The sequence below is a fragment of the Eulemur rufifrons genome, chromosome 2 (assembly GCF_041146395.1).
Source record: "Eulemur rufifrons isolate Redbay chromosome 2, OSU_ERuf_1, whole genome shotgun sequence".
Taxonomy (NCBI): Eukaryota; Metazoa; Chordata; class Mammalia; order Primates; family Lemuridae; genus Eulemur; species Eulemur rufifrons.
In genome coordinates, this window is record NC_090984.1 from 83,195,994 (window position 1) to 83,472,409 (window position 276,416).

The window sequence follows — 276,416 nt, forward strand, 5'->3', positions numbered from 1 at the left end:
ACCCCATGGGCTAAAACTAGAAGCTATAGTTTGAGTTTCCTGAGAATTCAAGATAAGATCTCAAAATAATGACATAAATAATAAACTAGGCCAGATACCATATATAAAAAAACTTTTTAGTAGGCTTCCACTCTAAATCTTGATCAAACGTTTTGTTTTATATTCACACTATTTATTTCGAGTAATGAATTCCTAACCAAGAATCAGAACCAATATGGGCATTCAGCTTTGGTTGAAAATTAAACATGAAAGAAAAATCAACATATATACATATAAGAAGAGAAATTGTACTTTGATTTTGATGTGATCATTATGACTGTATATTTTGTTTCCGAACGTCAGTAAATGAAAGTGTTCACAGAAAGAATTCTCTGGAAATGCAAGTGGTACAGCTGCTGTGAAAGACATTTCAGATGTTTCTCAGAAAACTAAACATAGACTCACCATATGACCTAGCAATTCCATTGCCAGCGATATACCCCCAAAATTGATCAGAGACTCAAAAAGATACTTGTATGCCAATGTCTGTAACAGTACTATTCACAATAGCCAAAAGTTTGAAACAATCCAAATGTCCATTAACTGATAAATGGATAAACACAATGCGCTCTATTGCTCTTTCTCTCTCCACACACACCCCTATGATCTAATTTATTTAGCCATAAAAAGGAATGAAATATTAATGCATGCTACAATATGCATGAATCTCGAAAACATTATACTAAGTGAAAGAAGCTAGACACTAAAGACCACATATTGTATGGTTCCATTTATATGAAATGTGCAAAGTCACCATACTTATCCAGATAGCATATTAGTGGTTTCTAGGACCTGTGGTGGGAGAATATGGAATAAACACTTAATGGGTATGGGTTCCCTTTCTGAATGATGAGATTTTTGAGCGGTGATGGTTGCACAACATGGTGAATATATAATATTAAATGTCACTAATGGTAAATTTTATGGTATGTGTATTTTACCACAATAATAAAAGCACAAGTGATAAATTATATACATCAAAATGTGATACTTCTACATAATAAAAGGCACCATAAATAATGTAAAAAGACAAACCACAAACTCTATAAGGCCTCTACCACTCAGTAGCCAAAAAAGTATAGTATAAAGATTATAAAAAGAAGAAAATACAATCAACACAATAACAAAAAATGAACCAAGGACAGTAGCAGACAATTTACAGAAGAAAGAACCTAAATGGCCAAGGAAAAGAAAATATGAAAGTATATTCAACCTTATCAGTAATTAGTTTATCAGTAATTAATTTAATGCAAATTAAAACATATTTTTCACCCTATCAAACTAGTAATCACATATCAGTTAACATGAATGAATAAACTAGATCTAAATGCTTTGTTATGGGTAAATCTCAAAGACAATGTTGAGTAAAAAAAAAAATCAAGTTTTAGACTGATTTGTAGGATAAACTGACACTTCTGTAAAGTTTAAAAACACACAATATGAACCAAATATTTTTATGAATGCAGCCATCTGTAGTAAAGGTACAAAAAGAAGGACAGATATCCAGTAACTTCCCGATGGTGGTTGTCTCTGGGGGTGGAGGGAGAGGAATGGGATGAGGGTGACACAAAAGGGATGTTGTCCCTCATTTTCATTCCTTAAAAAAAAAGCTGAAGCAAATAAAACACATTGTTGATGTTTGTTAATTCTGAATAGTGGGAACCTCCATCTTTGTTATATATTTTCCATGCTTTCTGTGCATCTGAAATCTTTCAGAATTAAAAAACTATTAATGTGGAGAAATAAAGTAAGACACAATTCTTCAAAGACAAAGTATATGAGTGTGTAAATTTTTCCATGGAGAGAAAATTGACTGTGTGTGTGTGTGTGTGTGTGTGTGTGTGAGGGGAGGGGGAAGAATGTTTTCTGAAATGGAGGCTGCCAAGTGGGTTTCTTTGAATCTTGGAAGAGACCTCATGATGACAACTTTGGTGACACTCCCTACTCAGAGATCCTTGGACAGTGCAGTGCCTGGAATCTTGTACATATGCCCAGGACAATGTGTGCTGCAATCGCACTTCCTATTGCTCTTCCGAAGAAGCCAGCCAAACAACAAAATTTAGAATGAAAATGATTACCCACTCTTGGCTCATCCAATCTTTTTCATAGACCATGAGTTCATTTATTTGCTTATTGATTTAAATCTGATATAAGCCATAATATTATAGGTTGGATCAAGCATACTTTTTGACTACCATTGCCATTCCAAACATGACTGGGAAAAAGAATGTCTCCAACCCGTTTGCTTTTGAGGCTCTTGCCTAACACCAGCTCATGTTTTCTGAAGAATAGCAAAAGGAAAATGTTATCACCACTCACTCATCTAACAAATGATCTGCTCTTGATTTTCTGCACTGCATATTCTGTGTTAACATTCAAATAGCCCTACGGAAATGACAACTTATTGACAAAGTTGGCTAAAAGGTTCAGGGGCTCCTCAGTTCAGATCTCCTTCTAAGTATGATAAGTTCAGATTGCCTGTTTACTCAGCACACAGGAATGCTTAATTTACACGCTACATTTTCTAACAAATAAACACTCCTTCCTAATGCAGGGGTTAACTGGCAGAAGCCCTGACTTAGTGTTCTTGGGTTTCTTGAACCTTACCACAGGAGATAAAGCAGGGAATTCTGTTCCTAAGAATCACTGCAAATTTGTAAATATTGTGTTTCAGTAAATATGGCATTAAAATGGAATTTCTGTTTGGCAGGAGTGATGACTGTTATTTTCACAGCAGGGTCTGAAATAAGAAGAGTGTAATTACTCCTTAAGCAAAGTATACAATAAAATTTATGATCCTTTCCCAAATCTCATTATTCAAAATTTTCTGGAACACAATCTCCCTTGTTAGAATATAACCTTCTTATGGGCAAGGACTATGTCCTATGTATTTATCATATTGCTTGGCACCTGGTTAGTATCTGTTGTGAATAGTACAAATACCAGATAATCACATGGATTATGCATTGTATTATCTAACCAAGATTCAAGATGTATGCCCTACCTTCCACTTTTAGAAGATTGGAAAAGACAACAAAAAATATGGAAGTAAAAATATTGGGCTTTTAATCACTCTCAGTCAAGAAAACTGTTCTTTTGCATATGAAGAAATTATAAGTACAGTGATTATGATTTTGGAAAAGACATAATCTCACACTAAAATCTGTAGTGATAAATAACACATGAACAATTACCCATTAATATCTAGAGAGCAATTCTTTATATTGAAGGACAAGAACCAAGATATTATTATAATATTTATGTGTATAGACACACATACAAAACAGGAAACATGATCTTGTATGACCCTACATCTTGGTTTTGGCTGGACGGCCAAGGGAAAAACCCGGATCCAAGCTGGCCTTGTCATAGTCTCTTCCTGGAAATCAGAAATGGAACCAAGAGAGTGGAGTCAGAATCTGTGTGTGTGAAAGCACCTGTGATGTGTGACCTTGGGCGCTCTGGGGAGGCCATGTTTTGCTGTGTGAACTGAAGAGCAGAAAAAGCCAGTCAGTAGAGAGAGACAGAAGAGCTGAATGTGAATGGGGTATTAATTTCCTGTTGCTGCTGTAACGTCTTACCACAAACGTAATGGCCTAAAGCGTGCAAATTTATTATCTTACAGCACTGGAGGTCAGAAGTCTAAAATGGGTTGGCAGGATTGCATTTTTTCTCGAGGCTACAAAAGAAATTCCATTTCCTTATTTTTGCCATCTTCTAGTGGTTGCCTGAATTCCTTGGCTTATGGCCACATCACTCCAACCTTTGCTGCCCTTGTCACGCCTTCTTTCACTCTAACCCTCCTGCCTCCCTCTTAGAAGGATCCTTATGATTTTACTGGGCCCACCTGGATAGCCTAGGATAATCTCTCTATCTTCAAAATCTTTAATCACACCTGCAAAGATCCTTTTGCTCTGTAAAGTAGCATTTTTACAGGTTCCAGGGATTGGGACTTCTTGGGGCAGGGGGCATTATTCTGCCCACTGTAAAATCTCAAGGAGGAACAGAGAAGACAGATGAAGCAATAATTCCAACAGCCTTTGCTTCTTAACCTAGTCAAGCCATTCCTTCATTCCTGCCCTTGGGCACCCTGACACACTCTCTTATCCCTATAAGAAGGCTTTTGTGTAACAGCTGCCTGGAGAGCTCTGTGGAGAAGCATTCTGCAGGCTTACTGGAATGCCGTGATCAATGAACAATGTCTGCCCTAGGTACTAAACAGGAGCCCTGTCTCATATATGTCACAAATCTACCATCCTCACTCAAGATTACAAGTTGGAGAATTTGCATGGCTGGGTACAAAGAGTAATTTTTCTTTATCAAAAAGGGGCTTAGGCTGGGTGAGGTGGCTCACTCCTGTAATCCTAGCACTCTGGGAGGCCAAGGCGGGAGGATCACTTGAGCTCAGGAGTTCAAGGCCAGCCTGAGCAAGAGCGAGACCCCATCTCTACTAAAAATAAAAAAATTAGCCAGGTGTGGTAGCATGCGCCTATAGTCCCAGCTATTGGGGAGGCTGAGGCAGGAGGATCTCTTGAGCCCAGAAGTTTGAGGTTGCTGTGAGCTAGGCTGATGCCACGGCATTCTAGCCCGCAATAGAGCGAGACTCTGTCTCTAAAAGGGGGGTGGGGGGGGGCTTAAAATATGAAAATTTAAATCCTTGTTAATAGTAGCAGAACCTTTATTAGGCAATATCTATATCCCTTAGGAGACTGCCTGTCACAGGTAATCTCAGGGGGTTGTGAGTGGGCTACATGTTACCACGCACCAGACACCTAGCATTTAAAAGACCAAAACAATAAAAATAAAAAATCAGCTTTGTTTTTCCCAACACCTCTCCCTTGGAACAAAACAATTGCTGTTCAGGGCCCCTGATCACAAACCTGCATAGAACAGGCATCACATCATATGTCTCCTCCTAAGTAGTGTGGCCACAGCCGGGAGGCAATGTGTATCACTATGCAAAGCATTTTTCCGTGTCAGAATACTTTCTCACAGGAGGAGGTCATTGGTTTCAGGAACTCGAAGTTTTATTACTGTCAGTTGTGTTTAGCGCTGTGCGCCAGAAGTTCACTTATGCCTGGATCCTTGGCCTCGCTTTAATAGGGAATTCTGCCCTGAGTGACACATAATGACCTCACTAATCGCTCACCTCAGTGTTCTCAGTGATTTCCAAGTGCTGAAATTACATCGTCACATTCACATCAGCCAGAAACAAAGATAAGATGAACCCATCATGCCCCAGAATTTATGAGGAACCAAAGGGTGGGCTGGATGGTGTCGTTAGATTTTTTTTAAGTGGCATCAAGAATTCAGTCTGTCTCTCAGAATCAGTGGGAACACTTAAAAGGAGAGGAACCAGACTAAAAGAGACCTCTTCCAGTTAACTGCCTTAAAGTTCTCTTTTTGAAAAATTCTTTCCTCTCTGAAGATTTAAGGAGGCATATGTGTTTTAATCCCCCACTGTAGCTTTTAAACCCTGTAGAATGAGTGTTTACAAAGTAGGATCTTTTACTAGATATTATAAAAGGGATGTCTGTGTGTGTGTTTTGCCAAGAAATTAAAATCCTGTCTTTGCCAAGGAGCATAAATATACTTGGCAGAATCCAGAGGCTCAGTAGCAAAGATAAAAGTAATTGTTCCCTGCAGCCAATTGCTCACACTTATTACAAAGCATCTGTCTTCCCCTGGGCTAAATTTTCTCCCCTGATGCAGTCTGGCTGTGGGAGATACCATCCTCTGGCTCTGGAGGGCCCAGGAGATCCTCAGGGCCACATCATTCCATCCCTGTGCAGCTCCAGATACCTACAACTCACAGAGGCTCGACTGTGGACCTGAAACCTTTCATCTCCCAGCAGTCTGATATTTTTCCCTCCAGTAATGACCTGCTTTTAAGAAAGACATTTATATTTTAACTATGTCATTCTTTTCACTGCTTTGAAATCTGATTTGATTTTCTTCGGCTCTCTGGGCTTTATATAAATGTCAGTAAGCTGAATGGGCTGTCAGCACTTAGATTAATGATTGGTTAACAGGAGATTTCTTAGTTTTACATTCAGTGAAGCAACTCAGGGACTGCTCGTGTGAGTGAGTACTGTGGTGCTTTTAAGATTTGTTCCCTTAACCCTTTTATATGCTCTGAAAGACATTTCACTCTGGGAGGAAAATGACCACAATGTCCTGATTCCAAGCAAAACCCCTCTGTTCTTCCCTTCCTGCAACATGCGCCCCAAACCAACCAATTATCAGAAAACTAAAAATTTGGCATATACCCAAGTTTAAGATTAGTTCTTTTTTAAACTGGTTAAAAATTTTTAATGTGATTTAAAGGCCAAAAAAAATTCTAATGTTTCAGCAAAAAATTGTGCCATCATCAGTAACTAAAATTTGATAATATTTTTCGGCAGTTAATTCCATTTACTCTGAGTACTTGACAATATGATAGCTGCATTTCTTGTAAAAAATAGCCTATGAAACTTAAAAAATTACTCAATTGCTTATTTGCTTAGAACTATAATTGTTTGTGTACTTATGAATAGTGTGTTCCCAGAGGGGAAACACCTCAAAGCATTGCAAGAGGAAACCAAGAGTGCATCAGATATAAGCCTTGTCCTTCAGGAGTTCAGTAAAGTCCAAGAGATAAGATCCATACACAGAGAACTGTCCTCTTCTACTGGCTCTCTTCTCTTTCTCCTTCCACCTCACTGCTGTGCTGGCAAAAAATATATACACATATCTTCTTATTTATTATTTGGCTCTTGTCAAAACTTCTACAAAAAAAGCAGTCACTCCAGATCCTTTTTGAAAAAGAGTAAACAATGTTATAAATCATTTCTATAAATCATCATAATAATGTGCAATAAGATTACTACTTGGGATTCTTGGGGCTGAGAGGTAGAATAGCAAGAGGAAAGGAGGTCTTTTTTAAGAGAATGACTAAAGTAAGCCATTTGGCCATATTCTAACATTGTAGCTCACATTTTACATAAAAGTCAGACATTGCAGATTTTAGATTATGAATTATTTTTAAAAATCAAACACCCTGGGGAAATATTTTTAGTGCATTAATAGTATTATTACTAAGAGATCTTTTCCATAAAACCACATATAAAAGGGTATGAGAAGCATGGCTCTGCCCATTTTATTGCCTGGCAAGTAGTTACACAAACCAGAATTTCTTTTAATAAACGAAGCAAGTCATTTGGCTGACTCAGTTTCTAGGAAAAAAAAAGATGAAAAATAAAATAAACCAAGCAAGCCAGACATTCCAGGAAAAAGAAGTAAAATGCAAACAAGTTGAAATCTACCATTAAGATGTTTAAATGGTAAACCTCTTAAAAGTAACTACCTTCCACCTTCTTAAGTGAGCTTAATAAATCAAAATTCAAATTTATACATATAAGCTATGAAATAATTTGATAATATGAAGGCAAATATAAATATCTAACTTTTCTAGTTCTACTAAGCAGTTTATAAAACATAATTTTAGGATTATATATGCTAAGTAAAGCAGAGTACATCATAACAGGAAATAGCCTCCGTTATGAGTAAAACACAGATCTTCCACGATTTTAGCAAAAAACAAAAGTCCCCAGGAAGTCACTCCAGAATGGGAGTGCCGTTTGGTTTTCCTCACATTGAGTCCTACTGAAGCTCTGACTCAAGAATGGACACTCTCCCCGCCCCTACCCCATTCTCCAGTTCCCCTTGACCCAGTTGGAACAGATTTAATATTTTATTTCACACTTGTAAATATACATACTTGTGTTGCTTTTGATTTTATTGTGGTTTATCATTGACATTTTTTAAAAACCTTAACTAAATAAGGAAGAACATAAGAAATAACGATGGCAAATCCAAACTCTAAAAATAGGCACACTTCCAAACCACGTATTTCTGATCCTAAAATAATCTCCCTCTAGCCCTAAAAGACCAGTAGGACTTTGCAGTCACCTTGCCCAGCTTGTCTTCTCCAGTTCTCTGCACTTCTCAAGTTGGCCAAGAAGTCTGGAAACCTATATTGATAAGAACCAATCTTAGACTCCAAATGGTTCTTAAACACCAAATTTGACCATTTTGTTTTATTTCCTTTCTTTAAATTTGCCTCATCTTCAGATCCTCCAGGAAAGCCTACTTTCCCATCAGAGAACACAAAATGATTTATAGGCACATGATGATTAGAATAATGAATCATACATCCTTTTCTAGCCCAGGTTACAAGTTCTGTCCATCATTGGAGGAGTCTATGATTCAGTGACAGCTCACTAAGCATAGACCCAACTGGGTGATATTCCTGAACTGGACAACAGCCATTGTCCAAGACATAACATACACACAATGTTATGTCTTGCTCCACACCACTGGCCTTGGAGAGGCATAGAATTCAGGGGGATTCAGGTTGCTCAGATCTTATCCATAAAACCACTCACGTCAGCTGAGTATGTGGGGGACAAAGCCCCTCAAGACTGCAGGAATAAGTGACATAATCACTGGAAAAGAAGGGAGCCATAGGACTGACTGAGCAGCAAAGGGCTGTGGGGAGGATGTCACTGGGAAATGAAACTTCAGATTAGCAGTCCAGGGCAAACTGGGATGTGACTACATGGTACTTGTGACTCAACGTGGAATGTTACCAAATTTCATTCGTGGACTTTATTCACATCTGAAACATAAACTAGGGAGAAAAATCCAACAACAAAAGCAACAAACTCTCAGTAATTAAAGCAGTTTCTATAGTGCTGCTTTTTGTAGAAAAACTACAGTTTGAGAGTGGAAGTTTCTTATAAACTAGTTAGCTCTTTATATCCCAGAGAAGATAGCCAAATTCAAAGATTAGTAAATTTCCATTTTTTCAGATGGATTCTTTATTCCCTTTTCTTGTGGGTGTCCCATCCATATACTCTCATCATTCACCTCACTGAAAATTGCCAACATTTGTGACTCTGTCTTAGGGCTTTCTTCCTAGCAAGGAAGTGAGCTCAGAACTTACAGGCCAGGCCAGATATGTCTCAGTGAAAGACTCTGAGTAACCCTCAGTGGTAGATGGTAGATATATACTCAGTAGATGTGTAGTTGGTAGATAAATACTCTAACTTCCTCACTCCTCAGTTGGTATAGCTTGGAGGCATGCTCCACCCTGGTTCCCAGGTTCCCCAGGGGGACTGAGCTCTGGTTGTCCACCATGATAACTTAATAACACACCCTTCATAGGCTGCCTTCCCTTTCCCATCTCATTTCTCCAGTTCCCTGTTGGTATTGTCGCAAATTACTTGCACTCAAATCTTCAGAGTCTGTTTCTGGGGGAACCCAAATCAAGACAGGATCTCAGCTGAAGACAAATCCCCTTGTCCCACTGAGCCAAAACAGGAGTGTCACGGCAAATCCATTCAGTACTGTGAAACACATTCCTGGGCAAAGCAATCCAGGTGTGCTTCTGTTTAGTCATCTCATGCTCAGCATCACGAAGGCTCAGTGGGGTCTAGAGATACAAGCCAAGGTGGGCTGGTGCCAGTGTAACTAAAGTGTCAGATTATAAAGATAATAAACATTAATTCTACACAGTATTGGCTAGCGTGTGAGAAAACAGGCACTCTCCCTTAATCTTCGTTGAGACGGGAAATGTTACAATTCTTTGAAGCAATTTGGCACTATCAAAATTTTAAATGTGTGTATTTACTTTGTCCCCAAAATTCTTCTTTTACGAATTTATTCTGCAGAAATACTTGGACATGTATGTCTAGGAATTTTCATCATAGCATATTTAAAATAGCAAAACAATGTCCATCAAAAGGCAACTGAATAAATTAGGGTATAGTCATATAAGAGAATACTTCATAGCTTTTTTAAAATGAGATAAATCTATATGTATTAAGGTAGAAAATCTCCAAGTCATATTTTAAGAATGGAAAAATAAATTACAGAACATGGTCCCTTTTTGTTTTAAAAAATTATATATCAAGTAAACCAGCACATATGGAAATACACATTGTGTTCTAGATAGGAAGATCCCACATGATAAAAATGTCAGTTTTAAGATATTTCATAAATGTAATGCAATCCCAATTTTAAAAAAATAACATCACATTTTTTTTCTGGAGCTAGAAAAATTAATTCCAAACTTCATGCTAAAAAACAAATAAATAAATAAACAAACAAGAATAGCCAGGAGATCCTTGAAAAGAATGAGTAATTGTTAGGGGTAGGGGTGGGGTGAAGAGGAGAGTCTAGCTTCTATCAGATATTAAAACATACTATAAAAGCCTCTGTAGTGCAACTGTGTAGTACAATAGACTATGCCATGAATAGAGAGAAAGATCAATGGAACAATTGTAACAAAGCATAAAAATAGAGCCAAACGTATATGGAAATGTAATAAATCTGCAGTCCCCAACCCCCAGGCCACAGACCAATACTGGCCACATAGCAGGAGGTCAGTGGCCGGGTGAGCAATGGAAGCTTCATCTGTATTTACAACTGCTCCCCATCACTCACATCACCTCCTGAGCTCTGCCTCCTGTCGGATCAGCTTTGGCATTAGATTCTCATAGGAGCGTGAACCCTACTGTAAACTGCACATGCGAAGGATCTAGGTTGCACACTCCTTATGAGAATCTAATGCCTGATGATCTGAGGTGGAGTTGAGGAGCAGCTGCAAATACAGATTATCATTAGCAGAGAGGTTTGTATAGTTATTTCATTATATATTACAATTTAATAATAACAGAAATACAGTGCACAATAAATGTGATGTGTTTGAATCATCCTGAAACCATCCCCCCAACCCCCTGGTCTGTGGAAAAATTGTCTTCCATGAAACCAGTCCCTGGTGCCAAAAATGTTGGGGACCGCTGTAATGATATAGGTGGCATTTCAAATCAGTGGGGAAAGATGAAGTTTAACACATTCTTTTTAATTAACAAAATTTTTCATTTAGAAATCTATCTCATTCACACACACACGCACACACGCAATGACTGGTGCCACTCAGGAACAGACACAAAGCCTACATTAGAGCAAAGGAAGCAAATGTTAGGCCAGCTAGGAAATTCATTGTTTAATTGTAGTTGTAATGAGACCTCAAAGGAGAAATCCAGGTTGAAGAGGGCATCTAACATTAGGACATCTGGCCTGGCCTGGGCAAGTGATGGTCAAGACAAATGCAAGACAAATGTATTGTTACCCAAATACAGCAGAATCTCGGGCTCTCATGAAGAGCAAGTGGCTGGATTATTTGCAGCCAGAGAGGACTTACAGGTTAGGGGCTGGACCCAGCTTCCAGATGGGCCCCAGGGCAGGCAGAGAAGCAGGTTAGGGACTTCCTGCCTGGAATCAGCTGAACTTCGTTAGCATTATAGCTGGACAATGCTGAAGAGCCAGCTGGGAAAAGCTGGGGAAGAGGAGGGCCAGAAAAACCAGGCAGGGTTCACCCAAGCACACACAAACTTGGATGAAAGGTCAGACTCGGGTTTGTTTACAAACAACAGTGCATTACTTGAATTCCCCAAAGTAATACTCTGGAGGAGTATTAACTATTAACTAGTAGTCCCTCCAGATTGCAAACTTCTCTCAGAGCAATACTATTAGACATCTTGTCTCATCTGTCCAAAAGAAAATGTTGGCTTGTTTCTTGAGTTTGGCTGGGTATCCTTCTTGGAATAGTCAAGGTGGAATATGACTTTACAGATGGAACAAATGCAGTGAGTCTAAAAGAGAATGTGCCTACTGAAGAAAATGTGAAATATTTTACGTACATTGAGAAATGCAGACAGTAATATACAAACATACCTCACTTATCACCGAGAGTTGAAAAATTTTAACATATGATTAATGTATTTGTTATTTACGAAGAAAACATTACATATACAGTTGAAATCCTTTTTATGCCCTTCCCCAGACCCATAGGCCTTCCCTCACAAAGGCAACTACCTTCCTGAATTGACGTTCTCGTCTTCTAATCCATGTTTTTATACTTTTCATATATATATATATATATATATACATACTGTGCTTTTATACATCTTTAAACAATTTTTATAAGTTACCCAAGTCTTATCAGACTATAAAGTATCAATCTGAAAATTATTTTTGTCACTCTATGTTTTTCAAGATTCATAATATAGATCTAGTTTATTTATTTTAATCATTGGTTATATTCCATTATGAGATATGTTATAATTTATTCATCCATCTCTCCTACTGGTGGGCATTTTAAAATTATAAACTTTTAAATATTACAGACCGTGCCACTGCAGTGAATATCCTTGTGTATTACATTAGATGAACATGTTCAAGATTATCTCTAAGATTCATATCAAGAAGTGGAATTTCTGTGTTTCTACATTTCATCTAAATATGACTCTAGCATCCTAAGGTGCAAAATCTATCTTTAAACTGCTTTGACCCTAGAGGTCACAAAGAGATTTAGCAGAATTGTTGATGAACAATATCACCCTTGTGTAATAATTAATATACATTTATTTGTAGGGCATTTATACATTACTTCATTTACTTTTTAATTTATTTATTTATTATAATTTTGTTAGTTAATAACTCTGTATATAGGTCTGTGTACCTGCATAAATAACTTTCAATATAAGTTTCTATTTTGTTGGTATATACTCCCTCTATCCTGGGATACCTCGGATATCTAGTAAAACAAATCTTAGATCCTCTAGAGAAATCCCATAATCACACCTTCCTCCCATCTTTTATAACCCAAGGACATTTTCCTATCAAACTGCATATATATTAATCAGTTTTCTCATCTTATAATAAAAACTGCTCAACCCAAGTTTTGGATCTTTAGAAGTAACCAGTGTTACTACATTGTTTATCTAATTTCTGCTGTAAACCAAAATCTTAGTATTTTACCTATCCTATGATTTCTTCAAGCATACCTACTTAAATGGCACCACTCGTCTAGAAGACAGCTGAGCTCACCCGTAAAATCTAAACTTTTGAACTAATAAATATTATTTTAACTATTAACATATTCAAATATTTCATTTCAACTATTTATATGTGTAAATCACACATCACCTAGAAAGACATTAGAGAAAAGAATGAATCAAATGTTAGGCACAGAGTAAATCAAAGAGCAGTACAAATTATGAATTAATGAAGTTCTCTAATGACTGTTTATGGCAGATTTTTTCCCCCTTTTGTCTTTGTCTTATTTTCCACCCACAAAGGAGACAATGCAATGTGATAATTCGTTCACATTTGCTTGGGGGAGATGTGAAAGCTGGTATGCGGCTTTAGTCAACTCATTAAAATGTCAGATTTATGGAGTTGATTTAATTAAGTTAGTTAAAACAAATCAGGTTATCTTGACCACCATTAGACGGTGTTATCTGGCAAAAATATGAGCTAAACTTCAGCCAAACACAGCAGGAATAAGTAGAGTCTGTTTTCCATCCCTGACCTCATAGGTATCCTCTAAACTTTAGATGACCTGATACAGTGAAGAATGGGCCAGAAACCCTGGATTTTCCCCCAGTCTGAGTTTTACTGATTAAGCTGCATCAGAAGGAATCAACTCACAATTTGTATTTCAGCTCCAATAACTATTAAAGTGAACAAGCAAGTTCTAAGGGCCATAGGGATACGATAAGGAAAACTTTTGAGTCTTACAGAAACTTTCAGTTCCTGTGCAGATATGTGCATCGTGAACGTTTCAAAAGCACAAAGGTGTAGCTCCATAATGATCATATATAGTAGGTGTTCATATTACTAATCTCACCAGATGGAAACAAATGTTTACTTTTCCTGAGAAGATATTGTATGTTTTGGGGCATTGTCTAAAGGTGATATTTGTAGATGGTAGTTACTGAGGGGCCAGAATGCAGTTTGGAGAAAATTTTATTGTTAATTTGCACTTTAACTGAATCATATCAGTCAAGAGCCACTGACTTGAGCAAATGCTGAGGCACCATCTCCATTTCCAGGGCAGCCTCAGAGATCTAAGTCCAGACCCAATAACGGCTAATAATTTTTAGCACTTACTGTGTGACAGTCATTGTTCTATGTGCTTTCACTTGTATTAATTCATCTAATCCACCATAACCACATGAGGTGGATGCTATTATTATCCTCATTTTACAGACGAGGAAATTGAGACAGAGAGAGATTAAGTAACTTGCCCAAGTTACACAGCTCCAGAGCTCGTGCTCTCAAGTGCTAGACCATAGTGCAAATGTTACCTAGCTCCGATAGAGCCAGTCAGCCACACATTGGCTGTGGTCTAAAGCCCTCAGGGAGACTGGACCCCTTTGAAAGCCATTCCAGGATTTGGGACCCTACAGACAGACTAAAAATCCAGAGAGAAAGACAAAGAAAATCAAGAGTGGGACCTGCCCTTCATTCTAAGGTGGCCATCAAAAAGTCCTAGCCTTTGGAGACTCTTCAAATCAAAGCCAGTTTGGAGTCAGATCAGGCTTCCTAGGGGGTTTTCCAGTTTAGAATTTTATAAAATTCACTAATAATTCTTCAATTGCTAAGAGTTGAACCACTGAAAGGTGCAGGGAGCCCTCCTGGTCAAGTACATTTGAAAAAGCAACATTCTACTGAAGATTCATAATGAAGCACAATGAATGTGAATATGTTAAAGGCTTACAGAAGTCCTGAAGTAAAGACATATGTTTGATTTTGTTTAAGCTAGCATTTCTAAAACTTGTACCCCTCAACATTCCATGGAGTACCATTTGGGACTACTGCTCCAAAATGAAGTTGACCAGGGGCATCTTAAGACAGGTGTGCCAGCCTGAGCAAGAGTGAGACCCCGCATCTACTAAAAAAAATGTAGAAAGAAATTATATGAACAACTAAAAATATATATACAAAAAATTAGCCAGGCATGGTGGCACATGCCTGTAGTCCCAGCTACTCAGGAGGCTGAGGCAGGAGGATTGCTTGAGCCTGAGAGTTTGAGGTTGCTGTGAGCTAGGCTGATGCCACGGCACTCTAGCCTGGGCAAAGAGTGAGACTCTGTCCCCTGCCCCCCCACAAAAAAAAAGACTCAGGAAGCCCTTCTCTTCTGAAATCTTGGCAGGGACAGGGTTCTGAGGTTGGTGTTCCACTCTCCCAGGCCTAGGCTTAGCTTCCTAAGTCCCCTTGGACTTTTCTATCCAACAGCTTTGTGTGTGGCCCTAAGTAACTTGAAAATGAGCCATTCAGTTCTGATCCCCAAACCAGGGAGCAAGACAATTTGTTTGGATTTTCAGAAGATCTTTGGCAACTTTCCATAGAAGTGGTTCCTCAACAAGCAATGAATCACAAACATCCATTATGGACAGGAGCAATTTGGTAATAATAGAACAGATACATGCTGTCCTTATGGCCTTTTCTCCAAAGGAGGGGCTAAATTGAATTAAGTTTGTTCCCACAGTATGCTATTCAGTGTTCCTTAGAGTATGAGAAACCTAGAAATTACAAAGCAAGCCAAAAATGAATTACTGTTCAGTTAAGTCACACAACTAATAGACAATTGATCTTAGCCAAAAGGCCAAGAAGCAATTAAGTCACACAACCAATAGAAAGTTATATTCTTCTGTGGCCAAACACAGCATTTAGTTCCCAGTCTATTAAAGAACACTAATCCAGGCAGTAACCACCTTACAGATATCTACTGTTCCATCCAACCAAGGATCTCAGAACTTTTTAAGAGTGTAAACTGATTTAGGACATTCATCTTATTGAGCAGAATAGGTCATAGGCTAGTGCATTTGTTTTATGACATCATCTTCTTCTGCTAGGGAAGGTGGAAATTAGGACTAATTTTTATAGTTGTTATGGCGTTCGTGAAGATAGTTAATGACATTTTTGTGTTTGTTAAGTTTTAATTCTCATAAGAAATACATAAAAACTTCTTATTAGATTGTGATAGTAATGACCTAAAGCTGTTATCATAACAAGTAAAATCTGTATAATGGAAAGGAAGATAACTATGTGGTCTTGGCCAGGTTTCTTTGTTTCTGTGAATTTAATTTTCTCCTATAAAAAGAGAAGATTGAAGAAGAAAATTATGAAACTTCTAATAAGCTCTGAAATTCTATGAACATACCATAGCCTGTTATAAAATTTGACTCATTATGTAGTTCATATTGAACTTTTCATGTGCATGTGCCTTAATTCCTCAAAAAATGGTAGGCTCCTCAAGGGCAGGGACTGTGACTGCCACTTCCTATATCTCTTTGTTGAGTGTCTTGTACTAAGTCCGTTTTGTGCTCTACTATGCCTCCAGGCCTAGCACAGTGGCTGGCCCATCACTGGTGCTCAGTAAGTGCTTGTTGACCAGCTGACATAGGAGGAGGCACAATTCTGCCTTCACCATTCCACTAAAACTTTTTGCCCAGAGTTCACTAACCTACTAATATTTGAGCCAAATGGCCCCCTCTTCTTGGTCCTCATTCTTCTCGACCTCTCTGTAAGTTGGGACACAATGAAATTCAGTCTTCTGCTTTTTTCTTAGCCTTTTGTATGTGTCTCAAGGAGCCTGACCACCAACAGCTCTTTTAAGAGAAACAAAGAAGTAGGCTCATCTTATGGCACAGCCACATCTTATGGCACGTGAACCCTCAACCACAGCATTGACCCTCAGGTGGTTTCCTGATCCCACCTGCCTGGCTTAGAGTTCAGTCTCCTGAATTCTTTGGCCCAGAGCTGCCTGCACTATAGACATGTAAAAATCTAGGCTTTTGGCTAGCAAATGGAGTAATAGAAAGGAGCTGGCCCAGGAATTCACCAACAACACAGACTGTTCAAATATGATAGCAGAATCATTAGGGGTACCACAGGTGCAGCAAAGTCTGGAAATCAGGAAACTCTGAATGGCACCAGTCACCCTCCTCGTGCTTAGTCCTGCAAGGTGAAAGTAGAAGGGATGCTAAGGAATGGTGATGGCAAGGCAGCCTCCAGGGCCTGCTACATTGGCCTAGTCTATCTGCTCCTTAGTCTCATAGACACAAAGCATTGGATTGGTACACATACAGTGTTAGGACCATATTTTCTACCTCTACATCTCTGTGATTTGAAGATGAGATAGAAACCAAGTGTAACAAGGGGCGAGCAACTATAACTCTTTCTTGTCCTTGTGGATAAGATGGGAGAGGAAGGCAGCTTTTCATGCATAGTGGGTACTTTAAAATTTATAATTCCACATGATCAAGGAAAGGGACAAAGTGGTCTGATGATTGATTTTACAATAACACTTATTAGGAGTTATTAGGCACCAAATGCTCTATAGACAGTATCACATTTAATTCTCACAATAACTACATGTGATAAGCATCACTCTTCCAAGTTTGCAGGAAACCAAGGCTTAGAGAAGTTTATTATTTACTCAAGCTAGCTGAAATTGGACTCTAAGTCTCCCATGCCCCTAAGTACTCTTATGGTGCACCTCAATATTCAATAGATGTGTGCCAAGTACCTACTCTGGGAAAAGCACCATTTTAGACCTATGGAGGTTAAAAACATGAATTAGACATATGGTTCCTGTGTTCAAGGAGTTTATGATTTAATAAGATAAACAGGATCCAAACAGTCAAATGGGTATAATACAAAGAATAATTAAGTGCAATAATATATTAATTCATCAATACCAATTGGAGATGGAGTGAGTACAGGTACCAGAGGGGAAAAAAAACACAAGATGGACACCAGGAACACTGATGCAGGACTGCTACAGAGGAGAAAGTTTAAAAGGAGGAAGGAGGAGGTATAGTTGGAATAATATATATAATAATTATATATAGTAATTATATATAGAATAATAATATAGTTTGGGGCACATAATGAAGGATTCTATTAAAATAAATTTCTATCCTAGATTTAATTATATTCATTCTGGAGAACAGCTGATGTTTCCAAGCAGGAGGTACTTTAGAAGAAGTGTGGTGACAGTTGGAAGTGGATCAGTTGGGTGAGGAAGGACACTAAGGAGGCTAGAAACTATGGAGGCTGAGAACAGTAGCCAGGAGGCAGAGAACCGATGAGGGCTGGAGCACTGGGTCCAGGGGAAAGGGATGGATGGGAGGGGAGAGCAACTGGGGTTGGTAAACAATAAATGTGGCAAATAAGTGGGGGAAAAAAGTAAAAAGGACTCCAAATTGAGTGATTAGAAAGATGATGGTATCTTTATCAGAAATGATCATGAGCTCAGAAAGGAGCTGAGGAGGAAAAATGTTTAAAGGAAAGGTGAGGAGTTCAACTCTGAGTATACCAACTTGGAAGTGTCCACAAGAAGTCCAGGGGTGAGCATCTGGCAGGAATTGAAAGTGTAGGATAGATGATCAGGAGATCAATCATGACTGGTTAAAGAAATGGGCGTGTCACATGCTTGAAGAATTGAAGCCATGGAGCATCAAGGGAAAGACATCATTCATCATTTAATGTTATTGAGCCCTTATTATGTAGGCACTAAGGATACAGTGGTGACAGAGGCCCTGCCTTCATGAAACTTACCTTCTGGAATGTAGACCAAAGAGAAGAAAACCAAGGCAGAATTTTGGAGGATATTCACTCTTAGAGGATGTTAGGTGAGGAAGAGCAAGACAGGAAACAGCCAGAATACCATGTTTTAAATGCCAAAGGATGAGAAGTTTCAATAAAGAAAGAGTAAAAATATTGAAGAGGGAATTAGTTTGTTTTAATTATTCCATAAACATTTATGCCTTGAGCCTGTTAAACATGGAGATGCAACAGAAGAGCAGGAAAAGAGTCTACCATTGGGAAGCTTACCTTCCAGAAGAAAGCAAAGGTAAACAAATTAAACATGACAATTATGCATTTTCATAAATACTATAAGTAAATAAACAGGATGAAACAATAAGGAGAAGCTGGGGAGGGGAGAAGGTTTACACAGGGCTGTCAGAGGAGACCTCTTACAGAAGTGACATTGAACTGAGACCTGAAGGTAGTAAACTATTCCAGAGCAGTGAAAAAAAGAGTGTTCCAGGCAGAAACAACAAGTGCAAAAGTGCAGAAGTCAGAGGCCCAGAGAAGAGGATGGTGTGGCTGGAGACTGGTATTGAGCAGGTAGAAGACTGGTGCGAAATGAGGCTAGAAAAGCAACTTCTAGTGGTTTAGCAGAGAGAGGCTGTGTCTTAGCCTTGGTTGGTGACAGAGGAGATAAGGAAAGGACCAGGTCTGAATTAGAATCAATAGAATTTCTTCATATATTAGCTTTGGGCAATGAAGGAAAAGGGGAACCAAAGGTGACTCTGAGGTTCTCTGCTTGAGTAATCAGGAGGGAGGTGATGCTATTTATTTTGATGTGAAAGACTGGGAGAGAAATACATTGGAGGGATAAAGAACTCCATTTTACAAATATAAAATTTAAGATACCTAAGTGCTTACTATTTAGATTGATAAATAATGGTTTAGGTAAGGAAGCCACTGGATTCCAGGCAGAGATGTGGTTCGTGGAGTTCTGGGGTCATATCTTTTATAGCCACCCTCCTGACAACTCCAACAGAAAGTCTCTGTGAAGGATACAATTGGCATGAGTTGGGTCCAGTGCCCAGCCCTGGGGTATTCACCACACAAATGGACTCCCAAAACTGTATCTTAACTGTCACATTCCCATTCTCGTGGCTGGGGGGCAGTGGGGGCCAGGGAAGACATGCAGAGTCCATTACCAGAAAGAAGGTGAAAGAGTAGGCCACACAGACAACAAAAATAACCACCACAGGCAGGAAAGTTGGCCCTACTTCTGCCCATATGACAATTTTCTTTTTGGTGTTCTCTCCACTAAAACGTTAGAACAATCTGTATTTTGTTTTATTAGAGACAAAAGTTACAGTGAAAAATTGTAGTGGTATGTGGACATCTTTTTGCCAAAGCAGGCTCACTTTGATGTTACAGCCAATTGGCCACCCTTAAGTGATTACCAGAGTCAGGAAGTCTAAATAATAACTTGCCTATTTGATCTAAGCGTTCATTCATTTTCACATTAAACGTGTGTATCTTAGGCACTTACTATGTGCTAGGAGATGTGGGGTACACACAGATGTATAAGACAAATCTTTTAATCCTGTGAGAGAGATCAGACATGAACACAAACAGTAACACAAACGAGAATGGGTTAAGTGTCATTTGACACAAAGTCCTCACTAGGAACCTGCCTTTGATAACTTAAGAAGGAGGCAGTATTTGCAGAGAGAAAGAAAGATAGGAGAGAAGAGGTTTTGCCAAGTATAGAGACAGGAAATTCAAAGTGGGATTGTAAAATGGCCAAAACATCAGGTGAGCCAGATTTTAAATTTGTTTTGCAAAGTAGTGGGATACAGCGGTTGGAAGGTAGGTTGGGGCCAGATGATGGAAGGCCTTGAATGCCAGGCCTGAAGGACTGGATTTGACAGGACCCGTGTCGCGTTTGAGCAGAGGAATGGCAGGATCCAAGCAGTGCCTCAGTAAGCTCGACTTGGTGGTGAGATGGGGAGACTGGGAGGAGCCCAGCGAGCACGCACTACCGTCTGCGCATGCGCGTGGAGCAGAGCTGGGACAAGAAGATGGCCGCGGTAAAGAAGAGAGACTGGACAGAGGAAAGGGTATGGAGAAATGTGTGGCTAGAGCGGGGGTGGGGAGGTGGGGAGGAGTTTCAGAGAGGAAGGAAAAAAAGAGGCCAAACGTGACTGAGGTTTTGAGAATAGTGAAAATGAGAAAGGCAGTTTAGCTACAGAAACAGGAAGCTCTGGCCTTTTGGGGAAGGTGTGGGTAGTTGGCTTGAGACGTAGCTTATTGAGTCTGAGGCATCAGGGGGACAGCCTGGAGTGGATTTTCAGCAGTGGGCTGGGCATGTGGAATTGGAACCAGAAAAGCCATGTGGACTGGAGACAAGCCTTTGAGCGGCCTTAGCTGGCAGGTGAGCTCTGAAGTTGTGGTAGCAGAACAGAGTCCTGGGCAGAATGAGGTCAGAACCTTGGGAAGCATATTTAGGAATCTGGATGGTGACAAGAGTCAGAGCAGGAGTCTGAGAAGTCAGTAAATGAAAGAAAATGTGGTTATGACAAAAGCCAAAGAATGATCAGCCAAATCTTTCACGTTTCAGAGAAACAGGTACCTTATGGCAAATTGAAAACACATCTTTTAGCCTTACTCACTTCACAGGGGGAAATCCTTAAGCAGAGTAGAGATGTACTGAGGGGCTAGTTAAGCAAGATTTGGCACTTCTGTTTGGAAGTGCATTTGCCAAATGAGTTAAATATGTCCCTATCTCACAAAGGGGGCAGTCCTTGACAGTTTCTCCAGCCTGGCAGGGAATAAGGGAGCCAAGAAAACCTTAGATTCAAAAAAGGAGGTTCACATAGAGCCTTCAGATAGGAGAGGTGGGTTATTTAAGCAAAAGGTTGATTTTGTGGTACGGGAATTAGAAAACCACATCCAGAAGACCTTTTTCTCTGTTTCGGTAGGAGAAGAAAAAGAACTGGAAATGAAACTTAAAAGGTGAACTAAGTCATAAAAACAATGGTGACCTAAGACATAAAACAATGATGTCACCCTGGTGTGGTGGCTCACACCTGTAATCCTAGTGCTTTGGGAGGCTGAGGTTGGGGGATTGCTTGAGGTCAGGAGTTGAAGACCAGCCTGGACAAAATAGGGAAGCTCCATCTCTACATAAAAAATAAAATTAGCCGGGAGTGGTGCTGTGTACCTGTAGTCCAGCTACTTGGGGGCTGAGGCAGAAGGATCACTTGCACCCAGGAATTGGAGGTTATAGTGAGCTAGTATCATGCCACTGTACTCCAGCCTGGACTACAGAGTGAGACAGACCCTGTCTCTAAAAAAAAAAAAAAAAAATTAATAAATAAACAGTGATGCTGTCAGATATTCAAGTTAGTAAACTATTCCCTCATCCAGAAACTTGCACATTACATTATATGTGAATTGCCTGCTTTTAAAAAAACTGAGTCACTTATTTCTAACTTTAAAAATAATGCATGCTGAACTTCAAAAGTATGGAAACACACCAAAAAAATGCAAAGAAAAAATCAAGTTACCTCTTACTCCTAATCCAGAGATAACCTTGCTAAATTTTGATGCATAAAATTTCACCCTGGAACTAAGACAATTAGACTATTTACAATCTTTTACTGTTATAAACAGTATTACAATGAACACCCTTATACATTCATTTTTGAATACTTCTCTGAATATTTTCTTACTATAAATTCATTTAGGTGGAACTGTGGGGTGAAAGGAGAAGCATACTTCTTAAAACTTTTGGTAAATACTGCCAAATTACTCTCAAATGATTATACAAATCTGATACTTCACCAGCAATGTAACAGTGCCATTTTTTTGTGCTCATGTGAAAAGAGAGAACTCTGATGTCTCTTCTTCCTCTTATAAGAGTAGTAATCCCATCATGGGGCTCCACCTGCATGACCTCATCTAGACTTAATTACCTCCCAAAGACCCCACCCCATACACTATCATGTTGGAAATTAGGACTTCAACATACGAAGTTGGTCCATGAAGTTGGGGGAGGGGAGAAGGGCACACACATTCAGTCCATAACAAAAGAGATGAGCTGAGCTCTGGGATGTGGCTATGTTCGGGAAGAAAGAAGAAGAAAAATTAAGGAAAGAAAAAGATGACATCAGAGAGGAAGGAGAAGAGTCTTAAACAGATTAAGAAGTCCTTGGGATAGGTTTGTTTCACTCAGGATCACTCTGAGGTACTTTATTAAAAATTAATTGGCAATTTCCTGGATGAGAAGCTTGGGGCAGAGGGTCAAGTGACTTGCTCAGGGGACCATCATGAATCAAAAGCTACACATCAGTCCACCACACATTAAATGCAACTGGAAATGCAGAGCTGAGAAAGGAAAGAAAACGGAAATTCTACAAATTGAACACAAGGACTATATAATTTTAAAATGCAAAGAGTTTAAAGTACATGATTGTAATTTTAAAATCATCATGACCATATACAAAATTGGCCTTTCTGCTTTGGGAAAGCAGAAGAAAACAGACTAGTGGCAGGAAGAATGGATAGTTGTGGGTACTCCATGAACGGGGGCAGAGTTAATGGTCAACACTCTAGTTTTGAAGGGTGGTGAGTGAGCAGAAGAATTTGCTAATAGTAAAACCAGAAGAACCTTCTGAAAGTGTTGGCAGAGTCACAGAATCTTAGGTTCATGAAAAATGTTTGGTAAACTATAGGTAGAAGAGTCCCAGGTTCTGATTTGGGAATTGAATATCTACTTTGATCACCAATAAAAAATCCCTTCTTCTGCTTGAAACTTTTCTTCTCGTGGCTTCCATAAGGGCACCTTCTCTGGTTTGTCTCTTTTCTCTTTAATTGCTGCTGCTTTGATTCCTTGTTCTCCTTCCATTCCTTAAATTCCATGTTTAGGGACATGGATCCCTAAGTCCAAGTCTCATTTCTTCTATCTATAGAAATGGTTTCTTACACTGTTTCAGAAGATGTTTCTATCGTATCATGTCTCCATTCAGTATCTCTTCTTTGCTCATAAACAAAACAACCTCCTTAGCCCTCCACTTCCAACTATTACTATCTGTGGAAGTGTTTCTAGATCTTGTGGGAGCTCAGAATGGGGCCAGTGTCTAGAGGTGCCACTTGTGGCAGCAGAGGCTAGGCAGAGGTGGTAGCTTAGCTAACCTACCATGTCCAAGGTGTCACTCTCATCCTTTCTTGTCCAGACACTGGATTATTATTAGTGCTTCTAGAGATGGCCCACCCTATGTCACTGGTTTAATTTTTGAAGTAGGTCCTCAACACTGATCAAGGAATAGCTAACGTTACAGTTAACACACAATGATTATTTACTTTGTGCTAATCACTGTTCTAAGCACTTTCTAACTGATGAAATCATTATTAACTCTCTTTAAAGATGAGAAAACCAATGCACAAAGAGGTTAAATAACTTGCCCAACTGGTAAGTGAAGGAGCCAAGGATTATCCCCCAGCAAATTTAGAGATATCTACACTGATACATTTCCCCCCCTCCAGTGCGATTCTGTCCATCCTTGGGGTCATACACTGTGACTGCATAAGGCACCTACAAAAGATGTGGCAACAGCCTTCGTGACTCTGCAATGTTCCCAAGCAAAAAGAATAATAGTAATAATAACTAACTAAAGGGGGAAGGAGGGGGATGAAGAAGTAAATGGACTGAAGAAATTACATATAATTCATAGTGCAATTGCTGTGGTGAAATGTGGGCAGGGTGTGTTTTTTAAAGGCTAAAATTCTCCCTGCCTTTCATTTTTCGTGACAGAACCTGTGGCCATTTACAATTCTTGATTCTTTGAGAGAACGACATATTCCAAATTGCTGAACCTTGATTTTTTTGCATTGTCCACGACTCTCCCTAACAAAACCAGAAACTCCCTTATTCAGGTCAAGGAGACAGTGTTTGGTTTTGTTTTAAATTGTGGTAAAAGAGACATCACACAAGATTTATCATTAGAAGCATTTTTCACCACACAGATCAGTGGCCTGACATACATTCACATCGTTGTTGCACTCACTTTCTTAGTCTTATTTTTAAGACAAGCCTGGATCACAACCTAAGGTCACAATTAGCCAAATGACAGCCACTCCCCTCCCTGCTGAGGAGTTAGACCCAAGCTGTCTAACTCCTGATGTACAAAAAACAAGCCTGAGCAGAGAGAAAAGGAACACGGTAGTCAGAAGAGGCAAGTGGCTCAGGCAGTGCTAGGAAATGGAGTTGGGTGTAAAGCAAAAGGGACAGATACAGTGAGGTAAGGAGGAGGCAGGAAACAAGACTCCAAACACTAGAAAGTGACTTAGTCCCCTCCTCCCTCCGTGGCCTACCTGGCCTTGCTTCCTGCTAGTCCCCGCTGGAATGCACTTTCTGTCCACTCTCCCTCATCACGCCATGCCTAGCCCAGGAAAACCCCCTCCAGTCTTCATTACATCCACTTTCTGTGACCACCCACTGCACTTACGAGTGTTTCACTAATTGGAATACGTAACCTTGCACTGCTTTAGATTGTTATTTAGCAGTCTCGTGTGTTTCCTGCTTGTTCCTTCAAATCAGTGAAGGCCCCTCCAAGTCAGGGACTATGTCTTAGGTATGATGTTTCATTAGTTCCACTTCCCATCCACCACCATCCCTCATAAAGTTGACCACATAATATGCATTCAGTGAATACTTGTTGACTCAAATCCCATTATTGTGGAAAACCTTCTAAGTGACCTTTGCATGAGTAAGTTCTCAATCCTTAACTTTCTATGTGCCATGCTATGGAGATCCATTGTTTGAAATTGCTTCTAGAATTTCTGTTTACTAAGTATGGTTTGAGTTATTGCATGCAGGCAAAGGAAAAAAAAAAGGAAAAAAAAAAAAACTGTTGGCTTCCGGAAAACATTTTTTATAACATTATTATTGGCAACTCATGCTGTCATGGAACTACTTCTTTATTTTGGCTGAACTTTGAACACAGATTCACGTTCTCCAAGTTTCTTTTGGAGTCAACTTTACTCTCATGCAAATTTCCTGAGATGGCCAGCTAAATCTCTCAATATGAAGCAGAAATGGCTACGTGTATAGAGGAGATAGAAGAGTGATGTAGTTAAAAGTCCAAAGTCTGTGTTCATTTTACTGCTTTTAGTTAAAATATTCTGCTAGCAACAAGGCTATAATTCCCAAATGTTCACCATATGTACAAGCCCAAGCAAATCAAACAATTTCAGTTGTAATTGGGTAATAATATGGCCTACCTTCTGTCTTACTATTTGAGCTTGTAGTGTGAGCAGTTGCAGACAAATACCATTTCTTCCAAGGCAGCACAAAGATTTTCAGGCCAGTATCATTCCAGGATTCACAGCACCCAGAATTCTGCGTAGGCCAGTGACTGTCCCATCTTCCCAAGGTCTTTGAAATACCCATCATGGAGGTTAATTTTCTTAATGATGATAAATTCCCATATTATAATCATGTAGAGTTATTCAACTTTCTTGTATTTAAATTCTAGCTTCCAATTAGATTTCAAACTGTAAGTAAATAAACCATTTTTTACATTCCTTTGTTTCAGCTATGCTTTGAAACCAGTAACAATAATTTAATTGACTCATGATTAAGTCAACAAAAGTTTAAGTGGCTTTTTCCTTCAGAGATAGCAGATTTTTTTGGGGGGGGGATTTTGCATTTAGAGAATGTTGCTATCTTTTATTTATAAGTTTTACTTATAAATATTTATCCTATATTCAGCCAGAGGGTTGCCTAAAAAAGCATAGTTAGTAGAAACCTATAAGGTACTAACTTTCTGCTGTATAAGTTTGATTTTTTTAAATATATTTTAAAAATTATTGAACTACTCTTTAGCTTTTGTCCTAGGCCTAGTCCCATCTCAGGTGGCTTTTCTCCTTGAACTAATGCAAGGCCAACTAGACATTTTATAAAGATCATTCTTACTGATAAGAGTTTGCAAATATGGTAGTACTTCTATCCCATGTCTGATAGCTAATTCCCTAATGCTTAGCAGCACAGGCAGTGATCACTTAGACTATTCACATAAAGAAGCCAGGGCACCTACTAATCCCTACTGCCCAGGTCTTTAATGTACCCCAGGTTTCTCCATCTCCCCAGGGCACTGTCAGCCAGTGGAATTCCATTCCGTGCTGTGTTCTCCAGCCAGCTGGCTTGGTCCTACTCCTCACCTCTCCTTTCTTTTTTCCTTCTCTTCTCTTTCTCTTCCCCTTTCTCCCCTCACCAGCCTTCCCTTAAGAACCTCAGCCACATGAGAGTCATGTAAGACACTTCTGATGTCCTCCCTGGCATTGCCTCACGCTCCTGCTATAGCTCCCTTCCCACCAACTCCACAGATGCTTCCTGGTGCCCTCCCTTCCTGCCCAGCCCATGCCAGGAAGCCACTGTGCCCTGTCTCCCACCACTGTCACTGGGGCATATGTGAAAGCCAGGCCAGTATAAGTGAGGGGTGGGGAGTGAGAGGCAGGGAATGGGCACTTTTATTTCTGGGATCATGAGAAAATGAGTTCCTGGAATCCCAAGTTGAAATCTGGGACAAATAGAAACAAAATAATAAGGAATGATTTGTTTCTCTAGTGTTTTGAGTATAATTGTTTGGCCATATTCAGTGATATTGTGAGGACTGGCCTGGAAAACTAAACCAACTCTTAATTAAAAAAAAAAATTTGAAGAGTGCATTTTGAGCTCCACTAACGTGCAATGAAACCCAAAGGTCTCTTCACCTCTTTCCTCTCTTTCCCTGATTGAGCCCATTGATTCTTACGGCTTCAATTTGCACCTCTACACAGATTAAGTCAAAGCCTAGACTTGAAGTGCAACTTCTCCTCTGACTACCAGACACACACTTTAAACAGCCGAGAGCACATCGCAGGCTGGGCTGTCCAGAAGGTTTCTTAATTCAACAAGGTACAAACAGAGCTCAGCATCTTCCCCTCATATCTGCCCAGGGCCAGTGCATAGAGACCTAATGAGGATTTTTACAAGGTACTCCCCTGTGGGAGAGGGGAGAGAAACATGAAAAGTGCCTGTCCCTTCAGGGGACCAGAAGCACTACTCCCGCCCACTGCAGGTCAGGGGATCCCCAGGTCAGGTCACTCAGCCTGGCTACCAGAGCACAGGCTGGATTTCAACCCTGGGCTGTCATTCTTGTATAGAAGCTCTTCCTCCCATCTTCCCCCTCTTCTTGTCACTATTTTCTAGTCATCACGATTTGAAATCTCCCAGTCAGCTTCAATGTCAGATCTTATAGCAAGTCTTTCCTGACCTTCTGAGTTAGAATGAGATCCCCTCAGCGTCCAGTATGACCCTCCCTCTTACACTTAGGGTGCTGTAGCGCAGCCCCCTTTTATTTGACTGTATTGCCCACTAGACTTAGAGCTGAGAGGAATGAAGAAACTTAGCTACATTATTTATGTGCCTTTTATGGCAACTACCTTATTTTATATTTATGGTTTAGACATTTGGGCAAGAAATATTGAATTTCCTTATTTTCCTCAAACCATTTGATTTTTATCCCAACCCCCCATCCCGTCATGCTGGGGTGTATTTTAATCTCAGTCATTCTTAGCCCTCCCCGCAGGACCGAGACCCAGGGAGATTCCTCTGGACCTCAGTCACCAGGACACTCCCATGGTCTGTGGGTTGCAGCAGCTATGCTGATTCTGGGCTGTATCTGGGGGCACTGGAATCTTGGCAAAGCCAAAGGCCAAGCAACCCATTCTCTGAGGCCCTATACCCGCCTGCCCTCAAAAGTAGGGCAAATACCCTCCCCGCTCCTACCCCATCCATGCTTCCCTTTCACTTTTCCCTCCAGGACACCCAGCACATCTTCCTCAATGTACTTGGGCTTTTAAAACCAGAAGTTAGAAAGGGAAGTGTCTTGCCAGCAACATCTGCCTTCTGCCCCTCTGAGACAAGCTCAGAACCTGCCTCCCTGCTTAAATGAGGGAAGATAAAGAATAAAAGACAAGAAGAAAAACATAAATATCTTTCTCAGAAAATTTCCCAGCCATTTATATCTTATCCTTGTCCTCTCCCCTGGCATCCCTGTGGTGAATAATACCCCCATCCCTGTGGTGAATAATACCCCCATCCACCAAGGATGTCTGTATCCTAATGCCCACAACTTTGAATATGCTGTCTTAACGTGGCAAAGGGACTTGCAGATGTGATTAAGTTGAGGATCTTGATATGGGGAGATTATCCTGGATTATCTGAGTGGGCCCAGTGTAATCACAAAGCTTCTTATAAAAGGCAAGCAGGTGGGTCAGAGGGAGGAGCTGTAAAGATGGAAGTAGACACCAGAGAAGAGAGATGCTATGCTGCTGGATGTGAAGATGGAGGAGGGGGCCACAATCCGAGGAATGTAGGCAGCTTCTAGAGTCTGCGAAAGGAAAGGAGGCAGATTCTCCCATAGAGCCTCTAGAAGGAACACAGGCTTGCCAACACTTCAATTTTAGCCCATTGAGACTGACTTTGGACTTCTGACGTCCAGAACACTTAAGATATACACTTGTGTTGTTTTAAGCCACTAAGTTTTTGGTAACTTGTTATATCAGCAATAGGAAACCAATATACCACGTGAGGGCAAGGACCTTATGAATAGTGTCTTTCACAGAGCGCTCAAAAAAAAAATGTTTGTATAATTCTCTGCCTCTCCTAAGTAGAAATTGAGAGGCAATTAGCATACTGGACCTAAATTATGGTTTAATCGATAAGATTTTGGCAGGGTAGTGTTTTGGTTTTAAAATGTATTTTCCAGGTTTTTGCCCTTACTCTTCTCTCTCTTGCCCAAGTAGTACTGGGGGCTTTCTTTGCACACTGCTCTCAGGGTCTGGGGAATCCAGCCTAGAAAGAGGAAGACTCCTCAGCATCTGGCTTTTGAGCAGCTTGGGGAGACCCTCATCATTTATAAGATCTGGGCATTGAGAGAGAGAAAAAAAGTTTTTTAAATTTTCCAAAAATAAATTCCTTTTAAATATTCAGAGCCACAACCTGGCCAAATTAGAGCATGGAGTTTGTCACATGAATTGTGGAGCAGAAGGAATGTGTGATTATGTAAGAGCAATTCTCACCAAAAATAGAGGCATTCCGCAAACAGGAAGGCAAGAGAGATTCCTAAACTCTGAGACTAGAGGTAAGCTGCGTTGGGTCTCTGAGAACTGCCCGTGCTTTGTGCTCCTTGCCTGTGGGCCCGGGCATGAAGGGGTGGGAAGAACAGGGGAACCCCTAAGTCAGTCGACAGATCCTGGAGTGGAAACGACAGCTGAGCCAAAGTGGATGCAGGTCACATGGTCCTAAGAGCAGCAGGCAGAGCCACAGACTTGGACAGTAGATCCCATTTATAGTGTTAGAGACCAAGCGAGGTGATACCACTCAGCCAGTACATGCTCGGGTACAGCATTTGGAGCCTGTACCCTGCACCAATGTCAAACATTGTAGAAGCACCTTACCCTCATCCTCATCCTCATCCTCACTCTTCATTCCTCAAACAAGGGGGCTGATTTTTGCTTTAGGATTTAGTCCAAAAGACATTGTTTGATCAAGTGACCATGACTGGTGATATTAAGTCCTCTAATACCACTAGCAGAATTGAGTGCTTGAGAATAAAATAATGTTAGTTACGGAGAGAGATAAACAATGGTTCTCCTCACATCAAAAATTTGTTGCCAGCTGGGCGTGATGACTCACGCCTGTAATCCTAGCACTCTGGGAGGCCGAGGCAGGAGGATTGCTTGAGCTGAGGAGTTTGAGACCAGCCTGAGCAAGAGTGAGACCCCGTATCTACTAAAAATAGAAAAAATTAGCAGGGTGTGGTAGTGTGTGCCTGTAGTCCCAGCTACTGGGGAGGCTGAGGCAGGAGGATCACTTGAACTCACGAGTTTGAGGTTGCTGTGAGCTAGGCTGAAGCCACGGCACTCTAGCCCAGGCAACAGAGCAAGACTCTGTCTCAAAAAAAAAAAAAAAAAAAAAAAAAATTTTGTTGCCTAGTAAAAAATTATACCAACAAATAACTTTTAACGGAGCTGAAATGGAAACTTTTACTGGAATGAACCCCAACATTTGTTATATAAGATTTCTTTTTACCCCCTATAGTTCAAAGAAAATAATTCTATTTTAGGGCTTCATATTTAAAGCATATTTTTCTCTCTTAAGAAAACCTTTTTTACAGTAGTTCTATTACAGTGTTTTTCTTTTTGGCCAAGATAAATTTTACTGATCAATTCTACTTTTAATATATACATTTTATACCAGGAGTTGTTTCCCTTTTATCAAACATGAGTTTATCATTTAAAGCCCCATTTTTCATCCCACATCCTGGAAAAATCTTGATACAAAAAGGAGATAATCTTAATTCACTCAGCAAAAGAAACCCACAATAATTTATTTTTATGGCATATCAACATAATGTAGGGGAGAGGTCACAGTCCCAGCAGCAGCAGACATGGTCTCTAGGCTCCCAGTGTTCTAGTACAGTCTCTGGGTGGAAGTTTCGCAACCTTGCTGATACCCTGTTTCCTCTTCCCCCATTTATAAAATGAGGGAAGCTAAAAGCAATGATCTCTAAGGCAGCACTTCTCACTCTTGAATGTGTAGGTCTTATTAAAATGTAAATTGTGTTTCAGTAGATTGAGGGAGAGGGCCTGACATTCTGCATTCTAACCACTCAGTCCCCAGGCAGGCCGATGATGCAGATTTACGGACCACACTTTGAAAAACAAGATTCCAAGGGACAGCTCGTATCTAAAATTTCTTGCATTTCATTAGCTTATGTATGTGTTCAGAGAACTGCCATTATTCATGTTTTAAGAATATATTTTAGATAGTTAAAAAGGACTTACTGTTCTTCAAGTTTTAAGTTAATTAGGGATCGGGATTACTGTTAAGGATTGCAGAGCACCAGATACATAAACACACACCTTATTTGTCTAGCCCAGTGGTTCTAATCCTAGCTGCACTTTAGGATGCTTTCAAAAATTAGCTGTGCCTGCCCACCTCACCCCGCTTACATACAGCCCAGAGTACAATTTAACTGGTCAAGGGAGGGGCCCAGTGACTGGGTATTTCTCAGAAGCACTGCTTGTGATTCCAGTGTGCAGCCAAGATGGAGAGCCGTTGCAGGCCAGCCCCTCCCACTATGAAGGCACTCCAGGTATGGCCAAGTTGTTTTTAATAATACGCACAGCTGTTATCCATTAACTCAGTGCATTCTCATTGAAAGCTCAGTTAAATTATACAACTCACATAAACATTTCTCCTATTAACTTGTAACTAACTCAGTAAGGGTTCTCAGCAAGGGAGATAATACAGAGAAACCCCTAGCTTTGTTTGGTCCTTTTTAGAAAAATAAAAAATTATCAAATTATAAGCACATTGTGGCTATAGGGAGCACAATGGCTTTAAGGGAGGTTTTGTCCATTTTGTCATTTACATGGCTCAACTTTAATAAAGCTGGCAGAAGCCAGTAGAAGCAGTAAAAGTTTCTGAATGTCAGCAGAACAATCACTCTCCAGAGAACAAGTCTTTCCATTATGTTGCCGTGGTTCAGAAGCCAGCTGTCGGGGTTGGAATCCTGGCTACACCATTTTCTAACTGCATGACCTTGGGCAATTTTCTTAACACCTGAATTTCTTTATTGGTAAAAATGATGATTAGGTTATGAAAGTGAAAATGAGTTAATGTGTGCAAAGTGTTTTTTTGTACAATGCCTGGTATGTAGTAACTATTATTATCTTCTACCTCATGAAATTAGAAGTGCAATATTACTGTCCCCCCCTTGAAAATTACATCTTAGCATTGCCTTAGCAAGACTACAGGATATGTATATTTGTTTAGAGAATGATAGAAAGTGTAGTGTAGCTGCTGGCAGGGCTGGAGCAGTCATAAAGCCAGAAAAGTAAATTGAGACTGCTTTGTGGCAGACCTTATGGGCTAAAATGTCCAGATTGATCCTGTTGGCAATGGAGTGCCATTTGAATTTTTTAAGCCAGACTATTGTGATCATTTTTCTGTATTAAAACAGATCAGTACACAGTCCGGGGATTTCCAAGTACCTCAACTGTTCTTGAGCTACCAGAATATCTCTGCCCTACTTCTATAATTGATACCACCACAAGATTTGCATTTGCAATTTGTAGCCATCCTGAAACAAAGACTCTCAAACCACTGACATTTCCATTTCTGGTGTAAGAAGGTGACAGTTGAACAAAACCTTGAAGTCCCAATGTACATTTGACAACTGCCAGCCAGCTATGGCTCTGGGGCAATTTTATCTTTCTCTTGAATCTTACAACAAATTTTGGTGTTTTTTTTTGTTTTTTTTTTTATTTTTTTTATTTTTTATTTTATTTCATCTTATTGTTATGGGGGATACAGAATTGCAGGTTACATACGTTGCCCATGTACCGCCTTTCCCCCCAAGTCAGAGCTCCAGGCGTTACAACAGATTTTGTATCATCTAAGTTGCTTAGGAGATTTACATTCCAGTTTCCTAGCAAGAACCAAATCAAAGCAAGAGAGTAAGATAAGTGGGAATAATATCATGGATCATCCTGGAACAGTTGAGGCCTTCCAGGTACTATGGGAATTTCTTACAATTGAGAGAAATCACCATCCTGCTCTCAAGTAGCTCACAGGTTTAGGGTCAAGGAATTTACAACTGAGAGTTAGGGCTTAGTAGATAAGAAACAGAATGTGAAAATTTATATAGGATGTGAATTTTGCTCAAATAATCTTACACATTAAAACCAGAATATGTACAATTACATAGCCTGACTCTGAGTTTCTACTTAAGAAGATGATAAAACACTCAAATGTATTCCTCCCAACTCATAATATTTTGGGAAGTAGAGTTGAAGTGATGTGACTTCTAAACCTAGTTCTTCCTTGATTTGGGAAAGTTATTTAACATTTAAATTTCTGTACTCCCCAAAATAAATGATAGTAACAAATTGTCAATCATCCTCATGGGCAAAAGGTCAACAAATGCTGAGTGCTTACTATGTGCTAGCCTGTATGTTTTATTTATTAAATCCTCACCATAACCCTATTGATGAGTTAATATTATCAACCCCATTTTGCAGATAAGGATACTGAAACAGAGAATAAGTAGCTTGCCCAAAGCCACAGAGCTCAGAAGTGGCAAAGCCAGGCTTCAAACATGGAATTAGAGTTTGTGTAGCTGCAATAAAATGCAGTCCCTGCCCTGAAGAAACTTAGAGCCTAGTGGGAGGAAACAGAGCATGTACAAACATGTTTACAACATAAGGTACATCTTCAGGAAATCAAAACGACAATAATGTTAAGGGAGAAAAGACATTGTTGCCAAAGTCAAAAGGCTTCTGGGAAGAGTGGAATTAAAAAAGGAGTTAAAAAAATGAGTGCATATGATTTCATGAGGTAGAGTGAAGACTTTCTGGTTAGAGGAAACAATATGAACAAAAGCATGAAAGCAAATATCAGGCATATTTGTGGTGTATCATTATGGTGCTTTAGTAAAGGAGTGTGGCAGGGCTGGTGGAAAGAGATTCTGCAGAAGCCTGGAGAGGTAATAAGGGTCTGAACCAGCTGGTAGAGGAAGAGAAAGAAAGAAATCTGTGAGACACTACAAAGAAAGAACACTGAGAATTTGGCTACTCTTTAAGCCTATGTCTAATTCAACTTTGTTGGGGTGTCTAGTCCTGTATCTGGCACAGAGTGGACTCTAAAGTCATGCTTGTTGGTTGATTGAATGAAGGAGGAAAAGAATGCCAAAAGGAACCAAAGATGGGTCAGAAGTAGACTGGGTATAAGTAATTCAATAAATACCATAAAAGAACTCTGTGGTTCTACACATGAGTAAATAGTGGAGCCATGAAACTTAAATAGAGAAATCCAGAAGAGAAATTGGTTTAGAGGACTGTCAGTCTACCTCACGAGGTTATGGCAAAGATAAAATCAAACAAGGTTAACACAGTGCTTCTGTACCTCTATCTGAGGCATATTTATTTGCATTCATTTGTTCACTAGACATTCTTGAGCATTCTCTGTGCCATGTATTCATTCATCAAATATTAGCATCTATAATCTGTGTTACAAAGATGAACATAAATAACACTTGTCTGAGAAAGTCACTGTCTAGTGGTGGACGTAGAAACGAATAGCCAATATTTATTGAATATTTACAATATGCCAGGCATAAGTACTTTGCATATTGACACATTTTATCTTCGCAACAATCCTGTGAGGTGTATAATATTACTATTGGTAGTAGGCAGAATAAGAGTCACCAAGTGTCCATGTCCTAATCTCTGAAACCTGTTGACTATATGATATGGCAAAGAAGAATTAAGCTGCAGGTGGAATTAAAATCGGTAATCGGCCAACGTTGAAAAAGGGAGCATATCCTGGGTTATCCAGGTGAACCCAGTGTCATCACATGGGCCTTCAAAAGTAGAAGAGCAGGAGGCAGAAGAGTCAGAATCAGAAGGAGATGTGACAATGAAAGCAAGATGCGGCAATGGAGTGCTGCCATGTTTTAACCCACCATTGCTAGCTCTAAAGATGGGCCTGCTCACACATTGACTTTAGCCCAGTACAAAGGATCTATTTTGGACTTCTGACCTACAGAAATGTATGATAGTGCATTTTTGCTGCTGTAAGCCACCAAATTTGTGGTATTTATTACAGCAGCAATAGAAGATTAATACACAGTTCTACGTTTAGAAATGAGGAAATGGAAACACAGAAAGATTAAGTTAGTTGTCCAAATCTTGCTTACTTAAATTGTTATTTCTTGGAAGCTTCTTTGTTTTTTCTTACACTTCTCTGGCCACTTTATCTCAGGCTCCATGTAAGATCCCCTACCTCTATCCAATCTCTAAATGTTAGTGTTTCTCAGGGATTTCTCCCATGGATACTCTTTTCTTTGAATTCTCTTTCTCATCTACTCCCAGAGTTTTCAATACTGTTTATCATACTGTATTATACTGATGGTTCCCAAAATGATATTTCTAATAGGGACCCTCTCCTCTGAGCTCCACACTAGTAAGCTTAGCATCTGCCAATTTGACATCTTTATTTGGATAGCTTACAAATATTTCAAACCTAACATATTCAAAACAGAGTCAATTCTGACTACAAGAGCAGCTCCCCACTCCCACATTCAGTTACATTTGGCTCAGAAAGCTGAGTCAGGCTTCATTCCTGTCTTCCCCTCAACTTCCGCATTCATCCCACCAGCACTTAATCCCAGTCCATCCATTTTTGTCTGCCTTCACTACCGCCAGCCTGGTTGCAGCCACCACTATTCTCTTGTGGAAAACTATAGTAGTTTCCCAACAACCTCTCTGTTTCTATCCTTGTTTGTCAACCTCACCTGCTACCATTGCCCCTCATTAATTCACTTTTTTTCAGTCACTGGGCTTCTCTCACTGTCTCAACTCCCAAAGTCAGCCTCAAGGTCTTTATATCTGCTATGTTTTGTGGGGTGTGCACACACACCTTTCACCTATCTATTACTCATTCTTCAGTTTGTCAGGTTAAATGTCTCCTCAGAAAGGGCAGCACCAAACCATGCAAACGAAAGTATGTTTGCTCTGCTGCCTGACCTCTCCCCAACTTTATTCTCTATCTCAATCCCATTATTTCCTTCTTATTACTTATTATAATATAACTTGCAGTTATTTGTCATTTGGTTACTTGGTTTTTGTTTTTGTCCTTCTAGAATGTTAGTTCCATAAGGGCAGAAACTATGTCTGTCTCGATTATGAGTGTAATCCACAGAGCCTAGTACGGTGCCTGACATCCAGTAGTAGGTGTTCAATGAATATGTGTTGGATGTTGAATAAATGTTAATGTACAAAGTTCTGTTTAAAATGGTACAGGAGAGTGATGTTAGCAATATGATAGAGTAGGAGATTCCAGCATTTGTCTCCTCACAAATAGGCAGATATCTGTGAATGAAAATAGCCTTGGGAGGGCTTAAGGGTCCAATTATCTGCAGCATTTAGCAGTGCAAAGAAAAGGAGACTAACCACACAGAAAGGACCACTGGAAAGATCAGCGTGCCTAGGGCATATGGAGATGACTAGGAACATTGTACACTGTAAATATGTACAATTTCTATTTGTCAATTATTAACATATCTTAATAAAACCAAAAAATGAAAATAAAGTGGTAAGATACTCTATATCATTAAGAATGCTATGACTATTTGAATAGTGAATTTGAACTTAAGTCAATTAATGATCAACATTCAGTTGAATTTACATTTTATAATGTCCTACTTTATTCCATTAATTGTACTTTATACATTAAATCAACTATGTATTTCGAAGTAAAATTTCATGTTATGACAAATTTGATATATTTTTTTTACCCAAAACATTTTTGTACCAATTAGCTTCTTTTGGCCTTTGCTTTACAATTGTGGTAAAACCACATGGTGCAGATTCAGAGAAAAGAATAAACTAGACTGGCACACAACATCATTCTTTTTTCTTCAGAAATTGGAGGTTGTAAAGAGAAAGAGAAGGCCAGGCGTAGTGGCTCACGCCTGTAATCCCAGCACTTTGAGAGTCTGAGGTGGGAGGATCTCTCGAGCTCAGGAGTTCAAACCCAGTCTGAGCAAGAGTTGAGTCCCTGTCTCTACTAAAAAAAGAAAAAATTAGCCAGCATGGTGGCACATGCCTGTAGTCCCAGCTACTTGGGAGGCTGAGGCAGGAGGATTGCTTGAGCTCAGGAGTTTGAGGTTGCAGTGAGCTATGATGATGCCACTGCACTCTAGCCTAGGCAAGAAAGCGCGACTGTGTCTGAAAGAAAGAAAAAAGGAAGGAAGGAGGGAAAAGGAAAGTAAAGAAAAAGGAAAAGGAAAAAGAAAAGAAAGAAAGAAAAGAGAAGAAAGAAAGAGTGGAAGATTATGGGACAGGTATATTCGTAGGAGCTCTCCAGTGAGAAAAATAAGCTATGAATGATTCTTACTACATATAGAAAATGATTAACACTTCTCAACTCGGTATTTGAAGATGAGCAACAAATGACAAAATACAGTAATACGAAAATGGAATAATAATTTTGATATATCTAACCTTAAATAATGTTATATTTAAATCATCCTTTATTCTTCTTCCATCCTTTATTAAAGCAACATGTACCCAATTCACCAAAGAGGACAAATGGAAATGTGGGATCTGTAAGTTTGAGGGATAATATTCAGTCAGTAAATTTTTATTGTGAGGCTAAACCATGCTAGGTGTTTTTGAAAATATCAAGATGAATGAATCACAATACCTGATTTCATAGAGCTTACCGTCTGTCTGGAAAAACAAAGCAAAAGATGCTGCTATGATTTGAATGTTTGTCCCCTCTAAAACTCATGCTGAAACTTAATCCCCAATATGGCAGTATTGAGAGGTGGGCCCTTTAAGAGGTGGCTGGGTCACGAAGGCAGAGCCATCATGGGTTGCCGGGTTATCATGGGACTGGTGGTTTTATAAGAAGAGGAAGAGACACCTGACCCAGCACACTAAGCCCTCTTGTCATATGATACCTTGAGCACCTCTGGGACTCTGCAGAGAGTCCCCACCAGATGCAGTCCCTCAGCTTTGGACTTCTCAGCCTCCATAACTATACTAATAAGTTTTTTTTCTTATAAATTACCCAGTTACAGGTATTCTGTTATAAGCAACAAAATGTGGACTAAGACAGATGTAAAGAGTCAAGCAACACATCAGGACCAGAGATTTTACAAGGCAGTAAGTACCTGAGTAACTGACAGCACATGTGTTCTCAACATAACAGATGTGGTGTCAAATTCTAGCTCTAAAACTTGACCAGCTGCACAACTTTTGTCAAGCTATCTAACCTCTGAGTGTCAGTTCTTCCTCTGTTAGAAGAGAGGATCATAGAAACATACCTATGCCTCATGGGGTCATGAGAGGATAAAGAGCTAATCCATATGCAGTACCTGTTACTGAGCATGGCACAAAGTAAACACTCATTAACTTTAACTATATGACTATTTTAGTCTTTTGTAGGTTTATAAGTAATTGTTTATATGAATGGAGATGGAAAAAGGCCTTTGAAAATTGTTCCAAAATTGTTATTTGTTTTAAAGAATTTATCATAAACTTACCAACATAATTGGGACTATATTCCACTATAATAGTTGTCAGAAGTTTGTGACTTTGAGATGATACTTTCTGGAGTTAGAAGGCTCTTTTCTTCTTGTAAGCTGCCTTTCTTTCAATTAGATGTTGCCATAGGCAAGAGATAGGGGATCCCATTTATGATTACATGCCTAATATAAAAATTTAATTATTGAACAAAACTTATTTCAGAAGATATAAAATAATATCATGGTGAGGCCCTGCCTTTTAAAAAGCATATATGTAGTTATGGAGAGAAAACATGTGCATGAAAAACTATATTATAAAGGAATGTATATCATTTTGTTTGGGCATATCCTCCTCTCTCATGGTTTTTACTGCCTTTTGTATTCTGATGACTCCCAGATCCATATCTGGTACCTTAACCTCTCTTCTGAGCCTCAGATTTGGAGGTTCAAACGATAGCTGAATAGATCCATCAAACATAGCATGTGTAGAACTACACTCACCATCTTGCTGCCTGATATCTACTGCCCCTCTGTTATCACTTCTTGTCAGTCACTCATGCAAGAAACTCAAGAGTTAGCCTAAATTGCTTTCTCCCTTTTCCCCAAATGCCATCAATCCTCCAGTCCCCTGGATTTTGCCTCCTATATTTTCTTTATATCCATCCCTTCCTCTACCCTAATATCACCACTATCCTAAGTTTGGCCCTAATTTTGTCTCATGTAAATTATTTTAAAGCAGCCAAATTGGACTCCCTGCCTTATTCCAGCCTGCAGCCAGACCACATTATGGTCAGAGTCATCTGTCTAGAAATTAAGCTGACCTCTCTTGTTTAATATGCTTCAATGTCTCCCTCTGTTTAATAACTCCCTAATATTGTCAGGGCAAAAACCAAGCTCCTTAGCATAGCATACAAGGTACCTTAAGGCTAGACACCCTCCCACCTTTTCCAGTTCAATTATTCATTCATTTTTTTCACTCATTCAACTCTTTATTGAATGCCTACTATAGAATAGGCATTGTTCTAGGTACTGGGAAAAGACTAGGAAAAACACAGGTGAGATTCTTACCTTCATAACCATGTATTCTAGTAAGAGACACAGCAAAAAAGAAAAAGGACTATAATGTCAAGTAGTGATAATCCATATGTAGAAAGGTAAAGTAGCGTAAGGGGACAGCTAGATGGAGATCACTATTTTTGGTGGAATAATTAGAGAAGGCCTCTTTGAGGAGAGGCCTCTTAAGCAAAGATTTTAATCAAATTAAGCAAAGAACAATTTAAAAATCTGGAGAGAAGTGTCTCAGGAAAGACAGTGCAAATTTCCTGAGCTTGGAAAGCTTGAGGAATAGGTAGAAGACTGTTGATGCTAAAACAGAGCATGCAAAGAGGGGAGTGATGGTAATGAGGGTGGAGAGGTAGGCAGGGCAGATGGTGTAGGACTTTCTCCAAACTACGTATAGTTGATTAATACTAACAACAGAGATTCAAAATGATCCTGACATATACTCTGGTTTCTCTTCAGATCGTACAACTCTTTCGCCTTTTACAAAATGATCCTGACAGGCTAGAATATTGTACAGAAAATTTAAAAATAATTTCAACAAATATTAACTGTTAAGCCCTGTATTTAGCCTCATGATAGAAAATTCTGGGCTTCAAAGCAATTCCAGTTCAATAGATCCAAGTATATATAGTTAATTACAAGTTCAGAATTAGTTGGGAAAAAGCATGTTGCTTTTCAGCTATCTTAGCTTTAGTTGGTATTAATAGGAGTATAACACCCAGAATACAGGAAGTAATAAATCCCACATCATTCAGCAATGATGAAATAATATGTTATATTCTGGAGAGGACCGTACAAAAAACCAGGCTATGTCCTGGAAGACGTGACCAAATGGTGGGAGATCTGGCAAACATGGGGGTTGAAAGATGTTCTGGGGATGTGTAACCTCAAGGGGAAAGACTGGGGGAGACATGGTTTTCCTGTCCTTCCAAGCTACGTTGGAGCAGAGGCAGCAGACTTCCTCCCTGTACTTCAGGGGACAGAGCTGGGACCAGCAGGGACAGGAGGCAGGTAAAGTGGGCTCTGACTCAGGATTGGGAGGAACCAGCAACCACCCAGCAGACTGTCTCAAAAGGCAAGCCCTCTGTTCACCAGCTGGTTTTCAAGAAAAGACTGCAGCTCTCTGCATCAGGGATTTTGAAGTGAGGAGGCTTTGTTCATCTAGTAAAGCTGAATTAAATGAACAACGTGGTTCCTTCCAAACCTAAGTTTATGTAATTTATTTACAAATTATTAAGACAAGAAGTTAAATCATATAGGTACCAGCCATCTACAATGTACTTACTTTTACAAATGTGAGGTAAGGCAGGAGGTGCCCACGACTGTCTTGTCTCACTGTTTATCTTTTGTAGCAACTGTTTTGCTTCAGTCACTATTGCAACCAGACTGGAATTTCTGTCTGGTTTTACTCCATTAGTATAACGGTTAAGAGCATGAACTCTGGAGACAGAATGCCTCTGCTTGATCTTTGGTTTTACCAGTATGGATTTAGGGCACATTCCTTAGTCTTCAAGCCTCGGCTTCTCATCTGTAAATTGGGAATAATAGCCCGCTTGATAGAGTGGTTGTGAGGATCGAGTGAGATGGCGCATGCAGAGCTCTCAGTGTGGTGCTTGTGACAGCAAACTCAGCAAACGTGACCTGTGATTATAGCATTATACTACGGGAAGCGATAAACCATACCCTCCTTTGCAACGTATGCCCTGGGTTTTACCCTTCAACTTTAACTCTATCCTACTTTAGGGGCTGAGTGAGTTTGTTTTGCTAAACATTCTGCTTCAGGAATAGCAGAACTGAACATACAAAGTGTGGCTTCCTAAACAAATACCAAGTGGTAGCATGTGGTGCTAAGGACAGGAACCTGGATCCCAGGTGTCCACTACGGACTAGCTCTGTGACTGGGCAAATCACTTATCCTCTGCATCAGTGTGAGTGAGTTAGACTGAATGATCTTTACATTTTTTCCTGGCTAAAATGTCTTATCCTGATAGGAGCCATGGGTGGAAAATAATGAATCATGAAGACAGAAAGGAATGGGAAAACTGAAAAGCCTAAACACTAACTATTTAAAATAGTCTATGAATCAGAGTATTTCCCTTGCAAGCTTTGCTGTGTAATTAATGGTCCTTGTGAGCTGTATAAACTAAGGCAATAATAACCATGTCTTCCAATTATCAAATACTATTAGTAGAATTGCCCCAAATTTTAATAAGAGTGTACCTTGTTTAACTGAGGGGAAGCTAAAGGTTACACCAGCCAGACATTGCCACAGTATTCATCTTCAGTTCCTCCTTTATAGGCCTACATGCTATAGAAAGTGATCACAGCAGAAGGAAATAGAAAGTTGATGGCTATATAACCCCAGTCTGTTGTTTATTTGATGTGCGCTGAAATTCTGTATAATGATTACAAGATCTTGAACAGTTTTAATTAAAAGAATCATTTTACTGCCAGATGGCCACCTGAAGCTTTACTCTAAGCCAGAACCACACTCTCTATGGCCCAGTAATCAGGGCACAAGGTCATGCTTACCTTCTCTCCTGGTCCCTCCTACTCCCTTTCCCCAATTTATCAAGCATCTCTAATGTGAATACACTGTGCATATAAAGAATAAGATGCAATTCCTGGTGTCAAGGAATTCACAGTGTCATAGAAGAAACAGACACATAAACAAATCACTCTAATACAATGTGATAAGTGCAGTGTAAAAATGTGTTTGGGGCAGTATCTGAGTATTAGAGGAGAGCTGGCTGACCCAGATAAGGAGTAGGGAGGGAGGCAATTAAATGACAGAGAAGATGACTAGGCAACAGTGGGAGTTGAATCTTAAAAGTTACATAGGAATTAGTCAAGTAAATGGAATAGGCATTGGGTGGGCATTCCAAACAGCAAGAACATAGGCATGGTGGCAAGAAACAGCATGGTAGCTATGAAGTACACATTAAGCAGTTCCATGTTGCTGAATTGTACTGTGCAGGGCAGGAGGTAGGAAATATAGACTAAAGAGGTTGGCATGAAATGAACTAAAGAGATACATTTGTGTGACGCTAAGTAGCCTAGACTGGTAGTTCTCAAATTGTGGTCCATGGACCAGCAGTATCAACATCACCTGGGAAATTGGACATGCACATTCTCAGGCCCTATCCTGTACCTACTGAATCAGAAATTCTGGAGGTAGAGTCCAGTTCAGAGATGATTCTGGTACATACTACCATTTGAAAGACGCTGGCCTAGACTTTCCCACTGTAGTGGGAACGAAAGTTTTAAAGATTGTTAAGAAGAGTGACATAGTCAGATTTGCATTTTAAGTCTCTGCTTTTCATGTCTCTGCTTGCCCACCAAATCTCCATCCCCTTCTATAGCAAAGACAACCCAATGACCTTCTAACTCAGAGAAATCTTTAAAACTTTGTGGTCTTCTGGGCCACAATAGTGGATAGCAGGGCTCCAGTTTATTAGCCATTTGTGGAAGGCCATTTCCCTTGCAATGTGCAATCTCATATTAATCCTAATCAAACAGTGCTACCAAATGATGAAGAGGATTCTGGCACAGTACCTGCTAGTTCTAGCTGAAAGATCAATTCCTCTAGGCCCACTGCTAAGTTCTGCTACCACAGTGGTGTCGGTACCTCAACCCACAACATCCAGGCTTTTCCTCCCCCTCACACCTGCACCAGTGCTTCAGAACTTTATGAACCCCAGTCCAGGTTTTTCTTCCTTCCCAAGTTCCTGAATGTAACAGCCAAAAGAGAATCTATCTGGTCCCTGATCCTGTGTCAACATCTCGGTTTAGTCTTGTCATTAATCCCACAAAAACAAATCAAGAACATGGTATTAAATACATATTTCCCTCCCTTTCATGATTTTAGAGATTATTACTCTAATAAAAGTCCACTTGAGAAAATGGACTTTTATCTAGGAAGCAAAGTAAATTATATTTTCCTACATATTTATAAAAAACTATAGACCCTGGGTAGCATCAAGCTACTGGAAAGGGGTATATCCTGAAAAAAAAACTTGGTCATAGGGATAATATCTTTATAGGCTATCAAAAATATATTTGGCCCATTTTGGAATATTGCCTTTTCATCAATGAAAAATTATTTTTTGAAAAATCCCATGCAGATACCATATATTTAAACTTTGAGAAATTGGTCTATCTTAACCACAAATCTGTAATTTTCAAGTTTTATTTTTAGCAGTGGAATGTTTTGTAAATACCATTTATACCATCTCCCAATATATAAAATAAACAAAAGTCAGGTCACTCTGGTTGAAGCTCAGGAAAGGGGGAACAGAGCACCACTCTTAGCACCTTACTTGTCCCCTTTGACAGTCCCTGCTATACTTCCACAAGCCCATTGTTTCAGAATCATCAATCGAATTTCCTCTCAATAGGCGTGGATATAATCCCACTCCACTAATAAGGCTGCTAGTAGTTGTATCAGTCAGATTCTCCAGAGAAACAGAACCAATAGGATGTGTGTATGTGTGCGTTTGGTATATTCATTATGTAAATATCTTTATATATATAATATATATCCCTTAAAATATCTTTATATATAGATATGCTTTTATATATAATAATATTTATATGTATAAAATAAAGATATTTTAAAGAATCGGCTCATGTGATTGTGGAGGCTGGAAAATCTGAATTCTGCAAGAAATTCCATCAGGAGTTGATATTGCAGTCTGGAGACAGAAATTCTCCTTTCTTCCTCAGGGCACCTCAGTCTTTTAAGGCCTTCCACTGAGTATATGAGGCCCACTAACATTATAGTGGGTAATCTGCTTTACTCAATGTCTACTGATTTAAATGTTAATTACATCTTTAAAAAATACCTTCACAGCAACATCTAGACTGGTATTGACCAAATAACTGGGCGCCATAGCCTAGCTAACTTGACACATAAAATTAACCATCACAGTAGTTGAGCATAGCTTGTGCTGAGTTTCCTATCTCCTGTATTAATAGTAATAAGAAAGGCTCTAAAGGGCCAGGCATGGTGGCTCACCCCTGTAATCCTAGCACACTGGGAGGCCAAAGTGGGAAGATTGTTTGAGCTCAGGAGTTCGAGACCAGCCTGAGCAAGTCCCTGTCTCTACAAAAAATAGAAAAATTAGCAGGGCATGGTAGCAGAGTGAGACTCTGTCTCAAAAGAAAAAAAAAAGCTTTAAAGAGTGGTGACCAGGATGAAACATAAACATCTTGAAGTGCCAATATGGTCAAGGATGCTTTGAAATGAATAATTTCCTAAACTAGAGGCCAAGCAAGGGTTGTAGGCAGAGTAAAGAAGGCCTAATTTTGGTGAATTTTGCTTATGTCGAAAATAAAGTCTAGGGTAGAAATTAATCACCAAAAGTCTGCCAGAAGCTGGCAGCTTTTCATTAAAGATCTGTTAATATTTGAGGTTGATAATCTGAGGTTGAAACTGCATCAGATTAGATCTTCATGCATAACTATGACCTATTTCCTAAGCAGCTGGTTCTTGTTACCAAGGATGTCAATGATGGAAATAAAATTTTTGCAGAGCTCATGCCTCTTACTCAAAGGACCTTTAGTTCTTAAACCTAAAAAAAAAAAAAGCAATTCAGAAAGAAGTGGCTAAGTGATAACCAGGACAGTGTAGGTCATTTGTGCATTTAATCACTCAATAAACTTTTAGAGTGTAAGCTGTGATCTCTTGCACTGCACAGCCCAAGTCTCAGAAAGGGCCCCTCTAAACTCACTGCCAACCTGGACTACATAAATTACTATGCTGCTATCACCCTTATTCTGGCCTCAGCTGTTTTATCAGGGCAGCCTTTTTTTTCTTTTTTTTTACTTGACACTTATATTGTATGTTTGTTTGTTGTTGTTTTTTGGGTCTTTTTTTTTTTTTTTGAGACAGGGTCTCACTCTGTCACCCAGGCTACAATGCAGCAGCAGCATCATAACTCACTGCAACCTCAAGCTCCTGGGCTCAAGCGATCCTCCTGCGTCAGCCTCCTGAGTAGGTGGGACTACAAGGCACCACCACATCTGGCTAATTTTTTCTACTTTTTGTAGAGATGAGGTCTTGCTCTTCTCAGGCTGTTCTAGAACTCCTGGCCTCAAGCAGTCCTCCCACCTTGATCTCCTGAAGTGCTAGGATTACAGGCATGAGCCATTGTGCCTGCCATTGTATGTTTTAAGTGCATTTGACATGAAGTTTTAAAGTATATATACATTGTGGAATGGTTAGCTCTAGCTAGTTAACAAATGTGTTACCTCACATAGTTGTCATTTTTGTGGTGAGAACGCAATCCACTCTGTTGACTATTTTCAAGAATACAGTATATTGACAACTGTAGTTACCTTGCTGTACAATAGGTCTCTTGAAATTTATTCCTCCTGTCTAATTATAATTATGTATCCTTTGACCAGCATTTCCCCATCACCCTTCGACCTAAGCCCCCCAGCCTCTGATAACTATCACTTACTCTCTACTTCTGTGAGAACACCTTTTGTAGCCCCCACGTATGAGTGAGATCATACGGTATTTATTTTTCTGTGCCTGGTGTATTTCACTTAACATGATGTCCTCCAAGTTGATCCATGACATAAATGGCAGGATTTCTTTCCATTTTATGGCTGAATGTTATTCCATTGTGTATGTATACCACACTTTTCTTTATCCATTCGTTGCTGGACACTTAAATTGAGTCGTCTCTTGGCTATTGTGAATAGTGCTGCTATCAACATGGGAGTGCAGGTGTCTCTCCAATATAATGATTTCATCTCTTTTGGATATATACGCAGTAGTGAGATTGCTGAATCATATGGTAGTTCAATTTTTAATATTTTGAGGAACCTCCATACAGTTTTCCATAGTGGCTGTATTAAATGTAAATTCTCATCAATAGTAAATAAGAGTTCCCCTTTCTCCACATCCTCGCCAACATCAATAGCCTTTGAGGTAATCTGGCACAAAAGCTTTGCCCCGCAGAGAAGATGGTGACTATGAACAAATCTAATTCTCTGCTGGAAGAAGTTTTGAGTCCTAAAAAGAAAGTCAATTAAAAGCAGCTGATAGGAGCAGCAAAGACTAAAAAGCACACACATGAGTCAGCGGATAGGAAGACAGAGATGACAAAGGCACAGAACATGACCTCACAATCTAGCAGCAGTGTCTGACAAGAAAAAGAAAATTCTAATACAATATGAGAAATATCACAGTAGTGAGACACATAGGATGCTACGGGACTGCAAAGGAGTACCTGGTCTAGCTGAGGAAGGTAACCAGCGATGGCTTTCTGGAGCAGGCCTTACCTACAGCTGAAGAATAGTAATGGTAGAGTACTGCAGTAGGACTCCATAAACCTACTCAAACAAGCGGGTGACATGATGGCTCCCTAAAGGTAGAACTGGATCTCGAGGAATAGGAATCTTCTGGCTCTCACATTACATTGTGATTGTGACCCACGTAACCCAGATAAGGGTTTGTGGCTGTGTTTACATGACTTCCGGTTCCGTTGCTGTTACTTGGTTTCCACAAAGCCTGAGACACCTCTTTTCCTTACATTTTTCTATGTGTACTTATAGTAAGACCCCATTACTTGAGACAATCAAGAGAGTCAATGTTACCTATAATCTGAAGACCAAACATGCCACTTTTGGTTAACTACTTATTATATTAAGAAGCTTTACTACTAGTCAAGGTCAAAACAACCTAAAAGCCAAATTTTGAATTCAGGATAAATCACAGCATCCTTAAATTCAAATTTCTCAAATGCAAAAACTTATTCCACCTAATTTTTATTAAAACCCCTGTGAGATTTTACTTACATGCATTGCAACTGATGTGTAGTAGACAAACCGAGGGGAATTTATACTCTCCTCCCTCTCAGTGAGGGACTGAAAACCATGAGTCAAGAATCAAAATTAATGTACTAATTATCGTACCTCAGGCTATCTTCAAATGTTAATTAAAGTTATCCACAGAACACTGAATCAAAATGAAAATTAAATACACACATACACATACTTTATGAAACCAGAACTAAATCTATATATTTTCAAAACCCCTCCTTAACTGGTATTTCATTTGATTCAATATCCCTTTCTAGTTGGGTTTCCTTAGTTGTCAGACTGGATATAAAAGCAGCACAACACAGATAACTACTGAAAAATGAAGAAAAATTTATTTCCCATTATAGAATAGTCGAAGCATTAATTATAGTTATTATGCCAACAGTGTTACCTACTGGCACTACCAATTGTGCAAAATTATTTGGGAGTGGTATCTTATAAGAGATAAAATTGATTTAAAAATTTGAGCATCCTAATAATTGGAAAGAATGAATTTTCAATTTACCACAACAATATAACATACCTGATGCAAATGTATGCAAATTAAAATTGTGTTAACTTGAAAAGACTGAGCTTAAAACACCAATAAAGTTTCACTTTATTAGATTAGAAATAGTATGAATCTATTTTTTAAATCTTAATTATGATTTTAAATTTTTTTTTTTTTTTTTTTGAGACAGAGTCTCACTCTGTTGCCTGGGCTAGAGTGAGTGCCGTGGCGTCAGCCTAGCTCACAGCAACCTCAAACTCCTGGGCTCAAAGCGATCCTACTGCCTCAGCCTCCCGGGTAGCTGGGACTACAGGCATGCACCACCATGCCCGGCTAATTTTTCTATATATTTTTTAGTTGTCCAGCTAATTTTCTTTCTATTTTTAGTAGAGACGGGGTCTCACTCTTGCTCAGGCTGGTCTCCAACTCCTGAGCTCGAACGATCCACCTGCCTCAGCCTCCCAGAGTGCTAGGATTACCTTAATTATGATTTTAAGCTGGAGGAGAGACGAATGAATTACCAACTGTGTTTATGCTATTGGCATATGTCTTGGCCACTTCTGCTAGTAAACATCCTTGTCAGTCCTATGGGAGCAATTAGACATGAAATACGGAAGTTGTGAATTTTGCCAAGTCTCCAGGAACACATCCCTCTCGTAAAATGAAACTGTTGTACTTCCTCTGCTATAGTCACGTGCCTGTACCATTTATGTTGATAAAGTCTCTTTATTTTAATTGTTGACTGGCATCTGGGTGTTAAAAGGCAGAAGAGTCATGATAAATTTATGTTTCAGGCTATTAAGTGATATTTAGAAAAACTGAAATATATAGCTCATTGAACACAGTCATCTTGTAAGCTTTAGTAGTTTTGGGCCTTTTTTGCAGTTACGAAACCTTTTGACAACCTAAAGAAAGCTGTGGATCTAACCCCCAGAAAAATGCATATTTGCGCATGTACACTCCACTTTGCCTACACATTATTATGGACCCCAAGTAAAGAATCCTTCTTCACATACACAGTATTTATGGATTGGAGGTGCACATAAGCAAGTACATGCCGTCTAACACAACCACCTCTCCCTGCAGTTTCTTTTAATGGTCAGTCTCTTGCCTACTATGTATGTGTGTAGGTAGAGTGTGGTCCTGGGTTCCAGTTACCCTTCCTTCAACTCTTTAATGTTCTGGGATTTCTCTCTGTATTCAGGATCAAAGAATTTTAGACTATTAAACCAAAGGAGAAACAGGGTTCCTGATGTTGCTGATATTTACAACTGTTCTTTTTGGTAACTGTCAGAAAGGAGTAATCACAACCAAAACAAGTTAAGAAACAGAAAACAGAATGAACTACTCCATATGCTAAATTTCATATAATAAAAGTAAAATATGAGTGAGGTAATCAAGGATTTTTTTTCTCTTCAAATAGCTTATGAAATCGATTATAGCAGAAACACACATACAAGCACATACATGGGCATACATAGCCAAGCTCTGAAATTACATCAAAGTATGTTGTAAGTTCATAACAGAATTTATGTCAGTATATATTTTTAATATTTATTAAAACTATGCCTTTCTTTAAAAGATATCAAGATTTTAAAATCCAAAAATATAAAACAAGAATTTGTAGGTGAGTTTTCATTTAAAAAGCATTTCTTAAATTTTTTTTTAAAAAGGTACAAAATGGGCCGGGCATAGTTGTTTATGCCTGTAATCCCAACACTTTGGGAGACTGAGGCAGAAGAATCATTTGATGTCAGAGGGTCAAGACCAGCTTTGACAATATAGGGAGACCTAGGCTCTACAAAAAATAAGAAAAATTAGCCAGGCGTGATGGTGCATTCCTGTAGTCCTCGCTACTCGAGAGACTGAAATGAGAGGGTTGCTTGACCCTGGGAGTTGGAGGCTATAGTGAGCTACGATTTCACCACTGTGCTCCAGCCAGGGCAGCAGAGCAAGACCCTGTCTCAAAAATATAAATCAATAAAAAATAAACAAAAGGTTCAAAATAATTTCTTCAACTAGCTTTGTCTGTTGAACTCCCTGTCACACATGTATGAAAGGGCATTTATCCCACAGGATTATTCATTAGGAAAACATAAAATGTGAGTTGAAATATATCATGAAAGGAAAAGAAATTCCTATTTTAAAAAGACACTTGAGAGCCACAGAAATATGTTATTTTCTCTAGTAGATGAAAAGCTAAAGACCATTTTTAGGGGATTGGACTAACAGCAGTGGACAGAGCTTGAACTCTCAGATTTCTCATAGTATCTAGTGGGGATAGAAAACTGCCATTTTATAAAGTTAAGATTAGAGCAAGTGTTAACAAAATAAAGTCTTCTACACATTTTTTTTTAAAAAAAATTCTCATACCAGTCCATTAAGGGACCAAGGGAATTACTAGAAATAACTCCAAAATTCTTTCCCACCGATACTGAACTTCAATTATTTTTATAACGCATGTCTGTCAATAATTATGAGAAGGAAAAGTATAACAAGGAAAACAAAGAGATGACTCTATATAGGTTACATTATGAACAAATACATATTTTAAGATTTTATGTTTTCAATATTAGACATGATTTCTTATATGTTTATAATAATTTCACTTGGAATGACTCCTAGAAGTCTGAAAAAGTACAATCATTTAGTTTACAGGTTTTGCATTTGCTTTTAGAAAGGCAAATCATCTCATATTTTTATAAGAAAAGGACCATTGTAAATTCATAGGTTCATGCTTATAAAATACAAAAATGCTTTCTCAGGAAAAATGAATTATGATCAGAAAGTTTTTGAATCAGAGATGCAGAGCTCAAGCAGAAATTCCTCCTATAGACTAGGGGAAGTGACAAAGGATGAATCAGAACACTCTGAAGAAATTTCAGGTACTGGTTGTGTCTTCAATGTTTTTTTGAAGCCAAAATCAGATTTATGTAAGACATAAGAAGTATGAGAGATCTGCCTTGAATCCTAGAGCTTGGAAAACCCTTTGGAAAAGAAATGTAAAAGAGACATACCTTTTGAGAAAACCTGGATAACTGTGACCTGGTGAATGGAATATATTTGTGACAATGTAGAAAAGGGGAGCATTGTTGGAAAGAAAACCAACCAAATCCATTGCATAGATTTGTCGATGATTAAAAATATAAAAATAAACTTTAAAAGTCCTTTATAGCCTTGAAAAAATACATTTTACAAAAAACTCTATGACATGTAATAGAGATTCCAAGAGCTACACACACTGGAAAGTTTTTGCAATACTGCTTAACAATGGCATCACCTAAAACACAAATTCTCAACCAACAAGTGATGAGTGACAGCATAAAAAAATTATCTGAGATGTAGTCTCCCCCAAATCTGTTTTTTTTTTTTAAATCCTGCCCAAGGCTGAAATTTTTCATTGACTTCTGAAAAATAAGAATTTGGAAAGTCTCAGTTTCAAATGTCCAAGAAGAAAGCTCATAACCAAGGCTCAGTGGTTTTCTTTGGTGACATGAGCAAAGTAAAGCAATGTTACAGTCCATCAGTATCACAAAATGGATTGTAGGTTGCACTACCTAGGCCTACCTTCACAGTCTCCTGGAGTTTATTTTCCTCTCTCTTATGGGTTCTTCTTTATTCTATGTTTATTATCATTTATTATAATCATGGTTTGATGGTTTCTCCCACATATTTGTGGAATGTCCTAGACAAGTTCCTTCTTTGAACCTTAGTTTCATAATTTGTAATACAAAAATGGGAAATTCCTTCCTGAGCTTGAGTATAACTCATCTTCTCAAATATGCAGTATCTCTTCCCCATACACCTGGGAATTTACTACAATTCAGTGGCAATGGTTTTTTCAATGATATGTCTTCATCTTTACAGCTTCTCATGGTTGTTTTCCACTTGGCTCCTTAAAAGATACAAAGGACAAAGCTACCATTTCCTCTGTCTTGTTCTCCTGCATTTCCTGCTTTTCACCCATGGAAACAAAAAGATTACACTCACATCATGAACATCCATACTAACAACATGTCCTATCCTCTTTTCCCAGTATACCATAAAATGTTACCAGTCTGAAAATTTCTGATCATTGACTGTCACTCCATCTTCACTTTAAAAAATTCTTTTTAGAAAGAAAATTGTTCTAAGATTTATCTTTTTACCATCAATTCACATCCATCTACATCCATCTCCCTTACCTGACCCCACCCTGCCCCTCATCCATTGCTCCTACTTAACTTGTGATCTACGGGAAACACACCTGACTTGCAGTCAGCATCCAGAACTCATGGTTTGAGTTCCGGTTCTAATCCTTAAGAGCTTTAAAATCCCTTAACCAGGGGTTCCCAACCAGGTTCACTATCAGTATCATCTGAGCAGCCTTTTAACTATTAAAGCAGAATCTTGGAGCTTGGGAGTGGGGGAGAGAAGCACAGGAATCTATTTTATGAAAAGCTCTCCTAGGTGATGCAAATGAAGAGTTAAGTTTGGGATCTATGGGCTGTAACCTTTTGGTTTCTTTCCTAGCTTGTAAAATTTTGAGTCTATCTAATAGTAATATTGTAAATACTAAACAAAGCAATGTATGGGAAAGGGCGTTATAAATGGGAAAACAATACAATACAGGGTGGTATGAATATTTTCATAAGGTTCAGAGTAAAATGAGCTTATTGTCAATCATTACTACAGTAACCATCACACACAGAATTAGAAACACATATCAATACTCATGACTTCTGAAGTACTCACAGTACAAAATCTCAGGGTATATAAGAACACAATTTGAAAACATAATAAAAGGGTTTTAAAACCAATAGACAAAATGTTTTTACTGTATTTTAAAATAAAACACACCTAAAAATAATTTCTCCCTTTCTAACTTCTTGAATTACATTAAGACTTCATTGTGAGAATCTGCTTCTCAAAGTCCCAGTCTTCTAGGAAAGTAGAGAAACATTGGAACATGTTGAAGCCAAACTAAAGAAAGAAAATTGATGTGCAAATACTGGTATTGGTCTCTGCCCTTCCCATACCTAAGTTGTTTCCTGGAATCATAATAATCAAGATGCTAAGGGAGGTTTACTAACTCAGTTCCCATTTGTGCATTTTATATTGTGAGAGAAAAAATGGTACTCTAATAGCTTGGAAAAATTACTGCAGGAAATGACTTTGGCCCTAGAGAGTATCTGATTCATTATAATTTCCAGGATAAAATATTCACCTGCAAATTTTAAGTCCCCAGAGTGCTTAATCCATTTAAGTTAATGTAAGCAGAGCGGCTGGTAGAAAGGGACTCTTGCTCTAAAATGATTGTAATTATAATTTTGGGGAGATCATGGGTTTATACTCAGTCTATCATAGATATTTAATTTTGCTCTTTCATCATGATAGAAACCTTTGAAGTTTACTTTTTTACTCTTGGAAGTGAGTGGGAAACCACCTAATAAGCTTGTGACCCTAATTCATAACCTACAATCCAGAGTTCAAGCTCATTACTTCAGCAACACTTGGCAGTGTCTGGTTTCTGTTCCTCTGTGATCTTTGCTCCAAACACCCTTCACTCCGTATGGAACTACTGATTTTGTTTCTGCATGTACCAGGCTGTTTGAAGCCTCCATGTCATCACCCATGCACTTTCCTTTCCCTGGAAATTCCTTTAGCAGCTTCTACTCATACTTCAAATTCAGCTCGAGCACCCTCTCCCCTGGAGGGTTTCTGGCCCCCAGCCTAATTTAGCTGCCCCTCCTCTGGAATTCCCCGTCACCCTAGGCAACCCTCTGCCCTAACACTTAACACAACAGGCAAAAGTGATTTCCATGTCTCTCCCCAACACTAGATGCTAAGGTCCTTCAGGGAATGGATTGTGCCTGATTTGACTTTACGTCCACAGCATTTAGCTCCGGGGCTGGCACTCAGTAGGCACCACAAATGTTTGTTGAAGGATGTGATCTAAAAATGTGTTGTGTGAAACCTCAAAGAATTGATCTTCCCAGTGGGCCAGAGTACCCCTGAACAATGCTCAGGGGCAGGCAAGGACAGTGAGGTCTCCACAATAAACCTTGAGGATAGAAAGGTTCTAGAACTGTTGGGTGGATCCAGCACTGAGCTGATAGAGAGAAGCATTGTAGTCCTGAGTCAAGAGACAGCAAATACTGGAACTGCCTCAGCTCAGCTTCAGGGCACATTTGCACCCTGGGCAAATGGCTGTGCGTGAACCAACATTGCTGGTCACTAAGAGCTTAACAGTTGGGGGCCCAGGCCTTCTCTTGGCCTGGTGCTTCTCAGTGGAGAGCTTGTGGATCATTCTCACTGCTATGATTGGGGTATGTCTTCCAATCAGCACCAACAACAAAATAGAAAACCATAGCCCACCCCCTATCTCCCACGTTCCCTTCTGTGCCAGAGGCTGTGGACTGGTTACCCTATTTTTCCATTGCTGTTTCCCAGTGCAGAGGTTGGAAAACCAAATATAGGACTTGCTTTCCAGCTTTTTTGCAGGTAGGAGTGGCTTCCCAGCTCTGGCCCAAGCATGACACACAAGCACAGTCTCCCAGGGGACTTTTGATTAAGGCTTTATTCTTCATATAAAATAGAGGTATCTGGCATCACCCTCCCTCCTCCTTCTGTCCTCAAATATATGCTAGATGCTTGAGCTTCTAGAACCTAGGACACTGATACCATTCATCATGCAGCTGCTGTATCTGCACACTTCTTGTCACTTAAATAAAACCCAATGTGTTTAAGCTACTGTTAGATTATCTGTTATTTGTACTTAAAGCATTCTTAACTGACACGACTTTCACACCTGCAATCCTGTCCATGAGACACTAGTAACCAGAAGTGTTACCTAGGGGTTACATGGGGTGGGGGTAGGCCTTAGCAAGACATCTGGGGTATTGCTACTCAGTACAGAATGGTGCTCTCAAGCACTGCACTCTGGGATGCCAAGGGAATGTTGTTTTCAGCCAAATGGCCAAATAAAGGATACTTTAGGTAAAAGTATGTTAATTTTTAAAGTTCAAGTCTGAAGAACAAACCCCAGTCCAAAAAAGCAGCAATTGACTACTAATGATCAAATGGGACAGATTCTTCCATAACCTCTCCTTTTTGACTTCAGTGTGAACACTAAGCATGGATGAGATATTTAACACAACAAAGTGAAAGAAAAAAATTTTAATGTTATATATGAAAAGAGTAAGTAAAAATGTGTTCTAACATAGGTATCTCCACTTGATCTTAGCCAAATAGCCAAGAAGTGATTAACTAACATAGGTATCTGGAACCCTGAGAATAAGAAGGGAAACATTTAGAAGGTCAAGCAGGAACCAAGTTGTTAATAGTGGTTACCACTTGACTCTGTAATTGGAGTTGGAGGGAAATGAGGCTCGCTATTGCTTTTTTGTGTGTACATACTTTTGTATTCTTTGAATTTTTATTACAACAATGTATTACTTTGGTAATAAGAAAAAATTTCTAATCAACCAATCTGTATGTGACATTTATCAAATGCTTACTAAGTATACTCCTATTTAATCCTCAGCACTATGTGGTGAGCAGCGTACTAAGATGTAAGATTTTAAAGTAGCTTTACAATGTCACACAGCTGATGTTTAGAAGAGTTAGGACTCCAAAATTCTTCAGGGCAAATCCAATGCCCAGTCTCTCTAACCAGTGTGCTATACTGGTTATATCGCCCAGATATTTCTGGATATGCAGGTATTCTCAATTCTGCTTAACAAACATGCATCTTTGAATGCCACGTGTGTTAGACTATTTTTAAGGAAGCTGTCTTCTAATAGCTTTTTACCCCAGGATCTTTAGGAACAAGTATAATCCTACCTTCTTATAATGTCTGAATAGGAATTTACTTACTGTTCATGTTTGTCAAGGCCATTTAGGGCTGGTATGTCCTTAGAGTCCTACCCTGGTAACTTTGGGGACATGATTTTAATGTATTAGTCATTCTCACTACAATAAACCAGATGTTCAGAAAGAGTTTCATGGCACTGGGTAGCTGGCTAGGTAATATCTCTAACAAGAAAATAAGTTTAAATGTGAGAAAAATTAATTCTTCAAAAATAGCCTTCATAACTATATAAAAAAAACCACATGAGAAATAGAAAATCCAGACTGCGTTTAATGTCAGAGGAAATGAATACTTTATTTGATTAAAAGGCTGACATGAAATATTACGCACTAGAAGTCAGGAGTGCTGTCTGGAATATTTCACAAAACTCCAGATTCTGCATCTATTTTTTTTATAGCTCTTGAGGCCTATGTAAGGACTTGACCCTGGGTTATCCAAACTAAATCCTGGATAGGCTTCCATTAACATATCTTAGTAAAAGAAAAAAGGTTTATTTTAAGAGAATGTGAAATTACAGCCTACAACCATAAAGTGTTAGAATATTAACCCTAAATAGGTGAGGTGACTGAATTGTCTGCTTATTCAATAATCTAGTAATAGGCCATTTTAATATTTTTGAGTATTATATATAAATTTTTAATGAGGAAATAAATGTTATGGACAGGAAAGGCTTTACATGGTATTATCCCACTAAATGGATGTGAAGGAGACTCAGGTTTAATTCCAGTTTTTGCCATAATAAGCTTTATGATGCCCAGAATTTTATCTCAAGCTCAGGCTTGCATACCCAGCTCCTTATCCTGTACATTTCTAGGTGTCGTTTTGTTGTTGATTTCTAGATTAGTTGCATTGTGTTCAGAGAACATGTTGCATATGATTTTAATCCTTTAACAGTTATTGGGACTTGCTTTATGGCCTAGCATATGTCAATTTTTATATGTGTTCTGTGTGTGCTTGAAAAGAATATGTCTTCTGCAGTCATTAGGTGAAGTTTATTAGTGACGTTGTTTAAATAACTTCCCTTATTTTTTTTTGCTGGCTATATTAATTAGGTACTTAAAAATCTAATATGCTGGTGAATTTATCTACCTCTATTAATTTTTGCTTCCTGTAATTTGATACTGTGTTATTAGGGGACCACAAATTTACAACTGTTATAACATACTGGTGAGTTGAACATTATCATTATGAAGTGACTATCTTTAATGCTTTTTGACTTAATACCTATCTTATCTGACATTAAGGCTATCTTATCTGATCGGGATTTGTTTTTATTTAATCTGTGTAGGAATTTATAAGCTTCCTGAATTTGTAAATTGGTATCTTTCATCATTCTGGAAATTCTGTCAATTGTTCTTTTGTTTGGCTTCTCTGCCCCTCTTCTCTCTTTCCTCTCCTTCTAGAACTCCTACTGCACGTTAATCTTTCTTACTCCATCTCCCACAACTTTTACTCTCTTTTTTATATTTTTCACCTTTTTGTCTCTCTGTATATTCTGAATAATTTTTATGATCTATCTGCCAGTTACCTATTTCTATTCAGCTGTGTCTAATTTGAATTTTTAATGTTTGTTGTACTTTTTTATTTCTAGAAGTTCTATTTGGTTCTTTTTCAAATCAGTTCTATTTCCTTTTATATTGCTTACTTTCTGAAGATATGCTTAAGCTTGCCTTTTATTTCTTAAAACATAGTAAGGATAATTGTTTTACTATGTGTCTAACAATTATATGTGAAGTCTATTGATTTGCTTTTGCTGTTGACTGTTGCTAGTTTACATTTGTATGTAGTATGCTTGGTTTTTCCTCATGTGCTTGCTTAATTTTGACTACATACAGATCATTGTCCTTGAAAAAGTTATCTTGGGCAATACTTAGAGGCCTGCTATGAAGGTGGCTTTCCCCAGAGAGAATGTGTGTTTGCTTCTGCCAAGTTCTTAGCTCTAGGACCTGTTTGGGACCATTTTAAACTAAATGGATCACGTTAGGGTTTTGGACCATATAGGTTATATCAGTTTGGTTTGCAAATCTCAAGGGCTGGGTATAGTTCCAAGTTCTCCCATTGGCCTTTCATTTTTCTTTTGCTTACTCAGTATCAAAACATCTTCCCTTGTAGTAGTTGAGTATGTAGAGATGGAGAATGTTTTTTTCTTTTCCTTTAAGTTCACCTTTACCTCACAGGCATAGAAAGCCCTATGGAGTCCCAATTTTCCATCTTGGGTGGACCCTGGGCTTTAACTTTGGCCCCCATGGCAATGTTGAAATTTGGGGATAGGGACATTTGCCTGGGGTATGGGACAGACAGACAGACACACACACATTTGCTGGGGTATGGGACAGAGAGACAGACACACACATACCCCCCCCCACACACACACCCCCCAACATCCTCCACACGCCTCCTAGGCAAGGCTGGACTGGTTCTGGCCCCAGGGTGGACTTGGAAATTTCACTGCTGGTGCTTTATGGGGGATGGGGTGTGTCTGGAGAGACCTCTCTTGGGGAGGCACAAGCAAAGAACGGTTCTCAGGCTTGCAGGAAGATTTAGAATTTGACACAGAGCCAACCCCCTCCTTGGTAGTCTTCAGGCCAACAGAGACACTTGGAGGCTAGAGAAACTTAACTGCATGTTTATATATACACACACACACACACACATATATATATATAATGTTTTTCATTTTAAACAGAAGTTATTTAAACAACCAGATGCTTAACTTGAAGGGAAAACTATTCAGGATTTGTTTTAGAACGTCCCTACTTAAAGACAAATTGCCCTACATGTGACAGCTACATACAAAGAAGTTATAAAATTTCCTCGGATTTAAATGATAAATGAAAAACATTGACATTACCCAGCCTAACAGTGTATGCAAGGATTTTTATGTTGTTGAGTTGTTTTGTTTGTGTTTTTGGTAAAATAGTGAGAGCAAAATAACTTACTGGAATATAAAGGCAAGAGCGAAGTTAGCTCACGTGGACAAATGCTTTTAGGAAAAAGGACCTACAATGATTCTTTCACTTCTCTGGTTTCCTGTTTTCACTTAGACTTTGGCCTTGTAATTTTCTGGTCTCTTGTGTATCAGCCCCTCAATCCTTTTAGGAAAGATTTTAAAAAATTATCCAGGGTTTAAAATTTTGAGTAACAGGGTTGATCACAAATAACACTAAGTCTTGCTCTCTTGCTTCCTTTTTAGTTCTTACTCAAGTGTCTTATCAGTGAAGCCTTCCTTAAGCATACTTTATAAAAAAAATTTCCCATGCCACTCCCTATTCTCCTTTTGTTTTTTTTTCAGTGTTTATCATCACCTGTGTATTTACTTGTTTATTTTCTATCTCGCCTGCACTACAATGTAAGTTCCATGAAAAAGGGGCTGTGTTTTATTCACATTGCCAAAAACATTTCCTGGCAGACAATAGACACTTAATATTTGTTGAATCAGTGAAGGAAAGCTCTCCCCTGAGCTCCATTTTAGAGTATCTGTCAACTTGAAATCTCCACTTGAAATCAAATAGGTTTTTCAATCTTAACATGGACAAAATGGAACTTCTGATTTTCTGTCCACTCCCAACACCACCCACCTTCCCCACTTCCATAAATGATGCCACATTCTTTCAGTTACTAATGTCAGAAACTTTAAGAGTCATTTGTAATTCCTCTCTTTCCTTCAAAACCTAGATCTAATCTATCAGCAAGGTGTGTAGGTCAAACCTCCAAAATATGGCTCAAATCAATCCTCTTCTCTTCATCTCCATAAGCTACACCTTATGGCAACCAGAGTATCCTTTGAAAAACTTGTGTCCCAGTACAATGCTCATAATTGTTCTCTATGACTACCCTCGACATATATTTAATTGTATTGTTGCAATTTGTAATCGTGTACTTCTCAGTTTGGGGAGTTCTTGAACAGGAGAGATTTTCCTACACTTCTCCCAGGTGAGGGTGGATCTCTGTTTGGTATCAGTGAAGGATCCTGGGCCCATGAAATTTTCTGCCTTTCCCAAGGGCCAAAGGATTTTGCTTCTGTATTTCCTCCAAAAGCAGTGGATCTTTGCCTGGACTATTAGGGCAGAAGGTTTGCCAGCCCTCCTCCAGTGGCTAATGGCTTTTACATCACACAACAGAAACGTCTGAGGAAGTCGGCAGTGTTTCATGCCTGCCACTCAGTGCCACTGCATCAACCATCACCTGCAAGTCTGTGTCAGCAAGTGTCACTTCTCACAAGTCTGTCCCAATCTTTCTCATGAGCACCAAGTGGAGCCTTGTGGAAAGGAGCTCCTGAGTGAACTACGGTCGTGTCAGGGGATCTCACTTATTCTAAATTAATATCTATTACACAGTCAGCCTTTAAAGAATTCCTTAACATCTTAGCAGTTTCTGTCAGGAAACAATTTTCCATGGGTCTTTCATGTTTCTGCATGATTTGAAAGTAGAGGCACTGCCTGCCTCTTTATTCTGGACTACCTTTCAAGATTTATATAACAACCTGGAAAGAGAGATATCATCTCCCTCTACAAGAAAGGTTTGATTACTGTAAAGTATAATAAAGTTATCTCCCAACAGAACAAAGGGCAGGCATGCTAAATACCCATTATCAAATATTTGGGCTTCCTAAGCTCATGGATCCTTCCATTATGCAAACCAATACATACACAGATGTCATCTGGTCATCTTCTCAGTGTCCTGTCTGGATTGGGATCAGGGAACCAACAAGAGTGCTGACACTCTGATTAATGCTATTGTTGTAATAAAGTCCTTTGTCTCTGATTCAGAAGTCTGTGGCAAGCTAATTTACTAACTTGCAAGTAGGGTAAACACTTTTCTAAATTCTTAATAATTAACACTACTTGCTTTAGTGGCAGCCTCTTGTTCTCTGACAAAGGTGAAACTGTTCATGTATCCTGTTTCTCTTTCAAGGGGCTTGTTGCTCTTTGGAATTCAGTTCCTTTGACTACTTTCTCTGATGGGTGTAAGTTATGCCTTTCTCTTGTTGTTAGAATGGGAGTAATGCTGTCTTACAGCTTTCACGTCTTAGGTGGAAACCTAACTCCCAAGGTACACCTGTTTGATTACTTTTTATTACCAAAGATAGACACTTAATGATCTGCAAACTGTTATTGTTCAGCTTACACGTTTAATTAGTTTTTAAAAGAAACAGAGGCTTGAGTGAAAAACTCCAGGAATTTTGAAAAACAGCCCATGGACTATTTCATCACAAGGCCTGGAAGATAAGGGACCGAGGTTTTTTTTGTTGTTGTTTTTTTTTAATTAACTTTCAACACAGGTGAGGCAGGAGAGGGTGAAAGAGTCTGACTCATGAGAATGAGGTGCTGTGCAGAATCTACATATACCCTGGCCACCAACTCTGTTAGAGGACTAGGGGAATGTATAAGAAAACTATAACCAATTAGGGTAGAGAGAGGACTTCTGGAGCTCTTGAAAATGGATAAGATGTGACAGAAAGACCTAAAAAGTACACAGAGGACAAGTAGACTAGCAAGTGGTGTACTGAGGATTCACGGGTTTTGTATTTCTTTGTTGTTGTTTTTCCCTCTCCACATTCACTTTTTCTGATACACAGAATTTAGACTTTTGTGAGATTTACCTCTTCTGCATTTGGAAGTACTGTTAGGACTGTCAATGAAAGTGCCTAGTCTTCCTCTAACCAGTTTTCCAAAGACTCCTTGAGTCATAAAAGATAGAAAAACAGTTGGAACTGATTCATCACTGAGCTGTTAGTTCCTGCTACATAGATCCCAGAACAGCCTTAGTTCTTATATTTTCAAAGCCTTGTTTAATTTTTCTTCTAACTCTGTGAATTACCCAAAATTCCCCATTTTGCTTAAGTTAGCCGCGGTTGCATTTCTCTTGCTAGCAACCAAAGAAAGCCACCTGATACAAGTGGTCCAATAGAGGGCATTGTAGAGACCAAAGAAAGTTTTTGAAGGTAGCCTGAAATCCAGATACTTTATTTAAAATTATTAAAAACGTATTAATGACTGTCAAAATTGCTGGTTATGGTATAATGACTAATCAATTTCATGTTTTTATGTGCTTGTAGTTAATTAGTGTTTTCTAATGATTAAGCTGGTGTTTTATTACTACAAACTATATTTAGAGTTCACTCTCATCTCTCATGTTAGATAGAAATAAAAGGAAATGAGAATGAACTGAATTAATAAGGTATAACATGCTACAGGAAAAAAAGTCGAGGAGAGGGTGTTGAGAGCAGCAAATGGTCTATGTTACAATAAAATATATGCATTTATTGAAATTTAGCTGTTTATGATTTTTAAAATTCCAGTTAAGAAACTCAGTTGTACTAGGCATATCATACATGGAAAAAATTTAAAGAATAAGATATTCCAAGTAGATATTAAACTCAGTTGTACTAGGCATATCATACATAGAAAAAATTTAAAGAACAAGATATTCCAAGTAGATATTAGAAGGAGAAATATAGTAGAGCACCAAGATATTTCTCAACAAATGTCTCAAAAAATGCACAGAACAAAAATGGGACAGAACAACTGCTACAAACAGATCAGTCTAACAAGTGACTTAGAGTGAAAAAAATAATTTTTTTGGCTAATCCTGCCCTCTTGTTATGTAGATGAGGCTCTATGGGTCAGGGAGACTACTTTGATTTGTCTAAAGCTTACAAGGGTAGATTTCAGACATGGTTCAGATGCAGGAACCTCTCTTTTTTGAGGAGATGGTAGAATGTTGAATTCCTGTTCAATCCGAAATTCAGCCATATAACTTGTAGAAATAATAGGTTTTTAAGACTCTCTTAAAATATATATATCATTCAGAGTCCTCTTTTAGGGTTACCTCATCACTTTTTCAAAATATTATAAAAACTTATTTATTAGAAAAGGGTGTGTCCAGATAATCAGAATAAGACCACTTAATGCTTATCTTTAATATCTAAGATTTTTTTCAAACATGATAATTGAGCAGAACCAGAAGATTCAGAAGCTCAGTCTTCCACAGGTTAGTTTCACCCAGGGTTACTCAACCTTGACACTACTGGCATTCCGGGCAGGATAATTCTGTGTTGTAGGGGGCTGTCCAATGTAGGGTATTTAGCGGCATCCATGGTCTCTACCTATTAGATGCCAGTAGTACCCCAGTCATGACATCAGAAATGTCTCTTGACATTGCCAGATATCCCTGGGGCAGGGGGTGGGGGAACTGCCCCATTTGAGAAACACTGGTTTTAACATCATGACTACAATAAAACAAATATAACCACCAGCTGTATAATTCTGTTATGGCGTCAACTATAATTAAATGAGGTACATTTTTATTTTAATCAAAATACATATTTTGATTAAATATGTATTTAATAGCTAGACCTAAGTAAATTACACTAGTTTTTGTCTAGTACTGAGCTGTCCAGTACAGTAATCACGGGCCACATGTGGCTAATGAGCACTTGAAATCTGGCTATTCCAAAGTGATAAATGCAGTAAGTATAAAATATGCACTGCATTTTGAAGAGTTGGTATGAAAAAAGAATGCAAAACATCTCAGTAATTTTTATATTAATTGAGCTATTTCAGGTATACTTACTGGGTGAAATATAATATTAAAATTAATTTCTCCTGCTCATTTTTACTTTGTTTAATGTAGCTACTAGAAAATTTTAAATTACATATGTGATTTGCATTATAATTCTATTGGATGGCACTAGTCTAGAGACTTGAAATGATTTAGTATTATTCTTTAATGAAATGAATTCTTAAGTTTGTCAAGCTGAAAAGACCTTGGAAAGCACAGCCCTATGAAATCAGCTCCCTTGTGAGCATCATAACTCTTTATCACGCCTGAACGATTTTTCTGCTTCTTTAAACCAATTGCTTCTATTCCAATGCTTTATTCGCAATGCTTCAGTCGGTTGTTTTCTGGTTGCTGATTTATCTTCATGTTGTTCCTTATCATTCTCCTGCACATCTGTTGCTTTCATACACTCAGGAACTTTCCTAGTGGGATGTTGAGATGCAGCATCCATCATACTTAGAAAATCATAAGCTGGAAGAGGAGGTTTCCATTCCTGAGCAGGTAAAATTGCTGAAAGGAAGATATAATCAAGGGTTAAAGACTAACAGCTATAAAATTATCACATGAATATACTAGAAAATTTTTTATTTTGAAAAATATATTTGTAGGAGTGAAGGCTTTATTAGTCTTACTTAGCAAGGCTAGATTTTTTTTTTACAGTCATTGTCAATAAGAAACTTGATACATTTGTCATTACTAGCCATAGCCATTTTTATATTACCTTTATAAGCCATTATTTTCTAAATAGAGTATTAATATAGAAAAAAGATCCACAGTCTCACTCTCAGTCAACCATTGTTGAGGTCTTAAAAAATAGCAATATATGTAGTAAGATTACACACAGACAGGTACAAGGTTAAATGAAAACGTCTCCTGCTTCCCTCCCTACTCCACTCTCTGTCTCTAAAGAAATATAACCATTCTTATGAATCATTCCAGAAAAACATTCTGGAACATAAATAATTATTTTGTTGTTTATACACGTGTTTCCTTACATTTTAAAGCATTTTTTGGTTTTGAAGCTTTTAAGATCTTTTCTATACACTTTATGAAAACAAGTTCATTTTATAAAAATAATTATAGACAAGGATAGATTTAAAGTTGCTATAGAATCAACTGTACTACATATAGACAGCAATTAGATAATTTCTCTTAGATGCACTTCATGGCAATGAATCTTAACATTATTTTTAAATGTTGGTCATTAAAATAGGAAAACTGATTAAAGCTGATAACATATGAACTAAATTAGCTAACTTTTGTACATTTATTAGATTTAAAAAAAACGAGTTTTAGGATTTAGTTGGCCCATTTAAAACACTATTTTGAGAAATAAACTATATAAGGCAATGTACAAAGTAAACCTTTTAAAAATAAACTCCAATGAGAGAATCTATATACTGTTCCATGTCAAAAACATTGATAATAAATGCTCATAAAATACAAACATGAGCACCTCTCATAAGTATCTTTAGAAGCTTAGAAAATATATATAAATTTCAATTTCCCAGAGTGGATTAAAGCTCAAACAAAAATCAGTATATTTACATATTCAGTATATGTATACTTACTGATATATAATTTCCTTAGACTCAATTATACAAAATCCTACTTGGCAAAGCAGCAGGGTATTAAATTTAGGCTACTCATGGAACTAATGTTTCAAATTGGCATCGACAGGATAGCAGATTCAAAAGTAACAAACAGATGAAATATTTTCTTGAATGTACTGAATAGGTAGGAAGAGTAATTGTAGTTTGCAATATGCAGATAAATAAAGTATCTTTAAGAAAAGTTCAGTTTAAAGCATAATAGTTAGCAATATTTGTGTTTTTGAGACAGAGGCTCATTCTGTCACCCAGGCTGGAGTGCAGTGGGGCAATCATAGCTCACTGCAGCCTCAAGTTCCTGGGCTCAAGTGATCCTCCCGCCTCAGCCTCCCCAGTAGCTAGGACTACAGGCATGCTATTTTTTTTTTTAATTTTCTGCAGAGATGGGGGTCTTGCTATTGCCCAGGCTGGTCTCAAACTCCTGGCCTCAAGGAATCCTCCTGCCTCAGCATCCTGAATAGTTGGGATTACAGGCATGAGCCACCATGCCCAGCTTAACAATATTTATTTTTTTAAGGTAAATGCTGCAGCCTAGTGGTCTGAGACTATGACAAAATGCCTGAAACTTTACATCCCAATTCTGCTAATTACTTGCTGAGGGAACTCTACAAAGATCTTAATATTTTCAATCGCAAATAAAACTAATTATGTATGGGTAATAAATACATTATTCATAAAATTAGTAATGATAATATATAATAATAAACACTTATTGAGCCTTTACAATATTCTAGGGATTATTCATTTAATCTTTACAATAAGGTTAAGTACAACTATTATCCCAGTTTTATGTATGAGAAGACATAAAGTTTTATCCATGCAAAGGTCAGGGAACTGGACCAAAGTTGAGTATAAATCTCAAATAAGAATAGCCAGTGGCCACACTTTCACAGAAGTTAAGATGTGCAGCAAGAAAGGTGAGGCAGACATCTGTGGCATCATGTTACCAATTTAGACTATTCCCAGAATATCCCTGCAACCTACCCCATGCCACCCCCAACCCCATCTTAGACAATGGTGAGAGCAGACCCTGCTAGCACAGAAGGCAGGAACCAATACATGGAGAAGTGCCATTCAGTTTTCCTGTGCTGCAGAGGCTGCCGGAATAGTAGCAGTGATACATGGAAGAGACAGAAACCCTCAAAGAGTGAGGTGGTAAAGATATTAACAAAATTGCAATGGAAGATATACCAGTCTCTCAGGAAGCTCAGAACACAATTCTGGTTCTTTCGTCTTGGTAATAGTTTAGAGTTGGGCAATCAAAGCCCCCAGGGATGTTCCTTATGGAAAAGGATCTTTACGTAGGTAATGATAACACTTTAGAGTTTGCACTTTACAAAGTGCCTTTGCATACAGAGTTTTACTTGATTTTTAAAAATACCTATGTGATGTATTCAGAGTAGGAATTACTAATCTCATTTCACAGCTGTTGAGAAGGAAACTAAGAAAGACTTGCCTAGAGCCAAGTGAGCTATGATGATGCCACTGCACTCTAGCTGGGGCAAGAGGCGAGACTCTGTCTCAAAAAAAAAAGAAAAAGGAAAATTAAATCCAGTTATGTTGAAGAGATATCTGCATTCCCACGTTCATTGTAGCATTATTCACAGTAGTGAATATATAAAATCAACTTAAGTGTTCACCAGTGGATGAATGGATAAAGAAAATATGGTATATATACACCATAGAATGCTACTCAGCTTTTAAAAAAGAAAGAAATCCTATTATTTGCATCAACATAGATGAACCTGAAGGATATTATGCTTAGTAAAATAAACCAGGCACATAAAGACAAATACGGCATAATCTGACTTTTATGTGGAATCTAAAATAACTGACCTCATAGATGTAGTAGAGAGTACGATGGTGGTTACTGGGGTTATGGATGGGAGGTGGGGAATGGGGAGATGTTAAAAGTACAAAGTTTATTAAACAGGAGGAATAAGTTCTGGAGATCTGTTGTATAGTATGGTGACTATAGTAAATGATAATGTATTATATACTTAAAAATTACTAAGAGAGTAGATTTTAAATGTTCTCACCACAAAGAAATAAGGATGTGAGGTGATGGGTATGTTAATTAGCTTGATTTACTCATTCCACAATGTTTATGTAAGGCTGGTGGCAGGCACACTGCCTTCCCTAATGAAAAAAGAGGTGGCTCCTCCTGTCCCTCAATACCTGCCCCAAAGCTGAAACAAAGAAATTCCTCACTCCTCGCACCGACATCTCCTGGCTGAAGAAACTCCCATCCCCCAGCCCTGAGAACCTATATAAACCCACTCAAACTTCTGGGCGACGCGGCTTCTCTGGGTCCCATGGGTCCCGTGAGGCTCACCCGGGTCCCTCTCTCGGGCACTCGTTACCCCCACCCGGGAGCGCCCCAATAAAGCCTCTTTACTTATCCCTTTCAGCTCTGCTCGTCTTTCTTTCTCTGGCGCCGGCCACTGCAAAGAAACTTACAGTTTATATATATCAAAATATCATATTGTGTGCCATAAATATAACCAATTTTTCATTTGTCAATTTAAAAAAAATTGTGGCTCTGGAGTAAAAGAGATCCAGGTTGGAATCCAAGCTTCCTCATTTACTGGTTAATTATGACTGAACTAGTTACTTAACTCTTCTACAGATAATAATACCTTACATGAGCCTTGTGAGAAATGAGATAATATATGTAAATCACTTAGCATTGTGCTAACCACCTAGTAAGCATTCAATAAATGTTAGCTACTATTATTAAAGTTAATAAAATGTAACACAGTGGTACTTATTTTTATGTGTAATAACATCTACCACATAGGCTTATTATGTGGATTAGATAAAATAATTTAAGAAATGTACTTTTTGTTAGCTATTATTATTCAAGTTAAATATAAAATGATACTTATTAAAATACTATTTCATTAAGCAGAAATTCTTCCTCCAAATGTTTATGTATATAGATTAGATGTAATGGTTATGAAGTTTAGATAAAATCAACACAAACTCAGTTATCACCTGACAATCTCAGTGACTACAAAGACTATTTGACCGAATCACATGGTTACTTGGAGATTCAATAAAACAAGGAAATGACATGTTAGATACTACATCAGGCAATTTGGTTAAGAGTAGGGGCTCTGGAGTTAGATTGTTGGGTCTGAATCCTTGCTCAGGTATTTATTAGTGAATAACCTTTGACAACTTAACCTCTATCTCAGTTTTATCATCTGGAAAAAGAGTACAGTGATTAGACCCAGAATTCTGAGGTGGTTGTTAAGAATAAATCAGATAATCCCTGAAATGTAATTAGCACCACGCCTGAAAAAGAACACATTCTTAATGAATACTGGCTATTATTTTTATTCCAACAGTAACTTTCTATGATGCAACTACCCTATAATTTAAAAGCCAGATGTATCACAACCATAAGGGTAGAACCATCTGATCAACAAAAGCAATAATAATAATGTTGAGGGAGAAACCAAAAGATAGTTTCAGTCTAAGATATATGTGTTTGGAATACAAGCATATGTCACTTTATTGTGTTTCACTTTACTGCACTTAGATATTTCATATTTTACAAATTAAAGGTTTGTGGCAATCCTGCTTTGAGCAAGTCTGTTGGTGCCATTTTTTCAACAGCCTGTGCTCACTTCATGTCTCTGTGTTACGTTTTGATAATTCTCATTATATTTCAAAGTTTTTCATTATTACTATATCTGTTTGGTGATCTGTGATCAGTGATCTTTGACATTACTATTGTAAATTTTGGAGGGGGGTTACCACGAACCATACCCTTATAAGACAATGAACTTAATTGATAAATGTCTTCTGACTGACCCAAAAACCAGCCATTCCCCGTCTCTTTCCCTCTCCTCAGGCCTCTCTATTCTGAGACACAAGAATATTAAAATTAAGCCAATGAATAACCTTACAATGGCCTCTAAGTGTTCAAGTGAAAGGAAGAGTCTTTCACTTGAAATCAAAAGTTAAAGATGATTAAGCTTATTTAGTGAGGAAGGCATGTTGAAAGCCAAGATGGGCTGAAAGCTAGGCCTCTTGTGCCAAACAGCCACGTTGTGAATGCAAACTAAAAGTTCTTGAAGGAAATTAAAAGTACTATTGCAGTGAATACACAAATGATAAGAAAGCAAAATAGCCTTATTGCTCATAGGGAGAAAGTTTGAGTGGTCTGGACAAAAGATCAAACCAGCCACAACACTCCCTTAAGCCAAAGCCTAATTCAGAGCAAGGCTCGAACTCTCTTCAATTTTATGAAGGCTGAGAGAAGTGAGGAAGCTGCAGAAGAGAAGTTGGAAGGTAGCAGAGGCTGGTATGCAGTTTAAGGAAAGACGCTCTCTCCATAACATAAAAGTGCAAGATGAAGCAGCAAGTATTGGTGAAGAAGTTGTAGCAAGTTATCCAGAAGATCTAGCTAAGATCATTGATAAAGGTGGCTGCACTAAACAACAGATTTTTCAGTGCAGACCAAACAGCCTACTACAGAAAGAAGATGCCATCTAGGACTTTTCACAGAGAGAAGAAAAAGCCTGGTTTCAAAGATCCAAAGGACACATGGTAAAGCCAATGATGGTCACTGACCATTCTAAAAATCCTAGGGCCCTCAAGAATTATGCTTACTTTGCCTGTGCCCTGAGAGCAGAACAACAAACCCTGATGGAAGCACGTTTATAGAAAAAACGATTTCCTTTCAAAATATAACTGCTCATTGACAATGTACCTAGTCACCCAAGAGCTCTGATGGAGATGTACAAGATTAATGTTGTCGTGCCTGCTAACACAACATCCATTCTGTAGCCCATAGATCAAGGAGTAATTCTGACTTTCAAGTCTTACTATTTAAGAAATACATTTTATAAGGCTATAGCTGCCATAGATAGTGATTCCTCTGATGGATCTGGGCAATGTAAATTGAAAACCTTCTGGAAAGGATTCACCATTTCAGATGACATTAAGAACATTTGTGATTCATGGGAGGAGGTCAAAATATCAACATTAACAGGAGTTTGAAAGAAGTTTATTCCAACCCTCATGGATGACTTTGAGGGGTTAAAAACTTCAGTGGAAGAAGTAACTGCAGATAGGGTAGAAATAGCAAGAGAACTAGAATTAGAACTGGAGACCGAAGATGTGACTGAATTGCTGCAACCTCATGAGCAAACTTTAATGGATGTGAAGTTGCTTCTTATGGATGAGCAAAGAAAGTGGAAAGTTTCCCCCAGATAGAATTTACTGTGGGTCAAGATGCTGTGAACGTTGCTGAAATAACAAAGGATTTAGAATATGACATAAACTTAGTTGATAAAGCAGCAGCAGGGTTTGGGAAAACTGACCCCAATTTTGAGAGAAGTTCTACTGTGGGTAAAATGCTATCAAACAGTATCGCATGCTCCAGAGAAATCTTTCACGAAAGGAAGAGTCAATGTGGCAAAGCCCATTGTTGTCTTAAGAAACTGCCACAGTCACCCCAACCTTCAGCAACCACCACCCTAAATTAGTAAGCAGCCGTCTACACTGAGGCAAAACCTTCCACCAGCAAAAAGATTATAATTCACTGAAGGCTCAGATTATCATTAGCATGTTTTAGCAATAAAATATTTTTTACTTAAGGTATGTACTTTGTAGATATAATGCTATTGCACACTTAGTAGACTACTGCATAGTGTAAACATAACTTTTATATGTACTGGGAAACCAAAAGATTCATGTAACTTGCTGTATTGCAGTGGTCTCGAACCTAATCTACAATATCTCTGGAGTATGCCTGTATTAAGAACCAGACTTTCATATAATAATGTATTATTCATAAAATATTGTCACTTTCTATAAAACTACATATTTGCTTACAGTAATAGAAAGAAAACAAACTGGCATTTATATGGAAAAGCTATATAAGAACTATCTTGTGAAATCTATAATTTTAAGTTTTATAAAAATAGCATAAAGCTTCAGTAGAGCAACGCTCCCACTGTAACAATTTTTTAACTGTATAAATTACTAAAATTGTATGTTTGAAGACATTGGCAAGCTATACAAGCAACATGGACTCAGTGAATTAAAATTCAAGAGATGAAAGAGGCCTTCATAGGTGAGCCAACTGTCCTAGATTGAGGCTTTGCACCTTCAGCCTCATAATCAGAGACTGTCCTATGAACAATGCTATCAGCATATTATTATTTAGGATAGTTAGAAATATTACAATTCAACTCATTCTAGCATTCATTAGCTTCATTTAAAGTTTAAAATTTATGGAACAAAATGCAGAACCATATGTATTGAACAAAATAGAAAACTTACTGATAGGATTTTCTAGTCCCGCTTCTAATTTCTTAAGCCATGATACAAGGTTTAGTTCAGTTATAGCCTGGTCTGAAGGAAATGCAAATACTTGGCCACCTGAATGCAGATTCACCAAAACAAGAAGAGGAAGGGGAGGCACAAGGTCAAAATATGCCTGCAAGATTCCTCTCCCCACAGGAGTATTCTTTCTACAAAAGGGAACAAATAAACATGTTAATGTTTCTTTCTATAGAAAATGAAAATAGTTTATAGAACATTATATAGTATTATGCCAGTGTTTATTTTATGAAAAGATGTCCCCAAAACCAACAAGTCTTTGATGATATGACTAATAATCAGATTCTTTAAAAGTTTCTTTTTACTATGGGGCAGTCTCTTTCTCTTAGGAGAAAAAAAGACAGCCAATGACAGTTTTAATGAAAATCAGGCATAGCCCAAGCGCTTGTCAATTTAGGCTTGATGCAATCAATAGTTTCCTCCTGAAGTTTAGTCAAGTATCTGATCATATGTCAGCTCAAAAATTAAATAGTTATATAACTATAAGATAATAAGATACTTATTTTTATAAATCCTTCTTTTCCAAATAAAATTGTGCCTTTTCCTCAGGAAAAAAGGAGAAGGGATTAATTTCAAATTAAAGAAGTGAAAAATAATTATGTTCATACAAGGAAACTGTAAGTTAGATACCTAGTTTTCCTAATACACATTCCACATTTTATAAAATACTATTTTACTCTTACAGTGATAATTACCTGGGAAAATTTTGCCTCAAGCAGTAGGATGTACTATTAAACTCTTCACAACAAAAATTTACACTGTCTCACTTTTGTAATGTTTCAAATGAGTTAAAAAATAAAATATGTCTTTCATTTGATAAATCTGAATGAGGGATAGTGTATGTATTTGTGTGTATTTGTGAACTGTGGTCAGAGACATTAAATGTAACACAAGCCATAGATCTATAAAACACACTAGGAAATCTTGCTGATGAATGCTCTGAAAGCTTTTTGTAACATTATAGGCTGGACTTCAAAAATATAGAAGTACAGAAAAAGGAACTGAAGGAAAAGGCCAAAATACCACAACATTTACTTTTCTGTATTTCCCAAATTTTCCTCAATGAACATTAATAACTTTTAAAATCGGAAAAAGTATTACTTTAAAAAACTTGTAGAATAAAATTCAACCTAAAACAAGGTCCTCTTGGACCTTGTCTAAGAGGTTAGCTACTAAAATACCATGACATATTTGGTCCTATAATATTACCTCCAAAGGTAGTGTTAGAGAATTTCATTTCCTAATGAAAATGTAATAATTATTATACTTTCTTTACCTCTTACATATTAAAAAAATAAAAAAATACACTTACAGATTTAACCAACAAGGAGTAAACTTATCCAAGTATTTCAGCTTTGCCAGTGTCAATATTGCTTTTTCATACTGAGGATTTATGCCGCCATCACTGAACAAAATCAGTAATGGTTTCTGAAGTCTTAAATAAGTAGGAAGATTTTCCACAGTGATTTCTGGCTGTTAAAAGAAAGGGACCAAAAAAAAAAAAAAAAAAATACATGGAGGATGATGATGCCATACAGTAGAAAATAATATTCAAATCACTCATGCAATTTTAGTTTGTAAAATGTAATTCAAACACATTTTCACTTAAGTAGAGATTTTACTATACTAACTAATAAGTATGAATCTCAAGCTTCTTAATGAGTTATTTTTAAAATAAAATTGCTAATAGAATTTGAGAATAATTTAAAGGCACCCCTGTTTTATAAGGATGTAATTACTTCTATTAATAATTTCTTATGCTAATATCTGGACCAAACTAGCTACTATACACATGACAAACAAACAAAACTTTTATTATTTTTTTCCTCTAGGATAAAATTTTTTTATTTTTTTAATTGACACATAATTGTACATATTTATGGAGTATACAGTATTGTTTTAATACATGTAATGTATAGTGATTAACATAAAATTTTTGAAGAAAAATATAAACTGAGAATATATGTTCTTAAAGATATGTTCTTTCAACATCTGATCACTTAAAAATTAATAAAATTTTACTTTCTCCAATATTATGAATTTTTAGCATAATTAAAACAATCAAAGATATGCTAAGCAAATCCAACTGCCAATCTCATGTCTTTCAGTTTATAATAACTGAAAGAAGGAATTTAATAAGAAACTAGAAATCTGTCATTTTTATTATTAAAGATTGGGTAATCGTTCTTCTGCAATTCCCTTGTGCTATGCCCATTAGAGTAAAATTTTCTATGCCTTTTCTTCTATTGATCTATCTTGTCAGATGATTTTCAGTGAACCTTCAGAGGGCAAAAGGAGAAGCTTTCTCTAGGCCCCTATACTCTTTTTATCTTAGAAATGCATCCTTTCTCCATTTGCCCCCAACTCAGGAGAAGGGCCTAAAATTCTATTACCTTAGCAGTAATGACTCCCCCCCGCCCCCCGGCCCTCTTCTATTCTCTCTTTCACACCTCACTGTTATGGAGTGGACTTAAATAGTCACTTGATTATAAATCAGAATGCCTGGTTCATGGAATTGTCACATTTATAAAACTTCCGAGCAAATCACAAATGCTTTGCACTCCAATTTTTTAATCTGTAAAATGAAGGGATTGGGGGAAAAAAAAAAAGATAACTTTTTTTTTTTGACAGGATCTTAACTCTGGCGCCCAGGCTGGAGTGCAGTGGTGCAATCTTGGGCTCATGTGATACTCCCACCTCAGCCTCCAGAGTAGCTAAGACTACAGGCACATGCCACCATGCCCAGCTAATATTTTTTAATGTTTGTAAAAACAGAGTCTTCTTATGTTGCCCAGGCTGGTCTCAAATTCCTGGCTTCAAATGATCCTCCCGCCTTGTCCTCCCAAAGTGCTGGGATTACAGGCATGAAACACTATGCCACCCCATTTTTTTAAAATAAATTTGTAGAAGAAAATTTGTCTAGGCTGTTAGTAACAAGAATTGAAAAGAGCAACAAACAATGCTAACATATTTAGGATTAAAAATAGCAATGACTTATAATAGTAAAGTGTTCTACCATTTTCCATTTTTAGTTCCACATCTATTATTTCATCCTCTAGAAAGACTTATGAGCTAGATAAATCATACCATGTAAGATAAATAATCCCTAGCTGACAGATAAGGAAACCAACAGAGAGGCTGACTTGCAGAAGTCATACAGCTAAGTAGGAGGAAGAAGTGAAATTAGAACTCAGGCATCCTGCTCACTGGCTTCCCATTTCACTGGATCACACTAGAAATTTGGATGAAAAATTTTATCTTTCTAATGGTGCCAACCACTTCCAAATACAGTACTGGTTCATCCTCAGACAACAAATTCTGGCGTATACCTTACCCTATTCAGTTCTCAAAGCAGCTTCTCTCTGCCAATTCCTATTTTGCTTTCCATTCTTTCTCTTTCACACTCAGAATCTTCTCATACTTTCCTTTTTCATGATTTAAATCTTAGATCCCTTTTCCTCCATATTGTCCTATGTTGTCTTCTTGTGTTAACTATCATCTTTTAACTTTCTACACGAAGTATATCCCCCTCCTAAATATTGATAGATCTTTTTGAGCCTGCAGAAACATCAGGTGAGACATAGCCACCACTGCTCAATTCAAACGTCTACTGAGAACTATAGTGTTCAAGATGTTATGCTGGGTGCTCAATCTATAAAGAAATAAGATACTTTCCCTGCCCTCAAAGAGTTCATAGTTTAGGGAGGAGACAAATAGGTATACAAACTGCTGTGATCCATGAAACAATCTAGTGTATGACATTAAGGAAATCTATTGGCTCAAAATTAAACAAGCTAAAAAACAAAGCTCATAGATGATTTGAGGAATTGATATTTGAGCTGGGCTTTGGGTGAAGGAAAAGATCTTGACAGGCTGATGTGTGTACTTGAGCAGGGATTCCAGATACAGGGAACATCATGAGGACAGGCAGAGAGCTGTTAAGGCATACATAATACTGGGGAATAGTGCGAGTGAAAGATGCCGTACTTAGGCCAAGCAAGAAGCAAGTGTGGATGTGAGATCAGGTGGGTAATGCCTTGATAAATTTTCTAGCTCTTGGGAATACTGAGAAGATTTTTGATTCAGATTAGTGATTGGTTAGGGATGTTTTCAGAAAGATAACTGGAATATGAATTTGAGAAAAGAAAGACCAGTGATGGACCCTCCTCTTTTCTATATCTGTCAGGAACGAAGAACCAAGAGTTACATGAGTTTACAAGGAAAGTTAAGTTTAGAAACTCAGATCTAGGAATCATCAGCTAGTAGTGATGGTAGAATTTATGGGTATTGATAAAATTTCCCAAAATAGAACACAGCAAAAGAATAAAAAAAAAAGTTGAAGATGTAATTTTACAGAATAAATGAGACAGGGTGGTTAGAGGGTTGAAAGAGTCTCTGGAGAGGAATGAACTGCAAAAGCCAGAAGAAGAGAGAATTTTAAGAAGGAATGTTATAGACAACAGTTTTCATTGCTACTGAGAAGCCAAGAGGAAACAGTTAAAAGGTCATCAAATGTGGTACTTGGAAGGTGACCTTTGGTTATGTGAGTATATAAGAGGCTATAATTGTGTGAGTCCTGGTATTCTAAACTTGTCCTTAATAAAAGCATAAAAAAGAACTAAGTTTATCTGAGAAAAATGCCAAACCTATTTCCTAACAAATAGTTCTAAATGTGATATAACTGCTTATTCAGTTAATCATTGTGTAATTCAGACTTAAGCATTATTTATCTGGCCTAATTTATCATCAAGTTCATTAAAATAAAAATTTCATGCCATATAAAACATTTTTACCATCTGGTCATCCACTTCCCTTCCCCATCCAGAAGAAGGAACTAAAATCTTTCTGAAGTCTGTTTAATTTTTATTATAACTGTTCAGTATTTAGTTGAACACCATAAATCAAAATAACATAAACTCAAATATAAACTGTCACAATGCTTATCACATCTGCTTTAACTGTAAACAGATTTTGATAGTTAAGTTTGCCCAAAGTTTCTCAGGCTTAAGGAATGTAATCTTAAAGAAAAATATTAGATTCCAATTTTTATCTATCAGATAGGCCAAGACAGAAGAGTAAAATGATACAAATCTTTGGTAGGACAATACAAAAATGGTATCAGAAACCTCAAAAATAAGCATACTGTTTGGATTAGCAATTCAAATTCCATTCTATTCTAATAGAAATTTACCCTAAGTATATAACCATGAACACACCCAAAGATTATCTACAAAGGATGTTCTCTGCATTAAAAAAACAAAAAACTAAAGACAACTTAAATATCTATCGAGAGGAAATTCGTTAAATAAATTATAATACATTAGTACAACAGAATATTATGCAGATATTAAAAATAAATATTTATATCTATATTTCTTAATGAAAATACCCTTACTGTAAGAAGACATACACAGAAAATTTTTTTTTTAAATTTGGGGAACATATATTTCCAAATTTAAACTTGGTTAGAGAAGTTATGGTTGACTATAATTTTCTTTTTTATAGTTTTCTGTATTATCTGAAAAAAAGGCTAAAGACTTATAATAAGTCTAAAAATACTACACTATATACATGCTAAGGGAATATTTAATAACATGTCATTAAGACAAAAATATTACTTTAATAAATAATTTAGAAAACTACATCATGAACACATTAACTCAATGATTTAATTATAACCTGTGACTTTAAGAGGGGGAGAGAAGGGACAGAACTAAGGTCACAGAAAGACATAATAAAGACCACAATCATTTATTTGAGCCTAAAATATAATGTCCTTTAGATCATCATGACAACACAAGAAGAGGACATTCACTCAGCATTTATAGCTGATAATAGTGCTCCTATGTCACTCTAGAAATGTAAAAAAGTATCAATTTATAATATTCTAGCTATGTTCAATATAGAGAACTGAAATCAAATAATCTAGGTTACAACTGTTGTGCCCTTGAATACACTATTACACAGCGATTCTCCGCATAGCAATGTTTCAATGACAGACTGCATATACAACAGTGATCTCATAAGATTATAATACCTTATTTTTACTGTACCTTTTCTGTGTTTAGATGTTTAGCTACACAGATATTTACCATTATGTTATAATTGCTTACAGTACTCAGTGCAGTAATGCTATACAGGGTTGTAGCCTAGGACCCATAGGCCATACAGCCTAGCTGTGTAGTAGACTATGCCATCTAGGTTTGTGTAGGTACACACTACGATGTTGGCACAACAACAAAATTGCCTAGTGACACATTTCTCAGAACGTATCTCTGTGGTTAAGTGATGTATGACAGTACAAGCAAAACATCAGAAAAGGCCTTTCGTAAGATAGTATTTTGTTCTAAAACTGTATAAATAATAATAGTAGCTAACATTTGTTGAATGTTTACCATTGGGTAAACGTTGTACATAAAGCACTGTACATCTTGTGTCTCATTTAGTCCCCACAATAACTATGTGCAGCAGGTGCTACTATGACATAATACATTTTGCACAGTAAAGAACAGAGAAGCGAACATACAGGCAGTAAGAAATAAATCAACGATTTGAGGCCAAGCAGTCTGATTTTCTGGAATCTATGTGCTTCATAACAAATATTACTCTAGATTAAGTACTTTAACTGGACTTGAGCCACACTCGTCTCAGTAAGACATGTAAACTTTTAGCAGTAGACTAGAAATCCTGTATGCATAATGAGTGAGGAATAAAACAGAGCAACCCAATGAATATTCAGCTCATAGAACATCATTCCTGTGCCAGCAAAGCCTAGAAAATTGTGTACTAACATATGCTATCTTTAACTTATCTAGTTTTTATTTCAAATGACATCCTTATTACAAAATATACTCACAAATGTTCCCAATAATGCATTTGTTATTATTTGAACTATGTCTTGCACATGAGTGCTAGCTAGTAGAATGCTCTCTATTTTGCCTTCTTCATGTCTGGCAAGCAGCAGGGCTGGAAGAGTTGCAGCATATTTATTTGACCTATGGAGAAATGTAGTATTAAAATTCCCAACCAAAATGTAACAAGTAATCAAAAATATGAAAAATTAGGCTGGGAGGTCACAGTGGGAAACAGCAAGTGGGAAGCCCTACTGGTAAGGAAAAAATGAGCTAAATTTCCAGACAAACTATTATCTTCTATATGAGGCTATCTGAGAAAGTTCAAGAGCCTTGACAACCAAGATTAAAAGAAAGTAACACATAATCTAGCCAGATTTTTTTCCTATACAATTTATTCATCCAGAAAATGTCTAAACAGGATTTGGAACACACTGAATGATTCTCAACCTTTTTGGACTGCCCCCTACACTACTGAGTAAGGAGATGGCCATTTATGAGAAACCTACTATCTACCAGGCACTACACTAGGTGCTTTAGTTATATTTTTATTTAACCCTCAGAACAGTCCTATAAAGTAGGCATTTTAACCCCATTTTACAGATGAGGAAACAGGACTTAGAGACTGATAAATAACAGACACAGACTTCAAATGAGGTGCTCCTGACGTAAAGTCTGTGCTCTCTGCACTGAAACAAGGGCCCAAATCCACCCACAACCGCTTTTGCTAATTAAACCTAAAAGAAAATTGTCTAAATAGGTAAAATGCTTTGTGTGAAATTACTAGTGAGGTAGTCATGTGTAATAACTTAGTTCATGCCAGAGCAAAGTACAGACATTACAATATTATATGCATTACTAGAAAGCCCAGTCTTCAGATCACCTAGAGAAGCCTCTTAGTTGACCAGGTGGTTATAAACAAAACGCATTCTGAAAACTACTGGTCTAGTTCTTTGGACCATAGCTAAATGCACAATGAGAGTAGATTAGAAGACAGTGGTGATTATCCATTGTCAGATGGAGAGGTCTTCCTAGTGCAGTATTTACTTTTAAAAAATCGTTAATTTCTCAGACAGAACACAAGCTTGATCACCAACAGCATATGTCACTAGTGTTCAAGATGAAAGACTTAAGCTTAGAAATCACAATTGGGAATATTATAGTTAGAAGGTAAGAAAGATAAACTATTGGGGCTTAGTAAGTCCACTTGCACCTGAAAAATGGCCATTAGTGCAGCATGTGATTTGTATTAATAATAATCTCCAAATTTGCAGTTCAGTCCCTCATTCTGTAGCAACTAAAACATTTTGGTACACCATAGAGGCCCTGTCTTCTATAGATAAAGCAATTTTACTGGTTAAAAAAGACTCAAGATGCTCAAGAAATAAAATTCTCCAAAGACTATGACAATTCCAAAGAACCAAAATTATAGGTAACAGAACCCAAAGAGAAAAATTTTTATAAGAAAATGATTTAGTATGAATCCAGGATCGCCCCATGGGGGCTTTGGCCTAAAGTAAAAGAATATCTAAGGAATCTAAATAGTCTGGTACTTCCCAGATCTTCCTAGAAGGAAATTAAAAATGTATTTATGTGGCTGTGCTATCTTCCTTCATCAGCTGTTTAAAGACAAGTAATGCATTATTTTGCATAACTTCTTCCATCCTAAAATTAGAAGAACACAAAACTTACAGTATCAAAACATCTTCTTCAGAATAAATTCCAGTGATAACATATCCTTTTAGATGCTTTCCTGCTTCAGTGAAATCTTCTTTTGCTATAAATACACAGACAAGACAAAAGTCTGAAACCTTTAAAATAATGTATGTGATTCAATTGATGAAGAGATTAATATAGATGGTAGGTTTCCATTATTAATTACAAAGATAAATATAGTGAAGACCTCACATAGTAGTTCTAAAATAAATCTGTGTCCATTTTATGACATTTGATTACTCAAGAAATATAAATTGATGTAGTAAAACTATGGTTTCCTAAACAAATGTACTCTAAATGTAATTTATAAGATTCTAATCATACAGTTACTGAATAAATATTTGTTGGCTTTTAATTTTTCCTAAGACAGGGTAAATGGAGACAGCTATCTAACATGTAGCCTGAAAACAGAAACAGGTATGTGTATTTATAATCACAAAATCTAAAAGTGCCTATATGCATAAAAAAATAGAAGACTGGAAATTCCAGTCCTCTGTGTTAGGATTGTGCAATTATGATAGATTTGTGTCTTATTTTTTATTTCTTGCATTTTCTGTAATGTGTTTTCATTACTGCTGAACTTTGAATAATTTGTATTGATACAAATTAATGACAAATCTAATGGCCCATGATGGTGCCAAATTTAGATCACAAAAGATATAAAAGTAGCAGGCATTTCAAAATTAACAGATAATCTCAAGTAAAATGTTGACATGAAACTTATAAGATATATTTCTTTTTTTTTTTCTTTGTTTTATTTTGCAACCTAGAGGATAATCTCAAAAAGATATATTTCAAAATGTATAGTTTATGGTATCCAAATGTTTTTGGTCATTTGTTAGGATGTACATATTCAAAATAAAAACTATTTCTGTAGATTTTCATAAATAATAGCATATTCTGGATTATGTTAATGACTATTTTATAATACAGAAGCAAGTTTGGATTAAATCACTGTAGACTAATGAGTAAAAAGCAGAGGTGGACTTACAGGTAAATGATGTATTCTTGCCAAGTGAAGGCCAAATGATAGCTCAGCTCATGCATGAACAATTTACAGTAACTCAGATACAAAAACATTGCTGGAAGAATTGAGTCATAAAGCACCTAGTCGGCTAGGCATGCTGAACCCAAAGTTCCATACCTTAGAAGTTGGCCCTATATTCATAATGTAAATATTCAACACTTTAACACTGGGTAACCACAGGATTATTTTCTTTAACAAGAGTACATACTTTCCGTAAAATTGAGAAACACTGTCTGCAGGAAAGCAAACTTACTAGAGTGGCTCAGTCAACCAGTAAGCAGCATTGGGAGCTCACTTATAATTATAAATTTAATGAGAAACTCATTAAAATATTTTCTTTAGCTTGTGCTACACAAAAGTAGAAAAGACTCATAAGAAAACAGCAATTAGAAAGGACTGTGTGCCTATACTTTCATTTCTAAGAGAAATGAAGATGTTGAGCTAAATTCTGCTCAACAGATGATCTTAACTAAAACAATGACATTATAGAGTTGGTTTCAGTTTCTTCTGATTTCTTTTTAGATAAGTAACAGTAGAAAAATACACTAATATTTCCATATAATTTCCCAACACAGAAGGCTATCTACTCACGAATATGTCTCTTAAAAAGTCTCTTCCTGAATCTACTTATTCATAAATCTTAAGTAACTCATGGGATGGGACAGTATAAGACTGTAGATCTCAGGTGCATATCCATTTCCACTAAATTAAAGTGTATGTTTTCCTCTGAACATTCAAAACCAGGCATATTCTCCCCCTTGGTGAAAATTTTATGTCTATGTCAGAATACATGGCAACCTCAAATACAAGAAAATACTCAATTTTCTAAATAAAAAGATACATAAAAAGCTCTTCTGGCTACTAGAAATATATTTGGGACATAGATAATATACAAATGATAACTTAAAATTATAGTTTAACTATAAATATATTTTAATTGCATAAAATACATTTATATAGCAATATTGCTTTTTCCACTATGACAGCTTATTGAATAATTGTATTTATACACTCACTTACATACACATCCCTATTTTTTTTTTTTTTAGCTCTGTCAGCAGAGAGAGCTGAGAAGCAAGAACACCCCAGTAACTGAAAGCACTGATAACCTCTAGATTGGTTTCTAAATTTAATTTGCCACTAAAAGGAAACCTGAACTCTTTGGAGAAATGGCTATTTCAGGAATGAGGCTGGGAATATCTTGTGCTAAAAGGACATATTCAAGGAACGATGAAGACATGTCAAAAGGATAGAAAAGTCAGATCCAAGGGGCTCCCACTCACCAAATCTGGGACAGTGTGAGCAAACTAATCATAGTAACTGATTATAGCCCATTGAATAAAATAAGAATTCAGGAGTCTATAGAGATAAACAAATAAATGAGAAGAGAAAGCTCTGTTTTAGAGCAGAATGCCAACTAATAAATGTAGAAGAAATGATGAATTAGAAAATTTCCATTTGACAACCATCATAGTGATAGCTCTTACAAGCAATGGATTCTAGAACTGGAATGCAGAAGTATGATGAGAAACAGAACATTTCTCAGAGTTTTAAATTATCTCTCCACAAGATACTTATTAATTACACAGGAAGAGATAGTAACTTTCTAGTACAGGGGCCTGGCAGATACACCGGTGAACAAAAGAGACATTTCTGCCCTCCTGAAGTTCACACTGTATGTCTTCAAACCATTAGAATCTACAGAAACAAAAAATCAACATGTAGTACAAAATAAGTGCTCAATAAATTTTAGTAATTAGCTTTTATTAGTAAGACACAAATTTATATAAAATTTAATGAATTCATAATAATAGTCTTTTATCCTTATTTATTCTCTTATTCAGTGGACTTTGATAGTTTAGCTACTACATGTAATTGTCTGCAAAAAGCAAGACAAAACAAAAGAAAAGGAACTAATACCTAACTGAAAAGGTTGGGAAAAGTCAATCCAGTGAAATAATAAGGTATCATATCCAGACTCAATCATTTTGGCACAACAGAACTACCTGTATATAATTTAACATTATGCTTTTGACTTTTGTTGAGAGATGACTACATGTAAATTTTATCATCATTTATGTAAAAATATGATCAAATATACTGTTTCTTATGTCAATCTCCTATATAAAAAACAACATGAAAAACTCCTCTCAGTATTTACAATCAGGAAAAAGTTTTCTCTGTGGATAAACCAGCATCCTAAGTTGTATGTTGCCATTTATTATGTAATGATCATAAGATGGCAAAAATTTTATCTTTCCTTTTTTGGTTGCTACCAGATTGCTCAGGGTAAGTTTTACGATCAACTACAGTGTCTCCTAGACTTTCTACATAACTGTCCCCTACTGTTTTATTGCTTAACTCTTATCCTTATTTTAATGATTTTATTATATTTGTGCTTTTTATTATCTGAAGACTTAAATTCTTCTTGGAAGGAGGCCCAGTGTAAATAATAAATGAGAACATCAGGGCACCAGGCACCTGAGGAACATAGAAGACAAAGTCAACAGTGGAAGAAAAAACATTAGAAAGAGAAGATGGAGGAGTAAAACACAGACTCACTTCACAATTTTTCCTTAAAAAATTTTTTTCCTTAAAAAATTTTTTTCCATTAAAAATCTATGGTTCTAGGATTTTGCCTTCTAAGATGGTAGGCCACCGGGCACACAATGTTCTTACTATTCTTTTTAGTAAGTTCCTTTGCCTTTTATTTTAAAGATTTTGAAAACAGAGAAAAATTACTAGACATAAATATGTAGAAAGCAAAATTTAATAAGTAGTTAGTAGCATCTGCTATGTACAAATATAATGCTTGACAGTGGAGTCCTCTTCCCATACAAATATTCTTAAAAGATTTCATTCAGAATTTGAAATTCATCTCAAAGGAAAGAAAAATAAGAAAGGGGGAAGTTTGCTAGATAAACAGAGTTATTATAGTGAAGAAAACATTAGGGGTTTTGTTACCAATTCAAGAGGCCATTGATATGCAAAGGCAACAAACAACATTCTCAGAAATACTATTGGTCAGAAAAAAGACCCTATTTGTACTCTTCCTTAAAAACTTACTGAAAGATATATTCCTATGAAGCAAGAGGTAAATAGAGTCTAAGAAAAGTTGTGATATTAAAATAACACAGTAGTTTATGATGCCATTTAATACTATAAAAATTAAAATAATTGCTGTAAGCATTATATCAAAGTTGAATGCAAAAACATTAATTTGAAATGCATCAAGAATAAGATGAATTAACGGGTAGATACACAGGTATATACTAAAGCAAGTACAGTTAAACGCTAATGGTAGAATCTAGGTGTTGGGTATATGGATGTCTACTGTAAAATTCTTTCAACTCTGCTGTATATTTGAAAATTTTCATCATAAATGTTGGGAAAGTGAATGCAAAGATTTTTGCATGTATAATGAAAAAAAAAAAAAAAAGCTCAGCAATAATGACAAGCTGAGTCTATAATATGAGACCACAGAGGCTCATACAGAAGAAAAAAGCATAGAAGAAATTAAAAGTATCTTCAGCTTCTACAAGAGGGAGTCAAAATCATTGAAATGGTCTTCAGCTTTATAGGTTCAAATATGTGTTTTTATGAACATGTTCTCTAGTCCTGGAGAAAATACAAGCAAAAGAAGCATACTCCATATTTTAAAAAACTAAAGAAAAACAAACTAAAGAAACACCAATGAAACATAAAACAAGCAGCAGATATCTAAATAAGATAATAAATGCAAATGGCTAATGTTCACCTAGAAGACTCAATAGGCAAAAAAGACAAGAAAATGTAAAAAGAGACAAGTAAGAGACTTGACCAATCATGTAATCAACATGTGTTATAAAACTAATAGATTTATCCCTAGGTAAAGTGAATAAAACAGAAAACATTTAAACAGACATATATACACACACATATAAATATGGATTTAAAATGGTGATGGTAAAATCACATGTAAGTGGAGGGGAAAAAAAGGACAATTGTTAAATATTTAGAAAAAAATAAAACTGGCCTCGAACCTCATCCCATGCACTAAAAAAAGTTTAGAAGGTTAAAAACTTTTTAAAAAGCAAAAGAAAAAATCAAAGGACACAATCAACAACAGTAAAAAGGCAACCTACAGAATATAGGAGAAAATATTTGCAAATCATATATTTGATAAAGGGCTAATATCCAGAATATATAAAGAACTCCTGCAACTCAACAAAAAATACAAATAAGCTGATTTAAAAATGGGCAAAGGATGTATTTAATAGATAGACATTTCTCCAAGAAGATATACAATGGCCAAAAAGCATAATGAAAAGATGCTCAACATCACTAGTTGCACTAGCAGTGCAAATCAAAACCACAATGAGATATCACCTCACACCCATTAGGATGGCTACTATCAAAAAATAAAATCATAAAATAACAAGTATTGGCAAGGATGTTGAAGAAATTGTAACGCTTGTACGTCGTATAGAAATGTAAAATGGTATAGCCAGTATAGAAAATAGTACTGCAGTTCCTCAAAAAATTAAAAATAGAACTACCATATGATCCAACAATTCCACTTCTGGATATATATCCAAAAGAACTGAAAGTAGAGTCTCAAGGAGGTACTTGTACACACATGTTCACAGCAACATTATTCACAATAGCCAAGAGATATAAGCAAACCAAGTACCCATTGATGGATAAATGGATAAACAAAATGTGGTGTATATATATATACAATGGAATATTATTCAGCCTTAAAAATGGGAGGAAATTCTAACACATGCTACAACATAGATGAACCTTGAGGTCATTATGCTAAGTGAAATAAGACAGTCAGGAAAAGACAAATACTGTATGATTTCACTTCCAATAAGCTACTTCCAGTAGTCAGATTCATATAAATGGAAAATAGAATGGTGGTTACCAGGGCCTAGGGGAAGGGAGAAATGGAGAGTTGTCATTTAATGGGTATAGAGTTTCAGTTTTCCAATACGAAAAAAGTTCTGGAGATTAGTTGGACAACAATGTGAATAAAAAATAGTTAAGATGGTAAATTTTATGTTATATATATTTAACCACAATTTTTTTAAAAAAGACTATTCAAAGCAAGAGTAAAAATTAAAGAAAATATTGTAAATTAAAAGCAACAAAAAATACAAGTGAATATTTACTGATAAGGATAATACAGATTTTTTATAATCAAAAGCAGTGAAAGAAAATCTCAAGATCAATATATTTAAAAACAAATCTTAAATTGCTATATATAAAAATATTAAATAGACAACAAACAAACTGAGGAAAAATAATTGGAAAAAAATGACAAAAGCTTAATATCCTTAATATATGAAGATCTTGGCCAGGCATGGTGCATCACACCTGTAATCTTCAGCACTTTGAGAGTCTGAAGTGAGAGGATCGCTTGATGCCAGGAGTTCAAGACCATCCTGGGCAACAAAAGTGATACCTCATTCTCTACAAAAAATTAAAAATTAAAAAAAAATATGAAGCTCTCATACTACTTGATTAGACAAGCACTAAAACACCATTTAGAAAAATGAGTAATATATATAATTTACAGAAGACATAAAGTTATTCTATTGAAAATCTATACTTCTTAAATAGTCTAAAATTCACATAAAGACTCATAAATAAAAATATTTTTTACATACAGCAAAAAAGGAAACAGCATACTGCTTGTAAATAGTTAAATCAGAGTATATATATTCAAATATTATGCAGCCATGTTTATGTCTGAAGAATATTAATCACATGGAAAAAATACAACTTAATATTAAATAAAACAAAAACAGCAATATACCTAAACAGTTTTAGCCCAATTATATTAAAATATATATAAATATGCAATACATAGGTACACAGAAAAAAGATGGAGGGCATTACATCAAAATTTACTAGCATTTGTCTTTGAATAATTAGATCACAAATTTTTATTTTTTCTTCAAACTTCTTGTATTTTCAAAATTCTGTGTAATTTAAAAGATATTCTTTTTTAAAAAAATGAATAAGCAATGAGTGTTTAACTGTATACTGTATTGTATAATTTAAAAGCTCAACTCTATTTACCTGTTGTCATGGTTGGACTAAATAGTCCCAGTACTGACACACGAGAATAGGAGATCATATGTTTATATAACTCCCCACTTAAATATTCTTCTGCTTCTTGGACTGACGTTATGATCACCGGACATGAAATCCTATTGCTGGATGAATATACAACTATATTAAAAATTAATTTTTAAGGATATTTTTCAGTTTATAAAAAAATAAGATGTACTAAACATAGCAAACGACATATTACACAGGATAAATATCTGACAAAATAAAGACAAATATTATTCATTAAAAAAACAGCCTTATTAAACAAAATTACTATCTCCCCCCAAAGTGATGGAATGTGCAGAGACTCTCCTTATCACTATTTATTTTGTGATCTCAATTCTAGTATCCTCCTTAACCAAGTATGTCAACAAAGTATGAGAAATAGAACTTCTATAGACCTAAACATTTAGAAATCTTATAGTGAAGCTGAGTACTTACAGCTGGATAAATTTTAGGAGATCTTCAGTTCCTAACATACCAGCATAAGACACTGGGTTCTTGCCTTCCTTGTACATCTTTACAACAGGAAATTCAGTAACATTTTGCTTAGTACATACACCAGACCAATCTGCACAGTTTACTCTAGTAAGCAGCATAGTGGATGTGCCTAAATAAAAGGAAAATCCATATTTTGTAATTATTAATATAGAAACCTCATTTGCTTAGCATTTTTATTATTTTTCTATTCCATTCTTATTTGAACTTCTCAGCATGAAAAACTCCTGCTTAAACACTCTCTTCCCTTGATCTTTGTAACACCTTCCCCTACTGGCTTTCTCCCCCACCTTTCTAACTTCTCCTTTTTGGTCCCTTATTGCAGGCTCTTCAGCCAGAAGAGTTGGGAGTTCCTCAAAGCTCAGTTTAAGCCTCCTTCTCTTCTTGTTCTACACGCTCGCCATCAACAATACCAACAACCTCAATACCAACAACCTAATGAAACCTAAATTTACGTCTTTGGCCCAGACTCCTCCTTGAAGTTCCAGACCCATGTAGTCTTACTGCCTTCTCTGTTTCCCTTTGAATGGAAACATCCTCAAACGCAACATGTCTAAAATACGGTTTCCTTCCTGTGTGTCTTGGTGAATGTGGCCACTCTTGTGCAACTCAGAAAACAAAGCGTCATCTTTCATGCCTCCCTATCCCTAAACCCTTCATATTTAATTAATCAGCATGTCTTTTCAATTTACTAACTAAATTTTAAATATCTTTAATTGCTGTCCATTTCTCTTTACTGCCTCTACTCTAGTCATCATTTCTCCTGGATATAACTATTAATACAATAGACTCACAATTCACTTCCCTGAATTTGATGTCCTGCATTAATGCTAGAGATACCTTTTCAAAACTCAAATCTGTTTCGGTACCAGCCCGCTCCCACCAACCTTGCAGAGTGTGTGACTACTTCAAGGGAAGCGTTTGTTCTCTGACATACCAATCCACATCAGGTTCCATTGGTATATGCTGTTATAGAACCACTCTCCTTTCCTTATCTCCTTATAATTATTACTCTTTTGTGTGGTTATCTGATTAATGTCCTCCACTAAGAGAATTCTTGAGAACAGAGACTGTATCTGTTTACTCACCAGTGATTTTATAGCATCTTGAGCACCTTAAATACGCATGTGAATAAATGACATATGTGAAACTCATCAAGGACTTCAGGGACCTATCTTATCTAAATAATATAATTTCTTTTCAGCCTAAGAACACACATAGTAACATATAATAGAATCTCAAACAGAAATTCCTAATTCTTCTACAATACGTAAAATTGTCTAAAATATAGAAATCACTGTGCAGAAAGAGATCAAACACTAAATAAAAAAGTGCCAAAAACTCAGCCACCAAAAGGAATAAATTCAAATAAAAAATAAACATTAATATCATATTAGATCAAAGAAAGCATCTTTGTATATCAACTTAACCCCATGTGATGAAAATTGTGAAATGTGATATTTTAATATCACCAGAAGTTTTTAATACTGAAAATTCATTTGTATAATTTTAGATACTTGATTTCTCATGGATGCAATAACTTATCTCTTCAGTGTTAACAATCTTGTTGATAATAGTCTGTCCTACAGTAGTTGTAAGACTACTTGTTGAAGTTAATCAATTTAAAAATTTTATTTTCTTTCTTATAAAATGGACTCAATATTTACTCATGTTTCAATCTGAATAGTCTAATATTCTAAAATGCCTAGAATATTACATTCCATGTATTTTGTCAATGCAATAATTTCAAATAAGTTCCTAATTTAAGGGGAAAAAATAGATTCTCTTAGATACAACATAAAAATTTGATATTTGCTGCCACCTTGTGACTGAGTGAAGAAGACTCTTCATTGTCTTGGACTAAAATGAAAAATGGCTTTTTCCCATGAAGTCAACATGAAAGACATAGTATGGGACTAAATGCCCGAAGTATTACAAAATTTTTCTAATTTATTTTACAAAGTTATAGTATAGGCTTCAAAAAAGACACAAAACACTATAAATACCTATGCTATGCATTTCTACAGTAAGCCCCATGAACTTCCAAAATAGTCAATTTATCTGATATCTAATTACTAAAAGGATTGCTATTTATAAAGAACAGACTGAATGAAAAGGAAAGCAAGACCTGGGCTGGTTATCTGATTTTTTATTCCACAAAGACATACAACTCAGAGCCCTTACATTGAGGGGGGAAGCAGTCTCTATTTGGTCATTAACAGAGAAGAGACGAAGGGAATCTGTTTCCATTTTCATTGGTGTCTAACCAAATGGGTTGGCGGGGCCAATAATGAATTCTGTTATTCAGGAACATTATCATATTACCATGGCATTATGATTTATATTTTCTCCTCCTTTTCCTTTCTTCTAATTATTTGCCAATAAGGCTAGAGAACCTAAAAGAAGAAATTTAAATTTGCCGATAGATTGCAACTATAAAGGAAAATCTGAAAGCAAATAACAGGGTTTGCTTTTTTAAAAAAAAAAAGTGATTATGGATCACAGTATTCACAGACTTAATTATCCCTTCACTCAGTTAATGAAAAAATCAAAAGTTGGATCAAGTGTGGTTGGGAAATAAAAGGAATGGTTCATTTAGGGTTGAATTTTTGGAATCAATTTCTTGAGTTCACAAAATCTCTAGTGTATAAATAGGTTACATATCAGTACATGTTTTCCTTTAAATAAAACAAAATTTATAAAATTCTATTACATTAGTTTACTCATTTATTCAGCAATTATTGAAAACCAGATATTTGACAATTCAAGGCAACATGCCAAGTCCAGTAAACTGACATAAGGCATACTACCTACCCATAAGCAACTTTCAAAATAATGAAAAAGGCTCTACACTAGAGCTCCCAAAAACTAAACTGTGGATACATTCCCAGAGTAGCCTGGAATAAGCCTATTTAACCATAATAGCTTCTATTCACAACATAAATGGTAGGAGAAAAGCATATTACAAAGTATTATATATTCTGTCTTACTCAAATGATTACAAAACATTATACACACCTAACTCATCATTATCTTTTACTGATAGGCCTTTTACTGACAGAAGCTACTTCTCCCTATGTCTTTGCTGGAAAGATGGTATAGATATCTTGAGTCAAAGTCCATTCCTTGGATTCTTATTTGCCCACCATTAGATCAGATTTCATAGAATACTTTAAATAAAAAGATGTTGGCTATTAAGAAATATTCTAGGCCACGAGGAGCAAACTGTATAGCTTTAAGAACACTGGGTCATTATCTGCAAAACTGGGTCTTATCTGCCAAGTTTTTATCTCAAGTATTTAATAGTAACTAGCACAAAACAGACAGTAAATGCTTGCTGAATGACTGAATTCAGCCAAAAAGGTTACTGGATTAACTGTGTAGCCACAAGTACTTAAAAAAAGGTTCTCTATTTCCCACTAAGGACAGTTCCATTAAGATAAATCAAAGTGAGCACTTTTGAAAACTTGAAGACACAAGTATAATAATCCAAAATTTTATGGGGTTTTCTACATCTTTACCATGACAGTTTTACGATAGCTACAGCTCAGAATCAGGAAAATAAGCATGCATACATACTACAATACAATACCTTTCAATTTAATCGCCACATCAATATAGGATTGCAGAAATGCCATGGATACTGCTTGCCCTACATTAAAATAAAAAATTCAACAGATATTACATGTGTATCTCCAAAGCATCCATACTTGCGCGTAACAAATGGATTTATTGGGTTTCCCAAAATTGTTATTTCTTGATAAGAAATATCCTAGTATACTGTCCTCAATGTAGTCTAAACACTTATGAAGGTTTCCAAATACAACTGATTTTGTGCATTCATACTGCAAGGAATATAGCTGAATGGCTATTGTTTGAAGATAAAAGCAATATACTTACTATAAATCTATAAGAACTGTTAATATATTAAAAATCATTAGCTTGATTCACAATTTTCCAAAATTAATTAACATCTAGTTTAATTAATTACCTTTAATTTGTAAATCAGATACATATATACATATATATAAATCAGCCATACAACCCAAGAATCAGTTAGAAGTAAATGCTTCAATGTGTGCAGTCTACTGGAGACATGAAAGCTATGTCATTTTATAACATGCAATATACAGAATGCAAAAATAAAATCTATGTACTTTTAAATGTCCTGAAATATAATATAGATAGTTTCCTCTATAGGCTCAAACTCACAACCAGCATAGAAGAGCACTAAGCTGTCAGAAGCCATTACTGTCACATTAAATGTCTCTTCTGTTAGTTCCACTGTCAGTTCCAGAGGTAATTGTCTCTTCCTATCTCTGTAAACAGTTTCTGCCACTTCATCATCTTCAACATCTAAAATGTATGAAAAGAAATTATTTTAAATATAGATGTATAATTAAAAACATTTAAGCTCTTCTTAAAATATAAGCAAGCATATGAAAATTTGGTACTTTGTACACTTTTGAATTTATACTATCTTACTAGTTAAAAATTCATATTTGGAAAACTTTCAAGTCATCTGGCTTCCTACAAATGACTCTGAGATGCTTCCTAACCCAGAAATTGTGAAGTTGTAGTCAATTCCAGAATTATTAAAATTTATTCTACAAATAATATAAATAGTGCTATTTTGTTTGTGATAAAAATATTCATTTATAATCCAAAAATGTGCTACCATACATATTTGACAGTGTTTGTTTTGCCTCTACTATACACCAAGCAGTATGGTAGACACCAGGGAAAGTGATAAACAAAACAGATGTAGTCTCTGACCACAAGGAGCTTCTATCTATGGAAAAGTCAGACAAACTAATCATTGAGTAAATATGTAATTATAAATTGTGTCAGGTTATGAAGAAAGGTAGTGGATACAGTAAGAGATTATAACATAGAGATTTAGATTGGGAAACCCAAAATCTGCCACGTAGAGAATGAAGAGAAGAATTTTTTAGAGAATAACAAAGAATAACATGTGTAAAAGCTCATAGACATAAAAGAATTTAGCATATGTGAGGTACTGAGAGAAGGCAAATTCGACTAAAACAAGATAGGACTGAAGGAATACATGGCATGAGAAAACTCTAGGCTAGGTAGTGGTTAGATCATAAGAAGCTATGTGAGCTAAGAATTTCAGATTTTATCCTAAATGCATCAAGTTATGGGTGGATTCTGAATATGTAAAAATCTTTCATTAATTTAGATAGAGCAATCAATAGGATCCATCCATCCATCCATCCATGTAGTAAAAACACATTCTGAATCCATAACTATTCTATTGGAAGTCTGTATAGATTAAATAACAAAGTATCTAAGTTGATTAAATAGACAATTAAAACTTCTTAGAAGAGTTGATACTGGCTGAATATTAAAAGAAAAATAAAACTCAGGCAGAAAGGGAAGCAGTGGAGGCACACAGAGCCAGGGGAACAGCATGTGCAAAGCACAGAAGCATAAAAATGCATGACAGAATTGGAAATTCAAACACTGACTGGATATCTGATGATATTAAGAATTACTGAGTTCCTACTTCCGCTTCATTCTTCTCTTTCCTGTTAGCGCGAGCGGCGGGAGACAAGGGTTATGAACGCCAAGTTTCCCGATTTCATTGTATAGACAGACAGCTCTACAGTAAAGATGGTCAATGTACCTAAAACCCAAAGAACTTTCTGTAAGAAGTGTGGCAAGCATCAACCTCACAAAGTGACCCAGTATAAGAAGGGCAAGGATTCCCTGTATGCCCAGGGAAAGAGGCGCTATGATCGGAAGCAGAGTGGCTATGGTGGGCAGACAAAGCCAGTTTTCCAGAAGAAGGCTAAAACCACAAAGAAGATTGTGCTAAGGCTGGAATGTGCTGAGCCTAACTGCAGATCCAAGAGGATGCTGGCTGTTAAGAGATGCAAGCATTTTGAACTGGGAGGAGATAAGAAAAGAAAAGGCCAAGTGATCCAGTTCTAAAGTTCGGGACTCTTTTTGTCCTTTAATTTTGAGGAGAAAATGTTGAAGCTATAGAAAAATTACCTGTAGGGAAATAAATACAATGATATTAAAAAAAAAAAAAAAAAAGAGGCCGGGCGCGGTGGCTCACGCCTGTAATCCTAGCACTCTGGGAGGCCGAGGTGGGCGGATCCTTTGAGCTCAGGAGTTCGAGACCAGCCTGAGCAAGAGCGAGACCCCATCTCTACTAAAAATAGAAAGAAATTATATGGACAGCTAAAAATATATATAGAAAAAATTAGCCGGGCATGGTGGTGCATGCCTGTAGTCCCAACTACTCGGGAGGCTGAGACAGGAGGATCCCTTGAGCTCAGGAGTTTGAGGTTGCTGTGAGCTGATGCCACGGCACTCACTCTAGCCTGGGCAACAAAGTGAGACTCTGTCTCAAAAAAAAAAAAAAAAAAAGAATTAATTTTAGATGCAATAATAGTATCAATTATGTTAACTTTTTAAAGAATCCTTATATTTCTGAAATACATAGGAAATATTTATGGATGGAATTATGTTTGGAATTTGCTACAAAATAATAAGGAACGGAAAGTGATTAAAGCAGGATAAGGAATGGGTTGATAGTGGTTGGGGCCAAGTAATGGATACCAGGAGGTTTGTTCTAGTATCCTGTCTACTCTATGGTATGTTCATAATTCTCTGTAACACCACATTAAAAAGAAGGGAAGGGAGAAGGGGAAGAAGACAATGCATCCAGAGAACTAAAGTATTATTTTACATATTTCTAATACAGTCGTGCTGCATTAGAATGTTTTCAGTCAATGACAGACTGCATATTACGACCATGGCCCCATGATTATAATGGAACTGAAAAATTCCCATCACCTAGTGATGTGATAGCTGTCTTTCCCTGCCCCCACCACCACCAGTCCTTCAGCCTCTACACATTTGTCCCCATCATCACACTGCAAGATGAGGTCATTTAGCACGGGCATATTTGTTCATTCCCTGAAAACACTGAAGTGTTAGAATCTTTTTATGGTACAGGACCTGGAGATACTTTCCTTGCCAAGAATAGAAACATCCAAAATTCTCCTTCTCCTCCCCCAATCCCAGACACAAATCATGTCAGCCCTGTAAGGCATTGTCTGCTCTTGACCCTTTGGCCCATCTTTTTTTTTTTTTTTTTTTGAGACAGAGTCTCACTCTGTTGCCCAGGCTAGAGTGAGTGCCGTGGCGTCAGCCTAGCTCACAGCAACCTCAAACTCCTGGGCTCAAGGGATCCTCCTGCCTCAGCCTCCCGAGTAGCTGGGACTACAGGCATGTGCCACCATGCCTGGCTAATTTTTTCTATATGTATTTTTAGCTGTCCCTATAATTTCTTTCTATTTTTAGTAGAGATGGGGTCTCGCTCTTGCTCAGGCTGGTCTCGAACTCCTGAGCTCAAACGATCCGCCCACCTCAGCCTCCCAGAGTGCTAGGATTACAGGTGTGAGCCACCACGCCCGCCTGGCCCATCTTTTTATTTTTAAAATTTTCCTGTATTAATGATGTCCTGTTTTGGGGGAGGGAGAGGTGAGGTGACAGCTAAGTTTAGGCTGGTGGAGGTGGTGAGCTCTTCTTCTCAACAGCTGTCTTAATGTCATAGTACAACACATTACTTATGTGTTTGTAGTAATGCTGGTGGTAAATAAACCTATGCTGCCAGTCATATAAAAGTATAACATGTACAGTTAGGTACAGTACATAATACTTTATAATAATAAACGACTGTGTTACTGGTTTATGTATTTACTATACTATTATCATTATTTTATAGGGTATTCCCTCTACTTATTAAAAAAAATTTTAACTGAACAAGGGCCTCAGGCAGGTCCTTCAGGAGGTATTATAGAAGAAGACATTATTAGCATTGGAGATGACAGTTCCATGCATGTTATTGTCCCTGAAGAGCTTCCCGAGGGACAAGATGTGGAAGTGGAAGACAGTGATATGTATGTTCCTGACCCTGTGTAGGCCTAGGCTAATGTGTGTGTTTGTGTTTAGTTTTTAACAAAAAGTTTAAAAAGTAAACAAAAAATTAAAAATAGAAAAAAGCACATAGAATAAGGATATAAAGAAAAATTTCTGTACAGCTGTGCAATGTGTTTGTGTTTTAAACTAAGTGTTATAAGAGTCAAAACATTTGAAAAAATTAAAAAGCTTTTAAAGTAAAAAAGTTACAGCAAGCTAAAACTGGTTGTTGAAAAAAATATTTTGTAATAAACTTAGTACAGCCTAAGTGTATAATGTGTATAAAGCCTACAGTAGTGTACAGTAATATCCTAGGCCATCACACTCACCACTCACTCACTGACTCACCCAAAACAACTTCCAGTCCTACAAGCTCCATTCATGGTAAGTGCCCTATTATAGGTGTGTGATTTTTTTTTATCTGTTATACCTCATTTTTACTATACTTTTTCCTATGTTCAGATGTGTTTAGATACACAAATACTTACCATTGTGCTACAATTGCCTACAGTATTCAGGACGGTAACATGCTGTGCAGGTTTGTAGCCTAGAAGCCATATGCTATACCACCTAGGTTTGTGTGAGTACACTCTATAATGTTCACAACAAAGACAAAATTGCCTAATGATGTATTTCTCAGAATGTATCCCCATCATTAAGCGATGCATGCCTGTACTATGAAATAAAGTTCCAGATCTGGATTTCAGTACCATCTCAGCCATTCTTAACTCTACGATTCTAAGTCAATCACAACTCTCTGGGCCTCTATGTCCAACTCTGTGAAACAAATGAGTTGCACTATAATAAGGTACTTTTAAACACCACATTCCATGACACTAAAAAGTTACACCCTCAATTCCAGAATTAGTAAAGGCCTATTTTCTTTTTTACTGTATGGCTTTTTTCTTCTTATTCACCTATTTTCATTTTCCTGCCATCTTTTCTTCCCAGTTCATCCCTTCTTATTTTGTTCTAACACTTCCTTTCTCTCCCTCCTATACTCTATAATAAGCTACCCTCACTTGTAATTTACTCCCCCCTCAGCTCTACCTTTCACCTATTCATCGATACATACACACTATTTTCAGTCATACATGTTTCTTTTCCTTTCTTTTTTTCATGTTTACAGAACCCAGTCTTTTTCGTTCTGATTCATGCTTTGCCCCATTTCCTTTGGGGAACACCTGCCCCTGATTTCCACTCTCAGATGGTAACAGATTTTTTGCTAACCCTTTTCTAGTTTTCCCATGTAATGGAAATGATACAAAGGGAGTGGGGGAGAATTATATATATGGGCATGACATCCTACAATATTCTGGGTCAATATGGATTACAAACAATAGGAAGTTAAATATGAAAAACAAATAAAAAAAGGCAATGCTGCAAAAGAAATACTAGAAACAGGCTGGAGAGAGAAGGCAGCACCAGAGGGCAAACTAAGGCCACAGAGTCAGGAAGCAATGTGGGAGATGTGGCCATAAGGGGATCTTGAAACGGGCAACTCCAGCTTAGGCCAGGAAATCTCATTAAACTGAGACTGAGACAAGTTCCCTAACTCTGAAGGTTCAAACATATGAACCATAATAGGAATAAAGCGTGGAGCAAGAGACCAGAACACAGGTCTGCCTATGTAATGACAATGTTATGAAGAACTCTGGAGAGGAATACAGACAGTCCTAATCTCTACATATCAAAAGAACTAGATCTCAGCTCAAAACAAGAAACTGGTCACTAGTGACGGTTAAAGCTCTTATTTAAGTTTATAATATAGACTTTGGTCATAATAATGAACGGGTCTCATGAAAAGAATATGTAAATTGCTTCCTTCGTGAAGGTCATGTTGGTACTATATAAAACATTCAAATATTTACTAAATGGGATACAAAAATTAAAAAGGCATAATCCTTGATTTAGGGGTATTTATAGACTAGTGGAGAAGAGAGAAAAGTAAATGAGCAATTACAGATAGGATTAATGTTATGAAAGAAATATCAGGAATAATAACGATAATAAATAAGAGTCCATGTCACAATGCTTTAGTCCAGGCTCCACCACATGCCACTTGTGTGACCTTCAGCAGATCACTTAACTCTGCAGAAATGCAGACTCTTCATCTGTAAAATGAAGGTTACATCAGCTCCCTTGGAAGATAACAATCAAAGTAAATAATGTGTGAAGAAAAAGCCTTGAAAACTATAGAATACTTCATAAATGTAAGCAATAAGAGCAATACTAAAAGAACAGAAATAACTTTTAAAAAGCAGTATTAAAACATTATTGAAATTTACTCCCCATACAATTAACAATCAGACTTATTTACAACTACCAATACGACAATATTTATTAGAATTTCATTTCCTGCTAGGAATAATAAAAATGAACTATAATATTGTGGCTTCTAGGTAGAGTTTTTAAACATGGACTAGTCCAGAAAGGCTGAAAGAATTTTGATTTGGAGGATAAAGGCACAGATGTGGAACTTTGAAGCCCGATACGTAACAGTGAAAGTTATCACTAAACAAAATATAGCATCCTTACATCTCTTCAACAAATCAAACTTGATAAAATGTGACTCAAAATAAATTTCTCCAGGTTTCTTCACATAGTCTTCAATGTGAATATATTCTATGAGAAAGTTAACTCATTGGAAATTTCACTGACTCAATGGGTGCTGGGTGGGAAGGGAGAGGGGAGCATTACAACACATTACCCATATCTGGATCTTCCATGTCATCATCTTCATCTTCTTGTATTTCTTCAATGTGCATATTATTTTCCACATGGGATATTATTGATTCAACATCATGTAACACCAAAAATTCCAATGGTACTCCCTAGAAATACATTAATTTTTTTAAAAATGACTAAAATATAGCAAAGCATTTTTTTCTCTCCCAGAAATAGGGTCTCACTGTGTCACCCACACTGGAGGGCAGTGGTGTGATCATAGCTCATTGCAGCTTCAAACTCCTGGGCTCAAGCCATCCTCCCCCCTTAGGCTTCCAAGTAGCTGGGACTACAGGCATGAGTCACCATGTTCAGCTATTTTTTTTATTTTTAACTTTTTAGAGATGGGGTCTTGCTGTGTTACCCAGGCTGGTCTTGAACTCCTGGCCTCAGGTGATCCTCCTGCGTTGGCCCACCAAAATGCTGGGATTGCATGTATGAGCCACTGTGCCCAGCCACAATACATTTTAATATAAAAATATGTTTTTACTTGTTTAACACTAAACCTTTGCACTTCAGTTTTAAAATTAAAACAAAAAAAAAATTTAAGTCCACAATTACTAAGAAATGGAAAGCACTCAAAACATACTTTATATAAAGACAGTGTGCACTACTGAAAAAGATGGCAAACAAAGAGGAAATAAAAGTCTCACCTGCTTCTTGTCACAACTACTTTATACTAAAGTCTGTGAAACATTTCACATACAAAAGCATATCCTATCTCTATACAGGACGGAAATATATACAATTTTATTGCAACTAGAGCCAACCAAAATTGATTATTTTGATATTCCACAGATATATTCAAAACAGTATTTCATCTAAATTAATTCCACTAAAAAGTTCAGTTTCCTCTTGAGCCATAAACAATAAATTACTATCTGGCTCCCAGGTATCTTAAGAATACCAAATTCTTACACTGAAATTATTCCATTAAGATTTCTTTCACTAAACATGAAATTTTAGGCCAGTACAATATTTTAGCAAATTATCCCTGACTGTAACAATACACTGGAATAAAGCTATAACATAGCCTCAAGTATGTTTATTCTCAGATGTCACATATCTTTATCTTTTTAAAATTATATTCAAAAAAAGCAATTTTTGACTCCTGTAGAAATATAAAATGAAGTTAAAAGGTAGAGGAATCAAAATCAATTACACTGAATTTGATCCAAAGTCTCACAGAAGTTTTTGTAGTGAACTTAATTGAAGTATAACATTCACATAGAACACAGAAAAGAAAAAAAATTTTAAGGGTATAATTTGATGAATTATCACAGAACGGACACACCTATATAACCAGCACACAGATTAAGGTACAGAACATTGCCAGCACACCCAGAGGCAATATTCTTGCCTCTCCCTGTCATTACCCTCCCCCAAAGTCATCACTATTCTGACTTTCATCACTGCTATGATTTGAATATTTGTGCCCTGTCCCTCCAATTCATATGTTGAACCTAATCCTCAGTGTGATGGTATCAGGAGGTGGGGCCTTTGGAAGGTGCTTAGGTCATAAGGGCAGAGCCCTCAAGAATGGAATTAGTGCCATTATAAAAGAGGTCCCAGAGAACTAGCTTGTCCTTTCTACCATATGAGGGCACAGTAAGGAGGCTTCTATGAACCAGGAAATGGGCTCTCATTAGACACTGAATCTGCCAGCACATTATCTTGGAATTCCCAGCTCCCAGAACTTTGAGAAATAAATTTATGTAGTTTATAAACCATCAAGATTATGGTATTTTGTTATAGCAGTCCAAATGAACTAAGATAATCACTTTCTATGAATTTTGCCAGTTTTTAAATTTATATAATGGAACTATACAATTTATACTCTTTTTGTGACTGCTTATTTTGTTCAACATTGTGAGGTTTTATCCATGTTAACATAAAAATGCAGGTTATTCTTTTTTAATGCTGTTAAGTATTCATTATGTTAGTATACTGTATTTATTTAATCATTCTACTGCTCATCAACATGTAGTCCAGTTTGGGACTATCATAAATAATACTGCTATGAAGATTATACAATAATATTTTCTTTTGGTATACATTTGTATGCACTTATATTGGGCATATACTAGGAATGGATCGCTGGTTCGTGTGAAATACATAGCTTCAGCTTTAGTAATACTACCAAATATTTTTCCAGTTCTCACTGTACCACTTTTTACTCCTACCAGCAATATACAAAAGTTCTTGGAACCCCACATCTTTGTCAACAATTGGTATTATTACTTTCTAAAACTTTAGCTATTCTTGTGGGTGAATATTGGTATCTCTTGTGATATTATTTTCATTTCTATCTATAGTGTCCTTGCTAATTAGAAAGGGGGAAATGCATCTTATAATTAGTTGTCTCTACCTTAATTCAGTGATCAAACATGGTAATACTGAGAAAAAAAAGACACCATGCACTTTAGGAGAAGATGAACTATAATGAAGTCTGCACTATGAAGTATTCTTATCCAAAACGTTTAATGGAACTAATTGACCTTAAATCTAACTTCCAGTTTATAGAAAACATAAGGGAACAAGGCAGACAAAAGCTAAAGGAAACAATTCCAGAATATGGAAAAACTAGCCCATGTATCTAAAAAGTCATTCCCACGGGGAAAAAAGGGAAGGGTGATCGAAGATATTAAGAGAGCTAGGAAACCTACCAAATGCACTTTATAATTCTTTACTGGATTTTGATTCCCAAAAACTATCGAGAGAAAATAATTTTAAGATGAAAAAATTTGAATATGGACTAACTTTGTGATTAGCCTATGATATTAATATTAAAAAATTATTGTTAATTTTGTTAGGTATGATCATTGAAACTGTGATTATATATATATGTGAGAATAACAATAGTTTTTAGAGATGTGTGCTAATTTTTATGGGTAAAATACCAAGATATCTCTAACATTCTGGAAACGCTTCAGAAAAAAATAATAGATGAAACAAATATGACAAAATGTTAAGTGCTGAATCTAGGTAGTAGGTATATTGTTCATTCTGTTTTTCAATGTGTTTGTTTTTTTTAATATAAAAAATGTTTAAGAAAGGATTAAAAAGGGCTTTAAAAATTTCTATACTAAGAATGATTCTAGGCATTACACTGCTCCTCATAATACTATCCTATTAGGCAAAGGCTCACTCCTCTCCTCAGGGCCCCTGCACTTGTGTTCTCTCTGCCTAGAATACTCTTTCCCCACATGGCCACAGGCTCACTCCTTTGCTTTATTCTCACTTCTTTTTAGTGAGGTTTTCCATGAGCACCCTCTCACCTTACCTCAATTTGTTTTTCTCCATTGCCCTTAACACCGTCTGACATTTTAGCTATGCTTGTTTTTATGTCTCCTGTCACACTTGGTTTGGTTTATGGCTATATCCTCAAAGCCTAGGATTGTGCCTGAAAAACCGCAGGTACGTAATAAGTATTTATTGCATAAAAGAATACTAGTTATTATTTATTAGCACTTACAGTGTGTTGGGCCCAGTGCTAATTAAGCACTTTACATTATTTCATTCAACATACTGACCCAAGAACCCTTTAAAGTAGATATTTTTTATAATGGAAAAAATGGAGACATACAAAGGTCAAGTAATTTGCCCAGAATTACAGAGTAGGATTTGAACTAGGCAGCACGATTCTATAGCATAAATTCTTTTTTTTTTTTTTTTTTCCAGACAGAGTCTTACTCCATCGCCCTGGGTAGAGTACAGTGGTGTCATCATAGTTCACTGCAACCTCAAACTCCTGGGCTCAGGCAATCCTCCTGCCTCAGCCTCCTGAGTAGCTGGGACTATAAGCACATGCCACTGAGCCCAGCTAATTTTTCCATTTTTAGTAGAGACAGGGTCTTGCTCTTGCTCAGGCTGGTCTTGAACTCCTGAGCTCAAACAATCCTCCCACTTTGGCCTCCTAGAGTGCTAAAATTACAGGCATGAGCCACCATGCCAGGCCTATAGCATAAATTCTTAATACTATACTGCTAATCACCGCCATAGAGAAAAAAATACCTAGATAATACAATGTTAACAGAAATGTTTTATAACTCTTACAATATATTATAAAGGCTTTTAATATAGCAATAAAAGTATATGATACTATCTGTGTAACAGTTTTAGTACTTAGGGACTCTCAAACCCTTTGCCTGGAAGGGCACAAGAAAGGGAGACAGAAAGGATGATTATACAAACCCAGGGTCAACATTATTGCACTGATGAAGAGGTAAAAAAAAAATTTACATTGAATTTAATAAACTTATAGAGAAGCTTATTCTATCATTTACAAAAAAACCTCTTTACAGAGATAGCTATCTAACAGATAACCTATCTTACTTCACACTATATAAAATTATTTTAATATATTTTAACAATTTATCAAAACTGGGAAACAACATGAACTTTTAATTCTTTTACAAAACCTATTTCCCGGTAACAAATAATTTCTTATTTAAGGTTCCTTATCTACTAGCAAAAAATGGCTTCAGAAGATTCTACATGTACTCCTTCCATTATCTGGCAATATGCAGAGCATACCTACCCGCATACTATCACATATTTGAACAATACTATAGTTTTCATGTGTCTTATAAAATTTACTGTAAGTTAGAAGGGGAAGTTTTATGAATATTTCATAAATGAGGAAACTGAGCCTTGGGGAGAAGTTAATTCATTTATCTAGTCCCAGGCCAGGTGCAGCGGCTCACACCTGTAATCCTAGCACTCTGGGAAGCTGAGGCAGGAGGATTCCTTGAGCTCAAGAGTTGGAGACTAGCTTGAGCAAGAATGAGACCCCATATCTACCAAAAAAGAAACCAGCTGGGCATTGCAACACATACCTGTAGTCCCAGCTACCCGGGAGGCTCAAGCAGAAGGATCGCTTGAGCCCAGGAGTTGGAGGTTGCAGTGAGCTACAATGATGCCACTGTACTCCACCCAGGGCAACAGAGGGAGATTCTGTCTCAACAAAAACAAACACGGCAAAAATATATATCAAAAAGAAAATCTAGTCCCAGAACCATAAGGAACAAAATCCAAGTTTTCCAACTCTTTTATTATTTATTTAATTTTATTTAGAGATGGGGTCTTACTTTGTCACCCAGGCTGGGGTGCAGTGGCGCAATCACAGCTCATTGTAACCTCGAACTCCAGGGCTGAAGTGATCCTCCTGCCTCAGCCTCCTAAGTAGGTAGGACTACAGGTGCACCACCACACCCAGCTTTTTAAAAAAATTTTTTGTAGAGACGAAGTCTCACTATACTGCCTGGGCTGCAAGTTTTCTAACTCTTAACCCAATATTACTGCCATAGATTTAGGCAAGAAAATTTAAGTTTTAATCTGGCAGTTCTTAAACACATCAATCAACTTTTTAGCCTATTTTACATAGTATTTAGAAGATGTTAAGAATTAAAAAGAAAAAGAAAAATTTACAAAAAATTTAAGAAAAAAAAGGACAGTAATAGAAATTTACAAAGGAAATATAAATGGCCAATAAACCTAAAAAAATGTTCAACTTCACTAGTAATCAAGAACATGCAAATTAAAACAAGAACTTTTTTGTCTATAGGAAAGCTTTTTTTAAAGATGGCAATTCTCAGTATTGGCAAAGATATCTGAGAAACAAGGAATTCCAAACCCTGCCAGTAAAAGTATAACCTTTCTTGGGGGCAATTCAACAACGTATTTTAAGCCTTAAAAATTTCCATTTCCTTTGACAAATTTCACTTTCAGAAATTTTGCCAAAGGAAAAAATCAGTGATATTCAAAACAGTACAGAAGACGGGCATTATGTCACAAGAGCAAGTAATTATAATTTTAGGTGAAAAGTGGGATATATAGTATGATCCTAATTTTCCTGAAAAAAATATATATTAATAAATACACACATACACACACAGGAAAAAGAGACAGACACATGAAAAGAACACCAAAATGTTAACAGCAATTATCTTGGAATAATTTATAGATTTTTTTTCTATAATAAACATGTACTTTGGGACCACATGTATGGACTTTCTTTAAATAACCAGATATTGTAGACCAATACATAAAACAACTAACCTTTTCTGCTCTTTTGAAGACCACATTGGCATGCTGAGGAATGTTCACTTCCAAAGAATCCCTTTTTCAAAATGGAAATAAATGTTTTTATGTTGCTATCTGAAGAATTATAGTCATCCAGGATGTGAATCTAAAATAATACTATAAATTCTTATACTAAAAAGTGTTTATGAAAAAAAATTACAATTTAGTGAGTCTGAAAAATTTTATACATAAATAAATACAAACCATCTAGCTCCATCTTAATCTACATCTTCATTTAGGCAAGGTTTAAAGTTCTAAATTTTAATCAAGATTATAATTAATGTATAGACTTTAGCTCAGCAACTGGTTCTAACATATTATATATGAATCTATGAGAGATTTGAGTTTATTTATATGATTAAATTATCATATTTTAAAATGTGAAAGTTATTGTTTTGCTAAATATAGTGAATACTGAATGTTTAAGATACCTTAACAAGAGTAGAACTCCTGCTTTTCCCAGAAGACGCCAAGCAACCCATTCTGCAGTTCTTCTATCAGCTTCATATGTAGCTTGTTGGCTAACGATAAAAACCAGTGGTAATCCTAGTTGGAGGTGAACAGTTGAAACTTGTTGAGGATCTTCAGCAACTTCAGTCTTCATTAAAAAAAAACAAAAAAAAACCACACACACAAAATGTCTTCTGTGATTATAATATTCCAACATTTTGATTTAAAATCTCCTAATTCTTATTAATAAAGTCACAAGTAAACAAGTCTATGAAATGAATTCAACATTAACAGAAATGATCTCATAATTTCCTAAGTTTCATGTTCCCCATATATCTACATACCTTAAGCATTATAAAACTAACAGATGTTATGAGGAGTTAAAGATAAAATTATCAGTGTAAGTAATAAGCATATTATAAAGAAACAAACCAAAAAAACAACAACAAATAAAACAGTGTGGTACTAATAGAGATAAATATTTCAAAGGAAATGGAATACATAACTAAGGAATTAACACTTTCATATAAGAACTTAATATATAAATAAATGACACATTACAAAATAATGAGGAACATCTGACTTAAGACAGCAGATTAAATACAAACATCTAATTTCACTCCCTCCAGAAATCCCGGAAAAACTACAACAGTGGAATTTTTAAAAAGAGATAAATGTACATATGTAAAGAAAGGATAAAAGAAAAGGTAGCAAAATTTTAGAAGCTGGAGAAAAGAATAATAACTGATTTAGGATATTCTACATAGCGAAACCCTAAAGCATGAGAGGGAAAACTAAGACACAACTCAATTTTAACTGCAGAATCCTGGCTCAAGAACTGTCAGTGTCTGGTATGTCTGGAAATGGGTGAGAAATATTGGAGGTGAAGTGGCAAGAAGGCTCTAATATAAAGAGGAATAAATCAAAGCTTTTGAGAAGTAGTTAGATCTCTAGTTTCCCCTCTCCGACTTCGTGAGCATAGGCAACTGTCCCTCCCCAACACCAGCAGAAATCTGGGAGGATTTCAGGAACAGCTGAGATTATGGAAACCATGCTAAAATCAGGGGTTTTAAGTACCCAAATGTTGCAATGTCCCCCCAGACCCCTCTCCACTCAGTTCCCAGAATGCTCAAAGCCAGATCTTTATCCTCAAACAGAAGACTGGAAGATCTTGTTCTGGGGGCAACTAGAGTAATCTCCAAAAGCCTAAAGATATTGACATTGGGGTTCGTTAAAAAGCAGCCCAGGCCCAATCACCCTACAGAGCTCTGAGTTAACAAGTCCCATCAATGTTCTCAGAATTTCTAATCAGCTTTTTGGTTTCAAATTCTGAATCATGAATAGATATCCAAGGATTAACAAACACCTAAGGAAAACCTCTAACAGGAAAGACAGAGATCAGAACAAATGGAAAAATAAATAACATGGAGGAAATACAGACTATGCAAGAAGATGAAAAGTTCAGAAACCACCACTGATGAAGATGGAAGGACATTGCATCCATAAAGAATTTAAAAATAGGCCAGGTGCAGTGGCTCACGCCTGTAATCCTAGCACTCTGGGAGGCCAAGGCGGGCGGATTGTTTGAGCTCAGGAGTTCGAGACCAGCCTGAGCAAGAGCCGGACCCCGTCTCTACTAAAAATAAAAAGAAATGATCTGGACAGCTAAAAATATATATATAGAAAAAATTAGCCAGGCATGGTGGCACATGCTTGTAGTCCCAGCTACTCGGGAGGCTGAGGCAGGAGGATTGCTTGAGCCTAGGAGTTTGAGGTTGCTGTGAGCTAGGCAGACACCACGGCACTCTAGCCCAGGCAACAGAGTGAGACTCTATCTCAAAAAAAAAAAAAAAAGAATTTAAAAATAAATTTGAATAAATCTCTCAGAAAGCAGAACAAAGATAGATGGAAGATAGGAAGGAAAAGGTAATAAAATTGAAGGACTAGTTCAAGAGGTCCAATATCCAAGTAATAGGAGTCACAGAAAGAGAGAAGGGAGAAAACAGAAGGAAAGAAATCATCACTGAAATAAACACAAAATTTTCCCACAAATGAAGGACATGAGTTGCCAGATTCAAAGAACCCACTGAATAACCAATATAGTGGATAAAAGCAGATACACAAAAAGATGCGTTCTTGTAAACTTTCTAATCTGAGGATTTTAAAATATATATATCCTAAAAGTTTCCAGACAGAATCGTATATTTACCTATGGTGAACAGAATTCTAAGATAGCCCCCAAGATCCCTGCCCCCTGGTGAACAAATCTTGTATAATCCCCTGAGTGTGGGTAGGACCCATGGGATAGCCAATCCCTTGATTAGGTTACATTACATAAGAGTCTGTTACGGTAAAATTTTCCTGCTGGCTTTGAAGGAGCAAGCTGAAATGTTGTGAGAGGGCCATGTGTCAAGGACGAGATAGCAGCCTGTGGAACCTCTAAGAAGTCATCAAATCTAGGTGCCAACTTCCAAAACCTCTCTATCCCCTTCTAGTTCACGGTACCATCACAATAATCCAGTTATATCAAATTTTGGTCTAAGAAGTGTTTCCTGTAAAAGTGTTTGGCCTTACTTTGTTTTTTAACCTCAAGTATATTCTTCAAGAACAATAAATAACCTCAAATACTGATATGGCAAAATGTTTGAAGTACTAAAATATACAAGTGACCAAACCAGCTGAGATCCCTAACAGCTTTCTAATCCCACAAGGATAAGATCTTAACCACCACACCAAGAATCTCAAGGCCTTTTGAGGCTTTAGTTTCTTTTCTGCACTCCATTCATTTGTTTCATTCTGGTGTGTGAAAGTCCACTAATCTGTGTTTCTCTGCCAAGCCTTTCTAGGCTGACACCAAAGTTTGGATTCTCAGCTTAGCTTTCCAACCTGACACTGATCCATAATTTTGCCTTTCAGATCATTCTTGACTTCAAGCTACTGGTCATTCCTCTCTATTCCAGTGTCTATCCAGGCTTCTGGAACCTCTGCCTGAAGCCTACATCCCAGATCCCTAGTTGTCTAGGGAAAAAACTCAAATAAATAAACTGCTTATGCATTATTCCATAAAAGTGTTGAAACAAAGCCCACTTCAGACTTTGATTGACAATTTAATATTCCCTTTGGGTGAACAGTGGCTAGAGCAGGGTCACCTGCACTGCACAATTCCAGGAAGTATTATTCATATTGTATTTTATAAAATGTATGTTTCAGGGACTATCATTCACATGGAATATAAGTAGTGCCCTTAATTTTTTGCCACGTCAAGCTTTCAAGTAAAGCCACTCTTAATTGAATCCCAAGTCATTATGAAGTCTCCAAAGTATTTCAAAACTAATATTACATAATTCCTAGTAAGTATCATAAAGTGAAATAAGATCAAAGAATCTCCCTCCACATTATGTATCTTAAAAAAAAAAACAAAAAATACAGTTTTAAAACAGCAAAGGAAAATTCATGAGCAGAAACTTCAGGAAAGGGGCACAACTTCAAGCCAGAATGTTGTAGCAAAGAAAACAGAAGATTTAGTAAAGCTTGGTATGATTCCTAGTCCTGCCCCCAACAGCAAAAACAGTAATGGTGAGTAGACAAAATCCTAACAATTCTTAATAATACTCCACTATTTGAAAAGAAGGAAATGAGGCTGGAGAGAAATGGTGAAGAACTAGACAGTGAACTGGCCTCTTTCTCCCCCAACTTTATGCTAAAATGGGAGATCAAAACAAATTCAGAGGTCATTCTTCCCATGGAAATAAGATACATGTCCCCTCCCATGCCAAAGGAAAGGAAAAAGATAAACTTTCTTTAAAAAAAATTACTTGCAGCTAAAATCTAACCAAAGAAAAAGTTAACATGGAGAACTAAGGAATGACGCTGGTAAAATTGTGGCTGGCAAGCTCTGAATCTACTTAATTTTAGAAGCAAAACTTTTAGAAAGTGAAAATTATGATTATAGAACAGAATACAAACATTATAGGCCTTAATAATGTAAAAACACAAAACTAACAAAAATCAGAAGGGCAAGAAGAGCTGAGATGGAAATAAATGTATGAAGTTAATTTTCTCATCTTTCACAGCTAGAAGTCAACACTGTCTAAAATGGAAACATGAAGTTTAACAAAAATAATGATTTTAATTTCTTAATGTTTCTATAACCACTTTAACACTTGAGATAATACTTCCTAAAGAGCCCTCAATTGATAAAGAAACATTTATCCAAAGTTCCATACTCCCTCTATTTTCATATCAGCTTCTTTTTCTTCTATTAAATTCAAATAAGATCAAATATAATATTTCATACTGTAAAGTAGCACATACAACATAACATATCCATTAATCCATTCATCCCTCTATCTGTATGTCCATATGGGTAGGAAGATGACTCGTGTGATGGTCATCTATCAGTTTATTTCTGAGTGATGGGATTGGGTGGCTTCTTAAAATTTTTTCTTTATACTTCGCTGCAATGTTTGGATTATTTATAATACACATGCATTTTTATTTTTTAAAAAAAGACAAACTGAATGAGAAGATCTTACGGAAGGCTTTTCACATACTGGCACAACCTTTCCATCTTTCAGAGAGAAAAGTTTGCTGATCACTATCACCCAGTGAGTCCCTATAAAATTCCTTCAGGCTAATGCTAAGGAAAGTATGGCACCAGAAATCCTATGGTTATAATATTTACTAACTTTTAAAACAGTGATCAAAGCATTTATAAAAGAGGTCTTTTCTTAACCATGATGTAGTCATTGTGATCTGTGAACAGTCACCAAGACCTAGAATTCATTATTACTACCACAAAATATTTTCCATTTACACAATGCTATATTTCAGTTTCAATGTAATAATGTATCAAGGCAATACAATGTCACTCTATCTTCTATTCTACCTTTAATAACGAACTACTCCCAAATCGCTAAAAATGGAAGAAGTATGCCCAAAGAAAAGGGAAAAAGATATAATTCATCTAAATAAAACACATATCTGTGAATCAAAACTTAAGTTTTCATGTATGTATGAATTATCTGCTATATTAAAATAAGACACATACCAACAGAGGTGCTTTCATTATCTTAATAAATAGGTGAATGTTCAGGGTAGTCAATGGTTGTTCCATCAGAGTTCTTCTACATTGCTGGGTCAAGTCCAAGACTAGTTTACAATGAAAAAAGTAGAGATGTGCATATTCTATATCCTCAGAGCTGCAAATTAAAAATTAATGAACTCAGTGAAGTTCAATGTGTGATCCTTCTACCATCCAAAAAGACATAACAAATCTCTTTGTCTTAAGTCTCATGCTTTTGAAGTATTGTTTTAGAAAAAGCCTAAAAGAGTATAAGATTAAAATAAAAAAGAGTATAAGTCCAAATAAAATATGGACTTGGACAAAAAAGGGGATATAAGATATTAAAGAAAATTAACATTAATATTTGAATGAGCCAAATGAGCGGTACAAGCAATTTTATTCCTGAACTCTTTCATATGGTAGCTTCTAAATTAGGTTATAGGCAGGCCTATATAATTTGTTTTTCAATAAAATGCTGTCACCTTGTGGACAATGAGATTATCTTCAAATACAGTTGTTTTTCTAGAGCTATGATAAATGAAGCTTTGTAACATAAATCTTCTTTGTGTTTAATTTAAACCTAAAGCTGTTTTGAATAAACTTCAGCCAAAACAGGCCTTAAAATAGAAACCATGTGACTGTAGGAGTTTGTGAGTTGGTATATGAAATATTATAAAACTTAGCAAATATGGCTTATATTTGGCATTTCCTTCAGTATGAGAATACAGAGATAAACTTATAGTGGGGATAAGGTTTGCCAAAATTAAAATAGCATTTTAAAAATCTCCATATGGCATTAGTAGAGTTCGGCAAAATACTACAAAATTTTATTTTTAAAATGTTATTTTAATTCTTGAGACATGCTTAAACTAAGTGTCCAAGGTTCACTGATTTCAAATTTAATTACAAAGTAATTTTTAATAGATTAAATGATTAAAAAAATTAATCACTCAAAGATTTACTTAATGCCTACTATGTGTTAGGCCCTGTGATAAACACAAGAGATAAAGATGAATAAGACAATTTGATCCTTAAAGGAAATATATGTAAATATATTTCTCCTTAAAGGAGATATACTTAGTAAAACAATTAAAATGTAGTTCATATGTGCTATAACATACAAAATGCTGTGAGGAACAAAGATATTTCATTCTGCCTCAAGTTGAAAAGGAAGGAAGGAAAAGGAAAGAAAGATCATCACAGAGCTCAAAAAACAGAAAGAGAAAGAATGACTTCTCCAAGAAGATAGGACAAATGGGCATTTCAAACAAAAGCTAGGGTACAATGAAAGTATATAACTTTTAGAGGGGAATCCTGAATAGTCACTACTGCTGAGAGGAAAGTGTTGAGTGCAAGAGATCCTAGTTTAAGTTGGACTTCCTATCATAACCTCTAAAATAACAAAGTAATGTTGGAAAGTTATTTAATCAGAGATCATTTGCTTGCAGATAACAGAAACCAAAAATGGAGAAATTTATTGCAAGTTTAGAAGGCTACCTCACACATTATAAGGAAAATTCAAATAACAGGATCAGAGAAAGGGCAGAGAATAAATGTAGAGACCTGAAGAGTAAGTGTTCATGGACCTTCATTTTGCCATTAACACTTTTCAGCTCCCAACTCACTCTGTGAAGATACCTCTGTGCTTTAATTCTAACTGGGCAAGACATTCCTATGAACAAGACAGCTACCATGATGTATAATCCAGTTTCTCCATGTCCAATTCTAAGTTCCCAGAAGAGAGGATCTTACTAATACTTGCTCAGGTAAGCCAATGGATTGGCTGGCCCTAGGTCAGAGGCCCACCTCTTATTGAATTGACTGTGTGATGTATGGGGCAGGGATAATACCCTTCTTGGCCTATACACAGATTCTTTAAGAAGAGAATATGGGGAGGTAGCAGAAAGTACTGGTGTCTCTATGACATGCTACCCTCTTTTATTACCTATCATATATACCCTTATTAACTGACAAAGAATTTCAGACAAACTCAGGCCCAACATGATAGCAATTAATATACTAGTCTTATCTGATACTATAACCCCAGAAACTAGAATAGTGCCTAGCACATAGAAGGCATTCAATAAATATTTGCTGAATGAAAGAATTAACAAATGAAAGAAAGAATTCATTCACCTCACCCTTCAATAAAGAGAGACTAAGGGAAAAAGGAATGCTGGTTAATGTCACACACAACAACAAAAACGTAACTTCTCTTTGTATGAACTTTTTTCTCTGCCTACCTCCCTCCCCTCAAAAATCATTTCACCTTATCAGTTTTCTATGCACTAGCCTCTAAATTTATAGAGTAGTAAAATTTCTGGGCTTTAAACAGTTTTGTTAGCATATTAAACAGTTGCTGTTTTCTGAAAGATCAGCAGAAGGGCTTGGTAAAGACACTCAACGTCATTAAAAGTTCATGAAATCACCATTTTGCCTTGCTTTGGATTAATTTTCCCAAACAGCATTTTGAAACCAAACTTGGTGTTTAAAATGTATTGGTTATTCCTTGTGTCCTTAAGTGCTAAAAAAAAAAAAGAAAGAAAGAAAGAAAGAAGGAAAAGAAAAACTTTAACTCTAGCTTGCCCAGCCAAAAACAGTGAAAAGTAGGCTTCTACCTAGAATTGTAAGCTAGAAACTAGACAAGAAAAATAAACATTCCATTAAAAAACTGTACTTAAATACATTTAAGATCACTATGACAAAACAAGAGAATTCTCGTGAAGAATTTCTGGAGCTTCATGATGAAAGCTGCTATTTTACCCCCATCCGATCACTGCAGGAGATCTATTCGTAAGATACCCCACTTGGCTCAGGATCACATCTTGTGGCTTATCCATATTACCTTCGTTCACCTTAATCTAATATCACTTCTGTATATTTCAGACTCTAGTACAGCAGATGAGAGCAATGAAGGGGATTTCAGGTTTCATTTATGTATTCACATCTGCTTATGATTTCTTCAGACAAACCCATGCTATGAGAGTATGGTGGGAATGTTGACTAAGTAATGTGAAATAAGTAAACAACAAAAAACTTTAAATTGTTAACATATGCCTCTTATACATACCCAATACTTTCCAAAAGGGCAATTTCTGTGGTTAAGACAAATTGGTATATGGTCCCATACACAAAAGCAGCTTCCATGACTGCTCTGTGCTCTGAAGAAGAGATAAGGGAGTTGGGAGACAGGAAGAGTTAGTTTGTGTGATTCTATGTCAATTTCTTTTCTGAATATGATCCTACACACTTTTATATTCTATTGTATTTAAAGAAAAATCCTTTGCAGCAATCCCAGTTGGGGATTTAACTGCCTTTTAATGCAGGCAGTTAAAGAAGCTATAAAAAGTCTACTCTATTCAAGGTAAGGGAAGAATTAAGAGGGAATAGAAAATGAGTTGTACTTTAGAATATGTGACAAATTTGTGTTCGTTTCTTTCTAGCAGTAGGGAAGAGAACATGAATTCACCTTTCATACATTATTTTTATATGTGTGCCTATGTATATTGTTTCTGGGTTATTTTTTAACCAAACTTATACATATTAAAGAAATAATTCTACAAGACGTATTAAGGCATATTAAGAAAAACAGCCATTCACCCACCTTCTACCCCATTTCCAATTCCCAAGGGACAACCACTTTCAACTCTTTCACTATTTCTTTTGGTATTTACCTCTGACTCTCTAAATGACATTCTTATACTCTTATTTTCTGATAAGAGAGATACATATATATGTATATAAAGTTTCAGTATTATCTATTGAGTTCCCACTATGGAAGATGGTAAATTAGCTTTCTTTGCTGAAACCCAGCTCCACAAATGTACATACCTCTCATCCCCACAACTCTCCCAATATAGTTCTAATTTTATTAGATCAATACTCAGTATTTATATTCTTATAACTCAGTAAATACTATTTACAGATGAGCCATACAGTACAGAATGACCACTTTTCCTTTTTTAAACAACCTCTTCACTGCAGTTATAACTATCTTTTTAAATTTTTGTTTTGATTTTTTTTTCTAATTTTTTCCTAAACTCTTCCACAATTATCCAACCCTCTCAATACTTCAAATATTATCAGGTATGCTATCAATTCTACCTTAGAGATGTTCCTGCAGAGCCTTCTGATTTGCTCTAATATGTACTATTGCTACTTGGCCTGCTGCATGAATGCCATCCTGGGAATTCTCTTATTCTCTGTCTTAGGCTGGGTCCTTTTCACTATTACTTATATCTTCTTTACTGCTCCCTTGCTCCCATTCTCTAGCACCTTCCTGTGAGAGGATATATGGAATACACACTTTTTGCAATCTTACATGTCTGAAAGTGTCTTAATTCTACTTTCATAATTAACCATACTTGACTGGGTATAGAATTTGAGGTCAAAGTCACTTCCCCAGAGAATTCTGAAAACACTGCTCCATTTATTTTCATGTCCATCACTGCAATTTAGAAGTTCAATGCCATTCTGATTCTTGATCCTTGCATTCCAAACTTCCCCCCCCACCCCCCGGAAGATTTTAGAATAGTCTTTTTTTCTAGTATTCTAAAATTTCAAAATGAGATGCCTTGGTGTGGCTCTATAGTCACCCACTATACTGGGACTCAATGGGCCTTTTCAATATAGAAGCTCCAATCCTTTGGTTCTAAGAAATTTTCTTGAACTATTTCTTTGATGATTCCCTATTTATTTTATTATCCATTTTCTCTTCATTGTTATTTCCAGAAAATTATCTTCCTCTCCCCCACTTAATCTCCCAGCACTTGAATCCCATATCATATTATTCTACTCACCACCCCACCATGTTACAGTCATCTACCACCCCAGCCAGGATCACTCCTCCTCATTCCATGAAGAATTTAGCTTCTGTTACACTGTTACTCTCTCCAGTACTACTCTCGCCATAACCCTTGGTAATTTCATTATCCACATAGATGATCCTTTCAAAAATCCTAGCCTCCTAGTCCTTGGCCTTCTCTACTCCAGTGATCACTTTTCAACCCTACCACTCAATCCAGGCCTTGTAATTACCAATACTGCCAACCCCTCCATAATCTCCATGTCTAGCTTCTCCCCACACACAAACACACATCTCCAAGTCACTCTGTCTAGCACACAACTCTAAAACATCAAGACCTACAATCCATAGATCCAACTACTTATCATTGTCCTTCACCCTACTCTGGTCCTCTTTTCCATCCTAATTAAGCTTAAATTCCATGGTCTATCTTTGTAATCATTCCCTTGCCTATTAGGCTAAAATACAATCCAGGCCAAGTCCAACACTCTTCCTATTCTGTACTTACACTCACAAAAGCCAATATAGCTGGAGAGGGGGGAAAAGAAAATAAAAACATGCTAATGATCTCACTTTAAATGACTAACATTAAATATTATTGCTGCCTAACAACTATTCTTTATTTCCAGACCTCCTAAACAACTATGTCATCTCTTCCTTTCTCTTCTCAAACTAGCTGATGATTTTATTTCTATTTCACTGAGAAAACAGAACCAATTTGAAAAACAAACCAAAAACACTTCCACAAGCCCCAACAGCGTATCTATCTAGCCACTTACTTGCATGGATGCCCATATTCTTTCTTGTCCCGCCTATCACTACAGATGAACCTTCTATACTCCCACCAAGAGCCTCTCCCCTTGCTCACTAGATTCCATGCCCTCGTGCCTACTCAAAGGCCTTGCTCCAGAAATGCTCCTTTCTTTTTCCTTCGATGCATTTCTCCCTTTCTAATGGGTCTTTCTCAACATACAAATATGCTCCTTAAAAAATTCTTGTCTTAGCCCCACATACTTTTCCAACTTTTCCAGCCACTGCCCCATTTTTCTCCTTCTCTTAATAGCAAAACTTCTCTAACAAGTCTCTCTATTCAGTCTCCAGTTGCTCTCTACCTATTCCCCCTTTTACCCCTCCTATCAAGTATTTACCCCTAATACTCTATATAATATAAACTGTGCTTGTCAAGAGGTCACCAGTAACTTCCATATTTCTATACATAATGGCCAATTGGCAGTTCTTATTTTAATTAACTTTTCAGCATCATTTAACACAATTGTTCCTACTCACTTCCTTAAAATCCTATCTTTACTTTGCTTACAAGGTACTACTACCAAAGAGACCATCCCTTCTGTCTCCTTTACTCGTTCTTCCTTACTCACTGATGGGTTTAGTCTTCCCTTTTCCACCTACCCTTACTCTCTTAGTGATCTTCTATGGTCTCACAGCTTAATTTCTGAAATTTACATCTCTAATCTGTATCCTCAAAATAAAAGGCAGTCTAATAAAATCCAACTATTTTGTTGATATCTCTTTTTGGATGTCTAATGGGTATTTACAAGTATGATGTCAAAAAGTGGATTACAGAACCTCCTTTCCAAACTATCTATTCCCTATCTTCTCCACCTAAGTTATTACCAATTTCACCTTTTGAGTGGCTCAGGCCCAAACCCAAAGCCACCCTTGTCTAATATTACTCAGTCCATATTTAACATGTCAGCAAATTCAGTTACCCCATCTTCTGCTAAAATTCAAATTTATTACCACCTCCACTGCTAATACCCTGATCCAAGTCACCCACCATCATTTCTTGCCTGCATTTCTGCAATAACTTCCTAATTTTCTCCCTACTCTGCCCTTACTCCTTCCAATCTAGTAACATTTATCAAATACCAGAAACTACTATATCAGGTACCATAAGCACTATAAGGAAATCAAAAGAGAAATAGCTACCACTTTCAGAGCAACTACTATATTCGAGGAACCATTTTAATTATTCAAATGCATTTGATTCTCACAATAACACTAGGAAGTAGGCACAGTTATTTTCCCCATCTTAGTGACTAGGAAACTGAGGTTAAGTAGCTTGTCCAGGGGCACACAAGTAATTGGTAAGGCATTGAGTCTAACCAGCAGTCTGGCTCCAGAGTTCTTGTTCAACCACCATGTTGTGCTGCCTATTTAAAGAAAAATAACACAGTAGCAAAGATGTTTTAAATTTATTTTAGATATTAAGACTGTCATCAGAAAATATACTATTTTAGGTACTTCAATACACATGAGTTCAGAGGCACAGCAAATATTAAAGGGAAAGAGAATAAATACCTGGTATTCCAATGGCTCTTACATATGAGAATACAATATTTTCCTTTCCTTTCAGAGCATTTTCTATGTTCTGCAGGTCTTCCAGGGTGGTAATATATTTTACTTCATTAAAAAGAAGAGCACTGAAATAAACACAGATATAATTAGTAGAAAAATCATATATGGAATTAGTTACATAATATATACTTTGTTAAGGAACCTAATCAAAAAGGAATTTATCTCCTTTCACCAAATCATTAGTAAGAACCTAAGCATTTTAATAATACTGAATTAAAATTACTCTCCAGATCATTAGTCTGTCCCTGGGAACATCAACCAGGGACAGTTGTGAGAAATAGTACTCACTCTCTATCACAATGACCACAACAGATTTGAGCTATATTCACTAACATCCTAGTCTGGCCAAATAATCCCAAACAGATCTCTCTGCCTTGAATGCTTTGAGCCCTTCAGACATCTAAACAGCAGGCTTCCTTCCATGACCTAAAAGGACCTACGTGACCTAGACCGTGTCTACCGCTCTAACCTCATTTTGCTCTACCATTCCTCACATCTGTGACATTCTAGGCACACCTCAGGGCCTCTGAACACAGTTTTCTTTGCTGGAAGCTATTCCCTTTGCTCCATTTCATACATCTGGTCTCAGTTTAACATCATCACCTCAGAGAAGCCTTCCCTGTTGGTCCTGTGTAAGTAAGCCTGTAGCGTTTTTCTCTCATTTCACTACTTGATTCCTTCATAGTACTTATGACAATTTACATTTATATATTTACTTGTTTATCCCTGCCTCTTATTAAACTATTATCCCCTTGAGGCAATATTTAGGCCAGATTGATAAAATACCTCGGGTATTTTTAAAAATATCTAGCACATAATGAATAAAATACATTGGGTATTTTATTAATCAATAAATATTTGTTAAATGAATGAAAGAAAAAGTAGGGCAGGAATTATTTGCGCCCATCCTTCATTTGAAGAAATGGAAGTTCAAAACACTGAAATTTACTCAAAAACACACTTATTGAATCAAGGAGCCAGGGACAGAACACAAAACAGCTGTTCTCACTCCTAATCCAGTGATCTTTCCACTTGACCGTAATTCTTCCAAATCATTTTGTCAATGTATAAATCAGACCAACTGATCATATTTCTTCATCCAAAATTATCCCATTTTTAATTGTCTACTTCCATATAAATTCTCTATCCCTAAGAACTCATTCCACTTAATCCTCACATGCATATGTGTGTGCGTAATTTTGTTAGGCCAAACATACAGAATCTCTGAAAGCTGTTCCAGGTCCACATACATAAATAAGCAAAGGTTCATTCAAATACCTCCAATAAATTAGTCAAATATAGTTTCCGCTTACAGAAAACATAGCACTTTCCTCTAATGTAGCTGTTCTCAAACTTTTAGGTCTCAGGAAAATTTTATACCCTTAAAAATTACTGAAGCCCTCAAATAGCTTTTGTTTATGTAGTTTATGTCTATCAATAGTTGCCAAAATAGAAATATAGGAATTTTAAAAATTTATTGTTTTAAAAATAACAATAAACATCATCACATGCTAAGAAACATTTTGTATTTAAAAAATAACTAAATTTTCCAAAACAAAAGGAAATTTAGTGAGAAGACTGGCATTATTTTGCATTTTTGCAAATCTCTTTAATATTAGACAAAATAGAAAACAACTAGATTCTCATATATGCTCCTGTATTCAATCTGTTGTCACATCACACATCATGTAGCCTCTGAAAACCCCAGTGAAGAGAATGAAAGTGATAAAGGCAAATAATGTCTTAGTATTATTATAAAAAATATTTTCACTTAGTGGGCACCCTGAAAGCACTGCCCTAAGTTACCCTGGCCTAAATATTTACCCATTTATTACAGATTAATTCTACTTTTTGAAAAAAAAAAACATAAAACTTGATCTTCTATTAATCCCCAGGGATCTTGTTTTATTTTTAAAAGAAATATTTACTGAGCAGTATTCATTATGTGCTAGATATTTTTAACGTTTTCATTTAAATTCTCAACAATATTTTTCAGATATTGTTTATTCTACACACACACATACACACACACACACACACACACACACACGTCTGAGGGACTAAGTAACCTGCCCAAGATCATACTGCTAATCACTGGTGGAGCCAAGATTCAATTCCAGTTCTTCTGACACTAAAAATTTATCAGTTTTTTGGCTGCCCAGCTCTGAACTCCTCTCTTTTGCTCTGAGAATTCCCAGTTTCCTAAGTCTTCATGGTGGGCAGAGCCCAAGTCCCCTCACAAAAGCTGATATCATAAGCTTGCATTTCCAGGCCCTCTGCTGCAAGGCATGACTATATGACACAGAATCAACTTGCCTGAGATTCTGAACCAGGAGCAAATGATATAGAGAATAAGGGACAGTAGAGAATTATTTCAAGGAATAGCAGTAAGTTAGTGTTAAAGGTAACAGTGACAACAGTGTTAATAACAGTCCCAGTGCAAGTGATGCAAACTGTAGCATCCAATGCTGAGCAATAATGCAGCTGTCCTCCTCAGATTCATTCTGTGTCCGGATTTCGACTAATTCACAGCTGTATAACCTTTGAGTCCAGTTCTCCAGCCCTTATAGCAAGACTGAAATTTTCTATATCCACTCCAAATCCTTCTCTGCTTAAGCCAGTCAGAACCAAAGTCTAGGGTTTATAACTAAGAATCCTCAGCAATGCACTCTGTGTTGTTTAATTTTCATGGCAACCATCTGAAATTGGTACTATCATTAACCTCATTTTAAAGATAAGGTCATAGGGCTTAAAGAGGTTACCTTGTCTAATGTCCCAAAGCTCATTAAGTGGCATCCATGAGATAATAATAACCAAAACTAATGACATTCATAATCTAATGATCTCTATGATTTTTCCCAATGGCTTCCTAACTTCAATATATTCTTTAATGTTAATTTCCACAATATGAGGATCCATTCCACAGCCTGTACTCCTTCACTCCAGTCCCCAAAAGGAGAAATACTGACAGAAATGAGTTAAAGGAGAAGTCTCTCTCAGGATTTTCTTGTTCTAATGATGGGGTAAAACAGCCTAGGGCTGCTCTGATTGAGGAGTTCTTCCTGCCCCAGAAAGGCTTTCTTTTTTTTTGGCATGCTTTTCCTGAAACTCTGTCTAACCATTAGGGAGAAAAGATATATGGCGAAGAATTGAGTGGGTGCCAAAAAGAAAAGGAACAAAGTAGGGTCTACCTGACCCTACTTTTAGAGTAGTAAGCCACCCAGTCTTTTTTCAGAAAAAGACCATCTTTATATTATATTTTGGCCATCATCAAATTTTTAAAAACTCAATGAAAACAAAATGTAATCTACTAATTTACCATACCAAAATCCCCAGGAAAAATAGAAGAGAGACAAATGACTTTTATCTAATTACTGTATATTATGACAAGGCAGCTTCATATGTAAAAAGAAATATCCCAAAGTCTTTTATTAAACATTTTCTAAATTAATATGGATTTAAAAATAACAGGTAGGAGCCAGCTCTGAAATGTGAGTTGAGAGTACAATAATAAAGTTAACAAACTTAGTCTTTTTGTCATACATTGTATATTCTCCCACTAGCTTAGTTCTTATAAAATTCTTATCACCATAAACAATCTTATAGGCTTATTACTTAAGAGGATTTATGCTCCTCCCATTTTTAACAACCAAAAAGTGAAGCTTCCAAATTCATCCAGTATTTAAGTGCCTAATATATGTCATGCACCATGTATGCACTGGTAGAAGCACTTATATATAAAAGGCCACGGTTTGGAGATATAACCACAAATACCAATTAACAGGGCTGTGAGGAATTCAAACCCAAGACAAGAAATTTTTTATTAAAATTTCCTAGTAAAAAGTATATCACTATCCAACAGGAACCGACTTGACAATATTGTGTAGGAACAAATCTGATACAGATAAAAGAATGAGTAATAGCTCAATACCTATTAAAAATGGGCCAGCATGGGCAGAGTTCAGGAGTTTTAGAGAAAGATACTTCTAGAAGCAATTTTCTCCAGAGGTTCTACAGTAACATCACCTAAATACTCAATACTCAGGGTCTGCAATGATGTGTTAAAGAATAAAATATCTGCAGGAAGTATGACAGTTAAAAATAATTCCTATAATATGTGAAGTTCATATTATTAGGAGAGTATGCTAACTTGAAAGAAAACTATTAATATTTTCTGACAAAACACAGTATCGTCACCAGAACATGAAGTACCACATCTTAATGAAGAGTTAATGATATTTCATTGTTTCTTACTAGATTATTTTTCCTTTATACATCATTTGATGATTCTCAGGAGTCCACAATGAGTTATAGTAAAGAATGGCCTTTCTCTGCAACTGCTGCCTCATGGCAAATCTCCCCAACTATCACAGCATGAACTCACTTTTGTTTTTCCTTCTTAACTAGAAAATGAAACTGCCTGCATTTATTAGGGAAAAACCAACATTTGTTAAGCGCTGGGTAAAATCCACAACATATTTTGATGTGCATTACTTTATTTGATCTTTACAATAACCTCATGAGGCTGCAATTATAATACATAAGGATAAGGAAAATGGCAATCAGAAAGGACAATTGCTCAGATCACACAATGGAAGATAAGAAATGAAGACTCAAATATTCAGTAAATCCTAGCTTCTTCATATATCATACAACCTTCCAATCTACATGTTGAGATTATAGTGGTTGCCAGGGGTTGGGGGGGAAAGAGGGAAGGTTGAATAGGTGGAGCACAGAAGATATTTAGGGCAGTGAAAATACTCTGTACTATAGTACAATAATGGATACATGTCATTACACATTTGCCCAAACCCACAGAATGTATACCACCAAGAGTGAACCCCAATGTAAATGTGGATTTTGGGTAATATATCAATGTAGGTTAATTTTTAACAAATGTACCACTCTGGTGGGTGGTGTTGGCAATGGGGGAAATCTATGCATGTGTGGGGGTGGGGATATATGGGAAATCTCTATACCTTCTCCTTTATTTTGCTGTGAACCTAAAAATGCTCTAAAAAATTGTCTTTAAAAAAAATAAAAACACTGCTAGAGGATACACACCAAAAAACTCAAACAAATGGAAAGACATCATGTCTGGGAGGAAAAGATTTATTCTTAATATGTCAACTGTCACTAAGATAATTTATAAATTTAGGCAAGGAGAGGAAAAAAACTAGACAAGCTAATTTTAAAAAATAATAAACATACATAAACATATATGTGTATTATACATAACATATATAAACAAAACAAGCAATTCTGAAAAGAGAAATATGAAGTAGCCTAGACTTTTCCAATCCTACATTACAAAGCCTCAATAAATTAAGCCAATGGTGCTGGTATGTGAACAGATTAATGAAACAAAAAATCCAGAAATAGACCCAAATACGTATGAGAGTTTAAACATATGTGGCACTCAAATAGTGAACAGGTCCATTAATCTCAGTTGTATTGGGGGCAACTGGGTAGCCACCTGAATAATACTCACCTAAATCTATTCCTCAGTACCATTCACCAAGTTAAATTCCAAACAGATCAAATATTTAAATGTAAGATAAAAATACTAAGAGAAGAAGTACACCCACATGAATACAGTCAACTCATCTTTGACAAAAGAGCAAAGGCAATTCAATGAAGAAAGGATAATCTTTTCAAAAAAGGGTGCTGGAAGTGGACATCCACGTGCAAAAAAATTGAACTAGACCCTGACTTTATACCTCACACAAAATTTAAGTCAAAATGGATCATAGACCTAAATGTAAAATGTAAAACTATAAAATTTTAAAAAATAAAATAGGAGAAAATCTTGGTGACCTTGTGTTGGTAATGAGTTTTAAGATACAACATCAAAAACACTATCTGTGAAAGAAAAAATTGTTAAGTTAAACTTTCATTATCACTAAAAACTTCTGCTCTACAAAAGAAACTATTGAGAGAATGAAAAAACAAGCCATAGACTGGGAGAAAATATTTGCAAAGCATGTATCTGATAAAGGATTTGTATCCAAAACATACAAAAGAACTCTTATAACTCAATAAGAAAACAACTCAATTCTAAAAATGAACAAACGACCTGAACAGACACCCCACCAAAGAAGATATACAGATAGCAAATAAGCATATGAAAAGATATTCAAGATCATGAGACATCACTACATATCTACTAGAATGGTGAAAATTTTAAAAATTGACAATACCAGGCCGGGCGCGGTGGCTCACGCCTGTAATCCTAGCACTCTGGGAGGCCGAGGTGGGCGGATCGTTTGAGCTCAGGAGTTCGAGACCAGCCTGAGCAAGAGCGAGACCCCACCTCTACTAAAAATAGAAAGAAATTATATGGACAGCTAAAAATATATATAGAAAAAATTAGCCGGGCATGGTGGCGCATGCCTGTAGTCCCAGCTACTCGGGAGGCTGAGACAGGAGGATCACTTGAGCTCAGGAGTTTGAGGTTGCTGTGAGCTAGGCTGACGCCACGGCACTCACTCTAGCCCGGGCAACAGAGTGAGACTCTGTCTCAAAAAAAAAAAATTGACAATACCAAATGTTGGCAAGGATGTGGAGCAATAAAGAACTCTCATTCATTGCTGATGGAAATGCAAAATGGACAGACATTCTGGAAGACAATCTGGTAATTTCTTACAAAGCTAAACATAATCTTAGCACATGATCCAGAAATCTTACCTCTAGGTATTTACCCAAATGAGTTGAAAACTTACATCTACACAAAAAACCTGCACATGAATGTGTGTAGCAGCTTTATTCACAATTGCCAAAACCTGGGCGCAACCAAGATATCCCTCTTGGTGAATGGATAAACAAATAATGGTGCATCCATACAATGGAATATTATTCAGTGATAAAAAGAAATGAGCTATGAAACCAAGAAAAGACATAGAAGAAACTTAAATACATATTGCTAAGTAAAAGAAGCCAATCTGAAAAGGCTACATGCTGTATGATTCCAAATATATGACATTTTGAAAAAGGCAAAACTAGGGACAATAAAAAGATCAGTGGTTTGGAGGGGAGGAAGGGACAGAGGAATAGGTAGAGCACAGGGGATTTTTAGGGCAGTGAAACTACTCTGTATGATACTTTATGGTATAAAAGTCATAATTACACTTGTCAAAACTTACAGAACATACAACACAGAGTGTACACTAATGTAAACTATTTACTTTAATTAAAAATAATGTGTCAATATTGGTTCATCAATTGTAACAACTGTACCACACTAATGCAAAATGTTAATAATAGGGAAAAACTGTATATGGAGAAAGGAGGTATACGGAAACTCTACGTACTATCTGCTCAGTGTTCTGTAAATTTTTCCTGTAAACCTAAAACTTCTTTAAAAAATGAACTCTATCAACTGAAATATCCCCAAAATGGGTGAATTCCTTCATAACAATGGCATAAGGGGGACCATAGTACAACTGAAAATCCAGAAGTCAAAAGAGAAAAGATAAATTTGACTACATAATTTTTTGAAGAACATAATAGGAAAATCCACAAGATAAATGAAAAACTTGGGGAAAAATTTTGCAGTTTGTGTCTCCTTCATATAAGGAGAATGCCTATAAATTAACAAAAATAAAGTTTAAGCTGGGTGCAGTGGCACACACCTTATAGTCCCACCTTCTCAGGAGGCTGTGGCAGGAGGATTCCTTGAGACCAGGAGTTCAAGGCTGCAGTATGCTATGATTGTACCTATGAATAACCACTGCCTGGGCAACCTGACAAGACTCCCATCTCAAAATAAACAAAGTTTAAAACACAATAGAAAAACAAGCAAAACATATTAAGCACACAAAAGTAGGATGATAGGTTGAAAGGCATTTTTTTCCCACATGGCAATTTCCAAGGTACAGCTATGATACAACTATTTGGCATAATTCTTCAGCATTCTAAATATCACTGCCAGAAAATTCTGTAAAATACTGTATTCCACAAGTCATTTTCTTACATTTTAAACAAAAATGAGGACACTGTTTCTTTGGAATTCTACTTCCTTGACATTTTTTTCTCTCAATTTCTTCTTCCCTTAAGTGGTGGGTGATATTGCCCTAGAATGCTCCCTGGATGACCCATATGCAGACAACACCTAGATGTGTACTTCTCAGGGGTTCAAATTCCTACAGCTGCCTACATGAATGACACTGAAGCATGATGGACATTCAACTTGTTAAAGTAGACTCATCTTTTGTGAATTTGCTCTTTTTCCTTGCCTTCTTCAGATGGTGATCAGATTGCATCTAGGTAGTGTGAGGTGAGAAAGAAGTAAAAGAGATGGATCAGGGATTAACTCAAATCTGTAGTTTTGCTGTTACCAAATTAACTATTACCAAGTCCAGTTACTTTCACCTCCTAAGTATTAAAAGGAAAACCCCTCCTTGCTATCTCTACTCTACCTCCCAAGATTATACAACGGCCTCACAGTGGTTTCTACATGTGCTCAAACCCAAAAAATGTTTCACATCCACCAGAAAGATCTCTCAAATACTAATTTGATCACATCACTTGCCTGCCTAGAACTCTTTGTTAAGCAATCAGGTGTTGAGATGGTCAATCAGGAAAATGAGCCAAACTAAAAGTAACAATCAAGACTTTATTCACTTACTAGGACAGTGCAAGCAAGATGAAAAAAAGAGAGGCGCTGGCTCTATAGCGTTACATTTTTCAATCCCTTGGAATGGCAACACAGGGTTAGATGGATGCAGTGGGGACACAAGAAATCACCTCATTCCAAGGAGCCGCAAACAAAAGCCCCTGCCTCTTCATGGACTTGGGGGAACAAAAGGGATAAGGAATAGGAGTAAAAAGGTACTGACTAAAAGTTGAGAAAAGCACCTTAGTCAAGGATCCCCAATAAGGTCTTAGCAGAAGCACCTAAAAGGTGCTTTAGCCAAGGGCTTTTATAAGGAGACCTCAAAATGGAGGCACCTGGGCTAGGAAAGTAGCTGTACATATGACAATGGCTGGCCTAAAGGATTAGGAAGAGGAGGGCCCTGAGTCCTTCACCCTAATTTTCTCCAGAAAACTGCAATGCACTGGGTGTGCACCAAGGCTGGTACGGTGAGGGCAGCTCTCCGCCATGAGGTCTGCCTGGCAAAGCCCTGTAATTGCATATGGTCATGAAAGATTGCACAAGGATTTTGGCCTGGAGCCGGACTCTTCACCCTTCAGTGACTACCCAAAAGCCTAAACATCTACATAAAATAGACAAGGACCCCCTTCATCTGACCCCATGCCTACTTCTCTACTCTCATCTCCATTTTATACTCTGGCAAAATCACCTTCTCCAAACTATTTCTAAACTCTATGCCTCTGTCACACAGTTCCTCCTGCTTTGCCCACCATCTTCTTCTTCACCAACCACTTATCCTTTAAGAGTCACCCCAACTGCCACCTCCTTCAGGAAGCCCACTTAATAAATATCCACCTTCACTCTAGACATAAGTAACTATTCCCTTCTCTGGCGACCCATTAGCCCTTATGCGTACATACTTCCACTATTTACTTACCACATAATAATTTGTTTCTCTCTCTGTCTCTGCAACAAACACTAAATTCCTAGACAACAGAAGCCACATCCTATTCTGTTTTTATTCCCAGTGCCTAACAAGTATCTGGCACACAGCAAAAACATGGGAACAATCTATTTGTGGAATTTGTGTTCTAAATCAGCACTAGCATAGCACTAAGAAGAGGACATGACAACAGCAGGATTGGATGAGACAAGCCCCACAGGCTATCCAGTTCAGATAACAAGATCCTTAATACTGGACATAGGGAAAAGCCATCTATGAACCAAGGGCCCTCAATCTGTCAACACCTTTATCTTGGACTTCCCAGCTTCCAGAACTTTATTATAATAGCCTAAATAGACTAAGATATCTGGCAAAATCCTCACTCCACGGAAGAATCAAAAGTAATTATATGACAATGTGGTCTTGTTGAGTCATCTCCTACTTTTATAGAAGTATGTATTAATACATGTTTCTGTATCCTTTGCCATTAACGAAATTTTAGATTGTTAATGTGGGAAAATAGAACAGTGTATGAAATTGATACCTACAAATATAATGTTAAAAAGCTAAAATATTTTAATGAACTGTGGTTGTCTAAAATGAAATCAGGCCAGGTGGGATGGCTGATGCCTGTAATCCCAGCATTTTGGGAGGCCAAGGGGGGAAGATCACTCGAGGCCAGGAGTTCAAGACCAGCCTGGGAAAGATACCATTCCCCTGTCTCTACAAAAAAAATTTTAAAAAAATTAGCTTGGCATGGTGGCACATGCCTGTAGTCCCAGATGCTCAGGAGGCTGAGGCAGGAGGACTGCTTGAGACCAGAAGTTTGACATTGCAGTGAGCTATGATCACACCACTGTACTCCAGCTTGGGCAATAGAGTGAGACCCTGTCTCAAAAATAAATAAGTTAATGAGATGAAATGAATAGATAAATAACAAGTGAATAAGTCAATAGATACCCCCTGTACTTACAAGAGAACATGAGCAACGATGGCATTCACATCAAACAAGGTGTCAGCAGGGAATTCTCTGAGCAATATGTTGCCTCTAAAAAAAGTTTAAAAATATGTTACAGAAATATTTCCTTAGAATTCAATTTATGTGTCTATCTAATACCTTGGGTTATAAGTTCTTTCATGTTGGAGGCTGTGTCTTATCCAGGTACCACACACACCTACCAGAGTGCTGGTACATAATACATTCTCATATTTATTGCATATACACTTAATAAATACATTGACTTTTATTATAAAAGCTTAGGCTCTGGACCTGGCAAAAAGACTGGTTAAAAAAAAGGGAGTCCAATTTAGGCTTTTTACTAACCTGCCTTTAACAACCACACACACACAGATTCCCCAAACTGGGCTGGGAAGAAGACAAGCAGGAGAGAAAAATAAGTGTCCCCATTAGTAGGACTTTTAAGGAAAAAGAATCTCTCCCTACTTCCTAGGCCAAATTCCAAGGGTTTGAAGAAAGAATTTGAGAAACCTCAGACAGATTAATAAATCCAAGTGCAGAGGAACCTGTAACTTGGACATTGGCATATTCTTCAAAAAGAAGGGATTTATTTCACACCCAAATATGAACCTACTCAGAACACTATATTTGCTAACCACTTACTTCCCAAGCATTTGTAGTAGGAGTTTAAGAGTCGTATGTAATATTCAAAACAACTGTGTGAGGTAGGTATCACTCTCCTCATTTTATAAATAAAGAAGTTAAAATACAGAGATATTAGGTAACAAATCTATTACTTGACTTTCTGTTAGGCTTCATATAATCTCCACTACATACAACTTTATTCTGGCTCAGTGATATTTCATATACTAATACTTGAATATTCTAAAAGTACAGCTTTATATTTGTCCATCGCACTCAAAAAAAATAGCTTACCTGAATAAATATGCTTTCATCGAATCCTTTTCTTTTCCACAGTATCTTGACATTTCTTCTTTGACACAATTAACCTTTAAAAGATTATATTTAAGGTTTAAGCTTATATATCAAAATGTCAAATTTCTTGGTTAGGGAAAGAAGAAGAATTAAACATTACACCTTGCCTCCAGGTCAAATTTTGTATTTTACTTTTTTTCCTGATTTGTATGCTACAATTGCTCACTTATTCAAATGTGTGAGATAACCCAGAGAAAGGTATTTTTTCTGTACCTAAGAGTTATATTTAATTATACTTAAGAGTTTATATTTAATTCAATCTTATGGAACAAGTAGGAGGTAACCAAGTAGAAAAGGACACATTTAGGGCAAGACAAAAAGCATGAGCAAAAGTTAGAAGCACAAAAGTAAGTGCTAAGTTGGGATCATGAAAGCATCTGTGGGGGTAGAACACAGGGATGGCAGATACTGCTGGTTTCCTACCCCAAATCCATCCTCTCCTTTTGTTTTCTAACAGAATTTTGCTTTTGCAAGTACCATGTTAAAAGGCTTTCCTAGCCTCCCCAACAGCTAGGAATGGCCAAACTGTGAGGAGAAGTCCCTGCGTTGGAATTCCTAGAAGTCTCTTAACAGATGGCTGACTGATACTCTTGCTCTTTCTACTTCTTTTTGACCAAAAACAGATAAGAACACTAGAATACCAGCAGCAATCACAGGCCATAAGGCATCTTTAAAGAAGAAACTACTTGCTAAGGACAGCAAAACAGAAAAAATGAACCTGAGTCCCCGATGATGCTAGAGCAGCCATACCAGCGCTGGATAGCTTATAATCTGAAAATAAATGCAAGGACAATAAAAAATATAAAATAAAAATATTAAAAATATAAGGGCAATCCTGGCAGCAACATGAAGTAAAAGAGAAGGTGGCAAAAGAGCACAAAGATAAGGAGGTGCAGGTTAAAAGAATATCACATTAGTATAGATCAAGGATGACTGGGACCTGAACTAACGCCAAAAAGGACAAAAGAGACTCAAGAGGTGTATAACTTGGGGGAAGATTGAGTGTGTACATACAGCATGGGACAGAGGGGGAGAAGAAGGAGAAAATGAGAATGAAGGGGTTTCTATTTGGGGCAAATGGGTAGCTACCAACATAACTAATCAAAACTTGGGCTAGAGGAATAGTTATTTTGTTTTGGATTTGATATTGGTAAGGTTTTTGTCTGTTTATTTTAAGATGGGGTTTTTTTTGTTGTTGTTCAATTTAATTTTAACAGAGTTTGAGGAAGCACAATGACAACTGGGGAAGTACAATGACAACTGGGGAAGTGACATTTGTTTAAATGGCGATTTGTTTAAATGACATTTGTTTAAATGGCAAACTGATATTCAGGAAAGATATCAGGAATAGAGAATTGGAACAAAAAGTCAGAGTATAGTCATAACCAAAAAGTGAATTTTAGTGTATGCAGTTTTTAAAAATTTTTTTAAAAAAATTTTAAAGTCAGTTCCACATATATTTGATCACCTACCATATGTCAGTCACTGTTCTAGTCACTGGGGGTATAGGTAAGTTCCAAATAAAAATCTTCAGAACTTACATTCTAAAAGTAGAAACAATAAAAAATGAATTAATATGTAATATTAAGTGCTATAAATTTAAAAATTTTAAAGGGGTAGCATGTGATAGAGTATCTTAGATAGATAATCAAAGAGGGCTTCTCTGAGGATGTGACATTTGCACAAAGAACTGAAGTAATGAAATAATGCATACAAATATATAAAAATGTGGCAGAGTAGAGTTGTAAGCAGAAGGGAAAACACCTGCAAAGGCCTGGTGATGACGGTACTTCTAGCAGGTTCAAGTTACAGAAAGATGGCCAGTAGGTATCAGGAACAAACTGAGCAAAGTAGAGGGACAGAAAACAAGATCAGAGACAAAGCCAGTGTTCACAATACTCAGGAGTTTCAATTTTCTCCTAACTGTAATGGGAAGCCTTTTTAAGCAGGGTAGCAATGTGTTCTGACACATCTGACTACGAGTGGAGAAGTTTGTCACAGGACAAGAATGAAAGGAGAAAGGCCAATCATTAGAAGGTTATTGTGGTTCCCAGATGAGAAGTGATGAAAAGGAGAAGGAGAAGTGAAAGTACAGGAAGTGGTCAGATTTGAAAAGTTTTCATTGTAGAACCCTGTAGTAGATGGATTGGTTATGAAAGAAAGAAAAGGATGATGAAAAAGTTTTTGTTTTACAAGAAGTGGTCAGATTTGAAAAGTTTTCACTGTAGAACCTTGTAGTAGATGGATTGGTTATGAGAGAAAGAAAAGGATGACGGAAAAGTTTTTGTTTTAAAATCTAATTTGATATAGTAATATAGCTACACCAGATTTCTTTTGGTTATTACTCATATAATATATCTTTTACCTTCATTTACTGTGAACACTTATTTTAGTCGCATTTCTAGATAGCATACAGTTGGATTTGGGTATTGTATTCAGCTTGACAATCTTTGTCTTAACTGGAACATTTAAGTCCATTTATATTGTAGTGTTCTTTTCATCTACCTCTGCCTCTTGCATTCTTAACTTACGAAAACAGTCTTAAATGCTTCTTTTTAGGAAGTCTTTCCCAATACCATCTGTGACTTTCCACCCTTTAAACCTCTTTCATACTTTATTTGTATCTCTATTATATAATACAATAATCAGGTTCTGCTAGTTTAAAATAATTTGTGAGCATGTTTTAGTCTCCCTATTAGGACATAAACTCTCCAAAGGAAAGGTGTGAGTCCTAGTCATCATTCTAGCCAAAAGAAAACTAAATACTATAAGCTCATTTCAATCTCACAAATATTTACTGAATATCTACTATGTGTAAGGCACTGAGCTAGGTACTCAACACAGGTTTCCTTTCCAAATAGCTCAGCATCTTCAACCATAAAATAAAGAGTCTCAGTTATGTTAGCTCATAAAGGCAACACCCTAGGCATGAAGCTTAATATTCTACTACAGTTACTAGATACAGTTACTACTTACTAGACAAATAGCATGATTACCTCTTTTGAGTTTCACACCAACCTACTATTTCATTTCTACATTTTAGCTTAAAATTTTATTCAAAGATCCTTGGAGATGAGTACCATTATCTTAAGTGAGACCTCTATACATACAGACTTGGCGCATAAAAAAAAAATTTTTTTTTAAGGTGTATAGCCAAGGTTAGTTAACCTTTCTATGCTTCCTGTCCTGGGAACTCTAGCTACAGAGTCCAAGGGGGACAACAGCCATCTCTTAGAGAAAGAAAGCTAATGAACTAAGAATACATGTACATGAAAAGTCAGGCAGACATTAATCTAAAAGAATTTAATATCACTGGGTTACTTCTCATTTGGTTTCCTGATGTATAAATTCTAAGTTTAAATTAAATAAAAGGCTTACATAGCTATCTAATGCATGATGCATATGGAAGTTTTCCATAATACTGCATGGCAAATTTGAACTTTTTTGAGAAAAATATTAAATATGTAATTTCAAGTTGAGTTGTCCTAACTTTGTTCTAAAAATAAATGTGAGAAACCAAAATATAAGCAATTACAAAGACTAAGAAGAATAGAAAAGAATTCTTTAGTTACCTCAATTTTGTTACTTCAGTTTGTGCTAATAAAAATTTAATAAATATTTGAATTTTGGCCATCTATTAAGAAACGTTCATCAGGCAAAATGAAACAAAACAAAAACATCTAACTATAGGTTTGAAAGATGAGACAATAGGGCCAATAGAGTGATTTACAGAATAATGTTAAATTCTAAGCTAAAAATTTTTAAACAGCCTTTTTTCTCTATATGTACTATGTTACACAATAATCTGAAACTATCTTTCTGTGCTTGTTTATTCTTATGAAAAAAATATATTTTTCCAGTTTGGAAAAAGATGTAAAACAAAAGTATGATAAGACACTCAGTCTTAAGCCAGAGAGTTGTAAAATATTTGTCACTAATATTTTACTAACACAAATATCTTTCTACCTTTGCAACTGAAATTCCATAGTCCTGGAGAGGTCTAACAGCCTTATTCAGTTCTTCAAGAAATACAGATGTACTTGGAGAATCTAAAATAAGAAATGTTTCATGAATGTTTATGAATTGCCCCTTAAAAAAGATGAATTTTTAAAATTAACGTCAAAATCTGCAAACACAGAATATATTCATTTATCCAACTAGCCTACAAAAACAAATAATTAAACATACCAAAGTTACATATTTTCATACTCTTATTTTCCTATTGCCTCATTATTATTTCTAATGTTTTTTCATGATATATTTTAACTTTGCAAGTGACCTTAAAAGTTTTCTAAAACAAGATTATAATAAATAAATGTTTAATTTAAACCTAGCATTCGGCATTATTCTTCCAAGTTTAATACCATACACAACACACATGTACACATACACAAAACTTTCAAAATGATTTTAAAATATCATTTTCAAAACACAATTATAATAAGGGAGCCAAAAGAAATGTGGATTTGCTTCACTTACTAATTCCAAGAATTGTATTTTTAAGGCATGAAGAGACTTAAATAAGACTATTACAATTAGTTATGTTCAATAGTCATATTAGCTAATTCAGTATAATTAATGATACAGCTAAACCAGAGTCTTAAACTAAAGCGTTACTAATGCTACATTTAAAGTTTAAAAAATATTGTTTTAAATATTTACATGTTAAAAACATGAGAAAGCATTCTTCCAGAAATGGCCACATGAAATTCAGATGTTATATTAGTAGCTAATTCCTATCTAGTATTTACTATAGACTAAGTATATTTTAAGTATACTCATTTAATCCTCACAACAACCTTATAAAGTACTATTGTCTCTTAATAAATGATGAAAGAGACACACAGAGAAGCTAAGTAACTTGACCAAGGTCACACCACAGGCCAAGTGGCAGAGTCCAGATTCAAATCCAGGCAGGCACATTATAGTAACAGCTTTATAGCACATATTGTTGATCCTGGCAGTAAGTTCCCACTGAGCTTACTGACTGAAAAGCAACACAAACATCACAAGAGTTATATTAGATTTTAAATAATACTTACCAGCTTGACAAAAATAAGCTAAAGAGGCTTTTCCCGGTTGCAACGTACTGAAATATTTCTGAGGACTCAGTTCTGGTAAAGAATCTACTGTTGACTTGTAAAAAATGCATGTTACGACAAAAGAAATCCCAACTCTAAATACATTGAAGCTGGGAGACATCACTGGCTGTAGCTGCATATGAGCAGGTGGTTTTGTCTGTTTTGTTCACTGCTATGTTCTGCTGTCTAGGACAATACTTGGCACAGAGAAGGTGTTCAACAAAGTTTTGCTGAATGGATTTATAAAATGAATGAACGAAGTAAAACCTACGAAAAGAAAAAGTCATTACTTACATTATTTGATTTTGCTAGTACTTTACCATTCCCTTTTAGTAAAAGTTTGAGTTATTGTAATACTATTGATTTTTTTTTGATACTTACAAAGATATCTAGAAAATACTTAACTAATTATCTTGAATTTCATAGATATTTACTGAAGTATGTTAAACTAATTGTCATTTTTAAGGGTTCTAAAATTCTCAAACATTATCCAATCCATTTTTTAAATTGGGCATTTTATCTTTCTCTATCTATAGCTGATTTACAATAAATACGCAAATAGTTACTTAATACCATTAACATGGGAGTGAGATATCCAAAATATGTTCCCTATATTTACTTTCTTTGTACTTTAAATCTCTTAGAAGACACCTGTTAAAACTAAGAACATTCCTTCTAAATATATACACATTTGTAACATTTAAGCCTTAGATTTCTTTATACTGCTTAGAAATTTAAATATCTTTTTCAACTCATACTTTAATTCTATTTTCTGAACTCAGATTTTGTTCTAGATATCCTCCTCTCATCTTCTTCCCTGGTGTACTTACTTCCATGCTGTCCTCTGTATCTGCTGTCAGTCTCTTTGTTTTCTTTTTTGCTACTTTCATATTTTTCTTAAACAACTTCAAGAAGTTTTTCTACTGACGATCTATGTTATCTAAGTTTACAAAAAAGATAGTTTAGGAAAATTAGTATAATATGAAAATGTCATACTTCTAGAAGGAAAAGATACACCCATAGGTATAGGTGAGAAGTTTGTTTTAATTTTTCTTTTTTAATTTCAAACAGGATCCATATCTTTCAAATGCAAGATCACTACCTTAAAATAGGCAATAGGAAAAAACAGCAAAACTTATTTCCATATACTCATAAGGGTAGAATTTTTCAATAAAGAAAAAATTATAAAAGGCTAAAAATTTATGGAAAAATCATATTGGATATTTACTCTGGTCATTCAGTATTATCAAGAAGAACATGATACCTCTCCTTAACAAGCAGGTATTCTTACAAAAGGAGCCAATTACTTATTCATAACTTCCTAATAATTCTGTTCATTAGAGCCAGTATATATCAAACAGTGAACAAATTTGCCATCAATTTTTAGTAATGAGTCAAGAGTTCAAAAACTCAAAGCAAAATGAGGAGTGTAACTGTGAGAGGTATATAAAAATGTAATTTTAATGATATAATTAAGGGGTATCCTTGACATTAAAATTGATTATACATTATAACCACCTTAAACCAGCCTATTTTAAAGCCACTTTATATTAATGGGGATGTTTTAAAATAGGTCATCCACTATTTTCTTTATATCCTAGAGAGAAATGCATGCATTTCCAAGACTAAGGGAATAACTACATAACATTCATTACTATGTATGAAGTAAGTATAACCTAATTAAACTGTAAAACATTAAGTGAAAGCAAAATTGAAAAATTCAAGGATAAAATATCATTTTCCCTGGCCTTCAGGTTACAATTCAATTATTTTAACACACTAATGTCCCTAGAATGTATTTTGTAGCACCGAAAGATCTAATTGTACATCCAGTGCTTAAATACGTTCCCACATCTTCTATCCCATTAGACGAATGAGATTACGTATGTGAAAGTACTGTGCTTTCGTCAATTAGAGACACTGGTGATCATTCTTACAGACATTTAGAGATAGGAACTCAGTAGTAATCTCTGGTTTGTTCCATCTTTGATAAGATTTGATTATTTTAACAATTATTTAAAGCAGAGAATATAGCATGGGTCAGTTAGAAATAGAATTTATGTCTTCATAATGAAATAAACATTGAATAATTATTTAACCAGAACCACAACCACAGTTGAGAGGATGGGGAGACAGAAAATAAGGAAGCACACAGTGGAATGGGAAAAAGAATGAAAGAACTATATCTTTCCCAAGACCAAAAACCAAGTTTACTGGAAATAAGAAGGTAAAAGCCCAAACAAACAGTGAGCAGTTGAAAGTAACTGCCTCTAAGGAAGAAGAAGAAATTGGGGGGGGGGGGGGTTGGGAGGAAGATACCAAGGGGACTTTTAAAGCCTGTAAGAGTCAGAACCATCTGACTCTTCAAATACTGTACCTTTTTCACTTTGTTTTAAAAAGAAAAACTATTACTAATATATAATCAAATCATCCATACTACTCATATTAATCCAATCTACCCTGTGGGGCCATTGAAGAGTGGACATTTCACATGCATGGAAACTATTAATAAATTGAATTTGCCAGAGACAAGCTGTCCTCATAAAAAGACCTTTAAACTAAAGGGAAGGGAATGTGGGTAAGGAAAAAGAATATGAGTCAAAACAGACTGAAAACAAAGATACAAAAGGTACTTGGTCACTTTCTTCCCCTCCAGTGATTAGAAAAGGGAATAAAAAACAATATTTAATACTTCAAAAATCTAAATACCAGAACAAGGTGATGAGTACCTTGGGAGAAATGTGACCTCATTATCTTAGTGTGGCAGTTCATTAGTATGGTTCTAGTTCTCCACTGAAGTATAAGGTAAGATAACACTTAAGCTCCCTCCATTCCCCACCCTCTGGTGAAATTATTTATGGCCACCATGCAACTTATTATGGCCAATAAAGAGCGAAAGTGGCATATGTCTCTTTTAGGACACAGTTTTAACAACTAGCATATGATACGTCATGCTTTATTTAGTCTTCTGTCACAGTCAATAGAAATGTTCAAATGGCGGCTGTTCTGTCAGCATTGTCCCCATCTAATGTGTATACACGAGCTCCTTACAAGCATGTGACATATGGAAGAAATAAACCCTGTTTTCTGCCACTGAGATTTGAGGGGTTATTATTGCAGCGTAAGCCAGTCTATATTCACTGGTATACAAACTAGGAGTGAAATACCGTCTTAACAAAAACCCCAAAATACTGGCTTGGGGCCAAGCAGCACCAAAGTGTTCTGGGCCTACTCAAGGAAATATTTTTCAGAGACTGGAGAGCACCAAGTGATCCACATTAAGAAGTTAAAACACTGATAAAACTGTCACTACAATATCTTGGAGGTGACATGTACCTAATAAATTTATAATGAACCTCTACCTAGGTTCCTGTGGCTAATGAACTTATTTATAGCCCTAAAAGAAGAGGTTGGAAGACAGAAGATTAGTACTGTGTGATGGCTGGCTGTGTTTAACAAGGTATTAAAACAAAGATACTCAGAGCAGAACCACCATACAGGAGACTAGATGTTCAAAACTTAAAACAATCCACCCTCCTATGGTCACGAAGCAAGCTGACAAAACTGCTCAGTCATGGAAAGAGGCCATATTCTCCACAGCCAACTTCAGATGTGGCCAAGAATTAAAATGGAAGGACCTCTTATAGGACAAAGCCAAGGACCATGGAGAACTATCCTCCAGGGCACAGGCAGAGTAAGAACTATTTGTTACTGGTCTACAATACTGAGATAAATACAGAATTTGAATGCAAATGTTTACAAGCTTTTCCAGCCATTTCATACAGTAATTTTATATTTGTTGAATCTAATAATTTTTAAAGTTGGCTTGTAATTTGATGCTTTTTATTTCATTTTTCCTATAATTCATTTTTTGGTGTTTTTTAACTGTCAAAATGTTTATTGCAAAATGGAGTCTTAGAATAAAGGAAAGCAGAGTTCATATCAAAATGAAATGTATGACACCAGTTTGGATTTCTGAATACATTGTGGACTTTGTGCTGGAATTTCAACTGTTAAATTAGTAACTGAATAGTCTTACCACACAAGAGTAAAATTTAATCTTCCATATAAACATTATACAAGATATTTGGCATAGCACTTGCTCAGAATAATAATGCAATAGAATAACTGAGAAAAAGTTTTTGTTAAAATAAAGTAATAACGTCATCTATTCAAAGCTCACAAAGAATATAAACATTTTCTATTATTTAGTACAAAAATTTTAAAAGAGCACAAAAGCAATATGTGTAGTGTATCTATCTGACATTAAAAGATATACTGCTCTGCACACAATATAAAATAATTAATGTATGTGCTCGAAACTCTAGTTCTGAAGTAAATAATCACATGTCAGAAAGCTCGTCTCCAGTAACAGAGAGCAAATAAAGTTGGAGTCTGAGGAAACAGGGCTAGTCCTCTAGATTTCTTGATAAACACTCATTTTTTTAATCACAGAAATGCTGCATCTAGAGCTGTCAAGCTATGCTACAATTGAAAGAATAGAACAGATTCTTCTCTCTGGCAATGCTTAAAATCTAAACAGGAAAACAGTCTTACTCAAAAGCAACAAAAGGTGCTCGATAATAGAAAAATTATGCTCTACTATATATGTGGTATGGTAAGACTTTTACTTTTGAAAGGCTGCAACAAGTCTAGTTTAACACTTTTAAAATACAACATTTAACTCAGAGTAAGTTTTAAAGTTGTCTTTCATAAACTCCTACCACCCTAACGAAAACTCTGAAAAATAAAGTTATGCACACAGTAGTGCTATGAGAAGTCATTTTGGATCTCTCCTACACTCTCCCCCATCCCTAATTCCTTGATTTTTAATGGGGATCATTAAGGTTTGAATACCTCAGCTAGTGTTAAACTATAATTCATTTTTATCATGTTTACTAAACATTCAAATTAAATTGGAATTGTGTTTTTAAACTAGCCTAGAGAACCCAAGGAACAAAACTAGAGCCCTAGCACCAACTGCCCAGAGAGATTTCAACTACAGATTGCTACAGTCTAGGGTCTGATATGTGTCTTCCATTCTTCCCCTCTCCGAATGGGAACACTTATAGTTATCTGCCTCACCACTACCCTATGTATTCAACAGAGCTGGGAGACATAACTTATGTTTAGACCAGTAAAGAGATTACCACTACTGGGCATTACTCAGAGATCCTGGACTTTAAGCTTAACACAGTAACTGGACAGGATGTTTGGATTATCTCCACTGGGAAAAGTCAAGGATGGAACTACATGTACGAAGGGGAGTATGTGTTGACAAGAAACATTTTCAAATGTTTCTAGTTTTCTACATGTTAAGATTATACATCCTACTTCCTTGAGTCAGGTATGGCCATGACTTGATTTGGCCAATGAAATGTACAAAGTGGCATATGTAACTTCTGGAGGTTTTTAAGGGCCAGTATACATATGTTATGAATCATGACATACTTTCCCTCTGCTATGATGACTGATTAAAATCAAAATAAGGCCTTTTCTGTCAGCCCAAGTCCCAGAAAAAGAACAACACAGGACAAAGCTTCCAGATGACTCAATGTGAACATAAAATAAACTTTGTTGTTTTAAACTCTCAAAGTTTTGGTATTACCATCACAGTAAAACCCACCCCAGTCTTGTTGGTACACCTGGTCTTATGTAATAAGTGAGAAGAGAGTAACTTGAACATAAAATGCATATCCTAGATTTTAAAGCTAGATGTTTCAAAGAATTCCCAGGAAATTGACCCAATTCCACTGTAGGAAGATTCTGAAAGGGAAGATAACTCTTTAAAATGCAATTGACTGTTAGATATGGCCATGACTTAATTTGGCCAATGAAATGTGCAAAGTGATACATGTAACTTCTAGAAGTTTTTAAAAGTCAGTATACATGTGTCATGAATCGTGACACACTGTACCTTTGCTGTTACCACAACAGATGCTAATACCAAAAGAAAGGAAAAGTCATAGGCAAATGTTTGCCAATACTACACATATACACCTCCCAACTATGTATAGACTTTTATTCTTTGGGCCTGGGAGGGGCCCTCAATTCTTCAGTATGATGCTGCTGTCAGCACGGATCAGTGTTGGCATATAAGATGTAACTTTTGTCTCATCCCTAAACTCTAAACAAGTGTGTATGCCCAGGTCATTTAAATAATAGAAAGAGTGACATGTAATTAAGGACAAATACAAGAGGGTAACAAGCACTGTTAAATGGGTCAGTGAAGCTATGGTACAAAAAGGGCTAAGCTTGCAAATGAATTGCTAAAGGCAACAAAAGTGTATTTTGTTCAGCACCAGAATATTAACAAAGCCCCCAAAGAGCATCAAGGAGGAAATGCTTCAAGAGAAAAACACCGGTCTTCCTGTTAGTAAGGAGATAGTGTGAGGATTTGCATTTATGTGTTTCTTAGGCAGGTGGAACAGCTGGTAGCCCTCTTTAGCTAAAGCAATCCCATTTTGGGATTGGGTACTGTTTATATTATAGTAATACTTGGCAAACAATTCTCTGCTTTTACATGTTTGAAAGACTACTGTGCTAGAGCAATCTGCCCTCTCAGAACAATATTCAACTTTTGTGCCTTTGTACACATTTACATTTTAGAGTATCTGGCTGCAAGCTTTTCTAGGAGAACCTTAGTTAGTTTCCCCTTTATAGGCCTAAAATTCCTTTATGAGTAACCATAAAATTAATGGCTATCCCTCTCAGGAAAAAGAGGAAATTAACAACTATAACTATTAAATAAACTGTATCAAGATTGTGGGCACTATTCTTTGGAAAAAGACACATTTCATATTTTGCAACAAATGAGGCATATAATGCTTACAAAGTTCCTGTAAGAACACTGTGTCTAAAGTTAGCTTACTTGGAGTTCAATGCTGCTACTGAAGAACAGAACCTGCTCGCTGAACCAGGCATCAAATAAAACGCAGATTAGATCTCAACACAGTTCATTATTTAAGACTTAAAGGAGGCAACAAAAGGAATCAACATCTCTCCACTTTAGAGCCCCTTCAAAACATTTGGGAGGAAAATCCTCTATCTGTACTGCCCACACTCATCCCCCAAAAAGGAAGGGAGAAAGGAGGAGGCTGGCTATCCAGACTTGCTCTGACACCCGGGGTTGGGGGGAGTCTCACAAGCAAAGACCTAAAATTAGTATGGGTACTATCCCGATGTTTACTACCACTTTAAGTGGAGAATATGGGAGAAAAAGAAAGACCCCACTAGGGAAAAAGTCTATTCACGACTTGAAATTTGTACCTCACTGATTATGGAAGATGCACAAATAGGCCATGCCAGACAATATGTGGTGTCCCTGGTTTTGACATGTGCCTAAAATCGCATAACTCTGATTTTATACTTAAGTGCTTAAGCACATAACCACAATCAATTACCTCACTGCTATCATGAGCACCTTGTCCCATAGAGAACTGTGTACTGCCCTAACCACATTCTCTAAGAATCCATGAGGTGAAGTTCTTAAGTTTCAATAAACATGAGATCCTTCTCCAAAGCACTGATGTTGGATTAGGCCTGTTAACTTCTCACACAAAGCTGTACCCTCCTGTACACTGCACTCCTCTGCTGAATGTTTCATCTGAGGAATGTCCACTTAGTGCCAGGCTTGTACATTTATCACAGTTTGTCAACACACCTATAAAGAATTCAAACCACACCAGGATCTGGTGCCTACGTGAACTGCTGTTCCAGAATCTGGAGTACAAAATAGACTTTAAAGTTCCCTGTGGAACACTTAGCTAGGGAAAAAAAAAGAAAGCAACACTCTTCTTGTGCAAAGCACAGGACAAAGGATGGTGAGGCAGGAAAGGCTGGGTCTCGATTGCTCCAGTAAATGTAGCAGCGTCTTTCACGAGGATACTGAATCTGCAATGTGCCATACATTCTAAGGATAACAAAAATTGTTTCCTCTTAATCGTGCACTACTTTTCTCATTTTATTACCAAATACAAAAAAAAAAAAAAAGCCAACAAATGTTATGTCAGGCCCAATATAGGTTGGGAGATCTGTTTATTCCTGGATTATTTACAGCAGCAACGTAACAGCATTTATTTTCTGTCAGCCCCAGGAATAGCGCCACCATCTACCATATACAGCACTAAGGCTTCCATACATGTGGAATTTAAGGAACACGGACTATTTTACTCCCTCTCCGGATAATCAAAGACTTACAGGTCTGGTTCTGCCTTTTTCCCCAAACTTATGCACAGACCATGTTTCCAAATTCTAAGTTTCAAAGAAGCCCTACTCACAGATCGCTTCGACATCCATCTGATGATAATACCATTCTTCCTTTAAAGGACATTTCCCTAGGGAGGGTTTTTCACTTAAGAGCCTCGGTTTACCCGTGGCCTCATTCCATCCCCCAGCCCTAGAAAGGACTCACGTTGGTTCCCGCCGCTCACGAAGCGAAAAAAGAAGAAAGCAAAACGCCCCATCAGAAGGGGCCAGGTGAGGCCGCTTTGGGGCCCCAGAGGCGGAGCGAGCTAGACGCCAGAGCTCGGCCGTGCAGCCTCTGCTTGAGGAAAGCCGCTTGGTCTGAATCCCCCTGTCTGCAGGCAGAAACCACAGCCTCAAGCCTCAGGGATCCGCGCCGCCACCTACCTGTCCGAGACCTGCGGGCAGGGAGCCGGGCGGTCCTTGAGGCCGCGCGGCCGACGGTTCCCGCCGCCAAACCACGGAGAAGGATGCAGAAGGCGGGGCCGCAAGGGGCCAGCCAGGCAGCCACGAACCGCTTCGTCGACCTGCGAGAGCGTGGCGCCTCGGCTCTACGCGCTTGAGGCCGCCACCTGCACAGCGGAGTCGGCCTCCTGGACAAAAAAACAACCCACAAGGCTCCTCCTTCTCCTCGTGCTCCCTACGTGAGGGAATCTCCAACCAACGGGAAGCGCAGGGGGCGGAGCAAGAGCCTCCCCTGGTGACAGACGAGTGCCGAGTCCTCCCGCCGGCGCGAACGGGCGGTGCAATAGCTGGGCCAATCAGCAGCGTGGGTGGGGAGTAGAGGGAGGGAGAAAGCAGAGAAAGCGGGCACCCAATCAGATCTCGGGGTCCCCGAGCGACTGGTTCTGCGGCCCATGGCCTTCCGAGCACGGCGCTCAGGGGGCGTGCCCGCCTGAGCCAATCGGCGCGAGCCCACAGTGCGGAGCGAGCGCCTCAAATGCTCGGGTTTCTCAGCTGATTGTCTCCAGCCGAGAGTTGTTTTTTGCAGCTACGGAGCCGAGCCGCAGCAGGAGGAGCCGAGACCCTCGGGGGGTGGGGGGAAGAGGAGGCGGGGTCGGGGGGAGCCGCGGCCGCTCTGCGCGGGACTCCGGGTCCCGTCACGGCGCTTCCTGGGGTTGGAGGCTGGGGTGGGTGGGGGGTAAAGGGACAGTCCTCCCCTTCGACGGCGGCTCTGAGTCCGGCCCCTTCCTTCCCGCGCTCCCTCGCCCACCCCCTAACCCCTTCATGAGGGTGTCGGTGCCGGGTCCGGCGGCCGCTGCCGCCCCCACGGCCGGCCGCGAGCCCTCGACGCCCGGCGGGGGCGGCGGAGGCGGAGGCGCCGTCGCTGCTGCCTCAGGCGCCGCGGTGCCGGGCTCCGTGCAGTTGGCGCTGAGCGTCCTGCACGCCGTGCTCTACGCCGCGCTCTTCGCCTTTGCCTACCTGCAGCTGTGGCGGCTGCTCCTGTACCGCGAGCGGAGGCTGAGTTACCAGAGCCTCTGCCTCTTCCTCTGTCTCCTGTGGGCAGCGCTCAGGACCACCCTCTTCTCCGCCGCCTTCTCGCTCAGCGGCTCCTTGCCCCTGCTCCGGCCGCCCGCTCACCTGCACTTCTTCCCCCACTGGCTGCTCTACTGCTTCCCCTCCTGTCTCCAGTTCTCCACGCTCTGTCTCCTCAACCTCTACCTGGCGGAGGTAAGGCGGGAGGACCAGCATGCGGGGCCCGGGAGGGTGAGCGGGCCGCCCGGATCAACTCCCGCTAAGGACCGGCGGTGGGGGGGGGGGGCCAGTGAGGGGCGGACTGGAGACCAGCATGGGGAAACTAAGGCATGCCTGGAGTGGGCGCCAGTGTTTTCGCCCTAAACTTGAGCAGCTGATTGACTCTATTCCTGAGGTAATTTGAGGGGAGTGAGTGAGAATGTGTGTGTTCTGTCAACTTAAAACAGCAAGACAACCCTTTGTTCGGTGTTCTGGCCCTCTAAGGTAAGGTGTTGGTGGCACCAACAAAGTGGCATCGCAAGAAGTAGCAGCCCCGGTACCTCTGCCGAAGCTGGACTGTGTTGAGGGAGGTTGGATGCTGAGGTAGCAGCAGCTCTGCTGAAGCTGGACTGCTGCCAGCCATTACGTCACCAGGCAGAGAGAGCTGTTCCTCTGCTATTGTTGCTGCGTTTCTTTTATTAGAAGCTTATATTCCTTCTTGCATCTCCTTTCCTGTGGCTCGATAAGCCTCACACAAATTCCGTTTGATAGTTCCCCAGCAGGGTTAATGATCAATAACCAATGCTGAGGTTCAGTGTGAGGACCTCCATAAAGCCCTTAATGCTTGTCCCAGTTGCTTCATGCTTTGGAGATTTATTCTACCTCTCAGAGCATAGTCTTTTTTGGAGCTAATTAAGAGACAAAATACTAGCTTAACCTGTGCCTATTGCGGAAACAAATCACACTGCTTTTGCAATAACTTGCTTAATATCTGGAACCTAATCACACCCCCTTTCTCTTTTATGGGGAATTGCTGGTTGGATTGCATTGTTCTGCAGCGCTTAGGTATTTGACCCATTTCAAACAGGTTTGGGAGTGTAAGGCTGTCAATCATTTGTGTCAGCTTGTGGTGTTTAAGCCACAGTATTTCAAGAATTGCCCCCCAAAATTTCCCTTCCCCCCAAAAGAAAAGCTTGAGGAAGGGAGGAAACAAGGTGACATCATATGCTTAATACTGACTAATATAGAACAATATTGGTCTATGCAGCTAATCCTCTCAAAGGCTATTGGAGGTGATGAGAATTAATGTAGTTCCAAGCAAAAGTAAAAAACATTTGAGGCAGATTGTTTATATTTCCTGCATAAACCGACTCTTTTCTCCTTTAATAAATAGGAAGTGGAATGCATAATTTTAAAATCACAGTCATAATTCTATTTAGCACACTAAAAACAATAGTTGAAATATTAATAGTAACAAACCTAATTTAACTTTAATTCTTTTCTTTCTCCATCCTTTGGGAGCCTAAACAATACAATGACAAAAATCCAAATAGTAACAAGCAGAAATAAAAAGGATGGGTAATCATAAATCAGTTAATCCTGCCATAGTCACATCACTTATTTGAGGATGTTCTGATTTGTAGGTGTTTAAGCTATTATAACACTTCCGTCCTTTATGGTTAAACTGATACATTGTATTCTTACTGCCACCATTTTTGACTGTTAGTGACTTGTCATCACTGAAACCTTACTGTAGCTTCAGATATAGTAGTTAATTTACCTGAAAGTGACTAGCAATCTTTATGCCTTGAACATCAGATAACTTGGTTTTGCCTATACACTTAAAAAATCATTTTAATGATTCACTGTAAAATAGTTGGTAGACATTTCGTAAAGTGGATAAACATTCTTTTTACTTCTTGAGTATAACACACCATAAAGTGCACAGTCTTAAATATACAGCTAGATGGAATTTTACATGTATGTGCTCATGTTACCAGCACCCAGATTAAGATGTAAAGAATTTTCAGTGTTCCGCAAGATTCCATTGTACCCTCTCCCAGTCAGTATCTCTCACCCGGAGGTAAACAAAGTGGCTAAAGACTATCACAATAGAAAAAAAAAAAAAATCTATATTTAAGCTTAAAATTCTAAAAGTATGCTTCTACAGCATAAAATACACAGAGTATCTAGATTGGGTCTTCAGACTTTTGATTGCTAATATTCCAAACTAGTGAGGAAGAATTTAAAGTCTAAAAGTCTTCCTATTAAATGAATCTTTTGTTTGTGTGTTGTAATTTTTTAAACAGCAATAAAACTCTATTAACCTAGAAAATATAATTTGGAAAGAAGCTGGGCTAAAGCTTTTTTCTTTTGCAGTGTCTCCTAGAATGGGTGTGGATTGTTTGTCTATCCTTGTCTTTTTATACTCAAACTAACAATTTTAGGATACATACCTGTACTTGAGAGCAAATTTTTGACTTTTTGGAAAACCTGTTTAAAAAGAGAGATCTTAACCAGAAATTGTTTCCCTATTCATTAGAAAAAATCCACAGGAACCTGAATTTAGTAGTATTAGAATTGAAATTTTTATATCAATTCCAGGCAACTAGAAATATACTTCCTATTGATCATTCTGAATTAATGAAGCTTTTCCTAGTAAGTTCTTCTTATTATAGCAAAGTTGTAGGAAAAGTCTATGTGGTGACAAATATTAATATAAGACTTACTTGAAATTTAATTTTTTAAACCAAAAGCTCCTATTACCTTTTTTGAATAGTTGTGCTACTTGATTACTAACTTACTCTGTCTTTACTACCTGTCATATTAAATACCAATTCCATTTTACTTTTGACTTGTTTAAAGCATTTGTTGATCTGTCTCTCACTAATTAAAAGTAATTTTAAGGACTTAGTTATAAAAAACCACAGATCGATATAAAAATAGTCTGTAAAGTAACCATTACTACTTTGAACACATTTGGGTGGGTGTTCTAAAACTCATTATGTTTTTGAAAAGTTAAGAACTGCCTAAATCACTTTCTTTTGGTGACTACACTTGAATGGAATTGAGATAAGGGAAAGTAGTGTTTTCTGAAACAATTAGACTTCTCAACTTTTCATACTTAACCTCCTAGAAGGAGATAGTTGAGGAGGAAAAAAAAAAAACCCATACACTAATCTTAAAAGCACATATATTGAACTTTTTCTGACAAGATCAGTAGAACATGAACTTTACCAGACAAGGGTTCACACTCCTGTAATTCTACCAGAGGAGACTTTCAGTCTTTAAAACTGATGGCTATCTACCATCAGAACATGTAGAAGGACTTAAAATGAGAGTTGGTAGTATACCATCTTTGGAGTGTTGTGATGCATGCCAGAATCAGTGAGTTCATCTTCGACATATTGACATTTTTTCCTTTTATTTGTAATACGAGTGCCAGTTGCTTAATCAGGCTAAAATACAGTGACTTAATCACAATGCCAAAACAGCTAGGAAAATTAAATTCAAAATCTTAACTCTTACATTCATGGATGCTGTTACAGTCTCTGTTAGTGGATGTATTTTTCCAAATATTGATGGCACTTGAAATAACATGCAATTCAACTTACAGGTATGTTCATTTTGTTATGTTCTGTGATTTCCTACAAAGGTATTTTTATGACCAAAAATGGAAATTCCTTGAGGATAAGAAGTTATTTTATCAAAAAAAGTTATTTTTTCATATTTTTAATCTCATAGCAACTAGAACAGTGGTGATTATATTATTGAATAATATAACAGATCTAGAATATATTTAGCCATCTAATATGTGGTGGTTAATTTTATTTTGATGGACATTTGAGGTAAATTATGTACTGTCTGGAATCTTTTCTGCCTAAAAGATTCCATGTAATATAGAGTTTTGCTTAAGAAAACTACTTTTATATCATGGCAAACGGCCCATAGTAATTAGGACTTGCTAATTTGGTTTCAACAAATTCTACTAAATAGAAAAGTCTGTAAAACAAGTTTCATATCATGAGTCAGTGATTATAAACTGTTTTTGTCTGAATCTCCTAAGCTGTGTTTTATTTCCTAACTTGATCTTATTTTTCCTGAGACTATCTGTGAGGCCAGAGTTTCATATACATATCTATGGCAGAAGACATCCTTATATTTTATGAATTTAATATTTTCAAAGTACCTTATGACATTTATCTTTACGATTCTCATGAAATATGTAGAAGAGGGGTGTGATTTGTCCAAGGTTACATGGCTAATATGTATCAGATGTGAGACTACTGTATTGCTCAAGTGCTATAAAGTCTTGTCAGGTAATCTCTTCCTATACCATGAACTTTCCTGGATACCATCACTTCTTTGCTTATTATTTAGTGCTCCTCTAACATGCTTTCCCATTTTTATAATGTTTCAGACCTTTTCCACTGTCTAGAAAACCCTTTATTCTCCCTTCATCCACAGCATATGACTCTTACCTCCTACTTTAATTAATTAATTTACTTATTTTTGGAGATGGGGTCTTGCTCTGTTGCCCAGGCTGGAGTGCAGTGGCTCAGTCATAGCTCACTGCAGTCTCAGACTCCTGGGTTCAAATGATCCTCCCAGCTCAGCCTCCCCAAGTAGCTGGGATTACAGGCATGAGCCTTCATGCCTAACTTAACTGCCAGTTTAAACAAGTGTAGAAGCCAGGGCCATCTGGCTGACCAGAGATTCAGAGAAATGCATAACAATGCTGTGGAGAGTGTTTAATCTTTTTCAATGCATGATTGAACAGGTAAGTAAGGAAATTCCTCAAAAGCCAGAAACTACAAAGAAAGCAAATGCAGAATGATAAAATACCACAAATGTTTGACTTGGGGCTGAGTGTTGTTATCAGCTGCTTCCTGCTAGCCTAGCATCCAGATTTTAATTTTATGTACTGGAGGTGTAGGGAGGTGATATTGCTGGCTATACCTTTTGGTGAGGTCTGATTAAGACCTCATCCCCTCCAGCATAATACCAGAATCATTAAAGTGTACACCTGCAGTGGATAAAGTAGGAAAATAAGCGGGTCCTCAGAAGTTGATAGTGGGATTTGTGACTATCTCTGCCTTTAGCTCTGGGTGAAGAGGGTACAAATTGGGAAAAGAAAAATCTTCCCTGAGAATGCACAACAACCTTGTTCTCACACAGTTTGAAGCCTGAGTTCACATCAGTTCTATGATTGGAGGATGGGGAGGTTGGGACATCCAACCTGAAATGTAAAGTTATTCTTGCTTGATAGTAACCTCATACTCCTCCTGGAGGAAGAAAATGCAAATCATCCCTGGAGGAATGTTCTTTAAAACCAGAATCCTGACCAATAAAATTCCAAGGAACATGAGCTCAAAATTAACAATCACTGGGAATCTTACCTATAAAGATTGCAGATATCAGAATTATCAAATACATAGTATAAAATAATTATTCACTTATATAAATTAAGAAATTAAACACTTGAAATATGATAAAACTCAAAATTAACTGGCACATTTGGAAATAATCATGTTTTTATTTGTAGAGATGAGGTCTCTCTTTGCTGCCCAGGCTGTTCTCAAACTCCTGGCCTCAGGTGATCCTCATGTTTTGGCTAGGCATGAGGATCACTTGAGGTGGCTGGGATTATGGGCATGAGCCACCATGGCTGGCCCATAATCATTTTTAAAAATGAAAAAGAAAATGAAATGGATGGTTAAACAGATTAAACAGTTAAAAAGAAATTAGTGAGTTAGAAGATCTCAAAAAAAATAATCACCCAGAGAAATAACCCATTGATTATATTTTAAACCTTTTAAGAGAGAATGAGGAATGAACAGGTCTAAGATATGTCTAACTGAAATTTTGGAGAAGTTATTCAAAGAGATAATGACTGAGAATTTACCCTAATTTATGAAAGACAGCAAGTTTCAGAATCAGAAAGCCTAGCCAATCCAAGGTAGGTTTTGTGAAAATGAACACAGTGCTAAACTTCAGAACACCAAAGAGAAAATATTTTTAAAGCAACTAGACAGAAGATATTACAAAAGAATAAAAAAGTGTGTTGGTGTTCAACGACTAAGGAATCCAGGAGACAGTAAAACATCTTCAGAATGATGAAAGAAAGTAACCTGAAACCTAAAATTCTTCCCATAGTGAAACTGCCAACAATAGGGATGAAATAAAAGCCTGTGGAGACAAAAACAGTTTGTTAGTAATTGATCCTCACAAAAAGATCTAAACGATAGACCTTACTGAAATACAGGAAGGAATGGTGAGCAAAGAAAAATGTTACATAAGTTGGTAAATCTAAACAAGATATATGTATGAAATAATTTCTAATTTATAGAAATAAAAAAATTGAGAGAACCAAAATCCTGTACAATAGCATATAAATAAGGAAGCCAAAATAACAGGGATAAAGCATTGTAAGGTCCTAGTGTCATTTGAAGGAGTAAACATCATAAGGTGCTAGTGTTTGGTTAAACTTTAGGTTGACTATATCTTTCAAAAGAAAAGCAAAAGTATATCACTTTCAAACTATGAGAGGGAAATGAAAATGGTGGTAGGATGAGGGTAGAGCTTGTCCACAACATGGTAACAACAAAAAAACACCTTGAGAAAGATCAAATTAATATAATATGAAAATTAAAAAATAAAATATTCCAGTCATGAACTTAATACTCTAGCATAAAGAAAATGTGTCATACTTCATTTTAAAACAAGTTCAGCTATATGCTATTTACAAGAGACGCTCTTTATACAAGTAAAGGATAAAAGTAAAAGTATAGGAAAATGAGATATTGTGCCATGTTAACCAAAAGAAAACAAAAATTAATAGAACTTCAAAGAGAAAACAAACCTAATGTTTTATTGGAAATTTTAACATTGATCAAGAAAATATGGATGTAGATCAATATGTAAATACCCAAAAATGACCATTTATGGAACACTATAGAAGTATACCCAACAGCAGGGTTTATTTTTTAAAATTAACATTTGGAACATTTTTTTAAATTGACCACATACTGGAGCATTAAAACAACACTCAACAAATTAGAAATAATCAGACATGACTGAGCACATAACTCAACCACTTACCAGCTGTTAGACCTTGGGCAAGTTACTAAACTTCTTTGTACCTATGAACTTCTCTGTGCCTATAACCCTATTTCTAAAACTGTGTATGATAATGTCTACCCCATAGGATTATTGTGAGAACTGAATGATACCAAAATCAGATGAAGGCACTATGAAAAATAATTACAAATATTTCTTACGAACATAGATGCAAAAATATTTGACAAATCTACTCAAATAATATATTAAAAGGATATTACATCATGACCCAATAAGTTTTATGTTAAAAATATATTCAAAAATCAATGTGGGCCGGGCGCGGTGGCTCACGCCTGTAATCCTAGCACTCTGGGAGGCCGAGGTGGGCGGATCGTTTGAGCTCAGGAGTTCGAGACCAGCCTGAGCAAGAGCGAGACCCCATCTCTACTAAAAATAGAAAGAAATTATATGGACAGCTAAAAATATATATAGAAAAAATTAGCCGGGCATGGTGGTGCATGCCTGTAGTCCCAGCTACTTGGGAGGCTGAGACAGGAGGATTGCTTGAGCTCAGGAGTTTGAGGTTGCTGTGAGCTAGGCTGACGCCACGGCACTCACTCTAGCCTGGGCAACAGAGTGAGACTCTGTCTCAAAAAAAAAAAAAAAAAAAAAAATCAATGTGATAAACCATATTTGCTGTGTAAAAGAGAAAATCATATGATCATCTCAGACACAAAGAATTTGACAAAATTAAACAGCCATAGCTGATTTTTTAAAAAAATTCTAGCAAACAAGGGAAAAGTGGGGAACTTCCTCGATGTAATTAAAAGCATCTACAAAAAATCTACAGCCAATTTTATATTAATACTTGATGAAAGATCGAAAGCTTATTTCCTAGGACAAAGTACTTCAAGATTGTGCTGGAGGTCCTAGCCATTGCAATAAGGCAAGGAAAAAAGGTTTAAAAATTAGAAAGACAGAAGTAAAATTGTCTTTACTTGTAGGTGACGTGATTGCTAAAGTCAAAAATCCTAAATGAATCTACAAAAAACTACAAGACTAAATGAATTTAACAAGCTTACAGGATATAACTGTTTTATATACTAACAGAAAACAATTGGAAAATGAAATATAAAAATGATTCCACTTACAATAGTGCAAAAATTAAGATATTTAGGAATAAATGTAATAAAAGATGTGCAATACCTCTACAATTAAAACTACTAAACATAGAAATTAAAGAAAGGCCTAAGTAAATGGAAAAATATACTCAGAAAGACTCATTATTTTTAAGATGTCACTTCTCCCCAATTTGACCTATACATTCAATGTATTTCCTATGAAAATCTTCACAGGTTTTTTTGGTAGCAATTGCCAAGATGATTTTAAAATGTATGTGGAAATACCAAGCTGAAATAATTTTGTAAAAGAAGAACAAAGTTGGAAATCACACTACCTGATTTCAAGACTTACAAAGCTACCGTAATCAAGACAGTGTAATACTGGAGAAAAAATAGACATATACATCCATGGAACAGAATAGAGAATCCAGAATTAGACCTGTATTTATATAGTCAACTGAATTTTTTACAAAAATGCCAAGGTAATTTAGTGGGGAAAAGAGAGTTTTGTCAACAAATGGTGTTAGAATAATTGGGTATTCATATGGGAAAAAATGAACATTGATTCTTACACTATAAAATCTACTTAATATAGATCCTGGACCTAACTGTAAAAGCTAAAATTTGTAGAAGAAAATAGGATAAATCTTTGTTTTCTTACAGAAGACAAAGATTTCTTAGGAAACAAAAAAGCTTGAACCAAAATTGACAAATGAGACTATCAAAATTAAAAACTTTTGTATTTCACAAGACAAATATTGAAAAGGCAAGCCACAGACAGGGAGAAAATATTTACAGCACATATATCTGGCAAAGTACATGTATGCAGAATATATGAAGAGGTCTTAGAACTCAATAATGAAATCTAATAAAAATGGACAAAAGATTTGAACAGACACTTCACAAAAGAATATATATGCATGGCCAAAAAGCACACAAAAAGATGCCTAAGACTACTATCAGGAAAATGAAAATTGCAATCACAATTAATTACCATTAAACATCAACTATCAAGACTAAAAAGGACTGACCATACCAACTATTGGCAAATACATGTATTAATTGGAACTCCTACACTGATACTAGTAATGTAAAGTTTACATTTTGGAAACAGTTTAGCAGTTTTAAAAAAGTAAGACATAAACCTGTCATAAAATCTAACCATTATAGGAGCCAGATGTGGTGGTGTGCACCTGTCATCCCAGTGTACTCTGGAGGCTGAGGCAGGAGGATCACTTGAGATGGGAGTTGGAGACCATTCTGGGCAGCATAGCAAGACCGTGTCTCAAAAAAAGAAAAATAATAACAAAAACTTGTGGAAAAAATCTACCCATTATACTTTTATATATTTACCCAAAAGAAATGAAAGCATATCTTCACACAAAAACTTGAATATGAATGTTCATAGTAGCTCTATTCACAATAGCCCAAAACTGAAATTAACCCAAATATTCATCAAAAGTGAATAAACAAAATCTGATAGGTATATCCATAGAAAGGAACACTACTCAGCAGTTAAAAAAAGGGACAAACTACTGACACAACATGGATGAATCTCAAAATCAGTATGCTGAAAAAAAGAAGCCAGACAAATACTAGCTCACAGTATATTGTTTCATTTATATTAAATTTTAGAAAATGCAAGCCTATGGTCATAAAAAGCAAATCACTAGTTCCTTGGGGTCTTGAGCAGAAGGGAAGATTTACATAAAAGGGACAGGGTGAAATTTAGCAGGTGTGGAAATATTCTGTATTTGTTGTGATAGTTTTATAGGTTGTATACTTCTCTCAAAACTTGGAATCGTACACTGTAAATGCACGCAGTATGTTGTACATAAATTATACCTCAGTGAAACTGATCACCCCAAAATTTCAGGGCTTTATTTGCAATTTATTCCTAGAATAAAAGCTAAAGTAGGGAAGAAATGTAAAAAGTGCAGCTCCATCATTTATCAGCTCTGTGTAACTTGGTAAAGTCACCTGGGTATATATTGTTTTAACTTCTTTGTGCTTATTTCCCTGTTTATAAAAATGAGAATAATAATAGTACCTGCCTCATAGGATTATTGGGAAGATTAAATTATATAATTCATATAAAATCTTCAGAGTGGCTACATGGCATATAGTGTTGATTGTTAGCTATAATTAAATTTTGAAGAATTGGAATTTTATAGACTACATACTCCTTAAAAATAATAACTTATAAAGGTTCATTTAGAAATTTTTAAAACACTTAAGAACATGTGTAAGGGAAGAAATCACAATGGACTTTAGAAAATACTTAGAATATGATAATAAAAACACTACAAACCAGAACTTGAACAATGCAGCTAAATTGGCATGCAGAGATAAATTTAGAACCTTAAATGTTTACATTAGATAAAAGCTGAAATGTAACAAGTTAATCATCTAATTTACGTGACAAAAAGAACAGGATAAATCCAAAGGAAACAAACAAAGAGATGAATGTAAAGAGTAATAAAATAGAAAAAAACACAATAAAGAGGTTTGGTAAAGCGAAAAGCTAACCCATACCTTTCTTCATAATCAAACTTCTTCAGAGGTGACCATTTACATATCACCATTTTCTCACTTCTCCACCCACTCTAATCTGCCTTTGTCCCATCACTCTGCAAAATAGCTGTTGCCTGTGGCTCACAGTGACCTTCATGTCAATGAGTTCATTAGATATTTTTCAGTCATCATCCAGATTAATCTCTCAACAGCAACTGACTCCCCATATTTTTCTCCTTAGCACATTTCCATTGACTAACACATTGAATCACATACTCCTGATTTTTTTGGTACCTTGCTAGCTTCTTTTTAAGCTTGTCTGCCTCTGCCTTGCTATCAGAGAGGTTGAGATTTCTAAAGACTTAAGCCTAGAATCTCCTCTTCTTCCCAAGTGACCATATCCATTTTCATGTCACCGTGGCACTTAAAAGCAGATGACTAACACACCTATCTCCATTCTTAACCCAGATTGCTCCTCTGAGCTTTGGGTCTCTAGATTCTACCTTTATTTGATACCTCTTTCTGGATGTCTGAAGCATTCAGATTCAACATGTCCCAAACTGAGCTCATGATCTTTCCTCCTCCCTCCCCATCCTTCACCTATCTCCATCAAAACCCGGTTTGCCTCTTTTGTTCCCCATTTCAGTGACTGGCGCTGCTATCTAGTTATTTATATAATTCAGAAACCTATGAATTAGATCATTCTTGATACTGCCTTCTCCCTCATACCTCATATTCACTCTATCACCAAATCCTATGTTACCTCCTAACATCTCTCAAATCCATTCATGTCTCCCCATCACAATAACCTAGTTCAAGCGACTAGCATCTATTGCCTAGTCCATGGCAGTTAGCCTCCTAATGAGTGTGTCTGTATCCTGTGGTCCCCACAGGTCCATTCTCCATAATTTTGCCAGAATTATCCTTTTAAAAAAATCTAATTATCAAAAACCCCATGTCCAAATGCCTCCACTGGCTCTAGTTACTCATTAGGATAAAGACACTTTTATACATACTGCAATGCACTTCATGGTTCCAGCTTCATCTCCTACTGTGCTCCTCTTTCCTTGCCACTCCAGCCACACTAAAATATTCATTTAGTCCTTTGTACTTGCCACATTCTTTTCCCACTGCTTAGAATGTTCTTTCCTCCTTTGCTTAGTTAACTCTCAACTCCAGAATGACACTTCTTCAGGGACACCTTCACCCAGCTATCCAAGTAGATTAGTTTCCAAAATTATAGACTAGCAGAGCATTATGCTCCTCTCCTTCATATCACTTGCACAGTTGCAATTTTATATTTGTTTGGGTGATTTCTTTGTGTAAACCTACCAGATTGTAAGCACTATAGGAATAGGGACCAAGTCAGTTCTTGCTGTATCCCTAGTATCTAATTTAATACCTGTTATGTATTAGGTGTTCAATAAATACTGAATGAAGTCCTTGTTCACCATATCCAAAATATCATAGGGGGTGGAATCCCTGAATATAATATATATACATATATATAAAATTTCACAGTAGAACTTCCTTTAACCTTCTTTCGTTTCCCATTTATCTACCTCCTCCTCTTAAAAAAAAAGAAAGAAAGAAAAGAAAAGTGCTTTTGTTAAAACAGGCCACTCAAATGCAAATACCTAGAGGGGCCTGGATGCTACCATCTGAGAGAATAGGGAGCGGTGGTGATCTTGGTGAATCGCAGAGTATGTATTTAAAGAGGACAGCCACAGTAACAGAAATTTGGGTTTCTTAAAATGGGAAATCTTTTTAAATAAAGTAAGGGGATTCAAATATTGTTAAAAATACTGTAGACTAACACTGAATAAAGTAACCAAATCATTTTTATGGATCAGCCCAACCTATGGGCTGCAATTTATGTTTTCTCCTCTTCTTCCTCATCCTCCTCCTTCCTCTGTATTCCTTTAAGGAATAAAACAATAAACATAATCTTGTATTTATAATTTTCATATAACAAAACTTAATTACATTTAATAGCTATCAAAGTTGGTTAACATGAACTCTGAATAATTTATACCCTATGGGAAAACTATGGTGTTCTAAGTGTGACCAAATGTAAAAGATAGTACTGTAAATCATAGGATATACCATCAATATCTGCCTTCCTCTACTATGCTATATATTGCTTTAGATCAGCCACTATTTTATGTTTATTTTGAAGGAAATTTTGCATACTCTCAGCACCTAGCATTGTTATTTATGTTAACACTTAACAACTTGGATGGTTGAGCAAATTGGTGGTAAAGTAAGGGAATTCAAAAGAAATATTTCCCTCTTTCCATATCCACAAACAAAATCAGAATCTGTAACTTAGCAATGTGGAACTTTTCATTTAATTTGTTTCAAATAAAAACAAACTTTTAGGAAATCTTACTGTTTTAACTTTGTTAAGAGGTATGTTTAAGGTAGTATAATTTCACCAGTAGCCCTGATCTAGGAGTCTGGGAACCTGAATTCTAGTCCAAGTTCTACTCTGCTTGGCTAATTGATATTTGCCAAATCAATACTTTTCTGGGCCAGTTGTTTACTTTGTAAAGTGGTTAGTCTCAGTTATATCTAAGCCCCCTTTAATTCTAATATTCTTATTCTAATAAAGCAACCTGGATTTTGAGAATCTTTTTTTTAAAAAATTCTTATTTTACTTTATTACCTAGTCTTGAGGTCTAATACAGTGTCTGTGAATTCTGTCTCTGAGCTATGGATGTCAATTAAACATAGCTATACAAACTATGTTAAAAGTAATCAAAATTTAGTTCACTTTAGGGCCTGAGGATCATCTGCTTTCTAGAATAAGATGTAGCTGGATATTTCAAATCTGTATGTTCTCACTTTTTACAATTCAATTATAGGTGCCATTTTTCATTAGTATATTAATCATACTCTACGATTTGTTTTTCCTAACTTCAGTCTCTCACTGTGTAGAAATTCTTAAGAATTATTTTCTTAAAATTTTGTGCTCTTTCCTCAGCTACCATGTAGCACTAATTGCTGATCCAATCATTTGGACTGCTTTGAGGTGATATAGTATATTCAAAGGAAAATATGAACTTTTACTCTTTCACAGCCCTACTTTAGGTTCTTTGATTGGTCAGGAGCCTCCTAGTATCCTTTCTCTCACTTTCTAAAGGCTTTGTGTTGAGCCTGTTAAGAATCTAATTGGCATTTTTTAAAAAATCTGTTCTGGAAAGAATTGGACTTTTAACAGCAGAACTGACAAGCAATAACTTAAGTCAGAATTTCTTGCGTAAGGTAGAAAAAGTAACATGATTGCTAGGAACATTGCACATAAGCATATTTCTTGAGATGAATTAACAGACTAGAATCAGTCACAGTTAAAGGCATCTACATTTCTAAATGGGTTGTGGATTTTCCAGGTTTTGTAAACTAGAGACTGTAAGAATACAGTTAGAACATTGGATAGGGTGGAATTATGGAGTTAAGATCTTGGGCACTGGAGTCCTATTCCGTGGACCCTTGCTAACCTTAAGTGTTTACTTAACTTTTTTGTATCATAGTTTCCCCATCTGTAAATGGACCTAATTGTGCCTATCTCATAGGGTTGTGAAGATTAAATGAAGTAATACTTTAAAAATACTGAAAGTAGGGATCAGAACATAGTAGGACTCAATTGTTAGCTGTTATTATCTTAGTCACACAAAAGAAAATGAAAGCATCTCTAAAATTAAGATTTTTCTTTTGTCTGGCATCTTTCTCATGTGTATACTTTAGACAATAGAATAATCACTTTTTCAAATCTATGGTAATAGACATTATGTCATTATTTCCTTACTGTAATGATTAAGATAGCTTCATAGGTATTATCCCCATTTTTCAGATGATGAACCAAGGTCATGGACTTGGTCTAAACCACACTAGAAATGAGAAGGGTTGGATTCAGGTCTTCTGACTACACTAATTCTTTTTCTGTCATGCTATAGAATTAGCAGGTTTTAAGCTAACATTAGTGATCATCATCACTGCTTACCTTCAAACTGTTATTGTTCTTAAGAAATGGAGATTAAAGCAAAGTAAGCAGTGTTCCTTCTGCTGCTTTCTTCCCTGGGCTATTCTATTACTCTTTCTGATACATTCTGCCCCTTTTCTTCCCCACCATTATCAGTCAGACCAATACTCTCCAGTGAATCTGGCTCTGTCTCTATCTTTACAAAAAGCAATTCTGCTATCTTCCTAACTCAAAAAGCAGAAAAGATTTTATGAAAAATCAGTAATACACAATAGGGGATTTAGTGTTGGAAAATTTTTTCAAGGACAGCACAGTGTCAGCACAAATTCAATTTAAATCCGTTTTCTAGGGAGTCTAAATCCATACTGTATGAGGTTCAGTTTAGAAATAAATTCTGTATATTCCTTAAACATAAGATGTTAAATTATCTTCAATCAGCTGTCGATGGTAAACTAATAAACAGTTCATAGTAATCAGTTATGTTTTGGGGAGATTTTTAATAATGAAAGATCACAAAGTTTTCTTCTCATTCACAAATTTAATACATTATTCCTGAAAATATTTGTTATTTATGCTTTTAAAAAATACTTCTAGTTAAGTAAAGGACATGGAAAAGTACTAATTGTCTGCAAAACAACACAAAATGAAGGTGTCAAACTGCTTCTCAGTCATTACATTTTATAATACTAAACAGATCATTTGATTTATGAATTTATTTTTCTTGGACATGTTAATTCTGCATATCTTGAACAGCTAATAACCAGTTGCTGTGACTAATAGATGATACTAACGTTAATAAAGCAGTATTTGTCACCTTAAAAGATTTGTGAATTAGGGAATTAAAACTATACCATCTAAAGATCTAAATGTACAAATATATCTAAGAAAACTAGGATCTCTGTGATCCTTAAATTAGGATAGGAGTCAGGACACCTGGGTTTTGATCGTGTTTGATTTCCTGTGTGTTCCTGGACAGTGCACTTAACCTTTAAATCTCAACTTTATAAAATTAAGTTACTGAACTAACTCTCTAAGGTTTCTCATAGTCCAGGAGTGTCTAGGGACAAGCTTCCAGTTGTCCTCTTCCTGTGGAGTCTTATAGACAGAACTTATTCTCCCAGCATGAAGCTCACCTGAGCCGTGTTGTTGTCCAGGGTTTTTATTGGGGATCAGTCATAGAAGCAAGGGATAGCCATGCGGCTGACCTTAGTTACTCAGTCTCCAGCCTCTCGAAAGATCAAACTGATACTGTATGGCCCAAGGCCTCCACCATAAATCACATTGTTAGCATAGACCATTTGGCATAGTCCAAGGCCCCCAGGTAAACAAAGATGCTCTTGTCAGGCAGGATAGTCCAAGGACTTAGAAGTTATCTTCAGGAACCAGACAAAAGCCAGACCTTTCTTTGGAATGTACAGGATTTGTATAACTCATGCCTGCTGAGTTACTCCTTCACTGCATACCTTGTCTCAGTGAAGTTCATCTTCTAGTACCTTCCTGAGAAAGGGTGCTTGGTAAGCAATTTTTTGAGAGTTTGCATGTCTGAAATGTTTTTATTCTACTGTCCTATTTGACTTATATTAATAGTTTAGGCAGATATAGAATTCTAGGTTGGAGATAATTTTCCCTGAGGATTTTTAACGTTTTGCTCCACTTCCAGTGTTGTTATTGAAGTTTGAAAGGCATTCTGATTCTTGATCCTTTATGTGTGACTTGTTTTTTTCCTTTCTGAAAATATTAGGTTTTTCTTTGGTCCCAAAGATACATGCAGTGATGTATCTTCAAATGAGTCTGTTGTCTATCCATTTTGCTGGACATTGAATAGGCCCCTTCAGTTTATTAACAGGTATCCTTTAGGGAAACGTTCTTAACTTTTTAAATTGATTTTCTCCTCTCCTTTGTTTCTGTTTCTCTTTCTGCAGCTTCTAACATTTGGATATTGGGCCTTTTACACAGATCCTTTTCTTTTCTTTCCATTTTGCATCTATTTGCTCTCCATTTTAGGGAGATTTCCCCAAATTACAGCCCCTTTGACTTTTTTTATTTCTACTAGAACATTTAATTTCCTTCCATAAGCTCTTTTACATTCTCTGAATTTTTTATTAACAGCATCTTGTTTTTGTTTCATGAGCATGTTTTTCTTATCTCTCTGAGTCTATTAATTTTTTGTTTGTTTAATTTTTAATTCTGTATTGTTTTCCTTTTTCTGTATATTCATTTTCATCTCTTTCACTGAAAACTTTTGAGCTATCTGATTATCTTACGCTCTCCGCTCGTGATTACAAGTGGAGACTCTGAGGATGTGGGTGAGGGTGGTCTGCCTAGACCATTTGTTAGGGAATCCCTAATGTTGTATATTTAGGTCTTTCCTCTTGGGCTGATTAGATTCCTCAAGAGTAAAGGTCAATTGCAATATTTTGAGAACCTAGTGGAGCAAGAGGTTTGGGGTTGGAGAGAATCCCTATGTGTCATGTACACTGTTTTTAGTATAGTGCCAAACTATCAATTGTGCCTGGCATTTACCTTTCATACTTTAGGCCAAAGGCTTTTCGGTAACCTCTCCAGAGAATAAATTACCCAGATATCTGCCCGAATGAAGAAGGGGCATTTGCCCAGAGTATGGACTAGGGAAAGATTTAGGGATTTCACTGCTCTTAAACAGCTTTTATCTACCCGTTTTAACCACCCCCACTTCAGTTCTCTCAGAGTGGTAGCAGGTTCTCATGGTTCCTGTACCTTTTGAAGATTCTTAAATGTATATCATGTTGGTTCTCAACCCTTATTATCACTAGCTTGGGATTCATCTTTCTTGGGTGATCATATATTGTATTGGGGTTCCCAAAGACCACTCTCAGCCTGGATGATTTGCTAGGACTCACAGTTGTACTCATGGTTACAATTTATTACAGTGAAAGGATACAGAGTAAAATTAGTAAAGGGAAAAAGTACATGGAGTAAAGACTGGAGTAAGCCAAGCACAAACTTCCAAGAGTCTTCCCCCAGTGGACTTACACAGGATGTGCTTGATTCATTCAGCAAGGAGTTGTGACAACACATCTGAAATGGTTTCTACCAGGGAAGATCATTAGAAATTCAGTGCCCAGGTTTTTTATTGGGAGTGGTCATGTAGGTACCCTCTGTCTAACACATACTAAAATTCCAGACTCTGAGAAAGAAGGTAGTCTGTGTGCAATTGAATACTTGTTTGCACAAATAATTTAGGTACAGTGAAACACCCTCATCATTTAGAGAATGCTGGGAATCCTGCTGAAAACCAAGTTCCCAAATGCCAGCCATGGGCCAACCTTACAAGCAGAGGATACAGTCTCAGGCCTGCTGTGTTTATGTCTTCCAAAAATGTATTATTGTTCCTTTCCCATTCTACTCAAATGTATATGTTTATTCCTTTCATGAAAATCCCTTTAGTATTGTTTTAGTAGCATTTTAGATGGGAACAAAATTAGATGTGTATACTCAACGTTTACCTGGAAATTCATTTGATTGTAAATCAAAACACTCTGATTTGTATAAAATCACTTTAAAGCAGCTTAATAAGAACAGGCTGCTGTAAAGAAAAAATACTTAGTACATAGAAGCTTTTTATTAATAAAATGAAATATACAATAAGTGTTGAAAGTAAATATCTGAGGAAAAGTATGTCTATTCAATTTATACCTAAAGTAGCTAAAAACATCATATTTTATATGTAGGCAGTAGCAATGGTAAGCTTGGGAATGGTGCACTATTCTCCATAGAAACTTAAGCAATTGATATGGAAACTGGATAACTGCTTCTGTGAAAGTAATCTACTTAGTTGGATATGTATACCTAACTCTTCACCATGGAGAAGAGATTATGTTTGCCACAATTCATTTTTGCATCAATTCTAAATTTTATATAGATATGTTCTCCAGTAAAGTGTCTATTTTAAATCAACAGAAGTGGGAAAATAAACTTGACAAAAATTAATTCCATAAAAAAGCATCTGTTCTATAAGTATTTCAAGTACTGACTATCTTCACAGCAACATGGGTCATGTCATAGGTGAAGATAAACGATACACAGCTCCAGTGTTAGGACCCTTCTGTCTTAGGCCATTCAGGCTGCTATAACAAAATATCATAAACTGGGTAGCTTATAAACAATAGAAATCAGGGTGCCAGCAGACCTAATGTCTGGTAAGGGCCCACTTTCTGATTCATAGACAGCGCCTTCTCACTGTGTGCTCACATGGTGGAAGAGGTGAGGGTTCTCTGTGGTGTCTCTTTTACAAGGATACAAATCCCATTCATGAGGGTGCCATCCTCATGACCTAGCATCTCCCAAAGGCACCTCCTAATACCATCATGTTGAGGGTTAGTATTTCAACATAAGAATTTGGAGGGGGGGCATAAACATTCAGGTTATAGCACCGTCCTCAAATCTTGGGATACTTGTATTAAAATTACATTAGATAACATTCACAAAGTGTATTTGTAATATTCTCATCTTTCCTTTATTTAAAGAACTAAATAAGGAGACAAATATGTCTGCATTTTTAAATGGAATCATTTCAGATCTTATATATAGGTTAAATATTACAAAAATAAAGTATGATAGTTATAACATTATCATAAATCTTCAATAATTCAAAAATCCAAAATCAGTTTTCTAAATTCCAAAATTATTGTTTTCTTTTTTTTTTTAATTTTATTTTTATTTTTTGTTTGTTTTTCAGCTCATTGTGGGGGTACAAAAGATCAGGCTATATACATTGCCCATGGCTCCCCATCCCCCCGAGTCTGAGCTTCAATTGTGTCCATTCCCTAGACAGTGCACATCACACTCATCATGTAGGTGTGCACCCCTCCCCTCCTCCCACCCCATCCCCCCCAGTCAGAACTTCAAGCGTGTCCATTCCCCAGGCAGTGCGCATCGCACTCATCAAGTAGGCATATACCCATCCCTTCCACCCAGCCCCAACCTCTGTCTGATACCCAATTGGTGTTATTCCCAAATGTGCACTCAGGGAAACCAGTTTGCTGGTGAGTACATATGGTGCTTATTTTTCCATTCTTGGGATACTTCACTTAATAGAATGGGTTCCACCTCTCTCCAGGGGAACCAAAGAGATGCCATATCGCCATTATTTCTAATAGCTGAGTAATATTCCATGGTATACATATACCACATTTTGCTAATCCATTCATGAATTGATGGGCATTTGGGTTGTTTCCACATCTTTGCGATTGTGAATTGTGCTGCTATAAACATTCGGGTGCAGGTGTCTTTTTTATAGAATGACTTTTGTTCTTCTGGGTAGATGCCCAATAATGGGATTGCTGGATCAAATGGTAGATCTACTTGAATCTGTTTAAGGTATCTCCACGTTGCTTTCCACAGGGGCTGCACTAGTTTACAGTCCCACCAGCAGTGTATGAGTGTACCTATCTCTCCACACCCACGCCAACATGTATAGTTTTGGGACTTTTTGATAAAGGCCATTCTCACTGGAGTTAAGTGATATCTCATTGTGGTTTTGATTTGCATTTCCCTGATGATTAGAGATGTTGAACACTTTTTCATATATTTGTTAGCCATTTTTATATCTTCTTTTGAAAAATTTCTATTCATGTCCTTTGCCCACTTTTTGATAGGGTTGTTCGATTTTTTTCTTACTGATTTTCCTGAGTTCGAAATAGATTCTTGTTATCAGTCCTTTATCTGATGTGTAGTATGCGAAAATTTTTTCCCATTCTGTAGGTTGTCTGTTTACTCTTGTGACTGTTTTTTTTTGGCTGTGCAGAAGCTTTTTAATTTGATCAGGTCCCATTTATTTATTTTTGTTGCTGCTGTGATTGCCTTAGGGGTCTTCTTCATAAATTCTTTGCCTAGGCCAATGTCTGTAAGAGTCTTTCCTACGTTTTCTTCTAGAATTCTAATAGTTTCTGACCTAAGGTTTAAGTCTGTTAACCACCGTGATTTGATTTTTGTGAGAGGTGAGAGCTGTGTGTCCTGTTTTAGTCTTCTACGTGTGGATATCCAATTTTCCCAGCACCATTTATTAAATAAGGAATCTTTTCCCCAGAGTATGTTTTTGTCTGCTTTGTCAAAGATTAGATGGCTATATGAGGATGGTTTTATATTTGGATTTTTTGTTCTGTTCCACTGGTGTGTGTCCCTGCACTTGTGCCAGTACCAGGCTGTTTTAAGAACCACAGCCTTGTAGTATAGTTTGAAGTCTGGCAAATTAATACCTCCCATTTTGTTTTTGTTGTTTAAGATTGCTTTTGCTAAACGGGGTCTTCTCTGGTTGCATACAAAGCGTAAAATTATTTTTTCTGTGTCTGTGAAAAAAGATGTTGGTAATTTAATAGGGATTGCATTGAATCTGTAGATAACTTTGGGTAGTATAGATATTTTAACAATGTTGATTCTACCGATCCATGAGCATGGTATGGTTTTCCACCTATTTACATGTTCTGCAATTTCCTTCCTCAGTGTTTCATAGTTCTCCCTATAGAGGTCCTTTACCTCCTTAGTTAAATATATTCCTAGGTATTTTATTTTCTTTGTTGCTATTTTGAAGGGTATTGAGTCCTTAATTTGGTTCTCCGTTTGACTGTTATTGGCGTATATGAATGCCTCTGATTTGTGTGTATTGATTTTGTATCCTGAGACTTTACTGAATTCATTGATCAATTCCAGGAGTCTCTTGGTTGAAGCCTTGGGGTTTTCTAGATATAACATCATATCATCAGCAAAGAGTGAGAGTTTGATCTCTTCTGTCCCTATTTGGACTCCCTTGATTCTGCTCTCTTGCCTGATCGCTCTTGCAAGGACTTCCAATACTATGTTGAAAAGTAATGGGGACAGTGGGAAGCCTTGTCTGGTTCCAGTTCAAAATGGGAATGCTTTCAGTTTTTCCCCATTCAGTATGATGTTGGCTGTGGGTTTGTCGTATATGGCTTGTATCATTTTTAGATAGGCCCCGACTATGCCTATTTTGTTAAGTGTTCTTATCATAAAACGGTGTTGAATTTTGTTGAATGCTTTTTCTGCATCTATTGAGAGGATCATATGATCTTTATTTTTGCTTCTATTTATGTGATGAATTATATTTATAGATTTGAGTATGTTAAACCATCCTTGCATCTCTGAGATGAAGCCCACTTTGTTGTGATGGATTATTTTTTTGATAAGCACTTGGATTCGATTTGCTAGAATTTTATTGAGAATTTTTGCATCTATATTCATAAGAGAAATTGGTCTATAGTTCTCTGTTTTAGTTGCATCCTTTCCTGGTTTTGGTATCAGGATTATGTTGGCTTGGTAAAAAGTGTTGGGGAGAATCCCATCCTTCTCTATATTGGAGAATAGTTTATGTAGGATGGGCACCAGTTCTTCTTTGTAGGTATGGTAGAATTCAGGTGTGAACCCATCTGGTCCAAGGCTTTTCTTTTTGGGAAGATTTTTTATTGCTGTTTCGATTTCAGATCTAGATATCGGTCTATTCAGGAATTCTATTTCTTCCTGGTTGAGCCTGGGAAGGCTGTGTGTTTCTAAGAATTTGTCCATTTCCTCCAGGTTTTCTAATTTGTGTGCATAAAGATTTTTGTAGAATTCATAGATGATATCATGTATCTCTGTGGCATCAGTCGTGATTACTCCTTTTGTGTTCCTGATGGAGGTTATAAGAGATTTTTCTTTTCTGCTCTTGGTTAGTCTAGCCAGAGGTGTGTCAATTTTGTTTATTTTTTCAAAGAACCAACTTTTGGTTTTATTAATCTCCCTTATGGTTTGATTGTTGTCCTTTTCATTTAGTTCTGATTTAATCTTAATAATTTCTCTCCTGCTGGATTTGGAATCGGTCTGTTCTTCCTTCTCCAGCTCTTTGAGTCTATTCATTAGATTGTCTATTTGTAAGTTTTCTGTCTTTTTGGTATAGGCATTTATGGAAATAAATTTTCCTCTCAGGACTGCTTTAGCTGTGTCCCACAGATTTTGATAAGTTGTATCTCCTTTGTCATTTAATTCAAAGAATCTTTTGATTTCTGACTTGATTTCTTCATTTATAAAATGATTGTTCAGGAAAAATTTATTTAGCTTCCATGACTTTGAGTAGAAGTGAGGATTTCTGTTAGGGTTCATTGTTACTTTTATTCCACTGTGATCTGAGAAGATGCATGGTATAATTTCTATATTTTTAAATTTTTTAAGACATGCTTTACGTCCTAAGGTATGGTCAATCTTGGAGAATGTCCCATGAGCTGATGAGAAGAAAGTATATTCAGTGGTTTTTGGGTAGAATGTCCTGTAGATGTCAGTCAGGCCCATTTGTTCTAGCGTTCTATTTAAGTCCACTATTTCTTTGTTTATTTTTTGTTTGGAAGATCTGTCCTGAACTTCAGCGGCGTGTTAAAATCTCCAGCTACTAAAGTGTTGTTATCTATCATTTGGTTCAGATCAAGTAGGGTTTGCTTTATGAATCTGGGTGCACCTAGGTTGGGTGCATATATGTTAAGTATAGTTATGTCTTCTTGTTGAATTGTACCCTTCACCAGTATATAGTAACCATCTTTGTCTTTCTTTACTTTTGTTGATTTAAAAACTACGTTATCGGAGATTAGAACCACCACGCCAGCTTTCTTTTGGGTTCCATTTGCTTGGAATATTGATTTCCACCCTTTTATTTTCAGTCTAAATGCATCCTTGCAGGTTAGATGAGTTTCCTGAAGACAGCAGATACTTGGCTTATATTTTTTTATCCATTGGGCCAGTCTGTGTCTCTTGAGTGGGGAATTCAATCCATTCACGTTTAATGAGAGAACTGATAAGTGAGACAGATTGCTGTTCTTCATGTTGGGTTGAATTTCATTGATCTGTTTTCTCTCTTGAGCCATTATGATAACTGGGTTTTTATATTTATCTCTTGATTAGTGTTACATTCGAGGGTCCTTCTTGTGCTGGACCATGTGTAACTCTGTTTTGAGTACTTCTTGGAGAGCTGGTCTTGTCTTGGTGAATTCCCTGAGTTTTTGTTTATCTGAGAATGTCTTAATTTCACCTTCATATATAAAATTGAGCTTAGCTGGGTACAGGATTCTAGGCTGGGCATTATTCTGTTTCAGAAGAGTGAGAATGGGGCTCCCATCTCTTCTTGCTTGTACGGTTTCAGTTGAGAAATCTGGCGTGATTCTGATGGACTTTCCTTTGTATGTTACTTGTTTCTTTCTCCTTACAGCTCGAAGAAGGGCCTCTTTAGTGGATATTTTGGTCAGTCTGATGACTACATGACGTGGTGTCTTCCTATTTGGTATGAATCTCCCAGGGGTTCTTTGAGCTTCTTGAACCTGTATATCTAGAGATTTGGCAAGGCCTGGGAAATTTTCCTCAATTATATCTTCAAATAGTTTATTCAACCCTTGCTTATTGTCTTCTTCACCCTCAAGAATGCCGATAACTCTCACGTTAGGCTTCTTCACATAATCCCACATTTCTTGTAGACTCTGGTCTTTTCTCTTGTTTCTTTGCTCTAACTCTATGACTGTCTTATTTAATTGGAAAGTGTTATCTTCGATCTTTGAGATTCTTTCTTCTGTTTGATCTACCCTGCTCTTGAGACTTTCCACTGTGTTTTGTAGCTCCTTGAATAAATTCTTCATTTCCAGGAGTTCAGTTTGATTTTTCTTCAGTATTTCAATTTCTTTGGTGAATTTTTCTTCCAAGTCCTGGATCTTTTTTGTGGTTTCTTTGTGTTGATTATCCATTTTTTCTTGCATAATGTTCAGCGTATTTATGATCCATGTTTGAAATTCTTCCTGTGACATGTTGCTATTTGGAATCTGGTTTGTGTTAATTGGTGGAGAACTAGTAATCCTCTTTGAGGGCAAGGTTTCAGCTTGATTCTTTATACTCCCAGAGTTCTTTCGCTGAGCCCTTCCCATCTGGATGAATCCTTAAGATCCCTTCTTTCAGCTTTAGTCTGGATAGGGGCACGCCGTGAGCACCAGGTAAGCTGCCTCCTCTTTCACTAGGGGGAGCCCTTCACGTGTTGTTCAGGATTTTGCTACCTCTGCTGGGGGGGCTGCTCCTCTTCCTCTCCCGAGGTGGTTTCCGTCTCTCTCTGCGAGAAAGACAGTGGATAGGGGGAGGGGAGCGGCGCCCTCGTTCGCCCAGTGCCCCAGCCGCTGCAGTTCCCGTGGGCGATGGTCCGCCCCGCCCCAATGTCTGCAAGGTCCACGCTCCACTCTCTCGCGACTGGGGAACCACTCAGTGTTCACACAAAGGCGAAGCTCCTAGTCCAGGTCCGTGAACTAGGGGAGGGAGCCACCCAGGGAGCCACCCGGTACCCAATCGCTCCGCAGCATTTAGGCTGTGAAACCCGACAATGGCAACTGCCCGTCTGCAGATCACTGTGGCTGGGGTTGAACGCTCAGGGACCAGCAGAGGCCAGAGGACCTGGGGACTGGGAGAATCCAGCCGCCCGCCTAAACGAGACAGATCGGTGTCTGCTAGAGCCAGGACCGAAGCAGCCCCGCGGCCCGCATATAGGAGACAGTTGCTAGGCGCCTCGGCCGCGCACAGCCAGGGTCCAAAATGCCTCCCGCTAATGTCTCCTCTCTGCAGAGCCCCACGTCTCCCGCAGCGATTCTGCACCGACTTCAGGCAGATCCCCAATTGAGTGCCTGTGGAGGTCAGAGGGGGAACAAGATGCTTTCCTGTGGGGCTGAACCCACCCCACTCTCTGGTGAGGTGGGTACAGCCGTCCCGCGCTCCCTTCTCTATTGACCGTCCCGCACTCTCCAGATTTTCGCGATTTATTTCCCGATCACCTCAGTCCTTTCTCGCTCGCTCTCTGTCCCATGCTGATTCTCCATGGATTCACACCGCCGTTCTTGTGGGGGAGTGAACCTCTAGCGTTGTGGTAGTCCGAGGCCCATGCCTTCCACTCCGGGAGCACGAATCCAGGAGGTCACCACCATTCCGCCATCTTCTTGGATAAAAATTATTGTTTTCTAAATTAGGGGAGGCTAGTTTGTACATGGGATAAGGGTTACATGACAAAAAACATTTGGTATCCATTAACCCTTATTACTCTTCATTATTTATTTATTTATTTATTTATTTTGTGGGGGGACTTTTGTGGCCTAGGCTGGAGTACAGTGACACGATCATATCTCAAAGCAGCCTCAAAGTCCTAGGCTCAAGCTATCCTCCCACCTCAGCTTCCCCAATAGCTAGGACAACAGGCACATACCACCACATACCTGGCTAATTTTTTAATTTTTTTGTAGAGACAGGATCTTACTATGTTGCCCAGGCTGGTCTCGATGTGCTGGCCTCAAGTGATCCTCCTGCCTTGGCCTTCCAAAGCACTGGACATAATTGGCCCATTTATTTAGTTTTATGGCATTAAGAAAGACCTGGTAAGATATGGCCCATCTGACGTAAATTAATTAACACCAGCAAGTCATTTAGATATGTTATTTCCTATTCTAAACTTCAAAAAATCTACATAAATCTTGTGTTCACTATGTTTTATGAATTATCGTTACTATCTTAACAAATGTGTAATTTCTTGACATTTTTTGATATTATTAATTTTTTTTTTTACTCAAGATCATGTCCTGTTAGCTATATTCTGTAAAATACTTGGAATCTATTACTAACAGATCATTGTTTTTAAATTTACTATAATCTAAGTGTGATTTAAGAGGCTGAATATGCTTATGTAATACATTGGAATATATTCTACAGATCTGGGATGGTAGCTGACCTTTAATTTTTTTTCCTTATCCATCTCAACTCCCTCTAACGCCAATTATCCTATGACCTATAATCTTGTGGATCACCCCTCCTACCCTGTCCCCATTCTCTTCTTCATGTGATCCTTTTAAATGCTGTTACTAAAATCAAGCTTTTCCCAGATGACACTTTGTGCCTTTTGTGGGAAAAACAATCAGCCTATTTGATGTTTCCCAATACTACTTACTAATGTTGTACCATCATCATCTCTCTGAAATCTGTGCCATCTGATTAGGTCATTGTTGGCTATAATAATAACTTCCACCGTCCTGGATGAATCAGCACTTTCTTCCTTCTTGTCTCCTGTGATACATGATCTTTTTCAAAACCTTATTGAACCCATCCAATGTCTCAATTCAGTGGTTTCTTGGAGTTCTAAAACCCTCCATTTGCATTTGAGCCACCCAGTAGCATGGCCACACCTTGGATCAGCTCTTAAAAATGAAGCTATTCTTTCTGACCAATGTTTTCTATCTCTTTTCCCTTATACATCTTGAATTCTTCCTTTTATAACTGTTTTTCACCCTCATACTAACTTTTAATCATTTTACCTCTTCTGTTCTCCCACTCCATTCTAGTATTCGTCATTCCTTAACTTTTTGCCATGCCAAACTACTCATTCACTGGAGTGAGTTCTTTCTCTACAATAGTTCCCACATTCTATGGTTCTAAATTACTACATGAAAAACACAACCTAGTTATTTGAACTTTTTATAATGTATAAACCTAAAATAACAGCAGAGAGAGTCTCCAAAGATAATGAGTTTGTTCGGGAATGGGCAGCATTACAATCCAGGATATGGATGCTAAGACAGATCATAGACATATTGGGGGAGGTTGAGTCAAGGGTAAACTTTTAAAGGCAAAATGAGGAAAGTTACATAAGCTGTTTTGAAACAATTATCCCTGGCTGCAAGGATAACAAGGGGGGTATCAGTCCAAGGTTGAATAGGCAGTTAGTTCCTGGGGAGATGTCCTCACAGAAGTCTTCTTTGTTTAAGGCTGCAGTGACCTTTGTGCAAGGTTGTGGTTATTATAGTCCTTATAATAGTTTTTATCACAGGCATATCTTCATGAGACCCTTCCATTACAGTCCCTGACTCCATTTTATTAGGGTTTGGCATAAGTGACTCCGTGTGATTCTGGCATGCCATCCACTTTTTCTATTAGATTATTTCAATTTCAAAATCAGGAAGCCTTGCTAACTGTATCTACTATTAATTGCCTGACTTTAACTGGACCTCCCTGTTTCTCAGTATATTCTTTTATAACCCTCTGTTCATGTGTTCCAAATGTTTTCCATATTCCAAGCGCTTAAATCTAACATTTTTTCACAGGAGATGACCTTGCCTTCTACTTTACTAGAAAAAAAAAAAAAATAGAATCCATCTGCCAAATCCTCTCATCCTTCTCCTCTATATCGAAATATCTGAATCCACACTACATCCAAATTTCTTATTGTAACAAAGAGCTAATTTGTAAATTATTTTAAATTTTCTGTGCAGACCGCGAAGTTTTTCTTTACCTTGCTTTTCTTCCTTCTTGACTCAAAAGTATGTGTCTTCCTTTTCAGGAATAACTTGCTTCTTCTAGAGCCTTCTTTAACAATTGGGGTCTCTCTCTCTCTCTCTCTCTCTCTCTGTTCTCCCTCTCTTCTCTCCTCTCCTCTCCTCCATCTTCTACCTCACCCTGTCTACTTAAGTCCATTTCTGACCAACAGATTGCTAAATTAGAAACTGTGAAGGGTCTTTATATACATACTGACAAAAAATACAAGACCTATGGATCAGAGAAAAAGGCCATTTAGTATCACTCATGACAAAAACAGCAACCAAAGAATGTCTCCAAGCTCCAATCCCATAGGGCAACACTGTGAGGGGACAGATGTTACCGGCACATGCCACAGGGTGTGCTATAGAGAGGAAGCCTGAAGTAAAGAAGAGAGACAGACAGACACAAACAGACAGACATTGACTCTGCAATGTACCCAATCTTCACGTGGGAGCAAAAGGGAGATTTTTTTCCTCTGGAATATCCTCAGGGAGGGAAATGATCTCTATCTTTATTATACTAGTCAGCAAACAAATATTCCCTCTGACCTTAAGGTAAACACTATGTCTAGCATTCAAGGATGTTTGCTATGCAAACTCCTTGGCTCAGAAGACCTAGACCATGCAAAAACATGAGGTAATCATAGAGAATTGTATTCCAACACAGATTTTCCCAGGTTTCTCTTAGCTTCAAGTATCTCTCATATAGTCTATACTTAATGCCTGTGTTGTCTTACTTCCTATCAACTCCTTGCACTTCTGCTCAATAATTCTGTTGAAAACTATTCCATGCAAGGTACTAGTGACATATCAGTCAGGGAATCAGTCTTTTCTTAATAATTCCTGATTTATTGCAGTATTTAACAAGGGCTATGCTTTCTTCCTTTTAAGTCTAAGCTACTCTGCTGTTTTCTGTGACTAATCTGATTCATATGTTTCTCTCCTCTGCCCAACTTATTTCTTTACTCTTGTGCTTATTATTTGACTATTAAATATAAACATATTACTGGTTGACTTCTCATTCTACATTTGTTCCCTCAAATGTCTTCTACTGTGAGTTTCAGGTGTCAACTCTGTAGGTGACTGTAATTTCTTTCTTACATTTCAAAACTCACCTGTCATTTTATTTCTGCCTAGATGTCATAAAAGTTAAATATAAGAATCAACTCCGTGACCTGACTTTTTAATTCCTTGTCTATAGAGCCCTCATTCTACTGGTGTTTTAGATTCAAAACCTGAGAATATGGTTTAGTTGACTCACTCAAATTCGTTTTTTAACTGCAATTCTGTGCCCTAATCTAGTCCATTTTCCACATTATCACCTAAGAAATCACTCATAGAATCATATTACAAAGTTTGTAGGGGCTAAAGCCTAATTCTTCAGTACTTTATACAAGGCCTCCGTGATTGGACGACTGCTTGCCCCTCCAGCTTCAACTTCTGCTGTATTTCCCACACTCTCCCACACTACACTACCATACCAAAGTACTGTCTTTGACCTGAATTCATTGCTCATTTATTCAGCCACTTTCTGAAAACTTAATGTGAAGCATTATGCTAGGCCCTAAGGGTATAAATCTGAGTAAATTATGGTCTTAAAAGGAAAATAAATATGTAAATAAATGCCTAGTGTGATTAGTAATGCAAGGATACAAAGTGGTTTCTCTCTCCCTGAGGCACTTAACCTAAAAACATAAAGAATGATACTCTAGTAAAGTTTTGAAGGATGAGTTGGAATTTGTTATATGACCATAAAAAGCATATTCCAGGTAAAGTACAAATATGTACAAAGGCACAGAGATATGAAATTGAACTACTTTACTTTAGGTTGGGCACAGTGGCTTATGCCTGTAATCCTAGCACTTTGGAAGGCTGAGGCGGGAGGGTCAGTTGTGGCCAGGAGTTCAAGACCAGCCTGGGCAAAATAGCGAGACCCTGTCTTCTGTACAAAAAATAATAAAATTAGCCGGGCATGGTAGCATGCGCCTGTAGTCCCAGTTCCTTAAGAGCCTGAGGCAGGAGGATCACTTGAGCCTAGGAGTTCAAGCCTGTAGTGAGCTATGATGGTGCCACTGCACTCCAGCCTGGGGCAACAGAGTGAGAACCTGTCTCAAAAGAAAAAAAAAAAAAAAAATGGAAAGAAGGAAAGAAAAAGCAATTGAACCACTTATTTGAAGAGTTTTAAATAATTCAGGACAACCAGACCATAAGATTGAAGGTGAGGATAAAAGGATATAAGGATGGGAAGGTGGGGCTATATAATAAAAGACCTTTTAATATTTAATATTAAAGGAGTGTGGACTTTTTTCTGGAATGGTATGATCAGATTTACTTTTTAAAAAGAAACTATTCAGTCATCATAATTTATTCAAGCAGGAATCATTGATAATAGTAAAAACTAAGATATGAAAGTTTGAAGAATAAGATACTTACATAGTCTCTAAATCTCCCCACATATTATTATTACTTACAGGAGGGAAAACCCTATAGATATCACCTTAACCAATTGACCTAAGCTGACCTCACAGTAATGGGACAAATCAATATCATGAAACTCCTGATACAGTGCATTGAAAATAATGCAACATCATCCCAAATGGTATTCCTACCAAAATGCATAACCTGAATCTAATCATAAGGAAACGCTACAAGATCACTGCTCTGTACTCTTTGAATGTCACAAAAGACAAAAGAAATGAAGATTAAAAGAGACTAAATATACATGAAATCTGTATGTAATGCATAATCCTGGATTTTTTTCCCATAAAGGACTTCATTGGGATGATTGGCAAAATGTGAATAAGGTCTGCAAAATACATAGTAGTATTGTGAAAATGCTCAATTTTATGATTTTTGTAATTATACTGTGGTTACGTAGGAGAATTTTCTTTTTTAAGGAAGTGTCTATTGAAGTACTTAGGGGTAAAGAAGTATGACACAACTTACTCTCAAATGATTTTTTAAACTCATATATAGAACACTGATGTTCACAGCCAAAAGGTAGAAACTACCCAAGTGTCCATCAATGAGAAAATGGATAAACAAAAAACATATTCATTGGAATATTATTCAGCCTTTAAAAATGACATTTTGACACATGCCTAGGAGTGTCAATATAGATGAAACATGAAGACATTATGCTACATGGAAGTCACAAAAGGACAAATATTATATGTATTTACTTATATGAGGTACCTAGAATAGTCAGATTCATGCAGACAGAAAGTAGAATGGTGGTTGCCAGAGGCTAGGAGAGGAGGGCATGAGGAGTTGTTATTTAATGAACGGGTACAGAGTTTCAGTTTGGGAAGATAAAAAGGTTCTGGAGATGGATGGTGGTGATGGTTGCACAACTATACAAATGTACTTAATGCCACTGAACCACACACTTAAAAATGGTTAAAGTGGTAAATTTTATGTTTTATATACTTTAGCACAATTTTAAAAATAAATCATATATAGAGAGGTGGGAATAAAGGAAAAGTAGTGAAATAAACTGTTACCTTCTAAACATGTGGATAGAGTTAAGAATGGAAACAGAAACAAAAAGCTGTTGTACTAATAATAATGCACTGTGGTGGTGGAGATAGTGAAAATGGATACATCTGAGAATATATAAGTAGTACAGTTTAGAGACTGATGGTATAATATTTTAGACTCCACCATTACATTCAGCTTCTTTTAGGTAGTGGTATTGTTAACTAAAATACAGTCATGTGCCATATAACATTTTAACCAACAATGGACTGCATATATGACAGTGGTCCCATAAGATTATAATGGAGCTGAAAAATACCTATCTTCTACAGACATCGTAGCCATTGTAACATTGTAGTACAACACATCACTCATGTATTTGTGATGATGCTGGTGTAAATAAACCTACTGTGCTGCCAGTCATAAAACTAATAGCACATACAATTAGGTGTAGTATATAATACTTGATAATAATAAATGACTATGTTACTGGTTTATGTATTTACTGTACTATAGTTTTTATCATTATTTTAGAGTGTACTCCTATGTATTAAAAAAAAAAAAAAGTTAACTGTAAAGCAACCTCAGGTAGGCCCTTCAGGAGGCATTCCAGAAGAAGGCATTATTAGCATAGGAGAAGACAGCTCCATTCCTGTTATTGCCTCTGAAGACCGTCCAGTTGAGACAAGATGTGGAGGTGAAAGACAGTGATATGGATGATTCTGACCCTGCGTAGGTCCAGGCTAATGTGTGGTCCTTAGTTTTTAATAAAAAAGCTTAAAAAGTTAAAAAAAATTAAATAGAGAACAGCTTATAGAATAAAGATATACAGAAAAGAAATACTTTTGTATGGCTGTACAATGTGTTTATATTTTAAACTAAGTGTTATGAGAGAGTCAAAAAGTTTTTAACAATTAAAAAATTTAGAAAGCAAAAAAGTTATAAGCTATGGTTAATTTATTATTGAAGAAAAATTTTATAAGTTTAGTGTAGCATAAAGGTACAAATATTTACAAAGTCAACAGCAGTGTATAATAATGTTCTAGGCCTTCACATTCACTCACCACTCACTCACTCACTGACCCAGAACAACTTCCAGTCCGGCAAGCTCCATTCATGGTAAGTGCCTTATACAGGTGTACCATTTTTTATCTTCTACATCATATTTTTACTGTACTTTTTCTATGTTTAGATGCACAGATACTTAACTATTGTGTTACAGTTACCCACAGCATTCAGTACAATAACATGCTGTACAGCCTAGGAACAATAGCCTATACCATATGGCCTAGGTGTGTAGAAAGCTATACCATCGAGGTTTGTGTAAGTAAGAGCTCTGTGATGTTAACACAGTAACAAAATGGCCTAATAACGTGTTTCTCAGAACGTATCCCTGTCATTAAGCAGCACATGACTGTACAATAGATACGAGTAGATGCACAGGCTTCTATCTTTGCCTGAGCATTTAACACCCATTTACCCTTCCTAACTTGGCTCAAATGTGACATCCTTTAAGAAGTCCTCCTTGACTCTTTGCACAGTCTTTCCTCTTGCCTCTTACCCTTTCCTGGACTGAATTAGTTTTTCTCTCTTCCTAGATTTTATGATAGCATCTTTTGCATTTATATCATAGTGTAACAAAGTAGATGGTTTATTTCTTCCAAATACTGAGCTCCTTGAGTGCAAAAACAGTGGTCATGTTGATGAATCCATGGCGCCTTTCATAGAGTATGGCATGTAACAGGTGCTCAGTAAATGTTTGGATGAAATCACTAAGTTACCTAAGTACCTACACTATTTTTCTTCATAATGTACTTTCCTCTTTCTTTCCAGGCCCCTAAAGTTTATACCTTACTTCGATGGTCTTGTAACTGGTCTTTCTACTTCTATTCTTTAGTTCTTCTGTAGTAGCCTATACATTAATGCCAGATTAATGAAATTCCATATTTTGGAGTACCTGTTTAAAAACCTTCAACATCTTCCCGTTGTCTGAAGAATAAAGTTTAAGTTCATCAGTAAGGACTTGAGAGCCCTCACACTATGCTCTCAGAATATACCATGTTTATTTCAAATCCTATTATACTTACCTACCTGCCTAACTTTATTCAAGTATTTGAGCACCTGCCTTTTGCAAGGCTTTGTGAAAGAGGTTTAGTAAATATGATATATGCTCATTCTCTTTATGTTCACTTTTTGATTCCTCGTTTCCTTATTTACTACTTCATTTCATCATAAGAAAAAATAATCTTTGTAGAACACTCAGCCATGTTCATATTTAAGGAAGAAGTTCTATTTTAAGACAAAATATGAGTAATATAATGAAGTTTAGGATAGATGGCAAGCCATCTGACACAATGTCTAGCACCCATAATAAAAGTTTAATAAATGTTTAAACTGAATTAATTCTGTTTAAATTTTTAAAGATAGAAATTGAAGTTTAAGGCTATAATAAAGAAACTTATTTATTGTTTTAAGCCTTTGGAAACCTATTTTTGCTTCATAGTAATTCAACTGTTAACATTTGAACTTTACTTGCTATCTATTATTATTTGTAGTTTTATCACTTTGAAACACAAAGTCAAAACATATGTAAGAATACTATATTACACGTTTTCAAAACTTTCTTTTTATACTCTCGTTATAGGTTATCTGTAAAGTCAGATGTGCCACTGAAATTGACAAACACAAGTAAGTTTTATGAGTATCTAAATTTCTATCTGAAAGATCTAAAGCATTAATTTATTAATATTAATGATTAGTACCTAAAAGATGTAAAAAAATTTTTACAGTAGACTTCTCAAGGTATAAAGGAGTCGTTGTTGAAGGGGCCTTAGCAGTTTTCTAGAAAATCCAAATATTTAGGTTGGTTCAAAGGAAGTAAATTTAGTAGCCCACATTTCTCTCCCTTTAGCCATACTGCTGATTAATACCTTTTTTTTTTCCTGCTGCTCTGCACTGTCCCACTTCAGATGTTAGATGTAACTTCATAGATGTATCTTTTACCAAGGTTAAATTATGCTGTGTAGGGTGAGAATGTATAGTATAATTCCTTGAAATAAGTAATGTTTCAGTACTGATTAATCTCAGAAGTGAGGATACTAAGCTATAGAGTCATATAAACTTGGGTTTCAGACCCAATTTTCCCACTAACTTGCTGACTATACACTTCATATACCCTCTCTATGTTTTGGTTTCCTAAACTACTCTAATTCCCTGGATATATAATTTCTATTAATACGTCCTTTTGGATTTCAAACCATATAATTATTGTTTTTATTATTTAATCTGAGAGAATATTAAAACCTAACCTTTTCAAACTAAAATCTTAATACTTTTCGTGTACACTTAACAGTTTAGTTTGCTTGTTACAGATTACACATTACCTTCAATTTACTTCATGTAAACCATTTCCAAATGCAGAGACTTTGTGATTCCCACTATTAAAAGTGATCCAAAATACAAGATACCAGGATGCCAGATAAAATTTCTAGATCATATTATTTAATATGGGGGTATAAACATATTTGAACTATGATTACTTTCCTACAGATAGCTGTTATTGCTGTTTGAAACAGATAACTGCATCTTACCTGAAGAGTTTTTATGAGGTAGTCTAATTTTTCTTAGGGGGAAGAGGTTAAGCATTTCATGTGCAGAGTTGCTCTGTGCTCTGTGTATGTAGTAAATGTGCAACTTTATAAAAAGATGAGATATTGATGAATGCTTGAAACTCTACATATACTGTGCCTATGTTCTTCTTTAGTCAAGTTTGAAAGCAATGTTTGCTATAAATAATCAGAAGTTCCTAAGATTGAACATTGTTTAAAATATATTTCCCTTACCTCATAAAAATTAATATTAGATGATCAATATAAATTTAGATATAGCATATTATTTTTTCAGGCAAATTATAAAAGCCTGGTAATTCTCGCAAAGGAAAAGTCAGTGGAAATATGCTTAATAGTTATAAAAATGAAAAATTCAGGATTATTTGAAATAGTGCTAAAATAGTCCTTTTATTCTTCTGGTAAAGGTAACTGAATTCAAGTTAACATGAGATTATTTCTGAATTAATGCTTAAAAATCGATGCCGTTTTAAGATGGTTTAAATACTAATTTCTTAGCTGCAAAGATAGCGCAATAAACTCTGAGATTATTAAATTTGTATTTTATGAAATTATAAACATTTTAAACAGAAGGAATTCTTGTTCCTAAAACAACACACTAATTTAAAATTAAATTTAATTTTTCATTAGTTTTACAATCATCTAACAAACTTTTTTTCTTTCAGAATTCTGCTACATTTGGGCTTTATATTGGCAAGCCTTCTCTTTTTAGTGGTGAACTTGACTTGTGCAATGCTAGTCCACGGAGATGTCTCAGAAAATCAGTTGAAATGGACTGTGTTTGTTCGAGCATTGATTAATGATAGCCTGTTTATTCTTTGTGCCATCTCTTTAGTTAGTTACATATGCAAAATTACAAAAATGTCATCAGCAAATGTCTACCTCGAATCAAAGGTAAGTAAATTTCTTGAATTTGCACTTAAATCTAATTTCAAATCCTTATCCTATGAACCATATTTTCATGGAAAGTATATATTGCTATTTTTTTTGAAATGAGGTCTCACTATATTCCCCAGGCTGGATGGAGTGCAGTGGCTATACACAGGCATGATCATAGCATAGTACAGCCTCAAACTTCTGGGCTTAAACTATCCTCATCTCAGCCTCCCAAATAGCTGGGACTACAGGCGTATTGCTTTCTTTTAAAGTATCGTAAATGACCGGTACATTTTTGAGCATGAAAGAATAGTCACTAGAAATTTAAAAGTATTCAAAATTTGGTACTTAATAAACAATGATTTTTTTAAAAGAAGCTTATAGTAAGCATATTGTATTTTCTGTGACTCTGCATTAAAGACTAATTAAATTAAATAAATCAGAATTTATATGAAAGGATCAAAAATAATCTATTATATAAAGCTGCACTAACAAGATTTCGCCCAGTAAGGGTGGTGGTATTGCCTAAAAAAAATTTATCAGATTATGTCTGTGTATACTTGGGTCAGTAATGTTAAGGTGTCATATAGGTAAAGTGGTGTTTATTCATGTAAAGGTTTAGAAAATGTTACTTCACCCTATGATGTGAAGTCCATATGATATTTGAAATAACTGATCATGTACCTAAATTTGTAAATACCTTGCTTCTCCTTTTCCTTATACTTTGGATCAACAAACAGAAGCCAAATGTTAACCCATTGATAAAGAACCATGGAAGTTTCCACTGGTGTTGATTGACAGTGTGGTTGAGCAGTAAACTGGTCATCACAGTGTATGTGTGGCATTGAGTGTAGGGGTGTAGATATGTGGATACTGGGTGTGGGTGTATACATACACACACTTCTACCATCACTTGCCCAGGAAAGTTGGCTTTAATTTGGCATCATTGCCTATTCACTGAAAATAAGCAAGATAGTATCTTAAACAGTTAAAACAGCTCTCTGAAATATTTTTAGACCTCTATATTGTCATTATCTTTAATATAGTCCTAGTAGAGTAAGGTACTATAATTAGATATATGATAATCAACTTGTCCCTTAAATTTAGGCAGAGATTTTAATTTTACTTCTTAAACATATTTCAGTGGAATGTTGGAAAAAAAATATATAGCAAGGGAGAGAAAGAAGAGAGACAGAGTCAGACTTTCAAAGCTATTAATCTTACCTGTAAAACTGTTTTATTTAACTTCTATTCTAAAGGGTTCTTAAAATTTAAATATTTTAGCTAATTCAGACTTCAGTTTGTTACGAATAATGTTGTCACTGTTATGATTCATATCTTTTGGTAGTAGCAATAGCATCTTTTTTTTTTTTTTTTTTGAGACAGAGTCTTGCTCTGTTGCCTGGGCTAGAGTGCCGTGGCATCAGCCTAGCTCACAGCAACCTCAAACTCCTGGGCTCAAGCAATCCTCCTGCCTCAGCCTCCTGAGTAGCTGGGACTACAGGCATGCGCCACCATGCCCAGCTAATTTTTTCTATATATATTTTTAGCTGTCCATATAATTTCTTTCTATTTTTAGTAGAGACGGGGTCTCGCTCTTGCTCAGACTGGTCTTGAATTCCTGAGATCAAACAAATCCGCCCGCCTCAGCCTCCCAGAGTGCTAGGATTACAGGCAGTAGTAGCAATAGCATCTTAATATAATAACATCACGATAGAATTCATACTTCTTACTTGTCTAGGGATAAAGCATAAACAGATGCAGTTAAATTTAAAGTGCTTGTTCTCTAGGTACCTAGAAACTTTCTAAGTTTGGTTTTGCTTACTTTGAAATAGATAATACTCTGAATATAGTAAAGTTGCCAGTCTGAGAAGAAAATTTCTTCTGATAAATCTTCCAGAATCATTTCAAACATCTTCCCCTTACTATCATATGAAAGGTATTCACTTTTTATTATTTAAAAAGTCTTAAATTTAAAAGCTGCATGGATTCAACATTATCTAGGAACACTACAGAGAGACATGTTCAGTTACATACCTATAAAGGGAGATGAGATACTAGATGATTTGTATTATATTGTACTGTTATGTAGTTCTTTATCTTCCTAACTAGGTTATAGACTTCTTCATTCAAAGAGCATTGTCATCTTGCTTTCATGTTCTTCTTGTAAAATCACTAGGCTCATTTTTGTTTTTTGAATTCTACAACAATACGCAGTAATGGCCATTCCTTTTATTCAATCAGCAAATGTTTGTTGAGCCATCTACCTTTCTCTTTCAGACTGACCCTGTGTGTCTTGCTATCCCCAACAGCATTTCCTTAAAGCCCAGACTTTAGTCTTCTCTTTTCCTCATTTTATTCTTCCTTCCTTCTTTTCATATTCTGTGATAATAAAATCCCACATAATTTGTCTCAACCAAATCTTACCATATTTGCAAATGATACACAGTATGCCTGTCTCTATTATCTTTAGATTATTTCATCATCCAGGAATGCCTTTCCCGCTCCCAGAGCTCTCTACCTAATTGCCCATATCTTACCCAACTTTAAAGACCTAACTCTAATGTTTCCCCTTTTTATGAACTCAATTTTGTCCCTTCTCCCTCAACTCTAGAATAAAATTCAGAAATGACTCACTATCTGAATTATCTTAAAAGTTTATTTATTCCTCTGGGAACACTTATCAGTTTATACTAGGTAACATTCGTGTGTGCATGTCCAATTGTTCCTTTTTGTATTTTTTTATTGATATTTCATAGTTGTACATATTTTGGGGGTACATGTAATATCTTGATACACATATACAATGTGTAATGATCAGATCAGAGTAATTGGGGTATCCATCACCTCATACATTTATCTTTTCTTTGTGTTGGGAACATTGCAATTCTTCCCTTCTAGTTATTTTGAAATATACTATAAATTATTAACTATAATTTCTCTACTGTACTATCAAATACTAGAACTTATTCCTTCTAACTATATTTTTGTACCTAACTCCTCTTCATCCTTCCCCTCCCCCCTTCCCTTCCCAGCCTCTGGTAACCATCATTCTACTCTCTTACTCCATGAGATCCACATTTTTGGCTCCCACATATGAGTGAGAATATATATGTGTCTTTCTGTGCCTAGCTTATTTCACTTAATGTAATAACCTCCAGTTCCATCTATATTGCTGCAAATGACAGGCTTTCATTCATTTTTTATGGTCAAATAATATTCCATTGTGAATATATACCACATTTTCTTTATTCATCCACTTATAGACAGTTTGATTCCATATCTTGGCTATTGTGAGTAGTGCTGCAGTAAACATGGGAGTTCATATATCTCTTCAATATACTGATTTCCTTTCTCTTTAATATATATCCAGCAGTGGGATTGCTGGTTTGTATTGTAGTTCTATTTTTAGTTTTTTGAGGAACTTCCATACTGTTTTCCATAATATTTGTGCTACTTTACATTCTCCCCAACAATGTACAAGTGTTCCTTTTTCTCCACATCCTTGCCAGCATTTGTTATTTTTTGTTGTTTTGATAATGGCCTTTCTAACTGGGGCAAGATGATATCTCATTGTGGTTTTCATTTCCATTTCTTTGATGATTAACGATGTTGAGCATTTTTTCATATACCTGTTGGCCATTTGTATGTCTTTTCAGAAATGTATATTCAGGTCTTTACCCATTTTAAATTGGATTATTGAATTATTTTTTTGCTACTGTTTGAATTCCTTATATATTCTGGTTATTAATCCCTTGTCAGATAGATAATTTGCATATATTTTCTCCCATCAGTAGGTTGTCTCTTCACTTTGTTAACTGTTTCCTTGGCTGTGTAGAAGCTTTTTAGCTTGATGTAATCCCATTTGTCTATTTTTGTTTTCATTTCCTGTACTTTTGAGGTCTTACCCAAAAAAGCTTTTCCCAAACCAATGTCCTGGAGCATTTCCCCAATGTTTTCTTCTCATAGTTTCAAGCATTTAAATCTTTAATCTATTTTGAGTTGATTTTTTCATATGGTGAAAGATGGGAATCTAGTTTTATTCTTCTGCATATGGATATCTAGTTTTCCCAGCACCATTTAAAAGAGACTATCCTTTCCCTAATGTATGTTCTTGGCAGCTTTGTTGAAACTGAGTTGGCTGTAAGTGCATGGATTTATATCTGGGTTCTCAATTCTATTCTATTGGTCTGTGTGTCTGTTTTTATGCCAGTACCATGCTGTTTTGGTTACAATTGCTTTATAGAATAATTTATTATTTTTAGATATACATTTTTTAATATAATTTAAAATCAGGTAGTGTGATCCCTCTAGCTTTATTCTTTTTTCTCAGGATTGCTTTAGCTATTTGGGATCTTTTGTGATTCCGTATGTATTTTAGGATTTTTTTCCTTATTTCTTTGAAGAATATCATTGGTATTTTGATAAGGATTGCATTGAATCTGTAGATTGCTTTGGGTAGTACAGACATTTTAACTATATTAATTTTTCCAATCCATGAGCATAAGATGTCTTTCCATTTTCTTGTGTGTCGTCTTCAATCTCTTTCATCAGTGTTTAATAGTTTCCATTGTAGAGCTCTTTCACTTCTTTGGTTAAATTTATTCCTGGGTATTTTTTTTGGTAACTATTCAAAATGAGATTTGGTTTCTTGATTTCTTTTTGAGATTGATGACTGTTAGTGTATAGAAACACTACTTATTTTTGTATGTTGATTTTTGTATCCTGCAACATTAGTGAATTCATTTATTAGTTCTAAGAGGTTTTTGGTGGAGTCTTTTTAAGTTTTTCTAACTATAACATCATGACATCTACAAATAAGGTTAATTTGACTTCTTTCTTTCCCTTTATTTATTTCTCTTGTCTAATTGCCCTGGCTAGAACTTCCAGTACTAGATTGAATAAAAGTGGTGAAAATCAGCATCATCTTATTCCAGATCTTGGTGGAAAAGCTTTCAATTTTTCCTATTCAGTATAATATTAACTGTATGTTTGTCATATATGGCTTCTATCATATTGAGGTATGTTCCTTCTATACTCAAATTGTTGAGATTTTTCATCATGAAAGGATGTTTAATTTTATCAAATGCTTTCTCAGGATCTATTGAAATTATTGTACAGTTTTTGTCCATGATTATATTGATATGATGTATCACATTGATTTGCGTACGTTGAACCATACTTGTATCCCTGGGATGAATCTCACTTGATTATGGTGAATGATCTTTTTACCGTGTTGTTGAATTCTGCTTGCTAGTATTTTGTTGAGGACTTTTTGCATCTATGTTCAACAGGGATATTGGTCTGTAGTTTTCTTCTTTTGTTTTGTCCTTGTGTGGTTTTGATATCAAGGTAATGCTGGCCTCATAGAATATGAGTTTGAAAATATTCCCTCCTTTTCAATTTTTTTAAATAGTTTGACTAGAATTGGCATTAGTTCTTTAAATGTTTGGTAGAATTCAGCTGTGAATCTATCAGGTCTTGGGCTTTCCTTTGATGGGAGACTATTTAAATTACTTCTTCCATCTTGTTACTTGTCATTTGGTCTGTTCAGGTTTTCTATTTCTTCCTCATACAATCTTGGAAGCTTGTATATGTCTAGGACTTTATTCATTTCTTCTAGGATTTCCAATTTTTTGGAAAAAATATTCATAATAGTCTCTAATGATCCTTTATGTTTCTGTAATATCAGTTGTAATGTTTACTTTTTGTCCCTGATTTTATTTATTTGGGTCTTCTCTCTTTTTTTCTTAGTCTAGCTAAAGTTTCATTTATTTTGTTTATCTTTTAAAAAACCGACTTTTTGTTTTGTTGATCTTTTGTATTTTTTTAGTCTCAATTTCATTTATGTATGCTCTGATCTTTATTATTTATTTCCTTCTAGCAATTTTGGATTTGGTTTGTTCTTGTTTTTCTAGTTCCTTGAGGTATCTTGTTAGGTTGTTCGTTTGGAGTCTTTCTGTTTTCTTGATGTAGGAATTTATTGCTATAAAATTGCCTCTTAGGACTATTTTTGCTGTATACCATTGGTTCTGGGATGTTGTGTTTCCATTTTCATTTGTTTTGAGAAATTTTTTAATTTTCTTTTTAATTTCTTCATTGACCCATTGGTCACTCATGAGCATGTTGCTTAATTTCCATATATTTGTACAGTTTCCACAGTTACTGTTGTTATTGATTTCTAGTTTTATTCCATTGTGATCAGAAAAGATACTTGATGTGATTTTAACTTTTTGGAATTTGTTGAGATTTGATTTGAGCTCTATCATATGGTCTAGCCTAGAGAATGTTCCAGGTGCTGATGAGAAAAATGTTTATTCTGCAGCAGTTGAAATAAATGTTCTGTAAATGTCTATTAGGTCTATTTAGTCTAGAGTATAGTTTAATGTTGCTTTGCTGATTTTCTGCCTGGATGATCTACCCATTGCCAATAGTGAGGTGTTGAAGTCTCCTACCATTATTGTATTGTTGTCTCACTCTCCCTTTAGATCTGTTAATATTTGCTTTATATATTTAGGTGCTACAGTGTTGGGTGTATATATATTTACTATTGTTATATCCTCTTGCTGAATTGATCGCTTTATCATTATATAATGACCACCTTTGTCTCTTTTTACAGTCTTTGACTTAAATTCTATTTTATCTAAGTGTAGCTACTTCTGCTCTTTTTTGGTTTGCATTTGTGTGGAATATCTTTTTCCAATGCTTCATTTTCAGTCTATATGTGTCTTTATTGGAGAAGTGAGTTTCTTATAGCCAGCATATAGTTGAATCTTGTTTTGTAATCCATTTAGCCCCTCTGTCTTTTAATTGGAGAATTTATTCCATTAACATTCAATTTTATTGTTATTGATAGGTAAGAACTTACTACTGCCATTTTGTTGCTTGTTTTCTCATTGTTTTGAGATTTCTTACTTCCTTTCTTCCTTGCTTACTGTCTTCCTTTGTGGTTAATCAATTTTGTCTGATAGTATGTTTTGATTAATTGCTTTTTATTTTTCATGTACCTATTATAGGTTTTAGCTTTGTGGTTACCATGAGGTTTACATGAAACATCCTAAAGTTATAACAAGTTATTTTAAACTGATAGCAACTGGCTGGGCATGCTGGCTCATGCCTGTAATCCTAGCACTCTGGGAGGCTGAGGCGGGAAGATCGCTTGAGGTCAGCAGTTCGAGACCAGCCTGAGCAAGAGCAAGACCCCAGTCTCTACTAAAAATAGAAAAAAAATTAGCCAGCCAACTAAAAAATAGAATAAATTAGCCAGGAATGGTGACATGCACCTGTAATCCCAGCTAATTGGGAGGCTGAGGCAGGAGGATCACTTGAGTCCAGGAGTTTGAGGTTGCTGTGAGCTAGGCTGATGCCACAGCACTCTAGTCCAGGTGACAGAGTGAGACTCTGTCTCAGAAAAAAAAAAAAAAGAAAAACCTGATAACAACTTAACTTTGATCTCAAAAAAAAAAAAATAACCTGTACACATTAACTCCCTTCTTTCCCCACATTTTGAAATTTTGATATGACGATTTGCATATTTATATTGCCTATCTCTTAGCAAATTGTTGTAGCCATTATTATGTTTAATACATTCGTCTTTTAGTCTACTTAGTAAAAATGTAAGTGGTTTATATACCATAATTATATTAGTGTAACAATTAAGTTATTATCCTTTTCTTTCAGTTTGGAGAACTCCCTTTAGCATTTCATGTAGGACAGCAATAAATTCCCTCAGCTTTTGTTTGTCTGGGAAAGTCTATGTCTCTCCTTGATTTCTGATGGGTAGCTTTGTGGGGCATAGTATTTTTTTTTTTTTTTAGACAAGGTCTCACTCTGTTGCCCAGATTGGAGTGCAGTGGCATCATCATAGCTCACTGTAGCCTCAAATTCCTGTGCTCAAGCAGTCCTCCTACCTCAGCCTGCTGAGTAGCAGATGTGCACCATCATGCCTGGGTAATTTTTTTTTTAGGGACAGAGTCTTTCTATGTTGCCCAAGCTGATCTCAAACTCCTGACCTCAAGTGATCCTCTCTCCTCAGCCTCCCAAAATGCTAGGATTACAGGCATGGGCCACCATGGCCAGCCTGGCCTGTAAGGTTTCTAATGAGAAGTCTGCTGCCGGGCATCTTGGATCTCCCTTATATGCTATTTGCTTCTTTTCTCTTACTGCTTTCACAATTCTTTCTTTGTCTTTGACCTTTGAGAGTTTGATTATAATATGTCTTGGGGGAGGGTATTATTACTTCAGTTGAATCTGATTGGTGATATTTGACCTTCCTGTACCTGGGTATTTATATCTTTCTCCAGCTTTGGAAAGTTTTTTGTTAGTATTTCTTTGAATAAGCTTTCTATCCCTTTGTCTTTCTCAGTTCCCTCTTTAACTCTAGTAACCCAAATATTTGCTTTTTGATGTTGTCCCATAGATCTCATAAGCTTTCTTCATTTCTTTTCACTCTTTTTTCCCCTCTGACTGTATCTTAAAATGGTCTGTCTTCAAGCTCACTGATTCTTCTGTATGACCAATTCTGCTGTTGACTACGGTCAACTTTTTAATTGAAAAATTTTTTTCTTCCATCTATTGTTCTTTATTTGAGCAAGTTGACAGGAAAAGTAACCTAATGAGCATAATTATCAATATCTACTATGCACAAGGACTCTTCTAGTTGTTTTTCACATTACCTCACAACAATTCTATGGGGTAGTCTGTAATATTTGATATAATAAGAAATGTATGTCTAGTCTATGCCCCTGGTTCCTGGCGCACAGCTCCTAAAACCCTTGGAATCTCCTGAGTGATTTGTATGCTAATAAAATGACAGATGGCTGGGAGCCCCTAGATAGTTTCTGATTGGAGGCTGGCCACCAGAAAGACCTAGGCATGATTTGGGGGTTGGGATTTCAGTCCCACCCTATCCCCAACCTCTGGCGAAGGAAGAGGGGTTGAAGGTTGAGTTGATCATCAGTGGTCAATGATGTAATCAATCATGCCTATAAAATGAAGCCTCCATAAAAACCTAAAGAATAGGGTTTTAGGAGCTTCAGATTGCTGAACACATGGAAGTGCCTTGAGGTGGCAGAGAGGGTATAGAAGGTCTGTGCCCACTCCCCCATATCTTGCCCTATGCATCTCTTCCATATGGCTGTTCATCTATATCCTTTTAATGTCCTTTATAGTAAACCAGTAAATGTAAGTAAGTGTTTCCCTGAGTTCTGTGAACTACTCTAGCAAATTAATCTATTCCAAGGAGGGGATCATGGGAACCCCAGATTTATAGCCAGTTGGTCAGAACTGTAGGTGACAACCTACTACTTGCAATTGGCATCTGAAGTAGGTGGCACTGTTTTCAAGTAGATAGTGTCAGAATTGAATTAATTATAGCACATTCAGTTGGTGTCTATAAGAAAATTATTTGTTTGTGGGGAGAAAGCCCCCCCCATTATGGTGAGCAGAGGTGAAATACTGTATTGAGTGGTATGTAAGAGTACAGAGTAGGAAAAGATGGATTTTTGCTTCCAATGGTTTTATTTATTTATTTATTTTTTGAAACAGAGTCCTACTCTGTTGCCCGGGCTAGAGTGCCGTGGTGTCAGCCTTGCTCACAGCAACCTCAAACTCCTGGGCTCAAGCAATCCTCCTGCCTCAGCCTCCCGAGTAGCTGGGACTACAGGCATGCGCCACCATGCCCGGCTAATTTTTTCTATATATATTTTTAGTTGTCCAGATAATTTCTTTCTATTTTTAGTAGAGACAGGGTCTCACTCTTGCTCACGCTGGTCTCGAACTCCTGAGCTCCAACGATCCACCTGCCTTGGCCTCCCACAGTGCTAGGATTACAGGCATGAGCCACCACACCTGCCCCTTCCAATGGTTTTATTTCTATTTTACAAAAAAAAAAAAAAAAAAAGAAGAGGGGGCAGGGCTTAAAAGGCAAAGGCAGTGTGACTTGTATGGCCTTATATGACCTGGCTCCTGCCTGTCTTTCTGACCCCTTACCACTACCACTCTCCTCTTCCTTTTCCAGCCACACAGGCTTTTTGACCCCCAGTTTCTCACCAAAAACACATACTAAGTATATTCCAGTCATATATAGCCTTTATACTGTATTTGTTGTTCCCTCTGCCCAAATTGCACTTCCTGTCAATATGTATGTGATGGCTTCTTTGCATTCAAACCTCAGCTCAGATGTCATTTTTTTTTCAAAGCTGCTATTCTTAACCACCCAACTAATGTTATCTCCCATTCTGATTACTATATATATATCACCCTTCTTTGTTATCTTCATAGCATTTACCAGTAGCCAAAATTATTTGTTCAACTGTTTGCACACTTATTTGCTGCTTCTCCCTCCCAAAGTGTAAACTCTGAAAGTAGCTCCTGTGTATGTCTTGTTCATTTTTCTATCCCTTTCTGTAAAATAATGCCTGGAATATACAGTAGTCCCCCCTTATCCAAGGTTTCACTTTCTGCAGTTTCAGTTGCTGGCAGTCAACCTCAGTCTGAAAATAGGTGAGTACAGTACAATAAGGTACTTTGAGAGAGAGACACCATATTCACATAACTTTTATTACAGTATATTGTTATAATTGTTCTAGTTTATTAGTTGTTGTTGTTAATGTCTTACTATGCCTAATTTGTAACTTAAACTTTATCTTAGGTATGTATGCATAGGAAAAAAACATAGTATATACAGGGTTTGGTACTATCCATAGTTTCAAGCATCCATTGGGGGTCTTGGAATGTATCCCCTGTGGATAAGGGGAGGAGAATATTATAGTAGATATTCAATAAATATTTGTTGAAGAAGTACATTCCATGCTTGCATGCAGTCTTTGTCAGAGCAGCTTTACCTCAGTAACCAAATGAGTTTCACCACTGGATTTTGTTAAGAGCAAATTGAAACAATAAACATGCCCAAGGTCACATAGTTGAACCAGGCTTCAAATTCAGGTCTGACCACTAGTCTCTGCCAGTAACCACTGTTCTTTATACCCCGGCACTGACTCTATTTACATCACCTTGTGTTTACTTATAATCTTTTAGGTATGTATTTATACATAGTTGTAATTTACATGCATACGTTTGTATATTTATTAATGACATTATTCCACATAAATTCTTACTGCATTTGGCCATACTACTCTCCAAAAGAATAAACCATTTTATAATGCTGTCATCAATGTATAAATGTACATTGATATAAATTTCCTCTGCTCCATCAATATTTGGGTCTAAATTTTAATTATTTTGGTTATTTTCATTGGTATGCCTTAAAAGTTTTTTTATTTATTTTTTATATCATTTATTTATTTATTTATTTATTGAGACAGAATGCAGTGGTGTCATCATAGCTCACTTCAACCTCAAACTCCTAGGCTCAAGCAATCCTCCTGCCTCAGCCTTCCGAGTAGCTGGGACCATAGGCACATGCCACTACACCTAGCTAATTTTTCTATTTTTTGTAAAGATGGGTTCTCGCTCTTGCTCAGGTTGATCTTGAACTCCTGAACACAAGCGATCCTCCCTCCTCAGCCTCCCAGAGTGCTAGGATTACAGGTGTGAGCCACCGTGCCTGGCAAAAAGTTTTAATTAGGATTTATTTGATCTGCATATATGATTCCACGTAGATTTCGAATCCATATGTCTGTATATGTAAACTATTTCTCAATGAATTATAGAGCAGAATCTGGGCATTTTTTCTTTATATATTTGGCATATATGTTTTCTGTTTATATTAAAATTTTACCCTTGTTAAGAATGATAGCCTTCATAAGTCTTGTGTGTGTTTATTTATGAATAGATGTTTAATCTTATTAAATTATTCTCAATAACTTCATATTGCCACAATTTTGTTTTTCTGTTTATTATACAAATATAGTAAATTATATGATTAGATTTCCTTATATTCCTTGAATTTTGAGAATAAAACTCCATTTTATTATTTCTTTTAATTGTTGTATTTCAGTTACTATGATATTATTTAAAATATTATTAAACCTAGACATGAAGTAAAATTAACCAACATTTTTTTCCTTTTTTGATATCCTTGTCGGGCTTTAGGACATAAATGTATTTATCTCATAAACTGAGATTGGTAACACAGTATGTAGTACAAAGTAGTAATAACTCAAGTTCTGAAGTTATATTGCCTAGATTTAAATTAGAGCTCTGCCATTTATTAACTCTATGACTTTAACCTCTGTCCATCTTTAAACTGGACATGAGTATAGTAACTATATTCATGGAAGTGTTAGAAGGATAAAATGATAATGTGTGGAAAGTCATAGTGTACTATTTGGCACTAAAAATATAAATATTGGCTTGCTGTTATCTTCATCATCATATTTTTACATAGTTTATAGAATAAGATTATTCTTAGAAAATTTGAACAAATGCTTCCATTATCTATTTGCCAGAAAGTTGTTCTTTGATAAACTTTTTTAGTTTTGTTTTATTTTTTACTGTTATTTATCTGTTTACCAACTGGTTTTATTTCCATCAGACTTGCTGTTTTGTGGTTTTATAGGCAGTTAACCATATTAACCTTATAAAAATTTTATTTTTTCTGATTATTAAAAATAACAATATAAAAGAACATGATTTAAAAAATTTTTTAAAACAGCAATAACGTCACCACTTGACACAACTATATTTGGAACTCAGTGTAAATATAACTTCATACCCTGCTTTTCCCCTTATGCTAGTAAAGAATTTCTCATGCTATTAAAAACTCTTTTTAAGGCTGCATAACATTTCATCATATACCAAAATTTAACTCTTATTTTACTCATAGGCCTTTAAGTGGTTTTCAAAAGGAATGTGAGCCTCCATAATATTAATTTTCTTCAAAATCAGTTTTGTTTAGCTATTTATTTTTAATAAGAGTTAGGGATTTTAGTAATTGTGTCTAGAACTGTCTCAGTTTACAAAGCACTTAAGTATCTTTTATGTTATCTTTTTTATTACTTATTTTTTAATTTGTATTATATTCTTTAAGCAACTAGAACAGTGCTGTGATTTGATTCTCTTTTTCAATAAGGCATTCTTAATTGCTTTTTAAATATTATTATCAATTTGAAAAGTTTATTTCTGCTTTCTTTTTTTTACGTTCTTATGTGTTTAAGGTTGTTACTTTGTTCCATGTCTATGTCTTTATAGAGATATATAGACATTTAATTCATTCTTTTATAAACTAATATAGATATTTAGAATAATATGTTTTCTCCAGTACTGCTTTCCATGATCTTATAATATTGTAGCAACATTCCTTATTTAACAAAAATAAAGAAAATTTCTGTTTGGATTTCAGCCATGTCTCAGACAATGCATATTTACACATCAATGTGAATTAGATATTATCTCTAGCTATAGGTCTTCATTCAGCTCACCTTGGAAGAAAGTCTAAAATTCAGACATATGTCTTCTTTAGGCCTCCTAACTTCCATAAGAAGTTGTCAGTTTTACCCTCTGCTTAATTGTCCATGCATGTGAATCTGGCCTAATAACGAAGAATTTCTGTACTCCAGGTTCTTATCAGAGAAAATAAACTCTCAACTGTTAAATTCAAAAGCTTAATTGCCAGAAAGATTACCTGAAGGATATGGGGTCCATTTCTGTCCATTTCCCCATCTTTTTTATGCTCAGCCCAATCCAGATCATTGCAGTTTTGCACCAAGACTACATTGTACCCTGGGTAGAGTTGTCTTTTCCAACCTACACTTTGACATTATGCTTTGGCCTACATCAGGATATTTGTAAGAAAAGTTTATTTTAAAGTCACTATAGTATAATGTTGTTGAGAATATTGTCTATACAATGTCCTCAAAAAAGATCTTTTTCTCAGATTCATCACCAAGAAAAACAGTGTTGAGTAAGAAAGAACAGTGTTCTTTCCTCTGGCAACTGTGTTGTTCAGAGGCAAATATGTGGCTCACCTCTATCAATTATAGAACACCTTATGATATCTATTTTTGGTTCTAGTTCTACCTCTATTTTCATCTCATTTTCTTACCTACCCCCATATACATTTCTATATTTATTTTTTATCTGTCTGTATCTCTGTAACTGCTTCAAATTCTCTTTTGCAGTGAGAGTGGTTCTCTTTTGCAGTGAGAGTGGTATAGATAAAAATAGGATTGGATATACTTTTGGATATATTTTTTTTTCAGATATCAGTTTTTGAAATTAATATGACAAGACCTTAGTGAGAAACAGAATATTATAGTGATTAAAAGATGGAAACCTGGGATCAGAGAGAGGACATAAATTCTAGCTCTGCTGCTTATTGGCAGTGTGATCTTAGACAAGTAATAGCATCTCTAAGTTTCACTTTCCTGATATGTAAAATGGAGATAATGATAGTGTTGATCTCATGGGTTGCTTGTTAGGTTGTTGTAAGGATTAAATAAAAATGTATATAAAGTGCTAAGTATAATGCTTACGAGCAAAAAAAGTGCTTATAAATGTTAGTAATTATGGTCCTAATGTGTTCTAGTGCATAGTAACTTAGCTTCAAGAAGTTCTTGAACACCTGAAAATGTTTGCAAAACTTATCTGAAGTGGAGTCCTATATATTTAATCAAATTCTCAGAAGTAACAGTGACCAAAAAAAAAAAAATAAGAAGAAGAAGAATCACTGAAGAAGAGGGTATCTCTTTTGAATATTTTAATTTTACTTGACTCTACCTTATTTACATACCTTTCCACTCTGATTTTGATAAGATTTGAAGTATCTGATAGATTACATGTCATCTAATATATAAGTAGTTTTCCTTTGACATTTTTAGAACAAAATTGAAATTATGACATGGCCTATTTTGGCAGTATTTTTGTTCTGAAATCTGTATCTTTACTACAATGTCAGGGTTTTTTTGTTTGCATTGGCACAATGGACATAACTTGTAACTATCTTGTTACTTTTTGTCTAATGCTGACATTATAAATGTATCTCATTAACTTAGGAGAATATTTGTTTCTGAATTGTTAGTGAAGCACCTCTTTTTATAGGGTAGCTCAGTTTATATTTATTGATATGATTGGTTGTTAGTTTTTTCTTTTTCTTCCATTAAGTTTTTTTTTATTGCTATTTGCTTTGTCTTCATTTATATAATTTCTGTGGTACATTGAATTTATTTACTTTTATCAGAATTATAACTGTGAACATTAAGGTGCATGCTAATAGAATTATTTTTATTTTAGTATTAATATCTATTTAAGAAAAAAATAAGAATATAGAAGACATATCACTTTTAAAGGACAAAATAACTCATTAACACAAAAAGGTTCAAACCAATAATAGATGCTTAGTCCCTGTGGTAGCAAGTTGGGATTCTTTGTTTGAAAGACCACTCAAGGACTAGGTGGGAATAAAAGTTAAGCTTTTAGGCTGATATATCTTGCCAGGGACATGTACAGTTTTATATCTGGGTAAGAGTATGAAAGAAATAATTGTTTAGTACTCAAGATCAGCTTGTCTCTCAGCCCAGCCAGCCATTTGCAAATAATGCATTTTCTGTCTCCCTGCTGAATTACTAACAGTTTTAATTACTATGTAAACCTTTCTGTTCTGTGGTCTCTCAATCCTTGATTCTTACTATTTAATGTATTGGGACGGGAGGCAGCATCAGCATCTTTCAAGGACACAGTAACATCCAGCCAAACTATATTTCTAATTTTTTATAAAGGCCAACTAATCCTGTAAGACTAAAGCAGTAGTTTATGGTAATTTAGGCCATAATTAAAGAAACAGGCTAAAATACTATGAGTGTCTCTCTTCCACCACCTTGAAATAAAACCTAACTAGAATTTGGAGAGTATGATGGTGGAAAAATGTAGGCTGCATCATCCCTTGTAATAGGTGTGATTTCCACTTTCCTAATATTCTGTTATAATTTCTCTCTTGAGTTACTGGGATTTACTTTATCCATCTTAAGCTGTGGAGCTTCTTTAGTTTGTTGCCTTAGCTACTCCAGTTATATACACCAAATCTTATTTCCTGTTCTGTTGCTGAGTATCTTACCATACACTTGTCCCATTTGAAAAATCCTTGCTTATACTTGGGTTTATATCTTTTATCTTCTCATAAACTCAAGTAGTTTTTTCTGTATGTATCTAGACCCTTTTACTGTACTAGCCAGCATTTTCAGAATTTTTTTATTTTTCCATGGTCAGAAGGCCTACCCAGTAAAAGCTATCAACTCCATAATGTCAGGGTCATAGGAACCAGAGATCTAATTTCATTGTGTTTTAGCAGCATGTAACTATTTCTGAAACCATTTAAGCCTTGTAATTATCAAAACATTTTTTAATTTATTAAATGAGATTACTTTTTTCCTTATTTTTAATGCTTAGTTTGGCATTTTAATTTCAAAATGGAAAAAGCATTCATGAGATGATTTGAAAAAATATGTGCAGGGTTCTGCTTCTGGTAATGGCTGAGGTTGCTCCTAATGTACCCACCCATTCCACAGATAGCAATGATAAATTCTGGACAAAATATAAAAAAGCACTGAAGGCACTGGAGAGCAACCACTTAGAAGAAGAAAATGGCACTGAGTAAGTTTCCTGTTTTTTACAGCTTCTAGCCTGAGGGAAGGTCCCAGCCATGGGACAGCCAAAACTTGAAGAGAAATTCACTGTTCTACAGCTTGAAAAATCAGAAGATAAGATTGTAGTAACTACCACAGATAGAAAATGAGTAGGAAATCTCAGGAAGACGACGACCAGATAGAGGAAGCCCCATATTCTGATTATAAACTCTCACAGATTTTTATCTAATACCTGAACTACACATGTGCAAGACAGGCTCCAAGCAGCACAAATAAGGATAAAGGAATTGGACTGAGATTTCAGGTGGTACCTATGCATGGGAGACAGAGTTTGGGATTTGAGTCCAGCCAAGTTGGTTGATTGTTAAACAAAAATCAATACTTTCTAGGCCGGGCGCGGTGGCTCACGCCTGTAATCCTAGCACTCTGGGAGGCCGAGGTGGGCGGATTGTTTGAGCTCAGGAGTTCGAGACCAGCCTGAGCAAGAGCGAGACCCCATCTCTACTAAAAATAGAAAAAAATTATATGGACAGCTAAAAAATATATATAGAAAAAATTAGCCGGGCATGGTGGCGCATGCCTGTAGTCCCAGCTACTCGGGAGGCTGAGACAGGAGGATCGCCTGAGCTCAGGAGTTTGAGGTTGCTGTGAGCTAGGCTGACGCCACGGCACTCACTCTAGCCTGGGCAACAGAGTGAGACTCTGTCTCAAAAAAAAAAAAAAAAAAAATACTTTCTAAAATATGTCACTTACAATGTCTAGGACACAATTCAAAGTTACTAAATATATGAAGAAACAGGAAAAACATAACTGATATTCAGGAGCACAAAGCAAAACTCAAAAAGCACTCAATGGAGACAACTCCCACCACCAAGATGACCTAGATTTTGTATTTATCAAAAATTTTATAATATGTTCAAAGATGTAAAGGAAAATACAATTGGAGAAATAAATAGGAAATCTGAAGAGAAATAGAAACTATTTTTTAAAAAAAAGAACCAAATGGAAATTCTAGAATTTAAAAATATAGTATGTAAAATAAATAAGTCACTATTTGTGCTTAACAACAGATTGGAGATGAAACAAGAGTCAGTGAACTTAAGTAAGTAGATGCTATCCAATGTGAAGAACAGAGGAGGGAAGGGAAAGACTATAGTGAAAAATGAAACAAAACAAAAAACAGAGCCTTACAGATCTAATCATGTGTAATTAGAATCCCCAAAGGAAAAAAAAAAAAAGAAAATGAAATTGGAAAAAATATTTAAAGAAATAATGACCAAAATTTTCCAATTTTGGAGAAAGACATAAATTTATAGTTTCAAGAAGCTCAGCAACCTCAATCAGGACAAATATAAAGAAAACTTCACCCAAGTTCATCATGGTCAAAGTGCTTCAAACTGAAAATAATGAGAAAATCTTGAAAGCAGACAGAGAAAAATGAATTACAAATTTACATAGGGGAACATGGATTTAAATAATTGTTCACTTTCATCAGAAATAATGGAGGCCAGAAGACATGGAGCAATATTTTTGAACTGCCAAAAGAAAAAAAAGCTGTGAATTCTGAAATCTCTATCAGGTGAAAATATTCTTCAAGAAAACAGAGAAATAAAAACATTTTCAGATAAAAGAAAACTAAGGGGATTAGCTACCAGCATACCTATACTATAAGAAATGCTAAGAAATTTCTACAGACTGAAGAGCTTGAATTTCAGCTCTTCAGGAAGGAATGAAGAGCATGAGAAATAGTAAATATGTGGGTAAATATAATTTCTTAATTTCTTTAAAATACATATGACTATACAAAGCAAAAATTATAATACTGTGAGGTTTACATATGTAGATATATAATTGTATATTATATATAACAACTATAGCATAAAGGACGGGGTAAATGGATCTATGTGGTTGCTAAATTCTTACATTTTACATCAAATGGTATGATAGTAACCATTACTCAGACTGTGAAAAGTTAAGGATATATGTTATAAACTCTAAAGCAGTGGTTCTCAAACTTTTTGGTCTCACGACCCCATATCCTTCAGAGAACTTTTGGTGATAGATAGATCTGCATCTGCATACCATATTAGAAATAAAAATTGAAAAATTATAAAAATAGCCATGTATTCATTTAAAATAAACCCATTGCATGTTAACATAAATAACATGTATTTATAAAAAATAATTATATTTTCTAAAAAAATAGAATATTGGCATTGTTTTACATTTTGCAGATCTCCTTAATGTCTGTCTTAATAGAAGACTATAGAAGATTTTTATGTCTGCTTCTTCATTCAATCTTGTGATATGTTGTTTAGGTTCAAGTATATGAAGAAAATCCATCCTCACACATATATGTAGTTGGAAAATGGAGGAGAATTTTAATAGACTTTTCAGATAATTGTGGATATCTTCTTTAATACTACACCAAAACTCAGAAGTGGAGGTTTCTTAAAGGTTAGTTACCATGTGGAATCTAAACCCATATTAGTGAACTTTCTGTACTCTCCATTGGTCTCTCTTGCACTTTGAATGATTTTGTAACATCATGCATTGATCATTTGGAAAAGAGTGGTCACAGATCTTCAAAATATTTATACATTTCATTAGACAATATCCAAAATCACGTGCGTTAATATCCGACCATCTAGTCAGAAAAGTATTTTAGTTTTGGGAAGCTGTCAATCTTACAGTGGATACAAGCACACATAAGTTTCATAAAATTCTAATTTTCGTTTGAAGGTTAAAATTTCATCTTTGAATAAATACTGTCAGATATTTTCTTTGAAGTGATAGGCTCATTTTCTTTATTTTTAAAAAAAATATGCCCCGTAGCCACGTCTGAATAACCATTGTTTGTCTGCCATAGTTGTCTGTCAAGTAAAAAGTGGCATTTTATGAAAAAAAGTGACTAGATCTGCTCACAAGTCAAATAATCACATAAGTGCTTTTCCTCAAAACAATCACTGTAGTTCAGTATGAAGCAGAATTGCTTTAAGGGCACATTTCATCTCATCACACAGAATATTAAATAGACATGTACTCTAGGGTTGATATTTAATAAATATTTTCCCTGCTTCACCAAGGATATTCTTAAATGAAACCCTTTTTTAACTGGGAGTGCATATAGTGAAGAACACAATCACCCTCAGTACAGTTCAGTGCCACAGCAGTTTTACACACAATTGTTTTTGCACTATTAGTGAAAATATCAACACAGTTGGCCCAGTATACACAATCAGAAAAGTTATTTGGCACTTTGAATATTTCAGTACTGCTTGTGTTTCTTGTCAAGCATTGACATAAAGAGTATCTTCTTGGATGATTAGTTGGTGCTGACACCATAAAAATACAAACAAGTCCTGCGACATCTGTTGATTCATTCACTTGTAAGGAGGAAATATAAGTTTGTAGACAAGATAGTGAATCAGTCTTCATGTTTTTGGTTAAATCTTTATTTTTTTTTTTTAATTTTTTTTTTGTTTTTGAGACAGAGTCTTGCTCTGTTGCCCGGGCTAGAGTGAGTGCCGTGGCGTCAGCCTAGCTCACAGCAACCTCAAACTCCTGGGCTTAAGCAATCCTACTGCCTCAGCCTCCCCAGTAGCTGGGACTACAGGCATGCACCACCATGCCCGGCTAATTTTTTTCCATATATATATATATATATATTTTTTTTTTTAGGTGGCCAGATCATTTCTTTCTATTTTTAGTAGAGACGGGGTCTCGCTCTTGCTCAGGCTGGTCTCGAACTCCTGACCTCAAGCGATCCACCCGCCTCGGCCTCCCAGAGTGCTAGGATTACAGACGTGAGCCACCGTGCCCGGCCGGTTAAATCTTTAAATCAGTGAATTTCTGTATTATGGGAAAATGGCAATGCCATGGTTTCTTTTATAAACTTTCTATCCGGCAGTCACTCAGCAATGTCAATTATATAAGGCTTGTCTTTCAACTATTGTGTACTTTACCAGCCAATGAAACATATTAATAATAACTTAACCTGTTATTATAAAGGCCATTATAATGCTTCAGTGGCCTTTTCCTTTCTAGTCTGGAAAGTTATAAAAACAGTATTTGGTGTTTAAAGCATTCACCATACCTGCATTTATTTTTTGAGGCAGAGTCTTGCTCTGTTGCCTGGGCTAGACTTCAGTGGTGTTGTCATAGCTCACTGCCACTTCAAACTCCTGGGCTCAAGTGATCCTACCACCTCAGATTCCCAAGTAGCTGGGACTACAGGTGTGTGCCACCACACCCTGCTAATTGTTTGGGTTTTTTTTCATTTTTTTTAGAGATTGGGTCTTGCTACGTTACCCAGGCTGGTCTCTAACACCTAGCCTCAAGCAGTCCTCCCACCTCAGCCTTCCAAAGTACTGCGATTACAAGCATTACACATCCACCACAGCCAGCCAACATACCTACATTTAAAATTTCAAATCTTTTTGCATTAAACTCTGTATGATTGGTCTCAAAATGATGCTGCAGCTTAACTTGGACCATAATACTACTCAAAAATGTTCTGTTACACAATGTTCTGAAGACACAATAAGGTAAATTGTTAACATTTATAAAGCCTATTGGAAGATAGTTTTTATTATATTTTTCTTATTTATAGCTTCACCCACTTCCTTTGAGGTAGATTACTCCCTTCATTGAGTCAGAGAACTCTCTGACACTTTCATCTTTCTCAGCATCTTAGAGCTAAACAAGGAAGGTGTATGTTGAGAAAGATTTTTTTGTTGTTGTTGTGCTAAAATATACATAACAAAATTAACCATTTTAACCCCATTTTTAAGTGTACAGTTCAGTGGCATTAAGTATTGTTGTGCAACCATCACCACAATCCGTTTTCAGGATGCTTTTCTCATTTCATACTGAAACTCTGAACACATTAAACAATAATTCCCTATTCCTAAGCCAATGATCCATTCTTAAATATGAAAAAATATATAATTTTTTCATTTTAAAGTAAAATATTAAATTCTAAAATAAGTTTTATAACAAATTTACTTTTGAGTTTTTGAAGAAAGTTAGTAAATATTATAAAGCATATTTATGGTGTACACATTCTTTTAAAGTTTAGGATTTTAAAATAACAATTTGTTAAATGATAATGAGGCTTCAGTAGGTATAGTAGGTGTAACTAAAGAAAACTCGCAAGAACCTAGTAAAAGTACAGAGAACAAACTGGGTTAATCTCTGAAAATGCACATATTTATACCCTAGTTCTACTACACCAGAAATTCTAAAAAACACAAGAATATACATGCACACAGTCATGGCATCATCATATTATCATGTTACCTCTGGAAAACTCTGCTATACACACAAGAGAGAATAGGAGTAAAAAAACGCAGAAAAAAAAAAAAGTACTGGTATTTTTCAAAATAGTTTTGATTTTGGTCTTTGGAGTCCTTGGACCACATCTTAAGAACTGCTGTCCTAGAGTAACGCCAACAACAAAACAGAAGAGGAACAAATAGAAAACACAATAAAATGTAAGATCTAAATTCAAACATATCACTTACTATATTAAATGTTAATGAACTAAACACTCAGTTTAAAAAGTGAAGACTGTCAAAATGGATTTTTAAAAAAGCAAGACCCATCAATATGCTGGCTCCTAGAATGTACTTTAAATATAAAGACAAATATAAGTTGAAAATAAATAGATGGAAACTAATACATCTTCAGCAAAGATAAAAGGCTACATTAATATCAGATAAAGTAGATATCAAGACAAAGTATTACCAGATATAAAGAGATATATTTCATCAGTAAGACATAATAATCATAAATGTGTGCATGAAGCCAAAATAGTAAGAAATAAATGGAAAAAATAAACCCACAATCATAGTAGGAGATTTTAATACCCCATCCTCAGCAGTTGATAAAACAAAAAAATCAGTAGACATAGAAAATCTGAACAACACCATCAATGCCCTTAAGCTAATTGATCCCCAATAACTGGAGAATACATATTCCTTTTAATTGAGCATGAAAATGGTCACCAAAATAAACCATACAATGGACCATAAAACAAGTATCAATACATTCAAAAGGATTCGAACCAAAGAATGTTCATGGCCACAATGCAATTATATATCAATAATATATATACACACACACATCTATATTTGGAAATTATTGAACACAATTCTAAATAACCCATAGGTAAAAGAAGAAATCACAAGGGAAATTAGAAAATATTTCAAATGAAAGATAATGAAATATGATATATCAAAATTTGTGGGATGCAGCTAAAATAGTACTTGAAGAGAAAAGTAAAGGTTTAAATACTATATTAGAAAAGAAGAAAGATATAAAATCTATGATCTAAGTTTCCACCTTAGAAAGTAGAGGGGGAAAGTAGGGAAAAAAGCCCAAAGTAAGTAGAAGAGCTGAAATAATAAAGATAAGAATAGAAATCAATGAAACATAAAACAAACAATAGAAAAATTAAAGCCAAAAGTTGATTCTTTGAATAGATCAACAAATTTGATCTACAGAAAAAAAGGAGTGAAAATAAAAATTGGCATTGCCACTAATGAAAGAGGATATCACTGTAGATCTCATAGACATTAAAAGAAAAATAAGGGAATATTATGAACAACTCTTTGCTAGTGAATTTGACAACTGAGATGAAATGGACAAATTCTTTAAAAAATATAGCTTAACAAAATTGAAATACAAAATCTGAGTAGCCCTATGTTGATTAAAAAATTAAATTTGTTATCAGAAATTTCTCTCAAAGAAAACTGCAGGTCCAGATAGTTTCACTGGTTAATTCTCTCAAATATTTAAAGAAATAACTCCAATATTGAACAAAGTCTTAGAAAATGGAAGAAAGAACACTTCTTAAGTTACAGAGGTCCGCAATACCCTGATACCAAAACCTGACAAATATTACAAATACTGTCAGCCCTTTGTATTCAAGGGTTCCACATCCATGAATTCAACCAACCATAGATTGAAAAGATTAAATAAATAAATAACAATACAACGATAAAAATAAAGTTGGGTTCAGTGACTCACGCCTGCAATCCTAGCACTCTGGGAGGTCGAGGTGGCAGGATTGTTTGAGCTCAGGAGTTCAAGATCAGCCTGAGCAAGAGCAAGACAGCATCTCTACTAAAAATAGAAAAAATTAACCAAGCATCTCATGGTGCATGCCTGTAGTCCCAGCTACTCAGGAGGCTGAGGCAGGAGGATCCCTTGAGCCCAGGAGTTTGAGGTTGCAGTGAGCTGTGATGATGCCACTGCACTCTACCCAGGGAGACAGAGTGAGACTCTGTCTCAAAAATAAAAAATAAAATAAAAATTGCAGACTAGTATTCCTTGTACTTAGAGACAAAATTTAATCAAAATATAAAAAGGATAATACATCATGACCAAGAGGGATTTATCCTAGGAATACAACATAGCTTTAACATTTGAAAATTAATCTGTGTAATTCACTACAATAAGAGAATAAAGGAGAAAAACCATGTGATCATTTCAATAGATGTAGAAAAAACATTTGACAAAACTCAACACCCTTCATGATTAAAACAAAAACAAAAAAACCCTCTCAGCTAATAGAAAATAGAAGGAAACTTGCTCAATTTCATTAAAGCCATCTATTTAAAAAACCTAAAACCACTATCTTACTTAAATATTGAATGGTCTACCCCTAAGATTGGGAACAAAGCAAGGCTGTCAACTCTTAAACCATTTCTATTTAATATTCCAATAAGGCAAGAAAAAGAAACAAAAAGTATACAATTGGGAAATAAAAAAGAAAACTGTCTGTAATTGCAGATAACATGATTGTTATGGAGAACTCTTTTTTTTTTTTAAGAGACAGCGTGTCACTCTTGTTCTGTCACCCAGACTGGAGTGCAGTAGCATGATAATAGTTCACTATTACATTGAACTCCCAGACTCAGGTGATCCTCCCCCAGTAGCCTCTGAATAACTAGGACTACAGACACATGCCACCACACCTCACTAATTTTATTATTTTTATTTTTATTTTCTTGTAGAGATAGGGTCTTGCTATGTTGCCCAGGCTGGTCTTGAACTCCTGGCCTCAAGTGATCCCCCTGCCTCAGCCTCCCAAAGTGCTGGGATTATAGGCATGAGCCACCACACCCACCCTGGAGAATATCTTAAGGAATCTACTAAACAACTACCAGAACTAATAAGTGAATTTAGAAAGTTCTCAGGATACAAGGCCAAAATACAATATGCTATATTTGTATATATAGCAGAAGAATCATTAGAAAATGAAATTCAAAAACCCCACCATTTATAATACTATAAAAAAAGATACTTAGGAATAAATTTTCAAAAAAGCAATATCTCTGTGCTTAAAACTAGAAAATATTGCTGAGAGAAACTAAAGAAGACCTAAAGTCATGGAAGAGATATACCATGTTCATAGATTGGAAGATGCAGTATTATTAAGATAGCAATTCTTCCCAAATGGATCTGTAAATTCAGTGCAATCCCAATCATAATTTTACCATACATTTTTTTAAAACATTGACTGCCACACTAGAAAAAAATTTTTTTCCTTGGGCCCATGGTGTTTTATTGTGAAATAGAAGAAAAATTTCAAAAACAAAATGATCCTTTCTAATTTAATGAAAAACTTGTTATTTTTTATTGTTTTCTGTGCATGAGTTATATGCAACTTGAAAAACAGTTCTCATGGCTCCCAAGGTGAAGAGATGTGTGAGTTACATATGCTTCATGAGGGCCCCAAGCTCAAAGCTAGTGTAAGTTAAATACAACTCACATGGCAGTTAATGCGTTAGAAATTGACAGCTGGCAAACTCATCAAGTTGTATACATTAAATATGTACAGCTTTTTGCACGTCAATCATAATAAAGTGGTTTACAAAACGAAACTGACACATGGGTTTCAAAATTTGTATGGAAAGGACCTAAAATATTTAAAGAAATGCTTTCCTAGAGAACGTTCTGTGAAAGATGAAAATATTCTATTGTTGCACTGTTCAGTATGGTAGCTAGCCATATGTGACTACTGAGCACTTGAAAGTGGCTAGCACAACAGGCACTGATCTTTTATTTTAAGTGTAAATACTCACATGTGGCTAGTGGCTACTGTATTGAACAGTATAGAAAGTAACCCTGAAAAACAAAGGTACTTACATGATGTTGAAATTTAGTATAAAGCTACAATAATTAAGACAATGTGCTACTGGCATAAGGATAGATAGATCAATGGAATAGAATGAGAGTTTAGAAATCAATCCACATTTATGTGGTCTTTGATTTTTGACAAAAGTGGTAAAGCAATCCAATGGGGAAAGGAATTCTTTTTAACTAGTGGTGCCGGAGCAACTGGATATACATATGGAATAAAATGAACCTCCAACTCCATCTCATACTATACACAAAAATTAATTAAAAATGGATTATTGCCTTTTTATGACAACAAGAGGCCCATTTGATGTCATGGCAAACATATCTTGCTTTTGCTCTGTAAACCTATCTTGTCCTTCCTCAATAAACTTCTTTTCACGCTTGAAAAAAAATGGATAATAGACCTAAATGTAAATGAAAGAATCAAAAGCTTCTAAAAGAAAACAATATCTATACAACTTAAGTATAAGCAAATATTTCTTAGGTCACAGAAAGTAATAAGCACAAAAGAATAAGTTGATAAATTAGAATTAATTAAAATATAAAATTTCCCACCAAAAGACAAGACTAAGAAAATGCAAAGGCAAGCCACAGACTTCAAGAAAATATTTGCAATACATAATCTGACAAGGAACTGGTTTCTAGCATATATAAAGAATTCTTACAACTCAATGATTAAAAAAAAAGACAACTCATTTAGAAATGGCCCAAAGATTTGAATAGATTCTTCACAAAGAAGATATACAAATGGCCAATAGCATAGTATTATTTGTCATCAAGGAAATGCAAATTAAAACCAAAATGAGATATTATTACACATCCACCAGTATGGTTCAAATTAAAAAGATTGACAACCCCAAATGAGGCCTAGGATTGGACAGTTAAATGGAGCAACCGAAACTCTCATACTTTATTGGAAGTATAAAGCTATAATCATTTTGGGAAAAGATCTGGCAATTTCTTATACAGCTGAACTTATGTCTACCACATGACCCAGCAATTCCACTGTTAGGTATTTACCCAGAGGAAGTGACAACACAAAAAGATTTGAATAAGAATTTTCATAGAAGCTGTCCATCAACAGAAAAATGGTTAAACTGTCATATAAACAAACTCATATAATCACACAATGGAATTGGTGTGATTAACTGTCCTGGTTTGCCTGGGACTGAGGAGTTTCCAGGATGTGGGACTTTAAGTGCTAAAACCAGGAGACTCCTGAGCAAATTGGAAAGACTTTGTCACTCTAATCCCCTCCACAATAAAAAAAAAACTACTGATATATCTAAAAACATGAATGAATCTCAAAGACATTATTCTGAATGAACAAAACCTGTAAAAGAGTTCCTATTCTATGATTACACTTATCTGAACTTCAGGAGCAGGAAGAACTAAGTTGTGGTAAAAAGAAGCAGTATTTGTGTTTGGAGGTTTGGCAGATGGGGAAGGGGTGTAAGCGAATTTGCTGGAGTGGTGATAGTGTTTTATATTTTGGTAGAGATTTAGGTTACATAGGTGTATACATTTGTCAAAACTCAATGAATGGTAATTTAAGATTTCTGCACATCTGCATTCTAAAAAGTATCTGTAAACAAATATTGAACTCTAATTAATGATATGATACTTACGTGCTTAGGAGTGAGATGTAAATCTTCTTTACTTACCAAGTATGGAGTTTCTTAAAAACTGGTATCTAGGTATCAGAGATGGGGAAAGGAGAATCATTTCTTGATTGTGGAATTGTTTGTTTTGATGCTATTTTAGGAAAGTTTTCTTCAACTTTTTGGTAACACTGTCCATGATTCTTATTTTTCATTTTGCAATCCTGTATTTTGCAGAATGAATCTTATTTTGTTTTCTAAATCAATGGGTTTCTTTTATTGTTTTATGTATGTAATTTGGCTAGAGGTTGTTTTGTTAATTGCTTCAGTATTATTGAGTCTTTGCTCTTCTCACAACCTTTTTTTAAAAGTTTTTATCATATTTGCAAGTTTAAGCAGAGTCTCTATGTATTATACCATGTTTCTTTACTGTTTGAAAGCAGTAAATATAAACCTTTGTGATTATTTTAGAGGATGGTAATGTGTACAGCATTCTGTTTCTTATTCTTGTTACCTTACTTTTCTCTAATAAATAGTTCTTTTAAAATTAAAATCTGGATTGGTTTTAGATTGACTTTTTTATTAACAACATTTTTTTGGATTCACAAAAATGTAAAAATGGATATTATAGGAAATTTTAGCCTTACTTTTTAAAGTTAATTTTGCCAGAGTTTTACTTATTTTCACACATACTTTTCATGATGGGAGTGGATTGGCTCAAAGAAGGTACACCATCTTTCATCTTTTACTTCTTTCTTCTTACATACCTATAAAATACGTTATCCTTGTAAGAAGTCAGTTATAATAATGATTCTCAACCCTTCCAGATCCAGTGCACCCTTCTAGTAACAAATATTTTTAATAACCTGTTTCCATGCTGAAATTAGTAGATTTTTAACCTACCTACACATAAAATTCAATGTAATTGCCATAATTATAAAGAGTAAAGAAAGGAAATTAATAAATATTTCAATATGTAAATTTGGGGTTATGATATTATAGACGTTTATACTTAGACATAAAATTGTTATTGACCCTGAATCATTTTGACAACAAAAATACAAACTTCCAAAACACCGTATTGGATGGTTCTTTGCAATGGATCTCTTTTGGCAATGGTGTTGCCCCTCAGAATAATGTTTTTAAATACATAAGAGAAAATTTATAGGATTACAAAGAAAACCAATTATACTGAAATAGAGACCCTTGTTTAATAATCCCTGTAAGAGGCTGGGCGCAGTGGCTCATGCCTGTAATCCTAGCACTCTGGGAGGCCAAGGCAGGAGGATTACTTGAGCTCCGGAGTTTGAGACCAGCCTGAGCAAGAGTGAGAACCTGTCTCTACTAAAAATAGAAAAATTAGCCGGGTGTCGTGGTGAGTGCCTGTAGTCCCAGCTACTCGGGAGGCTGAGACAGAAGGATCACTTGAGCCTGAGAGTTTGAGGTTGTAGTGAGCTATGATGATGCCACTGCACTCTACCCAGGGTGACAGAGTGAGACTCTGTCTCAAATAAATAAATAAAAATGAACTCCCCTCCTCACACCCCCCTTTCACGTTTAAAAAAATTAAATTTAATTTAAAAAAAAAAAGAATCCCTGTAAGGGGTGATACCACACTCCTCTCTAGTATACACACTCCAGTTGAGAACCACTAAGTTGTAAGGGCTTTCAATACTGGGGGAAATGATGAAAGCCATAGTCTTAAAATATTATGAATTTGAAAGTACATTTGGGTGCCTAGATCATTTTATCATCAACATAATGGCATCAATAGGGAACTATTGATGCACTCTCTAATAGGATCTAATAGAATGAAAGCAAATAGCATAGGAATCGTATTTCTATTCTAATTTTGAATCAGAAATTAAGTGTATCAAATGGATGAATGCTTCTATTTTCCATTCTTTTCTCATTGTGACTAAACTACTTCTCTGACAGACAGCAATTAAAGTTCAGATCTTTTGCCAACTTGTTTATTCATATATTACTTAAGGGAGTAAAGTAACCTTGGCAGTACAAAATCTTCTTCCAGCTGCTATTTGGCAAGTTGGCAAAGGATTTACACATATTAACTTATGCATATTAAACACAAACTGTTCTAGGAATAGGAATTGTAAAGCAAGATAATCAAGAGTTTATTTCAACAGGTGCCCACCTAATGCTTTCTAGGAGTGCATTGCAAGAGGTGACGATATTCTATGGGGATGAATAGCTTGTTGTGACAAATGTGCAGAATATCAAGATGATGATTTTTATTTCTTTTAGGGTATGTCTCTGTGCCAGACTGTCGTCGTAGGCTCTATAGTCATTCTTCTCTACTCCTCCAGAGCGTGTTATAATTTGGTGGTGATCACCATATCTCAGGATACATTAGAAAGTCCATTTAATTATGGCTGGGATAATCTTTCAGATAAGGTAAGTACCTACCACATATTGTCAGTCTAACAATGTGATACTTAAGCTACCCCTCAACTAGGAGAACATTTTAGTGTTTGACTTACAAACGCTTTTATGGAATCTCTGTCTACATTCGGTAATCACACTTAAAGCTCTATATTTAAAAATCCTTATTTATGTGTGACACTTGAAATCATCCTTCAGAGGGAATTTCTAAAAAAATATTTTCTTTTTGTAAATAATAATAGTGTCATAAAACTATTGGTCATAAATCTGTTTTACTAATTTTTTAATGGTGGTGTTTAAATAACTGTAGATAAGTTGTCTGTCATTAACCAGTGAATGTGGGTCTTTAATTTGTTAGGATGTCTTTAATTTGTTAGGATGACATTAACTCTCCCCTACCCAAGAACTACATATAACCTTAGTATTTGGTTCAGTCTTAGATGTTTAAATATTGGCTTTCATAAAAATCTGGCATTATCAGTCTTGACAATGGGAGAGCAGTCACAGTTCCTGGATGTCCAGGTGTTTTCTATATTAATTTCTAGTACTCAAGCTATGTATATTTAACTCCTCAGCATTCTCCATCCCCTTTCTGTAGTTTAACATAGGTATACATCATATCTTTATAGGAATTTAACTTTGTACTGAATTTTAGTCATCCTGGAATACCATTTTTCATTTACCTTTCTAAGGAGAAGCAATTTTCACATGTGGTTCCATATGGCAGATTATTTTCACTCCTTTTCTTATTTCCCTTACCCAACATCTGGTAGAATAGAAACAAACTCAAAATGTAGATTAGGCCCAAAAGCATATTTTAAGTAGCAGTGGAGCTAAGTGACTTAACATGTTACATTTCTCTACAGGTATAATTCGGTCAGTGCCATTATTTTGCCTATGGAGCAGCTGGAACAGTCCTCTCTTTAAAAGTAACTCTCTTTAGGCTGAGGGACTGGGTCTCATGCATGTAATCCTGGCACTTTGGGAGGCTGAGGCGGGAGGATCACTTGAGGCCACTGAGCAAAACAGTGAGACCTCCCCTCTCTGCAAAAAATAGAAAAGTTAGCCGAGTGTGGTGGTATGTGCCTGTAGTCCCAGCTACTCAGGAGGCTGAAGTGGGGAGGATCACTGGAGCCTGGGAGTTTGAGGTTGCAATGAGCTATGATAATGCCACTGAACTCTAGCCTAGGCAACAGAGCAAGACCCTGTCCCCCCCAAAAAAGTAACTCTTTTCAGACTATGGAACCTAAAATATGAGATCACTCCATTATTATCCATATATTAAAATTATTTTCATAAATTGATGCATTGGGAAAGTTAACAGCTTTTTATTCTACTTAACATCAAAGCATTTTTATGTCCCTTAAAGGATATTACATGAGAGACCACAAAATATAAATGTTTAGAGTTTATGTGCTTGTAGTTGATACATTTTAACTTACCCAGCCTGAAATAAGTTCATTGTGTAGAGTGATTGCTTATACATTAAATAGATTTAAAAATTCTCTGCCATACTCTATTTACAGGCTCATGTAGAAGACATAAGTGGAGAAGAGTATATAGTATTTGGAATGGTCCTTTTTCTGTGGGAACATGTGCCAGCATGGTCGGTGGTACTGTTTTTCCGGGCACAGAGATTAAACCAGAATTTGGTATGGTATCATAATATTCCCCAATGCTTGTTTTCCTTATTTTTAAAAATTATAGAATATTTATGTTGATTTTTATTTTTAGCAAAGCATGAGACTTCATTATAGATTCTAGCCTTCTTTCTTAGTGGAAAAATTAACCTTCATATGCTAATACTTTGTTCACAGGCACCTGCTGGCATGATAAATAGTCACAGTTATAGTTCCAGAGCTTACTTTTTCGACAATCCAAGACGATACGATAGTGATGATGACTTGCCAAGACTGGGAAGTTCAAGAGAAGGAAGGTAGATGTAACCAAAGTCTCTTAGCCTGAATTTGTAATAAAATATATTTCAAATCTAAGCTTTAACCCAAATATGACAAAAGGTGATTTGGTGGTATAGGTCAGTAAATAAGATCTGTCATATTGGAACTTAAAAGCAGTAAATCTTAAACTCATGGTGGGACCCACTCTATAAAGAACTACCATCTGACTCATAGCCTATATGCCTTTGGGGATAAAATGGTACCATTTCATTTCAGGATCCCTTGTTGGTTAGGAGCTGATGGGGGGTGGGGAGTGAGCAGGGCAGGAATACTATCATAGTAATTATGTATCTGTTTCTATATCTCCAATGCTATTCAAACTCCAGAGAAACCCTAGATAAAACCCTTGGGAAGTTTAAGTGCCATAAGAAATCTTCCCATGCCCTTCTTGTTCCAAAACTATTGCAAGTCCTTAACTAATATGCTATTAATATTAACTATTGAATTTCAGGGCAAAGACAAAACCTTAATAACCACCTACATATTGCTTTCAGTTTGATATAACCTTTTCTGTTATCCTAACTTCATCTGAACAAGTTAAACTCAGTTTTTTTAGCCTATTTTTTATCTGTAAAATAGGAATAACAGAACCTATCATAGAATTGTTGTGAGGATTAAATGAGTATATATGTGTGTGCATACTTATACATATACATGTCTTGGAATAGAGCCTAGCATGTAAGAACTATATTTTTACTATTATTATTATTATCTGAGCATCAAGTTCTACCAGTTCTGAGTGGCATTTACTCATTCTTTTGTCATATATGTGATACAGAATCAAAGATATAGATAAAAGTCATTAAATTTTCTAGAAAGGCATTATGTTATTTGGCAAAGAACATATTTTAATATATTTGATACTAATTGTATTACAAAATTCATTGAAAATGTTAAAAATTCCAATGTAACTTCTTATATTCTGATCATAGTCCTATGGCTTCTTTGCCTTTTTTTCTTACAGTCTACCAAATTCACAAAGTTTGGGCTGGTATGGCACCATGACTGGGTGTGGCAGAAACAGTTATACAGTCACTCCCCACCTGAATGGACCTATGACAGATACTGCTCCTTTGCTCTTTACTTGTAATAATTTAGATATGAACAATCACCATAGCTTATATGTAACACCACAAAACTGACACCATTACCAGGTTGTGATTATTGTTTTTTATGAATGTGTATATTCAATGTGTTTAAATTCCATCTGCATAAACATTCCATTATCTGTTGCAACTAAAAACAAAATCTGGAAATATGGCTGTGTTTGGTAGAGAACACAGCTGTTACTTTTGACCTCCTCATAGTAAAATGAAGTAAAATGGAAAGTTTGGAGTAGGAGAAAAGAGAGATTAGATCTTAAGGCACTTGATGGCCTCCAAACATCCTGACTTTGGAACATCAAATGCATATTTGCATATTTGCACTTTTATCTTTGTTCTGCATTCCCCAAAGTCATAAGCCAGTGTTCACACTGGAATACTGTATTGTACACCAAATTGGAAGGTAATTTCCCTATGAAAAGCAAAGCCTGTATATTCAGTGGTGTACTCTATATGGAATTTTTACCCAATAAAAATATTTTAGTGTTAACAGTGCACAGAGTTAAGGCATAAAAATGTATCATCCTTTAAAAAAATCTACTAAAAATATGTAATCATTGAAGACAGTTCTTTTAAGCATGATTTTAAAATACCAACTGAAATTATTCAAAGAATCATTTTAAACAAACAGTAGTAATCCATTACAGTGATGACCAGCAGTGTTCTTTGGAAAGCCACAATAATTTCAAGAGGAAGATATACCAGTGAAAATTGTGTGGCTACTTTGAGTAGAATTGGTCAAGTGATTATTTTGTATAATTAAGGTATATATAGCAGTTTAAGCATGATTCTTCAAGAAAGCAATAGTGATTTTTGTATAGGGAGATTTTGGTAGAAACTTCTTGGGACTAAACAAGTTTACAGATGCATTTAAAAATTACTCATAAAATGTACAATTCTAAGTTAAAACATGAATACATTTTCAAAAGCATTTGATTTATATGAAGCAAGATATAGCTGGTCTTACCTATTGAATCAGGATTGTCCTCAGGTAAATTAAATCATGATATGTTATTGTAGTGAACTCAAGTGCAATACTTTGTAAGACAAATAATTCCTCCTTTAGTTTCACATTTGTTACCTTGTATATGGACAAAGCCAAGTTAAATTGATTTCAAATTAATTCCAGCATTAAATAAGCAAACTTAAGTATACGTACAAACTAGGTAAGTATAAAGCCACAGGTTAACAATATTGGAGTACTCTTATAATTACATTAAAACTGTCTTGAACATTCTATCCCAAATCTAAAAAAAAAAAATATGGTAAGCTAAAACAATACAGAATTTTAAAATGCACTTTCTACCAGTTTCTATATGGAAAGAAGTAGATGCTGAATACCTCAAGATGCCAAGTGAACAGGCAACATTGGGAAGCTCTAACAACATGCTTAAAGATGACTAACTATATACAATTGTCTGCTGATCTATTTCTTCAGAACTGGAACTGATACAACTGTCCTTTTCTGGCTTTTACTTTGATTAGAAAGTTGTTTTATTTCTACTCTTAAAATATATTTCAACTTTTTCATAACTGATGCAGTAACTTCACAAAAGTGTAACAGTAGGTAAAACCCTAAAGAAAAAATGAAATTGTTAATGCTTTCAATCTTTTGGGAGGCTGGTACACAGCCAAATAAATTTCTTCTTTTTATAATAGCAAATGACTTTAAATTCAATCATAAGCATAGACTTATCAGTTATAAATATTACTTTGGGTTTGTTTATAAGCTCTCTCATTATACCAAATTATTTAAAAATTTATAGTACAGAAGTTAATCTTGCCATTAACATGACAATGTAACAGTGTATTTTTATTACAACTTCAGTTGTTAGATTTCTTTTCAGAATGCCAACTATTTATTTTGCTAATAATGGTAGGTCTCTAATATCTGGAGCTATTGGAAAATATCTGTGTTATCTTTGTTAATCCTTGGGGTTCAAGGTAATAGTTTTTCTAGTAAAGCTTCCCTGGATAATGTTCCTATTTGACCAGATAAACAAAGATTACTTTTTTAAAAAATTTCAGATAAAATAATTTGGTTCTCTTCAGCTGCGTTAGTTGATTCTTCCAAATTCAAGATTTATAAATTTATTGTTAACACTGACTAGGGTACCTAAATTCTTGCATTTGTCTCCTTATACACATCTCACATAATACATCACCAAAGACAAAGAAAGATAAACTCTGGCCCAATTTTTGCTTAAAAATTCCAAAGCACTAGGAGCACTTTACATTTGGTCTTGAAAGAAAGAGTTGTTTATAAAATCAAAGGGCTACCGATTCCCCGTTCATCCTGCATTGAAGCACATGATGACAATTTCAAACCTTCCTTTTTAGTTCATTAATTAGAAGAGTGAATTTCATTACTTAAGTGTATAATTCTACAGTGATTAGCAGTATTTGTTTTTATCATTTCACTTGGGTAGCCATTAATTTTGAAACTCTTACCACTCATTGTAGCTGGTTGTAGTTTTATGGAAGATGTAATTTATAGCTAAAGTGGCTTTTTTATGCATAGCTGCCCTTTTTTTATTGTTTAACAGTGTTTCTCAGCTATATAATCAGTTTCAAACTGGTTGTAAAAGTATAGCTGTGGCCAATGAATGTATTTATTTGTTGTTTCACTAAATTGTAACAAAACACTACTGTTCAAAATAAAAGTGTTTGTGCTTTTATTTGGAGGTCTGGTTTTCTTAATCTTTTATTGGACTACACTAAGTTTCTATCACATAAAGACAAGAAACCGAGTGCCACCACAAAAAAGAGAAAAAAAAATCAGTAGTTACAAATGATAGTTTGCTCTTAGTGATCTCATAATTACTTGCATCTGGATGTCATATCACTTAATATTATACACCGATTGGATATGAAGTACCATACTTTTTACTTTAAAATACCAATATGTTATTAGATAGTACATGTTTATTCAACCATTAAGAAAAATCATTGTATGAAATAATTTATAACACCCCTCTCCTTCCCTTTAGGATCTTAAATAGGAATCAATTTCTAGGACATAATCCTGAGCAGCTGTTCTTTGATTATTCAAGAAATTCTTCAATGATCCTGCTTTTTCCCTTGGAAAGAAGCGTTCCTTTTTTCCCAGAGTAGACCCCTTACATGACCCACCAAAAACCACACCAAATTTTGAATACAATTTCAGCTTCATTGACCCCCTAAAGTCTATTAAGTCCTTGGGAGTCTACTGACCCTTGCTACAAAGTGAAGGAAATGAAGGTATTTGGAGTCAAGGTAGGAACTCTAATAAAGCTGTCACTTTAAAAGCAATTTATTCAACAAACATTTATTAAATGTTCATATGCCAAAAACTAAGCTATGGAGATGCAAAAATAAAGGAAGTTCCTTTTCCTGCCCTTAAGGAGCTCACATTCTAGTAAAGGAGACTTTAAAAATTAAAAACAATACAGTACGATAAGTGACATACAATAGAGGTAGGTTGTAATTACAGTGGTGACACAAAAGACGGAATGAGACGACTCTCCTCAAATGGAGCAAGGGAGAGATTTCACAGAGGAGATGCTTATGTTGGACCTGCAAGGATGTGTAAGAATTTTCCAGGTGGGGAAGGATGGCTAGGGCACTCAGTGCAGCGTACAGCATTTACCAAGGTGTGGAGGCTGGCCCTATGGGGCATTTGAAGAACTTTAAGTCTGTTTTTATCAGACATTGGGAGAGGGGAAAAATGCCAGAAAACTTTGTACACCAAGCAAAGGAGTTTGGCTTTCTCCTGAAGGTTCATGAAATCACTACAGGGTGTTAAGCAGGGAGTAACATCATCAGAGTATGTCTAAAAGCCTACTCTGGTAACATTGTAGAGCAAGAGAGGAGATAAACTGGGTTTAAGGAGACAGGTTAGTGTAGTACTTCAGGTAATAGCAATGAAAATGGAAAGAGTGATGTAGCAGAGGCGGAGACAAAATCAGTAGAACTTGATAGGACAAAGGTAGAGGAGAGAAATGAGCCTAGAAAACTTACAAAAATGATGGTTCTGTAAATTAAAGTAAGGAACCCAGTAAGTAGAGTAAGTTTGGGGGAGAATGACTGCTAAGATACACCCAGGTGTCTGTGGGACAACCAAGTGCAACAGGCAGACGGGTTTAGAAGTTTGGGCTGAAGACAAGATTTGGGAATCACTGAACTGGATATACCCAAAGTGAGAAGTGGTGTAGTGATCAAGAGAGCAAGAATGAACGTCTGTGGAATAACTTTAAGGAATAAGTGAAGAGGCCAAAAAGGGGCGTTCAGGAGTAAGCAAAATGTAAGGAACCCAGGAGAATAAAGATTTTTAGAAAGGGTTGTCAACAGTGTCAAATGCAGAAAAAATTCAAGTAAGAAATGGCTTATGAACTGAACTGTGGATTTAAAAGAATTAAGATTTTAGACTTTACAGGAAAGGCTTGTTAAGAACTACAAGGCCAAATGCCAGATTTATTAAGGAGCAAGTGGAAGGTAACAAAGTGAAGGTAGGGATATTCTTTCAAAACTATTGATTATTTTAAAAAGGGAGGGGAGACAGCATAAGATGAGAGTTAGGTATACACACAAAATTACCATTTAAACCATCTACCATATTTTCAGAATACTACAAATATCCTTAAACCTTTACATATAGTGATCACTTCATAGTCTCCAAGAGGATTTGCTTAATTAATGGGTTAATGGCTTTCTTTTCCTGCCCTATTCAGAGAAAATGAGGGGGGAAAGGAAAATAGGACACATTAAACTTAGTTCTGTGATTATTCATTTAAAATATACTGAATACATGTGCATACATTCATTCAACAAATACTTAATGGATGCTAACTATGTGCTTGGCACTGTACCAAGCCTTAGGGACACAGAGAAGAAAAAGTATACAGCAGTGTAAAGTGACATTTCTAAACCATTATATAAATAAACCCTGCTTTACTAATAATGGGGTATCTCAACATGTTATACCTAAGACATATATAAAGAGGGCACATAATTTTGAGGTATACAATTTCTTTTCCCCTACAATTATCATGTGACATAAATTCCTAACCCTTCAAATATTTTTATCATTGAAGAGCTTCCACTAATGAAAACCTCCTAAAATTATAGTTCAGTTTTAGGGAGGCAAAGGAAATGAACTTCATGTATAAAAAACTAAATTTAAGCCAGGCATGGTGACATGCACCTCTAGTCCCAGCTACTCAGACGGCTCAGGCAGGAGGATTGCTTGAGGCCAGGAGTTCAAGTCCAGCCTGGGTAACATAGCAAGACCCCTGTCTTTAAAAAAATTGTTTTAATTAAAAAATAAATTGCTTGACCTATGACTATCAGATCAAGCATAAAAAGGGCAACAAAACTGAAAACAACTTAAGATTGGAACTTGAAATGTTCCTTATTCTAAGGCTTATAGTATTATAGTTCCAGATTTGTGGGAATTTTTTTCCTGAGAAATAATTTTTAGAAATTATTCAGTATTACACACTGAAGTATTTAGGGTCAAAAGGGCATGATGCTTGTAACTGACTTTCAAATGACTGAGGGAAAAAAATAGTATTTGTAGATAGTAGAGAGCATGAAAGATAAACAAATATGAACAATTGGTGAACCTGGGTAAAAGAGTTCTTTATACTACTGTTGAAACTTTTCTGTGAATTTGAAATTATATAAAAATAAAAAGTTTCCCCAAAATTTTATTCAGTATGAGGGAAAGTATTAGGAGAATAAATATATAATCTATTCAACTTTTCACAATGTTTAGAAATCCCCTATGCCTTTGAATTGTAATTGTACCTTTCTACACACAAAACAACCCAATCAAAATAGCAATATAATTTTAAAAGTGACTTGTTTCATATCAATGTATTTTCGCGTTGTCAGATAAAACACAAGAATCCCAGTTAAAATTGAATTTCAAAAAAATAATGAATAATTTTTCCATATAAGTTTGTCCCAAATATTGCATGCAACATACTTAAATTAAGAAACGAGTTGTCTGAAATTCAAATATAACTGGGCATTCCTTATTTGCTAAATTTAGCAACCCTAAGTGTATTGAAAAATTCTAGGTTGTTAATTATGGATCATTCATGAGCCTCCTTAGCATTTTCCTATTAAATGCTTGTCACATTTGCCATAGTTTTATTTACATTACATCTTACACAAAAGTCTAGTTGAGAGACTTTAAAACATCACTCACTTAGTTTTATCATATATGAATTTGATAATCCTACTTTTATTCAATATTAAACTTTAAAATTTGTACCATATTATTAAAGTATTACTTTTACTCACAATAGTATTATACATAGACTTAGCACAATTTAAAAATTTAGTTTACTTAAAACAATATAATTCTCCTTTTACAAAAGCAACTTTATATAAAATGTTTGGCTTAAGACTGTCATTGCTATTATGCCTTTGAATGAAATTCCACTCTTTGGCCTCCATCGTCCAGAAACAGGCACATTTCAAGTCGTTTTCTTTAGTGAATATTTTGTAACAAGTTCCTGAAGTTTTCTAATTCTTTCACACTTGTAGATATCCTGTAACCAAAAAATATTTCACTCAGAAACCATCTTAGATAAATCTTCTCTGTAAAAGTTACTGACTTTGCATTTTTAAGACACCAAAAATTTTAAAAGTAATTTAACTCAACATATTTAATGGTGCATAAACCATTTAATCGGCCGGGCGCGGTGGCTCAAGCCTGTAATCCTAGCACTCTGGGAGGCCGAGGTGGGCGGATCGTTTGAGCTCAGAAGTTCGAGACCAGCCTGAGCAAGAGCGAGACCCCATCTCTACTAAAAAAATAGAAAGAAATTATATGGACAGCTAAAAATATATATTTAGAAAAAATTAGCCGGGCATGGTGGTGCATGCCTGTAGTCCCAACTACTCGGGAGGCTGAGACAGGAGGATCCCTTGAGCTCAGGAGTTTGAGGTTGCTGTGAGCTAGGCTGACGCCATGGCACTCACTCTAGCCTGGGCAACAAAGTGAGACTCTGTCTCAAAAAAAAACCATTTAATCTATTTTGATATACTTTAGTTCTTAATTTGACATGGTAAAACTAAGATAATATTGTCTAGAAATTAGTTATTTATAAAGTATTTAAATAAATAAATACGAAGTACATAGGTATTGAAATACTTATGTACTTTATTCACAAGAATATTCATTTACTTAGTAGTAAAGTATGTATTTGGGCCGGGCGCAATGGCTCACGCCTGTAATCCTAGCAGTCTGGGAGGCAGAGGCGGGAGGATAGCTCGAGGTCAGGAGTTCGAGACCAGCCTGAGCAAGAGCGAGACCCAGTCTCTACTAAAAAATAGAAAGAAATTAGCTGGACAACTAAAAATATATAGAAAAAATTAGCCGGGCATGGTGGCACATGCCTGTAGTCCCAGCTACTCAGGAGGCTGAGGCAGGAGGATCACTTAAGCCCAGGAGTTTGAGGTTGCTGTGAGCTAGGCTGATGCCATGGCACTCTAGCCCAGGCAAGAGTGAGACTCTGTCTCCAAAAAAAGAAATAAATAAATAAAGTATGTATTTGGTATAAAACATGTATTAAAATATTTAGGTATTTTAATGAAAAAATATTTAGGTATTTTAAGTATTCATAACTATATTCATATGCTTGGTATTAAAGTATATAAGTATAAAGTATAGAAATACAGAAATATTAAAATGTATTTTTAAATATGCATAAGTATATGAATGTAGAAAAATGATATGCTGTATTTAGGAAATATATAAAGAATCAAAGCTATTAGTCTATAAAGAGTGAGAGTAAGGCCGGGCGCGGTGGCTCACGCCTGTAATCCTAGCACTCTGGGAGGCCGAGGTGGGCGGATCGTTTGAGCTCAGGAGTTCGAGACCAGCCTGAGCAAGAGCGAGACCCCATCTCTACTAAAAATAGAAAGAAATTATATGGACAGCTAAAAATATATATAGAAAAAAAAAATTAGCCGGGCATGGTGGTGCATGCCTGTAGTCCCAGCTACTCGGGAGGCTGAGACAGGAGGATCCCTTGAGCTCAGGAGTTTGAGGTTGCTGTGAGCTAGGCTGACGCCACGGCACTCACTCTAGCCTGGGCAACAGAGTGAGACTCTGTCTCAAAAAAAAATAAATAAATAAATAAATAAAAAAAGAGTGAGAGTAGTATATGTGTGACTAAATTGTTTTCACTAATGCTTTTTTTTTTTTTTTTTTTGAGACAGTCTCACTCTGTCATCCCGGCCAGAGTGGAGTGGTGTCATCATAGCTCACTGTAACCTCAAACTCCCAGGCTCAAGTGATCCTCCTGCCTCAGCCTTGGGATCAGCTGGGACTACAGGCATGCACCACCATGCCCGGCTAATTTTTTCTATTTTTAGTAGAGATGGGTTCTCGCTCTTGCTCAGGCTGGTCTTGAACTGCTGAGCTCAAGCCATCCTCCCACCTCAGCCTCCTGGAGTGCTAGGATTACAGGCGTGAGCCACCACACCAGGCCTGTTTTCACTAATTTTTATAAAAAGTAAAATTTGTTCCTTATTTTAAGTACACTTTAGCTTTGCTCTCTACCGTGAAAAAAGTAGCAAAATACTCAATGCAATATAACTGTCCAGTTCCTGGATGCTAGAGAAATAATTTTTAAGGTCAATTATTTCAAGCCCAAAATATTAAATCATAGTTTTTTTAAAGTGAAGAAACGTAATCCTTAAAAAAAGTTAATTTTTATAAATCTTGGCATTCTTTACATGATAGGCCAGAAGGAAATGCACCTATACTTAATTTAATGTAAGTTCCTTATTTCATGCTTTTACTCCAATCATTTTGATGGAAAATAATTATTTTTAAAAGAATTATTGACCTTTTTATATAATGGTAAATTCACAGAAATTTACATGTACACCTATATTAAAAAACATATGATTTATTCGGGACCTTCACAAAAATAATTGGACAGCATAAAAAATAGCTTTTAAACAATTCAAAAAATGTACAAATAAGATGAATATTGAAATCAGTATATTATGATTATAAAATCAATATATGAAAATAAAGAATATCATGTAATGATTATGTATGTCTATATATATCAAATGCATATTTCATAAGATCGTATCATTCTGTAAGGAAAGAATTCCACTAAACAGGATATTTCTTACCCAGTTTTATCTGAGAATATATGTGCTGCATTACTTACTCATCTAGCAGAAACAATTTCAGTACATTCAAACTAACCTTCCAAATGCATTAAATAATGATACTATTTCTTGTCTGGTTAGATGGAATTCATAACTGGGTCCACTTTCTGGCATATTTGCTATCAATTTCTCGGAAAACAGGATCTTCAGAGCAGTGCCCAAACCCTGAGTCTATAATAGAAATAAGAAAAAAAGAAAAGTAAGAAAATTCTTTGTGCAAAGGATGAATGAGAAATAAGACAGGCTAGATTTGCTTACCTGAAGCTTTCCCCACAGTCGACATTTAAAACAACCAACACAATCCATGATTCTTGAAATATTTCTAAAATGCAGTCGAAAGTCCTCCTAAAAACAATTTAACAAAACATTAAGATATACTATATAATGAACGAATAAGTATTTCCTGAGTGCCTTCTATGTGCCTAATACCATGTAAGGTACTATGGGATACCAAAAAGAGAAGAGAACTAACATTCATTGAGTACCTCCTACAGACCATAATCTTTATATATCCAATCTCAATTCTTCACCACAGATCCAAAAATAGACATTATTATAATAAACACCTAATGAATTAAAAAAAACAAGATTCAGAGAGGTTAGATAACTTGCCTAAATTCCCACATCTAGTAAACAGCAAACTTAGAATCCAGGCCTGCCTGACTCCTGACTCGAAAGCTAAAGTATCTGCAAAACATGTACAAAGGTAACTTAGTTGAGGTGTCCCGTTGTTGTGATTGTTAACTGTATGTCAGTATGTTAAGGGGGATGGAGCAGGGGTTGGAGGGCATCATTTTACAGAAGGAAGGAAGGGAGGGAGGAAAAAGAAGAAAAAAACCTTTGGTTTCACAATAGTTAAATTATAGCCCTTCTTTCTGCTATTGATTAGGTAAAACAATCAGATCTTTTTTTTTTCTTTTCTTTTGAGATAGGGTCTCCCTCTGTCACCCAGGCTAGAAGGCAGTGGTACCATCGTAACTCCTAGGTTCAAGCAATCCTCCACCTCAGCCTCCTGGGTAGCTAAAACTATAGGCATGTACCACCACGCCTAATTTTTTTTTTTTTTTTTTAGAGATAGGGTCTTCCTATGTTGCCCAGGCAGATCTCAAACTCCCGGCCTCAAGAGATCCTCCTGTCTTAACCTCCCAAAGTGCTGGGATTACAGGCATGAGCCACTGCACCCAGCTCCTTTTATTATTATTAGCATACAAAAATATACAAAATGTAGTGAACATCCATATACCTACCACCAGCTTATAGAAAGAAACCATTATAAGTACGATTGATGCCCCCTACATATCCCTCCAAAGTCCTATATCCCACCCTCTATTATTATGCTGAATTTGCTGTTTATTGTTCCCTTTTTGTTTTTATACTTTTAAAACATATGTTATCTATCAATGAACACTAGAGTATTATATCATTTACAACAGGGCAACATGCATCCAGCTCATCCAAAAGTAGTATATGTCCTTAAGGAATATGGAAAAAAGAAGGGAAACCACATCCTTCTTTTACTCCAGTGGAAGTTATCACTTGATCCTCCAAGTGACTCGCTCTGTCCTGGACTTAGTAGAATCCCAAGCTTACAGTATTTGAAGCAGAAAATTTGACATATATTTCAGATAGAATATCCATTATACCAATTGGCCTATAATTTAGGGAACATACAGTATTTTTCTTTTTTAATGTGATAAGCCACACACTGGGCTCAACCAGATGAGACAGGACCACAGATCTAAAACAGAAATAAATCAGCAAAGATTGGAACCCATTATTCAAAGCAGATCTCAATGTGCTCTAAAGATAGACTTTCCCCAGATGCTTTATTCAGCTTGCGGCTTTGAAACAGCTGTAACATGTAAAAGATTTTTAGTAGGATCCTAGATCTTATGTCTTTATTAATTTAATACAAAGCCCAAATTATTAATATTAATTGTTGTCATATGTTAACAACATTCTCTATCTTGTGTTTCTATACCTGTTCAGTAAGAAGTACTAATTTTAAACCTATTTAAAAAAAAAAACTACCCAATAATTTTACTCTGGATAGATTTTGATTTGATTTTTGAGTTCCTTTAAACTAGTGTTTTAACCTTAACTTAAAGAAAAAAATCACACCTTTAACAATAATAACAGAGTAAATAAATTATTATAAAGCACATGTTCCCATCCTATGAGTTGTTGACCTCTAGAGGACTTAATGGTCATTATTAGGGTTTACAAAATGCACATGTCAACAAGATTGTATACAGACAGAATAAATAGCTCAGATGTATGTACTATAAATTTCTAAATGGATATAAATGTTATGATCAATAAAACACAACTTTTATTTTAAAAGTATTACTGAGCATAGTGGCTTTTTGGCAATTAAATTTTCACAATCAATAGACACTAAAAATATATTGTCATGGGAAGAGGCCTTGGAAGTTTTTAAGACACTCTCATACTTGTAAAGGTTGGAAGCTTCTGTTCTAAAAGATTATGCTTGCTTTTGTAGACATTGTCAACAGTCAGCGTTTGAATCTACGTTAATCCAAATACTTGAATGTGACAGCTCTTGAGTAAATCTTTGTAGAGCAGGTACAGAGAGCAGGCATGGTTGCTTACAGAAGCCATATAAACACTGTTAAATTAAAACCAAGCCCATAAAATAGCATGCATCTTCTGCTTAAGTGAACTTAATATGCTAGAACCAAATTTACTAGATCAGCAGAAAATCCTTATGACTTCCACAAATAACAATCATATCCAATAACTTGAGTATATCCCCAAATGATCTCAGATTAGAAAAATTAGAACATAAATCACTTACAAATTATCCCTATTTAGGCATACAGTTTTAGGTCATCATTTCAAGTTACAGCCAGTCAAGAGAATGATGAAACATGCTATGATTATATGCTGTGATTTATATTCAGTGAAACCAATCAACCAATTCTCACCCAAATTCTCAAATGTTTTATAAGCCTTGAAGTGAGAGCCTATTCTGTTTTTGATTAAACACTAAATAATTCTCTTTCATGAACATCCTATGTTTCTAACCATACTTGATAGAGTATAAAGGAGATGAGATTTTTAAAATGAACTTATGACTATTAAAATCCATGAGATTTGACAGAAACTACTTTTTTTTTTAGTAAATCTCTGACATTAACCTGGTTTCTTATTTTTTACTTCTTTCCTGTAAAAGACTGCGAAAAATTCCTTGTTAAGTAAGAACTCTCTACATAAACTTCATAGGATATCAAAGCTAAATGTTTCGGAGTTGTGATCAAATTAAAACACCGTGAGAAATATTTCTAATCTGCACAATCTAAAAAGAGCTGATGCCAAAACACTTTCCAATAAACCAGCAAGTAAACTAAAAATAAGGAACATATTGAAAATAGGAGGAAAAAAAGAAGTCTTATTGCAGCATCTTCCCCCTCACTTTCAAGTTCCTGGATGCTGTCTGAGAGGTTATATAAGCACTGAGGTATGTATTTGTGGCAAGAATGCTTTTTAAGTAGGAGGTAGATGGGAAGTCAAGAATAACTATTATCTAACAGCAAAAAACTGAGTACAAAAAGTATTTTGTTTGCAAGCTGCATAAAATCAGTTTCTTTCATTATGGAAAGAGAGAGAGAATAAGAAGCGGAGGAAGGTTGTTAGAAATATTTTGGTGAAATTACATCAAGCCCAGTAGTACTGAAGGCCACCTGCCTTTACTTATGAATAGCTCTGTAAGACAGAACAGTAATACAATTTTACTCGACTCCCTCTGGAAATCTCTTGAAGGTAGGAACTCTCTCTCTCTTTAATGATAAAAATCATGTAATATTTTTATATTTGTAGTAATATTTTGTATCTGTAGTATTTTGAGGCAAAAACATACTCAGAGATAGTCAGACCCCTATTAAGAGGCCTGAGCTCAGACCCTCATCAAGAAGAAGGCAACAACCGACCCCATTCTGTGGGGTATCAGGTCAGATCTGTTCTTTCCCCAACTGCATGCTGGCATTCCTAGCTGCCTTTAATTCCCAATGAACAAGACGAATGACAAAACATCACACTGTGCCCTCTTCTACTAAAGATCTTTTAATTTAACCGATACCATTTTCAGGAATTCTCTTCAGCAAAAAATAGACTAATACCACCACTTATGCACTGGATCCTTTCCCTTTAATTTATTACCTCTCTTTATTACCGGAGACCATCAAGGTGAAAGCTGTCTGTAAAGTGTACAGTGTACACAGGTATCAGTTGTTATTTTGAATATAATGCAAAATATACCTTAAGCTGGACCTAACTTTGGACAACTTTTTTTAGGAAAAGAAAAGAAAGATTATGACTGATTTTTCTTACAATTTCAAGATATATATATATATGTGTATATTAAGATATACTGTTAAGTATAAATATAAGTGTGGTTTTTATTTTTTACTTTTTTTTAATTACAAAATTTTTTTTTATGGATTGATTGACAGGGTCTCGCTCTGTCATGTAGGCTAGAGTGCAATGGCATGATCATAACTCACTGCAGCCTTAAACTCCTGGGCTCAAGCCATCTTCCTGCCTTAGCCTCCCAAGTAGCTGAAACTACAGGTATGTGCCACCACATCCAGCAATTTTTTTTTTTTAAGAGATGGGGTCTCGCTATGTTGCCCAGGCTGGTCTCAAACTCCTGGCCTCGAGTGATCTTCCTGCCTTGGCATCCCAAAGTACTAGGATTATAAGCCACTACACCCATTTATTTTTTTTAATTGACAAATAATAATTGTATATGTTTAATTGACTAATTATATATGTTTATTTTTTTAATTGACAAATAATTGTATATGTTTACGGGTACAATGTGATGTTTTGATATATGTTTACAATGTGGAATGATTGAATCAGATTAATTAACAAATTCATCACCTTCACATATGTAATCATCTTTCTGTGGTAGAAATCTATGCTTTTAGCAACTTTTAAATGTACAATGCATTATTATTTATTATAGTCACCATTCTGTGTAATAAATCACTAAAACTTATTCCTTCTAATTGAAACTTTATACCTTTTGATCAACAACTCCCTCTTCCCCACTCATCCTCCTCCCCTAGTCTCTGGTAACCACCATTCTACTTTCAATTTCTATAAGTAATATATAGGTTTATATTCATACTTGCATAAGTATTAATCAGTTTGTATCTAACAATTAAGTTAAAGTATAAAACAATTACCTTTAGTTTATGTGCTTCTTTTTTATCTCCAGCAAAAAATGAATTCTCATCAAAATGCAAAGGAAATGACCTGCATTTTAAAACAAAACAGTCATTTTCATGCATTATAAACATTAAAAGTCCTGATAAATACAACATTTTACTGGTTGTGATAAATAATATGATTGAGTAGAAAACATAGTAAAACCAATACTCAGATGCCCCAAAACAAATTCTTATACTAAATGCTAATTGCATAATATAGAAGTTTGGCCCCAAACTCAATCTGTTCAACTATATATATAAATAATACAAGTATCAAATACTAAAAGAATGGCTTTTAAAACTAAAAATCTGTGCCTTTTAGTATGCAGGTCAAAACAAAAACAAAACTCAACTCTAAAAGACCTACAAACAAAATTAGCTTTTAATTATTTTTTAAATAGTTTCCTTTTTCTAAATGAGTATCTAAGAACTTAATTTTGGATGCCATTTGTTACTCTTCTGTTAATGTGTAAGTTATAATATATAATTTACTTGATTTCATGAAGTATTTCCAGAAGTAACATTTTGTTTTCCGCATCCTGAATTTTATTTCCGGTGAAGAGTTGAAAATCTGGGCGCTCAAAAAATGGTAACACTTTCGATAAAGCCCTTAATTCTATTAAGTAGAGAAAATACAAGTTCTTAAGCCTTCTTGGGCCTTCTCCTTCAGTCAAAATTCCATCAAACCGCTGTTGAAATTCTGTAATGTTGTGTCCCCATTTCTTTTCCAACCAGGTATCTGGAAAGAAAGAAGAATTAAATATTAAAAACTGAATTTTATATTCAAATACTTTTCATTTTAATTGTACCAGGTTATTTATGCCTACAGAAGTTAATTTCATTTTGTATTGTAAAATATATAATAAATACAACCAAGAAAATGATTTTTCCTAATTTAGCCTTTAATAGGTCTATATTAATATTTTTTCTAGAACCTAGCCTTAAAAGTAAAATAAATTCAATGTTGTACTAACCAATTTGATTTTTATTAATCAAATTAATTTTTTAATAAAAATCAAATTTCTGAATATAAACATATTCATAAAACCAAAGTACACAATTAAAAAAGACACTCAGAAATTACTAATGAGTTTAAGGTGCCATTTAAAATCAAAGTTACTATATTTTGTTTCTAAACAGCAGTCCCCAACCATTTTGGCACCAGGGACCAGTTTCATGGAACACAAGTTTTCCACAGATGAAGGGGGAGGGTTGGTGATGCGAATGATGGGGAGTGGCTGTAAATACAGATGAAGCTTCTGCTCACTGGCTCACCCACCGCTCACCTCCCCTCCTGCTGTGCAGCCCCCCACCCCTTCCTCAGTTTCATGGAAGACAATTTTTCCATGCATGGGGTGGGAGGAAGGGAGGACTGGTGGAGCTCTGCAGCCTGGTCCCTAACAGGCTGCAGACAGGTAAAGGTTGGGGACCACGGAGGTAACAGATACTTTAATTCCAGAAGAAATATGTTACTGATGAAAATCAACCATGGTCTTATTTTTCAACAGCATCCATAAAGCATAAAGAGCAGCAGGAAGTGCTTTAACCCATTAAACCTCCAGGCCTGACACTGACACACAAATAAAAAGGTTCTGAAACAGTAATATCTACCAAATAACAAACTGTGCTGTTAGGAGCTATTTCATTTCCCACAAAAAAACACCAAAAGACTATTTCCAAAGAGATGTATACAATTCTGAGCAGCTTCTTAAAAGAAGGTGAAGGGAGGTAAGGATATGCTGTATCTATTTTTCAATTGGATTTACAGTTCCCACATTCCTGATTACTACCATTTAAGAACGGATTTTTAATGCTTAATATTCAATCAGGTCAATCTTTTCCCATTCAAGTAAATAGCAAGAAAATTTTAAGAATACCTGAAAATAAGTGTGGTAGAGAAAATAAAAGTAAATGTCACATACCCTGTAAAAGATATCTTGCACTCAAATGCACATTAATGCTTGCATGTAGGCCGGATATGAGTCTGTAGAATGCTCTTTTTTCTACACAGAGTCCTAAAAAAGTCAGTGAATTAGAAATAAAATTTCATATGTGAATTTTATAGATACAATAATTTCATCCCTTGAATGAGAAACAAATTTATCATTTAAATTTATTTAAAAATTTCCAATTACCTTCTAGCCAACTGTAAAAAGTATTCTCTGAAATTAAAAGAAAAACAAATCACAAGATTATAAAAATGTAAGTTTTTCAAGTTTTAAAGCATTATAGCAAATTTGTGCCAAACAGTGATTTAAAGATTGTTTAACCTCAAGCAAGTCTTATTTGCAATTTCTCCAAAAGAAGAAGAGAAGTTCTTGGTATCGATTCAGTAGTTAAGGACCATTCTGCTGCTCAGTCTTTAAAAGGCTTCAGCATTGACTTTGGTGTCCCCAGTCTTATAACTTTATGGATAAAGTGTTTTATATAAGGTCAAAATGTAGAATTTAAAAAGCAAATCAATCAAGAACAGGAAAATACCTAGCTCCGATAACAATTCATGCCATGAAAATTAAGGATTCGTTATATGCTTTTTAAATTAGAAAAATAAATAAAAATTATAAAATAATGGTGGTGGTGCTCACGCCTATAATCTCAACACTTTGGGAGGCCAAGGAGGGAGGATCACTTGAAGTCAGAAGTTTGTTTATTTTTTGTTTTTTTGTTGGGTTTTTTTTTTTTTTTTTTTTTTTGAGACAGAGTCTCACTCTCTTGCCTGGGCTAGAGTGCTATGGCATCAGCCTAGCTCACAGCAACCTCAAACTCTTGGGCTTAAGCAATCCTCCTGCCTTAGCCTCCCGAGTAGCTGGGACTACAGGCGTGTGCCACCAGGCCCAGCTAATTTTTTCTATATATTTTTAGTTTTCCAGCTAATTTCTTTCTATTTTTTAGTAGAGACTGGGTCTCGCTCTTGCTCAGGCTGGTCTCGAACTCCTGACCTCAAGGGATCGGCCCGCCTCGGCCTCCCAGAGTGCTAGGATTACAGGCATGAGCCACCAAGCCTGGCCGAGGTCAGAAGTTTGAAAGCAGTCTGGGCAACATAGCGAGACCCTGTCTCTACAAAAAATACAAAAATTAGCCAGGCATGGTGGCATGTGCCTATCTGTAGTCCCAGCTCCTCAGGAGGCCGAGGTGGGAGGATCATTCCAGCGTAGAAGTTGGAGGCTGCATTGAGCAATGATATACCACTGCACTCCAGCCTGGATGACAGGGTGAGACTCTGTCTCTAAAAAAATAAAATAGTATTGGAGGTGTATTATTTGTATATAGCTGATATTATGTGCCCTTGACTGTATGTCAAAAGAGTAATTTCAGGAAAATGTTATAAAAACCAAATATCTCTTATAATCTGTCACCTAATAAGAACCCTGCTAATATACTTAGACCTGATCATTCTACTTTTAGAATTAAGCTCTAAAGAAATAACTCAAAATGAGAAATTTGTAGAAAGATGATTATTTTATGTACACTTTTTGAAACCTGAAATAACCAAAAGTACAATAATGCCTAAGTTAACATAACTAGTTGACATGGTAGAATAACCTACAATTGTTAAAATGACAAGAATGGAGAACATGAAAATACATAAAAGTGTTTATATGAAGTAATATATAAAGGCATAAGAAATAATTATAATTATGTAAAAAGTCACGTATACATTTGGTACAGAGACAATAAACACTGCACAGTGTTTTTTCCTAAAGTTGCTTATAGTAATGTTAAAAATGAACCAAAGAGGCATAAAAGTAATGGAAAGAATGACAAGGGCAAAAAGTAATAAATTGGACTATATAAAAACTTAAAACATCTGTTTGTCAGAAATCTTCATAAACAAAAGCAAAATGCAAACAACAAACAATGTATATTGCAAATATGACAAAAATATTCTAAATATATTAAAAGCTCATAAATTGAATAAAAATCACAAAGTGCTCATTAAAAAGGGGACAAATAACATGAATAGAAAATTCACAAAGAAAAAATGATAATAACACACAAAATAACAGACAAAAACTGTCCAGTCTTCCTAGTATTATAATAAAAAAATTCAAATTAAAACAATATACCACTTTTACCTATCAAATTAATAAAGATAAAAATATGATAATATTTAATGCTGACAAGGGTTTGACAAATATGTATACAATATATGTATCAAAATGTTAACAAAGAAGCCCTATAAGGTAGTAACTAAGAGCATGGTCTCTGGTGCCAAACTGTCTGATACTAATCCTAACTCTGCTACTTACAAATCATATGATTATAAACAAGTTACTGAACCTCTCTGGGACTCATTTTCCTCTTGTAAAAAATGGGGACAAAAATAATACCTCCTAGTATTATTGACAGAATTAAATGAAATCATATTTGTAAACTGCTGAAAAGAATGCTTGGCACATAGTTATTATTATTAATTATTTTGGGGTTGTGGGATTGTAAGGGATTTATTCCTTATAAAAACTTTCAGGGTTTTTTTTTCCCCAAGTTTTTGACCATGAATTGGGAAGCTGGGGGATAAAACTACTTAAGACCTAGAGTTCTGATGAAATTTTCAGTTCATTTCTGTAATCCTGATATAGCTATTCTCAACTTGACCTGACTGTGGTCTAAATAATCACCTGTCAAGAATGACAGCTGATTAATTTGACAGCTCTCAGGAATAACCTTTTGATATCTGACCAAAATTAATACTTATAAATAAGATAATTTCTCTAAGGATAGCTCCCACAGGTTAACAATCTTTTCTTTATAACAACAGATGGGTTGTCTTCAAATAGTATTGACAAACCAAAGTAGCCTCCTCTAATGTAGTTAGAATATAGCCTGGAACAAGGTTAATGCCCAAGGTAGAATAAGGTTACTCAAAACTGAAAATTACAGAATCACTTCTACCAGTAACAAATATGAGGCATCTGTGGAAAAATAATCTTACTGGTAAGCAATTTCTCTTCCAAACAGTACAGTTCTGATACATGTTTTATTTAGCTGCTATGGTTACTAAAAGTACAATAATAAAACAGCAATGTTATCAGACTTTAATATTCTATTATTTAGACACAACACAAAAGCAATTCATAAAAACAATGTTCAAAAGTCAGGGGATTTTGAGGGAGAGAAAAGTGATACTTCACATTTTAGCAATTTCATGTAGATGGACTAAAGCTAAAGCGCTGATTAACTCTTTTCACATTGTCAAGCATATGGTCTTGAGAATAACAAAAGTCATTTCAATTTCACCCTTAAAGCAAAAAGATCCTCAAAAAGACAAAGTAAACCTAACATATGTTAAAATTTTTAGCATTATTATTAACTTTGACTTGGCAATGATACCTACACCCGAGTCAGCATAAGCCTTAGAAGCCAGCTGGAATCAACACTCTGATCACACCCAGAAGCTTCCTATATGAGACCCAGCAGATCTTAGAGTTCAACAGTAAAGGACTGAAGGGGAAGTTGTCCCTGCCAGAGGCAGTGGAGAAGATGGTGAGGCGGATATGCCCAGGCTTCCACATTCAGTGAGTAAAATGTGTGACTGAATTACCAGAGGCTGAGGCAGGCTGTCTCTAATGCCTGAGCCCAGACACAAAAGTCACTTCCCATTAACCTGTTTGTACCTCCAGAATTTTAGATAAAGAAATAAAAATTAAGTTCTTCTGGGTCTCAGAGGTCAGAAGAAAAAATAAAGTTTGCCATAATAAACATCTGAATGTATAAGCAAATTCATATATGTAATATATGATAAAAAAAGTTATACTTACCTTTACTTTTCCCTGAAAAGCAAAACAAAACATTTATTATTATAAACTCCTTCCAGCTGTCCCTTTTATAATGCTGCACTCTCATAAAAATCAGATTTTTAATAATTGTTGGTTTCAGTCCATCAGTTCATTCACAAGTAAAATCTGAGAATGAGACACTCGTGACTGCAACTCTATCTAGTGATTTGCCTGATTTGACTAAATGGCATTATCTCCAGGAGTGTGATAAAGAGTTTCAGCTCACATTAGAAGTAATATGGGCTGACAGGAGAGAAAAATCTAATCCATCGTCTGAGAGTACTCTTTTTTTTTTTTGAGACAGGTTCTTGCCCTGTTGCCTGGGCTAGAGTGCAGTGGTGTGATCATAGCTCACTACAATCTCAAACTCCTGGGCTCAAGTGATCCTCCTGCCTCAGCCTCCCAAGTAGCTGGGACTAAGACACACACCACCATTCCTGGCTAATTTTTTAAATTTTTTTGTAGATGCAGGGGTCTTGCTACATTGCCCCAGGCTGGTCTCAAAGTCCTGGCCTCAAGTGGTCCTCCCGCCTCAGCCTCCCAAAGTGCTAGGATTATAGGCATGAGATACTGCACCTGCTTGAGAGTACTCTTAAATATCTTAAGGACTTATGTTTGGCTGGCAGAGGCTTTTTCCACATGTATTTATTCTAAAGCTATAATATAGTTTCTGTTAAAGATTTGTATTACTGCTTTGAAACCTCCAGACAGGCATTATAAATATCATAGTCAGGAATATTTTCAAAGACTATTTGTAAGATTCAAATTATGTAATACATAATGCAGCAGTCTGTAATGCAACTGCTTATTTACTATTGAAAAATTGTCTTCATTTTGCCCACTTTTCTTTAATGCTCTTATTGTTTGATTATTAAGGTACTATATACTCATTGCAAATATATGCTTTAAAAAAAAGACACAGATGAAATAAAAATTATCTATAAACTACCCCCTGAGTGAAAATAAACAACATGTACATTTTGGTAAATGTCCTTTTCCTTGTATATAGATATTTAGATTATATTAATTACATTTTAATAAAATTATATTATACATACTGTTTTGATAACCTGCTTCTTATCCTCAATGTGCTGTTGGTCAGTTTTGATTTAATAGAATACAAACTTACAGCAACCTTTATAAGGCTGTATTCTTGGATGTGACCATATCGTAAGTCATTTAATCAGTTCCCTGAAGATAAACATTTAAATTGTTCCCATTTATCTTTAAGGTAAGGGTAGTTAATTAATTTATTTTTAAGGTGAGGGTGGTTAACTAATTTATCAAATCATAATGTGAGATTATAATGAAGATCTCCTCTTTTCTATGAATTTGCATTTCATCTGATATTAAATCAGTAGCTTCCACTGAGTCACCATATGTGACTGTACAAGTTGAAAAGCCTTGTTTAAAGGCTTTTGTTCTTTCATTCCTACCCTAAGAAAGAGAAGTCTGCCAGCATTTAGAGAGTGATGCAATCTCATTGCTTTCCAGGATGAAATTTACATTTATTGACTATATGAGATCAGCATATTTTCAAATAAATTTTAAAAATGAAAATCTTACACATTTGTTAAATGCACAGATTTTATCAGTAAGCACCTATTCAAAGGGAACAGGAATATATTTTCTAATGAAAAAATCTGAAATCATACACTGAAATGGTTTATCCAACAAACTATTCTGTATATTACAGACTGGGCAAGGTTTATGAGTTTCAACTTTACATCCCCTCTGGCACCTACACAGTGCCTAGCATATAGTAAATGGTGGATAATCATTTGTTGAACGAACAAGTGATTTTCACCATTGTAGACAAAACCATTCAATAAGGAGAGCAATTTTCAATTATCATTTATCTAACAAACTACTCCATCCATTGTGTGTCAGGCTCTCTATTATCAGATGAAACGATAAATGCTGCCCATATGCTCAAAGTATTAGGGTAAATCAATAGAGATATAAATAATACTAAAATAATGCCACACAGTGGAAAAGGCTACAACAGGAAAATGAAACATGCATAAGGTTACTTCTTGAGCAGGGAGAGATTACTTGTGGGCATAAGGACCATGGGAAGTTTTGTGGAAAAAGCAGCATTTGGGCCAGACCTCGAGTATAAATAGAAAATGAAAAATGTTAATAAGATATAAAGACATGTGAATTTGGGGCCTGGCACACTGGCTCATGCTTGTAATCCTAGCACTTTGGGAGTCCAAGGCAAGAGGATCATTTGAGGTCAGGAATTCAAGACCTGGGCAAGAGTGAGACCCCATTTCAAAAAAAAAAGATGTGTGCATTTGAAATCAGACTCCCAATAGATTCAGTAATTTCAAGTTTTGGGCAAAATTTAAGAAGTCTTTTTGATATTTATTTATCTATAAGATGAGCAAAAATTTAAAAACTGAACATAGGCTTTAATGTGTCTCTAATAATGTACAAAAGAATAAATATATATCCTAATCTTCATCCTGTGATATTCTAATACCATGAGCTTCATTATAAAAATACTCCTTACTGAAATACAAATATTTTAAACATCAATCTCTGTAAGAGCGAGGCATAATGTCTGAAAACAGGACTGTGGATTACATGACCTCAACTGCTCTTGCCACTTATCTCGCCTTCTCTCCCTCCTTCTAATCAAAGTTCACTGGCTGATAAATAATATAATAATATAAATAAATAACTCACCTTGACCAGAAGCCAAAGGATTTAAAGGTCTTTTAATTGTCTGTGGCCTACAAACAAAAGAATTAAAAGTATAAAGCATAAATATGTTACCAATCATGTCATAATTATTTAAGTGACATTATCTCAGAAAGCTGCTTAATGACTATCTCCAAAATCAAATTGTTTTATTGTGATTTAAATATTTAGTTTTCGCTAATTGCTTTAATGGAGGGTGGCTGTTATTTGTTTCAGCAATGGTAGTTGTTCCTGATATTTTGCCATTGTAGCAGCCAGAAGGTCACTTCCCAATCACGTATTTAAAGGAAGAAAAAATATCAGTCAAGCTCTTCTAGAGTCACTAACATGTTTTTATATACATCATATATACATGTCTATTTATGCATGTATGTGTGTATGACACAAAATGTGCCCCTAATTAAAAGACAAATAAGCAAAAAATGTAAATACTCAATACAAGCATTAAAATTAAAAAGTGGAAAAAATAGTGTAGGTAGATTATTTTCCACTTAGGTAATCTTAGACACATCAGTTTGTCCTCTGGCCAAGTTTATTACGATTTAAATAAAAGGGGTTTTTTTAATAAGAAAAAATAGAAGTTTTCTTGAGCGTTAATATGTCACAAAATTGCTTTTAAATCCCAAAATAAATATGCATTAGTATTATTAGTAAAGTGTAGTAATTGTTTTAATGCCCATAATTTAAAGTTTAAAAATTTGCACAACTTGAGACATTTTGAGAACAGAATATGTAAGCTATATTTTAACATACTCAATATAATTAACTTAGTGCCTCATACATTGTTTATATTGTTAGAAATTGTGGGAGGCAGGATATGAATAAGTAAGGAAATGACTCCAAAACTAATACAAATCTAACCAAAGCTGCATGGACTCTTTTAGTTCACATTTAAAACAACAACACAACCTTTAAAGTAAACCTTTAAGTCAGTAAAACTAAAACAACAAAACCTGTAAAATAAACCTTTAAGTCAGTAAACCAAGACTTCCTAATACTCCTCAAGAGAATTTAAATGAAACACATGGCAGAAATAAGTAAATAATCAAAACTCTCCACTTTCCAAATTGAAGAAATTCTTCAAGTAAAAACAAACAAAAAGCCCAGTCTGACATTTTATTGGTATAAGCATAATTTTTGATTTCATTCTTATATCAATCTGACTTAGAAAAAGTGAAATGTATTATCCTCATATTTGAAAACTCCAAAGATTGTCCCAGAATCCTCTGAATCTCTAAAACAACACACACACACACACACACACACGTGCATACACACACACACACACACACACACACACACACGAATTCTTTCCAAAAACCAAGCACATTGTTTAGAGCCTCAAGGCTTACATGTAGGTAACTTGAAGCATTTCTCAGTCATACAGTGATCAACTTGACTGCTTCCATTGTAATGGGGAAGAGTACAAAGTGGGCTCTTCCACTTACTAGATCTTTGACACTGAACAAATCATTTAACCTCCTATGTCTCAGTTTCTCCATCTGCAAAACAGTAATCACTACAACACAGGGTCACTACAAGGAATAAAGGAGAAAATGTGTATATAATAACATGCTTAATACAATACCTAGCATACAGTGAGTACTCAAAAATGTTACCCTATTATAATTATTCTCTTAAATCAATTTAACTTTAACTTTAAAGCAGGTAAACTAATTACAGCCACAGAAAGGAGGGCATAGAACACCAAAAAGAGAATTGAGACTTGTAAATTCTCATCTATACCCTGCCACTAACTATACGATCTTGAGAAATAAAGTAAACCTCTCTGGCTCTAGGTTACCTCATCTATAAAATGAGATTCTATAATCTACTCAAGGACCATTTACTAAGTGCCTGCAATGCTCCCATAAAGGTCTAATACTATTCTAAGTCTTTATTCTAAGAAAAAAAAAATTGTTGAAACTCTTGTCTATATGTTCCCTACAGGGGAACTGGATTAATGAATAGGTATAGTTTTTATGTCCAAATACATCTTTTAACAAAGTGAATTTGATCTGTAATTTTAAATCATTATAATTTCATTCATTTATGAAGAGAAATCATATCTTACAGGAATTTCTAAATGAAAATGACACTTACTTAAAACAGTTTTCTTCATAGATGACATTCCATATCTTCCAAGCATCTGGTCCCTTGTAACCCGTGTAGCGCTCAGGATTAAGGAGCAAATCTACATATTCAGCATCAGGCGACTGAATGTCTGTAAAATATTAACAAAATGTTTTATTGAATCTTTTTCATCTTCAGTTGCCTTAAAAAGCTAGTACACAAGAATATATTCCATTGATTCTAAGGCACCAGAAATGTGTTATAACAATGCATCAGGGATTTTAAAACAACTTTTCAGGAAAAAAAAAGGAAGGAAAAGAAGGAGAAACAAACTCAGACACACTAACTATACACACAGGCTGCAAAAACATTCTGATTTTATAAATGGTAAAAATAGGAATATGTGAATTTTAGAATCGAAGAAATACGGTAATTCAATTCTCATAAGCTATCCAGGCATAGAATATAACATCCATTGCCTCTCACATTAACCACAGCAGTTCATCAATAACTAAGATAAATGAAGAAGTGTTAGTATTATATACTGTTTGTTACTAATCACCTTCTTCTTGTAAGACTACCATCAGGATCCACTACCAAGCTGTCCTAAAGATATAATACTAAATACGCTAAAGTTATATGCAGAATGATTTTGTGTAAGCATTATTTATAAAAGGCAAAATTGGAAGCAACTTAAATGACCCCACATAGCAGAACAAGTTAGAAGCATGGGCTCTGGAGCCCACTACCTACTCATTTACAATGTATTATAACTTCAAAACAAAAAAGATGGTCCCTAGTCCTCCAGTAGCTTTAGGAAATTATGTAATACTACAGCAATACCTTACTCATATATAAAGCTTAACAATATGAACCAATAAAGAATGAAGAAGTAGGAAAAAATGGCCTCAAAGCAACCAAAGTAGATGACAAAAATCTGAGCACTAAAGTGCCTATAAGAGAGTCCATCAAGCTGTCAACAATACTTATTATTCAAAAACAAAAAAACCCTGAGCTTGGTTATTTTTACTCTAATTCATAGGGCATTAGAGGCATAAATTAGAGGGAAAGTTACTTCTAGAAGCAGCACAATGACAGCATCTAGAAATAACAGCCTCCGATGCAGAAGTGGCAATTAGAAAAAGTAAATATAAGAACTTAAAAAAACAACTTAGCAAGGAATCATCTAGTTCAGAGATAGACAGCTGTTTGTCAACTAATACCGAAGGTAATTGCCACAGTATAGTAAATTATAACAAATTCATTTTTAAAAACTCTGATTTTTAAAATGTATAAATAATGCTCAGTATACAGTACTTTGTTTAAGATAGCAAACTAACCACCAAGAAATAATTAATTTTTTTAATATTCTACCTAGAGATAAACATTTGCTGCCTCATAATTTTACTTAGTACAAATACTTCATCTCTCTTCAACCTTATTTTAAAAATGTTACTATCAGCATATTTTGCCACATGACTAAAGCTCAAATTTCCAATTAGGATTTATAAAATACCTTCTGCATTTCACATACCATTTACATACATTATTTATTCCTTATAAAGCTGTCCTTTTAAAAAATATTCAGCCTCCTTTAACAGAAAAAAACTATTAATAATACAAATGGGCAAGTGATTCACCAAAGTCCACCATACAAGAAGTGAGTTATTGGTTTCTCAGTTGGTGCTACACATTGTAGAGTCTCAAAAGGATACTTTGTTAATGAAAGTTAAAGTATCACCATCCTTTTTCTAACGCCACAGGCCTAAAAAAAATTTGCTGAATGTTACAAATTTAGTTTTATTTCATACAATGTTTAAGGCCAAAAAATCCTTGTAGAAAAGACGGCAAAATAAAGGGGTTGGAAGAATATTCTATTCCCTTCCTTTACTAGTCTAAATCTTCGTATAGGGCTATAACCCCTCATCCAACACCCCTGGGAATACATGTGCTTTGGAATTGAAAACTTTTCAGATTTGACAAAGGTAATACAGTTTATCCAACATATATTGAATATTACTCCAGCAGGGCCTGAGGCAGCAAACTTTAATAAAACATAAATATTTCTGCAGTGAAATACATGAATATTCACACTAAATGAGTCTGTGCTAAACTTAGGGGGCAAATGTTCATTTTTCAGAATTTTCAGATTTTAGAATTATAAATAAGGGATTACAGATATGTACATGCCAAAACACAGTCATGGTCTCCATTAAGGAAAGCTCCCTCCCCAAAAGAAGCCACAGAATTAAAAATACATACTTTCTCTTTTTCTTTCTCTTTTATGGAGATTGCAAGTTTCATCTTTTTTGCTTGTAATTAAAATAATCTGTATTATTCTTTTCACTAATTTTTTGAAAGATCATTAATCCACTACAAAAGACCCATAGAAGAATACCAAAACTTAATTTGATTTGATTATGTTTAGCTAATTAAGAGGCTAACAATTCAACTTAGAAAATCGGAGATACTAGAAAAAGAATGAGAATATGCATAAATCTTGATCAAAGAGTTTTAATGGATTCCAGGGCTCCTAAATTTAACAGCACCTGCACTCTGCCTTAGCTTTAGATGTCACAGACACTACTCATGGCTTAATATTCTCTTCTCCAAAAGCAACACGGACCAACACTAAGGAAAATATATAACAATCCAACAGCAATATAACAGAAGCAGGTTTGTGTAATCCCTACATTATAGCTATTTATGTAAAATATGTGTGTATACAAAATTATATAAACTACTAGATATACAGAACTATAAAACAAGAGGTTAATTTTTTTCCAGAAACTTGAGTTTTCTTTTTAAGGGTTTTTTATTGTGGTAAAATATATATAACAAAATTTACCAGTTTAATCATATTTAAGTGTACTATTAAGTGGCACTAATGACATTCACAATGTTATACAACCCTTACCACTATCTGTTTCTAAAACTTTTTCATCACGCCAAACAAAAACTCCGTAACCATTTGGCAATAACGTCCTGATCACCTCCAATCTCTGGTAACCTTGAATCTACTTTCTGTCTGTATGAATTTGTCTGTTCTAGATATTTCATGTAAGTGGAATCATATAATATTTGCCCTTTTGTGCCTGGTTTCCTTCACTTAGCATGTTTTTGAAGGTTCATCCATGTTATAGCAAATATCAGAACTTCATTCCTTTTTATGGCTGAACAGTATTCCACTGTATGTAGATACCACATTTTGTTCATCCATTCATCTTGTGATGGACAAAAGGGTTGTTTCTACCTTTGGGCTAGTGTGAACAATGTTGTAATGAACACTGGTGTACCAGTACCTCTTTGAGTCCCTGTCTTTAATTCTTTTGGGTATATACCTAGGAATGGAACTGTTAGGTCATATGGCAATTCTATATTTAGCTTTTTGAAGTACCGCCGAACTATTAGAAACTGAGTTTTTAAAAAATAATTTAAACATTTTTTCTTAGGTATAATTTCAAACATAATGCATGCATAAAAAAATGTTATACCATCAGCTTCACAGAAGTTGTCTGAAGAATCATCATGTTTGGTCCACTGAAGAACAGCCTTCTGTGTCTCCTCACTTCAAACAAGAAAATAATGTTACTTTTTTTTAAGTTAACATGTGACATTAAAAAAACATAAAGGCCAGGCGCGGTGGCTCACGCCTGTAATCCTAGCACTCTAGGAGGCCGAGGCAGGAGGATCGCTCAAGGTCAGGAGTTTGAGACCAGCCTGAGCAAGAGCGAGACCCCGTCTCTACTAAAAATAGAAAGAAATTATATGGACAGCTAAAAATATATAGAGAAAAAATTAGCCAGGCATGGTGGCGCATGCCTGTAGTCCCAGCTACTCGGGAGGCTGAGGCAGTAGGATCGCTTGAGCCCAGGAGTTTGAGGTTGCTGTGAGCTAGGCTGACTCCACGGCACTCTAGCCCGGGCAACAGAGTGAGACTCTGTCTCAAAAAAACAAATAAATAAATAAATAAATAAACCATAGAATATGCTGGGAAAAAAACAAAATCAAACCTCAGAGATTCATCCACTGCTCCAAGTCGTTCAGCTTGTTCACATTCTTCAAGGAGATTATTGGCTTCTTCAGAATACTAAAATGAAAAAGGGAATAAATAGCATATAATTTATTGTATTTTTAAAACTTTTTTTTTAAATTGGGAGTTATTTAGGTTTTTTTTTTACCTGGCACCATCACCTTGGCATCAAAACTTAAAAAAAAAAAAAAAAAAGAACAAAAAAAACTAAGCTCTCACATTCCTCCTGAAGCCAAAAAATAAGTAAAGGGCTTTGCCTCGTGTTTTTGTTGGAGAACATAATTTACTATTATGTTCACAAAATAAAGAATATAGTTCTAATAACTAATTACTAAAATGTCCACTAAAAAAATCTTCAAGGCATAAGGAAGTCATGAGGCAAACAGTCAAGAGACATTGTCCCACTTTTCTCATGACTTAACTGTGAGCATCAGTATTCTCTTCCATAAAATAAGTGGTTGGACTAGATCACATGTGCCTAAGGTCTACCACATGCCATAATTCTAACACCCTGGAACCTACCAAGTCTTATAAAAAGTATTCCAACATCTTTAGGTTTTTAAAATATCTGTTTTAACAACCACATTTCTTCTCAATGTCTAGTCACTTTATATATATATATTCTACTAGATCTGCACATGGCACCGGGGAAGCGAGTGTGGTTCAGGGGATCTCACAACACATCAGTCATCACCATCAGACAGCTGGAAGACAACACTGGAATCAGCAGGCCACAAATTCACTCAACAAGTATTTACTAAGTGCCTAATATGGCCATATTGTTAAGATGACCATACAAATGACTGTCCAAACTAGGACACTAAAATAATTGAACACTAAAATAACTGAAATCATATAATTTTTAAACGGAATACTAAAATAAATAAAATGATATAATTTTTTGAAATATTTGTTGAATAACTTTATTTCATTATATTGGTTGGCATATATGATAGCTCAATCAAAAACTATTTTCAGGCCGGGCGCAGTGGCTCACACCTGTAATCCTAGCACTCTGGGAGGCCGAGGCGGGCGGATTGTTTGAGCTCAGGAGTTTGAGACCAGCCTGAGCAAGAGCGAGACCCTGTCTCTACTAAAAATAGAAAGAAATTATCTGGACAGCTAAAAATATATATAGAAAAATTAGCCAGGCATGGTGGCACATGCCTGTAGTCCCAGCTACTCGGGAGGCTGAGGCAGAAGGATCGCTTGAGCCCAGGAGTTTGAGGTTGCTGTGAGCTAGGCTGACGCCATGGCACTCTAGCCTGGGCAACAGAGTGAGACTCTGTCTCAAAAAAAAAAAAAAAACTATTTTCAAAAATAAAATTCTTTCATACATAATTAAGTATTAAAGGGTAAAGGGATATGATGTATTCAACCAATAATCAAATGACTCAGAAAATAATATGTATACAGAAAAAGCATGATAAAACAAAGGTGGCAAAATAAGAAAACTTAGTGAATCTGCAGGACTGTACAAAATGTCTTTATACTACTGTTGCAACTTTTCTGTAAATTGAAACTTATTTCAAAATAAAAAGTTAAAAATACATATCAAAAATGAACAAAACTTGTTCAAAAAATAACATATACCTATGTATACTAAAACAAAAATTTTAAAAACTTATTGTGATTATCTGATTAAAAAATAAGCTAAACAAAAAAAACTATTCTTATTTAATAATTTAATCTTAATAATATAATCTCATCTTAATATGATATAAAATAATTTAACATTAATCTCATTTATTACTCTTAAAAATTAATCTTCAATAATTTAATAGTTCCTATATGATAATTTAATCAGCTTCTTGGTCACATCTGTCTCGATACTATGTCATTGGCATTTTCCTGAAGAACATTTTTCCAAATGTTATTTTTAATTTTTCATAAAATTGCCCATAATCTTTTTCAAGTTAATTTTATAGTTAATCAATTTACAGATCTTTTTCAAAGTTACATTTTATGGTTAATCAATTTGAAATTATCAATACCTTCAAACTGACTCTTCTCTGCAGACATGTTTTAATTGAGAAAATATTCTCTCTGGAGGTAAAGTACATTTCTTCAATAAATATTTTAAGAGAAAACTCATCAAATAAGTTGACTCTTTTTTATTTTAAATGTTTTGCCAAATTTAGATACTACAAAACTGCAAACTTTCTCAATTTCATTCCATTTCAGTTCAGAATATAAATGTTATCAAATTAAAAGCAAGAGTTCTATCAAAAGGAGATTCTTCCCACAAGTAAATATACTCTAAAACATAATTACAAAATTTCAGAATTAAATTCAATAACATTTGAGCTTTCCTCATTTAATGTGTTCAATTCCTCCCTAGTTTGTGTAGGAATAAATTTCAAGGTCTTTTTGTTTACAAGCCTTGTTACAATAATCGCAATTTAGTAAACCTTCAAAAGCTGAAATTTATTTTTTTCTTTATGCATTCCATTCATCGATACTTTGAATAAAATATTTTCCACTGATTTTGAACAAACTACAATCAAAATTTAGAGGGTTCATGTATTAAAAGCTAGTTAACACCACTGAGAGACCCTTGGTTTGTTTTACAAAATAGTTTTTCAAAGGCTCAAACATTTACAAAATCTGATTGATAAAGAACAGCAAAGAAAGTACTACCAAAAACCATAACAAAGTAAATACTTTTTTAAGCATCAGCTGCATCTCAAAAATTTCATGATCATTACTTAGTGTGTATATAAATATATATATTTTGACAATTAACACTTCTAATTGGTAAAATATCACAGCTCATTTGGACACAATTATAAATTATGTGTATACCTTAATTACAAACACATTTCTGCTCCACAGATTTCTTGATTTAAAAAGGACATTGTCTTTACGTAGGACATTGTTTTTTATCAAAATTTGTATCTGTATTAACAAAAAACAAATATTTTATCTTCAATTTTGAACTCTGAACTCAATTTAAACTAGCATTCGCAACAGTGATAAATGTTTTCCTTCAACAGAATGAACTTCCAAAACTTTTACTTTGAGTCCATCAATGGAATGAAAAAAATCAATTTTTGAAATTAAATTATTTTCCATTTGAAACAGTTGATGATGACATCATTTAACTATGTACAAAGTTCTTTTGCCATTGGAGCCAACAAGGCAATAGCTATGACTTCACCCTTTGATGTTTTGTGTCTGTACAAGAAAACATGGAGTCAAAAATGAACTAAATTAGTTTACAATCTATGATGGAAAAGGTTCAGAACAGTGGTTGCCTCAAAGGAAGGAGTGGAAATTGACTGGGACAGCCTATGAGGGGACTTTCTAGGGTAGTGATAACCTTCTATATCTCGGTAGAAGCATAGGTTACACAGGTATATGCATTTGTCAATATTCAGCAAATGCACACTTAAGATTTGTGCATTTTATTGTATGTTAATTTTATAAAAAGTATATACAAATACTAGACTGTAGATAATGATATAGTTCATTATATATATCCATATAGTTAATGACATACATTTAGGAGGAGATATACTAATGCCTGCAATTTACTTTGAAATGCATCCAAAAAATAAGATGTTCTGATGGATGGCTAAAAGGATGGACAGATGGATATGTTGTAAAGTAAGTTTATTAAAACGTTAATGGTAGAATCTAGCTGATGGGTATTAAAAGTGTTCATAGGAAAATTCCTTTAACTCTGCTATATGTTTAAAAATTTTCATAATAAAATATTGGGAAAAATTAATTTAGAACAGTCATTTAGTCTAAATGAAAAATCACACATCCCAGAATGATATGTAAATGTACTCTCTGCAGCTGCACATGTTGAATTGTGTCTTTAGACAGTCTTCTTAAAATAACCACTGACTTACAAAGTAGACACTGAGGCTTTTACCATCAGATTTGTGTCTTCTGGTTTTCATATAGTCAGTGATATTTCTATGGCCCTTATGGATAGTGAATGATGATCTTTTGTACGAGTTACATATCATGATGAACTGCCATGAGAAATGGAAATTCAATACTTTATTTTTCATGATGCACTTCCTTTTTCCTTTTTTAGTTATTTCAGCCAAAAGGATTCATTGGAAAATAAAAAAATCATTACCATACAGTAAAATAACTATACAGTTGTCAATTTATACTAACTACTAAAGGATAAAACCACTGTAGCAAGACTATTCTCCCTAAGCAGGATTGCTTAGCCTATATTTCCCATATATATTTCTCATAAGCCAAATCTACAATTTCCCTGGCCAGTCAAAAGACAGCCTGGAAGCTTAGGGCACACTGCCATGTGACACAAGTCATAGCATAAATGGCTGAGTCAATAACTCCAAGAGACCAACATGGGCAGCAGTGTCCAACACTTCTCCCCCTGTACCTCCCACTTCCCAAGACTATAAGGAGGTAGGTATCCCTAGCCATTTGTGTCTGAGTATAATTATTTTTATCAGCAGGCACCTAGTATATTGTCCTTGAAAGACAGTGTTAGTTTCTTTGAATCTGGAAAATCAGAAGAAGAAGGACAAGTTCTTATTGGCCATCTTTGTGTTAAAATGAGAACTCTTTTTAGGATATATACCTATAAAATATAAGAAAGAAGACAACAGAGGAAGATAGAAATACAAAGTATTTTATCTACTAAATCCATCACAACTTATTTTAATCCAGTTGTCAATAATATTTTATTTAAAAGTAAGAAAGTCAGAAAAAATGATAAATCAGACAGGATGTCAGGATAACAGGTATAAACCAGTTCTGTCCCAGGCAAACCTAGACATATGGTCACTCTATTTATTCTTGTTACTTTATAAGGGTTTTGGCTTTTTCTCCAAGAGAAATGGGACACATAGGATAAACAGGAGAAATATAATCTCATTTAAAAAAAAATTCACTCTGGCTGCTGTCTTAAGAACAGACTATATAGGAAGATTGCTTGATGCCAAGAGTTTAAGACTAGCCTGGGCAACATGGTGAAACCCTCTAAAACAAATTAAAAAAAAAAAAAAAATAGCCAGGTGTGGTGGTGTGTACCTGTAGTCCCAGCTACTTAGGAGGCGGGAGGATCGCTTGAGCCCAGGCATTTGAGGCTACAGTGAGCTATGATGAGGCCACTGCACTCTAGCCAGGGTGACAGAGCAAGACTCTATCTCAAAAAACAAAAATCCAAAGTGTAAAATAAATACCCGTAAGTCCATACTGACATAAATAAATAAATGACTGAGTAAGTAAATGGAGGGAGAAGACACAAATCTCCCATACTGGAGAATTCCAAACAACTTATGTAATGATTCAACTTTCAAGGAGGTGGAGAATAACTCCACACTCCTTAAACGTAAACACCACATAGTGACTCTCTTCCAAAGAGTACAGTGTGGAACGGGGGGGGGGGGGGGGGGGGAGTAAATCTGCAGTGGTGAAACCTGACAAAAGCACCTCAGCCAGGTGAAACAGGTATAAATGTCAACAGTGACAAGTCACGTTGATAGTGATGTGATGAAAATGGCACTTTACCTCTGTGGTCTTCCTCCCAAAACACATAATCCCAGCCTAATCATGAGAAAAACATCAGACAAATCCCAATTGAGGGACATTCTTCAAAACACCCGACCGGTACTCCTCAAAAACGCCTTATCAAAAACAAAGTAAGTCTGGGAACCCGTCCCAGCCAAGAGGAGCCTAAGGAGACTTGACTACTAAGTATAGCATGGTACCCTGGGTGGGACCCTGGAACAGAAAAAGGATATTAGGTAAAGATGTTTTAAATCTGAATAAAGTATGGGCTTTAGTGACAGAGCATTAATATTGGTTTATTAATTGTAACAAATGTACCGTACTCATGTAAGATGTTAATGAGAGGGGAAACTGGGTGTGGGATATACGGGAACTCTGAACCATCTTCACAATTTTTCTACAAATATAAAACTGGTATAAACTCAAGAGTTCATTTAGAAAAAGAAAGAGAGATATAAGAGACACATCAACCAAATTCAATGTGTGGAACATATTTGAATCCTGTTTCAAAGTAACTATTAAGGTCTTTATGAAACAGTCAGAGAAATATGAACCCTGACTGTGGGGTTTTGTTCTGAGTATCTTTTTGTCTTAGAGTTGTATATGAATTATGTAGAAACAAAATGATTTATCTGATATTGGCTTTAAAATAAGTGGGAGAATGAGGTGGGAGGTACTGATGAAGCAAGACTGACCCCACATTGATCACTGCTGAAGCTGGCTGATGGGTATGTGTTTTGGTTTTTTTGGGGGGAGGAAGGTTTTCCCTACTTTTATTCTTGATACATTCCATAATAAAACGTTATACAAAAAGAAACAAATAAAACAAACTGGAGCCATTGAGTACAAATACCTCTAAAGGGGTTTCAATGTAAAGGCAAGCAAAGAAACAGGGTAGTGGGTGGCAGGGAACATGGGTTTTTGAGTTTTTCATTAAGACACTAGACAGGTCAATAAGTGCACGTACATACCTTGTAGCTCGCAGACTTAATTCCATCAGGAACTTCATCCTGAAAAAGAAAAAAAAATGTTTTCAGATGACATTTATTCTATCTTCTGAAAAAATATGTTTATGATTTTTGAGAAAAATTCATAAAACAAATTATTGAAGTTGGATTGTTTTTTAATAGAATAGCTAGCTAGTATTTTATACTATTTCTTAAAAGTAAATAAAAATTCAACAAATTATCTTATGAATTGGTGATCATATATTACATATATTACAGCATAGAAATATAAAAATAGTCACTCAGCGATTATTCCTGTTGATGTTCAAATTGTCCCATATTTGGCCACTAGAATATCCACTAAGTGCTCACTTGATATTAACACCTGTGTCTTTTTGATATTACTCCAGTGGTTCTTAGTAGGATTTTTTGTTTTCTGTGATGACAAGATATTCCAGGTTCATCTTGTATATTTCTTCCTCCACTCTCTGAATCAACCATATTTTAAGGAGCCCTAGTTCTTTTCAGAGGAAAGTGGTACTGGTTTTCAGTTGTGTCAGCCACTCACTTCAACTACAGGAACTATCTGCCTGTCCTTGAAGTGATACTCTGAGTAGATAATGACACATCAGAACTCTGTAAATTGTAGGACACTATTCCAATGCCAGGTATACTCCTGAAATAGATTACACCTGCCCAAAGGGAACGACCCACACAGATCATCACTTTATTGTATATCCTCCTAAACTTTGAACTAGGTCAATGTATATTCTTTTTCTGTGGCTAGACATTTAGATGGTTTCTAATTTTTTCATATAACAATGCCAAATATATAGATTAATATCAGCAGAGTGGACATCTTAACAATATCCAGTACTGCTTTACAGACATCTTTGAACATTTATCCAATTATTTTATTAAGTGAAAGACATCCCTAGTAGAACTGCTAGGTCAAAGGATATGTACCTTTTTAAATTTTTTGATACATTTGCCAAATTGACCTCCAAAAAGACAACCACCAGAGGGCTCATTTCTTATTCCCAGACTAGTAACAGGTATTGTTACTCTTTTTCACATTGGCCAATTAATAATGAAGGTGAAAGAACTTTGTTTTGATTAATTATAAAGGGAATAAATGTCTGGCCTTTCAGTTGATAGACAGATTCCAGCCTCTACAGGCAGACCATCTGCCTCATTCAAATCTTCTCTGGAATCAGGGTGCAAATTGACGGATATGGTTTTTTCAAGTGCCAAGTACGAAAAAGAGAACTTCAATCTTATTTCTATCAGTTCAGGTGAAGTAGTCAGTTAACTGTGCTAACCTTGGACATATATTAGATTAAGAAAGAACTGTTTACTGTTTTAGATGTAACAATGGCACTGTTGTCATCAAGTAATGTCCCTTCTTTCAGATGCACACTAAAGTATTAATATATATTAATAACAGTAAGATGTCAAGATGTTGGTAATGCACAATATAAATGCTAGGTATGAAAGTAGATTATTTAGGCTGAAGCAAGTATTCCAAAGTACTTGAAATGATCTTTACATATTGACTGCCACACTTGAAAAAAATTTTTTTTCTGTGGGGCCATGGTGTTTTATTACAAAAATAGAATAAAAACTTCAAAAACAAAAAGATCCTTTCTAATGTAATGAAAACTTTGTTATTTTTTATTGTTTTCTGTGCATGAGTTATATGCAATTAAATGGTCAATATTAATTTTAACAATAAGAACATCAAGAAGTAAGATCTTCACAAACCAACTGCAGGGTTTTGCCCAAGGGACCATCCATCAGGTAACATGTATGCTATAGCATGGCAGCATGAGTTGCCTGCAGTTGCATATGCTTCATGAGGCCCCGGGCTCAAAACTAGTGCGAGTTAAATACAACTCACATGGCAGTTAATCACTCTGATTCTGGTACATCACCCTATTAGGAACTATTAGAACTGAGCCCAGGCTTGTCCTAAGAGGAATGTAAACGGTGCATCCCCTCATTATCACATGCAGTGGAGTCTCTCCCACCTGCCCCCTGCTCTCACGGTGTGTAAACTTCAGTACTTCTCTATTATTGGGCTATCCCACATGTACTGAAAGGCTCAGATAGTGTTTCTCTCCGCTACTAAACCACAAGCTCCTAAAGGGCAGAGCTTATCTTGTATGCCCAGGTCCTGGCACATAACAGGCCCTCGCAAAATAGTCATCATTGAACCAAATTACATTTAATTGCTACTTGATCTGACTTTACCAGTCCCTCTCCATCTCCTCCATCTTCCACTCCCCACTCCCCACAATACTGGCCTAATCCTGTCACTTCTCTGCTGAGCTTATATAAATATATATGTATATATATTTATAAACTAAGAATATTTTTAGGTGGATAAACATGTTCCAATAATCTTTTAAAGAAAAAGCCACCTCTCCATGGTAACATCCATTCAGGGAAAAAAGAGTATTGGCATAAAAGGCACCCAGTACTGCAGAAGCTGAAATAACTAGACCGTGTCTCAATTTCTCAGGACAAATTCAATGGCTAGGTCAATTTCGCCTGATTGATTCTTTTTTAGTATTTCTATGTATTCAAATCAAATAAATATATCTTTTAGCATTTCTTAAATGCTGAAATTGGTTGTTTTCTCCAGAATATACAATAAAATACATATCATCCATCAGTCTGCCAACCTGGGATTCAATAAGCTATCTTTTATGCTAAATATCTTTCAGGTTTTCTGTCCCCTCCAATCTTCTTTTCAAAGTGGCATCATCGGCCGGGCGCAGTGGCTCACGCCTGTAATCCTAGCACTCTGGGAGGCCGAGGCGGGCGGATTGTTTGAGCTCAGGAGTTTGAGACCAGCCTGAGCAAGAGCGAGATCCCGTCTCTACTAAAAATAGAAAGACATTATATGGACAACTAAAAATCTATATAGAAAAAATTAGCCGGGCATGGTGGCGCATGCCTGTAGTCCCAGCTACTCGGGAGGCTGAGGCAGTAGGATCGCTTAAGCCGAGGAGTCTGAGGTTGCTGTGAGCTAAGCTGATGCCATGGCACTCACTCTAGCCTGGGCAACAAAGTGAGACTCTGTCTCAACAAAAAAAAAAAAAAAAAAAAGACAAAGTGGCATCATCTAGCTCTATACTTCATTAATAACAATCAGAAATAATTGCTATTTCAAGATAAGGTTCAACTTCACAATAATTGTGAAACTATTTATATTTTTCCTGACTAAGGTTAATAAAAAGCCCATTTAATGCACAAGAGCAATTAAATGCCTTTATTAAGTATCTATTATATTTTAGCATTTTTGCTAAGTCATATAAATAAGATATTGGTAAATTTTAAATGTTTCCAACTAATTTTTTCTATTACTGAATTATAAATGCAAAAACTTGTAAAATAAAAATGCTTAAGTTGTAAATATCACTTTAATGATATGCTCATGCTTTTATAGTAGTAACAAGGTGTTTCATAAATTAATCCTTGAAGTTTCCAAAAGGTCCGTCTATGAAGATTAATATAACTAAAAAGATACTTCTCATTCTCATGATAAAACATTCATGAAAATATTTTACATTTGTCATAATTCTACATGCTAGATAGATCTATGCAGCAATATTCACATGTGTAAAAATGAACCGCTGAAAACTACAATACTACTTCACAGCTATTAGGATGGCTATTATACTGTCCAAAAAACAGAAAACAACAGTATTGTCAGGAATATAGAGAAACTGGAACTCTTGTACACTCCTGGTAGGAATGTAAACTGGCACAGCCACCGTGGAAGACAGTATGGCAGATCCTCAAAACAATTAAACATAGAATTCCCTTATGATCCAGCAATTCCACTTCTAAATATATGCCCAAAAGAAATAAAAGGACTCAAACAGATATGTGTACACCCACATTCATAGCAGCATTATTCACAATAGCCAAAAGGTGGAAACAACTCAAAAGTCCATCAACAGATGAATGGTTAAACACAATAGAGTACAGGCATACAGTGGAATATTATTATTCAGCCTTAAAAAGGAATAGAATTCTGATACATGCTACAACATGTATCGGCTTAGAAACATCATACTAAATGCGATAAACCAGATACAAACGGACAAATTTTTGTCATCCACAGCTATTTTTTGAGAAGGACAAATATTACATAATTCCCCTCATATGAGGTACCTAGAATAGTCAAATTCATAGAGAAAGAGTGTAGAATGGTGGTTGCCCAGGAACTGGAAGGATGAGGAAATGAGGAGTTATTGTTTAACAGGCACAGTTTCAGTTTGGGAGGATGAAAAGTTCTGGAGATGGATGGTGGTGATGGTTGCACTAGTTGTACAATGTGAATGTACTTAATGCCACTAAACTGTATACTTAAAAAAGGTTAAAATGGTAAATTTTATGTTATATATATTTTACCATAATAAAGTAAAATGAAAATATGTACTTTTAAAGGGAAAAAATGGCTTCATTTGAAAAAAATCTCTTTTAGAAGACTTCAAATTTTAATGCTCTGAGAATTCCTAAGCAACACCAGGTGTTGCATCTCCTTCCTACCCCAAGAAATCCAAAGAAAAAATGCATCTAAAAAAGGGGAAGGGATTTTGTTCATATCTCCATTAATTTCATTTTATTATGCTATATACATAGCTTTGTTCAGGTAAGATGTAAAAAGAAAAAAAAAAAATCAAGCCAAAAGAACTACTATTAATCTGCCTAATAAGCCAATGGATTATATGAATCACAAAATTTTAATTCTATTATTATGAAAGCAGTATAATTCAAGATAGGGTTTATATTTGTAAGTTTGAGTTTTTAATATGTAAATAATGTTATATTAAAACTAAGGATTGCAATATTACTTTAGTTACATTGGCCTTCTTTTAAAAGCTGTAAAAGATGAAAAAATGTAACCGTTTTTAAATGTATACATGGTTCTTACAGATTGACAAGGTTTGACAGCACAATCCCTTCTTCCACACTGGCTGATATCATTCCAGAAAGGACATGGCCTCTTCAGGTTTACCTGTAAAATAATAATAGGAAAAAGTTATAAAAATAAGAACTTTGAAATTATAATTGAAAAATATGAATTATGGTGCCATAACCTAGTCTTATTATGAGCTGCAATTATTCTATTTCATCTATTACCTGTTGTCAAGTTCCAGTGATTATATAAATGTGTAGCTAGTGCAAGTAAATTGGTAGACTTGGTTAGAAAGGCAGGGATTGCTGCTCACCAGAACCTGAACAGACAGCAGTTAGGAGCCAAAGTAGCTCGGATCATCACTGCTCGACTCATATTCTTTTTAAGCAAGAACAAGTTAACAGAGAACAGTTAGAAAATTATGAACTAAAACTACAACTAAATACTCCAATGATTAGGTTTTCTAAACTTTTCCAGTAGATATTTCAAGCTAAAATACCACAACTGACTTGTTAAAATAATACATGTCAGAATAAAGTCATGCTTCTTCTCAGATATATTTATTTTAATTAATTTAACTCAATCTGATGTTTTAGAAAATTACAATCTCACCATTTCGATAACATTATAATGGTTTCTTTTCTAACTTCCATTTAACCAACTAGTTTCTAACTCTAGAGTACAAAACTCAGCCATTAAAATTAAGAGGATCCAATATGTGGTTTCAGAACCACATGGTTCACTCTTATGAACTGAATTTTCTTAATAAAGCCTATATGGATTTTAAATAAGAACCACGATTTTGAAGTTTGGAAATTCTTAAGAAAATGTTATTATCTACTTAAACATTAAGTATTCTTATACAAAAGGTTAAAATTAAAAATACCTTATAATATCTAAAGTAGTCACTTTCAAGAAGTTTTTGTAGTCTTGGGAAAAGCCTGTAGTTATTAAATCTATCAATGGTTTCAACATCACAGGTACAATCATCCAAGTAACCGCTAACCTGTTATAAAAAAAAAAATGAAATATTAAGTTGAAATGTCCTAGATGCAACAGGGTTCTTTTCCCTCTCACAGTTTTTATGAAATAGCCCCCTAATTCAACCAACCTTTATCTTCCCTCTCCCCCATAATTTCCTGAGATGAAGTATGACAATAAATTAATAATACTATTACTCTTACGTGTAGGAATTACCTGCATTACCTAGAATAACGTGGCAGAAACTCTTGTAGGGTATGCTGAGCTCATGATTACACACACACACACACACACACACGCGCACATGCACACGCACACACACACAGAGTTGGTTACCTGGCAGCCATTTATTAATATTTTGTAACCCTGCCCTCTAGGCCAAACTGATCCAACCAAGGGTGGGCCTCTGACCCAAACCAGGTCATGGTGTCCTCTCCAGAAATCTGGAGTTGAGACGTAGAGGGAGAGATGTGTCTACTTATGGCTAGAGATGTAAACAGGTAAACTCAGACCACATTGTAATAAGTGAACTGAGGAGCACATTAGCCAGTTGGCAGAGAGAAGAAAGAATTTTAAAACTACACAAAGAAGCAGTGAGAGAAAGAGAGAGAAAGCGAGATGATGCACTACTTGGATACCTTACGGGTTTCCAGCTCCTGCTTCCCCGTCTTTCCTGAAGCCCAGTTCCACTCCCACCCTTAGCTTTCCTGAGACTCTATAGTCTTATAATTCAGTTGTCTCTGTCTTTCCTTTAATTTCCCATAGGATGTGTAGATCAGAGACAAGCTTGGTGAATGTATAAAAAGAAGTGATACTGAATTTATAAAAGAAACAATAATTCATAAGGATCTAACAACTCTCAATTATTGGGCCATAATAATTTCTTATAGGTTTAGAATGGTGCTCAGAATTACTTATCATTAGCAACACTGAAATAGGCAGACTGACCTCAAAGCCAATTCTGATTTTCAAATGCTTAAAAATGATACCTTAACTATAGTTATTAAATAAAACTATTAAATGCACCTATACTAGGATACATTGGGAAATCATAATCAATGCTATCAGTTATGAAACTAAAAAAAAAATTTTTTTTTGAGATAGGGCGTCACTTTGTTGCCCAGGCATGAGGGCAGTGGCATGATTATAGCTCACTGCAACTTCAAACTCCTGGGCTCAAGCAATCCTCCTGCCTCACCCTCCCAAGTAGCTGGAACTACAGGCACATGGCACCATGCCCGGCTAATTTTTCTATTTTTTGTAGCAATGAAGTCTCAATATATTGCTCAGGCTGGTTCTGAACTCCTGACCTCAAGCAATCCTCCCACCTCAGCCTCTCAAAGTCCTAGGATTACATGCGTGAGTCATTGCGACTGACCGAAACTAAAATTCTTAAATGTTTATTTGAGTTAGGCAAACTTCTAATAGAATTAAACAATGTTTTAAGTAGCCAATATTAATACATCATGATTTAAAAAAACTTAAAAATGTTAACAAAATACAGCACAGCATGCTACAGAAAAGAGATCTTTACCATACTCTCGTCTGAGTAGTTGCATTGTAAACTACTTTGGATTATATTTTAGGGAGACCTATTGCCTACAAAAAATAATTTAAAATTCTACTGTAAGAATGCAAATAAACAATACGTAATTGAAATACTTAAGATGTTTTTCCTTTGGAATATATAAAATTCTATACTACCTATTAATTTGAGAACATCATAAAACAGTAATAAAAATTGTTCACCTAGATAAGGATACTTTTAATGATAACAGCAATATTCATGAGGGACTTTTTACTGATTTTCCTAGTCTTATTTGTTTTGGACTAACTAATTCAGTTTCTGATCTACATATTTTGTCATGTAATAACTATTTTCATTTCATATACAAATTTGTCCTTGTTTCCTACTAAAAAGTCTCTGAGCACACAATAATCTTAGAGTCCTAATTTTGGATACCAAAAACACAAAAGTGCTTCTAACCTAGATGGTTCGATTTTTCACACCTTCTTTTGAACTTTAAAAGCAGAATTTCCATGAATAAAAAAGAGCTACTGTTTCTCCCCTTTGAAACAATCATACAAGGATTAACAGACACAGAGACTGCAAAGGCCAAAGGGACACAAGCAAATTAGAGACATTAAGTTACGAAAGAAAACAAACACACAGAACAGGAAGAGTTCAAAGCAATCCATTTTTCCCCCTGAGGAATTCATTTTTAAGGTAAAAATATATCTTCAAGACTCTGCTCAGCATCATCTCTTTTGGGAAGCTGTCCCTCAGGTCTCCTCACCACCTGCTGGGTTAAGTGCCTCTCCTATGTGCTCTCAGGACACCACACACACAACTACGAAAGATTTACAGTACCTCACAGTATTGAATGTATCTATTTCCCTCCTGCCCACTAAAGTGTAAAATCCTTGAGAGCAAAACCATGTTTGTTCATCTTTGTATTCCCAGTACTTAGCACTGTACTTCCAGACAGCACATAGTAGATGCTCAATAATTATTTGTTTTATGGTGGGTGGATGAATGAATGGATGCTGTCCACTGTCACTCTTCACTGGAGACCAGCACCACACTGTTTCATTATACCTTTGTGCTACCATGTCACCTATGGTGTGCTCAGTGCCCCAGAGGACACAGCACAGGAAGCAGGAACATGCTCGCAATAGCAAGTAAAGCAAGCAGTAGGGGTGAATAACCCTTTGCATCCATCCAACTGTCTACCTTGCTGTATCATATTACGAAGGAAACTCTAAGAAGCCCCAAACCAGGAAGAAACGCAAAATCCTCCAGAGCAGAGGTATATAGCCAAAAGACCTCAAAGGGAGAGAAGGCTGGACAAATGTAGAATTAAAAATCTTCTGCCCCTTACCTTAGACATGGATTAGGAGGTTCCTCAACTACAACCTCAGGTAGCAGGGCCACTGAGGAAATACAATAAAGATGGCAGGGGTTTCAATAGATGGAGAAAGCCCAGCAAAGGAAAACAGGAAGATACCTGGAAAGCAAAGTTATCTGACAGGTCGTATAAGCCCTCCAACAGGCAACAGAACCTGATCCCTGGAAGGAAGTCTGGCAGGTATGATCCCAGGCCCCATTCTAGAAACTAAAGAACAAGACATTTTACTGGAATAAAAGTCTCAGGAAAGGGTTAAGGTAGAAATACAGTTAAATAGACCCAGGACAGGATCTTGGAAATAAAGCAGAATCCTATTACCTAAACTAAGACCAGAAGACAGGTGCCAACCTGTAACAAGGATGACTTGACGCTATGCTTCAGGATGTGCTAAGGCCACTTAAATAACTACTACACTATTTCCCGAAGTGAAACAGAGCTCTGACCCCACCACAAGAATCTGAATTTTTTTAAAAATGCACCCTACTCACCCTCCAAAGTGATGGATATATGCTAAAATTTGAAGCTCACTGCTGTAGGCTTCAAGTAATAACCAGCCTTGGATAGGGAGCCGGTTTAATAGGTGGAGATTAAAAAACCCTGGTTGAGGGATGGTAGATATGAGGACCAAGGTAGGCCTGACACCCTGACACATCACCCAGCTTAAAGTCCTAGTCTCTTAAAAGTTGGAAAGCCTTTGAAGGCCTTCTACTGCCACCTCCCAAGGAAAACAGCAACGCCCTCTATGTGCACCCCTCAAGGAGGAGGCACTGTTTAACAATGGTTAGCATGCAGCCCCTGGGGTCAGACCTTCTTAGGTTTGAATCCCATCTACTTACTAGTTTTTGACCCTACCCAAGTTATTTAACCTCTCTAGGCCTCAGTTGCTCATATTAATATAAAATAATAATAGTTCTCATCTCAAAGATCTGATAAAGATCAAATAATACAAAGTAAATATTCAGTAAATGTTAATCATAATTACCCTACTTCGGCTGAAATGCTCCCAGGGAAAAGGATCTTAATATTCCCCAAAGCAGCCCACATTTTCATAAGGAATAAGAAAAAAATAGGCCATGTTTACCATTAAAAATTTCGAAAAATTTGACATCTGAAGCCCCAGTAGAACAAAGAAATAAACAACCAAATGTTAGCTGTGGAAGAGGCCCCAATTACTTTCTCCACTGACTGTGGTTGATTTGACTAAATGCAAAAAAGCAAGAGAAAAAAAAATTACACTGGACTGCTTGTTTACTATTCTCTGGCCAGAGGCAGCCTTCAATGTGCAATGAAACACAAAACAAAAAACACTTTCTAAATAGTTTTCTTGGGTACCAACAAACTCTAGCCCTCCCTATCATACATTATCATTTTACTTTTTCACTCAAAGAACTGTAAGAATACATTCCTGGGCCAGGCACAGGAGTTCACACCTGTAATCCTAGCAGTCTGGGAGGCTGAGGCAGAAGAATTGCTTGAGGTCAGGAGTTCAAGACCAGCCTGACCAAGAGCAAGACCCTGTCTCTACTAAAAATAGAAAAATTAGCCAGGCATGGGGGCACATGCCTATAGTCCCAGCTACTTGGGAGGCTGAGTCAGGAGGATCACTTGAGCCCAGACATTTGAGGTTGCAGTGAGCTCTGATGACACCACTGCACTCTAGCTGGGCAACAGAGAGAGACTGTCTCAAAAAAAAAAAAAAAAAAAAAAGAATACGTTCCTCATACACATTTTGTATGATTACCTTTTAAAAGTGCTCAAAATATCAATTAGGAAAGAGAAAGATTTATTTAAAAGGCATCCAAATAGAAAATAAAGAAGTAAAATTGTCTCTGCAGATGATATGATCCTATATGGATAGAAAACCCAAAAGACTCCACCCCAAAAACTGTTAGAATTAATAAACAAAATCAGTAAAGTTGCAGGATACAAAAGCAACATACAAAAATCAGTTGCATTTCTGTACACTAATAACAAACTATCTAAAAAAGAAATTAACAACACAATCCTATTTACAATAGCATCAGAAAGAATAAAATACTTAGGAATAATTTAACCAATGAGATGAAAGATCTATACATTGAAAACTACTATAAAATATTGATGCAAGACATTGAAGAAAACACAAATAAATGGAAAGATATCCCATATTCACTGATTGGGAGAATTAATGTTGTTAAAATATCCATACTACCCAAAAGGATCTATAGATTCAATGCAAACTCTATCAAAATTCCAATGGCATTTTTCACAGAAATAGATGAAAAAAATCCTAAAATTTGTATTAAACTACAAAAGACTCCACATAGCTAAAGCAATCTTGAACAAGAAGAACAAACCTGGGAGCAGCATACTTCCTGATTTCAACTTATATTACAAAACCGCAGTAATCAAAACAGTATGGTACCGGCACAGAAACAGACACATAGATCAATGGAACATAATACAAAGCCCAAAAATAAACCCATATATATATGGTCAACTAATCTTTGACAAACACGCCAAGACCACACAATGGGAAAGGACAACCTCTTCAATAAATAATAGTGAGAAATGTGGATATCCACACGCAAAAAAAAAAAAATGAAACTGGATCTTTATCTTACACCATACATAAAAATCAACTCAAAATGGATTACAGACTTAAATTTAATACCTGAGGCCATGAAACTCCTAGAAGACACAGGGGAAAAGCTCCATGGTATTAGTCTTGGCAATGATTTTTTGGATATGATACCAAAAGCATAGGCTACAAAAGCAAAAATAAATAAGTGGGACTATATGCAACTAAAATGTTTCTGCAGAGCAAAAGAAACAATCAAAGTGAAAACGCAACCTACAAAGTGGGATAAAATATTTGAAAACCATCTATCTGATAAGGGGTTAATATTCCAAAGTATATAAGGAACTCATACAACTCAATAGCAAAAAAACAAATAACCCAATTTAAAAATGGGCAAAGGACCTGAATAGCCATTTTTCCAAGGATGTATACAAATGGGCAACAGGTATATGAAAAGGTGCTCAACATCACTAATCATCAGGGAAATGCAAATTAAAACCTCACACCTAAGATGTCTATTATCAAAAAGTCAAAAGATAACAAGTGTTGGCCCCATGGGGTGGCTCACGCCTATAATCCTAACACTCTGGGTGGCGGAGGTGGGAGGATCGCTCGAGGTCAGGAGTTCGAGACCAGCCTGAGCAAGAGCGAGACCCCCGTCTCTACTAAAATAGAAAGAAATGATCTGGACAGCTAAAAATATATATAGAAAAAAATTAGCTGGGCATGTTGGCACATGCCTGTAGTCCCAGCTACTCGGAAGGCTGAGGCAGGAGGATTGCTTGAGCCCAGGAGTTTGAGGTTGCTGTGAGCTAGGCTAATGCCACGGCACTCTAGCCTGGGCAACAGAGCGAGACTCTGTCTCAAAAAAAAAAAAAAAAGATAACAAGTGTTGAAAATCATGTAGAGAAAAGGGAACCTTTACACATTGTTGGTGGGAATGTAAATTGGTACAGCCATTATAGAAAACAGTATAAAGATGCTTTAAAAGAAAAAAAAAAAACTATCACATGGTGCAGCAATCCCACTTCTGGGTATACATCCAAAGGAAATAAAATCAATATCTCAAAAAAATATATGTACTCCCATGTTCGTTGCATCGTTATTCATAATACCTAAGATATGGAAGCAATCTAAGTGTTCCTTGAAGGATAAATGAATAAAGAAAAGGGCCAGGCGCGGTGGCTCACGCCTGTAATCCTAGCACTCTGGGAGGCTGAGGCGGGTGGATTGCTCAAGGTCAGGAGTTTGAGACCAGCCTGACCAACAGTGAGACTCCGCCTCTACTAAAAATAGAAAGAAATTATCTGGCCAACTAAAATATATATTAAAAAAAAAAAATTAGCCGGGCATGGTGGCACGTCTGTAGTCCCAGCTACCCGGGAGGCTGAGGCAGTAGGATCGCTTAAGCCCAGGAGTTTGAGCTTGCTGTGAGCTAGGCTGATGCCACGGCACTCACTCTAGCCCGGGCAACAAAGCGAGACTCTGTCTAAAAAAAAAAAAAAATGAATAAAGAAAAGGTGATACACACACACACACACACACACACACGCACGTGTGCACTTGAATATTATTCAGCCTTTAAAAAGAAGGAAATCCTACAATTTGTGACAATATGGATGAAGCTGGAGGACATTATGCTAAGTGAAATAAGCCAGATACAGAAAGACAAATACTGCTTGATCTCTGATCTCACTTTTATGTGGAATTTTAAAAAGTGGAACTCATAGAAACAGAAAGTAGACCAAGGGTGGGGGATGGGGAAAATGGGGAAATGTTGCTACAAACTTTCAGCTATAAGATGAGTAAGTTCTGGAGACTTAATGTACCGCACAGTGATTATACTAAATAATAATACATTGTATACCTGAAATTTGATTATAGTAAATAATAAACATTGTATACCTGAAATTTGCTAAGAGAGTAGATCTTAAATATTCTCACCACACATATACACAAAAAGGTACCTAGGTAAGGTGATGACTATGTTAATTAGCTTGATTGTGGCATTCATTTCCCAATGTATATCAAAACACCACATTGTATACCTTAAAATTTTTTACTTGTCAGTTATACAGCAATAAAGCTGAGGGGAGATAAATAAATATATAAATGTGCTCAAAGTGTGATTTATTTGGCTAAGAACTTTAGGTGTATTCAACTTTATGGTGTTTTGTGACCATAAAAAAAAAAGCACATGAAAATTATTCATTCATTGACAGAAGTACACTGGGACAACTCTGTCAACGAAAGCAGGGAAATACCAAAGATCCTACACCAGACACCAGGCACCACTCTAAGGACATGGAATGCTAAGAGCTACTTCTGCTTTAAAGTCTTAGTTTTGCTAAAATTTTAAATTGTGGTCAAATGACTGAAAGAACCACAACCACCACAAGAATGTTTATTCCACACACTTTATTCAGAAAAGCCCTAGAATGTAGCAGGCACTCAGAGTCAGTGGACATCTTTCCAGTATAACCTGTTTCAAAGATCCCTCTGACCAGGTTTTAATCCCGGACTTATTTCTACCCACCACCCAACATATCATCAGGTGTCTCTCCCCCAAGGTCCAGCCACTAGGGCTAACAATTAAAATCATTTTCTAAATTGATCTAACAAGACACTTGACAGTTTAAATCTAAAATACATGTCCGCAGAATATCTAAAATGCACTCCAAAATAAAAATAATCCTTTTTTAGAGTAGCCATTTGGATTATCTGAGCTATTCCCCTTTCATTAGCCCAACAGAGACTTACTGCGCTCAAATAAGTGGATCTCCGTATTACCAGCACTAGCTATATTAAGATTGATAAAACATTTTGAGTACATAGGAGTTTACAGACTTGTTTCTAATTAACTTAAATGAAAAAGATGTCCATACTGCCTCCATATCTGGGCTTCAATAGTTCTTCTGAGGTTATTTCTTTAAAATACATCCTGGGATTTCATGAATTGGGCTCTTAAGTTCTATTACATTCATTCTCTCTAACGTGGTACACAATGGGGCAGTAATTGTCAACAAGAAATAAGAAACTGAAAGGTCTTCATGTACTGCAAGCCCATACCTATCACAACCAATACTACAAAAACTATTTTGGTTTAAAGAAAGGGCAGGTCCCAATTATAGAGTTGTTTACACAAATGAGACGTGTTAACTTCATAGACTTATATGCCCAAAGTGGGAAAACAACCCAATTTTCTGTGAAAATTTTAAAAATTAAAAAATTTTTTAAATAGAATAATTTTCTAACAATCAGGGCTTGTATATGAGGTTGTATACAAGGATTGTACATAACATTATAGAAGGTTATATGCAAGGATTTACAAGACCCAGGCAATTAATCACTATTTTGAGCAATTCACACTGAAGCACTATTATCAAAGGAACTTGCAATATACAATGAAAATAGTTTTGAAAATCTGATGTTAAGTAACAGGCATATGTCGCAACTGACCACATTCAAAGACTCATTTGGAGCTGTCAACCCATCTGAAAGATCAATTCCAGAAAACATGCAAATGGCTTGCTAAGCAGAATATACCCCTGCTGGCATAGTGGCCATATCTTGTACTGTAATGTCCCTAACAGTTACTGAGCACCAATTATGTACCAGGCTCAATACTCAGTGGTGTCAGATCATTTTTTAATTCATTTTTTGATCTCACAAAACTTGTTCAGAGTAGGCCTCAACAAATGTGTGTTGAATTTAATCTGATTTACTTGTAGAGCTCTATACATTTTACTTCAGTGACTTTCTAAGGTCGAGTAACTAACTACATGCTTGCTCTGGCTCAAATCAGAGCTGATACTCTGTGTAGTGAACCCCTACTGCCAGGCACCCACACCATAGCATGATAAGGGGTGGTGATGTGGTAACCCAAGGCAGAAGTGGTAAGAGGGACAAGCAACAGGAAGGAAGAAAAGATAACACTATTAACAAAACAGAATCAATAGGACTTTGCAGCTCACTGGATATTGTAAATAGAGAAGATTTTAACTTGTATCTCCAAACATTAGGTGAAAATTTAGTTTTTAATTTAGTTTCTAGCAAAATTTATTAACTTATTTTTTTAAGTGCTTAGGATCTGTGCCTTCCACCAATCCCCAATGAACATTACTCACTAAACTGTAAGCTCTTCAGGGCAGGGATCATGCCACAGTTTTTTCTGTATCCCAAACAGATCAATGTATACAGTGGATATAAATGTTTGTTGAATGAATAATTTGCACCATTCATCTCCCCTTATCTTTTCTTTCTCCATTTTATTCTTCTCTCTCTCATTCTGTTTCTCTGTTGCCATATGCTGTGTCTATTCTTCTCTGCATGTCTATTCATCACTGTCACCTCTCCCCTCTCCTCCCCAGGACAGCAGCCCTTCCATTACTGCCACAATAGAACATGTACTTTCTTTCATTTATTGAACTGGAATTGACGATCTCTGTTCTCAAATGTATTTAAGTAGACCACTTTAAATTTCTCTTAAAGTTTTTCTTTTTAACTATGTGACCCTCAATTTACTATTTTTTAAAGATGACTCTGAAAAGAAAAACTGTCACTCGATCTAAAAGGAAAAGAAAGTGGCCTAACAGATTTTTGTGTTGGAGAAGTATTTAAATTTGAGGATATTGTGAAAGAAGAAAAAAGCTTAACGACTAATCAGAAAAAACAGAAAATAAATGTAAAAAGTTAAAAGTTCCCCAATTTTAAGCAGATCTCTAATAAGGTTATTAAAGGAAAATGTGAAATTTGAAGAGCTCAACGTGTACTTTTATTCCATTACCTAAATCTCTAGAATGTAGTTGAAAATGTTACATTGGATATCTTCTTTCAGTACTGAAGACCTTATATTAAAATAACTTATTTCTACCTTACTTATTTTTTAAATGTTTGAATTTTGTGTTATATTTGTACTCAGAAAAAAAATGACCCTTGTTCCTTTTAAGTACTTACTTGTGTGTCTTTTGCAATCAATGAAGGTAAAGAAGTTTTCAATCTCTTAGTTGTAAAACAGCAATTTTCCTTAAACTCCCCTTACAGGTTTCTAGGTAACACTCACTTCAACTCCCAAATCACTCAACAAAACATCAAAATTCAAGAATTTAAAGCAGTAAAAGAGATGACATCTCTTCCTTTCATAATATTTAAAGTGCTTCTTTCCTCTATGAGATAGTATCATGCCCCTGCACATGTTAGTTCTGATCATAAATTAATAGCAAAATCCACTTAGAAGGAATAATTTGGTTGCACACTCCTTAATTTTGTATAAAATATAATTTTTATCAACAGAAGTCAACCAAAATTTGACTTTAACATGAGTAATAATATCCAAATATCATACTGAGGATACTGGAAACCTATAAGTGTCTTTGAATTTTTTGCTCAAGAAACCCACATTTGTTACAGAAGAAAATGATCATAATAAGTTTGTAACCAAACCTGTGTATTGAAGAGTAAGGATCATCCTCCCAATTCAGACCAGCTGAATAGATGTCATGATAAGAGAATCTCATTACATTCAGGAAAAAGAAAGCACACACAGAACGAGGGGTCATAGGGCAACTGCAGTCCCAAAGACACTTGGAAGTTGAGCTTAGACACAGAAAAGCCCCCACGTAGCCATTCTGCCGACTGACAAGGAAATCTGAGTAGTAGCCCCCCTACAAAAGCCTGTCTTAGCCAGAAAGGCTGGCGAAGGCAGCCAGCACAGGCACTGTGTACAGAAGCTTCTGGTCGTTACAAGTTAGAAAGATCCACGTTCTGTGAAAATAGCAAATAAGGCGTGCGTTGTACACTGTGCACAGCGGTCTCATTCCGGGCAGGAAGAGATGCAAAGACGCACCCCCAGCCCCTCACCTGCCTGGGCGCGTCGGGTGCCGGCACCCGCAGCACGGAAACGCACATCCCTCACCTGGCAGAAGCACCTCTGCGCCGCTGTCTCCGAGGACTGTTGACCGCCGTGTCCCGAGCTGAGCAGCCACACGGCGCCCAAGAGGCCGATCAGGAAGCCCCAGCCACGGCCCATAGCCGCTCTAGCCGCTCGTCGCCCCGCGCCTTGGAGTTCCCAGTACTCGGGCGCTGCCGTGCGCCCTCAGATGAAGCCCGCGCGGGCCGCCCCCCGGCGGCGCCCCACCCTCGGGCCGCCTCCCAGGCCCGCCCTCGGCTGCTCTGCCTCTCAGCGGTCGCCACCTCCCGGTGGAGCCTGCGGACGTGCCACGGCGCCCGCGCCGGCAGCGCGGGGCCTCCGGCCGGCTTCCTTCTCGGCGCGTGAGGCTGACGCACGAACCCGCTTCCCGGCTCGGCCGCGCCCGCCCTCGGCTCCCTTGCACCTCCAGCCTGGACGCTCGACCCGGCGCGCAAGCCCCGAGACTCCGCGCGGGGGTTGGGGTCCTTCCGCTCCAGAGCGAGAGCGAAAGCTGGAGGGGCCTGTGTTTTCCTGTGGGGCCCCGCCCCACCCCGTTCACTCCCGGCCAATCCTTCCGTGTCTCAATGCGAGGAAATCAACCCGTAAGAATTACGTGTCCATAGTGTTCCTGGCAGTCTTAAAGCTGAAAGGGACATTGGAGATCATCTAGACCAGGGCTGCGTATGTAATATAGATTTTCTAGTAGCCACATCAGAAGAGCAAAAAGAAACAGGTGAAATTTATTTTAATAATACATTTTATTTAACCCAATATGTGCAAAATATAATTTCACACTGTAATCAATATTAAATCTATTCATATTTTACCCTCGCTCTCTTTTTTATTCTTTTTTTAGTCTTGGAAATCCAGTGTGTATTTTATACGAACTAGGCACATTTCATAGTCAAATGTGGCTGGCAAGTGCCGACTGTATTAAACAGGGCCAATAGAGACCACCCTCTCTTTGCATAGCAGTAAACAGGCCCAGAGAGGTGAGATGATGGATTGGGATTGAGTTTGGGATGGCAAGGATTGGAAGCTGGGTAGTGATAGAGCCAGGTCCTCTGATTCCCAGTCCTGGTCTTTTAACATTCAGCCATGGGACGAGTCTATCAGCTTTGTTTTTGTTTTTGTTTTTTAAGAAGAAAATTTCAAGGTGAAACTGGAAGTTTTCCAACATCTTGCACATTGCAAGTTAAGTATTTCAAATTATCTCTTTTTTTTTTTTTTTTTTTTTTTTTTTTTTTGAGACAGAGTCTCACCCTGTTGCCCAGGCTAGAGTGAGTGCCGTGGCGTCAGCCTAGCTCACAGCAACCTCAAACTCCTGAGCTCAAGCGATCCTCCTGTCTCAGCCTCCCGAGTAGCTGGGACTACAGGCATGCGCCACCATGCCCGGCTAATTTTTTCTATATATATTTTTAGCTGTCCATATAATTTCTTTCTATTTTTAGTAGAGGTGGGGTCTCGCTCTTGCTCAGGCTGGTCTCGAACTCCTGAGCTCAAACGATCCGCCCACCTCGGCCTCCCAGAGTGCTAGGATTACAGGCGTGAGCCACCGCGCCCGGCCAAATTATCTCTTTTTTGTAAATAGTTTTTTAAAGCCATCATTTAATGAAGTAGCTTAGGATATGCTAGACCCGAAATAAGTGTTATTCCTATTTCCTAGCAGAGAAAATAGGCATAGAAAGTTTGTATACGTTATTCACAAAAACAGCATAGTAGAGGTACAACTTAAACTCAGGTATATCTCACTGCAGTTCTGTCCTTCACTGCCAAGTGGACTAACGTGTGGTAAAAACTCAACAACCCCGAGATCCTGGTGGATCTGAGAAGCTCTGATTCTAATATCTACAATATGCCACATGTACATATTAATACAATATCCCTCCTTACCTTGAAAGGTCTTTTTCATACTTATCCTTTCTAGGGCCAGACCCAGCTCACATGCTCCCTCTTCTCAGCGGTCTTCCTGTTTTGCATTTCACCCGGTTCCATTCTCTAAATGTATTTGAATTCAATAAACTTCTCTGTGCCAGACTGAGCTTGACATTGGAGATGTAAAGATGCATAAAGGCCCAGTCCCTGCACATGGAGGGAGACCCGTGCAACTTAGTAATTTTTTAAAAAATGTTTAATTGGCAAATAATAATTGTGTGAATTTATAGGGTGCAATGTGATGTTTTTGATCTATGTATACATTGTAGAAAGATTAAATGAAGCTAATTAATAAACCCATCACCTCACCAACTTATTTTTATGGTGAGAATATTAAAAATCTATTCTTTTAGCAGTTTTGCAATTAACAAAATGTTGTTATTAACTACACTTATGCCTTCAGTCTAACTGAAAATTTATACCCTTTGACCAACATCTTCCCTTTCCCCATCCTTCACCCCCTTCCCCAGCCTCTGGTGACCATCTTTCTACTCTGTATGAAATCAACTTTTTTAGATTCTGTATATAAATAAGATAATACAGTATTTGTCTCTCTGTGCTTGGCTTCACATAGCACAACATCCTCCAGTTCCATCCAGGTTGTTGTGAATTACAGAATTTCCTTATTTTTAAAGGCTTTATAGTATTGTGTATATATACCACAGTATCTTTACCCATTCATCCATTGATGGACATTTAGGTTGCTTCCATATCTTGGCTATCGTGACTAATGCTGAAATGAACATGGAAGTATAAGGAACTCAACTCAATAGCATGAAAACAAATAACCTGACTTAAAAATGGGCAAAGGATGTGAATAGACATTTCTGAATAGAAGACATATGAATAGCCAACAGATATATGAAAAAATGTTCAACATCTCTAATCATCAGGGAAATGCAAATTAAAACCACAATGAGATATCATCTCACACCTGTTAGAATTGCTATTATAAAAAAGATGAATAACAACAAGTGCTGGAAAGGATGTAGAGAAATGGGGACCCTTGTACATTGTTGGTGGAAACGTACATTAGTACAATCATTTTGAAAAATAGTATGGAGGTTCCTCAAAAAACTAAAAACAGAATTACCATATGATCCAATAATTCGACTCTGGGTATATATCCAAATGAATTGAAATAGGTATAGCAAAGAGATATCTGCACTCCCACATTCATTTCAGCATTAGTATGTAACCTTTTATGACATTTTCTACTTCATATTTCTATCACTGAATTATAAACTCTTTAAACTTCTTAAGCAAGGATTATGTTTCAAACATCCCTGAGACTCCCAGAGATCTTAACAAAGAGCATGTTTGCACGTTTGCGGAATGAATAAAAACTTTCATATGGTCATAGTACTAATAACTAAAGATTAGGTCATGAAAAATGAGAAATACAAGAATGGGAGTAAACTAAATGAGTAAAGCCTAGGACTTCAGAAGGAAGCAATCTGAACATGAATCAGTTTAACATTTCATTCTGATGCAATAGCGTGTAATCTGGGGGAGCTTAAAAATGTCAATGTTCCTATGATGGAAGTTCTTTTCCATAAAACTCAAATTCTGTCCCAGAGAATAAATTCTAGCAAACTTATGATAAGGGCCGGGCACGGTCGCTCACGCCTGTAATCCTCGCACTCTGGGAGACCAAGGCGGGAAGATCACTTGAGCTCAGGAGTTTGAGACCAGCCTGAGCAAGAGCGAGACTCTATCCCCTCTAAAAATAGAAAAATTAGCCGGGTGTGGTGGCGCATGCCTGTAGTCCCAGCTACTTAGGAGGCTGAGGCAGGAGGATCGCTTAAGCTCAGGAGTTAGAGGTTGCTGTGAGCTAGGCTGACACCACAGCACTCTAGCCCGGGTGACAGAGTAAGACTCTGTCTGGAAAAAAATAAATAAATAAATAAATCTTACAATCAGAAACAGTATCCATATAAGATAATTTTTTCACTTCATTGTCTTGGTACTTATAATTTTTCCTTTCAAATTTGTAAGGGATATTAGAATAAATACAGTACAGTTTTATATGTGTGGTGTGAATATCACTGAAGTTTCCCTGAAAATCCTTCAAGTTTGTCCTTTATATGAGTTTACTTAAAACATGCTTGCACAGGCAATCATCTCACCTGTGTTAGGGCCCGTGAAATCACTGATTAGTCATTCAGTGACTATTTAAAGAGCACCCACAGGGTACATAGAAAGCCTGGCCTCCCATCTATTACAACTTTGCTAAACAACATTAAATTTTTTAGGAATGAACAAAGTCACAACCTTGTTATTCTAATACTAGTGATTATGACAACATTACTTAGATTTAATGTACATGGCATTTCTTGATGGAATTCTGATTACTGTGTAAATTGCTGTGTAAATTATTTTTTTAATGACTAAAGCAGGAAATGGCTTGAGCCCAATTTCTCAAAATGGGACATGGAGAATTCTGTGGGAAGCTTCTCAGTACCTAGACAATTTCTGGTATTGAATATACTGGAAGGATATAATTAAAAGGAAAAAAATTGGCAAAAGAAGAAAGGCTAATTAAAAACCTAAAGGTTTGGTGCTGATGTTTGATTGGAATCACTTATCTAATTAATATTTACTAATACAAATGTACACATAGCACATTGCTAGACATTTCTCTTAAGGTGCTTAGAATCATCTGAAGCGGGCACTCATGCCACTTAAGTTCTGTCTTCACCTTCTTTACCTCAAATTCCTGAAAGAGCAAGCTATATATAGTCACTGACTTCACTTCGTATTCAGTCTTCAACTTCCCACTTATACCTTAATCCACTGTGCAATCTGGTTTCCAGCTCCACCCTCCTGAAACTCCATTTTATGTGACCTTCTTATTGCCAAATCCAATGACCATTTTTCGTGAAATCTCAGCTGCATTTTGAAAATGCTAGTTCCTCTCTCCTTCAATTTTTCTGTGCACCAAAGACTCTCAATTGTCCTTACACTTCTCTGATATTCTTTAACTGTCTCCCTCATGGCCTTTTCCCTGGCCCACCTCCAGGAGGTGAGTGTTCTGCAGGATTCTATCCTTTGTTAGGTGTTTATATATATTCTCCCCTGAAGAAATTCCTTCAATCTCATGATTTTAAATACCTTTCCTATGCTCATGTCTCCCACATCTATATGTCCAGTTTATATCACTCCCTTGAGCTTCAAAATCCAACTATCTATTGGATATATCCATCCAGTTTTCTTTGAAATATTTGGTCACACCACCATCTATGTCTAGGCACCTAGAAAGCAGGAAGCCATCCTCAATTTCTCTCTTTCATCTCCCATGATCAACTGATACACCAAGTCCTGCCAGTCTGTCCTTTCCATGTATCTTCAACTTATTCCCTCCTCTCCATCTTTATGACCAAGGACTTAGTTCCAGCTCTTAGTGTCTCTCACCTGATTTATTGCCACATTCCCTTAGCTGATCACCTACCCTCTAGGCTTATCTCCTTCAAAAATCCTCTACACTCTCCTGGTTTCTCAAAATGTGTTATCTGACCACATTAAACCTCTTTTTAAGATCTTCCATGCTCCCAATTATCTTATGAATTAAGTTCAAGATTCTCAGCATGACATTCAAGATCCTCCATGATCTGGCCCCATGTACTTCTTCAGCTTCATCTCCAACACCTCTCTGCCTTGTAGTCAGTGAACAGCTAACAGTTCCCCTACTATGCCTTGTTGTTTCCAGCCTCTACCTCTTTGCTCACCTGGAATGAGTTTCCACTCTTGAAATGTTTTCTCCCCATCCCAACCTATTGCCATCACGTTATCTGGCTAACTGTTTTAAGAGTGAGCACAGGCCCTGTTACCTCCATGAAGTCTTCCTTGACCTTTCTTTTCCTCTGTGCTTGGATTAAGTTACTCCTCTTTGGTTCCATAAAGTCCCATAATTGTGCTTACCATATGGGATCAAATATATCTGTTTATTTGAAAGTTTTCTCCATTCCATAGATGGGTAGACAACTTGCTTTGGTACTCTCATGTTTCTCAGCACTGAGCACTATGTATGTGTTTCAGAAGATGACTTCTCAGTGAATTAATGAATGTACAAATAAATTAACTAAACCTAAAAATATAATAACAGCCTGAGATGTCACAGGGCAATGTGTGATTAAGATTCAAACAAATGATATAAGCTTAACAGCTAAGTGATCATTTTGGGAAAAAGTAATTTTGGATGGGGAAGAGGACATAATAGAAATGGAATTGACAACAGAAAATTCACAAAAAGTATGGATGTGGGAAACTGATGACAAAGTAAGGGTTCAACAATCAGTTGATTCACTAGAAAAAATAAAGTTATCCAAAATTCATTTAGAAAATGCTTCCATTGGCCGGGCACGGTGGCTCACGCCTGTAATCCTAGCACTGTGGGAGGCCGAGGCGGGTGGATCGCTCGAGGTGAGGAGTTCGAGACCAGCCTGAGCAAGAGTGAGACCCCGTCTCTACTAAAAATAGAAAGAAATTATATGGACAACTAAAATATATATACACAAAAAATTAGCCAGGCATGGTGGCGCATGCCTATAGTCCCAGCTACTTGGGAGGCTGAGGCATTAGGATCGCTTAAGCCCAGGAGTTTGAGGTTGCTGTGAGCTAGGCTGACGCCACGGCACTCACTCTAGCCTGGGCAACAGAGTGAGACTATGTCTCAAAAAAAAAAAAAAAAAAAAAAGAAAATGCTTCCAGTTAAGAAATAAGATTGGTTACAAACTCAGGGACTCTATACTCTGCACAATTCCAACGAGAGGGGAGAGAGAGTTCTAAACTGAAAGAAAGGTAGATTATGTGAAGTCTTCCAGTGCTGAATGTTAAAACTTCTCCCCAACCTTCAGACCACCTGTAATGCTCAGCTCCAAAACTGCAGACCATATACACACCTGCTTTCCATCCACCCCATTCCACCCAATCCCCTGTTCTCCCATTCTGAAAGGGGATTAGAAAATTCTTCCTGGAATAAACAATGGCATCAAAAACAACAAAACTGCTGGAGCCTCCCAGTCACACATTCAGAATTCCACTGCATTTTTAGAGCCTCACTCCATGATCAGAAAACCAAGGCTCATCAGATTGTTGAGGAAAGCCTTCAACATGAAGTCGGCCAAAACAAACAGTAAAAAAGAAACTTTGAGGAACACAGAGGAAAGAAAAGAAAACAAATAATAAGCTATAATTAATATCCTCAAAGACATAAGGATTCCATTAAAAGGAACAAGCAAAGAACAAGAAAGAACTCTTAGAAACCAAATATTTATAACCAAAATAAAACATTTCAATAGAAACATTAGAAAAAACATTAAGAAATCTCCTAGGTAGTGGAATAAAAAGACCAAGAGGTAAAAATGGATGAGATGAGATAGAAAAATTAGAAGATTGAGGGGAGTGGAGTTTGACTAGTAAGAGTACTACTAAGAGAAATCATAAAAACACAGAGAACATAATCTTATAGGTCATTCAAGAAAATAGCCAAAATGGAAGGATGACTGCCTAGATTGATAGGGTCCACAGAGTGCCCAGTGCACTGCACGGAAAATGCCCCAACAGAGATAAATCTTTAAGAAAGAAAAACAAGAAACCTGGTCCCCTACAAAGAATTGAGACTCAGAAGGGCAGTAAGTATATAAGCACTGGAAGCTACAGGACAATGGAGCAAGGCCTTCAAAATTCTGAGAAAATTCTACAGCCAGCCAAATTCTTAATCAAGTGTGACCGTAGAATTAAAATATTTTTAGATATGCAAGGCCTCAAATAATGTACGTCTTTAAATCCTTTCTCAGAAAATTATTGACAGTATGTGATGCAACCAACAAAGGAGTAAACCAAAAAAGAGCAGACATGGGTATCAGGAAAGAGAAGATAGCACGGCAAGAGAGGAGTTAGGGAAGTTCTAAGAAGAGAGCTGTGCGGTAGACTTAGAAAGCCCAGATTAGAGCAAGATGGCAAACTTCAAGAGGAGTGTGTCTAGACAAAAATTAGAACTGGAGGAATCCCTGATGTGATTGACTTTCTGAAAAATACTCTTCAGAGAAATTTACAATTATATTGAAAAGTTGGAAACAATCAATGATTTAAAAAAAAACAACGAAGCACATATTAAAAACGAGGCAACTTTTAATTCCAGGGAAGTTCAATAAAGTTTTATAATAAAGCAAATGTAACTATAGTATATTGCTGGACATACACAGACCCACAATGATATAAATATTGGATAGTGATTTAACCAAAACTTGCATATATTGTATATATGGAGGACAGAAGTAGGGAAAGTGGGAGTCTGGAGTGACATAGGGTGCTAAATCTTTATCTTCCTAATTAGGAAGTCAAAAGATAAATCCTAAAATTTATATATCAAAAAATAACAGCATAAGGATATTATTCGGAAATACGGAAGTAAATATAAGAGAAACACGTTAAAATTGGAGAACGTGACTCAGGATTAGAGAAAAGTAGGGCAGTGGACTCCTCTTTTTCTATTTTTTTTAATTTTTTTATATTTTTAGAGACAGAGTCTCACTCTGTCGCCCAGGCTGGAGTGCAGTGGCCTAATCATAGCTCACTACCACCTGGAATTCTCGGGCTCAAGCGATGATCCTCCCACTTCAGCCTCCCTAGTAGATCCTCCAGCATCAGCCTCCTTTTTTCAGTAGAGACAAAGTCTTTATGTTGCCCAGACTAGTCTCGAACTCCTAGGCTCAAGCAATCCTCCTTGGCCTCCCAAAGTGCTAGATTACAGGTATGAGGCACCACACCTGGCCCTCTTTTTCAAAAGAATCTTTGTAATACTTTTTAAAAAAATTATCTTTATGTATTTGATTAAAAGAAGAATAGTTCCCAGAAGCCTAGGAATTCTACCTTCTATTCCTACTTCAACATCTCACTGCTTAGCCATAGACATATTCAATTAAGTGCATTCTTGTAGGTATTTGGGGGTAGATATATGGGATGAAAAATTTCTAAAAACTCGGGTGTTGTGGCTGATGTGGGAGCAAAAGTACTTGCTGCTTGCCTGTTGTGTGCTATTTCTCAATTTCTGTCTAAAAACAAAATCTGTTCCTATTGTATTCGTTATCTATTACTGTGTAACAAATTACCTCAAAACTTAATGGCTTAAAACAACAAAACATTTATCATCTTATGGTTCCGGAGCAGCTGAACTGGGTTGTATGACTCAGTCTCTCATGATGTCGCAATCAATACTAGAGTTGCAGTCATCTGAAGACTTGCCTAGGGCTGGGGATCTCCTGCCAAGATAGCTCACTCACAACGCTGGAGTCCTTAGTTCCTTGATGGCTGTTCTTTGCCACATCAGTCTCTTCATAGAGCTCCTAAATTCCCCCAGAAGGAGTAAGCCAAGGGAGAGTAAAAAGGAAGGCTCACTACTTTTTATGACTTAGTCTCAGTAGTTTTACACTGTCACTTCCACTTTATTCTATTCTTCCACTTTTTTTTTTTTTTTTTGAGACAGAGTCTCACTCTGTTGCCCAGGCTAGAGTGAGTGCCATGGCGTCAGCCTAGCTCACAGCAACCTCAAACTCCTGAGCTCAAGGGATCCTCCTGTCTCAGCCTCCCGAGTAGCTGGGACTACAGGCATGCACCACCATGCCCGGCTAATTTTTTCTATATATATTTTTAGCTGTCCATATAATTTCTTTCTATTTTTAGTAGAGATGGGGTCTCGCTCTTGCTCAGGCTGGTCTCGAACTCCTGAGCTCAAACGATCCGCCCACCTCGGCCTCCCAGAGTGCTAGGATTACAGGCGTGAGCCACCGCGCCCGGCCTATTCTTCCACTTTACTCAAGAGCAAGTCACTAGGTTGTGGGGAGAGTGGAAGGGGAATTAGGCTCCACATCTTGAAGTGGAAAGTAGCAAGGAACTTGTGTTTAAAACCACTATACATATCAGTGCTAAATTACATAAAAGTAGATTGGGAGATTATCCCTACATGAATTTTGAAGGTCCAAATCTATCTCAAAACTGTTTGTTACGGTATCACTTTCAATGACTCCAAAATAAGCTATGTCCTACTTTCTCACATCTCTTCTCTATGATATTTTAAATTATTTTTATTTTTATTCTTGTTTTGGTCTTGTTTGCATTTGTTCTTTTTACTCTATGATATTTTAAGTTCCTTGAGCACTGGTGACATTCCTTAGTCTTTTTTGTATCTCTGCTTACCTATCATAATGCCTGACATAGTCACTCATTCATTCAAAATATATGTAGCTCTTCTACTTTCAGACACTGTGCTAGACACCAGGGATACAATCATGAGCAAGAAATAGTCACAGTCCTGTTTTCCTGGGGCTTATAGTCTTCTGGGTAGAAAAGACACTAAACATGTAATTAAATTTACGTAATTTTCAAATTGAGCTATACTTTCTGATGAAGAGGAATACAGTCTTATAGTTGCATATAAAAGAGGAACAGGGCTACTGTAGGCACGGGGAAGATAGAAGGTTCATCTCAAGTTGGAATTTTGCCACATGGGTGAGAGAAGAAGAACAAGGGTCAAGGGAGTTTAAAATGTTGATGAGAATAATGTTAAAATAATCTATCAGTATGTGTTCATAAATATTTGTTAAATTGAACCAAAATGAGGTTTTTTTTTCTGCCTAGTCCTCTCTTCTTTACTTCTTGATGTCAGAGGTGACATATTTTGGTATGGGTGGACTAGTTTGACCAGAGTAGTTGCCAACTTAGTGGGAGAAGGGACTATCCCCGCCCAATCCATCTTCTTTGTTTATTGTGTACTGCAAGACCCAGTCATATTTAGAAAAATAGAATAGAACATTTATACAATACCCATAAGAATTTTTCCTAAAATACATTTGAGCATCTTTTAGGTGACTTTTGGTCATTAATTTACATACCCTGTCCTTTATTTGTATATATGGGATATAAATATTTAAACTTAAACATTCAGGGCCACTGGATAAGATGAGAGCAAATGGAGTCTATTTGGAGAATTTGACTAATTTTATTGGAACAACAATTAATTGTCCCCAGGAACAATGATGGGAAGAAGTATAGCAATGGGGACCTGTACTGCAAAAATTGGAGTCATTAGTACCCCATTATTGGGGTCATTATTTGACAAATGACTTAAAATAACACTATTGAGTGCTTACTATGTGACAGATGTTGTGTTAAGAGCTTTAGGCACATTATCTTATTCAATACCCATGACAATCCTATTAGTTTAGTACAATTATTATGCTCATTTTACAGAGATATTGAGAGATTAAGCAACTTTTCCCAAATCACAGAAATCCGAAAGACAGTTCTATCAGACTTCAAAGTTCCCGCCTCAGCCTACTTCAGCATCTTTGTTTATCTTGTGCCCCACATCTCTGCAACCCACTTCCTTCTGGTTTCATTGGCCTGCCTTGTGTTCCTAGAAGCAAGCCAAGCTTCCTCCCAACCCCCAGGACCTTGCACTTGTTATTTCCTTTGTTTAGTAGGTTCTTAAGTTTGTTGCATGGCTGGCTTCTTCTCATCTCAGGTATCTGTTCTAAATTAATTCTTCCCACTTTTTATCGTGTTCGTGTTTATTACACTCTGAAATTATTTTTTATCTCCCACAAAATCATAAGCAGATCTATCCTTAGTACCTCATTCACTGACTGAATGAATGAAATCCATC

At 36.1% G+C, this 276,416-nt stretch overlaps 4 protein-coding genes across 15 annotated transcripts; 2 read left to right on the forward strand and 2 right to left on the reverse strand.

Moving 5' to 3' along the window:
- Positions 1–63,622: 63,622 nt before the first annotated feature.
- On the reverse strand, positions 63,623–134,502 carry TXNDC16 (thioredoxin domain containing 16). Its single transcript, XM_069464896.1, has 20 exons — positions 134,446–134,502; positions 133,577–133,882; positions 132,501–132,583; positions 128,475–128,548; positions 127,554–127,628; positions 116,988–117,109; positions 112,932–113,022; positions 109,847–109,997; positions 104,778–104,944; positions 104,323–104,383; positions 98,246–98,369; positions 91,789–91,932; positions 91,169–91,228; positions 87,520–87,688; positions 87,046–87,182; positions 79,926–80,010; positions 78,239–78,377; positions 72,695–72,855; positions 71,323–71,513; positions 63,623–63,922 (listed from the first exon to the last, which is right to left on the reverse strand). Exons 2-20 carry the CDS (start codon positions 133,752–133,754, stop codon positions 63,660–63,662), a joined length of 2,475 nt encoding a protein of 824 aa, XP_069320997.1. The 5' UTR covers positions 133,755–133,882; positions 134,446–134,502; the 3' UTR covers positions 63,623–63,659.
- Positions 93,142–93,596, forward strand: LOC138379970 (large ribosomal subunit protein eL42-like). The gene has a single exon (XM_069464895.1). It carries the CDS (start codon positions 93,214–93,216, stop codon positions 93,532–93,534), a length of 321 nt encoding a protein of 106 aa, XP_069320996.1. The 5' UTR covers positions 93,142–93,213; the 3' UTR covers positions 93,535–93,596.
- An 8,276-nt stretch (positions 134,503–142,778) lies between the features above and the next one.
- On the forward strand, positions 142,779–214,740 carry GPR137C (G protein-coupled receptor 137C). The gene is made up of 7 exons (XM_069464897.1): positions 142,779–143,530; positions 177,449–177,492; positions 179,096–179,324; positions 208,864–209,013; positions 210,528–210,653; positions 210,819–210,937; positions 211,924–214,740. The coding sequence occupies exons 1-7, from the start codon at positions 143,087–143,089 to the stop codon at positions 212,099–212,101; spliced, it is 1,290 nt and encodes a 429-aa protein (XP_069320998.1). The 5' UTR covers positions 142,779–143,086; the 3' UTR covers positions 212,102–214,740.
- Positions 214,741–218,411: 3,671 nt separating this feature from the next.
- ERO1A (endoplasmic reticulum oxidoreductase 1 alpha) lies at positions 218,412–265,339 on the reverse strand. 12 transcript variants are annotated; one of them, XM_069464914.1, is made up of 16 exons: positions 264,824–265,339; positions 253,433–253,465; positions 252,475–252,558; positions 247,551–247,589; positions 241,055–241,131; positions 240,536–240,609; positions 237,072–237,192; positions 234,954–235,000; positions 232,242–232,253; positions 228,618–228,644; positions 228,405–228,497; positions 226,975–227,221; positions 226,459–226,528; positions 221,504–221,590; positions 221,283–221,416; positions 218,412–218,601 (listed from the first exon to the last, which is right to left on the reverse strand). In XM_069464914.1, exons 1-16 carry the CDS (start codon positions 264,935–264,937, stop codon positions 218,541–218,543), a joined length of 1,320 nt encoding a protein of 439 aa, XP_069321015.1. In that variant the 5' UTR covers positions 264,938–265,339; the 3' UTR covers positions 218,412–218,540. The 12 variants fall into 12 exon arrangements, with proteins under 12 accessions (XP_069321015.1, XP_069321014.1, XP_069320999.1 ...); XM_069464913.1 differs by having other exon boundaries at positions 226,975–227,146; positions 253,346–253,465; XM_069464898.1 differs by having other exon boundaries at positions 253,346–253,465.
- Between the last annotated feature and the right edge of the window lie 11,077 nt (positions 265,340–276,416).

Bases quoted from the DNA above. Each gene is read 5' to 3' on its own strand.
- ERO1A (XM_069464898.1), bottom strand. From the start codon at position 264,937: ATGGGCCGTGGCTGGGGCTTCCTGATCGGCCTCTTGGGCGCCGTGTGG. The intron at 247,590-252,474 runs GTAAGAACCATG...TTTCTTTTTCAG, and splicing joins CTGTCAAACCTTGTCAATCT to GATGAAGTTCCTGATGGAAT. The intron at 221,417-221,503 runs GTAAGCAAATCT...TTTCTATTATAG, and splicing joins GACTGTGGGGAAAGCTTCAG to ACTCAGGGTTTGGGCACTGC.
- LOC138379970 (XM_069464895.1), top strand. From the start codon at position 93,214: ATGGTCAATGTACCTAAAACCCAAAGAACTTTCTGTAAGAAGTGTGGC.
- GPR137C (XM_069464897.1), top strand. From the start codon at position 143,087: ATGAGGGTGTCGGTGCCGGGTCCGGCGGCCGCTGCCGCCCCCACGGCC. The intron at 143,531-177,448 runs GTAAGGCGGGAG...CTCTCGTTATAG, and splicing joins TCAACCTCTACCTGGCGGAG to GTTATCTGTAAAGTCAGATG. The intron at 179,325-208,863 runs GTAAGTAAATTT...TATTTCTTTTAG, and splicing joins ATGTCTACCTCGAATCAAAG to GGTATGTCTCTGTGCCAGAC.
- TXNDC16 (XM_069464896.1), bottom strand. From the start codon at position 133,754: ATGCAGCTACAGCCAGTGATGTCTCCCAGCTTCAATGTATTTAGAGTT. The intron at 109,998-112,931 runs GTATGTATAAGA...TTTAATTTGCAG, and splicing joins GCCCTTTTGGAAAGTATTGG to CTCTGAGGATATAGAATATG. The intron at 91,933-98,245 runs GTAATGTGTTGT...CATACATTTTAG, and splicing joins CATGGAAGATCCAGATATGG to ATGTTGAAGATGATGAAGTG.